Source organism: Acipenser ruthenus, chromosome 9 (genome assembly GCF_902713425.1).
Source record: "Acipenser ruthenus chromosome 9, fAciRut3.2 maternal haplotype, whole genome shotgun sequence".
Classification (NCBI taxonomy): Eukaryota; Metazoa; Chordata; class Actinopteri; order Acipenseriformes; family Acipenseridae; genus Acipenser; species Acipenser ruthenus.
In genome coordinates this window covers 4513368-4734792 of record NC_081197.1, presented here as the reverse complement: position 1 = coordinate 4734792, position 221425 = coordinate 4513368, and the positions used below count along the sequence as shown (strand labels likewise).

Genomic DNA, 221425 nt, shown 5'->3' with positions numbered 1-221425 from the left:
CAGAATATTTAATCAACACATTACATGTTATAAAACAATAAAGTTAGCAATAAAGTTCTCTTTATTCTGGAGACAGAATCTCATTTAAAAGCTGTCCACTAAATGAAATTTATAATTAAAGTTCGGGAGGAGGGTCAGACACCAATCTCCGCATCACCAAATTGAATCATTCAATTTACACATTAGCTAATTTAAATTGTTAGCACTATAAATACCATCTTCACTTATCTCTCAGTTGCGTTTTGATTTCATCATAACCCACCACCTCCCCATCTCCACCTTTCTTAATAACAGTTTTTATGTTTTATCAAATGGGGGTCTCAGCCTCGTCCAGTCGGCCAGGCAGCGAACCCTCAAACCAAGTTAGGTTTGATGCCAAATGAATGTGTATATACAGCATACTTTTCTGTTAAATCGCATACTCCGCATTCTCTACAATAAATATTTGTACTAAAACATTTTGTGATTGGTGTTTGTCCCGAACTACTGAACATTGTTTTAGTTGAAATGCTAGATACCCTTTTGCAAGAGGATTGTCAGGTTGTCAGTCACAAGTGCTGAGTTAAGGTCATGTCCCGTTCAGCTGAGTAATAGATAAGCAAGTGGAAAGAATGCAACATCAACACATGGGGCTGGTGTGGAGGACAGGATTGGTGTGCTTTACATTCCTTTAAGGGCTCTAAAACCACAAGTGTTTCCAGTATATCCACTTATTGCTCCAGATAATCATTCGCTTCAGTTTCTATTAGTTTATTAATATCCATAACACATATGGATACACTTCAAATACATTAACTCCGCTGTACTTGCATTGTTACATACATGCACTGTACTTACAACAAAAGGACACATTCAGGAAAATAACTTACATCATGCATGGAGCTTCATAATACACCTCATGCATCTTCACAATCACAGAACTATGTGCTAAGTGCATATTATAATTCATTTATAATAATTCTTCAACACTTTAACTGTGGGCATGTTTACATTGAAGACTGTTTAAATAGTATTTGTCAAGACTGTTTTTAAGAATATCTCCTCCTTTGGTGAGGGAACATTTGTTGAGCTCATTAGTCATGCTTTTGGCAAACATACAAAATGAAGAACGATTTAACAAGTGTCACCTAAAGAGTGCTGCAGTATCACGATGAAGGACCAGCACTTGCTGCTCTCAGTCCTAAACTAATTCTGAGCAGCTGTCTGCCAGCTCCTCCTATACATACAAGCTAAAGAGGCAATTAACCAATTGAGCCTGACCACATTCTGTTGTGTTAACCCCTTCCTGCCCTGCCACAGGTTGGTTGGATGTTAGTAAACTTGATAAATAATGATCTAAGCAGAATCTGGACTGGAGAATGATACACAACAAATGCTAAACAAGTATGGCATTACAAGTGCACCGAGCAGTGTTAGCCAGGGTTTTAAAGAGAGGATTTCCTGTATTCTCCTACCTTATAATCAGTGAGCACTCAGCACACATCCCACCCTCTCCCTAGGGAATTTCAGAAACTTGTGATATCCTCAAAATGACTGGTCAAACAGCATGGTTGGTGATTTCGATTAAAAAAAGGATTTTACTCGTTGATGCTGTGAGTGTCCCAGTGGATGGTAAGCATGCATTCAACATACATACATACATGACTCAATATTGGGAGCTTAATCAGTTTTATACATACACATTGTGTTTGAGATTTATTTCTATCACACAATTTTATCTTGGTAAGTAAAAATCTCTATATTTTCTTTTCCAGTTTAGGAACTTCTTTTTTGTTGTTGTTGTTAACTGATCTGGAAAATAATAATTTAAACTTCAACAAAAGCATGCACGATGTATTAATCTTTATTTGTTTCTATACGTTTATTAATAGTAAACTCATCTAGGTTAAACACTTCACTACATGATACTCCACTGTACTTGCATTGTTAAATGCATGTACTGTACTCAAAACAAAAGGTTCCGTTCAGGAAAATAACTGTGTTCACTTTCTTAAATACGAATTGCATGGTTGGTGACTGCGATTAAAACAAGGATTCTACCACTTGATTTTTGTGAGTGACCCGGTGGATGGTAAGCATGCATTCATCTTAAGCATTTGAAAATAGCAACAACAGCATGCACGCTGTATCATCTTTATTTGGATATCTAAGTGTTCTGCTTCTAGTCAGTAGAGGGCGCTCGTGTTGCATAATACAGTATTTACAACAAAGTCATTTGCACTGCCAAGCTTGATCAGTCAGACCCCATTCACACTTGATATAGAAACTTTGTTCTCGATACAGAAATCACAAAAGAGCAGGAAAAGGGTAAAACAGGAGGGATCCAACACCCTGTATACTTTCATGTGACACATTGAAAAGAAAACCTGGGAAACTAAGAAACTCCAACAGCAGTTTATAAGGGATGTTCTCTCACTGAAGCCAGGTTTCCAACGCCAAAGTTCTGTGTATTGGTGGAACAAGGCAAAGTGTGCCCCCTGCTGGTGTCCATGAGAAACAATGAAATCTTCCATGAAGGGATAAAACTGCCAGCTGACAAAGTAAAGGTGCCTGCCCAGTACTGACTGAATGTGACAGATTCTGTGTTCTGTTGTTGTTCTGCATTAGCAAAGTTCTCAACAACGTGTATTGAAAGTCACTCGGGGGGAAAAAAAACACTGCATGTTCTCTCCCACTAGGGTTTTCATACGGTATGACTCCATGTACACCAAGACAGTTAGGACAGTCCAGGCTTTTCAACTCACACCCTAATGCATTCTGGTAAGTGTAGTCCTGCTGTGAAAAATACCTGAGACAGGTAAAACCTGTTTGTATTTTATTGATTCTTTTGCTTTGCAGAGCACTCTGGGATGCTTGTACATGTTGTTATGCCAATGTACATTACCCAAGTCTCCCACTGCGTATTGGAGTATTGTATACAGCAGTGTGGAGTAGTGGTTAGGGCTCTGGACTCTTGACCGGAGGTTCATGGGTTCAATCCCAGGTGGGGGACACTGCTGCTGTACCCTTGAGCAAGGTACTTTACCTAGATTGCTCCAGTAAAAACCCAACTGTATAAATGGGTAATTGTATGTAAAAAATAATGTGATAACTTGTAACAATTGTAAGTCGCCCTGGATAAGGGCATCTGCTAAGAAATAAATAATAATAATAATAATAATAATAATATACAGTATATATAGACTATCGTATGAGGAGCCGCACAATAAGAGATGATATCTGCTGAACGAGAGGGCAGAGCGGGTACCTGCTGCTTGCATTGTAGCCTGTACTATATTCTTATCACATAGAGTTAAATAAGAATAATTACACTTTATAGAACATTTTAGTGTGGTGTCATTTCCACATGATGTGTTATAATCCGATACAAAGAAATGCACAATGGTTTTAACACATCAAGATCAGGGTCTGCTGCGTGTATATATCGTACTGTATTATTTGGTGTAGTGTATTGCTTTCTCAAGGATGAACGGCGAGTCACAGAGAGAAAGACAGATGAAGCTCAATTACTCCAAGTCACCGTGTGGCTATGGTGTCTTCAATCTATTTCATTATCACCTCCATCTGTCCTGACACATGTTCTTTTAATAGATCACTTTGCTGTGTGCGTGTCCCCCCTGGCACATCCTTAATCTAGGGATCTATGGGGTTCATATTGTTAAGATAGAGGGATTTTACTTTAGCAGCCCTATGGGAAAATACACTGAACCGGAGCTGCTAATGCAGCTGGTATTAAGAATCATGTCAAAGAGATGCCTGCGACATGTAATGTCTGATATTTTTTTAGGACCCTGCATTTCAAATGAAAAAATAATGCAGCTACCCATATGAAAGATCAAAGCAGGTTGAGATTTCATACTGCAATGCTGTTTTTATTAAGTAGAAGAAGAAGAGACATTTAAATGAGCAACTCTGCCTACTCTGTATTTATACAGACATGGAATAGGTCAGGCTGGTTGAAAGGTCACGTTGTCATATCGTTTCTTTCATTCAGTATTCTCCAGGCAAGCTCAATGCCAGGTAAAGGCAGAGTTAGAGAAAAATGCTAATAGCTAGAGAAACAGAACCCAGAACCGCACAGAATGATTACACACACACACACAAAAAGGGAAAAAAATACATGTTTGGGGGAAGAAATTGGGATATAAAAAGTTTGCATCGGTCCAAAGTCTTTGTAAATCTCATTCTGCCAAAAACAGTACCAGTACTATGGTATTTTTAACCTTTATCATAACTATGCGTTGTATCTTTGAAGGATACAAATAACACAATTAAATTCTTTCTTTTCAGGATGTCATTTTTCACTTTTGTTTTCTTACTTTATTCACTTGGTCTAAGTCACTATAGCCAACTAACACACATCTTGGCAGTAAAAGCATACACACAAAACACAAGAGAACCCCAGGTTAAAGAGTAAATAGCGGGGTTCTGAAAAATATAGCGTTCCACGTCCCCACATGCTGCTACAACTGTTTAAATATTTTCATTGTTATCATCCTGACTTACACTTTTAAAGCTCTTTTTAAAATGTCCGCTCTAGTGCCCACATTGTCAAATAAGTAACACAGCAATAACAATCCATGATGTGGTATGGAACAGAAAAGCCAGAGAACTTGTTATGTTTTTTTTTGTTTTTTTTTTAAAAAAGGACAGAACCCCAGTGCACTAGGGCAGCCATTTTGAAAAGAGCTTTGAAACAGACTTTAAAGTTTTAAGTGTAAAAAGCTGTCAGGATGTTAACAATGAAAAGAAAAATTACAAGTACATTATTTAAACAGTTGTAGCAACAAGTGGGGATATAGAACGTTATGTTTTTCAGAGCCCCGCTACCTACTCCAAGTAAGAAAGCGAATACATTCTAATAACATTAAAACAGTGTTTGAAGCTAAATGTTATTAAAACATGCTTCCCCACCCATGGGGTCTTGCCTAATAATTGAATGAAAAGCTACCAGCAAACTGGAAAGAGGAAAAGAACAGTTCCACATGTGATAGTTAACAAAACAGGCTGTGTCTGCTTGAAATAACAGGATCCAAGCTCATTATCAGCAACCAGAAAATTAGACCGACAAACTACATCTGCCCACTTAGAGACCTAACGCCCTGCTCCCTCTTAGCTTAATTATCCGTTTAGTTCTGGAATTATAGATTATGACACAGTTTATTTGTTTAGTATATTTGCTCATTAATACTGGGGGAAAAAAGCAACGTTATAGAACTTTTGTAAGTGGAAACGTTCTTCTTGTGGAGATATTTTACACACAGCAGGTCTGTTTCAACATTTTCAGAAAGGTCTTACTTTAACTTAATAAGCTGCACATCTGGTCTTCGCGTTTCAGCCCGGCCCTTTGACAAATGACAGAGATAGTGGAATGTTAGGCCGGCCGCACAAGCCTGCCTTTTTTCCTTGTATTTATATAAAAGGGTCCCAGGCAGCCTCTGGAGGACTGGATTGCCCCGGCATGACAAGAAACACCTAGGAAAAAGACAGCTAGAGAACGGAGCTGGAAATCAGTGGTGTGCACATAATGCAACTACAGTCACACGGAATGACTTTGCCTGAATGGGACTTTTTATTAGTTGCAGGGTTTGGCAGTCGGGATTGGGGCAACTAATTAGAAAGAGATGGAGGGCTCTTTACCCCCCCCTCCACATATTACGGCGAGCCTGTATGTTTTAAGGGATAAACATGGGTAAGGTTAAAGAGTAAGTAACTTCAAATGACTTTTTTGTTTTGTTTTTTGTGCCCCCCTTTGCTTTGTATGGTGTTTGCAATGATCCAGAGTGGCACTCATTACAATGTTCTGGAGTGGCACTCATTGCAATGATCTGGAGTGGCACTCATTGAAATGATCTGGAGTGGCACTCATTGCAATGATATGGAGTGGCACTCATTGCAATGATCTGGAGTGGCACTCATTACAATGATCTGGAGTGGCACTCATTGCAATGATCTGGAATGGCACTCAATGCAATGATCTGGAGTGGCACTCATTACAATGATCTGGAGTGGCACTCATTGCAATGATCCGGAGTGGCACTCATTGCAATGATCTGGAGTGGCACTCATTACAATGATCTGGAGTGGCACTCATTACAATGATCCGGAGTGGCACTCATTGCAATGATCCTGAGTGGCACTCATTGCAATGACTCAGACGCTGCTGTGTTTTTGTGTTTTCATGATAAAAGTGCTTTCTTCTGAGTGGAGGACCTGCTCTTCAGTTCCAGTTCCCTGCCACAGACATCTGTAATACAGGCCAGCGTGTCTCAATATTAGGAAGCGTCATCAGGATCGAGTGCAAAGCAGAGTACTGCAAGATAGAAGGAAACTTGCTCCAAAGTGGCAGAACACCTATAAAAACCTACAAGTTTATGATTGAGACATTAAAAATAAAAATTAAACTATATGAACATCATTTAGATATTTTATTTAACACCGTGTAATCAAAGAAACTACAAAATGATATCGCAGAAGTTAGATTTCAAAATGTCACATTTTTCCACTTGTGTCAGTTTTTCGTTAAGTATATGGGAAAACTGCAAAGCGGTATGTAATTCAATATGTTAACGTAACATTATTCAGCAGGTTTCATTCGACTTTATGAAGCAAAATCAGTTCATTCTGTAGGGTGATGCTCAACTTATGACCAGAGCTGAAAAGCTGTTTTTCTCTCCTTTACTCATCATACTGACCTGGATGCTAGAGGATATGCCAATGCCTGGTGCAGAGTGAGCAACACCGTGTCTCCAGGGCTTTCTATGTGCTGGTTTCAACCACAGGAAACAAGGCAAGAGATACTGGAATTGTGTTCCTGGGTTTGGCACCATAGTGAAGAAGAATGACTCATCCTAGGAACTGTAACGATTTGCTGGGAGGGTGGATGGGGGAATTTCCTGTGATGGGACCTTGCTTCTATCTAGTCTTGTTCTCTTACCTTCGGCGTTCCTCGCTACTCTTTTCAGATCAATAGCGGTCCCACTCTCCATGCTGGTTGTTGGTTGAAGGGCTTTGTTGCTTCCCAGGCCATGCTAATAAAACGCCCAGCCTGGTAAACCTTTTCCTGGACTGGTTGGTTGTAGCACTGTGAGCTGAAGCAGATGGCTTTCCTCCACCGCACACAGGACCATTGCTTTTGTGTCCCCAGCCAAGATCAGCAAACCAGCACGACCACGGTTCAAACAGGCAAGCTCCTGATTGAACAGCTTGTCCTGCATTTCATGCAGTTGGGTTTTTACCAGGTGAGCCACTGGAGGACCCTCTCAATTAAAGTTTCAGTTGGGAAAAATGTTTTTTGGGAAATGATAAGTGAACATTTATTTGGCTTGAATTAAAATATCCTTTAAACCCATAAATATTGGTTAATGTTTGTACATTTTATAACAGCAACTTACAATTTCCCCCAAATGTTATGCCCAAGGGTATAATTGTGAATACCGAGCCTGTCTGATTTTTATTCTGAGAACAGCTCAGTGAGGTGTTGACTGAGGTGCAAGGAGTTATCTGACGACTGGAGAGTGAGTCGATGCAATCCTAGCACCCTCCGCTCAGCCTATTAGACCACACGGCTCTGTACCTTAAGGCCTTGAACACAGTATACTTCATTCTGAAATGTGGCCACAATTCCTGGACTTTGTTTTTTTGTAACCTTTCCAAACGATCAAATAATTGAAGTGGAAATTCCCCTTCTATTCATAGAAGGTTTACTAAAATTGAAACCTAGCAAAAAAAATAAGAAGGTTGGGGGGTTGGCAGTTGGGGGGGGGGGGGCAGATAACATTATACTTTACCCAGCGGTGCCATCCATTGACCGACGCACACAGAGACGGAAACCATTTGTCTGTCATAAGGAAGGGAGGTCTTGGGGCCATCTGACTAAGAATTATTATCCCCTCGAGACTGCAAAGCTCAGGATAAAAGGAAAGCCAGAATATTATAGACGTAGAACTACGTTTTCCAGAGCGAATCTACCATCCCGTGGAGTATTGATTCATAGGCCTGCATTTCATCACAAATAAAACCTCTGCTTTCGGGGGAGAAAGGAGCGCTTGTTCTAGTATTCCAGCGACAATGAGGTATTGTTTTTCTTGAGTAATCATCATCCCAAGAGTGTGTGTGGCACAGTTTGAAAAGAAAACATTTTTAAATTCCATGGGAGGGAACAATTTATTCAATTTTCTTAAAAGGCTGCTTCTTCTTCTTCTTCTTCTTCTTCTTTTTCTTCTTCTTCTTCTTCTTCTTCTTCTTCTTCTTCTTTGTCTACTTGGACACAAATTCTTCTGCAAGGCTGTTACCTGCTCTTGCATGTGTGTTTTAATAAATGCGGTTTTCACTGAAAAACATTCCTTGCTGCAGGCTCCGGCCAGCTAATTAAGCATGGGGTCTGCTGAATTACAAGTGGCTTACTTGTGAAGAGCTGGGATGGAGACTAAATGTGCTGCTGCAAAAAAGCTATACAGTTTTGGCCAAATCACTCAATAGAATTAACTCATTTTGCTTCATAATGTCGAATGAAACCTGCTGAATAGTGTTAAGTCAACATATTGAATTACACACCGCTATGTACTTTTCCATATACTTTACAAAAAACTGACAAAAATTAAAAAATGTGACATTTCGAAATCTAACATGAAATACTGTACTACTATTATGGCTTCACTATTATGGATATCATTTTGTAGTTTCTTTGATTACATGATGTTAAATAAAAGATAAATGATGTTAAAATTGATGTCTCAATCCTAAAATTCTTGGTGATGCAAAACTTTTGGCCATAGCTGTAGATTAGGGAGTTAATATTTTGGGGGGCTGCAGTAAGGATATATCCAATGCCTTCACTCCAGCTACAACTAACTATAAAATGTAATGAACTTTTGTAAGAGAGCTCACCACCATTTAATATTCACTTACAGTCTGCTACATTCAAAACAAACATCCTTAAAATCCGCCACACAGCCCGAAGTTACCATTTAAAATGTTTCAAAAATAAATACAGAATACCTCTTGATTACTACATAAACAGGGTTTTGAATAAATGACAGGACCATTAGGCAGCCATTAGAATTAATGAATGAGTAAAAGCATCAATAACACAGTTATAAACTCGCGCAAGATAAACCACTTTGCTGAGGGATGCTTTGCTTACTTTACTCTCGTGCCATGGTCATGTGGTATGAAATTTAGACTAAGGGGCTTGAGAAAAGCAAAAGTTATATGGTGGCTGCCAGAACGACAAATTAGGTTCTGTCTGCCTTGCCAAGTACAAAAGAGCCTCAAATGCTGCGCAGCACAAATTTGTTTATTTGATGGTCACTTTTAAATAATATTTTTTTTCATCGAGGTCTAAATGGTCGTAGATGAAAGAAGAAAGTTCCTAATTGTGCGTCTCATTAAGAATATATTCATTTGTAACACCGTGTACCTCATTTAATTTATGGTTAGAAATTCACGAAACGTACTATTCATTATAAAATAATATCATCTGTCTTCGTCTTCATTTTTACATTGTGGTTTGGAAACATTTTCTGTTTTTTTTTTTCAGTAAACATCTCCCTTTAACGAGTCTTAAAATAATCTAGATTGTGTGTGAACATAAGACCTGTGCATTTTCATGCATGGTCTCTCAAAACTGGCACTAACTTACAAAATGTGAGTGCTTACCTACAAAACACAATGATATTTTCATAGCATTTACTCTTTAATTATTATTTTATGTGTTTATTTTACAAAACTAAGAAACAAACAATTTGAGAGTGTTTACAGACACCTTTTAGTTTTCAATGTTTGAAAATCTGGCCTTAAAGTTGGGAATAAACTTTAAATTAAAAAAAAGCTTTTAAGAAAAAACAATCCAAGAGCTATCTAGTATTACTTTGGCTTACTGATTTTAAGGCCATGCTAATTGTGTGTGCAGTTTTCCTCTTTGTAACGACTGCTGTGTTTCAAGTTGTGAAACTGGTATCCAATATTCAAAGGAGCCTGGAAAGAATTTTAAAGGAGATTCTTGGTTTGAACATTCTGAGGTAAAAATACAGGCTACTTCACTAGCACTGCGCTTAACAAAAATGTACAATTGTTTATTTTTTCTGTATTATGTTCTCAGGGACAGTTTGAACTGCTTTAGTCTGAACTGTGCCAGGTGGGGTGATATAGAGCTGTATAATGTAATTTCAGCAAGGGCTTTATTATCAACAGAATGTGTTAAGCTTGAATAGCATGGAGGGTTAATACAACAGGAGAACGAATAGGTGACATTCAATATTCAACCAAAACGATGTGTATATACTCTATACCTTAGCTCTATCTTCTAATATAAACATTTCCCACAGTAAAAACAGCACAGTATAATAAAACACAGTGAAAGCATGGCAAAGCATAGGTAAGCATAGTAAAGTCCAGAAATGGTTCTGTATGGTGCAGCAATTAAAAATAAACATGGTAAATCTATAATTGAGGGAAAAGCATGGGAAAACTGTACATTTACTGTGCTGAATGACTGTGGTAAACTGAATAACTTAATGTATTTTGTATTTGTAATTCGAGGCTTGTTTATTTGTGTCTTTGCCAGACATATATTTTTCAGCATTTTACATATACTTCTATGGACTTGGGTCTATGTAAAAGATGGACTGCTGCTGATAAAAAAAAAAAAAAAAAAAAAAATGCTGATCTGTATTGTGCTTTGAAATGTAATTGACTTGCCTTAATGATCTGACTGCTGCTGTTTGCCCAATTAATAATTGGGTCCATTGTCCATCAATTGATAAATATTTTTTGGATCTTTATAGAAATGTTTTTTAAAAAAAAAAAAGCTAATTTAAAACAAATGTTAAAAAAAAATCTACTTAAATCAATACATTGTGTTCTAACACGTAATTCGTTTGTCATAATGATCTGATTGTCGTTGCCAGTCTAATTACCAATTTGATTCATATGTGTATTGTTAATACAAATGATTTGAGACTTTACAAATGGTAAACATGTGTTTAAGAATGATGCACTGATGATAGCAGCACGGGCTGCTGAAACGCTCGCATTTTACCGCTTTTCAGCACTTTATTCCCTGTATTTTGCTCATGTGAGTGTGAATAAGGTTAAATATATTTCTGCTTTGGACTTTCTTTGATCTTCGTGTCATTTTGTGATACACAGTGTGCGAGCATTAGATTTTTTAAAAAACGTTTGACATGACAAATTCTCCCATGTCTGTGGTACTCTGCAGCATAAATACCATATACCCCGAGGCCTCTGTTTTATTAAGAACAGGCAATGGTTTACTCAACTACAATACAGTGCGAGAGAGCACCACTGTTGAGAAATTGCAGAATGAAGGGCCAGTGTGCCCAAGTAGTGTTCACAAACAGTCATGAATAGTTACGTTTGGTCAGACAAATGATCTGAAATCGGGAAGAGAGAAATAACACTCTTACAAAGGGTCTTTGTTCTCTTTACGTCTTGTTACAGAAGCATTTCTATACATGTGTAAAGTATATGTCAGACCCCAGTCATCTGGTAATATTATAAGTCGACATGGTGCTGGGGATTTGAAACTTGGACGTGGAAATGTATACAAGCTCAGACTGCCACAAGCTAAACATTTCAATTGGAATTGTTTCCCCACTTCTTGTTAAATAACGAAACAGCTACCTAAAGCACTGCGTTTTGAGTGGAATACCTTTATAAAAAGTGAATGTGGTAAGCCATGGTGAAAGCATAGTGAAAGCATGGTGAATCACTATGGTAAAGCATGGTAATAAAAAACATGACTAAGCATGGTAATATCATATTATAGCATAGCTTAAACTGCAAATATATTGTGCCAATATATAGCGGAACCCTTTTTTTATAATTCCTTATTTCCACTGTGTCCTTTGCGGGAGACAGGTATGCTGCATGTTACTGTCCATCCTTTATCTGGTTAATGTCAGTAGTACAGTGCTGCTCCCAGACACACTTCCAAGATCTGCCCAGTGTGGTTTTATTTATGAATGAAAGGGGGGCTGGTGTGAAGCCATTTGTATCACTTACAATTAACTTTCAGTATGCATAGTCAGGGGAAGCCGGCTGTGCTTCCCCTGTATATCAGGATGAGAGGATGAGAGGAAAAAATTATATATACACACACACACACACACACACACACACACAAACAATGCATGTATGTTTGTGATTTAAGGGGAAGTAGTGCATGCGTGGTGTGAAGGAACTAAAAATAGTTGGAAGGTATTAGTACTGTAGCTTAAAAAATATATACCGGTATTTTTTTTTGTATTTTTTTAATCCGCCACCAGAGGGCACTAAAGCGCCAGGTAGACAATTAGATCTCAGAACCCAGATACAAAAATACAGAAACTGTTTAAGGTTGTTGTTTAAAAAATAAAAGCTGCCAACCGTCTAGAACAATTACTTGAATATGAAACTGCATATTATTTATGAATGGACATTGGTGGCACTGAAAATTAGTGGCTAACCTGTTGGGGTTATGTGGCTAGTAAGGGCAGGTGATTGTGTAGATCAGGTGGCCACTTAACTTTGCCATAAGCAACCAGGTTATTCAAAATAATTAACATTTACTGGTTCTGGTTGTTGATCTTTTGTCTTTTTTTTTTAACTTTCTACTCCACTCACCTGCGTTTTTTTGGACCAACCAGCATAACCACACCAAAAAAAAGTTATATCATTTTATATTATTAAGAAAATGGTATTTAATTGCTCATGACTTTCCCCCCCAAAATAAAATAAATAAATAAAATAAAACAATGAATAAAATTAAAACAATAAATAAATAAATAAATAAATACCGTATAGTCTAGGTCTGGACAAAATACATGTTTATGGGTATTTTAAAAGCAGTTGTGTCACCTCAGATCTCATCTCTGGAACTGATAACTGGGCCTTTTATTTATTTTTGATTAATTAATTATGTTTTTATATTTTTTACATAACTTGACAGACAAACCCAAGACTCTATTAAAATGCATATTTTCAACAGCTTAGCTGGTAAGAAATAGCTTTCAAACGGCATTTTAACGAGTATGGTGTTGGGAATGAGGCCAATACCACGCATCTTGGGTAGGTTAATACAAGGTCGTTGATGTAATTTTCTGATGCCGAACAAGTAGCCCTGTGTTTGCCCTCTCCAGCAGCAACACACAGAAAAAACAGTTATTTGTATAAATATACAGCGGCCTTGCGTCGTAATTAGCCTGCCCGGTTTTCTAACTTTCAGTTAGAAATCTTTTTTTTTCCGAAAGACTGATTAACAGTTTAAAAAACGGAAGAAACACACTTCAAAATAAAATACCATTAAGGAATTACAGATACATTACTAGCCATGTATAATTGAACGACTCGTGTTTGAATACTGTAGGCCTCAGCAACTCTAAGCATTCACCCGCTTTCTTGTTGTTATTGTATTTATTTATTTTAACAACACACACACAATTACAAATAACACGCTTGGCCAAAATATATTTTTAATGTGTTTGTTTGCCTATCGGTACAACACATTTCCAATACAGCCCTTACTGTATTCAAACAGTGATGCGTATTTGACCTCTGCAACGACATGTCTGTTTACTGAGTTGTATGGTCTTTTGTGAAATCATTTTGCTTAGGTTTGAAGTGGAGTATCTGTCTGTTGTGCACATACACAGCTGAGTCAGGATGACAGACACAAATGAAAGATAATGAAAAAGAACTGCTCTTCATCGCTGTTATTAATTATACGACGAAATAAACAACACTGGTCTAGACATAAAAAATAAAGCGTACGTTTCATGCAGGCTATATTATGTCTCTACAGGCTCTTTCGTTTATTTTAAATCAAATTTAATGCTTTTTGGAACTGCGATTTAACGCAGCCATAATATCCGTCCACTACTAGACAACTTGATCACAAAGTTGCCGACAAACTGCAAAGTGACCGTCTCTGCTTTCATTTTTAAACAACATATTTTGTTTATTTGTTAAGGGTGCGGGTGTATATAATACATGCTCGACAGTTTTTTACTCGACTCGGTTCAGAAAGTAGAGACAGCATTGGCGCCGCACATAAAGCGTTATATTGGTAAACACAAATAATAAGGCAGAATGAACACAGTCCGGTCAGAAAACTAAGAACAGAAACAGATAATAATAATAATAATAATAATAATAATAATAATAATAATAATAATAATAATAATAATAATAATAATAATAATGGCTGTACAATACTTTATATTATTGATTTGGACCATTAACTGTAATATGTTAATGCTATTAAAAAAATTAAAAAAAACTTTTAATATATATACAAAAACTAATTTTATATGTGTCTCGTGCATCTGATCCTCATCTCCAGTGTAAGAAAGTTCACCTTGAATAAAATGCAAGACTCCTATATTTAGGAGAGCCTGGTTTTATTATTATTATTATTATTATTATTATTATTATTATTATTATTATTATTAACAATAATATTAATAATTATAATACAATACTGCAGTGCAGATTCAAGTACTTTTAATGTATTGACGACGACAGTGTGTCCACAGTCAGGTTCAATATGTATTCAAAAGCAGTGAAGGGTTATTTGTGTCTGCATACTACATTCCACTTACTCTCTTTTTTTGTACGCTGCTTCACCAGAAATAGCCTTTGTTTAAATGAACATTTGCTTAAACATTGTTAACATATTACTCACCTGAGTCAAACTGCCCTTATTGAAAATAAAAGGATGCAGCGGTTGGTGAGTGTGGTAAAACACCGTGAACGCCACAGCTGACCACATGAAAGCACAGTGAATGCGTTGCTAAAGCTGTGATAATTCATAGCATTGCACAGGAAATATATACAGAGCTGATATTTTTGCAGTGTGCGCTCCTCTGTTCACTTTAATGTGGAATATGTTTAAATATTAAAGTGAAACACCTGAATGTGAGAGAATGGACCCTCAAGTCCTAAGTCTCTGCTGCTTCTGTTTCTACATACACATTATTTATTCACGCCCCACCATGCAGACTGGCAGTCCCCGTATGTATTTGTTTAAAGTAAGGTGAACTGCAGGCTGTCCATAAAAATAGAGACGCGTACTCTGCAGTCATGGTGCATTTGAATCTTAATGCTTTTCTAATACACAAAGCTTGATCTCAGGTTTTGTTCCATTGTATTGCTACCAGTTTTGCGTGACTCAGATGATCCCTCCAGCTGAATAAAACAAACAGCTTTTGTTGTTGTTGTTTTTCTTATATCAACATAAATGAGGCCACCATTCATGAATCTGCTTTTATTAATCTATTAATCTTTAAATGGAACCTCTGATGTAGTTCTGGATCACCACCAGGATTTTGCCCCAGGCTGGGAAAACAAATGCAAAGAGATTAATGGAATAAATGTATTCTCTACCATGTTTGCTCTGTATATCGTATTGCTCCAGCCTTGTAGTTCCTATACGTCAATGCAATGTAAAGGCATCTCATATTATACAAAGTGCACATGCTGTCGCTTTGCTGTGCTTTTACGTGGGGTATTTGTAACCAGCGATTTGTCGTACCTATTTTTCTTGGTTGTTTTTTAATTATCTAGGGCAGTGGTTTTCAACCATCGTTACCCCCAACCAGGGACGAAATATTGTTTTTAAACATGCATTGTTTTCCAGTGCACATTTAGACAGACATCATCTGGGACTTAAAACTGCGTGTGGCTGCAGTGACTGCTCTGGGGCAGCAGTGTGGAGTAGAGGTTAGGGCTCTTGACCGGAGAGTCGTGGGGTCAATCCCTGGTGAGGGATGCTGCTGTACCCCTGAGCAAGGTACTTTACCTAGATTGCTCCACTAAAAACCCAACTGTATAAATGGGTAATTGTATGTAAAAAATAATGTAATTGTATGTAAAAATAATGTGATATCTTGTAACAATTGTAAGTTGCCCTGGATAAGGGCATCTGCTAAGAAATTAATAATAATAATAATCAGCAGACTGAAATGCACTTTTAAAAAAAGAAATAAAGAGATGAGTCTATTCCACTAACTCAAGCACACACAAAAATGTAATCTTTGTATTTTTAGGATCTGATTTTCAGGTATTCATTTTCACAGTTTTTTCGGGTTGAAAAAAATAGGGTGGGGGGCGGGGGGGGGGGGGGTAGCCTTTCTTTTTAAAAACAGGCTTAATAATCAGCACTTGACTTCTCAGGTTCACACTGAGATGGGAGAACATGGGTCCTGTTTGAGCTTACCCTTAAAATCGCTACACAGCACTGATGAAGGGATCTGCCAGTTTAATAACTTCATTATTTGCCATTTCCAGATGGAATCGGGATTGTTCTTGACCACTCAGTGGGGTTGAAATCAGTCTTTATCGGGTTGACCCGTAACTTCTGTTTATTCACAGCACTGCACTTAATCCAATGAGATACTGTATTCATCATGTTTACATCAGCATTGGGTTGGAAGCTGGAAGTTTCAGGGAAGTGTTTATTTTGAGGTCTGCTTTGTTGAGGATTAATAACTTGTTTCAATTATAAATGGCCCATATTGAAAATAGGAAAGACATGCCTGAATTAAGTTTTTCGCCTCCAGACCTAAGTTAAACAGTCTAGGTAACATATAAAATGACTTCACAAATGTCCTGTGGCCAATAGTTTTGCAACACCTAGAATGTTAGCATTGAGACATAATTTTTGTTTTAGAAGAAACTACAAAATGATATCGCAAAAGTCTACCGGAAGCCATAATAGTAGTACAGTATTATTATGGTAGATTTTGAAATGTCCCATTTTTCAATGTTATGTCAGTTTTTATTAAGTATATGGAAAACTACAAAGCGGTATGCAATTCAATATAACATTGTTCAGCAGGTTTCATTTGACTTTATGAAGTAAAATTAGTTAATTCTACAGGGTGATGCAAAACTTTTGGCCATAGCTGTAGGTAAAATATAAAATGCCTTTAAAAATGTCCTGTGATATCCCATGATAAAAGGTGAATAAAAATGCACACAGTAAAGCACAGGCAAGCAAGAAGAACTGTCTGAGGAACTGCAAATTGACCATGCATATGTACCAAGGCAAAACAGAAATACAGTACAGAAGACTGCCCCAGTTAGCACCCAGCTACCATGCATAAATGAGATGAGTTTAGACAAGCAGTCGGTGTGTGTGTGTGTGTGTATCAAGCTGTACCTGGCCTGGGTTTGAAGTGCTCTTAGAAAAGTTAAGACCCCTCTTTGCCTTACACAAGTGTGAAAACAAACACGTTCTTGTGTGCTTAACACGTGAGACAAACAAAGAGTGTGAATCAGATAAAGGTGAAGAATTCAATAGCAGCCAGATAAGTCTATTAATATTGCACAGAAAGGTGTGGCGTCCTGACCTTTCAGTTCTGCACCTAGCAAAGAGAATAGATATCTCAAGTTGACATATACTTGAACTGAAGGCTTCAGTGCTGTGAAGAGATGAAGAAATGCTGCAAGAAACGTAATGCATTCAATTACAAATGTTTCAAATCATCTGCCATTGAAAGTATTTCTCAATTATGACTACATGTTGCAATATTGGGTGTTTTACAGTTGTGGGTGATTGTACAAGGTTTTAGCATTGCTAAAACAAGTGCCTCAACTACGATTGAAAAGGATAATGCGCAGGAAAGCACTATAATGATCCTTTTCATGTGAAATTCCAGGCAGATACCAATTGTTTTGCCTTTAAACTCGCATTTCCTACTGCACTGGCACACGTTGACTGTCTACACCACGAGCCAGATAGCTTTCAGTCAGGGGTTGCGACGTGAAATACGCAATGAGATGGATTTCTGGATCTCAATCAAGCATGACAAGAGCACTTTCCATGATGATGCGGTGTGTGTGTGTGTGTGTTTGCTCCCTTAGGCAGGACAAGGAGTGGAAGGGGGGTGGGGTACTAAAGGCAGCCACCTTATCCAGGCTGAGCCAGACGCTCTCGCCTGAGTGGGAGGCAGGTATTGACTGGAGAACATGCTGAAGGTCACGGCTGACGCAGCTGACAGGATCTTGCTCTGAGTGTTGATCTCTGGGTGAAGTACTCAAATGTAAATAAGTGGGTTTATGGAAAAGGGCTTTTGGGATGATTAGGCAAATAAATCACATATTGTGTTAAGACACACTTTCGCTCTGCTAAAAAAAATCATACCGATGCCTACCGCTTTCACTCACCATTACGCAGTTGAAGTTACAAACCGTTCAGTCCGTGCTGCTTCAGAATGTTTGGGAGATTTCTCAACATTCGATGCTCTCTGCATCTGGGCCATTGACAATAGAAATGACTTGCTGATAAAAGTGGAGTTAATTCTGATCTTTTATTTCACATATGTGTAGAGAATTTGTGCTTGTGTTGTTAATCCCATAGCACCATAAAAACCACACCCCTGCAGCCAGATTGCTTGATTCCACACATTAAAGATAAAATACATTAAAATATGGGAGTCTGGCTGCAATAATCCTCTTTTATCTTTACTTTATGATGGACATAAAAGAATGCACTTCATGCACAAATCTATCTATAAATATTCCGTGGCATTTAAAGGTATTTAACAATATCGTAAAGCAAGGAAAGGTGGGGTGCCATGTCAACATGCTGGCTGCACATAGGCTTGCAAAGCAGTAGAGGAAAGGTGAGCCGAGTAGTCATGTCCTCTCTCTGAAGGTCTCACAGAGGGGACAGTTTAATATACAGCACTATATCATATAGGGAAATATTCAACAATATCGTACATTGTCATTCATACTGTATATATACATACACATGCACACATGCACACAGAATTAAAAAACAGCAAACGACTCTATATCCAGGGAGAATCGGAATCCACCAGGATACTCAGCAATTACTAAATACTAGAAAATGTGTAGCTTATAAAAGAGTGAGTTTTCAGTTTATAAATGACTTTTCTTCATTATTCTGTGTATTTTTTACTTGATCATTTCCTACCAACAATAGCATTTACATAGACATTGTTTAATGCCCACTCAGACACACAAAGCAAAGCTATTAGGCAAATCCGAATGGTCTCCTTGGGTAAGGCTTATCCAAATACTTTGGGATTATTTTAATATCTTCAACAGATTGATCAATGCACCTGCTATTATTTATATGGAGAACAATAGTGCTATATACTCATAAAGGGGAACGTAGGTAATGCAGGTACACAAGATGTGAATAAGTAATTTAAAAAAACTATAGAAACTTTCTAACTACAAGTCCTTCAGCTGATATATATATATATATATATATATATATATATATATATATATATATATATATATATTTTAAATATACAGAAACGTATAACATTTAAAGACATGATTTCAGCTATATATTGAAACATTAAGGCTTTTCAAGGAGGTCCTCCTTGCTGCTTGTTGCCTCTGCAATACAAGCACTTTCCATGACATGCATACAGGACTGTGTTCCTGTTTGCCAGGATTTCCCACTCGGAAAGAAAAACTCCATATTCTGTAACATTCAGCTAAAGCCAAAAGTTTTGTATCACCTAGAATTTTAGGATTGAGACATCATTTAATATATACATAATTTAGATATTTTATTTAACATCATGTAATCAAACCAGAATCCATAATAGTAGTACAGTATTTCATGTTAGATTTCGAAATGTCACATTTTTCAATTTTTGTCAGTTTTTTTTTTAAGTATATCGAAAACTACAAAGTGGTATATAATTCAATATGTTAACGTAACATTATTCAGCAGGTTTCATTCCATTTTATGAAGCACAATGTGTTAATTCTATTGGGTGATGCAAAACTTTTGACCATAAATGTGTGTGTGTGTATATATATATATGTCCTCTATATATTTTTTCCTATAGAATACTGTTTATGAATCAGAATTAAAAACACCTTGTTATTTATTATTTTATATTTAATATAACGTTACATATAAAGTATACTGGCAAAGCTTTTACTTTGCAATATCCATTTGTCTAGAGTCAGAGGGGATATCGGTTCCTGTGTTTTCAGAACATTAGTGATAACCCTTTAGAATACATTGTAACATAGTATTAAAAGAACATGTGATCTTATTCCTGCTCGGTTTTATGTGCCAGCGTTAAACAAAAACATTTGTACATTTTGAAGATATATATTTCAATCTACCCATTCAAAACTAGATTTCCCATTCAAAGCACATTGATGTATTATTATTTAATTCCAGTAATCCACCAAAAAATAATGAAACTATCGTCTAATGTCAGAGAGCGGGGGAGCAATTTCAGGGCTGGAGGGCTTCTTTTTTGCATCTCACTGCCTGAGGTAAATTGATACATTCACTCCCGTTGCAGACTCTTTCTTTGCTGATTACGAGCCTCCAATAACAGTGTTTGCAGGACAGATTAGCCATTCTATTCTTTCATACAAGAACCACTGTTCAAAAGAGCCGGGACTGCAGCTGCCTGTTTTACAGGCTTTAGCTCATTTTCCAAAGGGCCTGAATCGTGTGACCCAAGGCAGTATGTGTGTAATAGAAAATTAATCTTTAAGGGAGAATGTGTGTGTGTGTTGGGTGTGTGTGGGGGGGAGAGGGGGGCGAGATGCTGTTCAAAGCTGTTAATAAAAGGAAGGCACTTAGGTACTTATGACATACCAAAGTGAGACTTTTTGAGAAGTCATGAGAGAATGTCGAAAGACTTTGAAGATTAAAAGAAAGCAATAAAGTGTCCTTTTTGGATTATCACTTTCCACAGACACAATCAGAGTCTTGAAATAGCTATACTTAAGTGAGCTGCCCTGGGGGAAAAAATGCTTTATTGTCGGCTCCCATCAGTAAACTCAAGCTAAGTAGTGTAGTTTCAGTTTGTTTGTAATTATTTTTAGTTACAATTCTCTCAAAGCATGACGTCACTAGGTGTAAAAATCTGGAGTTAATTGTACTTTGAAATAAAAATTATTGAGCGCCAAAAAGTTGAGTCTAAAGGCTTGAATGACATTGACCTTAAAGAGTAAGTAGCGGGGTTCCAAAAAAAATATAGCGTTACACGTCCCCACAAAAGAGAGAGAGAGAGAGAGAGAGAGAGAGAGAGAGAGAGAGAGAGAGTTGTTATAAAAAAAAAAATTCTGCTTTGCCCACCCCACCAAAAAAAAAAAAAGACAGCTTTTTGGTGAGTTTTGGGTTCACTTTTGTGACTCATATGAACACATTTCCATAGGAACAGGAATGCTTAATCCACTGAGGAGCCACATCTGGCATGGTTTCTTCATAAAGTCCTGCAGTGAGGTCTGCAAGGGTAACACACCCCAGCTCTTCATTTCATTCTGCTGCTTCGGTCCTGTGTGTCCTTCACCAGCACAATCAGCCATTCCAGGACTAGCCAGACACATTTCTATAAGTGCAGAGATGAAGGACTGGCGTGGCACTGAAAGTGCTTTCCCTTGTGTTCACACACCAGTCCTTACCACGCCACGAAAAAAACTTGACCCGTCTTTCTTGTCACCTTTTTCTGTATAAACTCTGTGGGATTTGGAAACTATTTCTTGTTGGTAGCAACAGTTGTGCCACTTGTTGTGCAGAGTAAAGAAGGGTTCTTCTGGAAGTGATCAGCTTAAACAACCAGATGATAGATAATTGCATTGTGTTGTTGAAAGGAACTTTATGCTTAGACCAAGGTTGGAGGGACAATATGCTTAATATCAGGTACATCTTTCTGAAACCAGGATCTTGTGCAAACCGCTGCTTTCTGTGCCCATTCAAAGAATGTCCTGCTGCACAACCCCACAATGATGGCTGCAGCAATGTTCAGGTTTTTCAATTGAAAATTCTGTTGCAACCTGTCTTCGTTGTGCTGTGTTCGCTCTCATGGTCTATAATGTCATCAGGAATGATGGATGCACAACCTTACTGTACATGCTTAGCCATCTGTTTTTCAATATTAGCTGCACATGGTCTTGTTTTTCACCACAGCACTGTTTCTTTCATTACATGATGATAAATAAAATATCTAAATTATGTTTTTATAGTTGTTTTTTTAAAATGATGTCTCAATCCTAAAATTCTAGGGGATGCAAAACTTTTAGCCACAGCTGTAAGTCTCTAGGTTCTTGAAGGACTAAATACCCTCCCACTTGAGATGCCACAGGTTTGTACTTCCAAACAAGTTATGAATGAACAATAGGAATGCTCATTTTATTGTTATTATATGCATGCCAGTTTCATTTCTTTCAAAAAAAGAAAAATGTATCATCGATATGATTTTAGCCAACTTGTTTTGTGTGTGTTTTTTTGACAGGACTATTTGGCAAGTGTAAAAATGAAGCCCAGGGGGGTTTCCAAAGCCCTCTTAAATGAAGTATTTTGGGCTGAGTATTAGGCCTAACAAAGCAGACCAGCTTTAAGGATAGATTTTAACATGCATTGTTGTTCCACTACAGGATTTTAGCTTAGGCTCCATTAGGATTACCTTAGCATATCACAATACGCTTTGACAAAAGGCTTACCTGGCTATTTAAACATGCTTACAGACTGCCCAGCTGGGTTGATCTTGTGTTACCACCCAGAATCCTGTTGCATTAGATGACCTGTATTAGTGCAGCACTACAGGATTCACTCCCCTATCCACACCCACAGGCATTAAAGAGAATGTAGAACAAGTCAAATGCAGCCGTCAAAAGGGCATGTTTATAAAACAGAAGCCCCCGTTGCTTAGATCAGTAATAGATACCTGTACGACCCTTTGCTTGTTCTGGAAGAGAAGTAGAGTCTTCTGCTTCACTCCTTTGTCCTTCCAGAACAGCAGAAGAAACAAGTAGTTTGAAATTGATTCACGTGGTTACACAGCTTACATGAAAATCAGGAACATGGTTGTTGATTTTGTGTCCCTATAAACCAGAAGACTCCGATGGCTATTCACTAGCAAGAGAACTACAGCTCCCAGAATGCACGGCTACAGCACAAAGGATTGCTGTCATTGTGGTCCTGTTCATATACAGTGCCCTCCTATTTAAGAGAAGAGGTGGTGGTTCAAAGAGGGGTGTCTTAGTGAGGGTGCACTGTACTTACTGCTTTGGCTTCAATAGTGATTCATATATCCTTTCACCTATTGACCACACTTGAGCGTTTTACTAATATTGCTGTTTTACATTACATAGGCCTATAGGTAGTACACACCCAAGAAGATAAGTGCCCCCTCAATTCTGATGCATATTTTTTTTATCCATATGCTAGGCCCAGTTGAAGGGTGGTTTAAAGTTAATTGTTATACCATGCCATGTTTAGGTGACAGAAGTGTTTTTTTTAAATATTATTTAAATCAACGTTGCTTCACTAAAACTGTTTTTTGCCAAAACCTGAATTCCTCAACTCTAAACCACCTCCAGGCCCAGGGACTGAACTTCCACGAGTGTCTATTGGAGGAGAGGCACAATGGGCTGAACATCCACGAGTGTCTATTGGAGGAGAGGCACAATGGGCTGAACATCCATGAGTGACTATTGGAGGTGAGGCACAATGGGCTGAACTTCCACGACTATCTATTGGGGGAGAGGCACAATGGGCTGAACTTGAGAGATACAGGAATGGATTTCCTTGGATTACACTTGTAAGGAGCCAAAGCCGTTTCCTTAAGATCCAAATATCCTAATTAGCTGAGCATCCAGTAAAGACTGAAAATGAATGGCTGTTGATAGACAACTGGTGACAGCTGCCTCTGATACAGTAGGTGAAACACCTGACTTTTGCCCCTAGTCTTTTTAAAGGGAAGGTAGAGAATGTTTTATTTTCAATGTTATTTTCAATAAAAATCATAAGACATTTTTTTTAAAATAGAATGATAAAAGCTAGACTGGAACAAAGCCAAAATGCGAGCTTGACTAAATGAAGGAAACAGAAGTGAATTAGCGTGGCTGATGTAATTGTAGACCCTCTTTTTGAATGTAAAGGATTAGTCTGTCAAATAACTTAACACAACAGCGTACCTGATGCAACATGTTTTCCATCTAGAGTTTGTTTTATTTTGTTATCTTTTTTTACATTTCAGGGTAAATGGACAGGGTATCACTGCAAAAAGCATAAGGGATTGTGACATCTGCCCTGTGTAAGCTATGAGGGCAGTTCCTTAGTTTGAGACCAGCTGAACCGCGCACCCATGCAATCAGTCAAGCCATGGGTCCCACTATAACCAAGACAAATATGCCTCTTTCTTCTACTTTCCTCCAACACAATATTTGTGGCGCTTTAAACTCGCAGGGCATGAAAAGCGATGTAACTACAGTGTAACGACCGTGTAATTACCACAGCTTTCTGCTGTTACTTGGTAAGCGCTGTGCAATTACACAGCACATTTTTATTATCTGAACTAAATGGAAGGTAAGACCACGGCACATGTAAGATTATATTAATTGTCACCATTTTACAATGGCAGGAAAGAATAAATCATTAATTATTTCTCTCCCGGTAATCTCACACCCGGCAAAAGGTTCCTGTTTGCTTCGAGATCAGGATAAGATATGGTTATTTTTGTAGTTCAAAAGAACCCTTTTGATCTCAGGCAGGATGACCCTTGTAATGTGCTATTTCCACTGTAAGGTGTCGGTTTTTGGGCTGGTGTAAGGAAGAGGGGGTCAGCTTTTATCGTGTATATTATGCTCTGTGTCTGCCTCATTATTAGTCAGTGACGACCCACACACGTAACAAATCCCCCTGTTACATTGATGTCAGCAGTGGGATGTCACTGGTGAAGATCAGCAGCCAGCGGAAGTGCTGCTGAAGAAGCAACGGAGACGTGGGTGAAAAGCCTGAGGAGGAGGAACTGCTGTCCCCGAGAGCGAGGAAGGAGAGAAGCGTGCGCTCCATGGGTCAGTTTCCTCGACCCGTGCTTCCAACCACCACCGTCGTGTCTGGAACTCCCATCACCCCCAAACAGAAGAGGCACCAGCTGAAGAAAGTTGAAAGTACCAGTGGTGCCATTCTGGGAAGGGGGGGGGGGGGGGGGGGTATGTGACAGGCAGGCATGTTGCTAGGCAACCAATTGAGCAGTTAGGCTTGCCTGACGCTGAGCTGATCGGGAGGTCTAGATTGGATGGGGGCGTGCCCAGGGAGGCTGCAGACACCTCAAAAGGCTTCTGCGCCACAGCTCAAGGCAACTGCATCGCCATGATACACAAAGCTTGCTGTGTTGACATCAAGGAGGAGAGAGTCCGTGAAGGCACTGCCCAGCCGAGGCCATTTGAAAAGGCTGTTTGAAGAGGCTGTAGTCGAAGTGAGGATGTTGGGACTCTGGGAGCCCAGAAGTAGGTCAGTTTAGGGGATGTTGACCACAAACAGTATAGAGAGGGTTTGCGTAGTGTAGTAGGTTCCTTGAGCTGGACGTTCCTTTTTGTGGGACTAGCGCTCACCTTCTGTGGCAAACTTTTATTTTTAACTTTGTTTTGTTTTCTTAATTAAATCTGACACTATGGCTACCATTGCTGGTACCCTAGTAGCAGCACCTGTGTTGTGCTTAAATCTGCACACCTGTGCAGTGTGTCAACACCCAGTGCTCTGTGTCTGCCTCACTATTATTCAGTGACGACCCACATATGTAACATCACCCTGTTATACCTAGACAGCATCATTAGACGTTATTTCTGTGTTTGGAAATCTTTACAAAATGAAAAACTTTGGACTTTGTAAATCTGACTCCCTGTACCTGGTGCAATAACCTTGTCATTTTCCTAGTTTAACACATCAGCAAATATGAAAAATAACAAGTTTACTGTGTTTACTTTTATTTCTACACAGCTAAAGATGGGCTTAGGTCCCAAACGTTCTGAAATAAAATAGTTTTTTAATCATTTAAACCTTTTGTGTACATCCAAAGAATGTTTTGCAAAAAAAATAAATAAATAAATAAATAAAATAATATATATATATATATATATATATATATATATATATATATATATATATATATATATATATATATATATATGGAAGATATAAAACTATATTCCTTTATTTCTCCATACTGAGTTATACAATTACCATACAGGGTTATCATGTTGTTAAATATTAAATATATCATATTTTAATGGTTTTTGGGGGTGGTTATTACAATCTGTACAGTATTTGCTGTTCCAGTTCGCACTACTGGGTAATCATGTCTGCCGTGTGTGGCACTTGATGCATCAGCCTTCGACCTCAAATATGCAGTGTTTCTTGAGAGGCTTCCTTTGGGATTCTGGCACACATGAGAAGCATTTCCCTCATCCTCAGTATAATAACGTGCTACTGATAAATACCACATAATGGGGGAAAAGCTTTCTAAAAGGGGCCTTTGTCAAAAATGAAACCCACACAGCTAGCTGCAGTTTTTTTTAGTCATTTTTTATATAATTACGACACGTGTGTTAAAACGCTAGCGTACGAGTTAAGTGTCTGCAGACATACATATGTGTGGCCTGATTTAATCTGAGTGCTATCTGAGCCTGAGTGAAGTACAAGGTACCTTAGCTCTGTGTATGGTTCTTATTTGTGTTATCATCCAATTAACATTAACATTGAACTTCTGCAGGGGAGCCTGAAATGAAGTGGACTCTTAATGCGAGTAACACTAACGCTCATCGAGTTTTTAAGGGGTCTGCACAGGCGATTCAGCCCCTAACTAACATCACAAAGGTTTAGGCTTGCCAGCTTCTCATTCCTTGGATGAGATTAGATACATTTGAAATGTCTCACCAAAATACACAGAGGAACAGAAAGACAGCAATGCATACCATATACATCTGTTTTTCAAATAAGAAAAATACAGGCTGTGTTCCTCTGCGTTCTAGTGCTTATTACTGAGAGAGACTGTGTTTTTTTACAGTCCTCATTCTAAAAATACGCTGTTCGTCTGTCTGTCACGTTCTGCATGGCGAACACGATAACTGCCTTGATTTTACACAAATCCAACATGTATGATGCACTTCTAGCTTCTATTAGAGGTTTCAGCTATAATCTGATCAACGATTTTTTTTTACAAATATTTATCACCTTTCATGTACTGTGCAATTAGGCTGTTGCTTCAGTGAACATCAATCATTTGTAAGTTTATACTTAATTGCAAAGCTTTACCATCTCTGATATGATAAAACGATGAAACCTAGACCATGATCCTACACCAGGGTTATTTTAATCCATTCCAATACAGGACCTTGTTCTAACCATGTCCCTAATCATTGAATTGAGCAAAGCCTTGTTTAACTAGATCTTTAATTATTCAATGAAGTATAAATCAGACCTGGGATCCATTATAATTAGAATTCCAATGACACTCTGTTCAATTCCAATTCCAGTTATAATTAGAATTAGAATTACACAAAAAGTAACATATACAAAGACACACATTAACATGTTAAATCTCTTTTATTCTAAATAAGGTACGAATACAGAAACATACCATATATATATATATATATATATATATATATATATATATATATATATATATATATGTAAACAAATGGGGTCACTACAAGTGGTTGTAAATACAAAAATAATGAACGAATGACAAATAAATATGTAACTGAAGTGCAGTTGAGTACCAAGGGTCACCTACACTTACAATTACAGTTGTACTTGAGCCCAGCTCTGGTATAAATACCTGGTAACTAAAGGTCTAAGCCACTGAGCTACACTAAAGCCAAATGTGTTGCAACAAGTATAAAAAAAAAAAAAAAAAAGATGTGTAGCCTGTGAGTGTAATGAAAGACCCCCCCCCCCGAATTGGCCCTGGTGAAGCTGTCACTACTCTGCTGCACTGCCAGGGCTATATGAAGCACTACAACAGCCCCACTCTCAAAAACTACCTGGAACCGCCACAGCAATCAAATACTGTGTTCCTCTGCCTGTCTGGGAATAGGAGCAGTGCAGTCTAACAGGTGCAGGCTGAGACAGCCAAGACATGGACAGGAATAGTACCTGCATAGTACCTCTTGAGACACAGCCAATGCAGTCTCGTAACATCTCACCTGTGAAAATCATTTTCCCATTCTGGACATGACTCTTTCAGGAAGTCCAACCGAATTCATGACAGATGAAAGACTAGCCTGGGATTTAAAAACACCACAAGGTTGACGGGTTGACACGGCCATGTGGAACATGGAAACCATGCCAGACGTTCGGAATACACTGCAGCAGCACAGAACACTGATGTTCAGAGAGTTCTTACAAGCTTTTATCTTTTACATCATTGCCACACAAAGTTCATTCATTCTGTTTCGTAATGTGACTTTGTTTATTAATATCTATTTCGATTTTGTTTTTAAAGTTTTACAAATTGGCCAGCTGAAAACTAAAAGGAAAGTGTTAAAGAAAAGTTCTATAAATGAGTCTTCGGTGTATAAAAATAATCCGGTAAAACGCTGAAATAATGGAATGTGGCACTGTGTGAGGGACTTGCTCACACTGATTTCAGCTGCTCTTTGAAGAGGGCAGACAAATGCTGACTATGTCAACTTTTGGAAATTAGTATGCAACCAATACAAATGCTAAATGATGCACCTCAATCAATTGCCTTGCATACATGGAATAAGCTAGGACTTGAAATATCAAACGACGTTACATTACAAGTAGCCTGATGCAATGTGTCTGCTTTATTACTCAAACTATTAAAAAGGAGTTGTCTTTCAAACAACAATAATGCACCATGCAATTTAAATTAGACCAGGTGGGCTGTGCAGACATGAAAAGGTTGTTGTAAGATAAGCATAACAGGAAATTGAGTGTTGAAGATGGCAATCTGGGCATTAAATCCTGTTTCTTCTTTACCTCAGACATTTTGTGTATTTGTGGGGCGTTCCCTTGGAACACTGTAGATGTTTTTGCATCTGTGCCTTATAGACCCTTTTACCCAAATCCAGCACCGTCCCTCATCTGGATTTGCATTGACACAGACATATTTGCAGTCATGTTTCTAATATCGAAGTAGAATTGAAATGACTTGTATGCATTTGAATTTTAGAATTGCACAGGATAATATGAACAAATAAATACAACGGGCAAACGTTTTGGCTAAATAAATAAATACGTATTCAACATATTTTATACTCATCTTAACATCTTTATTTATTTTACATGGGTTTTTTGTGTGTTTTTTTTTGTTTAGGTGTCACTTGTGTTTTGGGGGCGTCAAATCTGTGTTTCAAATCTGTTGCATAAATACTGTGTTTAACACAATAATATCCATACTCTTATTGAACTGTACCTTAAAAACCTAACTACGAGAATGAGCCAAAGTGATCCGCTAAACTGTCTCTGGCCATACACAGTATCAATACTATTAGCAACATTTGAAAAACTCTTAATGTAACACTCGATGAATTGGTCAATATATTTTCTGATTGACAGTTTCGAATAACTGCGCCGGACGAAGCAGATCTGTCAGGGCACCGGTCCAGCTCTCAGCGATAGACAGACTGCCAGTCAGAATACGAAAGAAGACTAAACCTCGCCGATCAAACAATCAACACCAATGTATTAAACGGTATGATATTTTTATAATGTTCCACGTTTTAATCTTACAGGCTAGCGCTACACAGTGAACATCCAAAAAAGATGCTGGCATATAGGCTATATACTTAGCAATTAGTGTTATATTAAAATCAAGATCATCTGAATGTGGTAGACAGTTTAATATCATTCACATTATTGTATTAAGTATATAGCCAGATTAAACTATAGTTACCTGTAATTAAAAATAGATATGTATTTTATAACATCTGTAATCAGGTATTCTGCAACTACAGTAACTATCCCTAATGCATACGTAGATCAAAGCGAGGTAATAGCAACGTCATTTACGAGGCAATACAACAAGGCAAGGACAAGATAACCCTGAGCAAACAAATCCATGGAAATTCTTCCAGCAGCGCTAAGCCGTTTATTGGCTAGATAACATATCAACAGTAATATAGGCCGATACTACGTGAATGTATAGGTTTATGTTTGGGTTAGATTATGGTAAATCCACAGCATTATCGGCTTGAGAACAAGGTGCAGGGCTGTATTTAAGGTATAACTAGGAGTTTACATGCACGCCTCAATTATGGATTTTTTTTAAAGTAATTACTATTTAAAAACTCATGTAAACACGTATGTGCTATTATCCATTCTTAACTAATAATTCTCCCGTTATGGTTATACAATTCGATAAAATAAACTCACCTTGGGATAATCTACAGCACCCATTTAATTCAATCATTCGTCAACGCGCGCCAGTGACCTTGGTGCGCGTAGCACACCTGCAGAGTTAAGAGTTCAATTAATGTGTAAACTCCACAAACTGGGGGGTGGGGGGCTCGTAAGAGGCTACCCGGCGTTTTCGGATTCCGTACCGTTTTACAAAAGGCAGTCTTACAGAATGAGGATAATTGTCGTTAAAAACCACAGTTTATGTTTACAGGAAATAAGCAATCGGTGTTCAGGGTTCCAAAGCTAATCCCATTAAAATGGAAAGTAACCTCACTGGCAGATGAAGATCGAGTGCTTTCCGAGTGATATGCTTTGTTGAGGTTGCTTGTGACAGAACAAAGTGGACCATTTTCTAAATGTACAGGTACACATGTGTGGTGTTTATGGCAGCTAATTTATTAGGCTTATACTTTTCTGCATAGTCTTTATTGACCCTGGTATACGATATGGAATTATGGCCCCTTGCAGATTCCATTAAGAACATTTTCATTACAGACCTACTTTTGTTCATTTTTATTTTATTTTTATTTTAACTATAAAAAAAGGTTATATTTTTTATAGTTAAAATAAATGTCGTCCTATTTTTTTTATTTTTTAGTGTTTTGTCATTACTCTAACTATATTTCCTGCTTTTATAGTATTATTATTATTATTATTATTATTATTATTATTATTATTATTATTATTATTATTATTATTTCAACTGATCAATACAAAACAGGTAGTCATATAGTCATTTGATTTTCTTAGTCAAATCACAAACACTAAAATGATATGTTTGGTTGAATCGAGTCAAATACTTTATATCATACGCTAGCCCTGAAGACCTACTTTACAATAAATATATGAGGCTTCTGTTATACAACAGAGAAAATATTAACATGTATAAATAAATACATTTTGCATTCGTTTTCATTGATCAACGGTACGTTTTAATAAAGTGTTTCATACGTTGTCACAATGCTATGAGACTGGATAGTGAATGGCGGGGTATTCTACTATGCAGGCCAAACAGCTATAATGCCAGCGAAAGAGGCACATTTGATCCAGTGAAAATAAATTCACCTTTTAATGGAACACAAATAGTGAGAACAGAAATGACGAAGCCCCAGGATTTGGCTTGTAAAGCTCAGCTGTCAGCACCTAAAGGTTTTTCATATCAGGGTAAGGTACAATCATCCATCAGGAATGACAGCCGCGCAGAAAGTGATACTCTGAATATCACAGCCAATGCAGACACATAAATAAATTAACTGATTAGCCTTAAAAAGGCTTTTCTTTAGTTGTAATGGACGGGTATTTTTGGGGTGTGCAATTAGCCTTCTCAAATATTTAAAATACTACATGTGGAATAACAAAGACCAGGCCTACTTCATGACGAACCCTGTTTTTACGCAGTACAAAGGAATACGACCAAACCACCAATATTTTTCTAACGATTCTGAAAAAGAAGGATGGAAAGCGATTAATGTATTTATTTCCCTTAGTTAATAATATAATTTACGTTCACCTTCACTAGCAAAATGTACCTCCCCCGATGTTTCGGAGTCAACACTTTAGACGGGGAAAAGTTCAGCATTGGGCATTGAGTAAAATGTATCAGTCTGTATACCGGATTTACCCTTCAAAATGATTTTAAAGCGATAGCTATTGCTAATTTCCTTAGGTTATATTCTGCTGTGACAATATATAGATATAGATATAGATATATATATAGATATAGATATAGATATAGATATAGATATAGATAGATAGATAGATAGATAGATAGATAGATAGATAGATAGATAGATAGATAGATAGATAGATAGATATAGATATAGATATTTGAAGTACAAACATCTTTCCTAGGTTTTGCTGTAGCACTTTACTCTCCATGGCTCATCTTTCCTAGGTTTTGCTGTAGCACTTTACTCTCCATGGCTCAGTCCGTGCCGGTATCCCCCGTTAATTGATTACAACGCATTTGAACAGAACAGAGAGGCAACTTTCCAGAAGAAATGTACAGCTGAGACCACCCAAACTCGTTTCATACCAAACCCGAGCGGCTCTTTGTCAGCCTCGTTTGATTCCACAGGCGGACAGCACGTTTAGCACTGTGCGTTATACTGTGCCATTGTTAAGACAATTTATTTTCTTTTGATCGGGGCTTAGCTCTATTAAGACTTGTCTTGTTTTGTTATGGTCTGAGTAATCGACAATTCGGCAATTCAGGTTTTATGCTTATGAAACCGATCAATAATCAAGCATGAATTTATATTAAGAAGGTAGACTGTCCTTGCCGGATTTATAGCTACAGTTTTAATAGAGCATATTATCTGTAGGTCTTAATTATTAGCCTATTCAATATATTCTAAAGACGTTAATGCTTAACGTGTAGCGAAAGCAGGTACAGCATGGCACTGAAGCTCGGCTATTTGTTTTATGTGATGGAAGTAGATTTTATAATATTTTATAATTAATCAAATTAATAAATATCGATTAAAAACAAACAAGCACAAAATGCGTGTTTGCCTAGGATACTGTTAAAAGTCCCATGTTCAAGACTACCAAAGACAAGATAAGTTATTTATCATCGTCCCCTATACTGAGACTGTGTGTCGCGTGTGGAACTGCAGGATAGTGTAAATTCTATAGCAGAGATACACACTGTGTTATAAATCCATGGCGCTATCAGAGAGATGAGTTCACGGTGAAGTTCTATAGATACACACTGTGTTATAAATCCATGGCGCTATCAGAGAGATGAGTTCACGGTGAAGTTCTATAGATACACACTGTGTTATAAGTCCATGGCGCTATCAGAGAGATGAGTTCACGGTGAAGGTGGGGCTCTTGTACTTGCTCATTCTTTCCTGCATTCACTAACTAATGCCAAAGATACCAATGGACGCTAATCGCCTTTCCAGGTGCATCAAACTGACAGCGAAGTCAGATTGCCTTCAATAGCTCGCAGTGCTGTGGGAAGCAAAGTTACTTTCAGGAAACAAACATCCCCTCAACTCACCTCACCAATTACCCAGGCAAGCGCGCGCAAGTTTACGCGTGGCTGTGGGGGAACTTCTCGAGTTATTGAAGCACTTCGCGCGTGTGCTGTAGGCTATACAGTTCGCATGGTTCATGGTCAATTTGAAGGCGTCAGCCAGTTCAAAAGAATGTACCAAATAATAAATCGTCAACGAATAATAGAATAATTCATCAAGAACATTAATATTAGATTATAGTTTGCATTCTGTGAGCTGATGTGATCTAAAACTACAAGTGAAGCGAGTTTATTTAACATATACAATTAATACGATATCAAAATTATCTGAAACTGTAAAATGTATTATTTCGATGAAGAAGCCCACAATGCAGCTACCCACTGAGAAAAAACATAAATAAATAAATAAATAAATAAATAAATAAATAAATACAAATCCTACAATGTTAATTCTCTGTACCAATCGTTCCACAAATGTACCACTTCACTGCTGCGTTTCAAGATCATTTGCAGACTTTTATAACGTGGCTATGCCTCTAACAGATACAAACACGCAAATGAATCTGACTGGAACCGAGAGTTAATTGAGAATAAATCTGACTGCTTAATTTCTGACTGCATGTAAAGTTCAGTAAGAAACCTGTGTATCAAATCTTTAACCGCAAAAAAAAAAAAAAAAAAAAACATTTGCTGTATATTCAAAATATAAAGGAACACGCAATTAACTGTAGAATTATGTTGGCAAACGCGATGTAAGTCTTTATTTTAATCTATAGGCAGGTCCGCGTCATATATTTATTTATTTTACAAGATAACCGTTCTGGCAATGGAAAAGACTTGAATTTAACTTTTAACATTATTATCATCATTGTAAATTAAAAACATTAAACGCGGTTAGTCAACGTTTATATTCGTTTCTTTGCCACGGTCGCATGGGATCCGAGGTATCCAAACACAAAATAAGTTTAAGCTAAAGGCTTTTTTTTTCCTATATCAATTTGATGTAATGAATACCCTTAATGAGCACAGGCTTGCGGTTATAGGTATTTAATAATGAAAAGGTTGTCTATATTAAACTAAAACAAAACAACACACATCTAATTCTAGTCTAATTTAACCATATCCAGAAACAACACTTACTTAACCCCCACACATTTCTGTAATGGACATAGCTGTAAGGAAATACTGTAAAGCAATTACAAAAAATGCTTTCCATATGTGATATACATAGTGCACATAAGTGCTTCAATAAATAATACAGTGTAGCCATGCTGTGACTAGCGCTTTAAACACTATAGCGAGTCATGTGGAGTGCATTTTAGATTAATGGCAGTTGTATTTACAGAGCAAATAGTTATGGCTTATTAAAATCTCTCTCAAACAGGTTAAGGGTTATGTATTTCTGTAGATGATATCGATGCTATATGTTCCAAGCTTGCTTTAATAGTCTATATTGAGGTGAAATGGATAAATGACACATGATGAACAACTACTAAATAACACAAGAAACCCAATAATGATTATATTAAATAACACATTCCTCTTTAATGAAATCAGCTTACATATACCTGTCATTCACTGATATTTTCCTTTGAAAGTGTAATGTGTATTATTACACTTCATTTTTTGACACAGATATTATTCGATACTTGAAGGACCGCAAACAGCGTTGTTTTTAATGTATTAGTAAGGACACCGCGTTTACCACCGGCAATGCTGTCGCAGAATTCCAACAATTACCGTGCAAATAATATTTAATAGCATGAGTCTCTACAGCAACACATATTTCATTTCCTATAGTTATCCACACATAAAAATGCAACTATTAATGCCACTTTCTCGGAGCAGATGCAGTATTTGTTTAATCGATTTTTTACTCGAATGCATCTTGTTTGAGTTGCATTAACTTTTTTTTTTTTTTACCAAGTTTTAAATTCTATAGCTTCTTCTTCATAAACTTTAGTATTATAATTGCTATTTAAAAAGGAGGATGCATAAATAATTCATCAAACAGAAATCTTATGGAACAATAAGCACTATACCGTAAGACACTATATTGTAATAACCACACAAGCGTTAAATAGTCCAGTATATTTATAAACTGTTACATAAGCTTTACGTTTAATTTCCAAACATTTTATATAGCCTATTCAGTTTATTTACCAAAATAATGTACTTGTGAGTTTCGTGTGTATAGTCTCTCTATTTATACAATAATTTTTCCTCACATGTAAATGAACATTACCAATATAATGCTGGAAATAATAATAATAATAATAATAATAATAATAATAATAATAATAATAATAAAAAGAACATAATTAACACCCAAGTGTTAAAGTTAATTAATCAATAAATGTATCCATAAAAACGTGATGGAAAACTATAGAACAGGCATTGATATAACATGATGGTTGCATTTTCCAATCTTTACATTGTGTTACATTGGGTTTGAGGATTTTGTATGACTTTGACAAGCTGGGTCGACCCTTGGAACTGCAGAATAATGATTCCAAATGTTCCATCTTCACCGCAGCAAGCCATCTCCATAAACGACAGCACAGCCGCATTTTAGACCCTGGTGGGGTGTATGGAATTGACCTTTAAAAGTCTATGTTCGTTTTTAAAAGACGTCCTTAAAAAAAATAAAGAAAAAAAATGAAATGACTGTTGAAAATGTAATCTCTCTATAAGAAATGACACTGTTTAGCAAACCACACAAATATATATATATATATATATATATATATATATATATATATATATATATATATATATATATATATATAGTTTTTCATGAAAGTAGGCCTATCCCTTGAACAATACTTATTCGTGTGCTTCAAAGGAATCAGAGCAAGCTGTCATGTTATTTTCTGCTTCCTTCCAGCTTCTCAATACAGTACCTGCTAGCATACTGGCAGCATACGCTCTAATTCATACATCTACAGATCTGCGCCAGAAAGTGGCATAAATGTATGAAGTGTTGAATTCATAACCATTAAACCACACGGCTTGTCACTGGACCCCGTTATATTGCACACACATTCATAACCATTAAACCACACGGCTTGTCACTGGACCCCGTTATATTGCACACACATCTTTTTTCAAGATAGCTGAACACACTTGACCCACTGTTTTCAATAAGCAGCATTTGATTAGCTGTAAGTGAGCCACAATCTAGAAATAGCCATGCATATATATTATTATTATTATAAATCATATTCCCTCAACAACCAGCTCTTTATAACGATGCCATGTAAATTACAATGTTAGCATGCATATAGCCTACACACTTTATCTCTGAAACCTCATCAGAGCTGGTAAATGAAATGTATGGCGCATGTGTACAGTAATGACAATAATGCCAAATCAGATGTCTTACCTAATGCAAATAAATACAAAATCGACAATGCACGTTCTTACTTTTATTGCAAACCTTTCAATGTGTGCTCTTTCACTTCACCCGGGGCGCTGCATTGTATTATGACGTCACCGCCGGGTATTCTGTCCTTCGGCTCGAGTCCCGCCTCTCCCATTAGAATCCCTTGGCTCCCCTGCGAAAGGAATTAACAGTAACATCTTGTTTAGAATCCCGTTCTGTCTCCGGATTATCGGCCCTGGGTAATGGATAGGAGACGATGTGAGCCGGTTTGGAACGAGTGGGAGTGCTGAGTGTGGACGAACTCTGCACCGCTTACCTTCTTTAGCGACTGATTGCGCTGCAAGCGACCCTGGTTATTGAATTGGAAGGATGAACACCAGCAAATGACATGTGTGCGCGTTTTTGAATCCAGGCGCTGCAGTTCAGTTTTGCAGGTGAAGTGCTCGATTCAAATACAGATAGCTGCATGGTATCGTCCAGGGTTCCAGTTATGGTCGATTCTCATTGAGGAGGGAACAGAGACTGGATTGGACCCAGAATAAGGGGAAATAAATGAGGGACACGGACTGCAAATCAACGCACCCTCTGCCCGTAACCACTGAGGGTCTTTCTTTTGTGCATGAATATAAATCAGATTGAGTCCGGTTTGGAACACCAGCGCATGGATGTCTACCAACCCATTGTGTCCTTCTGCAACTATCGGCTACAGAAGGAACGATCGACATATGTGTAGCAGGATATCGCATCCTTTACTACTGGAAGCGGAGGGTTGCTGAAGGAATTCCACGCAAAGCGATTTAAATCCTTAGGCTGCACGGCGCTATGCCTCGGGACCTGTAGCATCGTGACTCATTCTCCAGCATATAGGTTAAAAGATTTCAACTCAAGTGGAATTAAAATAGTTTTGCTTCAGCTCCATGCAAATTTACATACTAGGCAGGCGCTGGTGAAAGGGAAATATCTACCCCCTACACTAAACCATGGCCTAAGGAAACTTTAATATCGAGGTCATCTGCTTTAAACGCGCCTCGTTTTACAAATCCAGGACACTTTGTAATGCGGGGCATATATTATACCAGGATTGTATACTCTGGAATGTTAAAACCGACTATTATATAGAACATCAAATGCATACAGGCTATAGCTACCACTTATATTTAACGCAGGTCTAATACAATGATAACGTTAATGTAGACTAATGTAAAAATAAACTCAAATACCTTTCAGTTTTTTTTAAATTACTATTGTACAATATGATGCCTGGATTTTTAGCGCTTTCGTGCTGCCCTGTGTTGAATGAATCAACAGTGTTCTATAGGTTTTCATAAGCAAAGGGGATTTTTCAAGACAATTTGATTTTGAGCTTATGTTAAGCAGTTTTAATGCCCCCGCTGTTTACCACATTGTCTCTCTCGTTTATTGATAAAGGTGTTTTGGATGCGAATCCGCCAGACTGTTGCACGAGCCCGTTCAGAATTCTGGGTGCCTTATTCAAGCAAAATATGACAGGGTTGAAACCTGAGATTTTAATGATGACTTTTACCGTTAAACGGAACAACTTTCCGCTTCAAAGGAAAACAAACCCCGGTCCTATATATTTGCTGAATTGAAAAAAAGGGGAGATTATTATTATTATTATTATTATTATTATTATTATTATTATTATTATTATTATTATTATTATTATTATTATTTATTATGCCAGAGCCATTGTTTTTCAAAAGCGTCAGAGATGAAGGAAAAGTCTAAGAATGCTGCGAAGACGAGACGAGAAAAAGAAAATGGAGAATTCTATGAACTGGCGAAGTTATTACCTTTGCCTTCAGCCATTACATCTCAGCTGGATAAAGCTTCCATTATCAGGCTGACAACGAGTTACCTGAAGATGAGGGCCGTCTTTCCAGAGGGTGAGTTTAATCAACACCGCTGCTCTAATCACAGGCCTCACGAAGAATATATGATAAGAATGGTCAATTATAACAATGTTAAGAATAACAATGATAAGAATTGTCAGTATAGTGTGCTTTTTTGCCATATAATGCTGTGTGAGGAATGCAGTGTATTTATTGTAAAAAAAAATGTTGGTTTCCTAATAATAATAATAATAATAATAATAATAATAATAATAATAATAATAATAATAATAATAATAATAAAACAGTTCGAGCGTTGTAAACGTTGTCCATTGCACTATGAAAGAACGGCAAACTCTTTGAAAGATGTGACTTAGTGTAGATTTTCAAAAGTATGTGTATTTAGAAAGAAAGAAAGAAAGAAAGAAAAAAAGAAAGAAAGAAAGAAAGAAATGTTGTATTCTCCATGTTCCCCACAATCCTTTACCATGGGAGTGCAAACAAATACGATTTGCATACGGAATTCACTTTGCGATTGGTTTTGTTCAGCCCTTGTGTACTTTGTGACAACAATCGACATTGACAGCTTCGGATTTTAATTAAACCCTGGTTAATGTGTTCTAGATAAACACACGACATAAAAAACGTAGCCTGTATTACTTAAGCGGGATTTGTGTCGGTTCCATAAATCGATGGTGGAAATAAATTACTTTAGAACGCGACTCTAAAATGGAACATCAGCACTTAGCATTTGTATCGCGCTTCCTTAATATAGATTTGTAGGCTATGTTCATTTTAATCTCAGTTATTTGGGGGTTAAGGAAACGTTTCTGGCGATATAGTTAATCTTTTGACGATATATCATTTCTAAGGTGATTACACAATTCTGTTATTATGACATGCTAGTTTTTTTCAAGTCTGGTATAATTAGAAACGATCACGTGCGATTTGATTCTACATCCTTCTGTCAGTCGTGACGGGGCCTGTGAAGTGCCTTGAGAAATGACAGGGGGTATGTAATTCAAATGAATCTTCTTTATTGTAAACTGCTACAATAGTCGCCGTCCTCCTATTCTTTAAATTGCAAACCTCAATATGGTGCAATTTATAAATACATTGCTTTATGTATTTATTAAATTGTGGTTCTGGAATCTAAGCAAAGTGTAGAGTATACTGATAATACAATGTGTTTACAATCACTTGCATACAATATCTTCTTAAATCTTAAAACATTTGAATTACAGCACGGTGCTTTGATGAGACAATTTATACTAAACTCGTATAGCTCCCTATTTGAATAACACGCGTTAATATCTTCAAATTCATGATATACTGCAGGCCGACTATAGTGCTCCAAAATACAAAGATAAGAGAATCCATATTTGACCTTAAGTAGGCCTATTTAAGCACAAAAAAAGATTTAAACAAATTATTAGAAACACTGTACATTGGATATATTATAATACTGGTCTCATATAAATATCACTATTTAGTGTGTTTCTTCTTCTTCTTCTTCTTCTTCTTCTTCTTCTTCTTCTTCTTCTTCTTCTTCTTAAACCAAATTCATATTTTCAGCAAGCCCCATTGCAGCAGAAGACGGCCCTCCATTGTCAAGTGTAAATATAGTGTAATAAGTTACCCGTAGGCCTTGTTCATAAACGGTAAACATGCCGTTTCGATTTCAGTTTGTATTCACTTTACCAGAGCAGCAGTAAAATATGATCCTTACGCCTCCAGGCTTTGAATCAAATCTCACAGTGACAGCAGTCGGTCGCTCTGTTTGTGGCGCTACAGGCGCGGGTAATGCGTGGCAAAGGGCGTTTGAAAGCCTTTCAACAGGTACGGATTTTAGAGGACTTTTTGAAAACTTGTTTGATTTTGTATTCTCCATGTAGCAATAAAACACATAACTGTATTCACAATAATTTCGTGCTAAGTCAACACCAGTTTGTGCTAAAAAGAAAAGCTTTAAAAATATTTTGGGAGGTTAATTTAAGAGCTCTTGTTTTTACTATTGTTTTATTTTCTATTTATGAAACATAAGTAATTAAAAAAAGCTATCCTAATTGTTAAGTTGGATTACACTGAATAATAATAATAATAATAATAATAATAATAATAATAATAATAATAATAATAATAATAATAATAATACAAAATATAGGCGCACATGTTATATTCATGTGTGGCCAGTTTTTCGTAAGACTTTCTAGATTGATTACAATTGGAGTTTTGTTTGTTTTTGGACAGAATATTGGTAACACTACATTGATCTGATTTGTATTCAGTAACGTGTGTGTTTTCAATAACCTGATTTTTGACTCAATGCTGTTCAATGCATACAATTACCAGATCTGTTCAGGTTTAAACGGATATGCATGAACATACTTTTCATTTATTTTTAATTGTATTTTTTTTTTAGAAAACAGTATAAGTTAAATAAGGTTACAGGGCACTCTGGAGGTGAGAAGTAAACCCCTTTGCTGAAGACTCTTCTGGCTTCTTGCACAGTGTGTATCCTTCCTTATTTTGCATTGTGTGTGTGTAGTCTGCTACATATGCAATGCAAATATAAAATGGTGAATAACCTGCATGCATTTATTCGAACAAGCCATTACCAATATTGCACTATACCATCTCCTTTATGCGTGCTTTTGTTTTACATTATTTGCCTTTTTTATGCAGCTTTTGTATTTATTCTTTGTTTCCCCTGGATCCAGTTTACATGCATTTGTAAAATACATTTGAAAACAATTTTATTACGCATAATTTAAATAATTATGAAAAATGACGAAAGGTTATAAGTTACAGGTTCCATAAAAAAAAGTGTTATTCTAAAAAAAAATTTTATATTGTATGAATCCATTTAACACATTTTTAGCTAATGAATTAAAGCTGTGATGACGTTGTTTAGTTGAAGTCTTAAATGAACCGGTATATTCAATTCATAGCCCTCTTATTGATTTGAGTCGAATAGGCTGTATATCATTCAATGTATAAAGTGGCTGCGTTTCTATTATTATTATTATTATTATTATTATTATTATTATTATTATTATTGTCAGCTCTTAAAACAGCGATTACATATTACTGCGCTTTTTATTGTAACAGTTTTCTGTAAGAAAATGCAATCGTGTTTTATTCGAGGCACAATGTCTGCTATCATTTCTGTAGTCGCTCACAGTAGTAAGAGATGCGTTGTTTAACAGGAGCTTAATAACACGTTGTTACGTTTTCTTTTTGCGAATGAGTATAGGAGACAGGTGGTTAACGGTGCAGTTTAAATTGTAACGTGTAAAAACTAATCCTACGGGCAATTCAATGTTGTCAGCATCATTTATTTTTCTAAAAGGTAAAGAAGGAAATTAATATTATTAAAGCAAATTAAAAAAGTAAATGCAGGATGTTTAAAATGTTAACATGTTTTTGACCGATACTGTTGATACATTTTCAGTAAAGCGTTACACATAAAACGTGTATTTTTTATTTTGTATTCGTTATTACTTTAGTAATAAGTATATAAGTATGCTGTTATATATAATTCACAGGTGTATAAAGGTATGTGACTGTATACACATTTTTTTTCTTTGAATGTCAAGCCACAACACTTACAAAAAGCGTGATTAAAATGTTAATATAATATACTGTTTCAATATTTCATTATGATACTAGAAAAGTATATTCCATCAACTATATATATATATATATATATATATATATATATATATATATATATATATATATATATATATATATATATATATATATATTAATGTTAGCACATCGCCCGTATCTTTCCCCCATATCTATTCCAAAATGGACAATCAATCGATTCAAATGCATGCAAGAAACGGAAAAAATTACAAATTACCCAAATTAGATTTTACTCTCAAATACAGACACCGCATGGGCACACCTACACGTGTTTATTATATTAAATAACATAGCCTAGTACACTGTTAGATCATTTAAACCACAATAAACAATTATACATGCTATCACCTCTCGGTCTCTAGTGTTTTTAAACATTTTTCTTTTGCTTAACTCGAGTCAGACAAAAGAGACAAAAGAGCAACTAATAGATAATTGGCAGCTTTTGAATTCTCAACTGGTCGCATCGAGCCAAGTGAGCTTATAAATTATAAGCATGTCACATCAATCTTATTTTTGACAAAAGGAAAAAAAAAATTCAAATATAATTTCATGTCACGTAATAAACGGTTTAATCACCCAGTATTTGCCTATTCGCTTAATACAATCAGGCCTGCATATTAAAGTTTAGTCAGTCTGTAAGTGGGTCTATTAAGAGTTTACAAAAGAAGATATATTTTAATGTAAAATTGAAATTGTTTTGAGTTTTTTTTTCCATCCAACTCGTTGGTTAAAAAGAAAATCGTGTGTAGAGTATATCTACACGAATACAATATTACTATATTTGTGCAGTTTAGTTACATCAATATTTGTAATCTTGTTTGTTCTTTTTTTTCCTATTTGTATTTTTGTGTCTATGGAGCGGAGCGTAAATTTTTAAATGTCGAAATACAGTCTAGCAGGCTGTCCATCAGCACCCACAACTAAACAACTCTATTATTATTATTATTATTATTATTATTATTATTATTATTATTATTATTATTGATGATGATTTATGTAAAGATAATAAAAGCCGATTAAAAAATAGACGCCCTATTGCTAGGTTAATGCTTCAGGTTTCCCGTTACCGATTTCCCGTTGTTTACATTGCACGGATTGAATGCGAAGGCCTAGTCATGATCCCTATCAGCCCAGGCCTCAAGTGCGGGCCTATGGGACTGCTGCTCTCAATGTCAATAACTTCTAAGCCGTTTGAGAAGCATTCTGTTTTTTTCAATTGCCTGTCATACAGTTTCTTTTAGGTCAAACATACAGCATTTCCTACATAGATACAGATGTGTTTTTGTGTCTGAACGCGTAAACCGCACCATATTCTTTCTCCTTACCTGTTTCTGATAGTGTTACTGTTAGTGTCTTATTGAGATTGAGTCTGTTTTACTTCTGTATGTGTGTGTTAGTATTGAAACAGGTTGAGCCAGCAGAGGGTACTGTGTTGTGTAAATTACTGTACGGTACCATGAGCTCTGCTTTATTCTTGCTTTTGTATCGTTTTACACAATTTGCTTGTTTTTTTATACTTCAGGGAATAGGAATTATAAAGAAGCACTTGTATTTATTCTTTGGTTCCACTTGATCCATTCCTTATAGTTTACATGCAGTCTTAATGATTATTATCATGATCATGTGCGTGGGGGACTTCCAAAGCAAAATATTATTCTGTAAATCGATAGTCAGTTTGTGACAAGAAAATAACAAGCAGAGCAGTTTCAGCTCCTTCAGTGTCACATTGCGAGTTTCTTTGGTTTAACCGCTGCAGTTTAAAGTACAGTACGATATCTACAAATGCCATTATTGTTCAGCCTAACTGGTTACCATCTTGCCATCTGTGTGGGGTTTCACGTCACGTGATATTTTCAACTCCTGCTTCTATACTTTACCATGAAGCAGATGCAGAGCTGAAAGGGTAAAATAAAGTTTGTACTTTTTGGTTCTTGTTTTCAGAACGACACTAGAGACTGCTTATTATTATTATTATTATTATTATTATTATTATTATTATTATTATTATTATTATTATTATTATTATTATTATTATTATTATGATCTGTAATCCTATCTTTCTCTGGAAACACATCCTCTGACTCCATATTTCTGAAAGGCGCAGCATTGTAAGTATGGCACTAGGATTCCGAGAGCTCTGTAAGAGTTCCTCTGTTTCCGTGGCCACGCCACCAGAGCTACTGTGCACCAGGCTTGGAAAGTGATTCCAGGCTGAGATGGAGGCATTGCTCTACCACAGGACTGATTCTCATTTCTCAGAAATGCTGTTTTGTGGCATTCCAACCACTGCTTAAACACCGCAAAATCAGCTATGCAGATGTGAGCACAAGCGTACTGGAGTGGCTCAGTGTATAAACGCTACAGATTATGTGGCTTGCCTCATTCCTCTGTAACAATTCAGCTTTGTATTATGGTCTTTTTATACACTGCGACAACACCAGTACACCAGGCATACTGTAACAGTGGTTTATTTCAAGGATTAAAAAAAAAAAGCATAAAAAATAACTTTTGAGGGTTGTCAGCCTTTATTATTTTAGACTAAATGTGGCAGGGGTCAAAGCTGCTTTCCACTTTGTGTTATGGAAAACTGAAAATTGTACTAATTACTGTAAATGTAATTTTTGTTTATGTGAGTTTTTCATAATGGTGCCACTTACACTAGATAATACGACAAAACCTTGAATGTCCATGAGATCAGTGCACAGCTCAGGCCAAACGTTGTTCATCACCTAGAATTTTAGGATTGAGACATAATTAAAAATATGCTTATTTAACATCATGTAATCAAAGAAACTACAAAATGATATCGCAAAAGTCTACTGGAAGCCATAATAGTAGTATAGTATTTCATCTTAGATTTCAAAATGTCACGTTTCAATTTTTGTCAGTTTTTCCTTAAGTATACGGAAAGCGGTATGTAATTCTATATGTTAACGTAACATTATTCAGCCGGTTTCATTCGACTTTATGAAGCAAAGTTAGTTAATTCTATAGGGGGATGCAAAACATTTGGCCATAGCTGTATTAGGACAACGAAATGTGTATTATAAATTATAGTATTGCCAAAGATCCTATGGCAGACATATAGCACACTTGTAATTGCAGTATAGAATATTTCACATTATGATACACGATATTGTTTTTATAAACGACTGTGTTTCTTCACGTAATATATCTGCCTATTTGAGTGTTTACATCCTAGGCTGGATATATGGAACCTGTCTGAAAATAAAGCTCCTTTAGCCACAATCACAGTATGTGTCTTAAACTAGGGTTTTATACAGTAGAAAAAGGGAATCAATTATGTTTTTATATATCTGGTCGTCCTGCCTGATATTTTACAAGAGAAAGACAGCGAGACAGAGATGTACAGTATTCTTGTTGGAAGTTCCCTAGACATAAATGTGTAACAAGCTTAATTAGCTTGCTGAAGTGTTTAAAGAAATGTCGCTTACACATTGATGTAATCAAGTAAAGAATAATTACTTGGGGTGGGGGGATCAGACTGCAGACTGTGCTGTATTTGGACTGCAGTTAAAGATTTTGCAAAGGTTTCCCCCCTCAGTGCAGTGAGAGAGCAGTTAAATTCCACAGCAATCTTAAACATAGTGTGTAGCACTGAAAAATGGATATGAAGAGCATCTATACATATGGCTTTGCAGCTGATATTATCATTTTTATAATCATTTTAGAGCTTTTCCAATCTTGTGTTAGTTACAGCCCAGTCCTGAATATGAAAACACATTAAAATGCAATCAAAACAACATGCACAGACTTTGCTGAATGGAAATCAGAAGGCAAATGTGTGGTCAGACCTTCCTTCTGATGAGCAGCTCCTTTGGAAAACATTTCTGGGCAGCACTTCAGGAAGTATTCAGGAAGATGTTGAGGTTTAGATGACTCAGTGCAAGCCAGACAAGACTGTCACCCCTAAACATGCCAACTTGAGAGAATCAGAGAAGGTGGAGGCTGATGTAAATAATTGCTTGCAGGTCTTGATTAAGGGCAATCAAACAGCAGAGCAGAAGTTCAGCACAGCCCTGGTTATTTGCCCGGCAGTTGAATCAAAATCAGATCTAAATACTGTTTAGTGTTTAGTGCAGTAAAATGCTTTGATTACCATTTTTGCTTAACATTGCATGTGAGTCTCTAGATCAGGGGTTCTCAAAGTCAGTCCTGGGGACCCCTTGTGTCTACAGGTTTTCATTCCAACCGAGCTCTCAATTACTTAACTAGACCCTTAATCCCTTAATTGAACTAATAATTTGCTTAATTAGATATTTTTACTTGTTTTCAGCTCTTAAACAGTTGCAGTTCAAGTTACTTATCAAATGTTATAGCTAACTTGAAATATGCAACTGTTCAAGAGCTGAAAACAAGTAAAAAGGTCTAATTAAGCAAATGATCAGTTCAATTAAGGGATTAAGGGTCTAGTTAAGTAATTGAAAGCTCGGTTGGAATGAAAACCAGCAGCCACAGGGGGCCCCCTGGACTGAGTTTGAGAAGCCCTGCTCTAGATCATCATAATAATAATAATAATAATAATAATAATAATAATAATAATAATAATAATAATAATTTGTGTGTGATCTGCCACTATTTCTATAAATTGAAAAGTCCTGCCAGTGTTTGAATTACTGTCGATTTTTGATGTCCTTTCATTCTGTTTTTTTCTGCCTACTAGGAGAAAAAAGCAGAGACATCGAGCCTCTGAATCATTCAGCTGAAGTACGACCATGTCTGTTCTGTTCCTTTCTCTACATAAACCTACTTTCTTGTGCATGGCACGGCTTTCAGATACATCGGTCAAACAGCTGAACTCCACACGCTTTATATTAACAAGAATTACACAGTAATTAATAATGTAATTATCTGTAATTGTCCTTGTTTCCCGTCAATAGCTATTAATAAGGATTAGGTTAAGATCAGGGCTGAGGCTAGCATTGGTGCCATAAAGCATTTGTTTATTGGCTGTTTTAATGGCTCCCTGTCATTTGCTGACAGGGATTGAAAGGCATGGTGTAAACACAGTCCTCTGTGTATTTACAGTGCTGTCCTGCCATTCCCCTGGTCGAGGGTTTCTAATGATTTATTGAGAGTTATGAAATGTCCCCCATGAAGGATGGATGGAAAAGCACAGTTACTCAAGCTGTGAGATCTGAGTCAAATGCAAATTATTTACTTGGAAAGGCCACTGAGCATTAAGGGTGAAAAACGAAATGTTATTATTACAAAACGTGAACTCAATAATCGAGTAACTGTACCTGGGCTGCATGTTAACTAAATGAGCTGCTGCTTACTGTAAAACTACACTGTACCTGGACTGTATGTTAACTAAATGAGCTGCTGCTTACTGTAAACCTACATAGGATTGTTCTGTAACAGATAGCATTACCGGCTTGTTTTCCCAGTAGTTTCCAGTCAGTCGGTGCCCTTTAGCAGAAGCATCTTCAGCGTTATTTGATGCTTTTTCTTGTATAACAGAAGTCACTGAGCGTGGCGAGGATGTGTACAGTAAAAGCTACGCCAGTGAAGATCATTGTTCATTTACAATGTTTTGTATTCTGATTCTTCATTAAAACAGAAAGAAACCTGCTCATGGGCAGGGCCGCTGCCTCCTCCGTTCTGAGTTTCTGAGCTGACAGTCTGCCTCCAGGGTGGGGTGTCATGACATACCATTGTGATTTGATATTAAAGTGCCTGGTCTGAGCTGCATAATCACTCTCTCATAGCACTGCTTGCATTCAGCATAATCCACATCACATTATTCAAACGGAGGCCGCCAGTCTTGTTTGACCTTTAACAAGTTTGTGTCAGTGTACCAGTTAGCTCAGAACACCTTAATGAAGATGAAACCAATCTGAATGACTTACTCATCTCTGGAGTACCGTATACTGGATACAGACCAGCTGAAGTTAGGGATCATGCAAGACTAACACACTACAAGAATAGCAATACTGACCCTTTATAGCAATCTGGGGCACAAAGAGAGGTTTCTAATGGACTGATTGGTCAGCCAATGTACACTGTCTTGAAACAACTAAAAAAATGAAACTGTGCATCGCTTGTGTCTTCTTGCAGGGTTAGGAGATGCATGGGGGCAGCCGAGTCGCATGAGTCCCTTGGACAACATGGCTAAAGAACTGGGGTCCCACCTACTTCAGGTAAGTGTTTTAATGCACCCAGTATAGAAAGTGATCACAGAAATACAGCCCTGCCAATGTGTAGCAGACCAATCATTGTTATGTAGGATCTTATAGAGTGCACTGCAGGAGTAACAGCAGTAGGTAGCTGGGAGCACCTCACTCATTTAACATGGATACTAACCCAGTTGAGGGAAGCTACCACAGTCGAGAGAATGTTGTAGAAGTCACAGGATATTTTGTAACGCTTTCATTATTTTGTTTCTTTTCTTTTGTAGACTTTAGACGGCTTTGTGTTTGTTGTAGCATCTGACGGCAAAATCATGTACATCTCAGAAACTGCCTCTGTCCATTTGGGTCTGTCCCAGGTAAGTAAAAAAAACCCTTACGCAGCTAAATCACATCCCTTCCTACCGATGAGTTTTAGAAATACAACAGTATACCTGAGCACCATATTCATCTTTATAAAGAAGGTGTACAAAAAAAAACAACTTGTGCATTAAGATTTTAATAGAGTACATACTCTGCTTCTACCTGAGCCTCAAGCTTTTTAATACGAATTCATGAACAGAATGCTCTGCTTCTGCCTGAGCCTCAAGCTTTATAATACGAGTTCATGAACAGAATGCTCTGCTTCTACCTGAGCCTCAAGCTTTATAATACGAGTTCATGAACAGAATGCTCTGCTTCTACCTGAGCCTCAAGCTTTATAATACGAGTTCATGAACAGAATGTCCTGACGGCAAAATAAAGACCTTTGAGTTAATACATCATGGTTTCAAACTATGACCAGGGCTGCCTGAGTTTAGCCACTAGTTTAGACTTTAGAACATTCTGCCTTGGGAAAACACTACTTGGTTATGAAAATGATTCGCTATGGTGACAGTTAAATACAGAGTGCCGTAGCTGTCTAGTCTCAAGAGGTCAGGTGCTGCCGCAGAGTACGCTTAAAGAACCTTGTGAATGCTGTTTAGATCTGAAACGGCTGCTTCTTCCCAACAGTGACAAGAGACACAAGAAAAAGAGAAAATCAATATACGAGTCTATGCTGTGTAGGAACTGGAAAGCCAATGGCAGCAGCTGGTATTACTATAGTTTAACTTCAGAGGTGCTAAAGATCATTTTGATTAATTAAATCCAGTTTGCCATTAATGAAACCTTTTCTCATCTATTTGAGAGAGTGTTAGAAGTACATTTTCACTTTTCAGCACGGTCATCAGATTGTTTTAAGAATAGGGCCCGTAGGTATTTAAAACACAGTATGCTTTGATGACTTCATTTAGGATAGATAGATAGATAGATAGATAGATAGATAGATAGATAGATAGATAGATAGATAGATCTTTAGCAACACTGTAGAAAAGTATCAATAGTACTAAATTGTATTGATCAAAACAGATCTAGGGACTAGGGCCCATCATCTCAATCCCTTCCCAAAACTAAGCTTCAGTTCAGTGGAGGCCATGCTGTTTTTTTCTTTTCTCTCATTCTCTGTTTTGTCTCAAGCCAAGTAAGTGTTGAAATAGCAATGGCTCTATGAAACAGCAGAAGATTTAGCTAAGCCTAAGCCAGCGCATTTCAGTGCTGTTCTAGTACACTAAACAGCTGGAATGAGTTTAATTGTGTTTAATTCCCTGTCCATTGTCCTGGCGTTATCTTTGTGTATTTGGTCACAGTCTAAGCCAGCTGGGGGTCAGATATGACTAGCCTGTCGTAAGAATTAGAATACTTATCAGAGATATAGTATATTACTCAGAAGTCGAATTTGGATATCTTGCGAATATTTGTACTGAGTTTCCACTCCCTTTTTGAAATCTCTTTACTAATCATTCACAGCAGTTTCACTGGGACTTTGCGCATGTCAGTTCTGTCAGGGCTCCATGTCATCTCGTGATTTATCGGGTGGACTAAACAGTAATGGATAGACAATGTGTCTTTGTGATGGGAAGATGGCTCTTTTCTTTCTCTCGCAGGTTGAGTTGACTGGAAACAGTATTTACGAGTACATCCATCCCTCTGATCACGATGAGATGACCGCTGTGTTGACTGCCCACCAGCCCCTGCACCCTCATCTACTGCAAGGTACAGCCTTCAGCCCAGCACTGATATGGGTTTACCAGAGCAATCGGACAGCAAAGTGTAATAAAGCACAGTGAGAACATGAGAATGCATAGTTAAGTATTGATAAGCCCAGAGAGGTATGGTACATCATAATAAAAAACACGGCAAACCATGGTAAACTATGGTAATTTCTTAGTATAACCATGGTAAAAACACTGCAAAACTACTGCGGCAGACCTTTAATGGTGCCTGCTGAGAAGAAGCACATGGCAAGGCAACAGCAGTGACCACGTACTTGATACATAAAAACAGTGGAAGCAAATATGATTTGAAATATACTTGGGCTCTTACGGGCCATTGATCCCTCAGTAACTCTTTGAAGTTAACTTAACTAACCCTTAGTGCTATATTTACGATTAAATACTTGTAATCATACATTTTGTTAATTAATTAGTATACAGCACACCATATCAGTCATGAGATGTCAGGCAGCCAACCACACGCACAGAAGATCCTGTTCAACTGGAAAGAACGTTTAGCAAATTCGTAAAATGTTTTAGAAACAGATGGATCAGCTAAAGACTAAAGGGCACCTGTTTCCTTGCTGTACATTTTGATCTTGAGACTCACTACTTCGCAGCTTATTTATGCGGCTTTCGTACTGAGATTGATATTGTGTGTGTCCTTATTTTCCACAGCTAACACGCTGTATTGAATAAAATTGTCCAGTCGACACACGCTTAAGGTTTCTGCCTCAGGGTGGTGCAAGTACGCCAAATAAGTTAGAAAGCAAAACATCTGTCTGCTGGACTATTTCGATTTTATACTGCATTGCATCCCCCAGCCACCTGTGCCTTGGACTAGCTACAGTACAACAGTAAATAGTATACACTGTGGACATCCAATTAACACTCATCAACTCAGAGCACAACATTGATTAATCCTTTGGACTGAAGACTTTGATCCACACATCCTCTCTGATTACAGCTTCTCTAATTACACTTTGTTCTCCTCGCCTTTGCCTTTCCTGACTTAAATAAAGGCATTAAAGCTTTCCCTTTTCAATCTGCCCTGTGGTTTATGAGCTTTCTCAGCAGAGCTGTGGGCTCAGACAGTGAGGTCTTTTTGCCTGTAAGTATTTCAAATTAAACTTCATTAGAACCGCCCCCTCATTCGCTACAAAAGATATTGGATCCAGATGTGGCACAAATCCATGATAATAATAAATAGCTTTATTAAACAGAAACAGCGTAGCTTAACACAAAAGCAATGTAAACATATCTGAGACCCCCGGCAGTAAGCTTAGTAATGGGTGATGACAGCTGATCACTGCTCTCTCTCCCAAAGGTGCACACATTAAATGATTAAAGCAATCAAGTGAGATTAACGTACACATTTTCATTCCTACTAGACTCAGCAGTATTATTGTTACGATGGAATACAGGAACGGGTATCTCACCCTGTCAAGGCATGTGCGGGGATGTATGCACCTAAAATGGATACTGGTTTGCCTTTTTACAATGCAGAAACATAGCACTGTTTTTGTCTCTGGTTCCAGAGTATGAAATGGAGCGGTCGTTCTTCCTCCGGATGAAGTGTGTCCTGGCCAAAAGGAACGCAGGCCTTACCTGTGGAGGCTACAAGGTGAGAGGCACATGTGTGGTGTTGAAAGACACTCAGAGAATTAGGACGATTGTTACATTTTCTTAATGTGTTTTAAAGATGACAGTTATTTTGGCAGTATCTTTTACGTACAGAGTGACTTGATGTAATGTATTGTTTTTTTGTATTCAATACTGCCGCTAGGAACACATCCACTGTGGGCAGTGTGTTGCAGGGGAGACAGGTTAATGGTTACACTTCGGTGTACCAGCTGTAATAGGAAGTTAGGCATGATTCAGAGATCTCTACTGAGGCAGCTGGGGCTGTTTTAAATCTCTGAGTTTTAAAAAATCACCAGAATCTGATGGCTGAAACAGAAAGCGAATCTAAAAAACTAGAAGAAATAGTTAGCTGTGATAAGAAGAAATAGTTAGCTGTGATAAGAAGAAATAGTTAGCTGTGATAAGTCTGACATTTCGCTCTTGAACAGTTTGAGTCTTACATGCTCCAGTCTGGGATGGAAAGATGAAAAGCCCTGACGAGCACGTCCTTATTATTAGTTGATAGCAAAATAATTTAGAGCGTATGTTTTTGGTTCAGTACAGTACCTAAAAACAGTACTTAATTTTCCTGATCCGTTTCAGGATTAATTCTGTGTCTTCTGTGTTTTTTTCCACGGCGTCGCAAGCTGTAACTTTTCCAAACAAGTACTTGAACCAAAACTCAGCTTTCAATATTTTATCCATTTGCGCTGCAACGCCGGCTCCCTGTAATAAATGATGGGTTTATGTTAAGTAGTGTATCAATCATTCTGTACTCAGCTGTGCTGTGGAAGACTAGAGCACCTTGTGCACACAAACAGGAAATGAATTTGAATTAATAAGAGGACTAAAAGAATGTAGGAAATGGAGGTTCCCATTAGAGGTGGGCAAACTTCAAATGTTTATTTCTGTTTCAGCGGCTAACTGTGTGTATGGGCTATGTGGGTGCAAATACTGTATCTGTTTCCCTCTGTGAGCGATGATCTTTAAGGTACCTAGAAGCATCAGGAAACAGAAAGTGCAGACTTAATGGATTTAAGTTCAGATTTTTTTTTATGGAAATGTAAGGACCATTGAGCAACTTACTAGTACTTCTATGCACACTTCCAGAAGCAGGCACCCAATAGTTCTAAAGGAACGGTATTTAAAAGGTTGTGACTGTGTAATGGCATGGCATCTGAGCCCATTGAATTAAATGGAAAGACAAGGGCTGGACGTGAACCTAACCTCGTGGTTCAAAGGCAAACTAAAGAGCAAGCTCTGTAGTCGAGAGGTTCAGTAAGTACGTGTCTTGTGCTGATGTCAGTCTTATTAACTGATCAGCTGTGCAAATCCATTTCTTAAATTATGTTTTTTAAACTGGCATAACTGATTTTTTCCCCCCTGAGCTTCATTCAGTATGTTAATCTGTGCTCGCAGGTCATTCACTGCAGTGGCTACCTAAAGATCCGGCAGTACCTGATGGACATGTCTCTCTATGACTCCTGCTACCAGATCGTGGGGCTGGTGGCTGTGGGGCACTCCTTGCCCCCCAGTGCCATCACTGAGATTAAACTGCACAGCAACATGTTCATGTTCAGAGCCAGCCTGGATCTCAAGCTCATATTCCTGGATTCAAGGTGAGAGAACATGCCAAAGCAAGGACATTTCCTCTGGTCATACAGTAGTATAGCATGGTAAGAGAGGGTCTGTTTAAAGTAGGCACCCCGTCCCCCACATCCTTAACGGCCCTCTCTGGAAACTACCCTGGAAGAATAACAATTTCATTTTATTAACTAACATTTATAAATAGAAATATATCTAACAGGTTGACAAAGGTATTTTAAGCATACCGAAACGGTGGTCAGTGGGCTCTTTTGAGCAAAAAGTTGTATATACAGTATATATATACAGTATATTCAAACTTTTTTTATGCGTATTAATTATAATAATTACAATAATTACAATAATTATAAGAGTTTGAAGTTTATATTTCTCAAAGTACATAAGCAAGCACTTGAGCTTCAGTCTTGTACTCAATACTATCTAAATCATTTTCTTGAAAGAAATGACAGTCTTATGTCCATAAAAACACAAATTCTACTTAAATCATTGTATTGAATTTTTCAATCCTGTGTTCCAGAGTAGCTGAATTAACTGGACACGAACCCCAGGACTTGATTGAGAAGACCTTGTATCATCATGTTCATGGATGTGATGTCTTCCACTTAAGATATTCCCATCACCTATGTAAGTCAGCATTATGTATTCCATTGCAGCTGAGAAATTTCATTTCAATTAGTGGATCTTCGCATTTTGTCTTGTGCTGAGTTGGATATAAGGAACGATACACAATTACTGAAGGAAATCACATCCAATTTGTACCTTCCTAAAATGAAATCTTTTGAGTTGACCGTTAAGCAGCTGCACAGTGGTTGGGGTCAGAGTTAAGGAGAGGATCGGGGCCATGGTGAAGGAAGTCAGAGCAATGGTCACGGATGGTGTTGTGTTCAGGGTTACAGTCTGGATATGGGTCAGTGGGTTATGGTTAGGGTTAGGGTCACATATTGGCTTATTAGTATACCCTGCTGAAAATTCCATCAACTGCCGGCGAGCTGGTGACCAGCTGCGTGTTAAGAACTGGAATAAATATTCACTAGCCTCCAACCGGGCATATTGAAGATTTACAACAAACAGATTCATTTAGAAGTCTAGACAAAAAAAAAGAACTGACTGGACTAACGGAATTAGACAGGGCAGTCTTATGTTCCTCAGCTTAGGTCCATGCACAGAAAACAAAATGAATAATGTAACTGTTTAAAATCATGCAGAGCTTCTGTTTTGCTTTGTGTTTGCACACAGTAACTTGCTTCTGTGATGATTGTGAGGCTTACAGCGCCTTCCTATCATTTAATTTGTCGGGTAGTCTTTAAGTTCAGTGCCTACCTTTTCAAAAATGTCTGTGTAACTGGGCAGAGGCTGGGCGCGAACTGGCAACCCTACACACTGCAAGCGAGTGTCTTAACCACAATGCAAAAGAGCCGGGCTCGTCTGCATTTGTGGTTTTAGAGCTTCTACCCTTATCTCACAACACTGCTCGTTACCTCTGGAGCTTCTTTCTCCACCCCACTGCCTCCTTTGTGTGTTTGCCTTTTGGGGGGGTGGATGGATCCTGTCACCCACCCTTGGATGCTCTCTGACCACTGTCCGAGGCTTACCTCAAAAGAGGACGGCTCCTGCTGGCCATAAGACAAGTTCCTGGGCCACAGTGCTGTAATAATCTAACCCTAATAAATGTCATTATTTCTAATCTTTATGTGAGCTGTTGCCTCGTTTATTTATAATTTCTGTTAAAGGGTTTTGTGTAGGTATTAAACAGTTCAAGCAGTATCTTTTATTTCACTCGCTGGGTTGTAGTGTGACCAGATTTTTTTTTATATATATACTGTAAAATGTTGTCCTGTCATTGTTCGCTATGAAACAGCTTTTCTTCCCTTTCAGTGCTGGTAAAAGGTCAGGTCACCACCAAGTACTACAGGCTGCTGTCGAAGCACGGTGGCTGGGTGTGGGTCCAGAGCTACGCCACCATCGTACACAACAGCCGCTCATCCAGACCTCACTGTATAGTGAGTGTCAATTACGTCTTGACGTAAGTGGCTGTTGACATCCTGGCCCTCTTTAGTTTTATATGCTGTCCTATGCAGGCATCCATGTGAACCAGTGCATTTGGCAACAAACTCTAAACTGGAAAATCATTTACTTCAACTCAATGAGTAACGAGGCTGTAGCAATACAATAGCCCGTATTCATAAAACATTCACAGTCCAGTAAGTAAACTGCAGTAAACAAAGAATAATCATATTATTTAAATAATAATAATAATAATAATAATAATAATAATAATAATAATAATAATAATAATAATAATAATAATAATAATAATAATAATAATAATGGTGAAATAAATTGTATTAGTTCACATTTCAAAATAGCGTGCATATGTAAGAATTTGTCATTTGTGTTACCAAATCAAAATAGTCCAGCAACAATCTGATAGTAACGATGGCTATTCATCCATAACTATATAACACTCAATAGTATAACATGTAATGATACTAAAAGACACATCAAAAAAAGAAACATAAAAAGACTTCGTCAAAAAGTTTGTCAAATAATGCATATGTTTAATTCAGTATTATTTCTTTACATTGTCGATTTGTAACTTTTTCTCCACCTTGTAGTAATTATTAACAGTCAGCTGGCACAGCTGTGCAGTGAAGATTCTGGACTGTGTTGAGGCTCTGCAGATCTCCAAAGCTGGCCTGTTTTAATCACTCATTACTTGTTACCCCAGAAACAGCACAATGAACTGTGTATAATACTCAACATAACTCCTGGATTGTGTTGCTATTGCAGGGATATCGAGTACAAGGAGCTCCAGCTCTCCCAAGATCAGTCTGCAGCCTCCAAGTCTTCATTCACCTACAGGACCTCCCTGACTGCCTCACAGGACTCACGCAAACAACTCAAATCCAAATCCATTAAACTGAAAACTAAACTAAAAACAGCTCCCTACCCACAGGTAACTCATCTATTTAAAACTTTCTATGTCTAGAAATAGATAGTCGGGTGCTTTGTTTATTTAAACACTTAGTTTTCTTACACATTATATTATTATCTTTATTATATTATCTGTAGAAAATTGTTGGGTCACCTTTCTGTTTTTTGTTTTTTTTATATCTCAGCAATACAGTTCATTTCACACAGACAAACTGGAATGCAGCCAGACTAGTAACTGGAAGGAAAGCCCAACGTATAGCAACACCCCACCCCAAGAGCACAGCTGCCACTCGGAGAACAGTGAAGTGCTCCACACGCCCCCGTACGGCCTAGCCTTCCCCTACCCTTACGCACACCTCCCTGGGGAATCTCAAGTGCTGGGTGGAAAGAAGCAGAGCTTTCCCTCCAAGGTGAGACAGCCCCAGGGATCTCCTTGTGAGGTGGCCAGGCACTACCTGAGCCCCCTGCAGCCCAGAGGAGAGGTCCGCTGGAACTATGCAAACTCCTGCATGGCTCGGTCCACCGCAAAAACACATCACCACAGCCAGGCAATCAGCGGAACACACCACGGTAAGGATTCAGCATGATCACGAGGTGTAGATTTGTACCTTTATACAGTCGCCCCCCATTTATATCACTCTGACAGGGAGCCATAGTTACAAGACCGATCTGATTGTGTCCTGCTTTGAAAGTGCGAATGGAGCCACATCCACATGTCTTTATAACTGGGTCCACAGTAGGATTGCCTTATAGGGGGCTTATGTAACTCAAGCATACTGCTCGCCATTCAACAGATTTCCCAAATTCAGGAAGGCAGTGTGGATCATGTATACAGAACACGATAAAAATAAAACCGACCACGACTGACACTGATAAATTACGTTTCCAACGTTTTATTGACATGCTGGATTGGACTACACATATTTTTCCATTTCTACAAGTTCAAAAGCTGCCGTATTAATATTTGTTTTTTACATTTTTTACATTAACACATTCCAGAAGGGCACAGACAGCAATGCAGCAAACATAAATAAATAAATTGCTGAAAAATCGAACGGCAATTAAAGTTCCTTAGAATACAGAATGCTGGTCTGGTGTCCTAAAGAATTGTATCATGACTTGAGCACAGCCTTACTATGCCTGGAAACACAGAGATAGAATACAAATATATATTTAGACATCAGTATCAGTCTCTTTAGAACTGATTCTGTGGTTAGAGGACTGGGATCTAGTGTGAAAGTTAGTGGAATTCAGGAACCAAGCGGTTCCTGTGTTGTAATGCAGTATGCAATGGGTGCCAGGTGTAAAAGACTACAGGACATCTTTTTAATGTATCCCTCTTCTTCTTAATGTCTCATCGGTGCTTGTTCAGTTAAAGCTTTAAAAGTACTTATCTTCCTGCTTGTTACTTGAACCAAGCTGAAAAAAATATGCTGGCATTTACCTCCTCAAACACCATTACTGCACAGTGCTTACAGGAATATTTATCTGCAGGATCACTTAGCATTTTTTTTTTCCCTTACACACATCATCAGCTGGATTTCAGTTGTATTAATGTAGCATTTCATTTCAGTTCCAGGGCCCATGGCAAACAGAAGATACAGCAACGAAGCAATATCTGAAGGCTTTTCCAGCTGCTCAACCTCCAGACCTAACAGCAGGTTCAAGGAAGAACCTTACGAACATAACACGGTTGGCCAGGACAAAATAGAATCCAGGCTGCACACCCCTCAACAGATCACTAAAGAAGAAAGCAAGATGCCGTTCACCCTTGACCCAGAAGACACCCTGGGCTGCAGTGAAAAGCCTTTCCCTGAGTCTCTCATGCTCAATAAGTCAAACTGTGACCCCCCAAAACAGCTGAACCAACTGAACCAGCACCTGCCCATGCAGGCGGTATTCGAACAGACCAGGAGGCTCTGTATGAAAGAGTCTCAGTACGGGCACCATGGCAACCACAGGGCTTTGGAGCAAATGGACAATGGTGACCGGGAAACCCCAAAGCTAATCGACCAAGAGAATGCTGATGAGCAGAAGATGTTCATGGGCATGGGGATGGCCGGGCAAGCCCCCTACGTGTCTCTGAACTTCCATCACGTTTTAGCCAAGCATGGCTCCTTCCAGGGGCCACCGTATGCACTAGCGGGCCATATAACGGAAAATTACAGCTACCGAGCGGAAGAGAATAACCAGTACATTTACAAAAACCAAAGCCCTGCTTCTAGTTCTTCACCAGAGACCCACAGAGAAACAGGAATCCCACATTATATTGGGACATCTGTGATTATAACTAACGAAAGGTGACGCAGCCCCTTCACGGGAAGAAACTAGAAGAACATAAGAGTCAGGATTTTAGTTCAGGAGCATAACAGGGTCACTATCAGTCCACACTGCAGCATATGATAGTGCTTTTAACTGTGGAACATTGTAGTGTCTGTGGATGACTGATTTGTTTCATGATGTGCCAATATCATACCCTTAGCCCTTTCACCCTGAGTCAGAATGGAAACCTAGGTTAAATGCTTGAATATTTTTTAAAATCTCTTTAGAAGTGAATGTATTTAATAGAATGCTGAATCCTGACTCTAACAGGTATAATAGCATAAAGCCTGGAGTACTAATGTAACAGTACACTTACTCTTAACTGGTTTGCAAGTGCGCCTGATGTAAAACGATTCCTTTAATACCTTCATTTGATAGATTCTAATTTGGGAAACTCATTTTCTGCACTGGGTCCCACAACATTTAAGTGTAACAGTGTCAAGTAATCATAGAGCTATTTTGTACATTTACCAATGACCGTCCTAAAGTGCACGATCGTGGGCCAGCACGCAGTAATACAGGGACAGTAAATTGTGACATTTTCCATTTCCAGATAAGCTGTAGTAGAGTGGTAATTTGGAGCTCTTAAGAAAATAGCACAAAAAATATTTTAACTAAAAAAAGCACCTGAATTATGTCTTGATCCCGACAATGCCAAAATAAACCACAGATTTGTAGCAAGTTCAAAGTGTTTGTAACATGGACTATAAAGGACCAGCACATAAGTTACTTAAATGTAATATTCTACAAAAGTGAAGCATTTAAGACTGGGACAGTACGTTCCAGCGTTACATTTTAAAACACAAGTGGGTAACGCTTTATATCAAGTATCTCTAATTACATTGTAATAACACTTTTATATATACACGCGATTACATAGTAATTACATTGTGATTACACTGTAAAAATACACAACCATGTGTATAAATAGTCTAATTACAAAATATGTTAACTGACGCCAATAATAAAGCATGTCTTTACATAGTAACTACACAACTATATGTGTAATTACTGTGTTACCAGTGTAATTAGTGTAGTAAGATATACTGTATAATGTAAAGTGTTACCCATGTGTGAAAGCGCTTTTTTTTCTCAACAGCAAAATAGGATGCAGTTGCACACTACAAGGGATAAATCTCAGTAATTATGTGTTTTTTAAAAAAAAAAGGTCATCAGCACTTTTGGAATTCTTTATTCAAATTTCAATATTCATTGTTAAATAATGCCACCATCGTCTCTCGTCTCCCCAGTGAAAAAGCTTATCAATCATCTAATTGAAGTGTCACCGTATGAAATGCTATATGCCATTTTTACTCGTGTGACATGCAATTACACTTTTTTTTAAAATGTGTAACAGAAACATGTTTAAACAGAAGTTTAATACATGCTGCAACATGATTGTATTTCATTTAAAATGATCAGTAGTAGAATGCAGTACTGTATAAAAGGTTGTGCTGTTAAGTGCAAGCCAGCCAACAGCTATCATAGTCTGTGCCCAGAGTTTAAAAGCAAGAAAGCCAAAGGTCATGACTGAAATTCTATACAAACTAATGCGGTTCTGCCTTATGCTAATCAATAGGTATGCATACGTTTTTTTTTGGTAAATGCAATGTGCTTTATGTTTCACATTAACATGCCATTGCAATTTAGAAATAAATATCAAGAAAACTGATGCTTTTGATTATATCCTCTGCATTCCTTAGTGGAAATGGACATTCAAAATCAATATAAAAACCCAAGCCTTCTCTAGCCTGGCAATTAACTACAAATTAAAAGAAGTTCTAACTTAGGTTCTAGTAACAATTTGCAGCCCTTCTGTTGAAGATAGTCACACTGTTTGCTCTGTTTATTTATGTTAATACCCATTTAATGCAAAACTTTTGCATTAAAACACACTTGTATAACCAGCCACTGAAACAATGACACAAATAACTGAAATAGCAAAGCGAACATAATGCCAGTACACTCAAACCAGAAAGAAAACATATTTGCCGGTTTTGATGGAAAGCAATAAGTAGACTTGACTAAACCAAAGCAGGGACCTTTTTCCTTGAGTACAGCCATAAATTCATTCTGCTTATTTCCTAGTTTGCTGTTAAACACCTGATCATCGTTATTGCGATGTACAAAGCATTGTTTTAAACTATATTGAAATCCAGAAATTGTTGGGTGTTAACAGTAAGCGTATCTCTTAATATGTACAAGGTTTCATATGAGCATGTGCTTGTTTTTTGTTAAGGAGAACCCTTTACTTTTGTTACTACACATAGGTAGTTTAAATGCAAGTTCCACAGAACAGTGGCTATGGATAGACGCCTGCGTGATGCATATTTCATTTACACTTTCGAAGGCCTTGAGCGTTGATTTTTTTCTCATTATTATTATTTCTGTAACGCTTGCAAAATAACTCCATTGTAAATGTAAGCGTGTTTGTTGTATTTTTTTTTTTAATATGACAAACATGTACTGTATGGTATGTATTTATTCCTGTAAAATACATAGCAGCTTGCTTATTTATTATGTAAAACAGATTTCTTAACACATAATAAAACAATACTACTTCCAAAAAAAAGTAGTAGTAAAAAAAAAAAAAACATGATACAGTAAATCTTCTTATTATTAATGTATTGGATTTATAATGGCCATGTTCAATCTAGTTACACTACAGAGGCTATAAAAAGCAGTAAATGGCCAATTCTGTGCAATCTGTGGTTGAGCAATGGCTATGGAAGAACTCAAGTAGCGCACAGCAACAATTAAAAAAAAATAATAATAAAAGGGATCTTGCTGAGATTTAATTTTAGGGAAGGTGACGGGAAAGGTTGAAGCATGCGAGTGCAGATGAGAGGGGGCCTCTTGAGAAGATGAAAATTCAGTATTATGCAGCTTACATTAACAGACAGACACGTCTGTATAGATTTCTTATGACCCGGGAGACCCTGCATCTAAATTCTTTAATAGGATATTGAGATGGAAGTTTATAGATCAGTAGATAAGCTATTTGCGTAATGAATTGCTGCTGTTATAGAGGGGCTTGGGAAACACTTATAACCTGCAACTGCTATAGCTTGAGCCCTGCAAGTACTGCTGCCTCTAAGCATGCTTTCAGTTTGTTGTTCAGAAAGTAAAAGCAGTATTGGCCATTGTGTCCTGACTGGAGTTTACAGCTATGGCCAAATGTTTTGCATCATCCTCTAGAATTAACTAATTTTGCTTTATAAAGTCAAATGAAACCTGCTGAATAAAGTTACATTAAAATATTGAATTACATACCGCTTTGTAGTTTTCCCATAGAGACAAAAATTGAAAAATGTGACATTTTGACATCGAACATGAAATACTGTACTACTATCATGGCTTGCGGTGGACTTTTGCAATATTTTAGTTGATTACATGATGTTAAATAAATGATCTAAAGAATGTTTATAGTTGTTTTTTTTTTGTCACAATCTTAAAATTCTAGGTGATTCAAAACTTTTGGCCATAGCTGTAAACTGCTGCATTGCCATTTGCTGCGTTTGGGCTATTGTGTACTCTGTATAAACCTCTGGGTTAATCGGCCATAACTTCAAAATGCTCCATCTGAATGTCAAGTAGATACTGAAGAGGGCACTATCCAAAACATTAGTCTACTTGACTTTAGTTGCTGGGGGTGCTTTTTGTTGGAAGAGAGATGCGTTCCCCAGACTTGATTCAAACAATACACAGCTGTGGTCAGCCTAGGTGGTGCTGTGGGTCACTCAGTTCATTGAGATCGTCAAACACAGTTCAAGCACACTGATTCAGTCAGGACATGGCAGTACAGCATGGATCTGCGTGGCTGTTATACGAGTCAGTCAGCAGGGAAAGCGATGGATTGGAAAGCAACACAAATGCATGGCTCCTTACTCTAAATGCACAGGCACTCGGACTTGATCTTCACGAGTTTAATAGAAATCTAGTTTCAATGTAGCTGGAGTTGCAGGCAATGTGTGAGGCTGATTATGGGTGGCTGGTTTCCTGTCTTTTGTACAGCGTTCTTGGAATAGATGGTGATAAAACAAACCTGTACAATATTTAACACCTACTGGCTTTGCCCTGGCTGCGTCAGGCCCTTTTAAGAGATGCCTGTGTGTAATATGTGCATACATCCACCTCATCTGGTAAAGATGAGCCAAAGATTAAGTGTTGAAGACAAATGATGTGTGATTTAACAGCCCAGTGCTCTGCCAAGTCGACACAGACTCCCAAAGCACAAGACAGACCAACGCACACAGCGCTCCGGCACCGCTCTGCTCCCTCAGCATCCACCTGCGTCTCAGCTTGTCTGCACCTCATTAGTTTTAGCTGAGGAAAAGGAAATTAAACAATAATATTTCCACTACACAAGAGATGTATAACAACATTGCAGTTCATCAAGAGCATGGTTCTCATTAGTGATTCCACACAAGGGATATTTTCTTAGCTGTTTCTGGAACTCAACCTTCCCTTCCCTAGATGAGCTCACAGATGAACATTGCACTGCACAGACGCTCTCTGTCTCTGAGGTGCAGCAGAGCAGGAGTGAGAATCCAGTTTGGTAACCCCTGTCTGCAGAGACGTTCTTTAAATATTTCAATTTATTTTAATTTGAACAAGAATTACAAGTACTCTCATATATATATATATAAAGCTTTTCTATCAGTATACATTTGGTAGAAAATTAAACTGCAGCTGTATTCTATAATTCCCTCTGCAAAGTTTCATTACTGGTGATACCCAGTGAAAAATGAACCGTTTCATTGCCAGCAATAGAGACCATATGCTTTGAAGCAGGGTCTTCCCACTTTTCTTTTTGTCTTGGTGCACACCTGTATTCTAATAAATATCTCAGTAAAGTTCCATTACAGATGCTGTTAAAAAAATAACCTTTTCACTGCTACACTGTTTACAAACCATTCGACTGCACACTGCAAGTCTGTCTGGGTTATTTTTTCCCCCTGTGCAAATTAAAAAAAATAAATAATAGATACTGTTTACAAATCCTCTCCATTTAATACGATTAAGATAACTTCAGCATTGTGTGTCTAAACGCCTGGCTCAGGTGTTAACAGAGATATGTGTGTTTACTACACCTCCGAAGCAATACTGCAGGAATTTGCATGGGTGTATCTATCTTTCATATTCTGGGTAGCACGGTCTGGCCGATTGGAATGTAGCAGGTATTATTTTTTTGTTTAAATTAAGTATAGAATTGTATGCATGTGGTCCAAGAGGTCCCATAACTGGACTGGGGCCAGTGTACCTGCCCTGCACATGCATTGTGTTCTTAGGAAAGCATGCATGTACGGCACAATGTACAGTCTTCAAATCAATAAGCAAAGTTCATATGCAGTATTCAGCCATTTCACTTCAGTAGGTGTCGTTGGTTAGTGCATGTTTTTCATCACTTAATTATACGTTCCTGGACACACTAGACCAGTGTTCCTAACTAAAGTGTGGCGCACCACCTAAGTAACTAAATTGTTGGAGGACACAGGGCAAAACTATATAATCACATTTACTCCCCAAAACATTTAAAATTGCAGTTTTTTGTCCTATAACAAACATCACAGAATCTCAAACTGATTATGTAGGTCCCAAGTGCTTCAGATGTGTAGGCTGGTTAAAGCAGCATCTCCTTTGTCAAAACCCCATCATCTCGTAGTAGTCTAGATTTATTTTGCAACATTATTACAAAAGTATTATACTTTCCATACACCCCCAGTACACAATGCTGCATGGCTGCCGACCACATGTATATGAGAAGTAGGCTGTCAACTGAATTGCCCTGGGTTGAGGTATAACTATATTCACCCTTAACTTTAAACACATTTGTCTACCAGACTAAAGCGGTTCTTAGTTTTACTCTTAACAACTTTATACCCCAGAAAGACAGAGACACAGTGGTGGTGTTTTCGACAATCACTTTAACTGTACTGGTATGTAAATATGTGCTATTCATGGTTCAGTGTGCAGCTTTAGTGCTTGTGTTGTTTTTGTGCTAATACACTGCAATTGCTAAACCGAACTATTTACATTCTTATTTTGGGTCGCATCCAGTCTTTTGACAGTTGACAATGTGTTGGGATTTTAGCAGGAATACATTTGCATTAACTGTGTTGACCTTGCATGGCAATAACATCTGAACGTCTTTAAGCACTTCGGTTTTGGTATGTTTTCCAAAATACAACTTTTTGACATCTTAGGTGTTGTGCTACAGTATACATGAATTCCCAGCAACACAAGGAATCTGCAAATGAAAACGGAAGCACTTACAAATAATGAAATACAGTACTGTCGTCTTTTTTCTTTTTTTACGCCAATAATTTGAAATAGTTAAGATAACTACAACAATTCCACAAGTTAACAACACTGCAGTGTTTTGAACAAAGGAGGTGGAATGTGGCAATGTAAGGTGCAATTCTACTATAACAAGTGTTTGATGTTTTATATTTTAACATTGATTACAATCGTATGTGCATACAATGCCCAAGCAAAGTACAAACCAGGGGTTTCAATCTTGAAATTGATTAATCACATGCATAGAAACAATCAAGTATAATATGGAATTGTAATAATAGTCTACCCCCTTCAGTAAACTTTTAGTTTTAAAAGGAAGTCTAAAATACCTTGACAAAGACTGTATTCATTATTTAAACTGGCTTAAGGTGTTTAATGAAATTGCTGCAGTTGTGCTGTATTTAGTCTTTTCTATTGCTAATTTAACACTCACACTCGCACTCAGAAAACTACCCTGCACATCTTCGAATGAAATTAAAACATCATTACAGTCTAACCTGAAATATCTGCAAGGATAAGTTGTTGCAAAACAGCAATAATTGTAATCAACAAAACACGTCTTAACTAAAAGCACGCCTCACGTTCACTGTGGTCCTGCTTTTTTGGTGAGTCTACTGTAGAAACGTCTCCAAAGCTTTACAAAAGCTCCCACAGTAAGAAAAACAAAAAAAACAACAAAAAGAAAATTCAATACAGGAACAGAATTTGGAACGTTTGTATGCTACAAATAATATTACCTTCATATATTACCCGTGTCAAATCCTGTGTAGAAATATATTTAACATCATGTAACACAGGGGCAAGATAATCATCTTGTTCTAATGTTCTTGTTATAATCAAGTTAATATTATCTGTAGTGTAAAGTGACCCCCCTCCCTGTGCTGAGGCAGACGGCGCTGTTCCTTAGCGCTGCTTGGTGACGATGAGGTTTCTCAGCATGTCAAAAGAGTTCCCATCATGCTGCACAGAGACAATGCCCTGTTCCTCAGACTCAACCTGCAGGAAGCCGCAGTCGTCCAGACCCACGATGCATGCCTGCGGGCCCTGCTCGCTCCACAGATGCACCCGGGTACCGCTGGACAGGGAGAACACAGGGAAAACAATCGGGATCAGTTTGTTAAACACGCGTTTACACATTTAAAAGACATACAGTAGTTGATCACCCTTATAAAAGTTTACCATAGTAAAAGCATAGCAAAGTGGAATAAAGCATAGCAAAAGCATAGTAAAGCATAGGTAAGCATGGCAAAGAACAGAGAGGTATGGTAAACATATTAATAAACATGGCAAACTATGGTATATGCATGGTATAGTACAACCATGGGAAAACTGCAGAAATATCGTGCAAAGATATTGCGGTTAACTTTTATAATGGCAAACAGGTCTTGGATGAAACAGTGCTGTGGTGCTAATGGTACCTGTGCACCCATCTCTTGTAGTAGAGGGGCAGAACCCCAGGGGCTCCCTTCTCCTGGAAGGCATCGATCAGTCTCTCCAGCACGGTGACACTGCGGCCGATCAGCTGGGCTGTGCTCAGGGCTTTCAGAGCGCTCCCGTTCTCCTTGTTGTACTGCACGATCAGGTCATTGATGCAAACCGTGGGGTTGCTGTTACTCACATTGAAGCCGCAGCCTGAAAGAAATCACAATTCTCCAAACTCGTCATTTATTTAGTGACCGCTAGAGAACGTCTTAACCTCTTTAAAGTTGCTATATCCTGATGCAAGTGCAATGTTGTTTAATATCATGGTAAAAGAAACATGTGGTAAAGCCTAACGAAAGCATAATACAGTAAATCCCACATGATAAACAATGTAAAACACATGGTAATCCAGGGTAAATGCATAGGCTATGCATGGGACATAAGGTTATAAATGAGGGGGGTAATAAGCAAATAACATGTACCAAAATGTTATTTTAATACACATCAGATAACAGCTAGCTTATCACTAAATTGTCACCACATTATCATGATGAAAGCATGGGAAAAATGAGTTGGCAAGAGGATGAAACTAAAACTAAAAACGGTGCATGTCAGACTTTTAACTTACCAACAAGCGCATGAAATGTGTTGCCCATCAGTGTCGAGGTGACCAGAACACCCCCCAGTTTCATCAGGGCGCTGTAGTAAATATCATTCGGCCACTTCACTCTGAGGTCGATGTCCTACAAGACACAAATAACAAATAAATAAGAGTAGAGGAGGCCATTTGGCTCATCGATGCTTGTCTGGTTCCTAGTTGTGTCTGAAGAGGATCCCAATGATTCCTCTTTGCTGTAGGTTAAATAAATCCAGTTCCTTCAGCCTGGCGCGGCTATGTTGACAATCGCAGAGCACTCAAAATGTTTCAGGTTTTGCATATTATTTCTTTATTGCTCTCCAAACTCAATGATGAAGTGTGAGGACCTTGCTGCCAAGTCTAAGGCTCCACGGTTACACACAAGGACCCCAGGGGACCAGCACTGCCATGCATGCAGCGCATATTTCTGAGGATCTTGCATGATTTCCATGTATTTAGTCGGTTTCTGGGCATGCTCTGGTTCATCTGTAGCTCTGTTTGTAGTGGCAACGCTGCTTTTTTTCTTTTGCTCACATCTCGCATCTACAGCTGTGGCCAAAAGTTTTGCATCACCTAGAATTTTAGGATTGAGACCTAATTTAAAAAAAATTAAAAAAAATAACTACATGAACATAATTTAGATGTTTTATTTAACATCATGTAATCAAGAAAACTACAAACTGATATCGCAAAATTCTTCCAAAAAAAATAAAATAAATTTATGTGAAATGATGCGTGTTATTTTTTTCACGTGATGTAACACTTCCCCTGCAGTGTGCTGTGAAAGCCCCAGCCATGCTTCAGCCAGTCTCAGAAGAGCGGGGTACTAAACACAGTCCCTCAAATGCAGTGGATGCTGCTCATCAAGCAGCGTGCAAATAAGCCATGTTGATCTGTAAATCTTTCTTTTTTTTTTAAAAAGCATGACACATAATGATGAGAGAAGTTTAACTACAACTGCAAAGAGAAACTGTGACTGTGAGACGTGTGCGGCACGGCGGCCGGTAGTGCAACGCTGACACTGTGATGCTCGGGTAAGCGGGATTTGTAGTGTCTGAGATCGGAAATCTGGTTTGGCAACACGTTTCCACTTTAGCACGACGCAAAAAAAAGAGTGCTAACAATGAAATGCACGTCTAGTACAAGGGACACGTATAGGAGGCACAGAATAATATAAAACAACGAAAAAAAAAGACAAAACACAGAGTAGAATATTAATCACAGGACCAACTTTAGAGGCTTTACATGTTTGTTTTTCTTTTTTATTCTCCCCATCAGTTACAGCATGGTGAGTTGAAGCCCATGGGGAGCGGACTCAGTTGCGTGACTTTCCACTGGTTTCACAGACCCTGTCGAGCACTAATCCTGGATTTACTAATGTATTATTAGGTAGAGTAGTTCAAGATTAGTGCCAATTGAAATCTGTGAAACCAGCCCTTTGATACATAACAGCTGCATAGTATAACCTGGTTAAATGCATGTATTATATTTTGCAGAATGCTTGGTTGGATGCAGCTTTTCTGATAATTGATTACTCTGAACACAGGATTAAAATGACAAAGACATACCTGATACCCAGGCAGGGTCCGGACTGCCTCCACCACTGCCAGAGCTACCAGGTGCTGAAGGAAGGGAATTCTCTGCCCCAGTGGGGACTGCACTGGGACCCGGACATGCAGTGTGAACAAGGCACTCCCCAGAGGACTTAGCCATGCATTCCCTCCACGGCCTGGGAACACACACACACAGTCTGAAATTGGGGCTGCATAAACTGATAACCAGAGCAATGCAAATCTTACTGTTTTTTAAGAAAAACTAGAACTAAATAAAATCTAATGCAATGTGCTCTCCTAGGCCCTTTGTTTCGTTTTCTAATTGTAATAACTCTTGACATAAATTGGAGTAAAAAAAGTTGGGAGTATGATTATATGGCCTTATCCGTATTAGACCGGTCCTTAATTTGCTTTAATTAACACTCTTTATACACTTAAACAGCATGTGGATTCTGATCGTCTACATGGGGGTAAAATTCTAAGTTACAGAACAGTTTAATACCAAACATCTTGACACAACACAACATCTTGCATTCCCTCAGCAATTTTGCAATCCAGATTAAATCACTGATGAAAATAAAAGAGACACATAATAACAGCAGTGAATTAAAATTTCTCAGGCATGTTAGGCAGGGACAGATTTTTAAAAAGCCTGGTATGCATGAAGGACTAATAACCTGAAGCATTTAATGCCCAGAGGTTAACAGCAGCCGAAAAAGAAACAGAAAAGAGAAACTGCTGATTGGAACTACTGACCTTTGCCTTGTGTCTGCCGGCCTGCTATAGCTATTAACCCCATTTCCTGTGGCAACTGAAGCATCATCCTGTGAATTGTGGGAAAAAGCAATCAGTTAGAACAAGAGAGGGGAAAAATATGGAGAAATTCTAAAGGTGGAGGGAGGGGAGGGCTCTCGGTGTTTGTATTCACTCTGTTTATGATGTCAAGAACTTTTGGTAAATCATTTAATCCTTAAAGCAAATATTCCTTAGAAGCAGACTCAGGTGTATCACCACCTGCACAATCTGGGCAAAAACTCATACATTGTTTGTCAGTTTTCTGCACTGAATCATTTTGTGTATTAGGCTTTTTTTTGTCTCCAAAAAAAAAACAGAAAAATTATCACATCCACCTGACAACAGCTCTCACACAGATTAAGACAGCACACTGCAAAAAAAAAAAAAAAAAATCATAACGCGGCCCATTCAGTACGAAGAGGGACTCTTTGGCCGCTATTATAAATACACAGCGCATTTTGCAGTTCCTTATGCATATTCCGTCAAAAAAACACACAGGGGCTTGTTTCAATTGCTACCAACACACTTCACTTTTACTGACCCAGACTGTAATTGAACTGGAGACCTCGGGGTGAAAGGATTCATATTGCATTGCAGTAGTCAAATAAAAAAAAACACACTGCCTACTTGACCTTTATGTCAGCATACATTAACTGCAGGGCTTTGCAAATCCAAAAGACGAAGCAGGAGCATGGACATTTCAACAGGGAGACACTCTTAGGATATGAAATGTAATACAATCTGTGGAAGGTTTCTCAAAGCTGTGGCACAAAGCGGTACATTTTTTACACAAAGACATGATTCCCTGACACTGCTTAATCTTGCACATTCTTCCGTAGTTAACTGTAGGGAGAGACACAGGCTTCCTCCACACCTGCAGGGCACTGACACACTCTTTGAAATGCAGTGCCGTGCTTTAGCTACCACTTGCAGCAGTAGGGGGAGGGTTGCAAGTTACATTGCTTAGTTCTGTTATAACTAAGGAAGACATCTAAAAAGTTACAAAGGTGGATAACATCTTTTAATTATTACTTGTCTGTTTTATTTTCAGCTTTAAATCAATTCTACACATGAAAGATTTATTTTATTCCAAAAAAATTATTTAAATTTGTTACATTTCTATCTATCTAGTTTTTCCCCATAAGGTCTTTCCTGGTTAATATGTTTCTTCTAAAACTGGTCTCAGGATTTTTCCAGGAATCAACTAAAACACTTTCTTCAGGCACTTTGACTCTGTAAATCCAAAACAACAAAGTTAAATATTAACATCACAAAATCCGCTGCTTGACCTTTTGAACTTCAGTATGGTGCAGTATAAGAAAACCGAATTCTGGACATCCTAGCAAAAAGTTAGTTTTAAAAACCAGATTAAACGGATCAATAGTTAACTTTAAAATGCAAATACTTCTCTACCGTGGGTGTGGCATCTCATTTCTCAAGAGTCTGCTGGGATAACATCCCTGTGGTGTCACTTCATTTAGCAGACTCATGGCATGATGCTGACTGTATGCTCAGTGAAGCTTGGCAGTTTTGTCCTCTACGCAACAGAGACACCTACTGCCAGAGGCGGTACTGCACCTGCTGATGACAGCAGGCACACAGACCAGGGGAAGCGAAGAAGCAGGGTCAATTTTGAGGAGAGGCACTTCAAAGTTAATTATTTGCCAGGGAAAAAGGTTTTAGCTCAAGGAAGCAATAGTGTTTTTGTATTATATTAATAATAATAATAATAATAATAATAATAATAATAATAATAATAATAATAATAATATTTTACAAGAAATACCAAATCAGATAATATTTTCAACCTTCCTGAATATGTAAAAATTGATTCTAAAAACCATATGGTGCACCTTTTAATTCGAATGAGATCTTGAAACTCAGCACATTCTCACCACAGCTTAAAACTGGGCACAATTCTGCAGTGCTTATAAAAGGTGCATTAGTGAGTTGGAGCCACCACACTGGCCAAAACTGATACCTTCTTTCCCATCCAACTTGTGTTGTTCTTAGTTAAAACTTCTGCCAGGTGGAAAAGTTTAATTTTAATGAAGGCTAAAAAAAACACAAATACCCTGGGTGCAAGCAGACACTTTGCAAGATTAAGCCATGTCTACTTCTTAAATATCAACATTGTAAAAACTCTTTTTTTTAAGTTATGTAAATTTTGGCTGACCCTGTCTGGAAGGCTGGGGGGGGGGTACAGTCTGTAAAAATAATAGTAACTGTACATGTATTGTGAAGCCCCTGCCATGCCTCGCTGAACATAATGGGGGGGCCTCTTAGGTTCTAGGGTTACAGCCTTGAACTGGATATTAGCAGGCAGACGGAGATCTGCAAGAATTACCTCTCCACCGACTCTCGGGTGGGGGGGTGGGGGGGTCCAGCCACATGATTTGATAGAATTTGAATTCTGGAATGATTTTTTCAACAGTATAAGAAAAAAATAAGCAATTGCCAAAAAAGACACACACTCAAAATGGGTCTTACGAGCACAAGTCAGACCAACGGGGGTTACTCAAAACTCTTGTGTTAGTAACCCGAGTTAATGAATTATTTCCGGTTGTAAAGCCCGTAGGAACATGCTATAAAAGGATGCGAATGTTATTTGTCTAGGTCATCCACCACGCGGGAAAGAACTAAACCATCAGGCATCTTTACCACCTCCAGAAACTTTTCTTACTATGTAAGGCACAAGTTAGATAGCTTTTCATCCATTCCTGGTTTTACTGTGTGTTTAATAAGACGCACCTGCGCTTGTTGCCTATACACTGTGGTTAATCAAGCTCGTATTTATAACTGGGATGAGAGAAACTGTTATGCAATAGGAGTCTGATTTCCATCCCTGCATACGATTTACTGTACGTAGGGGTAGGAGACTTTTGGATTGGTAACTCCTTTACCCGCCCCCAAGGGTTAAAGTGCCCCCTACTCAGCAGCCAATACTACTCGTTGCACCACCCAAATCTCCTGCAATTCACCCATCAACACACAGACCAGGTAAAACCTTGCTTAGCTTCTTATAGAGAACACGATCAGATTCCAAGGCGGTATGGCTACTGGATGCAGCATGAGGGACTAGAACTGAGTAGATGCAGCACTGACAAATAAAGTCTGCAGCCAGCTGGTTTTGAGAGGAAAATGCTGGTGAAAATGCCTGGTTTCCTTTTTAAATGGACTATCACCCTTCCACACGCCCACAAATGAGTAGATTTACTGTCCTTAAATTGATGTCTGTTTAAGTAACAACGTATGCCTACATACGTTGGGGCAGCAGTGTGGAGTAGTGGTTAGGGCTCTGGACTCTTGACTGGAGGGTCGTGGGTTCAATCCCAGGTGGGAGACACTGCTGCAAGGTACTTTACCTAGATTTCTCCAGTAAAAACCCAACTGTATAAATGGGTAATTGTATGTAAAAATAATGTGTAAAATAAAAATAATAATGTAATTGTATGTAAAAATGTGATATCTTATAACAATTGTAAGTTGCCCTGGATAAGGGCGTCTGCTAAGAAATAAATAATAAATAAACATGTACTCTAGAGGCAAATTGTGTGCAGGCCGATGTCTTGAGGGACAGGACTGGAAGATTCCATGTAGAGGTTAATTACATGCTTTTTTTAAATACACTTGGACCTATATAGAAAGAAAATAAAAATACTTTACATGCTTATTTCAGGACTTCAGAATTGTACTTCTCAAATTCAAACTCATGAAAAAGGACACATCTGCTTTGTTGCCAAGAAGCTGCCACAATGTGTTTAAAAATGCACAGAAAACATAAAACCTGGGAGGTACACTGTCAGAGGGCTTCAGCATTGTGAAGCAACAAGTACGTTGTTTGCGTTTGTGAAAGGCAGTTTCATGCATAAATATTCAAATCCTTCTAGCACTATCAAGCACTGGGTGGTAAATTTGAATACCGTCATCCAGAACACAGTAGAACGTCAAAGCATAAACAGCATTGCTGACATTGTTTATTGCATACAATTTTTCAAAACTGAATGTGTTTAATGTTTAAATCTGCCAGCTGCATTTGTAAGCCTTGGAAACTTAAACCAGTGTTCTACACAGAACCAGACTGGCATGTACCTAACCGTGGGTAAGGAACTGGTGCTAATCATGTTCAGTGAAACCAGCCCATAGCGATATCCTTCCCTTTATTATTTAAATGACTTAAAAATGTTTTTATATGTATACAAGGAATGAGGTTGTATAATGTTTTGGAATGTGGTTGGTTTCTTCTAAAATAAATTAATAGTGTGGGTGTTTGTTTTATATCAATTAAAAAAGGACAGAAGTTCACTGCCCTCTACGGCTCTGTTTTTTTAACTCTTCTTCCCTTTCTTTTTTTAGACAGTAATCTGTCACAATGATTATATAATGCTGCTTTACCAAACCATTATTGAACATGCAATACCTGGTCTTTTTTTTTCAAATATATTTTACTTTTGTACACCGAGTTTATAAAAGTGGGGAATGTGTTAAAAAAATAACTTCAAACTTCACAAAAAAAGGACACTGTGCCTTTCTTTTCACAAAATCCCAGAAAACAACTGCTATTTTTTTATTTTTTTTTACCGCGTGTAACAAAAAGATCGATCGCATCCCTCCACTCGTACATTTCTTGGCCAGACTAACAATAACAGCTAAGAAGCAGTGATACCAGTTGCTCCCGGTTCCTGTTTCTGTCTTTATACAGGCTGTGCAGCCGGCAGGAACATGACCTCCCAGCTCTGCGACGGGTTAAGCAGCCTGATTGAGTGCTGCTGCTAATTGAGAGCTTGTACTGTCTGGCAGGACCACCGGAGAACCCTGTGCACTTGTTCGTGATGACGGCACCTCCTTTGCAAATCAAGCCCTGATGAGTGCAGGCAGGGGGCCCAGCTGGTCCTCTGGAGTCCTTCAACCAAATAAATGAACTTTTAATAAGAACATCAGTGCCTAACAAGGCAAGGAGGGCCAGCCATGACCTCCTTCTCAAACCGCTAGTGTACTTGCAAGCCGTCGAAATCGAGCGCACCTAAGGGAGGGAATGATTCAACCGAGTGTTGCCTTGGGTATAAGAAAAAGAACAAAAATAAAAAAATCAAAGATTGCTTTAAAAGTAATGCCAAGAACGGTGAGGATATAATGCTGACCATCAGTACAGTGCAGTCGACACCAGTGTAATCTCAAATCACTTTTTTATAATTATGATAATTCATTAATACAGAGTGCTCCCTCCTTATTTCAATAATTCACGCTTAGGCCATGTTGACAGCTATTGTGTACTGCACTGTGCTTTACAAGACCTCTGATTGCAAATGAACAAGGAAGGGACTTGTTTTGAAGCAAGTCAGGATTCAAAATCGAACGGACAATGCATACACAAATCAGATTGACAAATAAGTCCTGCAATGACATTGATGGACTGACCTGTGTTTTATTTTTCAGGTGAATAAAATACACATTATGTTATTATTAAAAGACAAGAGCATTTTGAAACGTGGATCTATTCAAACATGAAAACCCCAAGTTTGTCCCAGCGCTAGTGTATATAAAGCCACGTTACCTGAAGGTTTTGTTCTAATTTAAAATTGAAACCTGATAAACATGATGCCGAATGAATTTGTCTGTTAAACTGGCATGGAAGCAAAATATCTATTTTCATGAACAGTATTTGATACTTCAATAAAAATGTTATGGCACAGGAGAAGGCTTAAAAGGGGTCTTAATGTAAGGACACTTGCAAAGAACACCATTATCCAAAAAAGGGGAAAGTGAGGTAACGGAACCAAATAAGGAGGTGTGTGTGTTTACATACCGAGTCAGTTACCACGGAAACTATGGCTTCCTGTCACCTCCATGTATACAAATAATTGAGACTTCAAACCCAAAGGAAAAAAAATGAAAGAATGAAAGTCAGTGCAGAGAGCAGTGACCAAGGGCATTCTAATACAGACTCACTGCAGTGCACGCGTTTAGATTTCTCTGCGATATGAATAAAGAATCTCTGACTTGGGTGTTTTTTCCCCCAAGTCAGATGCAATTTCCTCATTACCTTCTCTGTATTTGGGATGCAATATCCAAGATCCCCGACCTCCCCAGGTAACAGTTCTTTCCTGTTGCTATGGGAGAATTTCACAAGATAGGATGACATCAAGTGTGCAGGGATAAGATCAATCTATCTCTCTCTATATACACACATACTGGATTCTGCAGAGTCAACGCACCGGTTTAAACGATCGCCCCCCCCCCCCACCTCCCCCACACCTCCGCAACTTCACTGAAAGTAAAATTTTCACCACTAATTTCCGGTTTTTAATAGCCATGTGCAAATAATGCCTGAGGTGTAATATCACGGCTCACAGGACATAAACTGCCTAGAAGTATTTGCTCTTTGCATTATTGACTAATGCTCCATCTGCCTGTGTAATGTTGGAAATTATTTTGGCCAGGTTACAGTATTTGCACTGTTCAGATTATTTTATTAATGTTATAAATTGTTACAATTAATACAGAAAAAAAAAAAAAACGATTCGTTGGTACTCTGTTTTGTACTGCACAGCTAATGCTACTGTAGCTTTAACTGGAAGACCTTGCACATTGTGATGTGGCTGCTAAACTGTTTTGAGTTAGGTTGTGTCTTGGAACTAGGGAGAGAGATCGTTACCACGGGGTACTGAGCAAGTATCTTTGAGCACTGTATTCTAATGCTGTAACCAAAAGCAACAAACCTGTGCCAAGGACATAAAGAACATTGAACAGAGAAATCTCGTTTGGACATTGTTTATACACTTCATGAACCCGGCCGGCTCCTCTGAAGAGAACATATAAACTTATACCGGCCTACACCTGTAATTTTGCCCCTGCCTGAATCAACACTTGGAGACATGTATTAATATTATTATTATTATTATTATTATTATTATTATTATTATTATTATTATTATTATTATTATTATTACTACTGAATTCCCAGTAAGTGCGGGTCATCAGCTCGTGTTGATTAAGTCCCTGCCCTTTGTACACACCACTCGTCGCTACTACCAATTGGATGGTTTAGTGAGGCCCTCGGACCCGCTGGGGTCGTTTGCATCCCTGGCGGAGCGCCGAGAACACAATCAAACTTGACTATCTAGAGGAAGTTAAAGTCGTAACAAGGTTTCCGTAGGTGAACCTGCGGAAGGATCATTAACGGTACTACTACCTTTGTCAGTTGTATTATCTGAACTATTTGCGTCAAACAGTCACCCACTCCTTGCTAAAACAGTTTCATTTCATGATCTGCAGCCTGTATAGAAACATGCTACAGACCTATTTCCTTTTTAATTGGTTTATTAAATGTTAGTACATTAAAATGTAAATCTTCTGATGCTCTATGTCTTATTTAAGAGAAATGTTCAAAACAGAACATATTCCACCCTTAAAAAAAACACGGGCCGATCAACCCATTTTTTTTTTTAAACCCTAAAACTTTAAATGAACAAAACCGGACAAAATCAGAACCCCAATCCATAATCCACCGGGCTCTGCTGCTGCTAAGAAAAAAGGGCGTCTATTTTTAAATCAAAATGAGCTGCTTTTAGTGGAGATTGTTTTATTTTTTATTATTTCCTCTTTCCGCGCTCTCTGCCGATCTGACCTCACCAGAATCAATCCAGGGTGGATTAACATGCAAAGCAGTGTTGAATTAATTTCTGAAACGCAAATATGAGATCAGCCTTGGATCACACAAAACAGCTCACTCCTAAACACGCTAATACTCTTAGACACTCAATGAGAAGCCATCAATAAAAGAGAGATTGGGGGGGGCTGAAGTGAAGAGCAATCTATAAGGCCAGCAAAGACTGGGCTGGCTCTGCATCTTGGGCTAATGCATTCCTCTAGAAGTTAATCTCATTTTGAAAGCACATGCACTGAGAAGGACAGAGGTCATCCCAGACTGAGAAACTAAAAATGCATTAAAAGAATCTCGACAATGCCAAGAAAAAGGCACACAATTAGCAATTAGATCCTCACAATAGTTGATTTTCACAGCAAGTGCAATGTATCAAAGGCGGCCTCCCCCCCTCCCCCCAATCCCTCCTTTATTGGGCGCAGACAGCGAGTCTTAGAATTGAACAGCCTCATTGCAAGACAAATGCCTGTTTGTTACATAAGTTGGTAGAGAAATGTGAGGCTGTTAGAAGTGAGAGGCTCTAACCGGTTTGTTTATTAGGTGTAAACTGCCACGGATTTAAATGAACAAAAACAGGCGGCCTAACAAATGCGTCCGCCCATCAGAAAGAGGCTTTTACTGTACACGCAACCTCGTATTCAGAGGCCCCCTGTTGAAAGACACAGCAGTTACAGAGCTGACACAATCAATCACAAAACAAAAACAAAAAATCAAAATGCAGTTAAAACACAGAGTAAAACAAAAACAGGGCACCTTCGTGTACCTTTCTCCATGGAAGTGTTCAAACTGTGGGTGAACAAAAGCTGCTCAAGGCTGTGAAAAGGCTTACGTGGATGGTACATCGTGTTAAAAAGAGAGGGACAGGAAAGTAGTTCACACACACTTGGACAATCACACAGGACTCAAAGCTTATTAATCTTCCAAGGCTCAGCTGTGCTGGATTAACTCGCTCAGCAGGGAATGAAAGGCAGGGCAGCCTAGTATTTGGAGCTGAGGAGTGGGAAGCAGGAGACAGTGGGGTTCCAGTTTGCTAACTCTACAGGACTGATTGCTAAGGAACCTAGATGGACAGGAGATGCTGCACCTTAAGATGCGTTTCCTTGTGAAAGGCCTGGCAACGTCTGAGGAACTGGGGACCAGCAAGAGTTGGCAACTGGAGCAAATATTTACTGGTTTCCTCTCTGGGTGCCCAGCATGTGTATACAACAGATTCACAAGGAACTTGTCTTGAAAGTGTAGACAGCAACCCATTATGATATGCAAATTTACAGTAAAGGGACCCGTTATATTGACCGTTTCCTTTTCCTGAACCAGCACGACCAGTTTAAAAGCAGAAAATGGTATTTCTGACCAGGGGTTTCATCAGTGCTGGCCAACAGGGCTACCAGAGATAAAATTAAAATTAAAATGAAAAGGATAAACTATTACCCTCCAGCCAGTGCAAACCTGTTCATAGAACTCTCAAAAACTCCGACCAATTATGTAATTCTTTTCAAAAATGTCATATATCACGTAGTCTACTGTAATAATGTCTAAGCCAGGAGTGCTGCATTTAACTGGCAACATTTCTAGCGTCACAAACTTAGAATCTTTTAAAGTAGTTTCCAGTTTAAAGTGGTGTGCTCAGTTGACAGGGCAGTTTTTAGTGTTGGGTTTGTACCTTTCAGGTCCTGCTATGTCCCATGCCTAATCCTCCTCTCGTTACATGCTTAAGAGCATGCCAACGACATCTCACGGCAGCAGAAGAGCGTTCACACAGCGGTGCACTGCAGCTTCTGATCTTGACCAAGAAACAGATTAAAACAGGCGACGGTGAGGGTGAGAAAAAAAAAACAAAGCAGTAGAACACTTTACTCCAAAAACAAGACTACAAATAAGGAGAACCTTTCACATGTGTGCCATGTAACAGGTATTCATTCCCATGATGCCAATCAACAAGATGAGAAGATATTTTAACAAACAGTGTAAACCAGCAAGCAGACTGTTGGAAACTTTTATGAGCTTGGTAGCTGCAGGAGGCCACAGGACTTCAGACTCTTATCAAGCTTGCAAATACACTGGCAACTTATTGTGTTTTTGGAAATAAGATCTTGCTGAAATTGGCAAGACCAAGTATAAGTAGTTCTATTTAAACGTTACCAGACCGTTGTGCTTAACAGAGACCCACTCATTCCAATTATTTTATCAGATCTGATTAAATAAACAAGGATTGTGATCAATGTGTGAATTTGTGTTTTTACTTCTCCATTAAGATAATATAAAAATATACACTGCTTTGACAATTCAGCTTAAAATTGGACTATGCCAGGGATCTGGCTTTCTACACACACCGAGACTCAGACTGGCAGAAATCCATGAAAATTAAGTGCTGACTGAGTTTTATCTTTTCCAGCATTAGAACACATATTTAAGTGCAAACTGCAATACAGAATATTCTTTGATTTATTCTGAAGGTCCTTTTAGAAAACATAACATGGAAATACATTTTTTTTCCACATTTACAACCCCCTCCACCCTCCTCCTTTATGACTCAACTACAGTGGTTGAAACTGGGTGATGAAAGTATACACATGCCAAATGAAATCAAAATTGAAGTGGGGGTAATTTGTCAATCAAGGTCAAAGGTTTACGGGTAATTGCATGACCTGGGAGTAATGGGATTGTACTGTGTCTTTGAGTGTCATTAGAAAGCATTTGGAAAGAGCCTTAAAATGAAACGGCTCAATTAAAACAAACAGTTATTCATGAATCTACGATTATGGCTAAAGCAATGCGAGCTACCTTGTAGATTACGGGTGCAATTTGGTGTGCTAGGTTTCCTCTATGGACCGACCCATTAAACCCAGTTCTGCTTCCCACTCTCTGGCTATTTGTTGTTGATTCCACACCCCTTATTAGATCCCTCACATGCTAGACCACAGGCCATTCTAACCAAGCTCAGCTGGTTAAGGATTCCAACAATACTTTTTGTCCTGTTGGTAATTGCAACAAGTATTGAACAAAGAGAAACAACGCAGCAGGTCTACTAGACAAAGGGACAAGCCTAGTCTTCCACACAGAAGATAACATCTTTTAAGTCAAGATAGCAGATACCTCTCACTTGTTTTCTTATGGAGAGAAGCTCAACAGGGACTCTCCCCTTCAATAGCCTTTGCCATGACAGCAGAACCCAGGTCACTCATCCATCGCGAGGTCATTGCAGAACAAATGGACACCACCCAAGCCATCTGTACGACAAGTGGATACAAGTGGGCACATCTAACCAGTCTGAGAATGTTCTCACTGTGGGATTAGCCAAGCTGTTACCCCGATAGGGAGCTTGCATCAAACGCCACCACAAAAGAGGAATTACGCACAAAGATTTATTTTCTCTCTTTTTTGATTTTTAATCACAAAGAAGATTCTTCAATACTTGTATCGAAACTCTGAGCGTACAGATGTTTCCTGACAGCCCCGTGGACCAAAAACACAGTACAACATGAAGGATTTTTCTCTTGTTCGCAAAACCTAAAAATGCAAAAATAGATCACAAACCACACTGGCCAGTGCAAGAACACCATCATGTTGGCAAGTTCTGGTATAGTTCAATGAAAAAAGAAAGTGTATTATTATTATTATTATTATTATTATTATTATTATTATTATTATTATTATTATTATTATTATTATTATTATTATGATTATTATTTATTCATTTAATAAAAAGAAAAGTTTTAATGTGCAAAACCTGTTTAGGTGTGGAAATCTAATAAAGAAATCTGAAAGGATTATGCCAGACATCAATGTTAATTTTGAAAACTGGATTTGCAATTAACATCATAAGCATATTTGTATTGACCAAGAGGAAAACATTTTCATGATCAATATAGTAAAAACTAATCTGTAAATGTGATTATTTGAGCTAATCCTACCGACTAAAAAGCGGCCGCAAATTATCATTTTCATTTAGGAGATCAATGAAAGACTTTCTCCAATAGACACAAAGCAAGGACGCAATTTAGCAGTATTCTTTCCCATGGTTATACTATGCATTTAACATAGTTTACATGGTTTGCCCTGTTTAATAATATGCTTTACCATACCTCTCTGGGCTTCACAATGCTTACCTAAGCTTTACCATCTGTTCACTATGTGTTTGTTTTTACAATTGGCTATGCTTTTATTATAGTGAACTCTTATACTTAAATACTAAAGCTCAGCTCCCAACAGGCACCTTCGATTGCCATTCAGAAAACATGACAAGTACTGTTGCCTATTACTACTATGGAGATGTTGTTTACAAGTTTGGAAAAAAAACATGTTTGGAGAAAAGAAGACAGTCTCATTTTGCCTCTCTGCTTTACAAATGTAGACATGGCGATGGTCCAAGAGACTTAAAATCCATGTTACCCATTGAAGTTTATGAGCGTTATATTTTAAGGAACACTGACTGTAAACTGAATATTCCTTTTATGAGAACAAAGACAGGCCAGGCATCTTTTATGTATAGAGCTCCTGAATTCTGGAATCGGGTAAATTTAAACATTTAATTACTTTCTTACTCAAAGTACATGCAATCACCGATTAAAGAAAAATGTGTGTGAGAATCGATCATGCTAAATGTATATCTGTCTACTTTGTTTCCTGGGTCCCTCTTGAAAAAAAAGCTGGATGTGCAACTTAATGAGGTTTTCCTGCTATGTGTGTGTCTCTCTCTGTGTGTGTACATTTTAAATGCATAAATAAATACAACAAACTTAAAGGGCAACTTCATCCCAGCTATGTTCCTGAAGGTATGTATTCTTGTTGCTGTTTAGAAACACTCTTTACACTTAGAGACTCTTTACAATGGAGACGAGCAGCCTCTACAGAATTCTCAAACACGTCTTCTCTCAGCTGCTACATCAGAGTAGAACCATTACCCTGTGTGTTCTGTGTGGTACTTGCATCCAATAGGGGTGGATTGTTGCAGTTAAGATACACACTCTGATTTACAAGCTCCTTCTTACTGCCAACTATTTCTGCCTCCTCGTTACAATATATTTTTTGACTCAAATCACTGTTTTGGGATTTAACACAGTATTTGGGTCATTATTCACTTAAAAAAATATATGTTTAAACATGTCATTAGTGCAGTTTTGACTGAGTGTACAACTCAATCATAAGAAACAGTTTTTTTTTATTATTATGTTAAAATTTGAGACCATCTAAAATGCAAATGTTAGAATTGAAATATTTATTTAGATATATTTTTCATGTCATGTAAAGAGCAGCAATTTAGTTGTTAAGCAAGTTAAAAAAAATTAGGTTTGGATGATTCTTTGTTACAGTACAACAGGCCAGCCTGCACATCATTAAAACCAGCATATTATTACAGCTGAAGAACAAAGTAGTATTTTAATTAAAGAGGTACAGTGTCGTTCAGAGCCAAAGACTGAGGGAGTCACAAGATCACAGTTTGAGTTCACAGCGTCAAAGAACAGCCCAGGGGTTAGAACAACTTCACCTTCTTTTTCAATGTTCACTTGGCAGCACTAGTAGTGACACTTCTGTTACCCTTGATAAATCTATTCATCTTTACTCCAAAAGACTAACTGCCTGGATCCACTATGACGTTTTAAAAGACCTGCACGAAATAAAACAGCAATAGCCTGTCTATTTTGGACCACAGACTCCCTTGTTTTAAAACAGTGGGGCCTTACCATTTTTGCACCCCCCCACTTTCTGAATTTTTACTTTCTGAATACACATTAATGCTTTATATTAAACCGCCCTCAAACAGGTTTTTTCGTTTGACCCCAGATTCAGCTAATTAATATGCTGCTCATTCTAGACATAAACTTTTACTTTAGAATGCAGTGCCAGATGTTAGAAGAATATGAAATGAGGACTTTAGCCATCTGCTTACAATTTGAGATAATTGGAAGTTGAGCATGCAAGGTCAATTGGACCAATTATGTTTTATGTACAAACCTGCTGCTGCAGTTTTTTGTAGGTCTTTACATGTCTCATATTTTCACAGGAAACAGGCCCTAATACCAAACGCTGTCAGTTTTGATTGTAGATTCCCTGTGCAAACAAACACTGATTCGTGGGTTCTTTGCCAGGACAATTGGCACATTTTCCCCTCACTAAAGCTCCTCCTTCTGCTAATTGTAAGGTTTATTCCATGTGAACACAGCCCTGAGCAGGGGGGGCGGGGGGGGGGGGGGGGGGGGTGGGGGGGCTAGTAACAGTTGCTTGTTTTTTATTGTCTTAGCATTGCACATCAATCTAACTGCTGTAGCACGACCTAACATTACACCCAGTAACACATACTGGGCCATACTGTATATATATTAAATATATTTTTATATTTTTTGATATTTAAAAGAATGTTCTAATGGATAAAACATTAAACTATTCAATATTGTTGTTGTCTTCTTTATTGTATTCATTAAAGTGCGGCTCATCTGATAGAGAGAATGATACACATTATGCACAGATACATGCAGATCACTTGATACATACAGACAGCTAGATGAATGGGCTTTATTAAAAACACACCCGCTCTGTGACGCACGGCCCGTGTTGTTTCAAATCGTAAAAAACAACATCCTTATTTTTAAATCTTCTACTCTGTGCAGGACGAATTGGGTATCTGATTACCTGTCATTTGACCTCACATGCTCTGAGCGAACTGACATTAGCAGAAGCACACAGCTGTTAAAAGTGCTGACATTTGAACATGTCATACCATTCACAGATAATCTGTCAGGTTCAGGGAAAAAAAAACACTAGTTTAAAACTGTAATTGTATACAGTAGAGTTCCTGGCCTTGTCTGGAGATAAGTTTTATAATTGGAATGAACTGCATACCCGTCTGCACCTCAGGCTTAGGTATACCTCAAACATAAAAAAAGAAGTACATTTTTCTAATTTGACTGCATAGTGGCGTATTTGAGGGCTACAGCTTGGAACACTGACAAAACCAGTTGCTGTGCTGCATGCACACGGATCATACTCAGAGCAAGAAACGCATCATTACATTATTCTTACTGCGGTACACACCACACATGCACAATGCCAGTCTGAGACATTTTGTAGATCTGTACAAAACCAATAAATCGCACGTTGACAGTAAACAGCCACAGGCATTACAAAATGCACTAGTTAATAAAATGTACATATGTATATACAACAATGTATAGGGTGCTGTATGATACAGGCTGATATCCACCACATGAGCGGCTTTGACACATTTTTTGGCCACTCACACCTTAAGTGGGGTGAAAATCAACTTATAGCTATATTATATTTTTTTTACAAATAATTAACAGTATTCCAAATATGCCAATCCTTCAGAAACCAACCACTTCAAAAGCAGGCTCTACTGTGAAAGAGTGACATCCACACTGTCATTTTTCATTGCTTTCTCCATTTATTTATTTAGACTTTAGATTACATTTTGAAAGACAGTATTATAATGAACTCCTATTTTTTTGAAAGGAGAAACACAGTTGTTCATTTTACAAAACTATAACCAAACAACTAGAAAAAAAGTAATATACTTTAGGGTCTCACTTAATTCAAGTTAATTAAAAGACCCAGTTAAAGTTAATTAAAGAGTGAGCTGACGCTTTCATATATACTGTACCACTCCCTTTGTCATCTTGTGGGCTTACAGCAGTACGGATGACAGAAAAGCAGCAAATGAAATTCCCCTTCTGTGCTGACCTTGTGGGAACGGCCCATCAGCCACAGCTCAGTATTATTAGCTGTTCCTGACTAAACAAAGAGCTAATGCACTGGACAAACAAACAGGCTCCCTGGACAGCTATCAGCCCAGAGCTGCTGTCAATACAAACCTGTCTTTATCAGGGCACACTAACATAACGCTTACCGAAGCACTTCCCTTCACAAAGGGGTCTTAAATCCTCAAGCCAGTGCTGGAAAGGTTTTATTGCTTGGAATTGAAGATTATATACATTTCCATACAATTTAATTTCCTACCCATGTTCTGTATAATTCTCTTGTGGTTTCTGTATCTATATCTTTTTGCCATGCTTACTAACTTTTTCACAAAATATTTTCCAAAAGGCTGATTTTTCTGAAGGGAGTGGGGATGCATATCAGTGTTGAACAGGCTTCAGTGCACAATTTCCTCCTGGTCCTGTGGGCTTCAGTGTACAGTGCAACGCAAATATGCGTCCTCAATTGAATCGGGGGAAAAAAAAAAAATGCTTGGAGAAATTTGTAGCGCAGCAGGTTATTTATTATTGTAATAAAATTAATAAAAATAAAAAATATTCTGGTACTCTAGAAGAGTGCATGGAAAAATATTTGGGCTACGGTTAACCATGATGAGTTAGGTGGGTTACAGCAAACCAACATGTGTGCTTTCTGCAGCTTATTTTCTTGTGAACTGAACACAAATGGACAAAAAGGATGTGTTCATAAAGCAACAGCATGCTGTTAAATGCACAGGACTGCAAGTCGCTCATGTGTATACTTCAGTTCAGGTTAAGTATGACTGGATGCAACTTCAGAAATCTAGCTTAAGATTTAGAACAGAGGGAAGGAAGGTGACATGTACAGACTGCCTTGACAAATGTGCTCTGCTAAAACACTTTTGGTACTGCCTGTGTTTTTTCTTCTCCTACAGGTGAATTAAACATAACATTCCGTAATTAATGGACACACCCTGTTCCTGCTCGTACTCTGGCAGAACATGCATTAGGAAACCAAGCATTTCATCACTGCTGATCCTCAGAAACCCGTTCTGGTGTGCTGCTAACTCGCAATTACTCAACAAGCCACTCACTCACACACACACACACACACACAAGCATGTTACTACTACGGATCCTATGCAGGTGGTCACTATTTCATCTTATCAACACGTTTGTTTTTTTTGTACAGCATGAAACAATTTGCATCCTAATAAGGCTTTTCTTTGTGTACTATCTGCTGCTATACATTCAAATTGCATGTGGACTGCAGACTTGAAAATGATGGTGACCCCTGTAGGGATGTAAATGCACTGACTGTTACAGCCGTGCCATTTATATAACTTCTTTTTTATTTCCGGTAAGGCTATATACACAATCCTAACCCCCAAGGGATCGATGAGATGCATGTTCTCCTGAATGAATGTGTTTGGGAGCTTGCATTATGAAATATCAATGCTACTATCTGTGTATGCTATAGAACTCACAGTCTACTGATAAATTAAACTGGTATGTGATAAAGAGTGAAAGCAGCAATGTTTTTCATATTTCTCCGATGCTCATTCTAACCAGCTACCCTCTTGCTTGCACGCCTGTGCTGTTTTTCTATGCATCTTTGGTTCCTGGTTCTTGAGATATCACGTGGCATTGTAACTTTTCAACTCTTTTGGCTCGACCTGTTTCATGGTACAGTAAAATTACAAGTAGCAGCCTGGTGTAAGGAGCCCTGTCTAATGCACAGGTGTTGGCGATCGCGGTGAGAGGAGTTCTGACAGCTCTATAACCACACCTGTAGAGGAGACTGATTCTTCTGGATAGTGGTTGAGAAGCTTGCTTGTGTGGTTGCCGGGCCACGCCCAGCCTCCCCTCTCTTAAGCTGGGTCCACACCTGAGCGATCAGTTGCGCGATCGTGTCGCTTATATGTGGACGTCCCTGCAACCATTTGCGAGCAGTTGCGCAACCAGTTGCTTGAAGTAGAGCCGGGCTCTACTTTCCAAGCAACCAGCTGCGCGACTTCTGTAGACACAGGCGATCATGTGGCAATTTGACAACTCTGATTGGTTCTTATAATGCTGACTGCATGGCTTGCATATTAAGCAGCTCGAATTTTAAAAATGTTAAAATTAAACGGTTTCCTCCAGCTTTTACGCGGCTTGTTTTTTTCTTTAGGGAATATGGCATTTAAAATAACAGTTGAAAAAATAATAACAGCCAACTCTTCCTCATTAATTACTGGACACATTACGACCTGTGTCAACTCAGTTGTCAAAAAAGAAATAAAATAAATACGATTCTAAACTTGCAGACACGGGAGAAAAAAAAAAAAAAAAAAGTCAACTCGGTTGTCAAAACAAAAAAAAAATACTGTCACCTCAGTTATCATAAAAAAATGAAACTTGTAGACGCGGGAACCTTGTTGCACAAGTAATTGCTCAGATGTGGACACTGCAATTGCTCACAACTGAGTTGCGCGATTTCGGGAGCAACTGGGTCGCGCAACTGATCGCTCAGGTGTGGACCCGGCTTTACATTTGCAAAAAGCATGTCAGAAAGGCCAAGGAAAGGAGATCACTATCCACTGCAGGACAGGGTTGGGTTCATGTTACAGTAAACATGTTATATAAATTCATCACTTACACTAATTACTATTATAAAAATAAGTTTATATATACAAGGGAAGTTGTATATAGGGTGGCAGTGTGGAGTAGTGGTTAGGGCTCTTGGACTGGAGGGTCGTGGGTTCAATCCCAGGTGGGGGACACTGCTGCTGTACCCTTGAGCAAGGTACTTTACCTAGATTGCTCCAGTAAAAACCCAACTGTATAAATGGGTAATTGTATGTAAAAAATAATGTAATTGTATGTAAAAATAATGTGATATCTTGTAACAATTGTAAGTCGCCCTGGATAAGGGTGTCTGCTAAGAAAGAAAGAAAGAAAGAAAGAAAGAAAGAAAGAAAGAAAGAAAGAAAGAGATAGATAGATAGATAGATAGATAGATAGATAGATAGATAGATAGATAGATAGACAGATAGATCGATCTACTAGTAATTTAATTATACGGTTTAAATTTACCGAACTCTGAGGAGCAGGAAAGATACTTTGAAGAATAATAACGTTTAATTAGAATGTAAAATAGCAACGTGGGCCATCTGGAAATTAAGCAAATAATCAAGGGCTCTTAAATCAAGCTATAGACCTCTTTTTTTTGCTTTTTGCTTTTTTTTTTTCTAGCACAGAACCTTAATGACAACACTGTCAGCTCCAATCAATTCAACTCGAGTCCAGAATCAATTTTTCAAACTTTATGACAGGTCTAATAGCTTCCACCTGTTTCTTGGATCCTGACTGTTGACTGGCAAGTTACCAGTGAGATGGTGGAAATGTAGACAAAGACCTCTATTAGGTGCAGGCTGTTTCTACCGCTGTGAGGTCATTGAGCCATTAAATTAGTTCCAGCCCACTAGCCTGCCCTCCCAGAGCACTGGTGCGCTCTCGCTCTCTCTCTCTCTCGAGTGTCATTACTACAGCAGGGTTACCATCACTCAGTCCAGAGGTGTAGTGCTATCCGCTGTTCAGACCCTTACTGAAGGCTCCTGTGAACAGGCTGCTAGTACAAGCAAGAGTCTGTTCTCTCCTCCCAGTGCAAGCCCTACTGGTGCAATATTGTCAGCCTGAAGCATAAACAGTCCAAACAGATTAAGGAGAAGAAGATGAAGAACCACCTCGAAATGGAGCAGGGTGCATTAAGTAAATCTGTGGTTTTTTTTTTTTTTTTACTTGTTAAGTGAAATCCCCAAGACAGTTTTGATTAAACTTTTCAACATCAAATCTGGGTTTTACAATGCAATGCCACAAAAGAGATTGGTTTTAATTTTGTGATTGGTCTGATTTGTTTAATGGTAAACCTACTGCGCCCAATTTCCTTTATTCAAAAGAGTTCATGGGGTACAAGTCCAGCTTTGGCTTACTAATATTGATAAAAAAATAAATAAAAAAAAACACCTCTGATATATCAGGTGTGCCATTGGTATTACTTGCTGTACCGTAATTACATTGGCTTCCAATGAAAGCAGTTGAACAATCATAATTATGTCTCTAAAATATAAATTCCAATTCCAATTCCAATTCCGGCAAAGGAATTGGAATTGAAGAACAGAAACTGACCCCAGCCCTGCTGGAGATGATAAGATAGAGTGCGACAAGGTCTGTGAAAGAGCAGGTTGGTTAAGGAGACATTACAAGGCAGTGGAATGAACCTTACCCGTCCAGCAGATCCATGGTCGTGGGCGTCACTTCCGCGAAGAGGACGATCTGCCCCAGGCTCCTGGACTGCAGGCTCCGGGAGTACGTCTGGAGGTCCAACTGCTCCGAGGAGAACCCCAAAGGCTGCGTGACCAGAGGAAGGATGCCCTCCATCAGCTCCATCCCAGGCTGCAGAGCTGAAACCGCTTTCAGAGAGACCTTGGCGGACCTCAAAATCCCCTCTGTGTCCACTGCGGTCGACAGCCATTCCAGGAAGGAAAGCCTGCTTGACTAAAAATAAAAATACAATTTACAAAAATGAGGCTATAGTACTGTTAAAGTTTCCTAAAACAACCACTAAAGGGAAGATCTAGAATAGACAGGTGAATAGGCCAAATAATATGTGAACGGCTGGAAAACTCCTCACTTTCATAATCTCTGGTCATGGTGGTATCTGTATCAGACATTATTGCAGGATTAGAAACTTTTATCTGAAATCAGAAAGCTGAGAATGAAGGCACTACCACACAACAGAAGACTGTAGAACATCCTCGTAGACGGTCTAGCTTTTTAAAAAAAATACACCAAATGGAAGGAGAGCAATTAAACACTGAAAAGGAAAGTCAGACTTATAGATTTAGAAACCACAATAAAAAGGCACTGTTTACCGGTTTCTAAATCACCATAAAACCCGGATTACTGGGCATTGCCTTGGTAGCTGACCTTGTCTGTACAGTAGTGGTGTATGTGTTCAAAAAGCAGGCATCTAATCAGGGGTCTACTGCTTAAAAATAAGCTTGTAAAGTAAGAATAATTTGCATGCACGGATCACAAAGTTACTTGAGCAGCTGTGTTGTGCTTAATGCTATTAGAGCAATCCTGGAAGCTTGCCGTTGCAGATATCTCGAGCAGTATGTTAAAAATAAAATAAAAGAATGCCGAATGAAATTCCACCCTCTTTAAAAGGAGGTTAGGGTCAGGTTTTGCATAATCATGCAGTACCGCAAAGAGGTTGAAAAGGCAAATTGAAGGTATTTTCCAGGCACATGTGCATATTTTAGGTAATGCTCCTTTCATGAAGTCTTTGATGTAAAAGTTATTTTTTTTTTTACTGACTAAAAAAATATCACTTTTGATCTCACATGTTTTTTCTACATATTGTACTTGATAAACCCCAACTGAAGTGTTTCTGTTATAAAAGCCCTTAAAAGGGCACATAAGGACCTTTTTATTTTATTGTGTTACACGTTCCCATGTGTTGCTACAACTGTTTACGTAAAGTGAGTGTAGTGTTTTATTTATTTATTATATATTTTTTTACATTTTGACCACTTTTTTAAAGTTTTAAATAGCATTCCCTGCCTCAAGATGACTTCACATGTACCCGCATGGACCTCTCAGAATTACATTTCCCATCATCCTCCTGCTCACTGGTAAATCCATCTCAGTTATATGTGAGCAGGAGGATGATGGGAAATGTAGTTCTGAGAAGTCCATGCAGGTACATGTGAAGCCATCTTGAGGCTTCACATGTACTTGCATGGACTTTGTGTGACCCTGAGCAAGTCACTTAACCTCCTTGTGCTCCGTCTTTCGGGTGAGACGTAATTGTAAGTGACTCTGCAGCTGATGCATAGTTCACACACCCTAGTCTCTGTAAGTCGCCTTGGATAAAGGCGTCTGCTAAATAAACAAATAAATAATAATAATAAAAAAGGCATGTAGTGTAAGGTCTAATTGAGTGATGGTCCCTGGCTTGAGAGTCTGTCTACATGTGGGTTGAAAACAGAGATTATTAAGGCAATGCATAATTAAATGTATACGGAGCTTCAGGTTCCCAATAAAAACAAACAGGAATAAGTTGGAAGCATGACACTGTTTTTAAGGAAGTATAACCACAAAAAAAAAATTGACATGGTATTGTTAGGTGGTTAAAACACCATTCTGTTTCTGTTGATTATAAGATACTTGAACAGGAGAAATTTTAATACAGTCAGGTTTAGTTACACATTCATTTTGAAGCCGCCAGTCTGATCGGGTGTGTTTTCTTAAGCTCATAAGGCTGGAAGTTTGCATTTTTAAAAAGAGAATAAGACAGAACTTCCAAGTGCTTTTGGACACCTTAGAATAAACAAGTGAATTGTTTGTTTCTAGTTAAGGTTGTAAAAGGTTGAAACGTTTAATATAAAATAAAAATCCTAAACTAGTATTTGACTAAACTGAAAACGTCTTTGTTTATTTTTTTATTTTTTTTTAAGTTTCATCATTTATTCATTGTGATCCAACATTACATTTTTAAATAAATACAAAACTAAAATATAAAGATGACTAACAAATTGTGTTTTTTCACTGAAAGCGTGCACGATGGTTTCAGGCTGGGTTTAAACATTTATGGCTGGTTTCACAGACCCCGATTAGGGAAGGTAGTCCAAGATTAGTGCTAATTGGGGTATGTGAAACCACCCCTAAATCGATTAAACATAGATGTAAAGCCTTCGTTCCCTGCCTTAAAAATAAATAACTCAATAAATAAATAATACAGCAAGGCTACATTTTAAAGATCGGAGTAAAACGCTTTAAGAACAGCCCACCATTCACGGTTGTGGCACACAAAAGCCATGAAGGCATTAGCCAAAACTTTGTCTGATTTCCCTATTATTTTTTTTATTAAATTTTGTACATGGCTACTTAGAGGGATGCCTCATTACAACATCAGTGCGCCACGGCTCTTCCTTCAGCTAGTAAGAGAAAAAAAAAATAAAAAATCAACCTTTGAAAGACACCATCTGGTAACTGAATTGTCTCGTTAGCACCCACAGCGTCTGAAAGGGCAGAGATGATAACGATGACTGCTAACATAATTGCTTGTGATCCGTATTAGAGCGTGTGGCGATAGCTAATCAATTAGAATCACTCATCAGCATGCTTCCATTATCTTCTTTGTACTTGTTACACTGCAGTAATTAGGGTTCTGCGATCAGATTCCTGAGACAAATTCAAATACAATTTCAATCTCAGAGCTCACGCTGCAGCCTAAACACAGGTGCTGAATAGGATTTTACAAATCAAAAAACTAGCATTTAAAACAAGATATCTCTAATAATAATAATAATAATAATAATAATAATAATAATAAAATAGAAGTAGTATATATTAAACATAGCAGGGGTTAAAATAAAGGCACAAACCATTTTTGTATGAGCATGAGAATCACGGAATATAAAACAGTTGTATACTAATGTGAAGACACTATCTCAAAGTGTGATGATGCCTTTGTCATACAGTAACATAAAATGTGATATTACTTAAATATGTCAGCCATATTGGTCAATGTCAAGGTTATAGAAATATTTAGTTATCACCGTTTCTGCAATATCTGTACCTCATATGGTCTCTGATAGTACAGATAGCCACAAAAGGGTTAACTTTGTATGATTCCCACTAGAGAATCAGAAAATACAGGTGTGTACTAAACAGGACACCAATGTAGTGATGTCTTTATATACAGGAGATGGCGATACCTCATGCTCCTAGTCGCACCTTGAACAATGAATGCTAAACTTTTGGCAGTTCCTTCTAGGTTGTCTATAATCAGGAGGGGCGAGGGCCTTTGGAACTCTGTCCCGAGTCAGATCAGGAACGCTGGCACAGTCGAGTCTTGTAACTCAAATTAAAAAATAGATTTGTTTGCGTCGGCTTATTCTTGAGCTGGATTGATTGGTCAGTGGCTCTTTTTTATTTATTTCTTTTTAAAATAGTTTTTATTGTAAAGTGTCCTGGGATGCTCCGGGTGAAGAGCGTTATATAAAAGCAAATCGCATTGTTTTGTATTTATTATCAGGAAACCAAAAAGTATTTTTACGTTTGGATAGCATTTCAAAATTCAGATGCATATGGAAATATTCTTTCATTTTAAAATATAAATGACAAGATGAGCACTGAAAAAAATTAACAAACACACTATTTTTTAATTTTGTGATCCCATTATATATAAACATACTAGATAATCTTTGCATGAAAAAGAAAAAAAAAACAAAACATTTGGGGCTGTAAGTTCACGCATTTGGATCTAGTAGCAAATTCTATCTGGACCCTAACATTAGATATTCCGCATGGATCCCTGCACGTGTAGTCCAGTCCTTGACTGCAGAGTGTAAGGTAGTCCTCATGCTGGGATACTGTGCTTCTGAATTGTTAAGGTGTACACTGCTCCACTACTTTCCTTTTGCAGCAATTAAAAAAAAAAAAAAAAACGAATCTGGAAGCAATCTTGCCGGCAGCTGCTCTCCTTAGCCGAATGTTTGTTGTAACAAAGTGGCTGGGGCAGAGGTGAAATGTCAACCTGAACTCAAAACATACCCAAGAAGAAAAAGAAGAGGAAAAATGGTACAAACACAGTTTTGCTTTTGGAAACACTGTCTTTTTGTATCTATTAAAAATCAACAGGTCCAAGTGGGTATATAAATGAAAAGCCAACAATCAAAGCGATTCACGAATCATATTAGAAACGATCTTAAAAACTGCTTTTGAGCGTTTCAGTGCAGGTTTGATAAATGACTTGCAGAAGGAGGTCCGACTTAAAACACAGGGAGTCCAATTGTGTGGCTTTCAATTTGTTTTAATTGAACTTTTTATTGTGACTGCTGTAGAGTATTATCTTTATCACAGTAGTGATTGATTTAACCGATTCTCACAGGATAAACACAGACTGCGTAAAACATAAATCATTACCTACAGCCTCTTTACGATCAGTACATATTTCTTTATTTAGCCACGTTTGATCTATTCATCTTTATCTATTTAAAAAATATATAATAATAATAATAATAATACTAATAATAATAATAATAATAATAATAAAGTTTCACAAACCCTGATCAGCACTAATCTTGGACTACCTTATGTCATCTTAGATGTCACTTTGAGTCTTTGTAAAAGGCGAGTGCTCAAGTAGCCCTGGGATAAGCTAACTTTGAATTGTGGTGTTGGTATCCTTTTATCAGCTTTCTAAAAGAACTAAAAAATAAAAGATAACCAATGAGGGTTTTTTTTTTTTTTTTTGCATTAGAATTTAAATAACTGCACACAGTTATAATCATTTTGAAAGCCACCAGAATTCAAATGTACCACCATAAGGTGGGTGATTTCATTTTAACTTAATTTTCAAAAGAAAATTAGATGATTGCAGCGCGTGTTCATTTTTTAAATAAGAATAGTACCCCCCCCCCCAACCCCCCAAAAAAATAAAATAAACTGCTTTAGTTAAATACATCCTTTCAGTTATAAATTAGACATTACAGTTCAGAGCCAATTACATACAAAGAGCAGACACTACTCCATACAGAGAACTGGGGCAGAGTCAAGTTCATTAACGGAACACATGCAGCATCACTCCCATTAATTAAAGCTATATATTGACTCATTAATAAAATAGCAAGCCATGACAGTTTTCTAGTCCCAGCTTAATAAACACACACAGTGCTGCCCCTTTCTAACGCTATAGTCGGGAGCCATAGTTAAGAGATTTGTGTGCTGGAGTACTAGTGCTAGTGTAATGGCATTACGGGGCAAATGAACGTTATAACCGGTCACGCAGTATAATGGGCCACCTTCTAACGAGGGAGCACTGTGTGTGTGTGTGTGTGTGTGTGTGTGTGTATATGAACAGGTTTATTTTGGCTGTACAAAAAAGGTTTAAATTATTTTAAAAAATCTTATTTCAGGACGTTTTGGACAAGCTTCTTCAGCTGTGCATAAAGAAAAATAAACACAGTGCTGTAAACGTGTTCTTTTTCAAGAAAGTATTTGTTATTTTTATTAAATATAGTTGTTTCTAGAAATATTGCCAAATTAAAACTGCTAACTGGCAGTTTTAGGTGTTTCACATCTGTTTTATGATACAGTAAAATGTTGGGTATTAGTATTGTGTGCTCTCTGGGTACTGTTTTAACGCAGCACATGGACTGAACTGTAGCTACATACTGCCACCTTGTGGAGACGCAGCACAGTGCACGTGTTCAGTCCTTTTGCAGGACCTCCCCAGATGAAGCGGGTATTTTCCCAGTTCTTAAATTTGAATCATGCTCCCTCAATTTGATAGCGCCACCATGAATATTGTTCAGCAAGTCACTTTCCCATGTCCTGACAGGTTAAATGCTTATTGGAACTTCAAATAAAATGTTCTTGGAGTAATTGATTTAACCGATTCTCAGACATACATTTTGTAGTCTCCTAACCAGCTTTTCAGTGTTGTTTTTTTTTATTTTTATTTGTCTCAAATCAGGTCTACCTGATTTTCTCATGTACTCTTTGAAGCAGCATGAACCTGACAGTTATATAATGCCTAAGTGTTAATGACATGACCAGGTGTGCACATTCGATTGTGTGTGTGTGTGTGTGTGTGTGTATATATACTGTACATTCATACTGCATGCTTATTATGATCATATCACATATTGAACATATTACAAATACTCACTCTTTGAACTGGGGACTGTGTGGCAAGTGTGACAGATGGAAGTAGGGTTGTAAAAAACCAAAATGTTCTGGAAATGTATTTAGTCTTGATTAATTCTACTGAAAAGCCATAGAAAATAATAATTGAATCCTCATTAATTGGGCCCTCTGTCATCTAAAGCCAGACAGGATCAGAGCCACTGTTGCATAGATGTTTTCTGCTAAATTGTCCATAAAGAGATTCTGGGGGTCGCGGGGCGGGGGTGGTGTTGGGGTTAAGTACCAAGTAATTAAAGTGAAAGAATACATTTATTCAGCCACCCCACCTTCTCAGCCCCCTCCCTCCTCCCCAAGAACATATCATGTATTAGTCTAGCATGACCACTAAAGCGCAGCAAGTATCAGTATTTTCCATTACAAAGCAGTATATTGACCACTGTTTTTAATATCTGGAGTCTAGGGAGATACTCGAGGCAAACTGCGAATCAACTTAAAGAATCTGCAAACAGTGACTGGTTGCTATTCTGCATAAATGATGCCATGTGTTCTACGCACGGGACCACACACATGTCATTATAACAGAAATCATGTTGCACAGTTTGAGCAGCTTTTCGGTCCTCTCACCCAAACCGCACGAGACAACATCTCCTACAACAGTAAGAGGAGGCGCCGATCCACACACAGCATTTGACCTTCACTCCAGGTTCAGCTCTACACAACAACCTGAATTCTCTTGGTGTGAAATGCCCAGGATAGGTAATGCAACCAGCTCTACTGTTATTCTAATATCCACAAGAGGAAGCGCAGAAACAGATTCAAGCATGGTCCGCACATTCCCTGCATAGCTGTGGGTATGACATCACTGGCAGAGACCCTATTTAAATATCAATATCAGGGGTCTTACAAAGACACAATGGGGGAATTAACTGAAGCCCGCCAAGCCCAGAAAGATAGACATCTATGGTAGGCTTAAATGGAGCCCAGCAGACAAGGCTCTCTTTCTATTCACTGGCTATTTTTACAGGGATGTTTGTAATTGTTCATATAAACTTTAATGATTGCAGCACATAATTCATACGAGACAAGTTTATATTTCAACCAGTGCCTAGATTTATCCAAAATGTGCAAAAACAAGTCTCTTTTCTAATGAAAACGTTAATGTCCAGACATATTCTATACTATTCTGTAATACTGTTGATACAAGAGCAATTAAATGTTTAACCACAATCTGATAAGCAATTCTCCAGATGAATGCAGAAACGTAAGTGTGACATTCAGACGGATGGATGAATGGACATACAGACACCCCGATGTATCCATTCAGACAGATGGATGAATGGACATACAGACACCCCGATATATCCATTCAGACGGATGGATGAATGGACATACAGACACCCCGATATATCCATTCAGACGGATGAATGAATGGACATACAGACACCCCGATGTATCCATTCAGACAGATGGATGAATGGACATACAGACACCCCGATATATCCATTCAGACGGATGGATGAATGGACATACAGACACCCCGATATATCCATTCAGACGGATGAATGAATGGACATACAGACACCCCGATATATCCATTCAGACGGATGAATGAATGGACATACAGACACCCCGATATATCCATTCAGACGGATGGATGAATGGACATACAGACACCCCGATATATCCATTCAGACGGATGGATGAATGGACATACAGACACCCTGATATATCCATTCAGACGGATGGATGAATGGACATACAGTCACCCCGATATATCCATTCAGACGGATGGATGAATGGACACACAGACACCCCGATACATTCAGACGTATGGAAGTTAGTCTCAATAACGTAAATGTTAATACCAAGTTTCATGACAATTTAATAACTGTTTCTCCACATTTATGGATAAATGTGTGAAGCATGACATACATACAACCCTCCGTCCACAGGGATAATGAAAACAAACACTCAAGGTACAAACACTCAAGGTACTCTCTTCAGTACTGTCACTGATTCCGTTTCAGGTTGGTCTTTAAAATAATGTATTATTTAGCATGACCTCCAGAGGGCAGCACATACTAGAGAACCAACATTTCAGAACCACAAAATGCATTGGGTCACAGTTTTATTCCACAAGGAAATAAAAGACCCGTGCCATATAGTTTAACTGGAATTTAACAAAGAGAACACCAGCTGTGAACTTTAATGTCAGTTCAAATCCTGTGCCAGAATTAATGGAATTTAAACCGAGCCCACTGGCAGATCATCAATGGATGTTCAGTGCAGGCCCGACAGGAAGTTACAAATAGGCCTAAGGTAACTAACTGCCTGTGCTGAGCCACATCAAGTAGGCCAACAGTTCTTAAACAATGCTGCCATGTTTCTGCTTCTTTTCACGTCATCGAACCCTTAGAGTTAATACTGTACTGCAGACACAAGGCTCTAATAAAGATTTAATAGGAAAATACTGCAAATCTGACAAAATAGCTATTTATGATCCAAACAACTTCTTAACTCACTCAAGACCTCTTGTATCTGTATTATTATTATTATTTTTTTTTTATTTCTTAGCAGACGCCCTTATCCAGGGCGACTTACAATTGTTACAAGATATCACATTATTTTTTTACACATTATTTTTTACATACAATTACCCATTTATACAGTTGTTTTTTTTTTTTACTGGAGCAATTTAGGTAAAGTACCTTGCTCAAGGGTACAGCAGCAGTGTCCCCCAATGGGGACTGAACCCACAACCCTCCGGTCAGGAGTCCAGAGCCCTAACCACTACTCCACACTGCTGACTAATGTACTTAGGGGGTCAATAAATCACCCCTGGATAAAAAATACCAGCAGGATGTTAAATGGCGGCGGACGTCACTGTTTGGGTAATTAAAATAAGAGTCCATAAAGCTATGTTGTAATAATTATTTTCAAAACTTGGTGCCTCTAAAGCGCCTCAGCAGGTTCTCAGTGCAGTGAAAGCCATACCTCTGTGGTGGTGAGGAGGTAGAGAGGGCTGGGAGGAGGCACGTTGCTCAGTTCGCAGCTCAGCCCGAGAGCACTGAGGATCTCTGTGAGGACCTCGTAGCGCCGGGCGTTGCTGACCTTCAGCATGTTGAAATCCTCAGGGTCCTGGATCTCCTGGGAGTCTGGGGAAGTGTCCAGGAGCACCTGTGATAACGCCGGAGACAGGAGAGAAAGGAATGGGGGAATCGTTGGTCACTAAAGAGTCATTAGTACTGTGATTGTTTTTTTTTTGTTTTTTTTTAGTCATTCCAAGTTTTACTTTAAGAGCTTTAGTCACCTCATGGTCCTGGAGATGGTACCGCCAACGAGACAAAAACAACGATTAGTTTTAAACCAGCATGCAGACAAGAAAACACTCCAGTGGGCAAGCTGCACACTTCAGTACACACACCCAGAGGACAGAGTAAGCCAATCACAGGCCTGGGATTCACTGAAACATACAACAACTGGGCCTGTACTTAAATCCTATACAAGTATGTAAGGGGGTGTTGAAAATGTGCAATCAGAAGTAATGCTAGTCACCTTCCTTTGATAAATCTGGAATAATCAAGCAGCAGCGTCTTGTTCGAGAGTGAACATTTACATGCCTGCAATAGTAAACACGAGAGGGTAACGGCAGCTGGTCCAGCGCAGTCAGAGGTGGTGGGTATTGAACGTTAGTAAAGGAACTGAGATGGTCTGTATTTGAACTGAAACCAAGCCACATGAATGCCTCTAATTCAACTGTGATACAGGTTTCATCCGGGGCTGCAGTGTAACTACATGGCTTGGGTCGGATTTGTGTTGACGCGGCGTAATACATGAATGGTTATCTGTTCTCCGATTAGTGGAAACGACCTAGAGCGTTATATTAACTGCATTATCCCATACTGTACCTGGCTCAAAATGGCTTCCCCTCCATTATCCCCATACGGCAGACGGACTATCACCATGTCTTTGTCTTTGTTCCCAAGTTGTCCCCAGAACTCCACACCACTGTCCCTGCTGGCTCCGACCTTCTCATAGACCATCCCACTGGTCAGCACGTCCAGCTCGATGTCAGTGTGGTCGGTTTTAGTGAAGCACAGCTTGTGGATTTTGTTTTTCAGGGCCTCCTTGGGAGCTAGGTTGACCCCGCTGAAGCAGAAGAAGGAAGACAGCCCGAATATCTTGCCCCCCTTGGAAAGATAGTTCAAGAACAGTTTGTGAAACTTCTCAGGAACTGGCTCCTCCGAGGCAAAAACCAGCAGCAAGGAGTTCTCTGCCCAGGGGTCCTTCAAAACCTGCTCTTCCAGCAAGTGGTAGACGATGTAGCTGTCCATGTCTATGCACTCAGCCAGGATGGTCTTCACCTGCTGGTATTTGGTCAGGAACCGACTGGGATCAGAGCCGGTGTAGACCAGCACATTGGGTGGCTTTCCGCTAACATTGACCCGCCTGGACTGGCCAGTGCAGCTCTCATCTTCACTGCCGAACCCGCTGTAGTCGTCAGGCAGATTGTGAATGTTCTCGGCAGAGGCGAATTTCACAGACTCAATGGTGCTGTTCTCCAGCTCCAGACACTCGTGGCAGCTGGAAAGGTGGAGGTGGTGTCCGTCTCTGTGATGATTCCCTCCCAGACTGGCCTGATTCTCCTTCTGGTCCGTGCTCTGTGGCTGGTTGGCGTTCTCTTCCTGAGCCTTATCTGAGCTTCGGTCCTTCTGCAGTCCTTGCACAGTTTTTGCAAGCTGTGGTCCATCTTGGCGATTGTCCCCTGACTCATTATCAGATACCGTCTCCTTAAGCTTTGGTATCTCTGCCTCAGCCTGTTCAGTCTGTGTACCAGGTACAGGGCTTTTCTCCCCATCCATCTTGGTATTTTCAACCAGTTTCTTTAGTGCAGATTCCTCAAGTAGAACAGCTGAAGGGACATACAAAAATAAAGTGAATAAAATACAGTATCATTTGAGCAGTACTGTCAGTGATGTAATGAAAACACACCAGCTGGTTCTGTGACCAGCAAAGGGACATAGGCTTTTCAACTGCACTAAAATCATGCCCAGAGAGGGACCAGAATTCACTTTGATCTGGTGTCTTTATGAAGACCTGTGGAAATTGTATTCAGGTCTTAATTCACATCGCAAAAGCATAATTCAATAAAAAAGGTACCACTATGTGGATTTATATCATTGCTTGAGTGCAGTTCATTGATTGTTTAAAAATATAACCTTTCTGAAAAAAAAGAAAATAAAAATGTGCGTAACACAACACCTTTAAATAAACTTGACACATTTTTTTCTTTAAAGATCCACATACTTACAAACTATTTTTTCTGGTACCATCCCATTGTCCATTTGTAATCTGTCCTCCATAAAAGCTACCCCAAGCCTGCAGAAGTTATCCACACTGGCAATTAACTTAAACGGGTCGCCGGAGATGCAGGCTAGAGGCAAACAGTAGTCTGACCACTTTAGAATCTACGAAAAAACAAAACGTTTTACTGCGAGCTACATCCAATAGGAGAAGTACCTTTGGCACAGACATTACAAGAAAACATTTTAGGAGGAGCAGGTTGCAGGAGCAAGATGCAAATAAGTATGCTCTTCAATGAGAGACAAACCTGAAGATAGGATTCTTGATTTAGATAACAGGGTTAGACAACTTTTGCATCTGATGTTATGCACCACATATTACAGTGAGGAAGGCTTGTTCCTTATGACAACCTTGGAAAACTGTAGCAATCTTTCTGTCAATGGTCAGATTTAGCAACAAGCTGTACATTACCTGAGCTACCCAGCAGTCCAGTGCAAATACTATCTGGGGCCCCTACACTCTCTCAGTCCCCAGCCTCAACCACTAACCCCCAAGGCTTCTGTTACTGCATGTTGAACAGCTATTATCTTTAAAAAGCTTTCTGACGGACAGGATCCTATCTCCCGGATATAATATGCTTTTGGTGAAAGCATGACTTCTCAGAAATATGCAGAAAGCTTTCTATATGCTTTCAATGGTCTGCAGCACCACTTAACATTAGACATGTTTTTTTTTGTTTTTTTTTCCATACCCGGAGACACTTAAGAATCCATAGCACCAGACAGCCACAAACCCAAGCTTGCAGCCAACTGGCCGTAGCCACGGGGTCCTGGAATCAAACAGTGTATCACAGATCAAGTTCCGGGCTGGAGGAGACAGCTCTGCAAATAAGTGCATCCTCCGTGGCCAAGAATGTCAGTACTCAAAATAAGAGGGATTGGGGGACAATGGCAGAGGTAACCCAATCAAAGCTGGAGCATGTAGTAAATGAACCTCAGTACACAACAACAAGCTTGTCCACTACCACTGAAGGGTAGATCCACAGAGAGCGGCGTTTTGTTTTTTTTGTTGGTTTTTTTTGCAAGAGATGTTCCTGTGACAAGGGTGGAAATCAAGCAGATTTGTCCAGGTCTACAAAAAAAGATGAAAGCCGGAGAAGCTTGACAACAAACACAAGATCTTTCCACAGAAGCTGCTGTGTTACGTTGTGTCCTGTCTGTGCCTTTGAAAACAGTGCCTGACAGATCCTCTGTCTTCATATCAGGGATCAATAAAGCAAGCTAAAATAACTACCCGGTCCTTCCTCTGTGCATCTCTTATTTCTCTATTACAGAAGCATACTTATCTATGGTTTCATTTGATGAATGTTTGGCTGTTTCAAGATTTGAGATGCAGGTCTTTTTTTTTTTTTTTTTAAGCTATCTGCCTAAATGCAATTCTACACTTTAAATCATTAGAGAACACAATGTGATTCTTACAACAAAGTTTCCACAACCTGCTCATACAGGGTTTGGACAAAACAGTGTGAACATCTGCCAGCTGTAGCACACACTAATTTATTATGCAAATGACATGAATTTAATAATGTATAAAAGCCGTATGTCCCTGTTGCCAGCTAACAGCACAGCTAAGTGGTGTTTTAAAGTTTAATGGTTGGTTGTTATCATTGCAGTCAAGTCTGGGGTAGCAACACTGCAGATGTAAAGCTCGTTAAAATACTTTCCATCTATTTTATCTATTTATTTTTGTTTGAAAAGAAAGCATTAAACTTAAAAAAAAAAAATGTTGCAAGCTAAAAGCAAGCATGCAACAACAGAAATAATGTTGTTTTATTTTTAAAGCACTGCATGCTGTAACACCCCTCTATGCATGTCTGACACATGGTAGAACTCAGCATGCAGACATTTGGAAAAGGACCTCAAATAGAAACTTGGATCCTGTATTAACATAACCTGATCTCACACTGTACAGTAGGTACAGTATATTATCCATACCGTGCTTTCATTGCTATGTTTACATTTTAAACGCTTGCACTTTGTGAATAAATATTAGGTTTACATTTTGTTATCTATGTTAAAGCAAATCAATTAAACAGGAAAACATGAATTTGAATTCAATTACCATGGATTTACTTCCAGTGTAATTATTTCCGATATCACACAACAGTACATTTTTACAACACAGTTCATTAAAATCATTATCATAACAGCCTACAAAACATGTCTGCAGTGAATGCTCCTGGTAGTAGCCAGTTACCTGCGTCAGCAGCTTTCGCTCTCGTGCTGGGATCAGACCAGAAAGGCAATGTAAACGCAGCTTAAATGGACTGCCCTTGTATTGACCTGAATCAATACTCCTAATGCGCTCAGCCCAGATTCTAAAAAAACCAAACCTGACAAACAGGTAAAGCAGTGAAATACACAAAGTTCTACAGGGAATTTAAAACGCATACATGCCTTTTTGGATGAAGCTGACAGCTTGTGTAAAGCGGTTTTCTGTTCCTGTCCTGATGCAGCTTCCAGTACAAACGCAACACGCTCTCGTCTAGGTGTAGATTCCAAATAAATCAAAGGTGTTTCCTGGAGCAGGGTCCACTTGCTCAGGTCTTCACAGGGCTGCAAATGACACACACATACATAGTACAACAGGTATTCCCCATCTCTGCCACAGAGCAAAAAGTGTGAATGTCTCTTAAGATTAACTTTGGTCAGTTTTCACTAGTGTCGAGCAATATCCAGGCAATGCAAAGTATTTAATACATACAGCTTATGGCCAAAAGTTTTGCATCAGCTAGATTTTTAGGATTGAGACATAATTAAAAAAAAAACAAAAAAACTATATGAACATATCTTGTGTTTAACATCAAAAAAACTACAAAATGATATTGCAAAAGTCTACCCGAAGCCATAACAGTAGTACAGTATTTCATGTTTGATGTCAAAATGTCATATTTTTTCATTTTTGAATATATCCTAGCCAGTTAGACTATCAATTCAATTTTAGCTGCATCTGTAAAACTGTATAATGAGTATTACTGGGGTAAAGTTACAGTCCTTAACATGGCGGTTGTAACATTGGTTGGCTTATATAAATTAAACGTGTACAGCCAGGCATTAGTTTGGACGCAACTGAGAAAAATGGAAGGGATCAAACTGCTATGGAAGGCAGCCTTATTTCCAACCTTGCATGGCATATGAAAAATGCAAGGGGTACAGTATTCAGTAGGTAAATGAAATACAAAGTTAGTTTGCATTACCCAGTCACCTGCAAGATCCCAAATGGCATTTGAAATATAAATGTTTCTCATCACCATAATCAATCCCCTTTTTTGTGGTACTTTTCTTATGGCCACATATTGTAGTCTATTATTATGTCTAATCTGTCAATTTATTCAGGACACTGAAAATATTAATCAACCAGCTATCAATAACCAAATAAATAATGTTCTTCAACCAAACTATGTGAAGTCATAAATCGATTACTGGGCTGCAGTGTATTTTCTTTACCTTAAATAAGAAAGCATGGGATATACAGTAATAGTTACTGTAATATTGAGACTGGTACTGATGCAACTCGATAGTTAACTTGAAATTGACTTTGAAACGTGAACATATATAGGGCAGTGATAAGAACAATTTAAATAAGTAACCATTAATTGATAAAGTAACGGTAAAGTACTGAGACATACATACAGCTATGGACAGCTAATAAAATGTAATTTAATTTAAATACAATTACAAATTATATACACCAAATAAGTAATTTATCAGGGTCTGTAATTACTTAACAATTATGCACATCGTTTAGAATAATATTTAGATATTATTATACAGCTGGACTAGTGTACTTTGATTTGCAACTACACAAGTCACGCGTTTCATTACTAAGGATAAGTTATAGCTAAAACTAAAACCCAAGGCTACTATTTATTGATTTATTTATTTATTTTCATCCAGAAAATTGTGAGAGAGGACCATAACCACAACATCAACTAAGAAGTTAGTGGCGGGTTTTGACAACAAGGCAGGTCTGCGGTATTGTAAATTGAACTTGTTTTGTGTTCAACTATGCGAGGCCTTAGAATAGATTTTTAAAAAACTATCAACAGAAAGTGACAACTTAAATAGGTGAAAATGAAAATGAAACCAATCACCTGCGAGTCAGTAATGTAAAGCAGCTTGTTCCCCAGCTGTAAGCACGCAGTCTCGTCGAGATTGGAAGGTCTTGTAATATGCTTACTGAAACTTTGCCCGTGGCGTTGCTTTTCTTTCTGCAGCTGCCCGGGTTTCAGTGCAGTGCAGAACGTGAAGCTGCTGCTCGCGTGCAGTCTGTGCACGGTGCTTCGGATAACTAGCGTATAACACCTCTGGAATCGAACCCACAGATAGACGTAGCACAGTGTTATCAGCATTGCTTATGACATGCGGGAAACCTGACATGTGTATCCTCCTCCTCCTATATATTCATCCGTTCCTGCGTGTTCTCTTCCTCACTTCCCTGTTGATGCCCTTTCGGCTCCTCCCAACTCCAACGCGTCATGCATACCGTATATGCGCCAAAAAATGCGCATAAGGACCTTTTTTCAGTAAGAAATCAGATATTGAAGAAAGTGAATGCTTATTTAAAACTAATTTTGAAAGTGTTATTTTGACATTAAATGCAACTTCACATGCCACAGACTACCAGTTCTGTAGGCATTACAGTGCAACAAACATCAAGAGAACCCGTTTTTATTGTCATTCACTTTCAGGCACGATTACACATGGTACAGAAACAATCCCTCTGTACCGTATTATCACGCCTATCGGGGAGTGAATCGTTTAAAATGTGATTATATTCTCTATAATACGTTATTTCAGGTCCTTGCCGTGAGTGCTCCATGCCGGTTGGGTAACGCTGTGAGGCGTGGTTGTGTGAGTCGCCGTGATAGAGAGTTTAATGATCATATAATCATTGTAGCAAGACCCTCTGCCGCAAGAGGGCGACGGAGAGCGTTGTGCTAGTGGTAATGTCAACATATCATTGATGCCCTGTGAAATAAGTCAATAATAACATTATTATTATTATTATTATTATTATTATTATTATTATTATTATTATTATTATTATTATTATTATTATTAGTAGTAGTAGTAGTAGTATTGTTATACAAAGTTCATTTTCATTTTTCAGTATTTTCAGTCTGCAAGTCTTCAGATACAGCACAATGCTAGTTAATCAATTGATTGAATAAATAAATATGTTTTAAAAGTTATTTTAAACATGGAGAATATCTGCATTTTGGAAATTAAGAAAAAAAAAATCAAGATGTGTGTAGTTTTGCTGTACGCGATTTCGAGGTGCCCTCTCGGTTATAAATACATGGTTAACTATACTGCAGCTTGCATTAAATTAATACAACCGTGATAATGAAAAATAAAATTATACCAAAATGATGAATCAGAATTAAGTTGGTGCACATGAAAGCATTAAACGGCCGATTGTAATACCGAACAGGCCTAGTGGCTATTTGTGATAATGTCATCGTCACAGCCATTTTCAGACACCGGCTTAAACTCTTCCATTTTCCCGATGTCACTTCATCATCTCCCCTCAACGGTATGTCATCGTTTCTGATGCATTGTATCAGGTGCTCAGCGGAGACAGACATAAACTCATTAGGAAGGAATCACACCCACTTTTTTTTTGCCGTGAGCCCTGTTTACCCTGGGTGATGGGTTTGACAGGAAAGCCTTGATAAGCGGACGGGTCCTTCGAAGCATTGCTCAGTCAGTGTCAGAACTTCCTCGGGCTCGCCAGCGCTGGATTGAGAGGCACGCCAAAGCACATGAAGATGCAATCCACGGGCTACACTCTTAAAGCACAAGTGACGCATACCTGCCAGTGCTGCAGAAGAGCCTTTCATTTACCACTGAACCGGGGACCACCAAAATGGTATGTGCTGCATTACATTATATAATACCCCTTCCCTTTAATTAGCCTAGGACAGATTTTAAATCAGTTCGTTTATGATTTATTTTTTCAATTTATTAATACATACATTTGATTTATTTTGTTTATTGACACGGTGTAGTTTTTTTTTTAAATAAGTTTACGCATAATAATAATAATAATAATAACAACTTCAGTTTCTTCTGCATGTTTTATTAATCTAAAAATAGCGTGTTTCAGTGAATTTAGTTAGCAGACTTCCAATGGAGATTCCGTCAATACTTGCCCGGACGTCAGAAAGTGTTAAATGAAACCCAACAAAACTTGACAATGTGTTAAACTGTGTTCGTCAAGGAAGATTAATCAGTCAACGGGGACACCATTCCAGATCACACTGTTAATGTTGTTTTATATTACAGTACATAACGAGTAAGGCTAAGCAACACATTAATCTGTTGTTGAACTGTTATATACAGTACTGTTAGTTAAATGTGAGTGAAGAGGCAAGAAACGATACTGTGTTTCTTTCTGGTAGCAATGCTGCGATATGGAGACCCTGGATCCAGTCGAACAGAGACGTTCAAATGAGTCAAAATCAGGTAAGAGATTGTGTGAGTTGTAATAGAAATTAATACTAGAATAGACCTGCATTGATTTTCAGAGAGAGGGATGAATTGCTACGGGTCTGACAACTTACATGGAGACATATTGGAAAACAGAGGTGCAATAGCTAATATATATATATATATATATATATATATATATATATATATATATATATATATATATATATATATATATATATATATTAGCTCAAAGAGCCAGCTGCCCTTATATATATATCAATATTGCAAACTGCACTTTGGATGAATATATTAGCAAGTTTTAGTAAAGCTATACTATCTATTCTGAGCATTTGCTTGTACATACAAATCTCTTTAACATGTGTTGGTGCTGTTCGTTTTGTTCAGAAATCCATCGTGTCTGACTTGTGCTTCATGTTAGTGTCATGCCTGTTGCAAGCAGCCCCTGTAGGTGCTTGTTAAAGAGCAGCACATGGTCATGCATTGGTATTGGTTTGTTCACAGACAGACAGTATGGGCGCTCGGAGGACAAGAGGAGCTGTGGGGTTCCAGCATCCAGTCAGGTGTGTACTGAAGGTATATCACGCCAGCAGAACGATACACACTTATTGCAGTGATGTGCGTGTTACATTGTGCTGGAGTCTGCTTCATTAAGGAGCCCTCCTGCCTACACTGTACTGGACTTTTGTGTTTGTTAAATGCTTGTGTTCGGATTCTGTAACAAGAAGTGATGTATGTGTTAGAAGTTTCCTATTTTTGTAGTTTTAAATTTTAAACACAAATGCAATCTCTTATCATTCCAAGGGTAGTGCATGTCCAGTACAGACACATGCACTGCAAGTCACTTCTCTGATTCCAGCGAGGGTGTGATATCTCTGTTTAAAGATTATTAGGTGTGTTTATAAAGTTTTGCTCCGGTGCCCAGTTTGCACCATGCTTATCTGAAAGTAAACGCAGTTAGTGATGCAAAGCTAGAAATACACAAGCGAGAATGTTTATTTAATAAGGATTAATTACCTCTTCAAGAGCCAGGCTGTTGGACACATCCTCATTATTTCATCTGTACAATCGTTATTGATGTTAGACTACAAACTAAACAACGAACCAAACTATTTTTATATTTCAATGACACAAGCTAGGTATACTAGCCTACTCTGTGCTGGTACTTAAAGGGTTAAATGTAGTGCAGTATTGTTTTTAACCCATTAAGTGCCAGGGTGCTTTGTAATTTTTTGAAGCATTTGTAACTGGCATCTACCTGTTATTTTAATTTTCTCTTTAACTATATTGTTACTATAATATACTCAAATTTTGTGAACCGCAAAAGGTAACTCTTGTTGTAATGTATCAAATTACATAAATACAGCTTGTGTTCTGATTTTTTTTCAAAGAAAATTAAATTCTCTACTCGGTGGGTTAAGAGGACAGATCTACGAAGCTTTTGTTTGTTTGTTTAATGCAAGAACAAAGTTTTAGTTGTTAAAACTATAATAAATATTTTGGCTAGTGCCTCCTTCAGGTTTACTGAATTTTTACGGGAGCAACAATAATGGAAGTCAGACCCTATATATTTCTTTAGGATATGCTACTTGTGAATAAAAATGTTTAAAATGTTCTTTTCATTTGTCCCTAGACTTTACATGCCCAAGTCCAAATCCCACGACTATCTGCACAGCATGGGAGAGAAGGTTCTGGCCTGCTTCCCTGTGCAAGCGACAATCCACTTCTACAACGATGACTCGGATTCCGAGGAGGAGGAGGAGGAGGAAATCGAAGAGGAGAGGGGCCTCCCTCGGTTATGATGACAACACCGCAGATCTAGAAAGGGGAAACTACACGGGAAGACGGCCCCTGTTTTGAAAACAGAGGAATGAATACGCAGAGGAGACGGATCAGTGGCTGTCAGGAAACCCGGCCTCCTCGAGTGACAGACACAAAGAAACATGGATAATTAGGTCAAGCACCAACAGGAAATACCATTGAGTATGAAAGGCGAGGGCAGGGCAGCTACGCTGTCTAAAAACTCATGTGCAACAGCTGGCTACAGGGAGCTGGCAATATTATACTGGGGTCTTTGTTACTTCAGTGTCACAAAGGCAGAATCCCTTACCGTAGTTTAAAGGATCTGCCAGGACTTTAAGTCTAGCAGTAATACGGTATATTTTTCATGGTAATCTTGCAGTTAATTTGCTTCTCCCATGCTTGCACCATGCATTGAAGAGTTAGTATTCAAATTACTCAAATATCGTGTTTTCTTGATCTTATCTCGGTTACAGGCAACTGGAACACAAGAGCTTTTGTAGTTGTATTAGTTAAACTGTTTTTTTTACCATTCTTTACCATAGTCTGAAGTGCTTTACTATGCTTTACTTCACCATCACTTTTTATAAGAGATACAACTCATTCACTTTTTATTCTAGACCTAAGTAGTTTGTATAATATTATTTCATACCCTAAACCACTATGATGACCTCTTGGGTAACAATGTAAAACTACTATGTGGATACTTCTAATGCAGTTGTAAATTGCCTGCAATGCTAGATTGGTGCAATGGGTTTCTTTTCATCTGTATTAATATTAGATGTAAATGTTACTGTTGTGTATGTACAAATTGTAAATATTTTATAATAAATTGTAAAGTTTTGTGTTGGTTTTTCTCAAACAATAAGTCGAAAGGTTTATTTCGTGCATAAGCAAACACAAAATAGCATTAAGAAATGTGTTAAACCATGTTGTTGTTATGCTAGAATTTTTGTACCTAACAGTTTTACCATTCTTACCATGTGTTTGTTTTATTTATTTATTTTTAAATTCAGGATATACAAATATTTCCAACAATATTAATATTGCAGATAAAAAGAAAATAGCACATATTGTCGGCTTCCAGCTTGACCAACATTTCACAGCAATGTAATTGAATTATATGCATCCCAAATTAGGGTTTTAAAAAAGCAAAGAAACTAAACATCTTCAACACAAGAAAAGGGGTGCACTACGAGGCAAAACAAAAAAGTGGTTATAACTCTTTAAAGACGGATACAATGCATAGTTTAGACAAGCCCTGGTGGAAGTTAGCATTGAAAATAACCAAGAGTACTACAGTATATTTTTTATCTGTGCAGACAGTTAAGTGTGATTAGTTTTCTTAACTGCATTCCTCCATGCTGTGCAGCTGGTATAGGAGTCACTCACCTGTCCCACAGGTTCAGCAAGGCAGGATCCACACCAGAACCATCTGGGAGAGTAGCTGTGCAGAGGTGCGACCAGGAGGGCTGCCTGACATGTCTTGGAGTAGAGCAGGATTCTACTTTCAAGTGATCAATTACATTGATGATTGGCTGCTTTTACAAGCTTTTACAAGGAGGCTCTGTGGTCCAGTGGTTAAAGAAAAGGGCTTGTAACCATGAGGTCCCCGGTTCAAATCCCACCTCAGCCACTGACTCATTGTGTGACCCTGAGCAAGCCTCCTTGTGCTCCGTCTTTGGGGTGAGACGTAATTGTAAGTGACTCTGCAGCTAATGCATAGTTCACACACCCTAGTCTCTGTAAGTTGCCCTGGATAAAGGCATCTGCTAAATAAACAAATAATAATAATATTTGTACAGTGACTTGCAAGCAACTACTGCTTAGGGTAGTCTCAGTTAAAGGGTATATAAGGACCTTTTTATTTTATTGTGTTCCATGTTCCCATGTGTTGCTACAACTGTTTACGTAAGGTGTGTGTATTGTTTTAATTTAATTTTTTTTTTTACATTTTGACCACTTTTTAAACTTTTAAATTGCATTCCCTGCGTCAAGATGGCTTCGCATGTACCCGCATGGACCGCTCAGAACTACATTTCCCATCATCCTTCTGCTTACATATGTAACTGAGATGGATTTACCAGTGAGCAGGAGGATGATGGGAAATGTAGTTCTGAGAGGTCCAGGGAATGCAATTTAAAAGTTTAAAAAAGTAACACATGGGAACACATAACACAATAAAATAAAAAGGTCCTTATGTACCCTTTAAATCAGCGTGGCCAGTTATTAACAAACACAACCTGTAATGAACCTAAAAAATACTGAAGCCTTAAAATGATGTAGATATACATTACAATTGACATGCACCTTTACTGCAATGCCTCCCAGCACACTAACTTAAAGCATTTGTTCCAAGTAAAGGTATTTATAAACCGTCACAGCCAATAAGTTTACAAGTAGAGTAGCTGTTATACAACAGGTAGAAGCTCTCTGAAATACCAGAATGACCGTTCCTTTACCGTCACCACAGTGAATTCTCATCTTTGTCAGACATGAATGCTTAACTAAGAAATAAATACCTGAAAATTGATTCTGTCTAGCATAACATCCAGTGTGTATGTGTGCAAGAGGTACATTTAATAATCTATCCTATTTAAATCTCTATGTGAAATGGTTATTTTGTGCATGTTCTTGTTATTTAGGACTAATACCTCCACTAGTTCTTTTTGATAAGTTGCCAAGGACGCTTAAGGTCTGCAAAGTAGCATGTTATCACGGCACATGGTGCTGGTGATGGAGCATGACCAAGTGTGGTCCAGAGCAGGGTTTGAACCTGTGAACTTTCAACCACGAGGTCACAGCCCTACCTGCTGTGTCACCAACACCCAAACAAGACAATCCAAATACTGGTTATTGAAACAAGCAGCTTGGATTGACTCAGAAAGAGAGAAATAGGCTGAGACCCATGGCTGTCACTAGAAAGAACAGAAGTTATCTTTGGTGTCTCATTTCCTTTTCTGTTAATAAATACCCTTGATGCTGTATTGGTCACTTGAGGTATACCTTTTGACCTTGTTTTTTATCTGATGGATGGTATCCCATAAATCACCCAAGTCAGGCTACGGATCTTCACTGCAGTACTTGACAATACAGCCAGCGGGCAATGGCCCGCGGCTCTTCCCACGAAAGACTGATTGCTAATTCTTACCAGCCAACCCCCACTGGAAGGCATGGAAGCCCTTGCAGCCTTGGCCCTTGCTGTACCCTTCAGGAAGTGTCACTGAATGGTGATCAGATTTAGGGCTAGATTCTCAAAGCTAGTCACTTCCAATTTGTCATGCGTACGGAAACACCAATAACTATTTTAAAATGACCCAAAACACATCAGTTCATATTACTCAGTCTCAGCCACAGAAAACGACCAGGTTGATGGATTAGCCTGCTTCCAGATTGAGATCTAGACCTTACTGAGCAACTTTGGTGGGAAAAGAAACAACAGGTTAAGAATAAAGACCCAGCCAACACCGGTTCACCATCTGCACTGCATATTCATGGGAAATGCCTTAAGTAACATGTCTCAATGGTAATCATTCATTTAGTTTTCATTTTAAATACAAGTTTACAATTATTACACCCACTTAACCCTGCCATATGTGTGCTTTAACTAATATTCAGGAAGAGTTCATTTGAATCAATATTTGATCCTCCAGAAAGACTATACAGGCTCCAGTAAGTTATCTATTCCATACATAATGAGTTATTCTTTATTTCTGATAAACAAAGCCCACTGCTCTGGTGAATACCGGGGGGTTCCTAATAGATGAAGCAGGGATCCAACTTGGTCCCTAAACCTAAGTTTAGGATTCAGCTGGACGTGAAGGCCAGTCACCCTTAGCAGTAGTGGGCTCTGACATCTGATCTACTTTAGTTTATATTAAGGGCCGGGGTAAATCATTACACTTGGGTTTAAACACTGCGCTGCTATTTGATCACAGCCCTGTTTGTTTTTGATGCTTTATCTCAGACTCTGATGACAGTGCTGCAGCAGCCCCCTCCCCCCGCAGTGTCTGGGGCTGGGCACTGTGTGACAGGCAAAGCCCAGGTGAAACTGAGCTGCTTTGCTGCTCCACCGCAGACTGATTGAAGAGCCCTGCTGAAAAACAAGCAGATAAGAGTAGGGTTACGTCTATTTCACTTGCACCTCAGGCTGCTTGGAGGGTCATGAACTGTAATGACCTTAACTACCCAGACACATACAGCTATGATGTGGTGCAACACTCATAGGCTTAACCCTTATAAAGTTTGGAAAAAAATGTAAGGAGGATACTGTTACAATTGTAATAATAGAAACATTAGCAGACACAGTGTTACCAGCAATGGCAACATTTGGAACAAATATTGCACACTGGTACAGATATGGATTGCTGATGTGTATTGGTACCATTGTACTAATGGCTCAATCACTGCATTGCCACTGAAGATCATTTGTAAGGGTAATGCATACTCATCTATACCTTTAAGCATGCAGAGAATATATAGCAGTGCGAAACAGAAACTTAATAAAAAGAGACAAAGATTTAAATGTTTAAATATCATGGATGGTGATCTACTTCTTCAGGGTCTTTACGGTACTGATAGTGATAAATACAAATGAATGAATTTGCCCTCTCTGGATGCTGGACGGTTTTAACATTGCTATATTTGAATTGTCCTAAAACTCTAGAAGCTGCTTGTTATTGCCTCATCCACATATCACCTTAGACCCAACATGTTGGCCATGTGCTGTAACAGGGCTGTTGCTCATGGTAACCTACTTTTGCACAATGCTGTCATTTTGTATTTAAAGTTGTGTATTAGAATGATTAAAGATTTCGTGTGTTGGTTGTTTTATTATCTGTTGGTATTTTGTTAATATATGTGTGCTTAGCAAACTATATTATCTGTACGTAGTAAATTGCATTTAATATCTCTGCCACTTAGATGAATTGGCAGGCATCATCAAACAGATTCTAATTAACTCTGCTAGCCTAAAGGGTTATATGAAGAGCTAGGAACAGAGTTCATCCAACAGTCAGCTTTAGTTCTGTCACTGGTGTGTGATGGAACAGCAGTATTTTAGGTCATTGCAATTTTCCCCTGTGAAGATAGCTCTCAGCAAACCTCTATTAGTGTTGCTATGATCACGTTCCTTAAGCAATCAAATGAAGTGACAGACTCCTCCCTTCAGGTTTAGAGATAGCATCAGATGAAGGAGATTGGGTCTCTTATCTACTCTCCTGTGCAGCCTGGGACATGCTCAATCTATACCGAGTGGCAGGAGTCAATCCCAAACTTTTACTCTTACCGAAAGAAAAGCCAAGCTGAGGTGGTGGCACTCAAAGAACTCAAAAAAGCACAAAAAAAAAAAAAAACACTGGAAATTTGAATGTGTGTCCAGTTTAATTTGTACTAATTCAACTGGATTTTAAATTCCACTATTACACAATATACACAATGCATTCAAATAGGAGAAAAGCTATTGTGCTACCACATGGCAGAAATCTAGGGGATTGCCATGGCAACTCCAATTGCTAAACGTAAAGAATATTTAGTGCTAATATGTGAAATTAAATATGGGCACATTTATTATTAGCAATTCCAGCAAGCAGAAAGCGCAGAAAGCACAGACAGCACAGTATAATTGATGCGGTTGCTGCCCAGTGGGTTCAAGTCTCTTAGCGCTTCTGTTTGTCATCATTTTAGTACAGTATAATCCTCTGAGCGGGCACACCACAGGGCAATTTTTTTCTCCCTATTAGGCAATATACAGAATTTCAACTTTATGAAACATACATGTCTAATTTAAAATAAAGAAGCATACACGAAGCATCTTTTTTTCGTTAAGGCACAGAAATACACCACAAACACACTGCAATCAGAAACCACAGGCAGAACTGCAGCAGAGGACACTGTATGTACAAAACATATACAGCATGTTACAGTATGGTTTATATATTATTATTAAAGTACATATGCCAACAGGATTCATCATGCAGTATACAGCATACGGAGGGTTGAATGAGGATATAGTCTTCATTCCCCCAAACTAACTAATGCCAGACGTGATAATGAAACCCTAAAGCTAATTGATGACCATACCATTGCTTGGTTACATTTTGCTCCAGTTTCTACTTGTCGTTGTCTCTTTGATGTCACAAGAGATCTCACATTGTTATGAAAATGATTTGATAAAGGGTCCTGTTCTTCTTCGTTATCTTTCAGAGTAAACAGTTTTGTATTTAACCCTGGCTAACTTCATTCCTAAGTATCTGGGACTTCAGACGCAGTTGACGCCTCTGGACTGCAGCCATTATCAGATAAACAAATACAAAACAGGGATTTCAACCTAAATGTAAAAGTTCAACAAAACAGGGCCGGAAGCATGTCTAAGTTTATTCATGTCAAGTCCATTGCATGGTATTATTTCAGAACTAAAGGTTTATCATTAGCAGACATATTCCCCAAAACAACTGACATACAGTACAAGGGAAGAAAAAACTGTTATGTACAAGACTCCCAGAAACACCATTTCTATTTAGGTATAGTAAGGATTCAGTGTTAATTCTAAACATGTTTGACGACTGCTAATAAATAAATATAGTGTGCACCTGTTTGTTAATGTGGTGGATCTGAAGACTGCACTGCGACTACAGTTTAGAATTCTACACACATTAGTGGAAATGAGGTATTTCAAGGCCATATTCACAAAACTGTTTGAAGGAATTTTTACTTGACATTTTTATCAGGTTTGTAGCTCATAAAAATAGTTTATTCTCATTTTTCAAAGCACTATTTTATTTAAGGGAATTTTTCAAAACAGACCTTAAGGCTTTGTGAATACGGCCCATATTGTCTAAAAAACAGAGCATTCCTGGTCATTGCTAGAATGTGCAATGTCTGAAGTTCTAGTTCCAGGGCGTGCACCCTGGTAAACTAAGCACTAGCACCCCAGTCCCAACTGAGCGCTCAGTAGAAATGATGCTGGTATGCTTCCTCTCCGTTTTTCCCCCAAACAGTTATTCCTCTAGAAAATGACTGTGTTCATTTACAAGCTTCTTCCAAGTTACTTTTCACTTGGTGATTAAGGTGGCGTGGTGAAAGGAAGAAAATGCGATTCACTTCACTGATGGAAACATCCTTTAAGCTTGGAACAGCTCCCTTCTGAGACTCTTGAGCCTGCTGGCTCTTAGCATAGCTGTCTGCAACAATGAGGTAGAAAATACCATTAATGTACTGGCGGAACAGGTTATAAATAAATGAAGCTACAGCAGACTGTCACTAACTCAAACCAGTTAGGACCCTGTTCACATTAGCGATGTGTTCAAAGTGAATGTACAGCTGAGGCAGCTCTAAATCTTTCACACACTCATCAGATCAATTGTGATATGGAAGTTTGTTTTCTCCAGCTGCTATCAGCAGGCATTTCATTGTGATAGCATGGTTCAAGTGGGTTCAGAGTAGTACTGTATTCATACAAGTTGTTGCAAACACCATGTTTAGAGGGACATACAGTTAGAAGAAAAACTGGAGACAATCTTACTACAAATGTTCAGTGTGGGGGTTAGTTTCTTTTGATCAAAGTGTTTTTTTAGCACATAATTGTAGTACAAACACACTATTACTAAACATTTTGTAATGTCCTCTTAAATATTCATAATAACTATAGTTAAATTGGTCCCCTTAAAGGTGAAGTTGTATTATTTTTACAGTACTGTGTTCATTGTTGCTTAGATCAGTGTTGCATTTCTGATCACGCTAAAGACATTTTCTATTCAAGGGATTAGAATTATTATTTAATTATATTATTATAGTATTACGACAGTGTGCCGGCCAGCTTCATTGAAACTATTACAGAGTTGAATATATCTTCTGAAAGGGAAACTTCAGTGAAGAAAGCAATGGGAGGCTCTTTGAAAAGATTTGACACTAAATAATAATAATAGCACTTGTGTGATGGATAGGTCTGCGAGTCCTAGCGTGTAATGGGAAATCCAGTTAGAAAACCTCAATATCAACTGGTGGCGCCAAAGTTGCATCACTACCATGTGACACTCCCAGGATGGGGATGGAAGCTCTAGACTCAAGTGGTCACTTGATAAGTTTAAACACATGAAAGAACAATTACAGAGTGGCCCCAGTCTGCATTCCCAGCCAAGATGTTTTGAAGATCAAGAGGGCTTATCAAAATTGAATCTAGCAATCTAGTATTTACTTTCCATTTTCTGGTCTGGATAATATTATAGCATGTTGGCGTCCAGTGTAACTACTCACCTGTGACAGTGTCCACAGAGTTAAGTGGAGCAGTGCTCATCATGTTGATGCCTAGCAGTAGCACGAAACTAATTGTCAGGGCAACTAGCAAATACATGGGCAAAGCAACTGCCCAATACCTGAAATCATAAAAACAGAAGTCATTACCAAGCACAGGATACTGCATCTATTTCATATGTGTAATTTAACAATGTTTTCTTGAGAGAAGTAAGTGACTTTATATCACATACAAGCACTGAACTGGGGAGAGGTGCGTCTAATTGTATTAGGTAAAAAAAAAAAAGCTCTCTTAAAACAAAGCCATGATTTTTGAAATATTCAAAAACAAATGAGCATCGTCTAGTGACAACTTCCATAAATACATAACTGCAGTCACATGGAAATAACTGGATTGATGGTAAAAGCGTGGACAGATATCAGTTAAGATTAGTCCCTATACCCAAACAACTATTATTAAGATGATCACTTACTTCTGAGGCCAGTACGTTAAACCCAAAGAGTGCAGCCAAGGTTCGGGAACATAAGCCCACACCAAATAAAGAACTGAAAAATTAAAAATAAATACATTAGGAAGCAATCATTTTCCGATACAGACATTCACCAACAGACCATTGACTAGGTTTTGAAGGTTAGCAGGTCCTATAGACTTTGCTCTTCCTGTTGGAGATATAAGCCGTCCTTTAATCTGTGCAGACACTGTACATCAATACATTAACAATATACTCACTGAATCCAAACTGAGAACCCAAGAATAGGACGAAGCCATAGATGGCTCTTTCTGGTAAAGGGGACGGGGAGTTCACCATCATTCTCCTGAAAATGTACAGAATATACTGATTGATTGATTGATTGATCGATCGATTCTAGGCAGCGTCAGACAATTTTGTCAAAGCTTTATTTATACCATTATTAATGGGAGATGGGAATTAAATGTGTGACGTCAGAAATGAAAAAAGTGATTACTATCGTGTCAAATTCAGTTTATTGTAAATTTGTAATACTGCCATTTGACCATTGTTATTTTCTAAATAACATAAAAAAATCTACAAACATCTCCGAGCAACAGTGGGAACGTTTCCTGCAGTTCACCACCAGCACGTAATAATACGGTGGCTCGTGGTGGACCAACTGCGCAAAAACGCGTTTTTCGACCACGGCTGATATACATTCCTTTCAGAATAGTATGAAGTGCCTTTTATGGAAACAAACTTAAAGTAATACAAATAACATTAGTGATGCCTTCATCCTCTATAAAGTAACATAAATGTACAGATTATACTGCAGTATACCAATTGTAGGGAAAGCATACTTGTGTGCTAATATGTTAACAAACGCTTATCAACTTGTAATAAAGTAAAACATAGAAGTACGATAAAGCATAAAAAAATATATATATATTGGGAAAACATAGTAAATTCGAAGCAAAAGCGTAGTAGTAATGACTGTGAAAATGGGCCTTGTTGGTTATGCAATGCTGAGTAAACTGTTTGGAAAAGGGTGAGGTGCATCTCACTACATTTAAACTATAAGGTGAACTTCCCAGCGCCAGTCATCCATTACTGAACACACACCTGGCCATCTGATCTCCTATGACGACACTTAAGAGAGACACAGGATAACTGATTGCTTGCTCTGCAAGGACAGCTAAAAACAACAACGTCTGTGACCTGAGGGGAAACTTAGTGAAACAGCGTTACTCAGCAGCCGGCTTTGAGAAGCCTGTCCGCTTTAATGTGAAGAGGTCAGGAAATTACCCTAATAAACGTTGAATCAGGTCGGTATACAGTAAAAGCGTATCAGTGTGTATAAGCATACAGTAGTGAAGACATGGGCAGCCATATCAATTGACACAGTGCAACGCGATGTACAGTAAAGCAAACTTTACAGTGCAACGTTCTAGCTTTAAACATAGAAGCATATACAATGGAATAGAAAGGGATTTCAAAAAGTGAAAGTTTATATATTTAAATTATTTATACGATTATTTGTTTACACACACTTAACCTTCAGCAGCTTTCCCATGTTACCCCCTCCCCCCGAAACTTCATGCATTTTAATATCTGCAAATTATTTTAAAGGGTAATCCATTCCAAAAGTGCAAAGAAATTTGAATTCCCAACCAACGCAGAACTACTGGGTTGTGCATGTCCCTAAAAACGAGATTCTGCAACGGGGGCTGTTCATCTGTCCCAATACTTGTTGGAGGGCAGTCAATACATTATTACTAAGAAAGTGGCCTGTCTTTTTACTCATTATGTAAGGAATTGAGAAGCAACCACCTTGAACTAAATGTATTTAGAATCTAAATGCAAATCCAGTCAGACTGCGCCATTCCGTTTAAAGACACAAAAACTGTGTTGACACATTGATCACTCCGGAGCAGGGAAAACTGGGAGCGAGGAAAAGTTCATCCACTTTACTTTGTAGTTTTTACCTTGTGCTGGCTGCCTTGCTGGAATGTGCAAGGGTCAGCAATTGGTCATCTTTATGGTTCAGATGTTGGCAAAAAAAAAAAAAAAGAATTGCTATATAATTTCAAAATACCACTTAATAGTAACAAATCCACCATAACATAATGTAATTGTAAGGAATAGAGCTAGTATTGGGCTCATTAAAAAAAAAAGCTTTCACATATTAAAAAAAGCGGTCAAGACTGTGTTGTCTTCCTTAACGCTTTCATGCACGAAATACAGAAAACAGCTGAAAAAATAGTTTTGCACACATAATGAATATATTGTAATGAAAGATGGTCGAGAATGCAGTTCAACACAGCACTCTACCGAAAGAGAGTCCCAGAGGACCTAGTTGGAGAGTCGGACACAAAATAATGCACATTGTGATACATGTATTCAAAGAAGGCACTGTGTACGACCGATATAAACACGGACAGAAAACAACCAATAAACGATACACACACACACAGAGTCCAGAGGCACGCCTGCACCTGCAGCTTGGAGAGTTTCTCAGTTCTCAGTCTGCACCAACAGCGCGGCCACCGCGTCCTGCCTGACCTCGGCTGTTTCATTGATGAAAATGTTTTACATTCCCCCCCCCCCCCCCCCCCCCCCCCCCAATTGGTTATATGATAAACAATCGCATCCTCCTGTGGTCTTCATGCATTTGCGTTTTCCCATATGTCCCCATATAAAGACGAAGAGAGTTTTTTTTTTTTTATATATGTCCCATGAGGTCGCAGTGCATGAAATGGTTAAAAAAAATCTAGAATACTCTCAAAACTTTATTTATTTAATTAATCGACTCGGGTGTATAATTCTAGTCAAAAAGCACAATTTAATGTGCGTACCTGAATTGGTAACGAGTGAGTGACACGCGCTCAGTAGTTCTTTTTCTCGTGGTTATTTATATACACGGTTAAAAAGGTTTCCAACAGGCAGGGCAGTAACATGTTTATATTTAAAAGACTACAAGCACAGATGTCAAAGACGGTTCAAGTTTATATCTGCAATGTAACTCCATCTAGAAACGTGAGTAAAACACCAACAGAGGGCGCTGTAGACAAAGCGCTGGCACGTTGTCAAAAAACAAAACAAAACCGTTTCCGTTTGTTTTTTGTTTCAGAATATGAATGGCTGGGGGGGACGATATAACTGGAGATGAATGTAATACATTTACGATAGTTCTTACAATAACTAAAAGAATATTATCAATTATGCTACTAATTATTATCAGACGAAATATAAATTTCAAAAACAACGGAAACATACTCAGCACAAACAAAAAACAACATGGACTGGAAAACTGGATCTCTGAAATAAACACAGTTTTAAGAAGTTTCTTTGCTTAAGTGATAACATCAGCTGGCACACAAGCTTGCGAGCTGGCTTGAATCGTTTTTTTTTTTAATTCTCCCAAAGTGGGGCGATCTATAAACCTAATTTCAGATACCCACTTTAAAACAGCAAACAGCGTCTTCATTTACACGCGACAACAAAAAGTCACAACATCACCGTGCTGTATCCCAAACAAACTTAAGTCATCGGTACTCATATATCTCCCAACCCATTTTATAAGGTTGTTTAAGAAGCTATTGTGAAAAAGCTGAGAAAGACAGGAAGTCCTGGAGTTACATCCTCTCTGACTGTCGTCAACTCATAAACAAAAGGCAGAAACAAACTCCCCTACACACCAAACAGTGCCACCTACTGCACAATCTGTCCAGCTGTGTACCAGCCGTTTAATTGAGAAAACTGTACATTACCTGGTACAGTCAACTTCATGAGGCAAATACTGAAAATATTCTGATAATTAATTTAATTTATTATTAAAAACAATGTGTTTATCTATTCAATTCATTGGAACTATTACATTTATTGGAACTATTTTTCCTATAGCGTTGTTGGTTTGCTGGAATAACCGCGCTTGCAGGGGCTATTACGACCCCCTACCCACAGTACAGGTGCATTATAAAAATGATTTTATTACCAATAACACAAGAGAATGCTTGGGTTGTATGGTAAATATTACAGTAGGGCTTACAATGCAAAAAATGTGCTTATAATTTTTATTATTATTATTATTATTATTATTATTATTATTATTATTATTATTAATAAAAGTATGGTGTGTTTTCTTTTCTTTTTTGGTAATATTTATTACTAAGTTTCAAATGTGGGGCATATTTATTTCCCGTTTTCTGGTTTAATTGTACGGCGATATATAATCCACTATTTGTCTTTTTTTTCTTGTTGCAATATCCAGATAAGGTCAATGCAGGCAGAGGTAACACGGATTCTGGAAGCATCCAAGATACCATTTGAGCTCATCGATATTGCATCTGGTGAGACACTGCTTGAAGAGATGAGAAGCAAAACCAGTAACCCCACAGCTCTCCCTCCGCAGATATTCAACAACGACGTTTACTGTGGGGTAATGTTTCCTTCTATTCAATATGTTCAACATTTAAAAAAATGTATTTACATTTAGCTAATTTTGGATAGACATTTGTTTTACTAAAAGTCCTTGATATACTGGGCATCCACAGTGATAGTGTTCTAATTCAGTAGCGTTTATACTATTAACACTTGGAATGTGTTTATGTGCTTGGTGAGGGCTGTGTTTGTTGCAGTATTTGCATACCTTGCTTCATTGGCACTTGATTTCAAACCTACACAGGCTGTTCCAATGGAACTGTTCCATTTGTTGTTGCACATACATCATGTGCTTCTGTTCTTGCGTCCATGTGATACAGTAATGTAATCATGTAAAGGACATTCTCAGTTCCCTTTTACACCAATTTTAATGCTGATGTTATTTGAAACCAGCCGGTAAGAAAAGTTCCAGCTAAATGCTACTGAGCTACGGTTTCCTGCATTTCAAAGAAGCTTAACAATACATGCTGAGACTTTAAAATATGAAGCTCTACAAAGTCATTGGAAATGATGCCACTACCCAGATATGCTTCAATGCTATATATATATATATATATATATATATCAGTATCAATTATAATTAATAAAGTATAATTAAGACAAGACGAGAACATGATTGAATTTAAACAGCATTACATTTATTGATTCTATGTCTCAAAGCACACATGCATAAGAAAACATTAGACACGTTGAAACGGTCACTAGCTTAAACAATAGTTACGTAGCTGGCCCTACTATCTTCCTATTGGGAGTCCCGTTTGGCAAACCTCGGCACGATGTTCGGGGAGGAGAATGGAAGTTATCTTGGACGCGTGTCTCAAATAAGCATCCCAGGTGAGTCCCATATATATAAACAAACCTTCATGCGTGAAAAGCTGTTGTTATCCCAGACACCATGGACTCTGTTTCACCCCTGTGGTTCAGTAGTCTCAGACAGATGCTCTGAACCTTTTAACCCGAATTTGTATTTTCCCAACTGGCCCCTCTCATCTCTTAGTACGCGATCAAAGGCTTTTTATACTCGTTTTGCATTCTGTTTCCACCCCGTTTGCAACAATTGCTAGCCATAAAGCTTGAAATCAACTGTGACTTACACAAAGTTACATGTAACTCTTTATTTACAACAGCATCAGGAAGAACATACAGGCACTATTCACAAAACTCTATGTCATTACGTCATTGGCGGGTAATAACTACCGCAGCAGGTAAGTCAGTAACAGACATCTCTGCTATAGCCGTAATTCTAAACTAGAGCTTTTAGTATGATGAAAAAAAATACCATATAAAACTTGTTTTGGACAACTAACAAGCTATTTTTACAATATGTGATGTTATAGTTATACACCCGCCACTTCTTTTAAAAAGGTTACAATTTCATTTAAATCTAAGTTATAAGCAATGCGTGGGTTTGAAAATGCCTGATGTTTTTTTTTTTTTTTTGGAAGGATTACTACCAGCTGCACGAAGCAACTGAAAATGGTGAACTTCTCCAGTTCCTAAGATTATAGCAAGTGAAAGGATCAGCCCAGAAAGGGGAAGACGTGAAGTGCAGCTGGTTCTCATTTACAAAACAATCCATCTTACATGGTATCGTTTGGCATAACAATGTTGTGAAACCATTAAAATGAGATGAAATAGATATAACTGAAAGTCTGTGTTGGGAAGTCACTTGTTAGAGAGGCTGCCTCGTTTATAAACAAATCTCAGTGTTTGAGGGCCAGTAATACGTTGCAACAAGTACAGTATCAGATAGAAAAAAATGCCTTGAAGATATCCCCTGACAAGTTAAGTTTAATAATACCTTCCACTTAAAGTCAAACACACATAGGTACAGTAATACTAATGAAGTGTTTTGGGGTAAGGCACGATGCTGGTCAATTTCTTTCTCTTCATGGAATTTTAATACTTTTGGAAAGACAATGGTCCATTTATTACTGTATTGAAATGTTATGAACGAATTGAAAAAACAAACAAACAAAACACAAAATAAAAAATAAGCTAGGGTTTCCAAGAGCAGGTGAAATTGAGACACAAAGGCTATTATATACAGTCAAAGAAAATGAACTGTTATACGGGCATGACCCATGTTAATTTTTGCTAAGCATGTATTCTCACATGCTTTGTATAAATATTCATATTCAAAAAGTAGACCTTGAAGCTCGCTCTCTCTCTCTCTCTTTCTCTCTCTCTCTCTCGCTTTCTCTGGTGACATTTTATCTAACATGAACTCTGCAACTGTTTAAGAGCTAATTAAGCAAATTACCATTTCAATTAATGGTCTAGTTCAGTAATTGAGAGCTCAGTTGGAATGAAAACCAGCAGACACAGTGGGTCCCATGCAGGACCCGGGTTGAAAACCACTGATTTAGAGCTACTGTATCTCAAATGGCATTTTAAGATATCTTGAAATATTTTGGGATACAATATCTGTAAATAATTTGCAGATATTTTGAAATTAATTTGAAATATCTGTAAATAAACAATTCTGAGATATCTAAAAATGAAACAGAGATATCTCAAATTGATTTACAGATATCTTTAAATAATGTTTTGCTAGCAGGTATGCCAATCACACATTTAGAGATACTGTATCTCTAAATACCTTCCTGTTCAAAAAAGTAAGTTTAATAACATTAATAACATATTATTCGTGTGTGTGTGTGTGTGTGTGTGTGTGTGTGTGTATATATACACACACACACACACATTTTTGAAACCATAATAACTTCCATTGCTTCAGCTCACATTCAGCAGTGTGACTGATTATAATCGAAAACGCAGAAAGTGTAGAAACTGTTGCATTACTGGCTGATCGCCCCAATACAGTAAAAAAAGAAGTCTGATAATCAATCAATCAATCTTTATTTTATATAGCGCCTTTCATAGTGCACCACCATCACAAAGCGTTTTACAAGATAGTGAGGAACAATGCATAATACATTAAATACAGTGAAATACAGAGCACAGTACATTAAATACAAACAGTAAAAAAAAATGCAAATACATTAAATACAGGGCTAGGATGTTAATTCTAAACATTGTGGATGCGTGTGTCATACAGAATCATACGAATAAGATGGAGTGAAAAACCTGAAATAGCAATTTAGACAATAGCTAATAACAGATTGATAGACTGATGGCGCATGGAGGAGCATGGAGCAGGGTCTGATGAATCAGCGAGGAGGGAGTGATTTGTGAATGGAGCAGAGAATGACTCGGTGTCATAATACAACAGACACCGTAATAGAGGTCAAAGGCCGCGGCTGCCAGCAGGGATGATGTTACAGTGGGTCCGCCATCTTAGTAAAGGAAGGACTTGCACATAATTAATACATCTTCCGATAATAAAACATTTCAGACAGAAAACAAAAGCCTTTAGAAAATCCTCTAAAATGACAAATGTACCTTTAAAAAAAACAAACAAAAAACACATTTCTTACCTCCAGATGACCCTGAGCATAAAGTAAAACATTATTGTCTGATCTGATCTTGCAACACTGCGAAATGTATGTTTTGGGGGCGGAGCAAACAGTCTTATTGGTTCAAAACAGGAGCCTTGGCGCCTGCTCGCCGGATACATACTTCTTTTTTTGTTTACTGAGTGCGTGGAATAGACTTGGTTAGGCCTCGATACCTACGAAACTGAAACTCTTATTCTCAGGTAGGTAAAACATATTGTATAATATACAGACGCTCACGGGAATGTACAATGCTCTAGTTGATGTTACATTTGGTGTAAAAACAACGACGTTCTTCCTACTCTTGAGGGAAAGGGGTGGGCGTTTGGTAACAATGCAACATGTCAGAAAATGTGTACATTCATGCAGCTGTACTCGCTTTTTTGTGTCATTGCCAAGTTATCATTTTTAGAAATGTCATTTTCCCAATACAATCTACTTCCAATTTTTGGGGGGTGGAAGGTTTTTAAAAAACGAGGTAAGAAAAAGTTCCATAAATGTCGGTACTGTCTAAAAGATTTGGCATTTAGTTGGTTTTGTTTAACCGACATCGTGATATTTTTAATTTGTCAAACAAACAAAATGGCATAGCTGGAGAATAAGGGAAAAAGACATTGACTGAGCTTGTTTGCTGCTGTCCTCGAACAACAACGTCCTATAAAAATAATAATAATAAAAAAACATAAGTGAAAAGTTTACTTTTAATTGTAAGATTTTTTTAAGCATCGAATAGGGGAACGCTGCTGTAGTTATTGCGGCCTGCGTTGTTGATTTTCTTGGCCCCCCAAACCATCTATGTCTACCAGTTCTACTCTCTGTATTTATGAAGTCAGAAATCCCAGCACTTTCATACTGCCCCTCTTTTCTGACTGTTAAGCCCTGATCGCTCTTGCCCTGTCCCGCTGATGTATGTCATTGACGCCCAAGTCCACGGCAATGTCTTTCCATATGGGAACTGCAAGAAACCACGTGTCTTCCCAGTCGTTTTTTATTGGTTAATGTAATTTTTAACGCATGTCAAATCTGGTAAAATCTGATCATCGTAGTGCGACAATTACGGGACTCGGTGTGCAATAGGAAATGCTCGTTTTTATTCTTCTTAGACGCACGTTAAAATCGGATGCGTGATCGGATTTCACTGCAATGGCCTTTCATTGCATATTTAATTGATACCGCATCCATCTTATTATTATTATTATTATTATTATTATTATTATTATTATTATTATTATTATCCAAAAAACAGCACATTAAATAAATAATCTCAAGAGTCCTCGTTATTACAGACTCGGTTTATAGGAATGCCACTCCCAATGTGGCCATGGACTGAATGCCAATGACTGAGTAATTTTAGTAAAACATGCTTAACCAGCCAGTCCAGTGTTGAGTAACAAATATTGAACATTTCATTTCAGGCTGTCCGAATTCAATTTCCTTTAGGTTAATGTTAACTAAATGTAAAACTCCCCAACACAGCAATACCCAACATATATGTATATGGTATCAGTATATCATGATAGCCCAGTGGCTGTGGACTGGCACTACCTGTGGAACCTGCAAAGCACATTAACCAAAGGAAATGTCTACGATTATACAAAAACGAAATAGGAAGTAGGTACTAAAAATAAAATTTAAAAAAATCCAAACCAATTTCTCCCTACCATAGGGGGTTTCTGCGGCAGTAGTGCAATGTACGTTTCCCAGGTGAAGCTTTCTGTGTTCAGCATCAACCAGTGGGTGTTTCAGTTAATCTGTGCCTGCCACTCCTGCTATACCGGATACACGTTGGAGTGTTTAATAAAACATGTATTTGCACTTGTACCTGCTTCCTGAACCCACATATTACAAAGAAAAATGTAGAAATACAAGAGCAAATGTCATCTGCTTGTTGGGAAATTACCCTCCGTGACACGTGATTGTTTTTAGTGTTCAAGGAAAGTACCACATATTTTATTTCTATCGGGCCAACCATCATACTGGGGCTTTGGTCTAAATCTCGGAAGCTGCAAAAAAGGCTGTGGCAAGAAAATTAATTTGACAACACTAAAAATGTCTTTTTGGTCAGAAAAAGAGACTCCTCAGTAACATTTACTATGCAAATCTCAGGTAAAACATTTCAGAATTTAAGTCAAGTAGAAAAATATTTTGGTAATTACAGTATTGTTCTCTTAGTCCGGTAAGCAGACTTGGCTTCAAGTACCTTTTTAACAAAAAAAGGAAGGAAGGAACTGCAGTGTAAATTTCCAGTGATCAGTTTATTGCGTGTGTCAGCCAGGCAGTTGGAGGTTTGATGCACAGCAAGACTATAAGCAGCAGTCCTTCTGACTTACAGGAGTGCACAGCATGGTTTTGAGGCCCCAGTGCATTCTTGTGTGTATTACAGACACGGCAGGTCTGTTTAATGCGGAATCCCTGTGGAGTTGAGCATGGAAAAGATAATGCATTTGCATCCAGCCTGTCTATGGTTTAAGCATGCACTGTACGTTGTCAATGAAAATACTGTTGGATAACATGGAATTCCACTTTTTTTTTTTTTTAATCTATAGGAAAACTCAACCAAAGCAGGAGCAGAGGAATGAACCACAGAAGGGGCCGGCCTTGATCTTGATTACAGAACAGAACTGACTGTCAAGCATTGCGACTGGACCCATTTAAAAAAACAAACTGGTGAGAATAGTGAATGTGGAGATGACACAAGGCAGAACAGTATATGGTTAAAAAAAAACATGAGGGAGTGATATGAAATTGGAACCAATAACTGGAAAAAAATAAGCAAGCATGACAAGATTAACACTTTTTCATGTTCAGATTGTTGATGTATTTCAAGGTTATTCACATTCAGGATACCGGTGGCTCTAATTGAGTATTTACAGCTCTGGCGTGGATGTTTGTCCTTGTCTTGGTGACCGCATATAGGCTGTTTGAGGTGTACATATTTAGGCTGAAATATCGTTGCTATTTAAATAAGCTGTGCAGCACAGATTGAAGCATGCAAACGTCAGCTTACTTAAGGGAAGTAGTAAGATAGACAGTAAAGTAGCATCCCAATGACTCCTTGATTGTGAAACCACATCTTTCTCTATTTCCCAAGATCTGCAAAAATGTGCGATTCCGACTCTGAGACAGATGATCTTCCACACATCATGGGCATAAGGAGGGTGAGTTTTTCCAATAGGATTGCGAGGGGGTGGGCATCTCCCCTCTCTCTCTCTCTCTCTCTCTCTCTCTCATTGCACTTCAAGGATGTGCTTGTACGACTCGCATCCAAGTGAAGTTAAACTTGTTATGGCATTTGCTAGAAGTTAGGTTGCCGAATTAATGTTGACAACCTTGTAGAAAAAATAATAGGGGTTATTTATTTCTTCGAGTCCCTTTTCCTCCCGTACAAGTGTAAGAAAAGAATTAGTCAGTCTTTCATTGCAAAAGTCAACATAGTATATCTCTTTATTAAGACATAGTGTATAGTTAGTAGGTAAACTTCTTGCTAGCGGTTGAAGGATACAAAGAACATGGGGTATCTCTTCAACTTAAATACAGTTTCTTGAGATATTAGAAAAATACTAGTTTTACAACCATTACATCAAAGAGACTCTCCCCTACCTGGGCCAAGAACCTCACCATAAAACCTTTCCCATATCTCTTTGTATTTGGGGTAAAAATACATTTTGTCATTTTAATTGACCCATTAGAAGTATCTGACTCTATCCAGATCTTCCCTGAAGGAGTTAACTCTTTATTACCCCATCATAAACGAATCATTAGTAAAAACTTGTTTTACTATTTTTGGAAGATGTTTATCAATATGTTTATGATTCTAACAGTGGACAGCTAGTCTGCCCCGAAAGGTAAACATGTTAGGACTATAGATCAAAGAAGACCTAATGCATGTTTTTTACAACACTTCCCTCAAGTCTCATCTTTTTGTTTATAGCAAGGACAGGTGGCCTAAATTTTAATCAGCTCTTCGAGTTCTAAACAGAATCGGAGAGACAGAAAGATTTTGTATCTAATAACTAGTTTTAACCCAAAATGCACCTTTACGTTAAGTTCATTCAATGAGATATATTCTAAAATCTAATAGCTACTAAAAACCTAAATAAATGTATCCCTACAAAACTGTGAACAAGACAGCTGCAGTGGTGACGTCAGACCAAAAACACAAACCAGACTCTACGGCGTCCAGTACTTTATTTAAATAAACAAAAATAAAAGATTTAACAAAACAAAACACAAAAGCAAGCGGCACGTTGGCCAAACAAACAAACAGCAACAAGAAGTATCGTGCTGGTGCAAAACACGCACTTCTAGCAATTGTTCTCCACTCTGAACACTCTTCCATGCAGCCAAAGCTGCAGGTCTTTTGTATTGGTGACAGAGGGATTAACTAGCTAACAATTATCTTATTATCCCTGTGTCACATTTTGCACAGGTTTAATAAGATATGTGACTGTCTGCTAATTATACATTTAATAGCTGATCAGTCACGCATCTTCACGAGGTATTCTAAATAATAAAACAGTAACATGGCATCGGCACCTTGCTTGTCCTGCCACACAATAAAATACAAATACACTGGCTTCTTGCCATCATATATACATAAATCATAACAATAATAATAATAATAATAAACACACAAAGGGGCGGGACACCCTGTCACACAGACCCATGGAGCAATATGTACTCAATGTATTTAATCCAGAATACCTTAATATGCAGTGCTTATCCTGTCAAGTACAGTACCCAGTTTGTTCACCTTTCAACTGAATTCCTCACACACCTCATATTCCAAGTTGTAACACTGGTATCGCAATTCCCCCAGCTTGTAGAAGGACAGGCTCTGTGACGTTTGCCTGGCATAGATTATTAAATGCATTCGCCCATTTCTGTTTTACTGTGACCAAGATCATGATCAGACAGGATTTTTTTTTTTGTGTGTGTGTAAATCAACAGAAGCTTAAGAATGTGCTATTATGTTCTAGATAAACAAACAGTGCAACAGTAAAACCCTAACGCTCGATTTACGCTTCTTGTTCATGCCCGTGTGTACGATGACGGCTTGGCTGCTATACTTCAAACTCTAAATTGAATTGTTAATAACTACTATCTCTTCTCTTTCTCAGCCCTGGGACAAACACGAACATCTTAGCTGTCCTAAAAAAAAAAGTATGTTAAACCTTCCTTTTTATTTATTTATTTATTTATTTATTTATTGGTAAAAATTAAAAATACCTTTTTAAGACCATCAGTTAAAAAGGACTGAGTTTAAATAGTCAGAAACCCTGGATTGCTTTGTCACATGCAATTCAGTGGCTAGTGTATTAAATGGATTGCTTTGTTACATGCAGTTCAGTGGCTAGTGTATTAAATGGATTGCTTTGTCACATGCAGTTCAGTGGCTAGTGTATTAAATGTTTCCTTTTTCTTGTTTGTTTAATAGATAGTATTTGTGAATATTGGAGCCTCATCTCGCCAACTGTGAAAAAAGAGACGTGCCAAGTAATGAATATCTGCATCTTTTGGCCTATATTGTTTAAACCATGTGTGAATTCCTATAAAACTCAATGGGCAATAGAAACCGGGTTCATAAATGCCAAGTAAGTTTATCTAGCTGTGTTAAGAAGTAGATGTTTAGTTTAGAACTGTAAGAAAAGAGATATGTCACACACCAAGTTCCAAATTGCTATTAAGTGGGAGTCTTATTCCCATCCCTGGCACAAGCAGTATAAAATATAAATACAGGATGTGCTGGGACAAATTTTAAAATATTCAAAAATAACCATTGGTAAAGAAGAGTGTTTCTGTCTTTTCTTTAGTAGGTAATTTGATTGGGAACTGGGTTCATTTTATTCTCTTCATAACTGTAATGTCTATGAATTATACTTGGGGCTTCTGATTTTCAGTGTTTTACCTCAACCTTTCCACTCTCCTTTTAAGAATTTAGTTGTTTGACAGAGAGAAAAAAAACAACTAAATTTAAATACATTTTTACTATTAACGCTTTTATCAGTTGTGATTGAGAGATACACAAATGGCTTAACACAGCGTTTGTCAAACTGGGGGTCCTGACCCAAAAAGGGGTAGCGTGATCACAAAACCCTTTAACTATACATTGATTAGGGGGTGTGTTTTATTTTTTTTGTGGCCTCCTGTAGCAACTCTGTATTTAAAATGTTTTTTTTATTTTGTTTTGGAAATGCAGTTTGAAGACTGAATTGAACCTGAAGAGTCTGTACAAAATTGAAGTACTGGAAACAATCCTTCAGGCCTTGGCAAAAGGCGTTGTAAGTAATTTTTAAAAAAATGTGTGTGTAATATATATGTTGTGCACTACCAACCAGGAAGGTTTTTGTGAGTGTGCATTTGTGTTCTGTCTTGTGCAGTTGAAATACTAATAAATAGATATTTGTTTTTCTATAATTATCATTTAACAAAACAGTGCTATTACATTAATATATTCTTTCTTTTGCTGCAGGTGTCTGAAGTATTAGTCAAACGCTTAAAAAGAATAGGGGATCATTTCCTCCAAGTAAGTAAATATTCTGATGCCGTCCTGTTCTAGTGCTTGGTGAGTCTGGGTAGAGTCCAGGAATAACCATGAAATAAGAAACAAGACCTACAGAGCTTGGACTTGCAATATTGTCACTGTCAGCTTCTGTTTTAAGTTTTTTTTTGTGTGTGTGTGTATTTTATATATACGTTTGGAATATGCAGATATGTGGAAGACAACACTTTAAGTTGTAGTTCAAACACACTCCAATGGTCTAGTTACAATCAGACCAAGTGACCTACAGAAAAGGTATCCGGATTCTGCAGTTTTTATAGGTATTGCTGTATTTCATGTGTGGATAACCTGACGGCCAGTAATAATGCAAAAAACGTTTTTTAAATCATTGGCATTGTTTGATGCACCATAAAGCATGCAGTGTTTTTATGCCAAGTTTAGCCCTCTTCATGCAGGAGATGAAATTAGATTTTTTTCCTCCCTATTTAGAACTTTGATTGTGTTGACGAAGCCATTGATTGGATGGAGAGAGCAGGGGAACCCGGAATCTCTGGAATTCTCTCAAGACTTGGATCAAAGCGTACGCAGAGGGAGACCCTGAGATTTATGTGTTGTGAATGTAAGTTTTATTAAGCATCCCCATTTCCATCAGGCAGCCAGTTGTCATGTTGTCACAGACCCATCTGACTTTGTTTACAAACTATTTGATGAGAGATGACATTTCATGTGCTTTGTGTTCCCAGGGATGCATTGTTTTTGTTCACAAACTCCCCTTCTCTATTTTATTGTAACATTTTAATTTGGGGTTAAATATTGCTTTTCACCAGGATTCAATCTTTGGCATTATTCCATGGAGTAGCATTACCGCATCCACTAAATGGGAATATAGCCAATTCCATTCAAATTAAAGTAAACATTTTCCATTCCAGATGTTTTTTGTTTGTTTGTTCAGTGTCTCTCTTTATGTTGACATAGGTCATTTGAGAATGTTTTGATATATTTTATTTTATTCACATGTCCTTTTTCGGGCTTTGACCAGTTCTGTTAGTTTCACATCTGCTGTCACCACAAGCCCTGTCGTCTTAAGGCTGCTGTTTGGCTTAAACAGTAGAGTTTTTGTTTAGTTTATTGCTGCCACACTGTATCCGATCTTTACCCAGTAAAGAAAAAAAATATATATATATATGACCGCCTTCTCCTTGCTATTTTCTTTATTTAATAAACAGATGTCCATTATATGGAGCTGACGGTCAACGGTGTGAATTTGGTTATAGAGTTTGAAAGTCCAGCTTATGAGTGGGTTGTAAAGGTAAGATTTTCCCTGTAAAACTTGCCCTTTACACTAACCTGATGTTGGTTTAACATTTTTTTTAATTTTAATTAACATACCAGCTGTCCATTAAGACATACTTAAATAAAAAAAATATATAAATAAGAACATAATAAAGTCGTTTTTTGGATTCCAGGAGGAGGTGTGAGTGAGCGAAATTATTATTATTATTGTTTTAAATTGCAGTTTTCCCTCCTGTTTTTTCCACATTTGTTTACCTATTCCTAATAATAAACATGGTTTGAGGTGCATTTTGAACAAAAAAGATTATCATATACTTTAAATCAAACTGTATAAATTAAGTGTTATTGAGCCAAATGAAAACATTAATGAAAAACTTAAAAATAAATCTATGTGAACAGTTAGTTGTAAAATGTATCAAATTGACTGGAGTAACTGCAGTATTATAAATGACAGTTTACAGGAGGCGTGATGACGATACGCCCCAGTCACTGGATTCTGACTCTTTTGCAGTTGCACCTTACCAAGGGAGTCAGAAACAAACTTCTGGGGCATGCCCCAGTTAACTAAATATGAACTACAAAATGTTGTGTGTTTCCTGAAAGAAACACTGGCAATTAAGTGTTAAAGCTTACTAATATAATCTCCAATTCATGACACCTGATCAGTGGAAATTTTGAACAAAAAAACAGCTGATGTGTGATGCTACATGGCTGATCATCATGAGTTGCAATTTTAGTTTCAATTTAGCTCTTATCTATTTCCAGCAATTTTTTTTTTATTGATAGTATATTTAGGTTTATTAAAATATAAATGTATGTAATACATTTAAAAAAGAGTTTTATTATTTGAATAGATACTGCAGCTGTAATGATCAAGTTTGCTTCTGCAGTGGAATCATAATTTTACAAGTATGCAAAGATTTTTCACAATTGCAGGGTTTAATTGTTTTAAAATTTTCATTTTAGAAAAGCGAAGAAATGAAAAAGAAAGGAAATGACCAATATCAGAAAAGGAAATATGACTCTGCAATAAAGTGGTACACAAAAGCTATTAAATACCAGTAAGTAGCGTGTTCTTTTCAGTGCATATCGATTTATTATTTAAACAGTCCTCGTGGTCATGTGCGTTTCCCTTGAGATTTAAAGAACTACGTTTTCTAAAATGTATCATAAATTAGATTTAAGTGCATATTTATCAAATGGAAATAATGCTTCGAATAGCAGCAGTAGACTTTGAATGAATAATCCCCCTGCTGCTGGAATGTATCAGTATTACAAATCACTGTCTGTGCTGTAGTTAAGAGGTATGGGAACAACACCTTGATCCCGCATGCAGAGAGGACCACTGTTATGGGGATGATGCTTTTGTTTTTTAGTGTCCTCTCTGTAAATTTGTTTTTTCTCCTCCCTCCCCAGCCCAGAGAATCATATCCTTTATGGCAACAGAGCTATTTGTTTCATTCGCTGTGACAAAAAACAGTAAGCGGAGTTTCCAATTTGTTTTGTTGCATGTGGCATTTATGTTAAGTTGGAAAGCAATTAATATTTTATAAGATAAGGAGGTAGGGGTATAAAATGAAAATATAAGTGATTTCCATTCCTTTTCAGTAGGACAAGTGGGTTTATAATTCTTAGTGTAAATATAATATTTCAAACTTGGCATGTGCAACATGTTGTAGATTTAAATATTTAAGGTTGTTTTTTGTTATTCTGCTATTTCCAGTCTGAGCTACGGTGGGTTTTTGTTGGTTAAAGCTCCTGTCTTATAATTCAGCGACAGATAAGTTTTATGAATGTTTAGTTCATTTTTACTTGAACTAACTTTATAAATTGTATGAGATGTATTTATTTATTTTTTTACTTCTTCCTCCTTTTCAGAAAAGCCCTCGGTGATGGAAAAAGAGCCACTATATTAAAACCTAACTGGCCCAAGGTTAGTGTTCTGGTCATTTTATGTTAGTTTTGATTTTAAACTATAATTACAATTTTTTTCAAATGCTGCTGTTAAAACAGTACTATCTGATTTATTGAAAAGCTGCCCTCTAAGATGGCATCCCGTTTCATCCTAGTTTGTTTTGAGGGGATGTTACTCAATATGATCACAAGCAAAGTGCTTTTTATGTTTTTACAGGGGCATTATCGTTTCTGTGAAGCATTATTCTTATTGGATGAGCACCAGCGAGCTTTGGAAGCCAATGCAAAGGCACAGGATCTGTGCAGAGATAACCCTGATGGGATCTGGGATCTATGTCAACAGAATGAGAGATTCAGAACAGAAATTGAAAAACTCCAAGGTGAGTGATGGTGTTTTGATGCAAGTGGTCCAACAGATAAGCTCTGGGCTTGATGTAGCGCAGATGAGGGCAGCACAGTCCAATGAGGGAACTTTAATACATGGCAGTCAATAATTGATTATTAAACTGATTGTTGCAACTCTACTTGACATTATTTTCTATTATCGTTAGCTGCTGAAAAAACTAAAAAGAAGGGGCTAAAAGGAGATTCCAGTAAAAAGTAAGTTGTTTTTTTTTTTTTTTTTTTTCTTCTTCTTTATGTTTAAAGCTTCTGGCCCCACAGTGTAAATGCACTCTTGGCTGTTAAATCCGGAGTGGGAAATAAATTGCATTATAAGAGAAGTCTGATTTCTCACAGGTTTTCTAGCTGTAAACCTGAGGCACCTGTTGAGTGTACTTTTCTACATGTGTGTGGTGTTCTTTCTGTTTTTAAGACTGGAAGCAGCTGCCAGAGTTGAAACAGAAGCACTGCACGATACAAAGGAAACTGACAACAAACCGGAGAACAGCAACAACATTTCTGAGACCAAAGTGAGCATTTGAGTTTTAGAAAACATAAATACAAGGACATTAGGAAGTCTTTATCAATGTCCCAATATTCAACTAACACACTTATTTCTCTGTAGATGTAGCATTCAAGACTGGTAAGTCAGTGCCCCAGTCTCATTAAAGGGCTGTGGGTGGCTGGTTTTTTGGCTATACAGCATTTTAATAGCAATGCTAAACATATGTTTGTTCTCTGTGTTGGCTATTGCAGATCCTAAAGAATTCTCCTTTCTCACAGATTGAATAAAAAACAAAGTAAATTACATGCAAGCATAACCATGAGGCATTTAGGTCACCGTCCCAAGGTGTAATAACTCTGTTTCCCTCTAGCTGTTTTTGTGTGAACAGAGCAAAGGTTACACCTCTCCTTCCAGATTTCAAGGTAAAGCAGTCTGTGGACCTGGACAAATCCGTGACACAGTATTTTAGCAACCTTGGGTCATCCATTGTTCAGATCATTTCCAGCTGCAAGAGCTTTCTGACCTTCATCCTGTAGGCTGCAGGGCAATCCCCTTGTTTGTTTATCACCACATGTTCCATTGAGTATTTTGGCAGTATTGTTTTGGCTGTATTATGAAGGTAAATGCATCTTCTTAAAACGATGGCAGTTTCTGCCTGGGCTCTTCAAGGCTTACCATGTGATGCACCTTGCCACCTTGTTTTGCAGTATTTAACTTTTGTATACAAATTTACAGGAAAATGAAGATACAGACGAAACTGGGGACATTGCAGGTAATTACTTTTTTTTTTTCCTTGTTGTACAGAGCATATACTAATTATTAAAGGTAGCAGTTTCAGAAAGATACTTTAAATATTTTTTAGGTTTTGTGTCTTTAATCAAAGTTGCCATTAGGATTCTGTTGACTTATAATTTATGTTTTTTTTCTTTTTATAATTGTTTTTATAACAATTAAATTAATTCTAAATTACTAGCCAAATTATTGATTTAAAATTATAAAAATAAATCTCATCACTCACTTGTAAAAAAAAAAAAAAAAAGGAATACAATGTCATACAAATTAGCCTAGGAGCCTAGTTTGAGTCCAGGCTATTCCACTGCCGACCTTGAGTTCCTAGGGGTGGGGAGGGCTTAAGTCGGCCAGGGTGTCCTCGGCTCACCGCGCACCAGCGACCCCTGTAGACTGGCTTGGCGCCCGCGGACCTGCCTGTAAGCTGCCCAGAGCTGCGTGGTCCTCAGATGCTATAGCTCTGAGGTGGCTATATGGTGGGCCTGCAGAGTGAAAAGAAGCGGGTGGCACACATTTCGGAGGACGTGTGTGACCGTCTTCGTCTCTCCCGAGTCAGCGTGTGGGTGGCAGCGATGAGCTGGATTGAAATAAGAAAAGAATTGGGCTTTCCAAATTGGGGAGAAAACGAGAAACTGGGTAGCAAGCTCACGCAGAGCAAGCTTGGAATTTTTCTCCCTCATTATAATTTAATACCACAGAACAAATTAAGCCAAAATGGTCATGGTTACCATTTGCCAAGTACTTGCATTCTCGTTATAAGGCAGAACACAAATTGCACGGTTTCTTACCTATTGCTCCTGACTACAGCCTTAAAGGCAGCACTGTATTTGATTATCTAAGCAACACCCTCTGTTTTGCATGTAGTGCTTACGTAACATGATGGTAATGAAGTGCTGATTTACCAGCTCCTAAGTATTTGCATTCTCTTCAGCTTTCGACCCAGTTTGTATTTGTAGCTTCCCCTTTTTAAGGTGGAGATTTCAGAAGATTAGATACTGTAATGTACTATCAATCTGAAAACCTCCATCGCAGTGTTTTTTTATTTTTTATTTAATTAAATATATTTTTTAGGTAAAACAGAAGACAGCATTGCAGAGGGCTGCTCCAAGTTTGTCAAGGAGACAATAAGGTGGGTGTTATTTAAATAATTCTCAAAAGTTGGCAGGTATGCAGATGGCTAATCGTTATTTGGAAGATTCTTCAAAGTGAGAAAGAAAGGAAGAAAGATGATGGCTATTCTCAGCATGATGGTGGTGACAAGAAATGTCTCATGAGATACATAATTGCAAGTGTAAGACTCAGAACTGGTTGCTCGTATGTGGGCGCTGCCATCATTGATTCTGGTGGAAACAGGTGATCAGTGTAGCATTGTGGGACACACGATACTCTTTAGCATATCATTTACATACATTAGCATTAAGTACAGTTCACTGCTGGAGCGCTGTTTGAAACCAAGGAACACCAGATCAGCAGAGGAAGGGCGCTAGCGTCAAGAGCGTCAAGAGCGTCAAGGCGTACTTAATTGTTTCAGACGCTGCTCTACTCATGTACTTAATGGGGACGTAGTAAATATTTTGAGCTTGAATTGAGTTTGAAATGGGGGTAACCTGTTATACAGCCAACAGTACCTCCCAAGGAAGGCACAGGAGTTTCTTTTAAAATGTTACATTCTCGTTATAAGGCAGAACACAAATTGCACGGTTTCTTACCTATTGCTCCTGACTACAGCCTTAAAGGCAGCACTGTATTTGATTATCTAAGCAACATCCTCTGTTTTGCATGTAGTGCTTACGTAACATGATGGTAATGAAGTGCTGATTTACCGGCTCCTAAGTATTTGCATTCTCTTCAGCTTTCGACCCAGTTTGTATTTGTAGCTTCCCCTTTTTAAGTACAGTTCACTGCTGGAGCGCTGTTTGAAACCAAGGAACACCAGAGCAGCAGACGCTGCTCTACTCATGTACTTAATGGGGACGTAGTAAATATTTTGAGCTTGAATTGAGTTTGAAACGGGGGTAACCTATTTGTTATACAGCCAACAGTACCTCCCAAGGAAGGCACAGGAGTTTCTTTTAAAATGTTACATGAATAACAATAGCACAGTTGGGAGGGGAATTCACTTACCTTTTGAAATTTCTGTTTTGGTTTCTGTATTATTACTGCGCTTAAAGATTGGTTATTATAATTAATCAATCAATCTTTATTTTAAATAGCGCCTTTCATAGTGGACCACCATCACAAAGCGCTTTACAAGATGCAGTAACAACAAGAAAATCCATAATACTTTAAATACAGAGAAGTACATAATACATGCTATACAGTAAAAAAAAAAAAAAAGCATAATACATTAAATACAGTGGAAAGTGCATAATACATGATCGTAGCATAACACATGAAATCATAGCAGCAACACAGCACAGCAGCTAATAGCAGATATCAGGCTTAAAGAGCATGGAAAGCAAGAGAGAACAGGCAAGTAGTCGCAGAAGTGTACCTAGTTTTAAATGGCTGGTTACTAGTGGAACTGTTTTTTTTCCTGCTGCTAAATCCATTTAATTGATTGGTGTTATGAATTTTCATATTGGAAAAGGGTTACATGCTGCTAACAATATGCATAGATTATTGTGAAGAAGTGCAGTTAAGACCATCCCTGTACGCTGCACTCCAACAAGACTAAGATTTAGAAAGTCTGCTAGGCTATCTCTTGTAATGGCAGTTGGAAAGGAATTTGCACAGTCACACTTTGCTCTATTTAAGTTTCATTGTTTGCTCTTGCACAATTTCCTGCTTTACATCCAGTCAGAACCCTTGCTTTAATCAGTTGGTAGCTCAACATCCAATAGGGGATTTTGTTACGATCACCTGATGTACAGAAAATGAAAGAAAAACGGCAAGTTTTTATTCAGAGCACATAAGTTTGTTGGCGTGCGGTGAAGAGCAAAAAACAAACAGAAAACTGAACAAAAGCAATAAAAAAGGAAAATCCAGTAACGTATGTACATGTATAATAAAACTCAGTGTTTATGTTTAATGATAAAGTAAACAGACTTGCACTTTTACCTTTTGTTAACCTAGTTCCAGTATTGTAAATACAAAGCTGTTAAGATAATGAATGCTACTAATCTTTTGGTTCTTCAGTTTAATTTTGTGTTTGTTTTGAAAAAGTCTGATTTTGTACTTGATGATCATCACATTTTGTGTATTTTACGTTGGGTTTTCTGTACAGTAGTAGTGCTACAGCAGTGAAGTAGCTTTGTATGTTTGGCACTGTACCTATTCTAATTGATCTGTTTTGTTGGAAATCTAAAAAAGTTAATTTAATTTACTGGGACTAAACTATTTTTTATCAACAGCCAAGAGTACAACTCAGGTTACAGGAATGCATAGGTGTATGGGTGGGAGGATTTGTAAAATGTAATCTGAATAACGTAGCACCGTTGAGAGGGGAATTCACCTACTTTTTTTTTTTTATTTCTGGTTTTCTTTTGTCAGTCAGAGCAAACAATCTTGACTACATATTTGTGTAAAACAGAATTGTGGGACACTACAGGATTAAAACACTTCTTCCAAGGTCCCAGACAGTCATTGTGTTTATGTTCTGTGCTTTAATCTGTGTGGGAGGGACTGTGGTATGCTGTTGTATGACACTAATGAGCAGCTCTGGATTGTTCCAGAAGGCATGTAGTCACAGCCGTGATTGTGGCAGATCTGAATTGATAGAGGTATGCAGCACTGCTGTTTTGACTTAGAACAGACCTAAGTTTCAGGTTCTTTTTTTGTATTTTGAACATCTAGGGACATGCCTGGAATACAAAGTCAAAACATGGGTCAGAAGACACCAGAAAAAAAGAAGGCAAAAAACAGAACCCAGAAACCTGTGGAAAAGGTGAAAATAATAACCCTTTGTTTAAAACTCAACAAGTATGTCAGACAAAACTGTTCCTAGAGTGAGCCCTGCATCAGATGCGCATTATAAATAGTGTTAGGTTCTTTTTAATTTCCTAAACGTTACAAATGGGATTATAATACGTGGTTAACCCCTTAAGGTACACAGGAAATTGAGCGGTTGTTGAAATGGTTTCTTCTTAAAATCCATCATGAAGAAACTGACTATTTACATGACCAGATCCAACCTGTCGGTACACGTTAAACCGTGTTTCGTGCACCCCATTGCAAAAATAAGAAAACTATCAACGTTTTTATTTGTTGGACACATATGCCCCTTTTACCATAAAGGGTTAAATGTTAACATGTTGGGATTTTATGGAACCAATTAAGGGCATCAGGAGAAGTGATCCATTGGAGGTCTGTTACTTGTTTTATATTATATTATACTACAGTATAGGAATGAAAAACAACATCTTCCAGAATGCCATTGCTATCCCAGAACCACTGATTGACTGTCAATCAGTGTTGCCAGACCCCCACCAAGAAAACCTTTAGAACTGCCCCAAATACCTCGAGGGGAAAAAAATGATTTCGTATGAGGGCACAAGTTCCTGTTTTTCAAATTGTAAACCCAAACAGTTAGGCTGGTGAAATGTTCAATAAACACTGAATTTATTAAGAGACGCTGAAATCCAACTTTAAGCGCATGTTAAGTCATATTACAGTAGATTCATGTTAATTGCATAGCCCATTCATATACATGAAAGCGGTGTACGTAAAAAGAAAAAAAAAGTATATTGAATCTGTAATTTGTGCATTCAACACTAGTAAACTGGATTAGCGTCTGGCTAAAGGAACAGATCCTGTTAAGTTTAGCACTGCAAAACGTGCGCTACAGTTTATTTTTGTTTTGTTTGTTTAAAAAAAGCTTCCTTTTCACTGGAAAAGGGACGCGCAGAAAAATAAACGTGCAGATAGCGTCCTGTTTAAACCCATCCTTTGTTGTGGAGCGTACTTTATCCACCAGAGATGTGTTAGGAACCCAGAACTGTGTTCAACGTTCTACTGTAAATAAAATTAAAAAAAAAAAAAAAGTCAGAGTTTGAACTTATGAAAGAAAAAACATTGTTAATGCATAACTGTATTGCCCTATGTTTAGCAAACAATATGAAATGTTTAAGTGTTATGTTTGAAATGTGAAATACTAATTGTTGGAATTATTGTTACCAAATAAAATGGTATTCACATTTCTGTTAAAGTGGTTAAAGAAAAGGGCTTTTAACCAGGAGGTCCCCGGTTCAAATCCCACCTCAGCCACTGACTCATTGTGTGACCCTGAGCAAGTCATTTAAACTCCTTGTGCTCCGTCTTTCGGGTGAGACATAGTTGTAAGTAAATCTGCAGCTGATGCATAGTTCACACACCCTAGTCTCTGTAAGTCGCCTTGGATAAAGGCGTCTGCTAAATAAACAAATAATAATAATATTTTAACTCACTGTGGTTTCGTTAACGATTCCACAGTTTTCTATGGATTTGTGACACTAACTGTAGATTCTATAATCAACAACAATCAAAAGTTCAAAGGGTGATGTCACAGAAATGTTTTATGTGTGTTTTTCCTCCTGCAGACTTCAGCAGGCTCGGGTCTCGGAGATGTGAATTCTCTCATTCTTGACTCGGACAAAGCCCTGGAAGAGCGTAACTTTCGCAAAGCTGAACAAGCTTTTGTAAAAGCACTCGATTTACTAGATTTGACCTCGTTAAAGGTAGGATTCTGCTTTAAACTTAACGGCTGGTTTCACGGACCCTGATCAACGCTAACCTTGCCCTACTTTACCTACAGCTAGTTTCACAGACCCTGGTTTAACACTAGCCTTGGGCTGCATTATGTATGCTAAGGTAGTACGGGATTAATGCTAATCCTGGTATGTGAAACCAGCTACAAAGTAACATTTGGTAGTCAAAGATTATTGTTAACCTTGCCATTGATTTTAATGGTTGATGTATTCTATTAATCTCTCTCTTTTGAAGCTGTTATTGAACCTGTTGTCATAAACCAATGTTTTTAAATTGTGTTTTCATATTGCTGCATTTGACACCAAATCACTAGTTTGAAGGTTTTTATTTTAATTATTTAAGAGAGAAATGTTGCAAAACTTGTAATGTAATAAACAAAGGGTATTACACAGTTGCAGTTGATATGGGAAAAAACAAACAAACAAAAACACTAACCTCATGCCCCACTAGAAGGTTGGCAACACCTAGAGTACTAAAAGTTAACTCAAAATATCAAACTATGTTTGCCAGTCCATAAAGTTGCACTAAATAGTTATGCACATTCAGAGTTCCTGTATATTCGTTGTATCTAGTTGTAATTGATTTCCATTACCAAAAAAAAAAAAAAAGCAGTAACTGATGGAGATAATGCAGGAAAAAGATTTATGTCCAGACTTGTCTGGGAGGCTGGGGGGACGAGGCATTCTTATCTAGTGTGACCCGCCCCTCGCGTTAAAAGGGACCATTTCTTCTCAACGTGACAATGAATTAGTTTGACAAAACGTATATGACATAAGACGTGGTTAGGGAGAAAAAAAAAGTTGTTATTGCGTGGGTCACACAGTATATTGTAGATTGCAAACGGACTTTAAATTTTTCAAAAATATTTAATCCAAGTCCCTGCTTTTTTTTGTATGGCTTCCAATCAGAAACCCTGTATAATTTTTTGGTCGCGCAACATCCTATCCGCGATCTTGTTACAAAAACCGGTAGTTACCATATTTGGCAAGTGCGTGGAGTCCTGGAATTCGAGCAGACGCCCTGAGTTTACAACATTGTGCTGAAGCGCAGCCGGACCGGAAAATAAACGAAGCCTGCAACGAATTAAACCGAGATAAACCAACTAAAGGACGGCGCAAACTAACATGTATGTATGCATGTTATGCGCCTCCAATTGTTTCGTTTTAAGTGTTTTATCAAAAATTAAACAGATACTGGTGTGTGAAAAACATACATGCAAAATATTTGGTGTTTGTTGCGTTGCAGAGCTCGATAGAGTGCTCGGCGTGGTTTTGTCTTTCGGATTTATGCGTTTTGGAAACTATGGGCATTGGGCTGCTTTTTGGCTTTATTCCAATTTTAAAGTGTTTGTTTACCATATTCAGTCAAACTATGCAATGATGGTTATTTTAAAATTCTTAAACAATGGATTTTTTTTGAGGACTCAAAGGTCAGTTCAATCACAAACTAGTCATAACTGTAAGGTTTCTGTGCAGATCTGTTCTCTCTTTAGAAGACGAGTGTGTAGTGTGTTTATTACTGTATGATTAAACTTCTTCCTCAAGTTTCCTAATTTTAAAAATAAGTGTTTTGAGATGTAGTTGAAATAAGAAGTAAATGGCTGAGGGAAATAAACTTCCACGATCATAAAGTTAAGCGATCGCATCTAGCTTTTTTTTCTCAAGTTTTTGTTGTAAGCAAATAACATGTTTGTCATTATTTCAGTACCTAGTTTTTATGATCGACTAGTTAACAATAGCTTAGTTTTTTTTTTTTTTCGCATCATCTGCATTCAATCTCAAATGCCACCTACTGCATTTACTGAAATCTGCACTGTATTAATGTAAAGTATCTCTTTTTTTTTTTTTTTTTTTAGAAACTCAATCTCTATACTATGGATTATGCCAGTGCCTTGTGGGAAGTTGGACAACCCGAGGTAAGACTCTGCCATATTCAGTATTTTGCTGAACCATACATTACTCCATTTGATATAGTAAGTTAAATTTATCTTTACAGAAATGATTGTAAAGAAGGATTGTGAACTTCTTCCATTTAATACTAAGAACCTTGCCTAAACGAGAGTACTGCACTTAGTACACGTTGTAATACACGCAGAACCTATGCTACACTACTATACAGCAGAGGGACAGTATTTTGATTTACATAAATTAAGCAGAGAGCATAGAGACAGATAGATAGAAAACATGTAACTATTTGAACTACATGAACAGTGAATTAGGTGGTATACACTGCCTCTGTACTCATTCACACCATTATACTGTACACGCAAAACTCGTGTTTAAAATGTATCCATAACTTCAACACACTTAGAAGTCAAACCTATAAATTGGTTGATTTAGGGATCAACCCAGCCAGGATAAACTCGCAGATTTGACATCAACCCCCTCTGGATTGCATCATAGGTGCTTAATGCAATCCAGGGGGGGCTTACTAATGCTGTAATGAAATCCAGCTGTGGTTTATCCCATCTGGGATACAGGTTCATCAAATCCACCCAAATTTTATTCAGGGTCTATTTGGACACTGCTGCTGTACCCTTGAGCAAGGTACTTTACCTAGATTGCTCCAGTAAAAAAAAAAAAAAAAAAAACTGTATAAATGGGTAATTGTACGTAAAAATGTGTAAAAAAATAATGTAATTGTATATAAAAAGAATGTGATATCTTGTAATAATTGTAAGTCGACCTGGATAAGGGCATCTGCTAAGAAATAAATAATTTTATATATATATATATATATATATAATATATATATATATATACACACATACTTTTTTTTTAAATTTCAGGATTTGGCAGCAGCTAAAAATCATTTTAACAAAGTAAAAAACAATTTTCCTAAAGACGGTCTCCTTCAGAGTCTGGCTAACTATGGATTAGGGAAGGTGTACTTGAAAGAAAACAGGTTGGTGTATTTCATGATTTCATTTCTTGAACAATTTATCTCTATCCCAAGCATGTCCAGTACAACAAATCTGCCATACTGAATTGAGGTACAGTCTGTAAATGTCCAGTGATCTTTTTATTCATGTCCTTGTTCAAACGTCTTCTGTGATTTGGGGTGTATATTGTATCCTGTATTGTCATTAATAATTAGCAGTGTAACAATACACTATATTCACGATATTCAGGTCGCGATACCATATGTATCATGGTACATCGATTGTCGTGACTGGCTTCTTGTATGATGCATAATAAGATCATAGTGGCTATTAAATGATGGACGTTTTTGTTGAAAGACTTCTTTAATGAGACAGGGAGAGTATGTATCCATATCAGCCATAAAACACTTACTCTTCATTCAAGAACCAGTTGGAGATCTACAGTGAGCTGTGCTTTTGGTGTTGTATCACGATAAACAATCCATACTTCTCTTACAATACATCATGTAAAGAAAGTAACACGACCCCTTGGTACACGATGAACCATTATACCCCTAATTGTCTCTATGGTCTTCCTTTTTTTTTTTTTTTTTTTAATCAGGTTTTCAGAAGCTCTGGATCAGTTCAAAAAATCTCTTGCCCTGGCAAATTTGCAAACTACACCTGCCATATTGACTTGCCCCCCAGCAAAGCATATTATGGATGATCGGATTGAACATTTAAAGGTAAGGATGTTTCAGATCGCAGGCAGATTTAAAACGCACACAAAGCAAAGTCCTTGCTCAAGGCTTTAATGACACACCCAGCAGCAGAAGCAGTTAATTTCTTCCAAAGAACTTTTCTAAAATCAATTGGTTTCTTTTATATTCAGTTACCTGTCCTAGGCCTTTTTAAATCCTGAAGCAGCAGTATGCAAAACACCACTCTAACACTTTCAGAGAAAACCCGAAGCTTTGAAGAGACCGTAATGTTTTTGTGCCAATTCACACCTAACTGGATTCCGTGGAAGGTGTACCTATGGCATATCAAAGCTGTTGTTGCTGGCACAATGTGAAAAAAAAAGCGGGGTGGAGGGTGAGGGGGAGAGAAATTCCCTGGATTGATTGTTGTAAAAACTCTGCAGCTTACTGGAAATAAGAAACATAAGAGTTGCTATTCTTGTTGCATTGTAGCAACTGGTGTCTCCTTTTCTCTCTGCAGCGCCTCGTGGAGGTGTGCATTGAACTGTGCACGTTCCCTCCAAAACCGGACGCAGTTTGCCGCTATCAGCAATGCCAAGTGAATTCCAAAATCCAGATCTTCTTCACGGATCTCGATTTTAAGGTAAACTTAATCCCCAGTTACTAAACCTACTGGACTACTAAAAATGCCTTTTGTATTTCTAGTAAGTATATGCATTGATCACTGAAGAAATTAGACGTTGCATAAATTGACCACTTGCCAGACTGTTGCATTTCAAGCTGGGAGATAATTTAAAATGTGTGTCTTGGCTGCGATATAGACAAGGCACAACAGCAGAAAATTAGCAAAATTTGAGTAATTGCATCTAATCCAGTTGCATTGTGAAGAAACAGGGATGGAAGTAAATGAAACCTATTAACACCCAACCGTCTTTAAGAAATACAACTGAAAACATTGTTCTTTCCAAGGAAGCCTTTAGCTTACTGGCCGATACAGCCAAAAAAAAGAACACTTGAGAATCTGAATGCCTTCAGATCCGATAAGGAGAGTTGAATGAGTCTCCAGATGAGCTGTCCCCTGCCTTTTGTAAGAGTAAACGCAGGGTTATGCAAGCAAAACTCGCTTTTGCAACATGCTTTTCATCCTTCATTGATTCCTTACTGTTGCGCGGTGGTGTATGACATTCTATTATAGGTTATATAGACATTGTCATCACAAATATATTGTCAATGTCGTGGATATTGTATATTAACAGGAATCTACATTGAATGAACTTTAATCTAATTTGTGTAGCTTTGCCTAGCGATAACGATCAAGCTAACACCTTGAATGCATCAGGCACTCAGAAAACAAAAGGCTAATCAAACCTGTCTATGCGATTTAATTACCCAGTCAAGTGAGAGAAAGGTGGTTTAACATAAGAGTCTGAAAGAGAGAAAAATGACCACTTTAAATAGCTTAAAGATTTGGAGATTTAAGACAAATATCACATCATATTGATTTAATACCACTATGAGTACAAGATGCAAGTGTTTTTATTCTTAAATTGCGTAACAAGTATAGAATAAGCCAGGTAATAAATCCCTAAGAGAATTAAACTGTTTGCAATGTCTAACGAAAGTCGCAACCCGACATATTTGGTGTCTAAAGAAATATAATTTCTTATGGTAAAAATAACAGGAATTCAGAATAAAATCTGAATTATTTACCAAAGGTTATGCACGTTTTAAGTTTCCCCTTTCCAGATTATGATAATGAACTAATCAGACAGAGGAAGGGCGCGAGCAATCAATCAAGGTTTCGAGCCCATTCAGCCACAAAATACCCAATCGGAGCATGCAGCAGGAAATTCAAATAATTTCTTTGTTTGAAAAGTATAAAGGCCGACTGTAAACCATTAGCTCCTTGCCCTGACTTCTCCGCAATACCCTGACTGCTCCACTGAGCCCTGATTGGATACCCGCTCCTCTGATACCTGCTCACTCAGATTCAAATAAACTACAAGACTGCACCCTTAGCTCTCAGTATTTATCCATCAAGGTCGGGGGGCCCTGACACTCAGAGAAACACAAGGTAACAGAACGTGAAGTGACTGCTTTCCAGGCTACGTAACAATACTCTTAAATATCTATTCAGGTATTGTGTGACCCCTTGTAGTGTCAGTATGTACTAATATTTATTTGGTAAATTGCTGTTTTAAACCTTAGTTCTTATTGTAATGCTTTTAATGTGACATTGTGTAACTGTTTTGTGTGATTTTCAAACTTATTTTGTTTCATGCTTAATAAATACCATCTTTCTAAGAAGAGATTCCCAGTATTGAGTCATTCGCTCATGTTGAACAAACACGCTTTATGAACTGGAATTTTAAATGATTGTCTCCTCATTGATAACAAGACTTCTCATAACTGTGAATCTGCTCTAAATTGACCCTGAAAGAGGTGTGTGTGTGTGAGAAGCCCTGTTTGGCCTTGGGGGAATTTGGGATTACAAGCGACACCCTGAACTGGACGTGTTTTAGTTCATACCTCTTGACCAGAGCCCACCAGCTGAAAATACAAAACCTGAGCAGCTGATCGTTTGATTGGTCATTGTTAAATGGTTGAAGGTGATAGATTTGAGTGGCCAAGTTTGTTCTCTTAATTATCCTAAAGTTTTATCCCATTTATTTGGTTGGTTTCTTGTGTCCATTAACTTGTACACCAACAGAAAACCAGTGTGTAGCAGGCATTGTGTACTGCACGCGATTTTCATTTTAACAATTTCATATTTGGTGAGGTAATTGTATGAGAAATTTGTCCTGTTTTTTCATCTGCAGTAGGATTTGTATTGCAACAAACTGAAGTGGTTTCATTCATTTTGCAGGGGTTTATTCGAGTGCAGTGTTGCCAGAGGTGTTGTGTAGAGTATCACATCAGCTGCTGGAAAAAGATAAAAGCAGCAGTATTCAACGATAAAAATGATAAGGTAAGAGCAATTCCGAGGCACTAATTATGATCGTAAGGAAGAAAGCATTAATCTTTGTAAAATGCAACTGGTAATAAACACGTAAGATGAACTGTACATATTGCATACTTTTAATTGACACCTCTCTCTCTCTCTCGATCTCTCTCTCTCTCTCATTTACTATTGAGTCTCTGTTCATTATTTGTATTTTTCATGATTTATTTATTTTTCTTCTACAGGATTTTCTGCGGGAAGCATGTTTTACTCCTGACTGTAGTGGTAAAATTTCAAAAATTATAATCTATGGTTCAACAGGATTACTCAAATGTGAGGTAAGGCATATCCAGAGAAAATGTTTTTGCTTTTTAATACTTGGGGTTATGCTTATGCAGTTGTACATAGTAGTAATAATGAAGAGCCTCTGCTTATGTTTATTTCAAATTCACTGCTTTTGTGAATTGTTCATTCATGGTTTCTACTCCTGTTCTATTTTTCCAGTTAGAAACTAATATTCAGAAAGTCAATGCAACACCAAAGCTGACTGTCAAACAGAAATGTACAAGGTATGTTGATCATCTATAACTATGAAACATTCAATAGTTCTAATACTGAAAGAGATACTAGAATAAACTTTAATACATTTAATGACAATTGTTTGGCACACATAAAAATTCACCACGAAGGTCCATTCCACTACATGTGTATATGTACACAAATATATTAAGTACTCTTAAGAATCTGGTCAGAGATTACATTGTTCCAACTGTTTATTAAATTGAAACATAGTTTTAAATGTAGCGTGCACAAGATATGCCTAATAAGCTAATCATGCTCACTATAGTGATTGAACACACCTTCAGGCCAGCCCAGTTTGTAACAAATTGTTACAATTTTGACGTTGTATGCAACTGAACTTTCTTTCCTCCAGCATTAAGAAACTGAAATCTAAAGAAGATCGCAAATTAAGACGAAAGCAACGAAGAAAAGAGGCGATGGAAGCCATTACATTGAAACTAAGCCATGAATCAAAGACAGGAAGTGACTGTTCTAAGGCAGATTCTCTTGATAAAGGTTAGGCCTCTCTCACTTGTTTTTGTAAACGCTGCTGCTTCAACTCTGACGCACACCCGGACTTTGTATTTTGCAGTGTTGTGGAACCCCTTAGGTAAATTGACACAGTGCCCTTCACTTTTAACTGTGACCTAATTTGGCTGCCATATTGTATCGTATAACTTTTTCTGGTTTCTGGATGATAAGTCTAAACTGAGTTACTAGTTTCACATTTTGTATATAGCTGTTTTATAAAATGACTCTCCCAGTTAAGTTCTATTAATTATAAGTTATCATTTTCCACAGTCCACTGCAGAGGGTATTTAATAATTCTGACTGAACGAACGAAGTGCCTGTTAACACTCCTTGTGTACAAAGATTGAACTGCTCTTGAACTTTGCAGCTGTTCAGCAGACCTGGATGATCTACGGGGATCGCATCCTGCAGCAGATTATTGAGAACAAAGAACTTTTGAAAGAGGGGGTACAGGACATCTCTAACATGAAGAAGTATCTGGAGCCTTGGACTGCAGGGGACAAGGAGAAAAACACATTCTCCATAAATAATGCTGAGCAGCCTGTAGCTATGGGAGACCTTGTGGATTTACTGGGGCAGAGAAAGAACAGGGTATTAACAAGAGTGTTCATTGAAGCACTAAGCAAATGTGAAGACATCAGCCCGAAGCTGCAAGACTGGACTCAAAGGCTTAATAATGCAGGTAAATACAGACTTTTTTTAATCTGTTTTGTGATGGGTGACTTTACAGCATTTTTAGAAGCTCCGCACCAGACACTCATAGATCCCTGTGTTGTGTGTTGCATTCTGAATTCAGTTTCTGTGTGTGTTTTTTTTTTCCACTTTTAAATGCCAGTAAGAAAAGAAAAAAAAAGGTGTTAATACTTTCCATTTTCCCTTTGACAGGTTTGAAAGCAGCAGAGGCATTCATTACCCGGTACTCGGACAATCTAGAAGAGCATGACCTCAGTCCACTTTTGGATTTCTATCCCTTTATGGAATTTTTGACAGAAAAATTTGGAACTAAGCCGGTGTTTTTGAACTCTGGCACCTGTGCTCTTGTGGATTATATAAAGCAGGCCCCTCAACAGGAAATGCGTCTCTTTATTTGGTCCCTTGAAAACAACGTGGAAATGTTCCCCTCCCTCAAACACATTCTCAATGAATATTTTGAAGTAATGGGTGAGTGTTTGAACAGTTGACGTATGGAATTGTATTGTATGTCGGTTGACGCACACTATTTTTCTGTGCATAACTCGAACTAATGAAAGTTCTCTCAGCTGGAGATGGATATTGTGATTCTGAGGTTTGAAGAACCTTTTAACGTTTAACATTTAGGACATTTGGTAGTTATTTGTCCACTTGAAGTTTATTTGTTTGTTTTATCCGTTTTATTTTACAGATGCCTCCTGTACTGTGTTAAAAAAGCAAGATAACGAAGATATATCTGTAAGTATGGACTCTACCACATTTGTGTATTTAAGGCTCCCCAGTGGCTCGCCCAAAGAAAAAGGGAAAAAAAGCAGTAAATGCACTTCCATACAGAGAGCAGGTTGAGCTGTAATTAGGCTTGCTACTTTTCGATTTTAATCGATTTAGTTTGTTAAACGTCGAATTTCCTAAAAATGAGTTTGACTGAAATACATTTTACATAGGACAAATGTCGGTAAAACCACTCTTCTTTTTTTATTTTCTTACCAAAAATAATAATTTAGAAATCTGTAGTTTTATACTTGCTGTCTGTCCTGTCTCTGTTCAGCTCTGAATGGCCAGTGGTCCCTTAGTAAACTACTGTAGTTTCACTGTCGGTCATTTCATTCTGTTATAACAGACCTCGTTGACCTGAAGCAGCGCTAGAATGCTCATTTGTTTAAATGACTGTCAATCATCAAGACCTGTACCGACTGTGCACTTTCATTTGCCAGCTACAGCGTCTGTCGTTCAGAGCGCCTACTTTGAAATTAACAGCTTAAGGTGTAGGTATACGGTGACAGTTACTAGTTTGATTTGAAAATGGGGTGCAAGAGGAAAACCCTTAATGAGTATTGTGCACAATACCCTGATCGACTGAAGTCTCCCCTGCAGGATGAAGCGGGCCTGTCTGCCTTGCCTTCCAGCGAGTCCAGCTTTTATTTTTACTCGTAAATTAGTGCTATAAAGGTCTGTGTAATGCACTTTTATATGCTGCGTTTTCTACATTTTTTTTTTTAGATCTTTCTTTGAGGTAAAGCTCTGCTGTGACTAAACGTTATTTCAGTTAGAATGTTGGTAACCATGGTTTTGTTGCATGTTGAATATGCTAAAAGGGGTTTTGCTAAATGAGATGTTTCTCAATGGCATAAAAATTGAAATCAAATAGTAGCAAGCCTAGCTATGAAGGACAGCAAGCTGGTTTGAATCTCAGTGCATTGGCTGTTGCGTAATCTAGCCAGCCTGGGCCACGTCTCTGTGGTTTAGTTGCTTAAAAAAGAGCCTCTGATGGAATTGGTTGTAGTTAATTCCTCCTGATAGGCGAGTAGGTTGCAAGAAAAACTAGGGCAAATTTTCAATCGGTCACAAAAGCAGTGCAGGCACAAACACGGTCCTCATACCTGAAAGGTTACAAATATTTGTGTACAATCAAGTCTCAGATTATTGCCAAAATGTATCAGAATTAAAAAATGTCTGAGGCTAGGAGTGCATTACAAAAGTTTGGTGACAAGTCGTGCAAAATGAAGGCAGCTACCATGTTCACCATGTAGAAGACAGATGGACGGACACAATCGGCACAAGTCCGCCCCCCCCCCCCCTTCATATTGATTTAGATTTTTTGACAACTATTCCTTCATCTAAAAATAATTTATTTTGTCTGTTCAGAATAAAGGTATTCAGGGTAAAAACAGGAATCGAAAAAAGAAGCTGAAAGAATCAAAGGTAAGTTGTCAGACTCTTCAAAACACATTTCTGTGTGATTTTTAGTTTGCATCATTTACTATGTTTTTTATGTATTTATTTATTTCTTCTTCCTCCAGTCTGTTTATATTCTGTCTGGAACGGTTGGTGGGACGCACAGAGAGGAAGATGAGGATGATATTTTCACTGAAGAAGACACTCTGTAAGTATAAGGTAGACCCCCATAGGTTTATATTGTGGGGTCTCTGCTCTTCTGCATGTATTAACCCTTTCCGGTCCAATGTCGGACCCTATGCGACATCATCGAAAAGACGAAAAAAACAGGTCTCTAGGCGTGTTTTCTCCGGAAAAAGCCGAGAAAACTATTCAATGGCCGAGTGAGACTGATGGGAGCCGAGAGAAGCCAAAAAAGAATAAAAGGGGGCGTATCTCATGAATACAGATAGCCCCGGCACTACATAGATAACACTGACATAAACAAACAAGATAGCTGCTTCTGCATCCAGCGCTCAAAGAATATCACAGACATTTGCAGAGCTTTTTTTTTTTAGATGTTATAGTAATAAAATGACTTGGATCGCATTATTGAGGAGTTTAGTGATTAAAGCGAGTGATCAGGAGATGATTTATCGGTATGCACTACTATGAAGAGGTATGTGAAAAATAGTGAACAAGGGGTGGGGCGGGCCTGGAAATGCAGTACTGAGTGTCCTGTTGATATACAGTGCCTTTTAAACCTGTTTTACTGTGAAAAATACTTTTAAACAGCACGTCCTAAAATAAACTGCGCGTGTGAAAATAAATTGGACCTGACGCGTCTGAGACGTGCTGAATAAATGGACCGCTAAGGGTTACAGAAAAATCTCATGGTCCCGACCCAGACTGCATGTATCTTGGGGAAAAACTTTTCTGAAATTTGTGAAGCTGTCCATTTTATCGGTCATTTCAGATGCTTTTGGGTGTTACCTACAGTTTTCACTATGCTGACTTGACATTTGTAGTATACAAACCGCTCCTATAAGCTTTTGAATTACAAACTTCTGTGGAATTTAATTGTTTGTGAAAATAATGGCACCCATTTTAAAAGCACAGAAGACAATCTGTCTAAAGTGTTGGGGACTGTAAGCAACCTATGAGACAGTGTAAATAAGTTTTGTCTAAACATAAAATATGAAAACATAAATTGAAGAAACCTTTTTTGATTGTCGTTTTGATGGCAGGAGGTTTCTCTGCTCTCAAGATCGTTTTATGGTTCCTGAGCATCTTCGTGATCAGGTAACAGAATTTGAAGTTCAATATAACCAAGCTCCTCGCAGCAGCCATTACAGAAGAATTCTGGACAATAACCCAGATCCATCACGAGAGAGTTTGTATGAGTAAGTCAAACGACATTTTAAAGTCTTCTATCTAATGTACTGAACTACCATCTCCTCCTTTTTTTATTTTTCCTTTTTACTGTCTTGTCGAACAATAGTATTAAGGTGATGATGCATTATATTCCAAAATGTACTATAATCTGATGAATCAACAAGGGGCTGAAATATTTAACTAAATATATCTTTTTTTCTCTCTCTCTCTCTCTCTCTCTCTCTCTCTCTCTCTCTCTCTCTCTCTCTGAGCAAACTGGCTTGTTAAATATTCCAGAGTAAACCTAATTTCCTTTTTTCCCTTTTTTGCATAACAGCTATTTTTCTCAAATTCTGGAAGAGCACGGCCCAATGGAAATTGATAACCAGTTGCTGGTGGGAGAATTTGAAAACTTCCCTGGAGAAACAAAGGAAATGGTAGCGAATGCTGGAGGACTGAAATCTTTTCTGCTGGAATCGTTGAGATTCGTCATGATAAACGATCTGATTGGACTGATGAAACATGCTGTTTCTCTTAAAGAGCAAGCGGTGGACGCACCCTGGGCAGCAAGTGACTATATTAACAGCGGGAATAAACTCTCAGACAGTGTGCCTGGCAATGACTGGGAGCACTATAACCAACAGAAAGCTCAACTAAATCCTTCTGCTCAGGAATTTAAACCCTTCTCTATAAACCACAATGACTTCTTATCTTATACCCCAAATAACATGTTGCTGACACAGACTCCGCTACCCTCGGATTATGGATTTTCATCAACTGATTCTTTTTCTGCTTTGAAAATGGCTTTGCCTGAAACTGACCCATTTGGAGTAATACACTTCTCTCCATTAGAAACTGCATTCGCTTCAGTAACACATTCAGAATTATCTGATGCTCTGGAGTGTACAATGTCTCATAATTCTAATATAGTTATTGATAATTCTGGTAAAAGTAGTATTGGTACTTCCAATAGAGTGTATGATCCTGAAAGGACAGACAGCTTGAAAACTAGTGCTCAATATACACCATTTTACTTTGGAACTGCTAAGGATACAACTTCAGAGCCATTTATGGGATCATGCATATATGACAAAGTTGGTCCTGAATCTGAGAATTCTAAGAAGAAGAAGAAAAAAAAAGATTCTAAACCTGTTTTTATGAAGGCTATAGGTGTACAGGTGAAGACTTGCAAATTCCACTTTAATTTATTTGCTGAATTCTGTTCTGTACATTTACCCCAATTTATCTTTCTCTCAATTAAACTTCCTGCTTTTGATTTTGTAGGTTTATCATGAAACTACAGAACAGGAAGTCAATACCGATCCTTTTAACCCTTTTGAAACTCAGCAAGTAAGTGAATGTGTTGTATTGATCAGAGATGCACTGATCAAACGGGTCATTGGGGTCCCCAGAAAACACTGGAAACGTTCCCTGTTTATACAGAGTTCATTTATTCATTTTTGTATGATCAAACATTTATTTTCACTGCAGTAGCGTTCTTGTTCTTTCCATTGGGGGGTCCCGGTTGTCTTATTAAAGGAGTATTTTCATTCCTCAGGGGGACATTATTCGAAATGAAAAGGAGCTCAGAGTCCTGCGAGAGCAACTGAAAGAAGTCGAAGAGAAATACGAACAGCGCGACGACAAAGAGATTAATGCACTTGAGAGAGAAGTGAAGGAAATAAATCAGAAAATAGAGGTACGCTTTTGTACACTTTCTTGTGTTTTAAAAAAAAAAATTGGAGGTTTTATAACTGAGCTTGCAGGAGCTTTTTTGTTTGTTTCTTGGTTGCATAATTCTTCATACAGAAGTATGCCGTATGAAAGTGGTATCAATGTAAAATTTAGTACAGTTTCATTTCTTCCCCACACAGATAACAAAAACAGAACTGAACTTGATTCGGCAGAAACTAGAAAGTGATATGAAGAAGGCCCAACAGGAAAAGCGAGAACACCAGGAATCATTTAAAACGCTCAAGAATAAAATCAAATCTCTAAATGAAACCAGTGAGACGTAAGTACCATAAACTGTTCATCTCTTTTAGAAAAGCTGCTAATTTGAAGAGTTGCCTTTGTTCTTGTTACACCCACTGGCAAACTAATAAATACTGACGTCAAACTAATATTGTATTAAAAACCGACATTGCCACTTTCTCAGTTATTTAGTTAGTAGATGTATTGTTACCGGCAGCCACACAAAGCATGGCAACATATTCTGAAATTAAGATTTGTGTTCTTCACTGCCCGTGTTTCACAAACCTAAGAGGTTCTTGCAGGTGACTCAGGTAAACTAGACCACATGTAAGGATTGATGGAAAACCATAGAATATCAAGTCAGTCCTGTCCTCTATCCAAATCAATCCGTTATGGGAACTTTGTGAAACGGTCAGGGTTGGGTAGACATTTGGCTCCTATTGCTTTCCAAATTAAACAAAGTGAGAGGTGGGTTGTGACAGACAAACATGCACTGTAGTAATGATGTATATTCTGCGCAAGATAACTGCAGTCAGACAAAAGCATGGAACCACCAGCAGCAGCTCCAGTTTGATTTTGAAACCAGATGAGATATACTTGTACAGCAGCTTCATGGTGCTAATAGAAAAATAACCATAATATTTATTTTATTTATATACATGTTTTTGGTAGTAAAAGTATGTCAATTGCCTAATGTTTTCTTCTTTAGATCCTTGAGAAACATTGAAGAAAAGAAGCAGGAATATGAGAAGCACTTTAATAAGTTCCTTGAATTAAGGCAAGTCTCCAGGAGCTTTCATGCCATAACTGGTCCATTTTCCAGGTCTTGCGTCATGTACTCCGAGTGATCTCTTTCATTGGATTTATATAAAATTTGAAACCGTTTTTAAAACGGAGAAGTAATCTTAATAATTTGTATTCACAGCAACCAATCAGCAGCTGAGAAGATGAAGCTGGAGGAACTGCTTGCGCAGAAAGAAGAATCAATCAAAAAGGCTGTTGAAAGAGCAAGGGCAGCAGAGGTAGGGTATTCAAAATGCAGTGCTTCTCATGGTGCTATGAACACATACTTAAATACATGTTTATTTCATGTCATTGAATCCCAAACGCACATGTAGTTTGGTGTCATGTTTGGCTTATTTCTTAAAATAAGAGATGGTAAAATCACTATAAAATGACTCTTCTGTAACAGGATGGTCTAACACCATTTCTTTCTCTGGTTTAGGTCACTTTGCTTGAGAATCAACGCAGTGGCAGCCTGTATTTACTGTACAAAGTTGCTTCGAAAGGAGAAGTAACTGTAAAGAACCTGAAACAACTGGCAGCTGGGTAAATACTTTTTATTTTAGGAACTTGTAATATACAATATGAACCCCTCCCCAAGATCAGAGCGACGGTTGTAGACATCAAGTCTGCAAACCCGAAATATACAGTTAATTCTATTACTGGTGTTAACATTAAAGTTTGCTGCTTCTTGCAGAACCTCCTCTCCAACTTTGTTCCTACCTGCCATTGATGCCTGGCAAGCATTGCTTTCAGACATGCAGAAGAAAATAAGAACTGCAGAAGTAAGTTTATTGCATCAACAACGGCTGCTGCAGAGTCACTTAGGACCTTGTTTGTTTTACATCTCATCCAAAGGATGAAGCACAAGGAGGTTCAGTGACTTGCTCAGGGTCATACAGTGAGTCAGTGGCTGAGCTGGGATTGAACCAGAAACCTCCTGGTAGCAAGTCCTTTTCTTTAACCACTGGCCTACCAGTCCTATTTAGAAGTAAATGTAATTCTGCTTCACCATTTCACAACTGGATGGTTTAATTAACCCTACGTACATGCCCTCAAGTATTTGGATACTTGAGAGACGTACAGCAGTTTGCCTAAAGCCCTGTATCCTTCAACCTTGTGCTCTTTGCCCTCGCCGGCTTCACATGTGTACTGAACAACACCACCTTTTTGTGTTACTTTTGGTTTGAATGCCAATTTTCTCAGAAAGAAAAGGCAGTTCTTCGATCATAACATAACCAGATCCTTGCAAACCGTATCTTCTCTGTCAGTTTCAGTTTTTCAGTTCTAGCTACTCTGTATGAATCTTGGCATCAGTGTTTGTTTTTATTTCTTTTTTACAGTCGCAATATGAGGAAAGAATTGATATGGTGAAAAAGGGTTCAAAACTAAGCAGTCTTGCACCAGTGTGTGTTCCAAAACCACCTCCCATCCCTTCTCTACCTGTAAGTACTGGCTTTGCTTCCTGTATACTGGAGTAAATCAGTTGTTTTTGTACAATGCAATGTATTGCTATTCCTCTTACTGTGTTTATTAATACAATGGTTTTTATAGTTGTAGGAGTCCTGTACCTTCATTTAATACGCAGCTACAGTGTAATGTGCGCTCCAGAACTTGGGTTACCACAGACTGTGTAGAAATTGAAATAGTTTTTTAATTGCATAAAATATGTCATTTTTTGGGAGGGGAGGGATACATATTTGTTTTTATTGTTAATTTGTTTAATTTTGGACATAAACATGTGCTGTATATACTTTCAGGGGATCTACCCGATTCATTAAAACCACTAAAATAAATGTCCTATATTCAGTGACAAACCTTTTGATTCTTGTGTGTTTAATAGTTATGGGTGATATTCCTTAAACCACACTGCCCTCTGGTGGCTTTGCATGCACATCTTAGAATTTGTGTTTGCAAAGCTTGCCGTTTATTTTTGTCAAACTTTAACGAAGGAAAGCAATATCCCATGCAAACTGGAATACCACTGGAATTTTGCAGTTATAATGTACGTTTTATATAATGTGTGCATTTCTGGGCTTCCCTCAGGTTCGTTGGGGTGAATGTGTGAACCCCAACCTTTCATATGAAACTTAGCCTCTACTGTTATGAGATATAACTTTTATATTAGTCTGGTTAGTCTGTCATTGAACTTCTGAAATGAAGATACATTTAAAAAAAAATCTCATCTGGAGTGGAGCCAGCATTTGCAGTATTGGCAGACCTAGCAAAGAGATAAGCAGTGCCCCAGAACACATTTTGTGTCCCTGTTAATACAACGTTTGCATTGAAATTGGGGTTTGCATTGTTTTTGCTCTTAACACAAGTAGTTGTGGTAAGTAATGGAGAGGTCAATTTAATCCCTTTGTCTTGCAGATGCCGTTTTATCCTTTCCCTGCACCACATGTTCTGGCGTCAACTGTGCCTTTCCACCCCCACTTCCCAGTGCCACCCCCCACTTTCTTTACCTCTCAGCAAGGCTCTGCACCAGCCATGCAGCCTGTCAATTACACCCCAGGCAGACCGCAAACCCAAGACCAGCTGGACTCCTCACAGTTACACTCAGGCTCAAACAGCACGCCTCGTCCTGGAGACCGTGTAGTAAGTGTTGACACAGCCAGAGTAGTTTAATTTATGAACTACTTCTGTCTACACACTCCTGGCATCTGGAAGCCATGCTCTGTGTGGTTTTAGTTAATTTTAAAACAAGTCTCATTTTAAATGTTATGACAATCGGAGCAGTATACGAAGTAATGACGTATGCTGCTGTACAATAGGCAGACAACTGGACACATTTCACCCTTGTGTAAATATTTGCATTACAAGATAATTGAAACTATTCCCTGCTTGACTAACGGATGCCTCGTAATGATACGGTTTCTGGCTGTGACTGAGCAGACTGTGCCTGAATGATGGGCTTTATATTCCTGCTCATTTAAAGTATAGAGCTGCTAATAGGATTTTTTTTTTTTTTTTTTTAAATGTATTCATTTGTGTCTCCCAACTCCAGGTAATGTCCAACAGGCCCTTTATTAATGACCCAGCAGTTCTGCATGTGTCCTCCCTGGTTCGGCATCAGAACACTGGGAACATGCAGCAGGGAGAGCAGAAACGTGCATCCAGAGCCAGCCCCAGCCCCAGAGCCAGCCCCAGTCCTGTCCCATCCGAGGTGATGGAAGGGAAGCCTCGGCAAGAGCGTACCCCAGTAAACCAGACGTCTGCAGTGCCTGATGTTAAGAGTTCAAGACCCGCTCCACAACAGCAGCAGAACAGTTTTGAGAAGATTATTGATCGACTGATTGCCATGTTTCCGCATTATACCAGGTAAAGAAAGTAAATTAAAAGGCTGTTGGGCACATTCGGTGTCCCAGAACTTTTAACCCTTTGTGGTCCATTGTCAGACCTGGTCCGACATTGCAATTATTCCTATCCGGTCCATTGTCGGACCCTGTCCGACATCATCAAAAAAACGCAAAAAACAGGTTTCTAGTCTTTTTTTCTCCGGAAAAAGCCGAGAAAGCCATTCAATGGCGGAGTGGGAGCGACAGGAGCCGAGACAAGCCGTTAAAAAAAATAAATAAATAAAAAAATAAAAAGGCGTATCTCATAATGCCCCTGGCATTACATAGGGGTGGTCATAAGGAAACAAGCTGAATGGTACTGTATCAGCGCTCAGAAACTATCCTGGACATTTGCAAAGCTTTTTTGAGATGTTATAGTAATAAAATAATGACTTGGATTGCATTATTGAGGAGTTTGGTGATAAAACGAGTGATCAGGAGATGATCGATCGGTATGTACGACTATTATTATTTATTTATTTATTTATTTATTTATTTATTAGCATATGTGAAAGCGATAGCGAACAAAAGGGTGGGGCTGGAGATGCCTAGTGAGTGCTTTGTTGATATGTAGAGCCTTTTAAACCCGTTTGACTGTGAAAAAAAAATACTTTTAAACACAGCGTCTAAAATTAACTGCGCATGTGAAAATAATTGGACTTGACGTGCACTTAATAAATGGACTGCAAAGGGTTAAAAGTGGTTCTTTGTACAAATAAATACTCTTTCTTTTAAATGTAGGTCTACCCTGACAGTTTTCATTAAGGACATTCGTACTGGAAATGGAGGAAGTCTTAATACGTTGTCCTACGAAGAAATCATCAACAGGGTGGCTCAACGCATCTTGGACCATCAAGACAACACTCGAGTAAGAATTCTCTTGAGAAATGTCACCATGCCTGCTAAAACCTGGAAATGCTTATGGATCAATTATTATAGCGGAGACAGGCATATGTCACATTCAGTTTTAATGAAACTCGACGGATTTAGGTCGTAATCTACTTTTTCTTGTTACCGATGGCTTTAATTCTGAATTTAAGAACCGTGCAGGGGTATGAATGTGCAGGGAATATGCATGATGCATATAACTGAGCTTCATTTTCTATTTTGTATTTAGGAACAGATCCAACATGACAATGTGTCTCGCACTACACCAACAAAGCCTCCTTCCAAATCTACTTCTCCAGCTCCAAAGAGGGGCTCGAACACACCGCCCCCTGCACATGCGTGGAGACTTGTAGCATCGCAGAGCAAATCGCAGTGGCAGAAAAACAAAGCAGTAAGCACTATTTTTAAAATGCTTTGAACTTGGCAATGTTTCTGAAATGTGGCCAGTAAGGCACCCAATTTTGACTAAACCTGGTATACAATTCTGGGCGCATGTTCTTTAGGGCCAGGTTTAGGTTGTGTTGACATACTGTTTGAGATGTGGTCGCACAAGCATTTGATTTCACTTTGCATGGACGGTTGTAATGAGCTAATCCATATAGAATGATTTTGAAGGCAACAGTGAAATGCATGGCTGAGCTTTTCAAGCATGTCTTGAGTACCACTTTTTTTAGATTAATGATTCACTGTTCATGTGCATATTGTACATGCTGCGGCAGTTGGTAATAGTACTTTTTCATGACAAACTTCACGAAGTTATATTGTAGTGGTGGGTCCTTGGTAGGGGATATGAATGCCACTGATGGTTGGAGCAATGAAGGCCATATCTTTACAACAGCTTGCCTGAATTTGACAATACTTTTGCATGGGCATTTGTAAGAAGAATATGATCCAGCTGTTGCAGCACCTCAATTCTAAAGATGTCCTCTTGGTGACTGTACTTAACCCCCCCCCCTCCCCACTGTTCTTCACAGTTGTATGCTGAGGATCCCTGTATTATTTGTCATGAAGAAATGTCTCCGGAAGACCTTTGCGTTCTCGAGTGCAGACACAGCTTTCATGGAGAGGTAAGGATTAACTGCAGTACTACTGTACTGAAGTTCAGGCCTGCTGTTCAATCCTAAATGATCCTCTTGAGTCCAAACCCTGGCCCACAAGTGCTGCCTTTGTCTTTCTCTGCAGTGTATCAAGGCCTGGCTGAAGGAGCAGAGCACCTGTCCTACATGCCGAGTTCATGCCCTCCTCCCAGAAGACTTCCCCGTCCTCCCTGGGAGACGCCGACTGGTCAACGCCTCTGCGTCCTCCTCCTCGTGAAGCTGTGGAACGAGTTTCTCCGCTTAGAAGAAGCATTCTTAAATCGGGGAACGAAATATATTCATCTGGGTGATTTTTAAAATTTTTGCTTTTATACCCTAAAGCCTGTTATCACTGATGGTGGTGGTCAGTATGAAGCAAGGGTTTTGCACAGTTTATTAGCATGACAGGGATGGGAAGGAAAAAAATGTATTTTGGGCATGAGCTGCTGTACTGCAGCAATCCCTTGAAACCTTATGGCAGTATTGAACTTCATTTAGAGTTGGATAGTTTTATATGTGAACTAGAATTTATCAACCAATTAACGTTATCAGACCTTACACTTTTAATTCTGTAGTTAAGTAATCGGGGAAGCCTGTGGTAAATTTTGGTAACTATTCACCTGTTTTTAGTTGCCTCTCTAGTTATTCAAATGCTATTTTCTAAAGTCTGTTTTTTTAAATAAAGTTCAAAAATGCCAAACAGCAGCCTATATAAAACGTCAATCAGAACATACATTTATTATTATTATTATTATTATTATTATTATTATTATTATTATTATTACTAAAAGGCTTGTGTGACTAGGGCCCAGGGTTCAGTAAAAAAAGGTTTTCAGGCCTGCTGCTTTGTGTAATGATGCAAGCAGGACCAGACAGGTTTTGTGATCCACTGATCAACACTGGATACCTGTTGGCTTACAAGTGAATAATCGCACAATTGGGAGAGTCTGGTGCGATCAGATGGGTGACTCTGACTGGAAACTCTGCTTTTGTTTCCTTAGCTTTAGTCTGTTTATTTTTTTTATGCTTTTGTTGGAGGATGATTACTGGTATTGTAACTGTTTATATTCACCTCCAGTGATCAAGTGTTCTTTTATCCCCCCACAAATTTAAAATGCAAAGTTCTAATCATTGCTAGCTAGAAATCCTTTATCACGTTTGAGAAACATTTTACCTTTGTGACGTGAATTTGATTTCTGTATCAAACGCAGAAAGCTTTGCCTTAAAATTCAAGCGGTTTTGCAGGCAGTGGATATTAACTGCAACTGTTATACATTTAGCAAAATACTTAGATTTTATTGACGTGCAATTGAGTTCTCCTAATGTAAAATGGTTGAATTAAGTGAAGGGAAGATTGTGATGATGGTACCCTTCAGTAAAGGGGGATTAAGAATGAATGCCCATTTTCTTTGGGCAACATTTAATTTTTGGATCATTTATTGTTAGTTAGGTTTTCTTTTTTCTATTTTTTTCTACCCATCACCTTATTTCTATTCATTAATCACAATAAAGCTCATTTTGCATGGACACTGCACTTTGTATAGCTGTTTTGTTCACTCAGTTTGTAATATTCTTCAAGCTGCTTCCTGCAGAGTGGTATTGTGGAGAGCAATGCATGACTGTATCCTCACCCCAACTCTACAAAGTGAAGATCTTTGAAAAGCCACACACACATGCCAACCTTTCTTATCATTTTTATAAATTAACCTTTATTTTTTTTTTAAATGCTTTGTAAAAAAAAAAATCTTATAAAAGAGCTGCAGTGTCAACTTTCTATTGCAGTGTTGTACAGTCCCTGTTCATTTTTATTGGGACTTAATATTGGGTTGGCCAGCATTTTGCCAAAGTGACAGCCTGAAGTCTGTGGCACAGCAATGCCATATTCAAGTTAATCCTATGGATACGCAGTTGGATTGAGATCCAGTGATTTGGACAAGGAAGATGACTAAAGTCTGTCTCATTTGCAGGAACTGTTTTAATAAAGGTCCCTGTCCAGTCAATCACCATGTGGGGTGGACTTGATCAGAAACCACGTTTAGGTGCAAGCGGGATGGTATTCAGCAGGATAACCTAATTTAAATAGGCAGAGGGTCCCATGCAGACAAGAGAGAGCCTACTGAAGTGACCAGTGGGTTTAGATAAATCAGTTACAGAGTATCACAGCCCCCATTTTACCAGCCTTGCTTGGATAGGGTTTTAACTTGGTTTTAAAACAATAAATTATACAATTAAATGAAATGTTTTCAGCATTAAGTGTGAGAGCCTCAGTAATAATTTGTTATTTTAAAATGCTACGGTTCAATACAGACCCTTAAGCTTGTGTTGGATTAGACTGCATATTTTAATTGTAACATGCCATCTTTACTTTTTATTATTTTTATTTACAAAATTTGTTTTAAAAAAATCCTTTGCACACAGCTTCTTTAAAACACTCTTGACTGGGTAATGTGATTGGGATTTCACTACCAGGTTATTTTGGTGTTCAGTATCAAGGTGTAAATTGCATTTAATTCAAATGAATACATCCGTTTTTAGCGGAATTTGTTATGTTGCTCATTAATTCATAAAAGGTGTTGTAACTCTTCCAAACTGCCAGCAGTCTTAATTTACACTTTCCCTCTGCAATTTCCTTCTCAAAGCCAGTTTGAACAAGGACAGCGATATCCCAAAAGCAGTGGGGGTTCAGGGGGGTGGCAAAGCCAGCCCGAGTTCTCATGGTACATGGCTCAAGAGCAATGCAGCAGCTTGTTCATGGAAAATTGACTTTTTGAAACTACAATATGAAAACATGCCTTGCAGTTTTATTTTTATTTTGGCTGTTTATACAATCAAAATCTAGTTTTTGGTCTTTCCACAATTAGTAAATATGGGCAGGGGTGTTTATAACTAGAACAAGTATGAGTGCTGAAGTGTCAGGTTTATTCACTGCTAATACTGTTAGCCTCACAATGTAGATACATTTAAAGGGTACAGCATTAACCTTTCACACCTTGCAATGCTAAGTAAATATGTTCAATCTGCAAGGCTCCAAACAGACAAAGCAATGGTCCGGCTGCTACTTCGGTCCAGGTGATTCTGCAGTGCTCTGGGGCGTTTTATTTTCTGTGCATTGTCCATAGCAGGACTCGTCGTCCTTCGCTCAACCGGGTCTTCTTGAACTTCATAAAATATGTTTTGTCTGCTTCTCAAAAGTTATTTTTCCTGCATGGCTGCATAATATTGTCTGAAGACTTCTTTTTTTTTTTCACCAAACCTCAGACTCTGCACAATTTCAGAGGGAAGTTCTCTGTAATAAGATGGTCATCGTGGAGAACAATTACAACATTCACTTCAAACTCTGGGGGAGGGAGAAAGAAAACAAGAATTTAAAAAAGTATTGATAATCAAATCAGTAATACCAACTTCTTATACAAACAACATTCATTGGTCACAAATTGCATGAATGTTTTCTTTAAATTGGGGACATGCAGATTTCAGAAGTGCCACAATGTAGCTTCAGAATGTTTTTACTTCCTCTTCCTGGAACCATATCACTTCCTGTGAAAAAGGGCCTCATTCTGGTAGACCATGTGGGTTTGCCTGACCCAGGAAGTAATAATAAAATCAAGCACCACAATGTTGCTTTCACAATTTTCATACTTCCTCTTTCTGGGAGTCTGACCCAGGAAGTAATACAGTAACAGGTTGTATTTATTTATTTTTTACAAAGAACAGGAATCTTCACATCCCCAATGAAATGAAAAATCAAGCAAAGCTAATTGTTTTTTTTCATACAGAAGCATATTTATTTTGTAACAAACCTTGAAAGCTACAATTACTAGAAACCAGTGACAACTGCTTTCAAACATGAATTATAGCATAACAATAAAACTGTAAACAATTATTGTATGATCTGTTAATACGCAAGCCAAAATACACGTTGCTGTGGCGTCAACTTAGAAGCAGCGAAAAGAAATGTATGTCTCCATTCCCTTACCGACTTTGAAGTTGGTGGTTTCCAGGGTCGGGCAGGTGAACAGTCTTGGAAAGACCATGTATATGGGGATAGGAAAGCCATGACAAACATCGCCCTCCGCTATCTGGATATTCTGAATCTCGGTGGCGTCTCTGGCATAGCCCTCCGCGCACCCTGAATGAAACGTCACGGTGCATTAATATTACCTGTGAATGTGCACAGCGTAGGCTTTACTTGACAGCCAGCTGTATTAACCATTAAACACCTGACAGTGCCAGGTAGCAACTGCTATGGATCACTGTTACCAAGCCATTTAGTGCACAGTGCATCAATGATAGCGTCCAGGGGGTCTTTACTGTATTAGAGCACAAATGTATTATCTGTTAAAGAAATATGTGGTATAGGTATTTTCTATTAAAGAAATTTTATTACAAAATAGTTTTTTTTTTGTTTTGTTTTTAATGTCTATTAATTAAATACCAAACCAGAATTAAACAATTCAGACTCGATTGTCCTTGCAAAATCTGAAGCAGAAATCTTCTTGAGAGCAAATCCCACTCACCGCAGGTCTCCACTCGAACCAGCTGCAGCTCAATGCTCTTGATCGGCACTTCTGAGCTCTCCACCACCAGCTCTCCACTCAGGGGCTGGCTGAGGATACAGGTAGTCGCGTGAAGATGACCCCGAATGAGAAACTTTGGTAGGGAGCTTCTCTAAAAGAGAAGGAGAGGAAAGATCAAATGTAAAAAAAAAAACTAGACAAAAAAATACGATGGCTTATTTAATATATGCTCATCATTGTGGGGTTTTTGGGCTGTCAGAGGATGGCCACAAATCAACAGTTACATGGTGAGGCATGTTTTCACTTCCTCCAGCCCCCACATGCAAAACGCTTAGAAAACAAGACTGAAGAAGTAGCAGGCTGGTGCTTCTCCCTACGAGGGTTTAATTCACACTTCAGACAGGACCTGCTCGTCTTCTCAACAAGGCTGTCACTCACTCTCGGCTAGCCGCAGGGGCCCCTGTGTACCCACACAGCCCACGCTATAAAGCATGTCAGAGTCTGCAGCTCTCCTGCATAGCCAGCGCTACAGGTGCCCAGCAGAGGCTGCAAACAGCAAACCAATTCACAAGTGCACTTTTCAACTAATAATGATCCATCCGGATAACACTGTAGCGCTAAATATAAACTACACCACTTAGACACTTGTCAAGGTGTTCTTCCAAACTGTTAGACAACAGCCAGTTTGGGCTTGCATATAACACCCTCCCCGCACTAATTATTTTTCAAACAGCCTGTCCTGAATTAGCTCCAGTAAGCAGACTGCTATAAAGGAAGCCCACTCTGCACACGTTTAAATTGTATGTTTGATTATTCGTGCAAATACATGTAGAAACTGCAAGTTCCACCAGGATAACTACTAGCAAGTACTGCACTGTGTCATACATGCTTCACAGGTTCCAGGATTGTGACTCTGGTATTGCTCTGTTTTAGAAGGATGCTCTGTTCTGAGTGATTCTGTTGTCAGACTCACCTCTCGCACGTTCTGCAGGGTGTCTGGAGTGATAGAGAACTCCACTGGACTGGGCGTCAGCTTCCCCTTTTGTGGCTGGAGAGTATAAAACACAACAGATTAGAACAAAGGATAATGGAGAGGCTGTGCTGTTAAGTCCCTGACAAAAAAACAAAAAAAAAGGACTTAAGTGACTTCACAAGGGGCAGGACAGTGGGTGGATGCACAGTAATTCAACTAAAAAAGACTGGTGACCCTGCAAAGGATACACTTCCAGAAAACCACCACTGAAAAAGCACAACTCCGCACTCCAGGCATCGTGCCTGCAGATGTGTGCATGCAGTGTGAGACGAAAAAGATTTTCTACAGTGGTGAAAATCACAAACCTTCAGCACTGCACAAGACACCTGTTTCCCCTAAACTATGAGCCAATGAGCTACACACTGTGGGCTCTGGTAGCAGGTTACTCTATTTTATAACAGGTGTTATATGAAGTGTGCAAGTCTAAGACTATACAGGCTAGGGGAGTCTTAGGTAGGTTACCAGCGATTACTTTGGTTACTTGGCTTTTACAGGCATATACATGGGAATTCAACACAGGTTTGATTGTAATAAAGCTCTAGACCTATAAAGTATAGAATATGAATAAGCAGTGAAATGGGCAATTTAAATGTAATAAGCAGTTCTCCAGAGAACAGACAGAGACAATACGCAAGTCCCCAAAATCTAATACTCTCAATAATGGCTGCTAAATAATGTTAATAACAAGTTTCCTGACAATCTGATGATCAGTTCTCCAGTTCAAATTGAATTGAAAAATTTGACATTTTGAAATCTAACATGAAACGCTGTACTACTATTATGGCTTCCGGTAGACTTTTGCAATATCATTTTGTAGTTTCTCTGACTACATGATGTTAAATAAAAGATCTAAATTATGTTCACAGATCATTTTTTTGTAATTAGGTCTCAATCCTAAAATTCTAGGAGATGCAAAACTTTTGGCCAAAGCTGTACAGACAGCCACAATCTGTCAGTAATTGAAGCTAAATAATATTAATACCAAGTTTCAGGACAATGGGATTAGCAGTTCCCCAGACATTCAAGGCAATGTCAGTTCACCCCACGTCCAGCGCACTGACCTTTGTAAGGCTGTCAGTGTGGATCAGGGCTCTCTTACCAGGGAGTGCACCATGAACTCGCAGGTCTTACTCAGGTCCTTGGCTAGCAGGGATCTCTTCATATCACATCGCAGGGTGTACTGCAGGACAACAAACACAGCAGACCCTGGTTACACAAGAGCCGGGAGGAGCAGGGTTCGGATCCCAGCTCTGCCACTGACTCGCTACCCTCAGAAAGGAAAAAGCTTCATTTGAACCATGTAAACCCTGTTGCCTGGTTCCACCTCAGTGTTGCTGCTGTTCCTCAAGTTCATTTGTTTTCTGTATTGAAGAAGGACAGGGTAGGTGGGAGGATGATCCTGTGTGCTGGAAGGGACAGCACTTCAGGGTGGGAGGCGTCATATTTTCCGCTATATTAGGGCCTGAAAGAACACTAAACAAGGTAAATGACTCCCCTCAAAACAACAACAGTAGTGTAGGAGAGAGCACCACCACAGGGTCTGATCGCCTTTCTGTTTTAGGCTAGAGAGAACGCCAGCTAGTACGATAAATACAATGGCCCACACAGCCTCCCTCCTCCTCCCTCCTCTCCCTCTCCCCATGTCCTGACCTCAGGGGTCTCAGCAACAGGGCGCTAGGTTTGCACTTGGCAGGCCTGCGTTGGAGCTGCCAGTCTAAAAGCGCTGGTGTATGTCGTGTTCTGAGGGGGTGGTGTGCGGAGGGAGAGAGAGATACACGCTGTTATTTAGTCTTGAATTACTACCAGAGCTTTCAATGACTTTGCTGTGTTCTAACACAATTTTCCAACACCCACCAGACCACCCACACACAAGCCAGGCTGAGCCAGAGAGCTGCTGTTTCCATGGGGGCTCCGAGAGCCAGCAGAGAAAGAGAGGGAGTGAGTGGGTGCCCAAAACTGCATTACAGTCACAAGCTTCAATGCATAACAGCTGTGAAACCAAAACAATCTGTGCAATTGTATAGCAGAGGGTTAGCAGTCAGAACAAAGCATACATACTGTACAAACATATACTGCTGGATGTGTGATTTGCAATATCAAGGACCCTTTAATTATTTAAATAGTGGTCACATTTAGATCTGCCGACATCAGACCAATAAAGTATATTCCTCATGGCTTGATTGCACATCCAAACACAGCAATCTGCTCCACTGAAGAAGCTGTTTTTATCAGCATGTGAGCTGCTAGCCGTGGAAATGCTTTGTGTGTTGCTGTACAGCGAGTGTGGAGCGTGTGCCGAGTTTGACTCTCTAACCACACGAGAGGTTTCTGCTCATTTCCTTGAACCTCAGGAATGGGAGGAATGCTCGAGGAACGAGACCCTGCACCAGGAAGTTTCTCTCTCTTACAGACTTCCACAGAGCTCAAAGAACATTGACAAATGCCTTCAAATGCCTTTCAGTGTTTCCTCAAGATACCCTACACTGCGGATCTGCAAACATTTAGTTTCCCCACAAATAATCATTCCTCATCAACTGAATTCAGACACGGTCAAAACACAGAAGGCTGAACGTTTCACAAAAGAGCATTTCAACGCTTTTTAAAAGAGGTTAGGACTGTAAAGGTACAGGGACTATTGCCACCCACATATATTTTATTAAATAACAAGAACAACAAGGAAAAAAATATGAGCTCATGCTTCTGTTTGTCGGCTCCATGGAAACAGCAGTTAAACAGACACTTTGTGACAGGCACTTTTGTTGGTGCAGGCGGGGTGCCCAGTTTGCCGGTGGGAGATATTAATGATGTTGAATCCAAAAAATAAAGATGGAAAAAAAAGGTCAGCACACAAGGTTTATCAGGTGATGCTGCCATCGCCATCGCCGTCACCACCACTGCCACTCATACAGCACGGCTCCTGCCTGGGGAAGAACACCAGTCTCGCTGCCAGGCCATTGCAAAACAAAGCACCGTTCTTATTTCACTAAATTGGTTCCGCTTGGGGGATAATGCTTCCATTGCAAAGGCAGCTACATGCAAAATGACCGATTAAATAAACTGACACGTTTAACCCTTTATGTGCTAAAAAAAAACAAAAACAAAAAAAAAACGCTCATGTCACTCTTAACTCACTTCGGTGCTTTTACCAATAATCAAACACTGGTATCAAGGAGTCTGGAATAATATGACAAAGCTGCACATTTTCTTCACCCTTATCTTAGTGCTGTATGTTAATATATGCCTTAGGAAATCACCTTGGAACCTCACAGGTTCCAATGTGATGTCCATTCTTCAGCTGGACAAAAATAACTCAGGACTGGTTAAACAAGAACATAACACACTGGAGTGCTTTAAAATCCTCAGTCTATCTAGAGGACCATGTTTCTGCCTAAACCAGTCTAAGAGTTGTAGGCATGAGTGTAATTTATGAGAAGAGGTAGCTGTTACTGTAACCCCTCAGCTCGTGGTCTGGTTCTAATAGTCTCTCATGGGCACTAATGGCTGTTATTGGCTTCTGGACTAGGAAGTCCATTTATATTTAATTCAGATAACACCGGAGAAGCTCAGTGCCTTTTTAAACTGTATTTCTACAGAATACCTTACCATTAGTAGGAAAACACAAACGGATAGTGCCAACTGTCTCTCAGTCACTGCTGCTGGAAAGAAACACAAACAGATAGAGCCGACTGTCTCTCAGTCACTGCTGCTTGATAGAAACATTGGTCTTCTGTATGTGTGGCGCTTCACAGCTTCCTCTTATGCATCGTCTCACCACTAGGAGTCAGTGTAGCTCTGTGCTGGGACAGGAGGTGCAGGGATCACAAGATACTGAGGATGATGAGAAGTTTGAGCCCTGACTCAGTCAAGTGACAGTCAGCTGTACTCGTCTGGGTGAGTGGCTGAATGCCCTTGTCATTTAGTTGTAAAACTGTGTACAAGCAGTGACAAGCGCAAGACAACGAGCATGTGAATATTCCTGACAGCGAGGAAGGGCAGGGCCTTACCTGAATATTCACGAAGACGCCGTGGTACGTCTCATAGAGCACTTTGTTCCCCTTCACGTGCAGCGGGAACTCGAAGGGTATTTCCGTCTTGCCGCCGGGGAATTTCCCTGGTTTGACCACCTCTATGTTACTGCTGATGAGCGTAATGGGCTGGAACAGAAAGAACAGGGCCATAGCACACAGAACCCAACCACTGGAGCTATCATATAATGTCCAGAATGGATCCAATTCACTGTCACAGAAGGATGGAGTTAGGAAAGACTTGATATAAGTTTTAAAAACATTTCAGGGATGGTAATAAGACTCCCATGGCATAGCAGTTTGATCCATTCCTGGTTTTACTATGAGTTTAATAAGACACACCTGAGCTTGTTATCTTGACACGGTGGCTAATCAAGCTCATAGTAAAACCTGGAATGCATGAAACTTTACAAAACAGGAGTCTTAATTCCATCCCTGTGTTAAAAGCTGTCAACACAGCAGAGACCAGGCTCAGAGGACAAAGCTGCAGATTGAGTAGAGCCAGCGCCTTAACACAGAAAGCTGTATAAACCTGAACTGCACAGAGAGAGGAGAGTACATGGAATAGGTTACCAAGCTTGTGGTCAAGTCACTGGAACCATCTGAGAACCAACTAGACACAGATCTGAGATCACTGAGCTACTTGGAACCAGTCAAGCACTGATGGGCCGAATGGCACTATTAATGAGCTCACTTTTTTAGAACAAGCAGAGATGTATTCTTGCTTGTATGTAACGTATTGTAATGTTCTTCTGCTCCCTTCCTCAAGGCAGCCGGTGCGTTTGTAAAGGGGTTGCTCACCTTGACGGAGTTGTAGAAGGCCTCAAACACGCCGACGCTCTTGGAGCTGAGCTGCAGGTTCACAGTTCCCTCCATGGTGAGGGAGAGGCCCTGGTGCTGAACGGAGTCTTTACTCATCACCACCACCACCCCCGAAAGAGCCTCCTGACACCAGAGAGAGAGAGAAAGAAAGCTGTGATGAGCTGTGTCGTGCTTTTGACCTTGTATCTCAATACATACGATACACACAGTACCTCTGTTATAATACCATATACTGTGTAAAGAAAGTATCACCTCTATGTAATAAATATCTGGTTGATGACCCCAGAGTAATGCACTCTCACTCCTCGGGAATGACGCACACAAAACCCTGACAACAACATGGCCCATGAATGTTTCATGTCTCCTCTAGACTGATCCAGCGCTCTGCAGAATGAGTCAAGAAACATCAACCAGATATTTATTACATAGAGGTCTTAACGCACTTCTCAGCATCTGCCCACGTCATCCAGACCCCCCCTCCCCTCTTCTCGTCTGCCAAGGCTGTGAAAGCTTCATGAATATTTCAAGAGGAGCTCCAGCCTTTAGTAACATTGAAATAGGAAAAATAATATGAAATAAAAAATTGCCTCAGGGGTTGTATTATACATTAAGCTCTGCTACCACATTCTACCAATCAGAGTTAGTCTCTCTGTCACTCGATAGCCTCTTGTGAAAGGCAGCAGTGAGAAAAGAGGAGCCCTCAGCTGAGTGTATGCTGCATCGCTGAGAGTTCAGAGTCTTCGTTACGGATCTGCAGGCAGTAGGGATCTCCCGGTACAATCAAGCACAACAGCAACGCTAAACAACGGAACGGTACAAAGCATGGAAGTTTAAGTTTATTCTACATGCACTCAAAAATAAAAGATCACCACGACCTACATCCGTTGCATGTAAAAATGTGTGACAGACGGACAGGTGTCTTCATTTCTCCACAGAGTTAATTACTTTGATATAGATAAGTGACAGACAGACGTACACATCACCTTATACACCAATACGACGTTTCATCATCACAGAAATGCTGTTCTCTTAGTATGTAAAACTCAAAGTACGACATATGTACATACGCCGGGACGGAAATACGAATACTGAAACAGTCGTTTTAAAAGTTTAAAGAATTTATTTGCCAGACAAAAGCTAGCCGTGCTTCAGCCACCAGAAATACTGTGCCGTCCATCCTGTTCTAATTGATTAGATAGAATTGATTAGAGCTGACCACCCTCAAGTCCTCACGTACTGTAACAGTGATCTTTGAGCACTGACAGCCAGGCATAAGGGGGCCTGGCCTTCTAGAGGAATCAGCAAAGGCAATTTACAAAACAAAACTAAATAATTTGCACTCAAACACAGGTCAGCGAGGACTTTCAAACTGGAACACAAGAATTCTATTTCTGATTCAATCCTACAGCAGCTGTTGGTGTGGGTTATCGGGTTCATTACTGTATGGGGCCTCAGAACAACTTAAAGGATTTACTTTTCACTTGTATAGAGCAGGCTCAGGAATAACATCTTAATCAAATCCCAGGACACAGTCTCGGCACAGCGGAGCAGAGAGGATTGGGAGGAGGCTAAAACACTGCGTCTGTGTCGATCTGACCCAGAGGGAAGACCCATAAAGGACTCATTCATCCTCCACTCAATCACTTCCTTTTTATACGAGGCCTAATCTATCACCGATTTAAAACAAGACCACAGCCGTTAACTAAAACAGAAAATTGTACTCCATTAATATCTGTAGGAGTCTGCAGGCTAATTGATGTAAATCAGCGGGCAGCTCGTCTTAATTATCTTGCCAGAGCTCAGGCTCAAACCGTATTCATCGTTACTTATGTTTTAGGTCATTTTTACAAACAAGACCATCTTTCAAGCAGCAATGTCTTTTCACTTGGGTATTAATCGAGGTTCAAAGGGTTAACATTCGTCCCAAATCATGAGCTTATATTTTCAGCTCTAAAGGAGTATCCAAACTTTCCACAGGAGGGCAGCAACAATACAGCCTATTTTGTGAGAATTGCACAACTTTTCAGTGCAGATAAAAGGGTATTTTACAAAGTTTTTTGTTGTGTTAATAGCTCTTTGAATCAGACAATCGGATATAACTGAACGAGAAAATGTGACATGATGGTTGAACCAATGTGGTTTAAATTAGTAGTATTGGTAGTTTATAGAAGTTATTCCTTTTATTATCAAGTGAATTTGGTTTGCTTTATAAGGGGTGATGTAGCCCTACTCTACAGATCCCAGGTTCACTATAGAACCTCTTCTGAAACACTGGGCTTGGAATTGACAGCTTTGTTCAGCTCTCTGATTAGAAGCCCATCGTGTGTGTGTATCCAATCACGACGCTGTAGTGGGACACTACTGTGGTGGATTTGATTAGGTAAATTGTCTGCCAAGTCTTTCTTCTCTCGACTCTGCTAGGAGAGGAACTTTAACACTGAATTGCAATAGACGCACTACCCTCAATCATAATCTGGCTACTATACCACCTTAAATCAGTTGTTCTTTGACATCTTGTGACACCTTGTATCCAGAGTGAATAGGCCCATACAAATATCATACACAAACCCCAGCCACAGCACCCAGCAGTGCTGGAAACAATAAAGGACAACCCATTGATCCTGGTGATCGATAGGTGCTCCGAGGGTCGTCATGCGCTAATCTTGTTGACTACCAGATCAAACAAACCAACCAACAAAAACTCTTCAAAAGAAGTTTATACGAAAACGTCCCTGAGAAGACGACTTCCAGTTGATACATTCGTCATTTAACTCAAGTTATAAGATGCAGCATGATGGAGGGTTTAAAAGTTATGCATGACAATTCAGAACAGAGGGCATTTCTTTGAAGCACAAGCCTGGACAATTTGCTGCTTCTGAATTGTTTGCAAGCAAAAACCTCGGCTCACAAAAGGATGAAAATGTCAAATGTAGTGTATGTTAAAATGCTATAACATATTACACACCGTTATCTAAATGCATGCCATACTAGGGTCAAAATATTCCAGGAATTCTGTCTGTTTAATGTTGGAACAGGAGAATGTACACATTTTACAGCTCTGGGCAAATGTTTTGCGTCACCCTATAGAATTAACGCATTGTGCTTCATAAAGTCAAAAAAACAGATAAATTGAAAAATGTGACATTTTGAAATCTAACATGAAATACTGTACTACTTATTAGGGCTTCCGGTAGACAATATAATTTTGTAGTTTCTTTGATTACATGATGTTAAATAAAATATCTAAATTATGTTAATATTGGGGATTTCGATTTGCTGCCGTTATGATACCCCACTGTCTCTTACTGGGTTCTTTACGCTCGGTCAAATCAAACTAGTTCAATTCTATAATGACAGAGCTGACCATCGCTTTTAAAAACACAAGCCTTCCATTATCAAAACTTGCAATGCTGCTTTCTGAGAAAAAAAAAAATTATTCAAAAGGTTAACATTACTGTGCACGTTTGGGAATGGCTGCTAAAGGGTTTTCACTTTTCACACACTTGACGATCGTCCTTGGCTCCTCGTTTCTTGAAGCACTGCCAAACCCAGGAGCAGCCCAGGAGCAGGGAGACAAAGTGGGCAGGAATGTAGAGTTAGCTCAGGCGTGTCCAATCATGGTCCTGGAGGACCATTCCACTCCAGGTTTAACAGGTAAAATGAGATAACTAACTGAGTCTGGATGGAGGTTTAAATGGTTCACTTAAACAATTTCGAACAGGAAAGGCACAAAGACCACCCCTGAGAGCTGATCTTCAGGAACAAATGGATTTAAATTTATTAAAAGGAGCCAAAACACGCAGACACAGACACAGACACAGACACACAGAGACACAGACACACACACATACAGAGACACAGACACACACACAGAGACAGACAGACACATAGACACACACACCTCTCCCGTGCTGCTCTCCACTTCTCTTTTTCTTGCCAGACACACAGTTCTGTATTTATTATTATTATTATTATTATTATTTATTTCTTAGCAGACGCCCTTATCCAGGGCGACTTACAATTGTTACAAGATATCACATTATACATTGTTTCACATTATACAGATATCACATTATTTTTACATACAATTACCCATTTATACAGTTGGGTTTTTACTGGAGCAATCTAGGTAAAGTACCTTGCTCAGGGGTACAACAGCAGTGTCCCCCACTGGGGATTGAACCCACAACCCTCCGGTCAAGAGTCCAGAGCCCTAACCACTACGCCACACTGCTTATTTGTTTAATCCACGACGCAGAGAAAGAAAGAACTAATTTACTGTTAAAAGCATTTCTAGGAGTTTAAAAGCTAGCAATTAGCCAGAGCTTCCCCGGCCATTACCAGTAGCTTGAGGTAATTAGAGCTGTTACTGGAAGCGAGGAGTTGGCTTTTTAATTAGCAGGCATGATAATTGCGGTTAGTCCTGAAAAGCCCACAGTACCCCAGGGTTATTGGAATCTACTCTTCAGGTTGTGTTGCTAGAATACAAATGCTTTCCAGAGAAATGCTCCTTGTCATTTTCCTGCTGTTTGATGTGATTTATTGTACGATTTTTGTGTTCCACCAAGGCTCAGTTTTCATTGTCATTTTGTTTAGGTTTAAAAATCGAAGAAACATGTCCCCACATTTAATAAGAGACAGTGCTGCAGTGCTGCGTTGCCAGTTGCTGAGGGTACAGGCCACAGCTAATGAAGGAGGAATCTGGTTTTGGATACCGTACTGATGGAGCAACACTGTTATTAACATTCATCTTTAGTTTGAATAATGTCAAGTGAATAATAAACAAACAAAGAAGTCTGTGCCTGAACAGTAATACAGCGCTGTTTATGGAAGAAGAGCAGCTACAGAACACAGGATTCCATAAAGACATAATACACAGCAATACAGCATCCCTAACACTGTCACCCGTAACCCAAACCTTCCTTTTTATTTTTATAAACTTTGAGCATGCAATTAACATAAAGATTAGGCTACTGTATCATTATGGCTCAGAAATAATCCACAGCTGTGTGCCTTTGATGTGCACTTCTGGAGGATTTCAGCCGTGTGCCAATCTAAAACACTGACTCACAGCCTCTGAGCATTCAAATATCTATTACCTGCCAGATCAATTACCCGTCAGATCATCCCCATGCCGCCCTGATCAGCAATTTAAACGTGAATAGGTGTGCGGTCACCTACTGTACCTGACTGTATACTGAAGACAGATCCCAGCAGGGTATGTATCATTTACAGTAAAGACCACCATGGATTTTCAGTAGTCAAACACATTCAGGGATGCGTTACCCCTTGTTTAGTAAATATCATGGTGCAGTACATGGAGAATGACTGGATAGTGCTAGGCTGTTCACAGATAGAGGCCAATGGCTTGCTCTGTTTGTTTCCTGTCAGGCCTTCTGTTCTGTGTTGTTTTTCAAGACCAGATAACACAGATGTCTGAGTTGGATAACAAGTCATACTGTATTGTGAAGCAGGTAGTACTGTCAGGGGTTGTTTTTCCTAGAAATAATGTATTAGCTGTCCTGAGACTGGTAACATATCCTGTTAAATCAGTCATATTGCATCTGTCATATTTCATACTACCTTTGAAACAGATTTATTAGAATGATCTGCCTTGCCAACACAGTGTCCAATCATTAAGGCTGTATTTTTTTTTTCAGGGTTATCACGGATTTCTGTGAAATTCACCCATTGCCGCATAATATGTAGTTCCCCAGGGAAATTTCCATTTCGGAAAGAATAGTGTAAATATATATATATATATATATATATATATATATATATATATATATATATATATTATATATTTTTTTTTGTCACTTAAAAATAAATATAGCAAATGTTTGTCTTATTGACACAGTACCTGTTACACTGCATTTAGGAACCTGGCAGCCGGTTTAGTTTGCTTCCGGTAAATGATTGAACACACTGCATAGAGCTGCAAAATGTCTTCAACAAAAAAAGACACCAGGTCCAGCTGCATCAAAGATTGGAAATATTTCTGCTACAGGTCGCTGTCTGGTACTGGAAAGGGACATTTCACATGTCTGTTGTTACATTTACATTTAATTACGTTATTTTCTTATTTTGATAATTCACTGATGGTGAAAACAGAATGTCTTTAAAAGGTGGACATAAAAACAAAACATTCTACAATTTAGCATTTATTGTTTGTCAGGTAAGCCTTTAAAAATTTAGGAACATTTGTTGTATTTTTTTCTACTTTTGCAAGCATTATGTTTAATCGTGAAATACATATTTCTAGACTGTGGAATAAGCAATTTTTTTGCCATGAAAAAAAAAAAAATACAGCCTGACCAATCATCCCCTGAAGTCTGTGTTCAGCCAATCCGATTCAGGCAGTGGTCAATGACCTTTTACATTCAGCTTTACACTGAAGTGATTGGCTCACACAAAGACCTAAGCCAGTCGTCATACAAGCTCAGCTCAAACATATTTCCAGTTCCATTCGCACACAGTAACCTAACTTCAAGTTCATTCCAGGGTTACTAACAGTGCCACTCTTTAAACGGGAGCTGGCTGACAAGACCATCAGAACCACACCAATACCTAGGGTATGTACGGGAGCATTTCTAGACTTACTGTACTTCTCTACTTTGTGATTTAATGACAGATAACGCTCCCTGGGCTCCTCTGCTGGGGACAGCCCTGAGAGTTTGAAACTGAAGATCTAGGAATCCAGACATGCCCATTTACAACTACCTTCATTAAACAACCCCCCCATGCCGTACATTCTCATTACCCTAATGACGTACAGCATACCTACTGCTTTAACCAAGACACCAGCAACAGCAGCACTGTAACCATGGAAGTAAGGACTTCACACTAATGCATTTCCCTTGCCCCAGTAGTCGCACTATGTCTCAAGGATAAAGCAGTCACCAACACTTAGACCCTTCTCTATACTGTGGCACAGGACCTGCCAGTGATAGAATGCAATGTAGGAAAGCAGATGAATCGCTATGCAAAGCCCCCTCCTCAGACCACAGCAATGAAACGGTCTGTATGAAAGACACATGGACTTTACCATTACCAACACAACCTGAATGGTTGGTTTAGCGTGTGAGTCTGCTGTGACCGCACAAAATCACCCTGGTGGCTGCCTTTGAGAAACACCACCCGAGCGCCCAGGCACAATGGAGAGCCCTCCCCCTCCATCACTACACAGGCTCATTCCATACCTCAAGGCAGCAGTGTGAAGACTTCAATAGTCAAGAGTCTACAAGATGGGGATTTTGCCAACAGGTGACATCCAAAAATGAAACATTTACTGTGGAAGAACTACCATAAGGTATTGTTGCATGAATGAACTCATTGCCACATTCATATTCAATGTGTATAAAATACTAAGCAAAATTGCACATGTGGGCTTACAGCACACAGGAGTCGATACACATGTAAAAACGCAAATATGGCAATAGACAAGATCATTTCTGCAAATATACCCCACGCAAGTTCCTTTATAAGGTGAAAGAATATCCTTAGTAAATATTTCATTTTTTGACCGTCGCTTGTAGGCAGAATTTCCATCCCATTGTCATGGCTGTTGGGGAGAGAAACACAATATATAATGAGACAGGTCACCTCAAGTCATGAGCATTGCTGCTGTGGTGCAAAAAGTTAAAGGTTCAAAGGATGTATTTCAAATATTTACCTTCCATGACAACAGAATGCGCACATGAGTTAGCAGATTCACACATTCCAGGTTTCTCAACTCAGGTGTGTCTTATTAAAAACACAGCAAAACCAGGAATGGATCACTGCTTTGCAATGGGAGTCTTATTTCCATCCCAGGAATTGAATATATCATTTTATTTTCAGGTCTGCCATGAAAGTGCAGTCAAATTGTAGCCACATGGTTGTACCGTACTCTCAATTTAGACAGAACTATGCTGAGTACTCCTTTGATGCATCTGTTACAAACTGGAAACAAAGCCTGCTGTGTTTGCTTTTTTTGACTCGATACCGGCAACAACGCGCTACGTTAATATCATGCCGTTTTAGTAACTTCAATGTTCTGGCTTATGCTTGAGCTAAGCTATGCATTCACAATTCTAAAAGGTATTGACAATGTCTACCCAAGGGACTTTTTCGACCTGAAAAAAGAAACAAGGACCAGGGGTCACAAATGGAGATTAGATTAAGGGCCATTCAGAACAGAAAATAGGAGGCACTTTTTTACACACAGAATTGTGAGGGTCTGGAACCAACTCCCCAGTAATGTTGTTGAATCCGACACCCTGGGATCCTTCAAGAAGCTGCTTGATGAGATTCTGGGATCAATAAGCTACTAACAACCAAACAAGCAAGATGGGCTGAATGGCCTCCTCTCGTTTGTAAACTTTCTTATGATTTTCACAAAATGAATACGTTTAGTTTACAGAGACAGGTCCACTGTCCATTGGGAGACGGTACAGAATCACATGAACTGATGCAATTACAACTGATTTTCACAAAAAAGGGTATGAGTTCGATACAACGAAGTCACTAGTATTTATTAGATGTTGTTTAGACTTAATAGTCTGAGGAGTGCAATTCGCTTCACTTGTATAACACACGACACTGTGGATTTCAACTCATTGGAGTCATGCTTCAACAGAATACAAAGTAACTATGATCAATGCGTCATACAATATCATACGGGAGACACGTTTGCAGAACACCTGGCTAGCTGAATGTAAGATAGATGATTGGATTATACTATGGGGTGTTGTCAGAAAAATAATTTACCAATCATTCATGAATTACTGTGTTTTTTTTTTATTTTTTACATTACAATAAATGAATAACAAGCATAACGGGGCAGCGGATTGGGAGCCCCGTGTCCGCCCAGAACGCAGATTTGAAAAAAGTCTTACCCCTTCGTGATAGACTTTGTTTGCCCTCTTAAGCCGGATGTCCAAGCTTACACTCATTTTGGTTTTCTTTCAGCTATTTACTTCCGAGATCCTTGAAGCCGCAAGAAAACAGTACGGTTCCTGACTGGCGAGGCAGCTATCGAGTCACATGACGGCTGAAACGATCATGTGAATGTTTGATCACATGGCTTTATGACAGCGGCATTCTGCTGACATTTTTTTTAATCGTTTTAAAACCTTTTATACATATATACATTGGAACACTGTATGTAAAAACATAAGCATGTTAATGAAGGTACGATATATTATTTTTCGCAAATGTTTGCCTGTCTCGTGATCTTCTTAGTAGTGGCGTTGGTTGCTTATGCTGGCAAGCACGAGCTTGACAGTGTTGCGTAATTGCGACGGGGTTGCTTGGTGCCCCAGACAGAAGAATTGCATCATTTCGGAAGTTTGTTGCGAAATGCCGTTTTATAACGAAAGGTTTTTTTTCTACTAGTAGTACAGTTGCTGTACAAAAATAAATGGAGATATGTAGCACAAACGGATTTTAAACAGACACGCTATTAAAAACAGTAAGACCAGACCGCATTGCGGTGCTACATTGCAGGGGGGTGTTTGCTTGCAAACTTGTCACAATTCTTCGGTTTAGTTTGAGGTCCAATATTGATTTAAAAACAAGATCCCTAGAATAGTATCGCTATGGCAGGGATGTATCATCAACTTTCTGTCTGCCAGCCAAGCCTTTATTTAACATTTGGATGCTGTAAACTAAAGTGTGTATTAAAAGAACACAAAACTCCGCCAGCAACAGGAATTGCCAAAGACATGCCACGCTGTTAGTAAGTCTTTAACTAACCCTATATTTCTGTTCCTGGTGCTAGACTCGATGTTTAAAAGACGTTCCACACCCTCAGCAATTTGAATTTATAGAAATATTGCACTTTGAAAAGTTGCTGTGGAGTTCTGTCGACAGGTGTGACGAGCCTTTGTCTCTTCCTACAGTAATGAGTGGATATCTATTTATTTGTATTAGATTTGTATCGAAAGCTTGATAATCCAATATGTAAGGTAACAGTACATTAAGAGTTCTGACCAAGGTTTAAATCAAATTGTTTTCCTCGTACCCCACCCCCTCCCCCTTTCTTCTGCTGAAGATCGTACGGTGTTTGCTTGTATTTTGTACTTCCGTTTGGAGCATGCAGACATTTCAAAGACAGTACCATGGAAGTAAATGTTGCTGCTGCTTCCTGGTACCAAACCATACACTTTTTTGACTCCAGCAGCCATGCGACCTTCCGCAAAGTATGCGATTAGGTACCAGGAAAGAGGAATTGTCCTGTAAACAATCTGTATATCCCAAATGAAATTATGAGAAACAAAGCAACGAGCGAAAAAACCTTCAACACAAGAAAAGCGAGAGCATTTGCCATGCTGCTAGTGCTAATAAGAGGGAGGAAAACAGATTTTAAATTATTATAGATTTTATTATTATGTAATGCGTTGCATGAACACATTTTTTATGCTGGAATGTTTATGAAAGTAATGATAGTTATGTCTCTTTTTGCAGAATACATATTGTATGTGTTGCCATGGGAACAAAATAGCTGCCACTGTGCAGAAATACTTAGTTCTTAATATTCTGACAGCCTGTTTGATGAATTTTTATTTCAGCTCTTCTTTTTGTTGCTGGGGGGGGGGGGGGGGGTTGTTTCAGCATCCAGGTGGGGTGATGTTGAGCTTACCACACTTTATCATGTTTAATTTGCACTACTATATTTTTCACAGCACTGTAGCAATGGTCATTCTGATATTTAGATGTACGCAATTAAATAGTATTATTATTTATGTATTTATTAGCAGACACCCTTACAAGATATCTTTACATACAAGATATTTTTACATACAATTACATTATTTCTTACACATTATTTTTTACATACAATTACCCATTTATACAGTTGGGTTTTTACTGGAGCAATCTAGGTATAGTACCTTGCTCAAGGGTACAGCAGCAGTGTCCCCCACCTGGGATTGAACCCACAACCCTCCAGTCAAGAGTCCAGAGCCCTAACCACTACTCCACACTGCTGCCCATTATATATGTATGTGTGTGTGTCTCCGTGTGCGAGATATATATATATATATATATATATATATATATATATATATATATATATATATATATATATATATAATGCACTTTGGTTTTCAGTAGTCATTAGTATTAGTAAAAATGTTTAACAGTTTAACAGTACGGAAAGACTATTTTTAGTGGTATTCACATAGGTGAATATTTTGATGTAGGTTATCTGAAACCTAATTAGGAAAATTAACACTTGTTTTGCAGACAACAGAAATTACAAAAATATATATTTCATTATCCCGTTTCAGTGTCAAAAACACAGCATATGTTCGCGCCTATTTTGACCGGTTAATTGTCAAACCGTTTTTTTTTTGTTTTTTTTAAGGTCTTCCATAGAACACCTTCTATCTCTGCGTCACAGTGCGATCGAGGACGCCGTTGCTTTCATGGGCAGTACCTGGAACAGCGGTTTCCAATGTAAATATTTAAAGAAAATAGGCGGTTAAGAAACTGTCGCCATTGTGGCTCCTACACTAAATAATAATATAGTAATATTTTATACGACGACGGAGCCAACATGGCAAAATCAGACGCGCTGTTTCAGAACCTTCTTGCTCCACCTACAAATTTAACTGCTACTTGATTGACAGTTTCTATGGCAACTGACACTGTCTTCTTCTACGTCAGAGCTTCATCCGGGCTTTTGCGTTTTGATTGACAGTGGTCATGGCAACATGCTTAGTCCTCCGCCATTTTGTTAGTCGCTTTTTTTTTTTTCAAATAATTTCTCTTCCCGCCGGAATAATAAATTTGTTTAAGAAAATAACACTTGTAAAAAAAATTTAAAGAATGAGTCGCCGGAATCGGATTCAGAAAATTCGGAGGAATACAGTTTAGCGAAAGATAAATATATAAATATATATAATATATATATATTTGTAGGCAGCGCTGAGCACAGTGGTTGTCCGTCTCTCTCTATGATCTGCCGGGCCGGTTCGCTGCGCAGGTTTGGAACGCGCGCCATTTTGTGAAATTTACAAAAAAAAAAAAAAAAAAAGAAAAAAAAAAAAACTTGCCCGAGAAAGGCTTTTAACGACAGGAACAGCAATTTATCTTTAAATTTGGATAATAACATATTAATACAGACAGCAGTCATCAACAGCAAGGATTTTATCCAGTGATAAGTGAATGTACGTTTTCCCAGTATCTTACCGAATAAGTTTGTGTTTAGTTGTTGGAGAGGCGCTATTGATTTGGAAATTGAATTGACACGGAGTCCGGAGGAGTGAGGATTGTTGCGGTTTGGAAACTGGGGGCTTGTTGGAGGAGAGGAGAAGCTGGATCTTTTACTTGATTCCACGGACTCGGAGGCCTTTTTGGAAGATCCGACATTAGGAGTAAAAGGGAAACATTCAGATAGAGGTTAGTACAACTGCGGAGTGTATAAGGAAATGTACTGCATGAAAACGCAGAGGCGTACTGTGTGTAGTTTGTTGATATGTTGTACGGTATGTTTGATCTGACAATGTATATATTTTTAATTGTACACAAATCATTTTGATTCTGTGATCACCGTTACATTTTCATTAGTTGATGACTAAATATAATAGAATATTTGTTGCAGTAGATAGTGTTGGGGCATACTGCTCTTTACAGTACACATTGTTTGTGTTGCTAAATGACAGTCACTGACCTGTGTGATACACCGTATACTTTTACTTCAGTCACACAGAAATTGTTGATGGATGCAATTACAGGCTAAAACACTCTAGGTCAGATGGGATTTGACACATGTATGTGTTTATGAATACTGGTGGTGGTGGTAGCAGCAGCCTAGTTAAGATAAATATTGCCGATTTGAATCCTGAAGCGTAGGCGCTGTAACATTTAACACAATATTTTCACTGTGTGTGATTTAGATTTAGTATATGATGGACATAAACATCTAGTAAAAACATAAATGTAATTATTGTGAAAGAAAATGTAGTATGTGCAGGGCAATATTTGCTGTAGTCAGCCAGCTACCAAATGGGATGCACTACGGTAATCAATACTGTGAGATATCATGGAAATAACTGTCGGTCAACATTGAACGTTTTGCTAGAATCGTATTATATTAATTATGTTTTAGTGATACATTAAAAAAAGTTCACTGTGTTGTTTCTGGACATAAATACATATTCGTGGAGGCTAAGGTAGAGCAAGGCCTGTCCGTGACTCCTAATTTCAAGGATAAAAAGATCTCATGATTGTTGGCTGGTGATGTCGCTATGTTGTAAAGTCTCCAACGTCGAGATGGATTTTGGGGATCGCCAGTTTGTAGAGACTTAGGAATGCTAGCCGGATGGACATATTCTAAAGGCTTTCTTTTCCGAACCAAGGTATAGAGATACTCGGTAATCGTGGTTTGTAACTCGTACAGCTCGGCTGCCTGTTCATCCGGATGTCCATATTGCCTTTATTATATTCTGGAAAAAAAAAAAAACGCTAGGAAATTCAGGTCAACTGTAAAATCATATCCTTAAATAAAATAATGGAGATTTGAGTAGTCCCTACTCTTTAATTTCTCCCCTTCTAAATGGTATATCTAAACACAAAATAACTAAAAGCACAATGTGTTGTGTGTTCACTAGATTCATGACAATTTGGAAGTATTTTATTAGCTAATAGTTTACACTAACTTTACCAAATTTGAATACAGTGCTTTTGTATGTTCATTACATAATTCAATTAGATAACTTACTTAGAAAAATTGTTATAGGGGGGTTTAACAAGTTTCTTGATGTGTTCCAGTTCCCAGCTCCCATTTATTTTTTCCCCAATTTTCTGGTGTTTACTGATTAATGAGTTTTATAATTGGACCCAACACATTTCAGTTACTGCAGGCAATGTAAAAAAAAAAAAAAAACAGTCCTAACCTATACTTGCTAGGATACCTAGATTCTGGAAGTAAGAATGACATTTGTATGAAGTTTGGTTTTTCTTCATTTGTGTACCGTCTTTTCTTTTTACATAAATGCAAGGCTTTAAGTAACATGCAAAGTACTTGTGGATGGTATGCCAGAGTAAACCAACTAAAACTAGGAGGAGCTTGGATCAAACCCAACTTTTTTTTGACTTGGTCAATATGGCATAAGACCATTATTGCTAAAATACAATTATTTGTGCAGTAGCTAACTGTTGACTGTTCAAATTGCTTAATTGATGGCTCATTACTTAGTGGCTTCTGTGAGCCAACATTGAATGTACTGAAATTCATTCACAAATGTGTAGATTTGTATTTTATCTTTTCCTTCGGCTTCTTCAAATTTGTATTTTTCAATACAGGTCAATTTGTATTAATTTAAAGCTATAACACATGAAGAAGAAAGACTGCACTTCTATCTGAACTCTTACCTGAATACATCGGTCTGTATGTGAACATCTCATTGACTACTAAAATGCATACTTTAGAAGTTTAGTTTAGATCAAGGATACGACGGCAGTAAGTGACAAAAATGGAAAATTTATCTTAATTTTTGTAATTTGCAATTTCACATATGCCAGATAGTATTATAGTATTCTTTTTAATGCTACATTTGCACCTGTACCATGAAACCAGTCTGTAAAATTCAATCCAAATCCAACATCAAACTGGGTCTGCTGCTGGTTCCATCTGCAGTCTAAAATTCAATCTGCACCGGACATTACACAAAAGTCAAAGAGCACCTGTATGTAGCATTTTTTTCGGTATGATTACTCTAATTCATCCGCCAGCCTCCAATAGTTCCCTGACTATAATATATGCTCAGCCTTCATGCATGCATTGCATTGGATGCTCATTGGGTAACTTCCACTATTGGCCTGAAGTGGAGAGATTGAGTTCTGCCATCCTGCAATCCTAACAGGGGCAGAGTGAGTCCCAATTTGAAATTGATTTGATCTTGATCTGCTGCTGATGGAAATAAACAAGTCTGATTTGTGATCTGTTTCATTTCTGTTCCAGTGGGAGATGGAAATATGGCAAAACAATTCCTCTCCTGGTAGTAGGACTGTTTTTGTATGTTTATATACTGTGCATCCCAGTTGAAAGAAAGTTTGAGAAGTTCACATTTAGGCAGCAGAACATGAAAATAGCTTGATGTTCACATCAACTCAGTTTGTAAAACAAATGAGTGATGTTTTCAGATTTTATTTTCAATAAGTTAACTATTAGTTAAGTCTTATAGTTGCTTAGATGGATTTCCACGCCTTTTGACATAGAAACTCTGAAATAAGTATGTCTTTGAGAAATGTTTGTTAATGACAATGAAGACCTTTTCTTTTAGTATTTCTATATCCCCCCTCCCCCAGTGCTTTGGATACGATATCCTGCTCCATACACGGCGGCGCCGCCATATAAGTTGCTACGTATAACAATTTGGTAGTTGATTTTAATACAACAACTTTTGTTTACGTAATATCCATTATACAAATGATAATATCGAATTTTTCATGCAAGTGACATTTTAATGTGTGATTTTATAGTATTCACACATTGTCAAATGGTTTCTGTTAAAACGGGCTTGCAACCAGGAGGTCTCCGGTTCAAATCCCACCTCAGCCACTGACTCATTGTGTGACCCTGAGCAAGTCACTTAACCTCCTTGTACTCCGTCTTTCGGGTGAGATGAAGTTGTAAGTGACTCTAGTCTCTGTAAGTCGCCTTGGATAAAGGCATCTGCTAAATAAACAAATAATAATAATAATAATAATAAAAAAACATACAGCATGTGAATGCCACCTGACAAACTTTTCAAGGTTTAAAACTACCTTTGAATTCCTGGCTAGCGAATGAACCTTCTAATCTACGAAACACAGCCCTGCTTATTTTCTGCCTGTGCTGTGATGTGTATTAACCTCTTAATGCTGCATGTAGAAGTGGGAACATGCCTTTTTATCGCACTTGGCGTTATTACAGCAAAATTGGACTACAGCTTAAAGTGGAACTATGGGGAAATGTAGCAGTTATGCTTTTATTATGTAAAAATGAATATAACTGAAATACCTCTAACACATACACTGCAGCTTTAAAAGCCTTTTTCTTTTCAGTTATAAACCATGTATTCAGACTTAGAAAGGAATTCTAGTCCTACACCATTCTGAGTTCACAACTCTCATTTTAAGGTATATTATTGAAATGACCAGGTGCTGGGAATCTGATCAATCATACTCTAACTGAATCTGTTATGAACTGATTACACTTATCACAGCATCAATAGGTCACATCTGAGTTTATAGGTCAATATGAGTTATTTGTGCATTTATAACATGAGAAACTTCATTTAAAAGTGGCCTGATTGTTGAACCCAAGAACTGTTGCAAGATTTGCGCAAGTGTATCAGACCCTATTAAGAAGTGAGACTGATGTGATGTAGAGGGACCAAAGTGCATTTTAAGTGGGGCACACATTCCAAATTTAGCCTTTTTTACGGTGTCACAGAGTGACCACACACGAAAGCATTTTTCAAGAATGGCTTTTTGGCACTTTACTGTGTTTTTATAGTTTAAGATGGGTTAGCATTTATGAATAAGTGTAGCATGTTCTCAAGTTTTTGTCACTGTGACCTCCCTATAAATTGGCTCCTAATAGTATTTTTCATTGAAGTAGCTGGTTGAGTTGAAGTGCTCTTTTACTGGCGGTCAGAAAGATTGAACTGAGCAGGGTTGTGAGGGCAGCAGAAAGTATTGTGTGCCTGCTATTCTGAGGCTCTTAAGAATTAAAGAGGACCACCATATTTAGTTTGGTGGTCTAATGAATTCCACACTACTACTTGTTTTGTAACTAGGAAACTACCAGCAAGCACTGATTCAGATGCTGTAACCTTCTGCCTATAGAAACATTTCTCACATCCCTATATGCTGTTAGAGATAAAGCGACATTCAACCCTCGTGGAGCACTAATATGCACAGGTGCAGTCTGCAGTGACCTTCAAAATAGGGGTGACTGTTGCTTCTGAAATGCAGTTAGAATTGAATATTCCATCTGCTACAGTTAAACTTGTTTTTAATTGATACAGTAATCTTTTCTGTGTCCACAGTGAAATAAACAAATCGGTGAACTGTCGCAGAGTTATAAGCAGCTGAGAAATGTATGGTTTATTTCCTTAGAGAATTTTGTGTTTTTGAAGAATTAATTTAAATGATTTCTAAGATAAAAACAAAAGTGATCGTAGTTCTGCCACAGTTGACCTTTTCAGCAATATAATACAAGTTTTTACTACACCCCAGGTCCTGGTATGTAATATCTTTTTTTTTTTTTTATTCATACCCCCCAAAAAAGTTTGTTTACAGTGTAAAAATTTTGATAGTAGTGAAAAAGTGTTATGTACAGCGTCCTGGTAAGTGTTGAGCCACCCCTGCTGGTTTGTGGTGCTTTGGGGTGGTACATTTGTTGCCTGTTTTTCCCCAATCAGTATCATGTTTTCCAGCTTTTTGTTACAGGGTTGTCGTAAAGAATAAAACCTCTTGGCTGAAGTCAAATCTTGGGTTATTGTTAGGCTTCTTCTCATTACACATTCTTGAGGTTTTCTGGTGTATGTAACCTAACTGTTTTTTACATGGTTCACTTTAATCAGCATTTTTTTGTTTATTCAGTAATAAATACTAGTTCAGGGACATAATATATTCACTCAGAGAAGTTCCTACCAGTGCAGCTACTTTTTATAGCTACCTGTGGCACAGATTTAGTCTGGGGCCAGGAGCAAACCAGTAAGCTTTCATTTAAGGATAAATCAACCAGTGCAACAGTGATAAGAGTGTTACAAGGTACAATTCTGGCACAACTAAGGTCTTTAGATCACAGAGGACTTTCTTACAAGTAAAGTCTGCATGTGCAGGTTTGTACTTTTAAGGTATAATCAGTGTTTGTATAACCTCCAATAGCTAATCTGGTGATGTATTTCAGAATTATGTGCTGCTTTTAAAATGTGTATTTATTTTAATTTTGTACAAAGGCAGAGGTGATTCTGTTTGGTATTTTAAGCAGTGTACATTTTACTTTCACTAAGTGGTGTTGCGTGAAAGGGGTGTTGGATGGTTAGATCAGCGCACACTTCTGTGTTTCGTCACGACTCAGATTTTAGATGCAGTAGAAAGTCACGCTGCTCTGTTTACAGTCTTTCTCCCACAGTAGCGGAGGCAGTGAGGCGCTATTCGTGATCAAGCCCATCCCCGAGCTAACTACCAGCTGTTATCCCCAAGCTTTTCTCGGTATAGCAACTGTTAGATAGGAATTGGAGAAATTGTTAAGAGAACTGCATGGGAAACCAACCACTGCTTTCTGGCTATCACAGGAGAAATATTCAGCAAACAAAAGTGCCACAAGAAATAGCAAGAAAGTGTTTCTGTTTTTAATTTGCTGAGGGGAATTTGACCAGTATTGAAATCCCTTTAATGCTGTTAAATTTTTACCAAGGTTAAACAGTCAAGTATAAGTCAAAATGTGACATGAAAGCAGTTAAAGTATATGAGATCTTGAGTAAGCACTTGGAGTTCAGACTTGCTCTTGGATTTACCTTTGATCAGAAAGCTGACTTCACACCATTTAGCTCCTCTACGTAGTCTACAGTTGTTTATAGTATGTATATGTCTGTGTGTATATATGTTTGTTTTGTTTGTGGCAGATCACTCTGCGTTGTGTAAAATGCATTTTGAAGTGGGATTCAGAAGTTAGGACTTACCTGCACAGCTGTCACTCAGACTCCAGGTTTGTGCATTATTAAATCTGGTTTGAGGGATTTATTAATTTAATCCATTTTGTATTAATCTTGTGTCTATTCCTGGATTAATTTTATTTAAATTAGACATGAGCCTTCTACTGTAGGTCCCTATTTGAGGATTGTGCTGATAAGGCGGGTTGTAACATATAATTGACATCCAACTTGCATGCTCTCAGCACAGTTCACCTCCATCCTCTGTCAGGCAATGTTTTAATGCAGCTGTTCCAAAAGTTATCACATTAAGTGGCCTGAAACTTGAACAAATTACCTCGTGGTGGGCAAGTAGCAGAGTGCAAAGTATAAACCGATGCCCAATAATACAGAAATACTGGAAAGGGGTAAGGGGAGGTTTATAATGTAAAGACTGTAGCTAAATAAGAGAAATGGCATTGTATTTATTGTCTCTTGTTTTGCATTGGCTGCAGTTTGGCATGTATCATCCTATTTATGTTTATCCGTACTCACAATACAGTTTCAATAACTTACGTGGTGGTTCTTTTTTTCACTTGGTATAACTATATTGTAATTGCATTAGCACAAGAAAAATAAAAAGTTGCTCTTCATTCTACGATTAGTACTCTGTTGGCTGACATGATTCCCCCCTCCCTGCCAGTACTGGGCTGATTGCCTTGTTACTCTGCTGGTGGTCTCTATCAACAACACATACACTACTTTGAAATTGTTGGTTAAATGAATTAAAAAAAATGGCTTTCTGCCTTTTCTAACGTTTCTAAAAATATAGTTTAGTTCAGTACTAAGAAAATACACTCCTAGTGCTGCTGTCTTTATTGAATTTTTTTGACAATTCTAAGATTGAAACTGAAACCATTATTTTTTCTGGAATTTCAGACACCCAAGTTCAAAATAATGTATTGCAATATGTTTGACGATATAGTTATAAGTTCAAAAGTCCAACTTCCCAGGATCAACCTTGAGTGCACCGTACATTGCAGTAACCATATCACTTTGATCACCACCTGCTGGTGAAAGACATTATGACACAGTCTTTGGTGAAGCACTTTCTGGAGAACAGGGGTGTCTGTTTTTTAATAAAATCCTTGAGCGAAAAAAGTGTGAAATAATGCAAACACCATAGCACACACGAACACCTGAGTTGTTATACAATTCCTTTTTTCTACAACATAATACAATTGTATTTCTGTTTGTTTACATAATGCTAACTTGCCATGACGAGAGAAACTTGACAAAATATATCAACTGTCGGGCGAGATGCTGTTTTGATTAATTTTCTATCGGCCTCTTCTTTACTCTGGTGCTGTATTGCTTTGTGCATGAAAACTTCTGTGTTCAAAGTATCTGAGTTGCCTCTAGCAGGTGCGGATTAAAATAGTTTTTTGTTTTGTGCATCTTATGATTCACGTGAAACCAGTGTTTGCTCACAGAGTTCCAGAGATACATTTGTTTGGAATGGTTTCTGTCACATTTTTCATCACTGTTTCTTCACATGGGTGCAAATTGAGCCTGAAAAGCTAAGCATGGCACTGGATACGATTTAAGTGAGTGCCAGGCTTACACAGGCAATGCACACACATCAAGATGAACAAGTCCAATCCCATACTTGTGTAGTGCAGGTTTAGGATTTTGGAGAGTGGGCAAATGGGTAGATCTAGAAACCTGATTTGGGGGATATTTCAAGGATTCAATGACTACAGGTAGAGAAACCTTAGCATTGAATTAGATTTGGCGTTAAACTTTTGTTGATTTTCAAGAAAAGTTGTTTTATCTGCTGTTTACTAGACTATATGCATATGTATAGGGCATATTATTCAAGATTCAATTTACATTTAAAATAAAAAGAATTAAAGTGGCTAGAAAAATCTACTAACTACTTTGGACAACGGTTACCGTTTATATTTATAAAGCCCTATTTATAAAGGCAATTATGTTATTTAAAACAAAACAAACAAACAAAAAAAAAAAGTCGAACTGCAGAATAGTTTTGTTGGTTAAGGCATCTGACAGACCTAGCCCGGATGTTATTATATGACTAATCTCAAGATCAAAAGTTACCACAGATCCTTTGATTTTTAGGTCATAACTGGAGGGGGAGCACCTGCTGCAGTTACTGATCTGGAGAAGAATAATGTGTTCGCTGTCAGGGATAGAACATTCAGACTTAATTACAGGCCTTCCCTTTTGTAAATTATTCTTAACTAATTGGTAGTCCTCAAATACACGTTTTACACAGCATGTGGTCAGGGTGTGCCGATTCATCGATTTGCACGATATACCGTGATATTTTTCTTGATGATACGATTATCGATAGTGACCCCTGCATCGGTACACTGCAATTCAATTATTATTATTATTTTTTTTAAAGTTAAATATGAGACTGTTCAGAAAAACTTGATGTGCTGCAAACAGTGGTGTTCATGCATAGATTCTGTTTTTGTGTGTATTGAAAATCTGAGAATAAAATCTATTAGTAAACACTCTAGCAGCCACACCCCAACTTTTTAATGACTTGTGTGTGAAGGATGCTTTTGTCAAGCCCACCGGAAGCAAACCGGAGAGCTAAGTGTCTAAACTATGAGGCACGACTCAACCGGTGCTCAGGGAATACAACAAATCTCATTTTAAACAACACCATCAGACCGGCGGTACATTCATTTAGGATCATCTTCATCGTCATCACAGTAGAAGACAGCAACGTCAGATCTAAGCCAATGCAGGCATGATAACATACTACTCAGTATGTAACCTACACTTAAATATTAAGCTTTTCAAAACTGTCTTAAGCATCTGTGAGCGCTGAATACTACTGCTGGGGCAATACCTAATTTTTCACCATCGATATAGCGTTTTCCAAAAAAGCCGATGCATCAATTCATCGACGTTATGAAAAGGTAAAAAAAAAATATACAGCTGTAATGCATGTGGAGATGTGGGTTAATGTGCAACATTGCTAGTAAAAGTTTAAAAACTATTATACTGATTTGAATTACATCAGTTTGTGCATATTGTAACCAAAAAAACAACAAAAAAAAGATGTAATCATTTTTTTGGGAGGTGATTTGTTTAAATCCAGTTGGTTTAGCAACCAATCCAGACAACAACATAACTAGAGCCTCTTTCACATACAAATGCTGCCACTGAGCCATCTCAGATGTTTAAAAAATGATTTAAAATACCTATTCACACAGCACGAAATTGTGCGATCTATGCCGGTATAACCGTCATAACCCTTTCACACAGCCAAAGCGATCATGTGAGTACAACTTACAATACATCTTGCGTCACTACATTTACAACGATACCTGTAATTTGCTTTGCTCTGTCACTATTCAGATCATTTTTTAAAAAAAAATTTCAAAAAATTAAGCAACTTGTGGTACATGTTTATTTTTATCACTGTCATATTTTTGTAGGGTCCCATTTCATTAAATGGTCACGCAAATTAGTTGTGTTACCGGAGTATCCCAGACACTTTGCCATACAGTGCCCTTTTTTACATGCCAAGCAATACCAGCGTTCACAAAAAAGGGAGAAAAACAGGTGTGAGTAATCGCAACTGGAAGGGAGAAGCAGCACATAACTAATGCTCTGTGTGACAGCAGACGGCTGCAAACTGCCTCCATACGTCGTTTTCTTATACAAGTAATTGAGGTAGTATCTTTGTAAATCCATCTTTTATTTGATTCTTTATTTTTTTCCTCAAGTTGAGGGTGGTATTTAGGCTGCGTCTTAAATTCGAAGGAATACGGTACTCCAGCTACAGCACCCGAATTAATGTTTGGCAGTTCAGTGCTTCCTTATTGTTTGTATGTATCATACTCTTCGTGCATATGAACTACTTGTCTGTGTCATTTTAGACCTTTGCTTATATACCGATGTCCAGTTTTGTTGAAACTTGCTAAAGACCTCCTTTTAGCACACATTATAAAGCTGTCTGTGACAGTTTACATATATGTAAAGAAATGCAAATGACATTATGATGAAAGGTGGTGACAACATAAGTGTCAAGGAGCCGAGAAAAAGGCAGAGCACCCTTCTATTTTAAAGCTTCCATATCATATTTGAACCTTCATAGTGTTATACATGCATTATTTTTCAATTATAAAAAATCTTACCTGTAAATCTTCGTGCTGTGTTTTGCCATACTCTTATTTTCCCCTTTCACAGAGACCCGCCTCCTGCTGGGTTACCTGAGCGAATCCTTTGTGGATTTTCAGTTTAGGTTCCGGAAACAAAATTCCAGCCATCAAAGTGCTACTTAAAAATAAGCCTGACTTGTTTTCACTTCAAATACTGCCACCTGTCAGTGGAGGGAATTATTATTATTATTATTATTATTATTATTATTATTTATTTTCTGAAATTACTAAAACCGATGTCCTGTAAGTTCTTAATCATGTTTCTTAACTTTTTTTTCCAATTTCAAGTGTAGTTAATAATGCTGACAGTAGTAAGGTATTTCAAGTGATCTGGAACGACAGCAACGTCCAATACAACTTACAGGTTCTGTTATAACTTATATAGACCTGATACTGGCTCTAACTTAAGCCTCTTTCACCCTGGCAAGCTCTACCCGGGTCGGAACTTACCCTGGTCAGGACCCGGTGTCATGCCGGTCGGCTACGCGATTTCACACTGCTTTTTGATAAAGCAGGGTTGACCTGGGTGACAGATGCAAGTACACAATGTGCGTATCCAATGCCCTGGAAACAGCTTGTTAAGGACGCTTCCATCCAAACTTCTCTGGATTGAACCGTTGGCCCAAATGTTGATTAGAGCAAATGATTCTTCATCCATGCTACAATCTGGCTCATGGTGTGTCTCAAGCAACAAAACGATGGCTAAACAGAAATGTTTCTTGCGGAAGTGAAATCTTCACCTAGGCGTGGCTGTTTTATTTCGACTGTTTAAGAACGGCCGTCATGCATTTTGTCTCGCTCAACTCGGGTCAAAGCGTGTCGACCCACATCCTGAGGTGGGTCGCTGGGACCTGAGTCAACCCGGGTGCGACACAGGTACATGGTTTCGCACTACGTGGATTGTAGGAGGGTAGGAGTGCCAGTGTGAAAGGGGATTTAGTGAGAACACAGGTTAAACTGAACACATTTGTTTAAATCATGACAATTTGCATACCTGGAAACTAATGTGTGCTGTTGCGTAGAATAAAAAACATCACACATTTGTTTTTGTCTTATAAGATTTATGTATGGTCTAGATTTCAGATATAAATAATAATCACTTCAGTTTGCAAGATGACAAGTATTGGTAAATAAATACTAATATAGGCCTATGTCAATGGTGTACCTCAAATTATGAGCCACACATGTCAATGTAGAAATAAGGTAATATTGGATATTGCTTTCCATCAACTGTAAATATACTTAATTTGAGGTGAGACATAGAAATGTGGTTTCATTGTTTCTCATTGTTTTTGTTCATTTTTTTTTTTTTTCCCCCAGACCCTCCCAAATGATTCTGCTGGCTAATGACAAAATAAAACATCAAGCTGTGAGAGCAAAAGGGGCATTATCTCCTGAAAACCACTATCAAGTTGGCCTAGGTACAGTGGCAAACTTTTACAACTGCTCAATGCAAATTTGCTTATCCTCCTAGTAAGCAAAATACAGTGGTCGCCATAAAAGTTAACTCACTTTACAGGCAAAGATTGGAGTGTTCCAAACATTTGTATTCTTGATAAATCCATGCATGATGTTTTAAATTGGCCATCTGCATTACATACAAATTAGTACAGTCTGCACATGCCAATCTTGCCAAAGCTTTCCCTGACAGTGCCTGGATTGTTAGCTTTTTTGAGTTATTTTTGAAGCTCAGTTGAGCTGCGGCTGTTGAGAGGCAACATGTCCTGTATGACGTAATGGGTTTGCACATCCAGGCCCCGAGTTATGTATAATTACATTTATTTCTTGGCTTAGTTGCTCTGTCTCACTGTGATTGTTATGTGTGCTGTCTGCCAGTTCCTCTTCCTCATATATTGGCTTGGTCGCATTTTTAAATTGACTATTACTACCAGTTACTCCCCTATTTCATATTACTGGTTTCTATTTGTATTGTAAGGGTCTCGATTACACTTTAAATATTTGAAGTGAATGATAAATATTTTTAAACGTTTCTCTTTTCATGCAGTGTTTCTAAAAATAAATAAATAAATAAATAAATAATAATAACTGAAGCACTTCTTAAACTGAAGTACAGTCTGGCTAAGAAGCAAAGCCATACTACTATCATCACAAACCCATCGATGGGTCTAGCCAAGGTTATTTTTTTCTGTGACAGGCCCAACTTCAATGGGTTGTATTGTGCTCAGTCGTAGCTCAAATAACCTCTGTTAGGCCCATCGGTGGGTTTACCATAATAGAAGTATGTTTTGCTGTTTAGCATGATCTAATTTGACTGTATTTCAGTTTAAGAAGTAGTGTACATATTCAAGAGAATCACTTTATAATACTTATCAATCAGTTCAAACATTTTAAGCCCATCAAAATACAACTAGGGACTATCAAAATGAAAACGGGAGTAACTGGGTCAATTTGAGTGACACCAAACCAATGATCGAGGAAAAGTATCCAAGAAATAGTACAACTTTGAAAGCAGACAGCACAGGTAAGAATCACAGTGAGGCAGAGCAATAAATCAAGAAGTAAATGTCTTTATACTTAATTCGGGGCCTGTGTGCACAAATCCATCACTTTGTGCAGGACATGTTGCCTCTTCAATCGCCACAGGTCAACTTCCCACAACCCCCACCCAATCAAATTAAATTAAAGTTCCTTCAGTCATACAACCAATAGTACATGCAGATAAGCACTGGCATCTGACATTACGACATTCACTCATGTCTTGTGCTATTCGGCACAGCACGATGCAAAAAAAGTAAAAGAAAACTGTTGCACTGCAGTGGAGGTAAGCCTGAGCCTGCTGCACTAGATTGTAGCTGACTCCACAAAGATATATATTGAAACACTGGAGTATTGGAGCCTTTTTCTTTCCCAATAATTTTAAAAGAACATTAACCTAAAATTAGTTTATTTTCATATTTCTGATGACTAACAATAAGCAATGAGTTTATCAAAAAAGTGTTCTGTAACACTAAGTAGAAATTGGTTAGCACCCTTGGTTATCATTTCATTGAATTAATAAAATTACTTTTATAAACAGTGTACATTGAGAATTTAGAAAACTGGAACAGAATGGCTTCAATTTTATAATTATTTTTTCTCATCATTGTAGCGGGCTGTGGTTTGCTGCTGGACTCTCCTCCCAAGATGATATGAGACTTAACAGAAGACAATGCATACAGGTAACTAGTATCCTGGAGGATAAAGGCTTTAGAAATTGCATGCTGGGGCTCAATTTGTCAAATCCTTAGGGGTAGCTGATTCCAAGACATATGCAACATATTTTATTAATATCAAAGTCTATCAGAGTCTAATAATACAAGTTGCAACCCAGTCATTCCTCGTCATTTCTAGCATAAAATTGATGGAACAGGGTATCTTCATTAAAAGAGCATCTGAATATATTGGAGGATTCTTAAAAGGCTTATATAAGCTTTGATTCGTAAAGATATTTCCTCACTGACTTAGGGAAAAATGAGACCCAAAAAAAGGTTTACACAAGGAGCATTAGGCATGAATCTATCACTGCCAAGTGATGACCTCTTTTGCAAGAAAAGTCTGTGAAAGAGAATGCTCCCTCAGTAAACATTCCCAAACTTTATGCTGTCCAACGTGGCATGATATTGTAGCCCGTATGAATGGTGTCAGTTGTGACCCAATACAAACACAATAACCAAGCAGGAACAGAAAAAATGCAGCTTTGGATTGTGTATCCTCATTGAGTATGAAATGAGGTGCAGCTGTGTACTGCTGATTTGGGGGTTAAACCAGGTAATGCTTTTAGTTTCCTGGGTCTGTAACCTGTGTACTTCGGACATGTGTTTTTCTGTCTAGAAATGTCACACTCAGTCAACTTGCTTAGAACTATAAATATCCTTTGTGAAGGGTAGACTGAATTGAATTGCTTTCAAGAACACATTTGTGCCTGGGGCTTCTTTTAATGCTGTGAAAACCGCGAATAAATGCAAGGAGAGGTAAAGGGTTTGATCAAGTTCTTTTTACTTAAGAGACTGATATGTTTTCTGAGGCAACTCCCGGAATGAGAGAATACCATGGTGATTATCACAAATACCATAAAGCATAACCTCAGAATAATATTGTAGAACACTATGTTGAAGCTTTTATTGAAAACTATAGCAATAGCTTATGTTGTTTTGTTTGCCCAGGCCCTTGTCACCCGTATAATGATCTATGTCATTTTGGTCTAAAGCCATGCATTATGTATTCTAGGGTTGGCATGATGACTCATTAATTACTTATTGCATGGAAGCTGTAATAAATTAAAATAATATCTGTTAAAAGTTGCAATACCTAAGTCAGTTAACTGGAAAATAAACAGGCTTCACTTTAGAAATGTTATCTGTTTGAAGTAAAGAAAATGCTGCAGTCCCGTTGATACAAAATAGGCTAGAACATAGATAACCAGGCAACCATTTTTTATTCTGATGTGACTGTGCTCTTCTATACACAGATGACTGGAAAATCAAATCCCCTGTCTGGCATTTAGATCAAATGACAGTTAATTTATATTCATAGTAATACAGAAACTGAAAGATAAAACTGGTTATATGTGAATTAAAAAAAAAAAAAAAAAAGTTTTAAAAGATGAATCCAAATACCTATTCTCATACGTGAGTATCACTATATTGACAGTTATCACAATAATTTCTCTTACAATTCTTGTTCCAATATCATCTCAAACATCCACGTATTCTCTACTGGTATAGATGTTACAGCAGAAGTGTGGTATGCTTAACATACATTGATAGGGAAGATGATTCTCGTTCTTTCCATACCAGCTGTGTAAAAATATCCAGTACAAAACCCTCCATTGGCACAATCCAAGACACTGATGGGTGAGCCAAAAGTGTACTGTACATTCAGAGCTCTTGCAGTTAGGCATGCTAAGAATGAACATCAGAAAGTTATCACCTTGCCTGCATGTGGAGTGGCAGTTGGGTTGTTTGGCATTCATTTTGCAAGATCTTATTCATAAATTGCACTTCCTAACATACAGGGATGGCAGAAAGTCATGAGGAATACATCCACACATGCCATGACTCATCTAGCTGATCTACAGTAGAGTGCTGAATTTTGGTACTTCTGCTTGTCGTTTGAGGTCAATGTTTGGTATTAGTTGTCAGTTAGCTCCTGAATTATGAGTTTTATATTTGATACACCATGTGATACACCCCCTATGAGCAATATGTATTTATTGTTATTGTGTTTGACATTGCTTCAGCACTCTACGTTGGCTAGATAAGCCACAGCATGTGTAGATACACCCTAAGTGACGTTTTGCCATTTCCGTGTGATAAAAAGATTATTTCAGAGACATATAGTCAAACTGTTTTAAAGAAAATGTATCTATTAATGTGTTCTATTAATAAATATCTAATGTTTTATAATACAAAAATAAAATGTCTTAGGACCATTTTCAAGAAACTATTTAGGCCTACTTTAATAACATGACAGAAACCTATTACGCTAAAATATTATTCCAATAAACTGTTATTCCTTGTTAATATTGTGCAAAACCTTTAACATTTGCTTTATCAATGCTCCTGTAAACTAAATTAAGACTGTCAGAAATGGTATTCTGGTTTATTGCAAAACAAATTTTAAAAATACTGATTGAGCCATGTTTGATTTCCATGCAGATGATTATACTAAATGTTTAGCAAAAAGAAATCTAGCAAACCTTTGAATCTCAGAAATAAGACCCTACCCCCATTTGTACATTGCAAAATGGGCAACATAGATTATATTGTTACTAATACATGCAACAATGGTTTCAAAACAACAACAAAAACTTTGAAAAAGCAGAGTACACTAAATGCTTGAATTGAGTATAAAGAAGAAAAATACCTTTATGAATCGGTTTAACCTGTTAGAAAGGTATGCAATCTTAAATATTAAACTTTCAGAGTTGGAAAATATAGGGCAAAAGCCTCCTGAACTACAAATGTCACTTTTTGTGGGTGGAAAGGGGTTAAACCAGAATCTGTATTAAACTGCTAATTTGTTGGAGAGAGTAAAGTGTTTAGAGCAGCTTGGAAATGTAACAAAGTGCAGTTTCATTTCTTGTTTATTACTTGTTTTCCTATTGGACAATAGATGGTTGCTCTGCCCTGGCAACACAAGTTGGTTATTTGCATACAAGCCTGTGATAGGCTTATGCTTTCACAGACTCTACCAATCAGGCAATATCTTCCTAGTGGTAGGCTATGCTAATTATGTTCTGTTGCTGGGGTTCTGAAGGGTGGTTACTGTGCGTTTCTGCTGCATTGTGTTGCCTGGTGAGAGACATTGATAAATGAGTACTTAATGATCTGCAGAATTCCCACTCTGCAGACAGGCTGAGATTTCAAAATAGAAGATTCAAGTTCTGGGTTGTATGCTTGTTTTACCATTAAGGAGTTGCTGTGGGAGCTTAATAGTTGTAACATTTGTTGCTTGTGGTGTTATTCCTTAGATTCTTACTTAACCCCTAAAGGACCAATGGCAAATTTACTCTCAAATACACAGAAGTCGTTACATTTTGATATCTCAATGCTGTTATAAAGTTGATTTTGGAGGGTCTTACAAGCTTAAACTCTTTTCGGCAGTGTGAGACGGATTTGTTTTTAAATGTTGAATTCTGAGGACCGATCAGTCCAATGTGTTGGAGTTGAGTAGCAGGGTATTTTAAAAAGGGTCAGATTACCTAGATTAGTATAGAGAATAGTTTATGGGATATTTCAATATTTAAACAATCATTTACATAATCTGCGTTTTGTTCAAACATATAACCCATGCGCTTCAATCAAGTAATTGATTGATTGATTGATATGTCCCACCCTTGCATTCATGAAGGAATTTGTAATAGTCACCACTCCAATAATCAGAATCCATATAGCTAATTTTAGAGCAGTGGATTACCAAGAGGTTTTTGAAGTGTGGTGTGTGTTTTTTTTTTTGTTTTTTTTTTATAAATCCTTTTTTTCTGGGAAGGATGATCTAAAGGAACATTAGTAGGATAACCCAATGCAGCAGTAGGTCACATATTTGCATTTCAGCTGCTAGCCTTGCAGATGAACTCTAGCGAATGATGCAGCAATTTTCAAATCCTGATTCTGCTCAGTTGGGTTCATTTTCTCTGCGTCATGAGAGCAGAGTATTAACTTCTGGGGAGAAGGAGATGTAGCCACTGCGCTGAAGCACTTGCTGAGTCAGAAGCAGGTTCAAACAGCTGGAGAAAAAATAAGGAAAAACTAGTGGAGATGGAGATGTCTCGAGTTGTACTGCGAGATGCATCATCTAATTTGCAGGGATGTACTGGTGGCAGCAAGAGGCATTCACAAATATGCTCACAAAGCACAGACAAGTTAAGAAGACATGTTCATTGCCATAGAACTGCTGTTTTCAAATACGTCAAATGGTCACCTAGACTCTTTGTAGTGTGCTTCCAGTTTTGGTTTTGTTCAGATGTTTACCAGGATTTTTTCATAGTCAAAAAAGTTAAGTTGAATCATCCAGACCATTTTTGTTTGCTTGGTTTTGAAACTTTTATGCAGTGTATGTAGTGTGTTATAATGTCATGGGGCCATAACAATCAGCCATGTATTTTCATATGTTGGTGTAGTTTAGTTCTTACTCCTTGCAGATGTTAATCATGTGGTCATTTGTTGTTGCAATTTTATGTGGAGGATTCTTTCTCTCCCGACCAGAGTGATTGCCCAATCCAAACTTGTAAGATTAAAGTTCAGTTTTCCCTTTTTACATTTTGAATTATGCTTATTACATTTTTACACTGCAGATTCATACAACTGCGGTTTGTCCTCTGTATTGGATAACGGTGATACTCCTCTGTCTAAGCACATGGCTAATTTGAATACAATTAACATGAACCAAAACATTTAAGTTGATGAAATTATTACATGTAATGAACTCTTTAATATACGTACTGTAGCAATTATATATTTATTTTTACTATTATACACAAACTAGAATGTGTGTTTATTAAATGTATATTCAATAATAAAGTGCTTTATTGACTTGTCAGGAATGGGCAGCATTCTTATGTAACCTAAGACCTAATGAAGACTTGTCTAAAGTACCAGGGCTGTTTTTCACACAGCATGGTGATCATTTTAATCCGTGTCACATGTTTGTCATCACTATATTTCCAGTCATCTAGTGGTAGTAACATAATTTTGATGTTGGGTGTGTCAGGCCTAATAAGGCTTGGTTACAGAAGGAGATCCTCAAGCACATGTTTTCCCTAGCAACTAATCAGATGGCCAGAAAAGTGCACTACTTATAGGCTAGGGTGAAAACTAAGACTGTCTTTGTGTGTGTGTCCTTTTTCTTATTAGCCAGACATGGTTCCCATGTCAACAGAATTGTGTAACACAGCAGGTGGAGGAGACACCTAGACATGACGGGGTAAAAATTAACTACATTATTTGAACAGTCACAGATAGAGTTGAATTACAGTAAATTGTTATTTTTCCCTGTTTTGTATATTAAATGACAGTGACCAAAACCAGAAGATGAATGCTTGGTTATGATTATAAATGTGCTTATCTGCTTGTGATCCCATCTCTCTGACTGGAAATTAATTGTGGCCCAGCAGACAACATCAAAGGAAAAAAAAGCAAGCAACTTGATTTGTATTTCTTTATTTTCTTCAGGAGGAGAGACTTCAGCATGCAAACCTTCATCTGTTCGGCTTGCACCCTCATTTTCTTTCCACGCTGCTGGCGCTCAGATGGCAGCACAGATGCCTCATTCGCACCAGCAGTACAGTGACCGTCACCAGCAGGGTACGGACCAGTCAATCACTGCGTCATCGTACAGTGACCAGGTTCAGCAGCCTGTTGCCAACCAGGTATGGAAAGTGACACATAAAGCTGCTTCTTTAATTCTTTAGTAGTGCCCTATTTGTAAATCCAAAAATCACGTACAGGGTAAAATGCTACTAAGAGAAATCATTAGAAAGTCATCTAGCAGTTGTGATTTAATTTTGTAACCCAGTTAAAGGAACTGAATCTGTGTTTTCTAGGAACTTCATGGTAAAATCACACACAGCCTGATCCTGTACTTTTACAACAGATTATCATGGCCAAAATGCATGGTGCTTACTGAATGAAAATAAAAACTATAGCTGAATGAATTCTGTGAAAATAAATTGTCCTCTGGTTCTTGGAATTCCAGCCTGCTTATTTATATGTATTTTATTGATTGCTACGCCTAAGCTGTTATATATAAATGAGGCAATCTTATCCCACTGGATTGTCCTTTGTCAAAGTAGACTTCTGAACTATGTTTCTTTTTAGATTTCTGTCCTGGATTACAAATTATTTATTTGGTTTGATTTCTGTGAATATTCAGTGTGAGGCTAAAGTCACAAGACAGAAAATACAAACAAGACTGAAGCAGTTGTCCTGTGACCTTTTGATTACATACCAAATCCAAGTTCAGTGTTTAGGCTTTTTCTATGTCTGTTTAAGGTGATTGTTGATGTTGTCATGTTACAGAGACGGATGCCCCAAACCTTTCGTGATCCTGTTGCTGCTCCCCTGAGGAAACTCTCTATTGACCTGATCAAAACATATAAACACATAAATGAGGTATGTAAACATTGTATTGTTATTAATGCATTTCCTCCTTAGGATTTGTATTCCTGGTATAAATCTAATGAGATGTCATCGTTTTTATATTCCCACTGAGCACACTGCAGCCCAATCCCGATGTGTGTTTTCTATGGTGTTAGTATTCAGTTGGTATGTGAACTTTTGCCTGAGTGGGCATTTAATGAATTTTACTGCTGCTTTATTCATCTTTTACTTTGAAAGGGTCACTAAGCTGAGACCTGCAATAGCGTAGGATTTTATTTAAGAGTACAAAACACATTAAGTCTCTCGTTTATTTTTACTAGGAATTATTTTACTGTTATAGGGACTGTTGGAGGCTATCCATCAGTGCTTCATTACTTTACAGTAATTGAAATACAGGGTCATCTTTTTAGTTTTTATTGCCAGAAGACCCTTGTTTAGGAGGGGTTTGGAAGGTGGGGGCATGCAGCTAATAAATATTATAATTTCACTTTATTAAGTTTGATGTTTTATATTGGCTTAACAGTGATCCTATGTTAAGTTGTTATTTTATTCCAGCTAGGTGAAGCGTCATAGCTTTTCACCCACCGATTTCTTAATTGTGGCACTCCCAGAAAATATCCTTTACATTTCTCTTCTAGGCTGGTGTCGCTACTGGCTCCACATATAAGTGATGCATTTCCCATCTACTGAAGTGGATTGTTGAATAATGTTACACTGTTCGAGCCAGAGAGAACTGTAGTAACTTAATCTTAATTTTACTGCTATGTTTAGGTATACTATGCAAAAAAGAAAAGGAGACACCAACAAGGCCAGGGCGACGACTCAAGTCACAAGAAGGAACGGAAGGTTTACAATGATGGGTACGATGACGACAATTATGATTACATAGTGAAAAATGGAGAGAAATGGATGGATCGCTATGAAATCGACTCCTTAATAGGCAAAGGGTCATTTGGACAGGTAAGAAACTGGAATTTCTGTTAATACAAGGTTGCGATACACAGACATTCATAAATGCATACAGTGAGCTAATAAATGTTAAAATGTTATACATATGTATAAAATATTCTTTAGAGTAGCAGTCATCTGTATGAAAAGATTTGGAAAATTTACATAAAGCTAGCCACGATTTAAATAGAACTTGAAAGAGAAACAGATTTTTTTATTATTATATAAAAGGCTGACGAAGTTCTGGTTTATTTTTTTCATACTGCTTTCCAAGATAATCTTGGCATATAACTACAAGAAATAGATGTCTACAATTATTTCAGCAATTGTTTTGCAAAACTCCAAAAATGATCATTCAAGTATTCATACCCTGACAAAAAAGGAAATTAATAGCTAGATGAGGCACCTCTTTTAAACGATTAGGATATTTGTCAATGAGCTTTTGGTATGATTCTTTAGTGTGTTTTTTTTTTTTGACCATTCTTCAACGCAAAATTGTTCCAGTTCATTCAAATTCTGTGGATTTCTCTTGTGCACAGCCTTCTTCAACTTATACCTAAGATTCTCAGTCGGATAGGGATAGGGACTTTGACTAGGCCATTCCAGAACTTTGATTTTATTGTTCTTTAACCATTCTGAAGTAGATTTTGATGTGTGCTTTGGATGCTTGTTATGTTGGAACGTGCAGTTGCGCTTTATACCAAGTTTTGTAGCAGAGGGTTTCAGATGCTTGGCCAATGTCTTTTGGTGTGTTATGGCAGCGGTTTTCAAACTGGGGGGTTGTATCCTGGGGGGGGGGTTCAAGGTTTTTTTTTTATTTAATTTGTTTGTATTTTTTTAATTACAACGCACATCTTAACCTAGGCTATACCATATAACGGGCGGGTACTTTTTATTTGGGCTTTATTGGCTATTTTGATTCGATCACCAATAATACTTCCACCGATCAGAGGGTTGCATACAGTACTTGTCAGACTGGTATACTGAACAGATTAAAGAAGTGCTGAACAAGAGAAATAATGTGTCAGATATCAAAGTGGTCATGACAGTGGCAGTGATGAAGCCAATTTGCTTGAAAATATTAAAAGTAGACCGAACATTTCCATCATTGGATTTAAAAAATGTGGAATTGGTGGTGCGATCAGAAACCCAGAGGCAGTGTAAACTGCCTGCAAGTAGGACTGTTCTTTTTTACGTTAAGCATTTTTGTGTTCTTTTTTTAGAAGGGTTTAATTAAGTAACAGCCAAAATTGTTTGTCAGACTTGTTGAAAGTCTGTAACAAAATAGTTGTTTGTTATTGTCGATACGTTGTAGATACGACTATTAATGCAGGCATCGTGCAGGTATTGCAAAGTCCAGAAACAAAACAAAACATTAATGTTTTGCACCGTATAAAACTGAGCTGATTTTGCCAGTGCTGACTAGTGTATTAACCAGTTTGAAATGATTTTGAAGCAAATAAAACCATTTTCGTTTGCCCTACAATTACTGCATGGTAGTACTGTGATCGTTCCACTGTGTTATGTTGTGAACCATAGTTTTAAAACTGACTCACAGCAAATGCTTATCATAAAAGTTTACTGGTTATTAAAATTAAGGGCCATATAAGAACGAAAATACTGTAGCTGATTAGAAGGCCTTCTTTGTTGTTCTCTAAGTTGCTGCAGTTACATTGTAGATTGACTTAGTGTCAATGAGAGTTTTAGCAGACATATTTAATTAAGTAAACATTTATTTAAATGTTTTTGGAATTAAAAGTATAAATGTAAAACTGTGGCCATTTAACTTATTAACTTAAAACCAATCTTTATACCAAATAGCTCGATTTGTTTCATCACTCCACAAAACCTTTAACCAGAATCCATCATTCAAATGCCGTTTTGCAAACTTGAAGCTATTGTTCTTGTGACATTTTCCTAAGAGTGGCTTTTTCCTTGGCATGCGACCATTGAGACCTTCACCATGCATTACTTGACCTGTGGTTGAAATGGAAACCCCAGTCCCACTTGCAGCCAGTTCACTTTGAATATCTTTGGCAGTCAATCTCGGATTGTTATTAACCTTCCTCACAATTTTTCTACTTGTTCTTGGTGAAAGAACCTTCTTTCTTCCAGACCGAGGGAGCGTTGTGACAGTACCATGAGTCTTGTATTTCTTGATAATAGAAACAATAGTTGAAATTGGGATACTCAAATGCTTAGAAATCTTCTTGTATCCTTCTTCAGCTTTATGACAATAAGTATTTTTTGCCTAAGGTCTTCAGATAGCTCTCTACTTTCCCATATTGACTTATCGGTAATAACAGCAATCAGCCTACATCTAACCCTTTTGTACTATCTAAGAACGTTCACCTACAATCCAGCATTTTCTAGATTTTTCTAGGTTCTGCATTATCATATTGAAATTTCTATCACCTTGTAGACAGTACTAGCATAGCTAGACATCTATTTCTTTAACTTTTTTTCCTTATCCAAAAAAGCAAAACTTTTGCTACAAAAGGTTTTTCAAAAAATTCTTTGTTTAAGAAATTTTCTAGAAATTATTCATTTCTATTGAGGTATGTAAACTTTTGACTACAACTGTGGAAAACATGATTTGTTCACTGATTTTTATTTTTTATTTTTATATCTATCTACAGTATATCTATCTATCTTTCTTTTATATCTGAAATTTGGTACAGTTTGTATTGGGGTAAAGTGTTTGAATCTGATGGTGTATGGAGAGCATTCATGGGTTATGTTATTCCAGAAACAGATCTTGTCTGCAAAGTAACACAGCTATAGCTATAGACATTGACAGGTGGCAGCTGCACTTCTAGTCCCAACTCCTGCAGGTGGCACTAGACTTGGATCCACTAAGAAAAAGAGACTGTATTTCTCTGTGTTCTATAATGTTATGTACTGTTTTCCTTGTTGGCAGGTTGTAAAGGCATATGACCGTGTTGAGCAGGAGTGGGTGGCAATTAAGATCATCAAGAACAAGAAGGCTTTCCTGAATCAAGCCCAGATTGAAGTGCGGCTTCTTGAGCTCATGAACAAACATGACACTGAGATGAAGTACTATATAGGTAAGAATGAGCTTCCTTCTCTCTCTCTCTCGCTCTCGCTCTCGCTCTCTCTCTCTCTCTCTCTCTCTCTCTCTCTCTCTCTCTCTCTCCTGTGTGCAGTATTTTTTAAATTGTTGCATTTCATTATTTTGTACTGATAAAAAAAAGGATCCTATGTGTTTTTAATGTCTTGGCATCTAAGTGGATGCCATGAAGTAATAATAATAGTAATAATAATTTAATTCTACTTTTTTTTGAGAATGTTTATCTGACACTTTAACCAGAACAGCGTACACATAGAAAGTTGTGATTTGAGAAACTTACCACAAACTAAATGTACAGTATTATAATTCACCCATAGCTCATATGTGATATTTGTTCTCTTTGTCTTTAGTTCATCTTAAGCGTCACTTTATGTTCCGGAACCACCTCTGCCTAGTTTTTGAAATGCTTTCATACAACCTCTACGACTTGCTGCGCAACACAAATTTCCGTGGTGTGTCTCTGAACTTGACCCGCAAGTTCGCTCAGCAGATGTGCACAGCATTGCTGTTCCTCGCCACCCCAGAGCTCAGCATTATCCACTGTGACTTAAAACCCGAGAACATCCTCCTGTGTAACCCGAAGCGAAGCGCCATCAAAATCGTTGACTTTGGCAGCTCCTGTCAATTGGGACAAAGGGTGGGTTTTATCTGTTTTTTTTTTTTTTTTAAATAGAATCTTTTAGATTTGGTTTCTTTCACTGTTCATCTGCTGATGCTTTGTGCCAGCCTATAATGTATTTGATTTATTTTTTAAAACTGTTTTTCAGATATACCAATACATTCAGAGTCGTTTTTACCGGTCACCGGAGGTGCTACTGGGAATGCCTTATGACCTTGCTATTGACATGTGGTCTCTCGGCTGTATTCTAGTGGAGATGCATACTGGAGAGCCACTCTTCAGTGGGGCAAATGAGGTGGGCAAATATGTTGTCCTGTCTAGGTTAGCAAATGTATGTTTGTCATCTTGTCAAGCTAGACACATTTTTCTTAATTTAGTTTGAAAATATTGAGTACATAGTTTCATTGGACTCGTGCACCATAAAAACCTTGCTTGAGAACAATGGGGGGGAAAAAGTAAATACAGTTGATTTGATACAATTCGTATAAATTTAATTGCTCGAATGTTGCTAGAGCTGTTAGTTCAAATAGAGTATTCTGTCATACTGAACTGTGATCGATGAAGTACTGGTATTTTCAAATAAAGGGGAAAATGTTGTGCTGATACAGCAGATGGTGCTATAGGAAGCTTAAGGTACATGGGTGGGTTTTGCATAACTGTTAATTTGCATTAACTGCATTCTGTTTCTTTTTTTTTTTTTTTTTCCAAGATTTGTGCAGTGGAATTTTGTGTTTAATTATGTGCAAATGAAATTGTGTATGTATTAGAAATGTATCAGCATGAAAAACAAACCTCATCCAGATTATATATACTACACACAAACTGGGTACACTCCTTTAGATCTATTTGAATGTATTTCTTTAATTCTTTAAAAATGCTTATCTTTTTTTTCTGTTTTTTAGGTGGATCAGATGAACAAAATTGTAGAAGTTCTAGGTGTCCCACCTAATCACATACTGGACCAAGCACCAAAAGCAAGAAAGTTCTTTGAGAAGTTGTCTGATGCCACATGGGGTGTAAAAAAGACCAAAGATGGAAAGAGGGTGAGTTTGCTTGGTCTTTCCATGGGTGATTTTACTAATAATAAATACAATGCTAACCCGTTATAACGCGACCAATTATAGTGTGGAATCGGTTATAACACGGTAAGGTTGTGGCTGCCATTTCCCCCATAATGCAATTTGACTCTCAAACGTTGGGTTTTATTGTTGTTGTACATTACCGTATTTAAACCCATTTAAGTTGAAACTGGGACAATAATACTTGTAAAGCTCCCGTCCTTGCTCAAATTTTTTTCTCAACTGGTCTATGGACCCTGTGTGTGTGTGTGTGTGTGTGTGTGTGTGTGTGTGTGTAAGCAGGGAAGCGGTAAGCTTACCGTAGCTCAGATTGAGTGACGTCCGGGTAGGTGGGGACATGAAAGCCCATATCAGCACGGACAGAGCTGACAACCGAGTCAGACGATCTGCTGTGTGAATGTGCAACAATGTGTGTTTGTTGTTTTTGGTGTGACCCAGGCTGATCGAAGCCAGGAATAATCGTCCCAATAAACCGTGGATTTAAGTACCTGCAAATTGTGTGTCTCCTTCCTTCATTTTCCACGGTACGCTACAATATTAATTTGTTCATTGTAAATCATTTCGGTAACAAAAATGCCAATATTCGTTATAAGGCGAAACACAAATAACACGGCCTCCAATTATAGAACCCGACAGCTGTGTTATAACGGGGAAGAACTGTACATGGTTTTAACTGTTGTATTTTTAAAAAGAAAGAGGATTTTGATTTTGTTGACATTGTTTGGAACCTGTAAAATACTTGGGCCTACACCATTTAAAATAATAATTAAAAAAATATTTGTTACATTTAAATAGTAGTTGTAACCTGCTACAAATAACGTGTACGGTTACTGAAGCTATTGTGATAACCTGCTTTAGTGTTTGAATGGGTTTTTAGTTGTGTGCCTCTCTGTTTCCACATGCAGTATAAGCCCCAAGGTTCCCGTAAACTCCACACTATCCTTGGTGTTGAAGCTGGAGGCCCTGGAGGCCGGCGCGCTGGGGAATCTGGACACGCTGTGGCCGACTACTTAAAGTTTAAGGACCTAATTTTGAGAATGCTAGATTATGATCCCAAGACCCGGATTCAACCCTACTATGCCCTGCAGCACAGCTTCTTCAAGAAAACTGCAGACGAAGGAACGAACACAAGCAACAGTGTATCAACGAGTCCTGCCCTGGAGCAGTCGCAGTCTTCAGGAACCACCTCGAGCACGTCTTCAAGCTCAGGTACGTTTTCATAGATTTACTGGAGGGATTGCACACGTACAGAAATCAAACTATTCATTTGACACAGCAACATAGTGTTTTTAGTTACATTTTAGATAAAGTATTATTTATGTAGTTAATTTCTCATTACACTTGAATGTAATGCTGTGTGTGTGTGTGTGTGTAATGCAGAGAATTGTTGGAGTCTGGAACCAACTCCCCAGTAATGTTGTTGAAGCTGACACCCTGGGATCCTTCAAGAAGCTGCTTTTATGAGATTCTCGGCACAATAAGCTACTAACAACCAAACGAGCAAGATGGGCCGAATTGGCCTCCTCTCGTTTGTAAACTTTCTTATGTTGTGTCTCTCTCTCTCTCTCTCTCTCTCTCTCTCTCTCTCTCTCTCTCTCTCTCTCTCTCAAAATAAATATATGTGTGTGTGTATATATATATGTGTGTGTGTGTGTGTGTGTATATATATATATATATATATATGTGTGTGTGTATATATGTGTGTGTATATATAAAGGAATGGGTCAGTGTTGTTGATTACACGAAAATATGAAACTATTCGAATAGCTTATAGACTTATATTAGCAACTAGTATAAGCAAACGTGTCTTTTTTTTTTTTAAATGCTACCGTTTGACAAGTGTTCAAAGTCAGTGTTAATCCCTGCGCATTCATGTGAATGGCATATTAAACGTAAGGACCCTAATTAATCATGCAATGCTTGTAACAGCAAGGTTTTCTGTTTGAAATTTTTGCCAAATTTGTTGCCATGTTTTCAGCTGATGTTAACAGATCCCCAGCTTGAGTTCCCTGTAATGACGGCACACATCCGCTGTTGTAGGCAGTTGTGTAGCAGCTTCCGGTAGTAAGGCTAACTTTAAAATTGTGAACAAATGGATATAGCAAGTGCTGAAAAGGAAGCCAAACTTTGGCAACGTTGAAATTTACAAAGCTAATTTATCTTTCTGAAGAATATAAAGACATACTAAATGCTAAGCAGATCAACGCAATGACTTTTTAACTCTGTGGATTGCAGTACAATGTAAAACATCTACTGTTGACTTTCTGTGAAATAGATGGAATAACGTCAATATTTGCACTGACCATTAAAAGTACAACCAGGTATGTTCGTTATTTTGAATTATTTACAGGTTATTGAATAAACCAAGTAACTTGAACAAAGAAATCTCGTCTTGGACATTGTTTGTACACTTCGTGAACCCTGGCCGGCTCCTCCGAAGAGTGAACTTTAGCGGCTTACACTTTTTATGCTGTCTGCTGTAGTACACATACGTATTTGCCTTTTATTCTTTATTTCGGGTATTCGAATACAGAAAAAGGCTGGCACCTATGTATTCAAATAGGAAACTATTCAAAATTCCCATCCCTAATAAACATAATTAAAATGTATAGCTAAACTTAAAACTGTCATTAATTTCTGATACAAAGAAATTTCATATAGCTGTATCACATAGATATCACAGTATACTATTTAATAGCATAACAAGTTTAAAAAATACAGACCCTGCACGCACATTTTCATTTCAGTTTGAAAGTCCCAACAGGTAAGAAGCAGAAACATTTATTTGGTATAAGAGGACGTACTTTATTTTTCAACTGCAGTGCAATAAATGTGGTGTATTGGGAGATGGGTGTAGCTATTTTCATCCTGTTTTCTCTACTTTTATATCCAGACTACTCAAGGAAAACACTCCTCCTTATAAGTTCCTGACACATCAATTTTTGATCCTTGAAATTCTTAATTGACAGACATCCAATTTTAAGTATTTTCTGCTATGATTTACTTTTTGAAGGAGGCTCCACTGGAACGAGTAACAGTGGAAGAGCAAGGTCAGACCCAACCCATCCACATCGGCATAGTGGGGGGCAGTTTACTGCTGCTGTCCAGGCCATGGACTGTGAGGCCCATTGCCTGCAGGTAAGAGTTTGTTAGGAGTCATTCTCATTCAGAATTCATTGATTACTGTCACTGTTAGGTTCAGAACCTTTATACACTGGCTGTACGTGTAAGAATTGTGTGCAGCAGTCAAGGGAAATCAGAAAGATTTCAGTGACCGGCTCAACCCTCAGCACACAGACTGCAATGACCAATGTGTTAAGACTCCTGTATGTTCCTGGAATGGCAGCGTTTACTGAAAATAACCACCTGTGCATAACTCTGGCTACAAGCGAGTTGTGACTCCTCCATAGACGTGTGCAGTGTATTGTGACAGGCAGCAGGCTTGCTACATTTACTTAAATCGCAGAAACATTTAAGACTGGACAAGACACACCTGTTTTCAATTGAGCAATTGGGAACTAATTGTTACCCACGATTTAAGGCCATTCTGTAACTTTTTTTTGGCCAGTCGCTGTATTTAATTATTTAAAAACAGGGTTTTGCTATCTTTTTTCTGCCAATTGTTACTAGTTTTCTTTTACACATTTTTTAAAATGTATGTATTACTATGACCTATATGACTCGGGGCTTCCCAAACCAGGTCATCGGGACCCCTGTGTCTTCTGGTTTTCATTTCAACTGAACTGTCAATTAAAGTAAACCCTTAATTGAGCTAATCATTTGCTCAATTTGACCTTTTTTTAATTGTTCTCAGCTCATAAAAAGTTGCAGATTTCAAGTTAACTATAACATTTCAAAAGTAACTTGCAATCTGCAACTTTAAGAGCTGAGAACAATTAAAATGGTCCAAATTAAGCAAATTGTTAGTTCAATTTAGTTAAGCAGTTGGAATGAAAACCAGAAGATACTGGGGTCCTGAGGACTGGGTTTGAGAAGCCCTGATATGGCTATTTATTTAATTGTAATTAAAATGTATTTAATTTGAACTACAGGTGCGACAGCCATACCCTCCTCCTGTAGTGTGGACTGGTGGAGACGTTCCTCAGCAGGTCACCGTGGAAACCCACCCAGTCCAGGAGACCACCTTCCACGTAGCTCCACAGCAGCCAAACGCATTACATCAACCCCACAGCAGTAACAGCAGTGCCCATCACCACCACCATCATCACCACCATCACCATCATGGACAGCAGGCCGCAGGCAACCGGAACAGACCCAGGATTTATAACTCACCAACAAACAGCGCGTCCACCCAGGATTCAATGGAGGTGGTCCACAGTCACCACTCCCTGACCTCCCTGTCTTCCTCCGCCTCAGCCTCCTCTTCCTCCACATCTTCCTCCTCTACTGGTAACCAAGGCAACCAGGCTTATCAGAACCGCCCAGTTGCTGCCAATGCCTTGGACTTTGGCCAAAACAGCACAGTGGACATGAATTTGGCCGTCTTTTCAAATCCCCGCCAAGAGACTGGCATAACTGGACATGCAACGTACCAGATCGCGGCAAACACAGGCACAGCTCACTACATGGCAGAGGGACATCTGGCCATGCGGCAAGGAATTGACCGGGAGGAATCTCCTATGGCAGGAGTATGTGTCCAGCAGAGTTCTGTGGCTAGTTCATGACTAAAATGAGAATGGGTTTGTTTTTTCTGTGTGTATTTAAGGTGGTGTTTTTCAAAAAAGAAGTGCATAGAGATCAAAAGCTGCTTAAATCAGTTGTGAGATTATCACTGAACCGCTACCACAGTGCAGAGCCGATCTTTTGTTTGTTTGTTTGTTTGGCTGTTTAAGTTGTTAAACAAAATAGCTGAAGGACTGCAAAGTTTAAGTAAGTAGAGCAAGAGCCATGCCCGACCCTTTCACATACTAGTTTGCAGGTGTTGCATTGCCATGGGTTCTGACCTATTTGTACAGTGACCCTTTGTATAATTAACAAGGATTCAATGCGGAAACTAGTTTTGTGCTGGTGGTCATTTGCAAGCAAATAGAGCTGCACATGAATAATTCAAACACTTAAACCGTTAAATTGGGCATAATATTAGAATTGCTCTTTTATTATTTTTTATTTTAGTTACTTTTATTCTTTTTTTTCCCTGTATGTTGTGCAGTTCCCCCCCAAAAAAACAGCTGTACACTAAACATGTAGTACTGCGAGAAACAGGCACTTGCAGTGACGGAACATCTTGCCTCGCGTCACTTGTGTTTTGCTCATAGAGGTGCAGATGGGCATGTTTTGGAAGGCACAAGCAGGCATGTCACGTGGCAGTCGTTGGAATTATCCTTGTGTGCTCACTTGGAGGCGGTGTTAAATGCAGCGGTTGCAGTATACATCAGTCCCTAGATCCAGGGACCCAGTTCCGCTAATGCTAGGACTTCACAGGTCAAAATCAATGAGATGCACTGAGAAGCAATCACCAGGTCCGTTTTGGCCGAACCTAGGGATGTCTGGGTGCCAGCGGTCTTTGAGAGAACCCTTTGGCCTTTGAATTTGGACTCTGAATGGAAGAAGCTGGACATTGTCATTTAAATGAAATAGCTTTTCTGTATTTTTTAACTCTAGACAGCCCTTAATTCTTTAAAAAAAAATAATAAAAAAAAGAATTGGTAATTTTGAGGCCTTTCTTTTAACTAAAGTTTAAGACTTGTGTGACCCTGTGACTGCAGGGTGATCTTGTACGTCCACACGCGTGTCCTAAAGTTGACTTCCTAATATAAGTGAAGGTTGCAGAAGTAGTGGTATGAGGTTGATGGAGAAAGCTACGACTGTGTCCCTTTCCTGCTTTTTACTTGCTTTTTATTTCTTTGCTTTGTTTTTTGGTTCTTCAGCATGTGGTTCCTCCACCATAACTTCTGCACATTTGTTACAAAGTACATACTCTTCTGTTCATTGTGAACATTAAAAAAAAAAAAAAAAAAATGCAGAATTTTGTGACTGCTTTTTTTTTTTTGCCTCACAATTATGCTGTGAATTTTACAAGAATTTATTTCTCCTTTTTGATAATTTATTGTACCAAAGCTGTTTTTTTTAATAGCACATAAGATGTCTGTAACCAATAATGTAGCAGTTCTGCACTTTGACACAAGGTGTATCTACTAGGCCTTTTTTAAATGTCAGTAAACAAATGGCTATATCTATTGCTTTAGCAAAACTGGAACTGTTGTTGAACTCAGTACATTCACTGTTAGCTGTATCCTGGATGGAAATGTTTAAAAAAACAAAAAAACAAAAAAAATGGTTTGTCGTAAGACTATCCTGTTCACCTTCTTTCCTTATTTTTTCTTTCTTACTCGAGGGGACAGTAATTGCAGATCTTGTTAGTTACTCGGCGGGTTCCGGAGTACCAGGACAATGAAGGAGGATTCAAGGCAAGACTTTGTTTGCATGAGATACAGGTGCAGGAGAATGATATCAACAACGGTGCATTAAAATTGCTTTTTAGTCTGAGGCTTATGACGCTAAAACATGTGCCTAAGTGAACAGGTCTGCTGCCTTAATTACACCCAAGGTCAACGTGGCAGTGGCTAGTGGTACCTCCTATTGCTCGCAAAGAAGCAATGGAATCCAGTATTAAAGGCACTGTATGCGGCTTGTAAAATAAAAAGGGGATGGGGAAAAATCTGGAATTTTACAATAGAGATATATATCAAAAAGCACTCCACTGTAGAGATGCATTTTTAGCACCGTTGATGACGAGAAGAATAGCTCCTGTCTGAAAATGACTATTAAAGAATTTCTGTCATATGAAACAGGAATTGGCTCTACAAAATTGGTGGGCCAATTTTTGACAAAACTAAGCTGCAGAGAGAAGCAGGTAATGGTTTTGCCCCTTTTCATGGTTTAAAGAAAATCTCTTAATTTTTAATAGAGCTTTGAGCTTTCAATCGTATTTTGATTCCGAATTGGAAGTTACCTGTAATTGTAGGAAATGAATAAGTACATCCAGAACGTACCAGTTGGCTCTGTCAGTAAAAGGCAATGGTGATGGATGCTTTATCCTGTAAGTATTTTAGGCTAGACAGTTTCCTGTTTCCTGTTAAAAGCAGGTACTAGTGGCTTTTTAAAAATGTCATAAGCTGTAAACAGGAAACCTTTTAACAAATATAACTGGCACAAGTTTTGATAGCGTGTCCATTTTATGTCTGGCTACTTTAGTTGTGTTAGGCTCATACAAACAAACACATAGAAAGCAAATCTAATTTGTACACCATTAAACTTTAATAGCCGATATGACTTCAGGCTCCTCCCTTTTTCATTTATTTTTTCTTTCCTTTCTTACCTTTTATTATTCTTTTTGAATTCCAATCCAGTTTTGAGTGATTGACTACACAGTTTGGTTACAGGACTTCTGACTTGTGCACTGTAAACATGAACAGCATGGAAAAGGATAAGTACCTGTGTCCACAGATTTGTAAGATCTAGTCAAGACTTGCTGTGTATATTATAATGTTACAAAAAAAATGGACAAGCCCTTTGTATTATATTCAAGCGGTCTTATGTATGATAAAAAAAAAAAAAGTTGATTAATTTGTCCTGAGACTTCTTTTTACTGTGATTTCTTGCCTTTTTTGGGATAAATAGAAAAACATAATGTTAACAAATAATTCCTTTGCCTCTGTGACACCCACAATGTTCCAGTGTAGCTACCTTGCTTGTTTTTTATTTTACCAATTTGCCTGACACTAGATGGACAACATTTGTTAATTAATATACATTATATTTTTTTCTACTCCTTTAGCTTTAGACTTTTGAAACAAGAGGTTTACAATTCTGCAGGTTTTAGGCTAAAGTTAATATCCTTCTGTCAGGATTGGTAAAATTGACCTAATTGCCATATAGACAGATTAAAATAAATAAGCTCACATACTATTCATCCAGATAGAAAACTTAGGACATCTACTGTAACATATATGTATATATGTTAAATTAATATATTTTAAGAACAGCCCAGTTCTCCAGTAGATGCTGTCACATGAGCTGGTTTTATTAAATAAAAATGTTATTTTATTGTAAAATAAGCATTTCTTTGGGCAACATTTATCCCTTATCTTGAATTTTAAAATGGCCATATTTGTTGTCTATTTGGGCATTTGTTTTAGATAGTACTGCACTAAAACACATTTTCATGCCTAACATTTTTGTTGCTACAGAATATTTCAGTTTAAAAATCAAAGGCATCTTCACAGAATAACTTTCCCTAACGAGATATGGTTTGACCTTCTTGAGATCACATGCTGAATAAGATCTTTTTCTTTTTTTTTTTCTTTGTCCTGATTTATCATTGGTACTACAGTGTGTGTAAAAGATAAGCTCTCAAACTGGATCCGATAAGGATTATATGTGAATGTGGTCACTAGATAAATAATTCCTTGATGGTACATGTCAAACATAAATCCATGGACAAGGGTGTTGTTGGTACAATAGTGTAGAAAGTCCAAAATGTAAGAAATTAGAAATGACCTTGGTCTGCAATGTATGTGTCGGGTAAGTACAGAACAAGTTTCATGATCATTAGAAGCCAAATACACCATTGGTTGGTCTTGATGGGTTATGTATGGAAGAGACAGCAACATTTATTCTGGTGATGATGAATACATTGCATAACCTGTTACATAAGTTATTATACATGCTTTTGAAATGAAAATAGAACCCTGCACAGTGCAGTTTTTTATATTTTTACCAACAATATACATTTCCCCAATACCTTTCTTAGGACACCTTAAAGGAGTGCCAACCATGGTTTTTAAATCAATTTCTGTTCCTCAGTACATGGAAGGATGAGCTTATTTCAGTTTCTGTCTGTCCTGCAGTAAAAACCACAAAGGATCAGTTCTCATGCTTCATGCATAGAATGAGAAATAATGACGATGATGATTAGGTGACAGCACGTGCGTGAGCTGGAAAGAACATCTGGTCCCAATGACGAACAAACTAGCACTAAACAATGACAGTAGCATTTCCCAGGTTCAGCAGGTTTTGTCAGTACACTTTGGCACAGCAATGCGAAGTAAACACAAGGCTTCCACTTGCTGCACATCACTGATCATTTTTCAAACAAACCGCAACTTGAAATGGAATACTTTGTAACAAATAGCAAGAAAAATATGCATAGAGCTCCCCGTGATAGAAATGTAACAGCCATGTTACACATTGCATTAGCTCTGAGATCCTGTTTTCCTGGGTGTCTTGTTTTAGTATAATGGGCCAATTTGGAACGCATTTTAAAATTTACAGTATTGGGGTTGCAATCAAAGCAATGCGTTTTGCAATATCATTGTAAACTGTAAGTGGAAGATACAGATCTGAAAGCTGGTTGGTAATGCATTCTAATGTGTTTTGTATGTGCCAAATTTAAATGTCATTCTGCAGTCCCCAGGACTCTTGTAAATGAGACGTTACTGTACAGTGGAGAGAATTTTAATTTTAAAAAGGTCTCTTCTAGTGTCCAAAGGTGATTGAGTATACATCTATACGTACACAGGGTTTGCCATCGTAGGAAATATCACATATTAAATGGCCAAAAACCTGTTGACTATCTGCACTACTCATCAGAAGGTGTTCCTCTTGTTTAAAGATTTCATACCAGAAAGAAATAGCGAGGCAACCAGTAGGCCTATGGGACACCCTGTTAATTAAAATAATTGTGAATACATTTGGTTCTTTATTAAAAGCCAGAACAATATAGAATTAAAAAGAAAACAAAAAACTGTTGTGCTGATCTGACAACGTGTTGATCCAGTTCAGAGTTTTTTTTATCAGTTCAAACAAATAGCAACGGGCTGTGTTGCCACTTCAAAGACTAAAGTGTTTTCTTATTTTACCATAACAATGGGGGGAAAGAGGGATATATTCATTCTGAATTAAATAGCTGACAACAATGTTACAGTGAGTATTCTTTATGACTGATAATGTTGCTCATTCTTTTGTTGGGGTTATTGAAAGCCCCATATTCTTGTTTGTGCTGTTTCTCTCTCTTCCCCCCCCCCCCCCCCCCCCCCCCCCATAATAAAACTGAGGGAAGTCATACAAACATCTAATCGAGGGTGGACCAGCCAAAGTGTGTTTCTATTAGTAAGCACTTACACCATATAGTGCAGAGGAATCTATTGCCAGGAAAACACACTGTAGAAACATCTT

The 221425-nt window shown here is 38.2% G+C and overlaps 8 protein-coding genes across 13 annotated transcripts; 5 read left to right on the top strand and 3 right to left on the bottom strand.

The window, feature by feature from the left end:
* Nucleotides 1-36690: 36690 nt before the first annotated feature.
* On the top strand, nt 36691-62182 carry LOC117406318 (single-minded homolog 2-like). The gene is made up of 11 exons (XM_034923195.2): nt 36691-38450; nt 48132-48214; nt 48472-48561; nt 50167-50275; nt 51813-51898; nt 53317-53516; nt 54020-54126; nt 55378-55525; nt 56293-56458; nt 56622-57006; nt 58010-62182. Exons 1-11 carry the CDS (start codon nt 38276-38278, stop codon nt 58738-58740), a joined length of 2280 nt encoding a protein of 759 aa, XP_034779086.2. The 5' UTR covers nt 36691-38275; the 3' UTR covers nt 58741-62182.
* Nucleotides 62183-64417: 2235 nt separating this feature from the next.
* On the bottom strand, nt 64418-105349 carry LOC117407164 (biotin--protein ligase-like). Its single transcript, XM_034923873.2, has 11 exons — nt 104975-105349; nt 103278-103436; nt 100829-100985; nt 99426-100429; nt 98512-98694; nt 89081-89352; nt 69427-69494; nt 68686-68846; nt 67109-67223; nt 66477-66690; nt 64418-66133 (listed from the first exon to the last, which is right to left on the bottom strand). The coding sequence occupies exons 1-11, from the start codon at nt 105230-105232 to the stop codon at nt 65962-65964; spliced, it is 2763 nt and encodes a 920-aa protein (XP_034779764.2). The 5' UTR covers nt 105233-105349; the 3' UTR covers nt 64418-65961.
* Nucleotides 105350-106022: 673 nt separating this feature from the next.
* On the top strand, nt 106023-109992 carry LOC131738032 (protein ripply3-like). Its single transcript, XM_059030879.1, has 4 exons — nt 106023-106755; nt 107288-107351; nt 107841-107899; nt 108970-109992. Exons 1-4 carry the CDS (start codon nt 106649-106651, stop codon nt 109136-109138), a joined length of 399 nt encoding a protein of 132 aa, XP_058886862.1. The 5' UTR covers nt 106023-106648; the 3' UTR covers nt 109139-109992.
* A 155-nt stretch (nt 109993-110147) lies between these two features.
* LOC131696561 (phosphatidylinositol N-acetylglucosaminyltransferase subunit P-like) lies at nt 110148-121457 on the bottom strand. 5 transcript variants are annotated; one of them, XM_059030872.1, is made up of 5 exons: nt 121300-121457; nt 118117-118202; nt 117860-117932; nt 117390-117508; nt 110148-113232 (listed from the first exon to the last, which is right to left on the bottom strand). In XM_059030872.1, exons 1-5 carry the CDS (start codon nt 121323-121325, stop codon nt 113069-113071), a joined length of 468 nt encoding a protein of 155 aa, XP_058886855.1. In that variant the 5' UTR covers nt 121326-121457; the 3' UTR covers nt 110148-113068. The 5 variants fall into 5 exon arrangements, with proteins under 5 accessions (XP_058886855.1, XP_058886860.1, XP_058886859.1 ...); XM_059030877.1 differs by lacking the exon at nt 121300-121457 and adding an exon at nt 120694-121289; XM_059030876.1 differs by lacking the exon at nt 121300-121457 and adding an exon at nt 120334-120420.
* Nucleotides 121458-121538: 81 nt separating this feature from the next.
* Nucleotides 121539-123898, top strand: LOC117962544 (SH3 domain-binding glutamic acid-rich-like protein 3). The gene is made up of 3 exons (XM_059030878.1): nt 121539-121806; nt 122109-122276; nt 123724-123898. Exons 1-3 carry the CDS (start codon nt 121681-121683, stop codon nt 123784-123786), a joined length of 357 nt encoding a protein of 118 aa, XP_058886861.1. The 5' UTR covers nt 121539-121680; the 3' UTR covers nt 123787-123898.
* Nucleotides 123899-125841: 1943 nt separating this feature from the next.
* Nucleotides 125842-164205, top strand: LOC117405150 (E3 ubiquitin-protein ligase TTC3-like). The gene is made up of 48 exons (XM_059030868.1): nt 125842-125939; nt 128283-128403; nt 128828-128894; nt 130857-130899; nt 131174-131330; nt 131936-132017; nt 132209-132262; nt 132728-132857; nt 133465-133547; nt 134498-134592; nt 134948-135010; nt 135410-135464; nt 135663-135825; nt 135997-136045; nt 136260-136356; nt 137067-137103; nt 138192-138249; nt 140916-141006; nt 142637-142774; nt 144661-144720; nt 145594-145709; nt 146288-146411; nt 146887-147009; nt 149233-149334; nt 149553-149645; nt 149812-149876; nt 150242-150384; nt 150767-151081; nt 151285-151560; nt 151781-151827; nt 153235-153291; nt 153390-153472; nt 154491-154646; nt 154955-155795; nt 155902-155967; nt 156176-156316; nt 156492-156631; nt 157301-157369; nt 157517-157613; nt 157817-157920; nt 158072-158159; nt 158718-158819; nt 159748-159972; nt 160382-160695; nt 161454-161580; nt 161830-161991; nt 162575-162667; nt 162783-164205. The coding sequence occupies exons 3-48, from the start codon at nt 128838-128840 to the stop codon at nt 162912-162914; spliced, it is 5913 nt and encodes a 1970-aa protein (XP_058886851.1). The 5' UTR covers nt 125842-125939; nt 128283-128403; nt 128828-128837; the 3' UTR covers nt 162915-164205.
* A 1250-nt stretch (nt 164206-165455) lies between these two features.
* Nucleotides 165456-182297, bottom strand: LOC117406498 (vacuolar protein sorting-associated protein 26C). The gene is made up of 8 exons (XM_059030871.1): nt 181953-182297; nt 173053-173196; nt 172231-172380; nt 169326-169406; nt 168167-168241; nt 167194-167344; nt 166653-166805; nt 165456-166013 (listed from the first exon to the last, which is right to left on the bottom strand). Exons 1-8 carry the CDS (start codon nt 182007-182009, stop codon nt 165931-165933), a joined length of 894 nt encoding a protein of 297 aa, XP_058886854.1. The 5' UTR covers nt 182010-182297; the 3' UTR covers nt 165456-165930.
* Nucleotides 182298-184747: 2450 nt separating this feature from the next.
* On the top strand, nt 184748-217322 carry LOC117407099 (dual specificity tyrosine-phosphorylation-regulated kinase 1A). 2 transcript variants are annotated; one of them, XM_059030869.1, is made up of 13 exons: nt 184748-185460; nt 197213-197313; nt 199002-199071; nt 204565-204761; nt 205411-205503; nt 206263-206451; nt 209360-209507; nt 209881-210167; nt 210298-210444; nt 211052-211192; nt 212134-212437; nt 214242-214366; nt 215281-217322. In XM_059030869.1, exons 3-13 carry the CDS (start codon nt 199062-199064, stop codon nt 215911-215913), a joined length of 2274 nt encoding a protein of 757 aa, XP_058886852.1. In that variant the 5' UTR covers nt 184748-185460; nt 197213-197313; nt 199002-199061; the 3' UTR covers nt 215914-217322. The 2 variants fall into 2 exon arrangements, with proteins under 2 accessions (XP_058886852.1, XP_058886853.1); XM_059030870.1 differs by lacking the exon at nt 197213-197313.
* Nucleotides 217323-221425: the final 4103 nt, after the last annotated feature.

What these genes read in the sequence shown, in the direction of transcription:
- LOC117407164 (XM_034923873.2), bottom strand. Translation starts at nt 105,232, where the DNA reads ATGCTGATAACACTGTGCTACGTCTATCTGTGGGTTCGATTCCAGAGG. An exon ending in TTTACATTACTGACTCGCAG is followed by an intron (nt 103,437 to 104,974) that starts GTGATTGGTTTC and finishes TGTCATTTGCAG; the next exon opens with CCCTGTGAAGACCTGAGCAA. An exon ending in CACATTTCATGCGCTTGTTG is followed by an intron (nt 66,691 to 67,108) that starts GTAAGTTAAAAG and finishes GATTTCTTTCAG; the next exon opens with GCTGCGGCTTCAATGTGAGT.
- LOC117405150 (XM_059030868.1), top strand. Translation starts at nt 128,838, where the DNA reads ATGTGCGATTCCGACTCTGAGACAGATGATCTTCCACACATCATGGGC. An exon ending in AGAAAATAAGAACTGCAGAA is followed by an intron (nt 158,160 to 158,717) that starts GTAAGTTTATTG and finishes TCTTTTTTACAG; the next exon opens with TCGCAATATGAGGAAAGAAT. An exon ending in CTCCCATCCCTTCTCTACCT is followed by an intron (nt 158,820 to 159,747) that starts GTAAGTACTGGC and finishes TTTGTCTTGCAG; the next exon opens with ATGCCGTTTTATCCTTTCCC.
- LOC131738032 (XM_059030879.1), top strand. Translation starts at nt 106,649, where the DNA reads ATGAAGATGCAATCCACGGGCTACACTCTTAAAGCACAAGTGACGCAT. An exon ending in AACCGGGGACCACCAAAATG is followed by an intron (nt 106,756 to 107,287) that starts GTATGTGCTGCA and finishes TCTTTCTGGTAG; the next exon opens with CAATGCTGCGATATGGAGAC. An exon ending in TTCAAATGAGTCAAAATCAG is followed by an intron (nt 107,352 to 107,840) that starts GTAAGAGATTGT and finishes GTTTGTTCACAG; the next exon opens with ACAGACAGTATGGGCGCTCG.
- LOC117962544 (XM_059030878.1), top strand. Translation starts at nt 121,681, where the DNA reads ATGTGTTTATCTATTCAATTCATTGGAACTATTACATTTATTGGAACT. An exon ending in ACCCCCTACCCACAGTACAG is followed by an intron (nt 121,807 to 122,108) that starts GTGCATTATAAA and finishes TGCAATATCCAG; the next exon opens with ATAAGGTCAATGCAGGCAGA. An exon ending in ACAACGACGTTTACTGTGGG is followed by an intron (nt 122,277 to 123,723) that starts GTAATGTTTCCT and finishes TTTTTTTGGAAG; the next exon opens with GATTACTACCAGCTGCACGA.
- LOC117406498 (XM_059030871.1), bottom strand. Translation starts at nt 182,009, where the DNA reads ATGAGTGTAAGCTTGGACATCCGGCTTAAGAGGGCAAACAAAGTCTAT. An exon ending in ACAAAGTCTATCACGAAGGG is followed by an intron (nt 173,197 to 181,952) that starts GTAAGACTTTTT and finishes CTCTGGTGTCAG; the next exon opens with GAGGCTCTTTCGGGGGTGGT. An exon ending in CCCTGCAGAACGTGCGAGAG is followed by an intron (nt 167,345 to 168,166) that starts GTGAGTCTGACA and finishes CTTCTCTTTTAG; the next exon opens with AGAAGCTCCCTACCAAAGTT.
- LOC131696561 (XM_059030872.1), bottom strand. Translation starts at nt 121,325, where the DNA reads ATGAAGACGCTGTTTGCTGTTTTAAA. An exon ending in GGGTTCTCAGTTTGGATTCA is followed by an intron (nt 117,933 to 118,116) that starts GTGAGTATATTG and finishes TTAATTTTTCAG; the next exon opens with TTCTTTATTTGGTGTGGGCT. An exon ending in TTAACGTACTGGCCTCAGAA is followed by an intron (nt 117,509 to 117,859) that starts GTAAGTGATCAT and finishes TTATGATTTCAG; the next exon opens with GTATTGGGCAGTTGCTTTGC.
- LOC117406318 (XM_034923195.2), top strand. Translation starts at nt 38,276, where the DNA reads ATGAAGGAAAAGTCTAAGAATGCTGCGAAGACGAGACGAGAAAAAGAA. An exon ending in GAGGGCCGTCTTTCCAGAGG is followed by an intron (nt 38,451 to 48,131) that starts GTGAGTTTAATC and finishes GTCTTCTTGCAG; the next exon opens with GGTTAGGAGATGCATGGGGG. An exon ending in TCCATTTGGGTCTGTCCCAG is followed by an intron (nt 48,562 to 50,166) that starts GTAAGTAAAAAA and finishes TTTCTCTCGCAG; the next exon opens with GTTGAGTTGACTGGAAACAG.
- LOC117407099 (XM_059030870.1), top strand. An exon ending in AGCAGCCTGTTGCCAACCAG is followed by an intron (nt 204,762 to 205,410) that starts GTATGGAAAGTG and finishes GTCATGTTACAG; the next exon opens with AGACGGATGCCCCAAACCTT. An exon ending in TCTTCAGTGGGGCAAATGAG is followed by an intron (nt 210,445 to 211,051) that starts GTGGGCAAATAT and finishes TCTGTTTTTTAG; the next exon opens with GTGGATCAGATGAACAAAAT.